This window comes from Cuculus canorus, chromosome 2, assembly GCF_017976375.1.
Source record: "Cuculus canorus isolate bCucCan1 chromosome 2, bCucCan1.pri, whole genome shotgun sequence".
Taxonomy (NCBI): domain Eukaryota; kingdom Metazoa; phylum Chordata; class Aves; order Cuculiformes; family Cuculidae; genus Cuculus; species Cuculus canorus.
Genome location: NC_071402.1, coordinates 36,231,776 through 36,444,348, shown reverse-complemented (window position 1 = coordinate 36,444,348; position 212,573 = coordinate 36,231,776). Strand labels below are relative to the sequence as shown.

Here is a 212,573-nt window from a genome sequence, read left to right as displayed (position 1 = left end):
CATTGCCAGCAGTACAACTTTCCTTAGTGCTTTGTGGAGCTCTTAATTCCATTACCACACTCTGCCACTTGATCCTTTTTCTCAGAGTCCGAGGGCAGAATTTCATATAAAGAACATATTGTCTTCACCCAGTAATTTTGATGTATATAAGCTTCTCTTTCAACAGCCTTGTAATTATATTATATTCTCATAAACTACAATTATAGTCAATTTCCTGATTTAGCTACTACCCCAGACCATTTGTATTATATTTGTCTTTAAATATATTGTATACATTTGCATTTCTGATGCGTTGTTTTTTCAAGCTCCTTGAATGTGAACTGAAACTGAATTACACTCTGATCTGTACTTGTAAGGAAAAAGGTTTCTTGTAGTATTTCCATTTCCTTCCTTTGTCCATACAAATCTTTCTGTGAAAATTTAAAACTGCTCTAAAAACACTTTATGATACCTTTACAGTGTTTGAAAATAATTCTCCGGTGGCAGCTTCTCTACTTAGATAATATCCTCAAGGGAAGCAGGAGTGACTTAAACCTCTTTCAGAAACTAGAACTAAATATTTTTGTAATATTACGTATTTTTTTTTTATTTTTGAATGAAAATTTGAAGAAGATGCCCATGTGTTATCCAGCCTTTACCTGGAATATACTGGTTTAAGGTGCTGGCAATAGTGATACAGGAATTCATATCTGAAACATCAATTTATTCAGATTATGAGAAACACTGACAAACTTTAAACTAAGAAGAACATTTAGTTTCCATGAGTTCATTTTGTCACAAAAAGACTTATAATTTGTTAACTTGAATTTCTGTTAAAATGCAATGCAGTAGAAAATAGCTCATTGATTCAGACCAGCCAGTCATAACTCTAGAAAGAAAATGTATTCGTACATATCTTCATTGCTGTCGTGCATAATGACTTTAATGGGTACGCATTTTTAAACTAAAAAGGAGAAAAAAATGGTTGTGATGCTAATAAATAAATTATTCGGAAAAATATTCCATATATTCCAATAAATAACACAGAATGTAATTTTTTCACCGCTATAGGCTATGGATCAAGTAAGAGATGACACCAACAGTGCCTAATAACAGTGATTAAGACTGAATAATTCTTGAATCGTGAATATAATCGTGAATAATTCACAATTGGTGGGGACTGAAGAATTTTGAAAATCAGTGCAACTTCAATCTCAAGGTAGAGGTGAATGCAACTTGATGGTGGAGGAGATCATCTGCAATGAAATAATTCTGCAGAGCTGGTGTCAGATAACTGTAGTTATTTCTCTGTCATAAGGACCTTGAGTAGAAGATTGAAATGGTGATTTCTTGAAGCAAGACTTTACCTTTGGTGGTGACAGAAGACTAAATCCTGAGGTATAATTTCTCAATGTCATTGAAACAAAGACCTACTGAGGCTGGTTACCTTCGTTGTAATTGAACTGAAACATCAGATTTGCAATCTTAAACAGAAGTATCTTTACTACAGAAGTTTCAGTGTAGGCAGGTGAGAAGTGCAAAACAAAGCCTAAAGTAACAAAAACTGAGATTCCCATCCTTGGAACCTATGTTAGCATCTGAGATGACAGTAGTTAGGGTAGATCGTGTTTTCAGTGCCAAGAACACTTCTTCTGTGCGAAAGAAAGGCGTAGAAGGGAAAGTGGGTGTTGTAAGGGACCTTTACATACTAGACAGAGAAAACTCAGTGCAAAGCAGATAAAGACACTGATTTAAGGTAGGAAAATGCATTGTCAGTGAACATCTGGATTTTTCTGTGTGATGTATTTAGGTACCGGAGACCAAACCCCAGTCATCTTTGTTCTGTTTTTGTTTATTTTTTTTTCCTGCTACACTCACATTGAATTTCCAAAGCATCCTTACTAATAAACAATAAAGAAATCATAATTTGCTCATCTACTTCATTATACCCATCTGGTTTGAATACCTCATCCTAACAATCATAAATGATAAACAGGAAGTCAATAGCAGGAAAATGAATGGGAAAAAAACGAGTAAGAGAGGTAATGCATTTCTGAATGGGATTGTGGATTAACAGTTTAGGAGAATGTTCACTACTAACCTAATCTCCGATAAACATCTAAAATGATTTTCTAAACCTTTCAAAATGTTCCAAATACCAGTGTACTTTATCTAAAGCTCAGTTAATAGCAACCTGTGTACATGCTCACAATCTGTTGGTGATACCAACAACGCTGTTATCTTTCTTATATTTTCTCTGTTTTGAACAGACTGTTCATTCATGCATTTTTGCTCAAGTGCAGCATATTGCTACTTGAGAAAAAGGCTGCACCAACAAATCTGGCATATCAATGTATTTCTGTTTTCTGAAACACAGCATTTCAAAATTCCTTTCAAAGCTTCAGGATTCATGTTTCTTTTTACCCTGTATTCTTACTGTGGACTGGATACTGATCCTACTAAATATAGAGGCACAGGCTCCATGTGTGATTCCAAACCTCTGGGAACCTTTTCCTCCCTTCTTAGGTACAAGTACACAATTCTGTTGTTTACTTCATCATTTTGACAAAAATCTCATCATCGCATAGTGTAGTGAGCTTGATAGATACCATTTGATAATAAACAATCATACCCAGCCTACAATCCTTTCTGCAGTCTCCAGAGAATTAATGTCACGCACTACACAAGTTTAGTACTTTGCTCCCTCACACTACTTATGTAGATAACTGTTTCCTCCCTTAATGGTTTTCCAGTCACTTAGTCCTTGTGCTCCTCTCCATGCTTTCTCAGCTTCCATGCCAGTGTTCAGACATCATCAAAAAGTCCTTATTTAAATTCACAGGTATCCCCATTACATTTTAAAAAATCCCTCCACTACAGCATTTGCCAAAAAGCCTTAAGGCCAGACAAATGTAAAAAAAAAAAAAAATTATGCTTATCTTTGATAATGTACCGAAGTCCATCAATTACAGTCTTTTAAGTCAAGTATTAATGCTTACCTGATAATTGCGAAATATCAGAAAGCCGCTCTGTTGAATTTCTATAGGGCATTATGAAAAATACAGTATAATTCTGTATGGGTCAGTTTGCACAAATATTTCCCACAGAACATTTGAGACTCAGCCCACAAATCCAACTGGAACAGAACAACTGTGGTCCAATTCATGTAAACACAACAGTAAGATTTAAAGCAGATGAGCCAGTGATTGCTCAAACATTAAACTCTTGACTCCTAGAATACTTAAAACCACAATTAATAGTTAACTGCAGTGTTGCTTATAAGCACTGAATTAGCATCTCTATAATATACATGGCCTATATGTGCATACTTTGTTATTTTGAAAGGAAGTTGCTATCAGCCTTCTTAGTATTTTTCAAACATAGAGTTTGGAATTTATATTTCCTGATAAAAAACGTGATTTAACCTAAAATATTTCTGTAAAACAGACAACATATTCATCAATCTGCATGAAAAAAAGTTATATTCCAACAAAAGAAATATTCCAACACAATAACTGTCTATATCTTTTCATTAAAAGGCTCAGGCACATAGGTAACCTAGTCTCCACAGGAGCCTTTCAATTTTGCTACAGAAGATAATCCTTTATTTAAAAATTGTTTAGCACAATAAAGCTTATGAAATGGAAATTGCTTTATCAAGTGCTCAAAAATTAATCCTAGATGAAAAATACATTTTAAGATGCTATTAAGGATGTCATGTTACTAATAACAAGCCAAGCTTTTCCTTCTGTTTTGGAATAGGAGACAAATTCAATTACCTTTTTGCTAATTGTTTGATGTATGTTTTTATTGTAATGCATATTCTTTTAAATGCTTCAAGTTCATAATTGCTAGTGGGAGACAGCTGTATGCTAAGATTTGGTGTATCAGGTGGAAAATGCAACTCATTATCAAGGCAGCAGCCTATGAAGACCTGCACGTGTGCTGCTTTAGGAAAATCATTTGAAACTTTATGAAAGCAGATAGATGCAGAAACATTAAACTCCAGTTACTTTCATAGCAGAAATATCAATCTTTCCAACTAAGCAAATCAGCCATGATGAAGTAACAGTGTGTCCAGCATTTTCCATGAGAAACAAACCCAAGGGGACAGATCCCAAGCCAAGAATTTTTCCCCCGTAGAAAGAATCAGATATGTGTGTGATGGCTGCAATGCTGCCAAGGGCAAGCATTCAATGGCACATTCAGTCCAAGGTCCTCGTCCTCCTCTTCAGGGACAGTAATGGGCATTGGCATTAATATTTCAAGGGCTTCCTCTAATTTCAGGTCCCTCCACGTATAAGCAGTAATCACCTAAGGAGATATTATTACTGAATAGTTGTCAAGCTTCCTGCTACAGGAAATTAAAATGGGGTCATCCTTAGCCTCCCTCTCACTAAAAAGCAACACATACCTCCTTGCCTGGATTTTTGTGTGAAGATAACAATCTTTAGGATAGTAAATTTTCAATTTTTAAGCTCTTGTCCCTGTGTATTGTCTTCAAATCCAGCTCCATGAAGCCTGGAAAAGAAGATACAGCAGAGTTGCCAACACAACAATTTTTTACCATTACTCCTTTTATGTTTAGTGTTGGGTTTTGTCCACCTCTAGTTCCTGCAGTCAAATGGCTGCAACAGCATCTTTGCTTTCACTATAAAAAAAAGAGTTACTAGAGATCACAGCTTCGTGTCAGGGAGAGGGGCAGGGAGGGGGGAGGCAGAGGCCTTGAAACTGTGAAATTTGATGATTTAAAATCTATTTTAAGGTCTTTCTTGATGTTTTTTGCTTAGACATATACTTATTTGTTTTTCTTTTTTCCAATGTAGGAAGTTGGTGTTACCAGTATGCTCATTGAGCATAATCCTGTTCATTGTTAGGTATGTTCTAGGTAATAAAAAACATCCTGGAAAACAGGCTCCTGATGAAGAACTCTTGACTGTTGTTAGCTTGTGCTGTTAAGCGCAGAGGAGCCCAAGCTGTTTACACAAAAGCTAGCTCAAGTGTCTGAAAACCATTTGTCCTAAACTTCCTCTATCTCGATTGGCTTCTGTGTTGGTTCACTCTTTTAGCAGCTTTAGTAACGTTACCTACTTTCCACAGCTTCCCAGAGATGTGGCTTATAGGCAGCTAAGGCTTAAGAGCCCTTCTAGGATAGAGTTAACCTGAGACGGATCTCTTCTGCTGTCCCCATTGCCTCCCCCTTGAAACGTCATCATCAAGCACTGCCCTTTAAATGTTTACCTTAAAGTATCTAACAACCTAAATTATGTGTATGTTTTTAGTTTAAAAAGAAAGCGCTGAAATACTTGATGGTTCAAAGTCTACATGACTTTACCACTGGAAGTAATTAGGACACAGCTAGCAGTACAAACTTCTATAATAATTATGCAGTGGGTATACAAACATATTCTAGGTTTATAGACCCTTAAGAAAACCTTGTCTGAATGCAATGTGAATGCTCAAGTGTAATCGGGCTACACCATGAACCAGAGCTGCCAGATGACTCAGGCACAGCATTTGTTCTTGGCCAAGTCGGAGGTCTTCCTGCAGAGCAGTTCACAATGCAGTAACCCATACTAGTCGAGTATGACTCTATTCCCCTCTAGTGGCTGGTCTGCACAGTATTAGAGTTACTAGTCACTGGCTAGAAGAACTAGACCAGACTCAGGACGGCAGGACATGGCCAAAGGTTCAGTCCCTGGCTACCAGAATGCCAACAGTGCGCAGACAAATGCTCCTGTGGTCTGGCAGGTCTGGCGGTGCCAAAGAGGAAGGCGAAAGCAACAGGTTTTCAAGGCTTGCATTTTTATGCTCTTAGCCACCATCTAATAACTAAATTAGGAAGGAATAAGAGTATAACTGTCAGTTAGTGTGGTAAGTATGTAATTAGAGTTCCTGGTTGTTAGTGAAGCTGAATAGGAATCTGTCCTGTCTGTGTTTGGGAGGATACTGAGAGCTCTGCTTAGCAAGCTCTGCTGTAGTTGTAGCTGGCTTCCTAATAATGTCTGCCTGTAGTCTTCTATGCTGCACTTAAATCATGAAATTTCAGAGCACATTTGTCCTGGAAATGCATTTAATATACATAGTCAGGTCCTACTCTATTGTCAGTGTGCTCATAAGTACTGCTACTTTTCCTTTTACTAAAACGTTACGTTTATGTGTAGCCAAACAGAAAGAAAACAACAATAGAAGTCCTAAAAATGGATATAAACAGCAACAAATTATTGAAAAAGTAGTAATTTCTATTAATGGCTGGATTGGCAATATGTTATTAACTAAATCTTTTAAGTTTAGATTGATTTTTCTCTGAATAACATGAGGGAAGAGCATTCCTGAACAAACTACTGAAAGCAGGAAAGTGAACATGACGAATGAAAACAAATTACACAATACACCTGAGAATAAGAGGAGTCAAAGAAGTATTTACTCACACTCCTTAAGCACGGTGTGGTTTATGAATCTTGGGTTTTCTAGTGATTTGTTCTTGTCCTTATTGAAAGCCTGAGGATGAGGCAAGCTTTTAAGTTTCCAAGGGCTCCTACCCTGCAGGGAACAGGAAAAGTTTTACCACAGTGGCTGAGTGTTTTTGGCTAAGACCACAATGTATAAAGGAAAAACTATCTAAAACTTGAATTCTCTAGAAGAATGATGGTGCAAAGGAAACCTTGCTCTTTACAAGAAGCCTGAGGCTAGCCCAGATTAGGAAGTTGTATGGCTCTTATCTTGGTGTGGATAGAAAACCGTAGAAAAGATATTCAAGGCTGTCTAAACTCAAGCTGATGCTTGGGGGAGGGGGGGGATAATTTCCTTTACTGAGTAGCGTTCTGTCTGCTAACTTGATATGGTATAAAAGGTAAATTGGATATTTCAGTACAATAAACTAAGATGCTTCAATTTCTTTTGACAACATGCTATTTAAGCAGATCCATTTTTAAGGGAATACTAAATAAAAAGCTAGATGGCAGCTTTCTAGGTCAGGAGCTATTAGACCTCCAATATTTTAAACAGCTTGAAGCAGTGCAATATTCAGTCAGTTTGTGTGAATGCGTGCTGTTTTAGAAAATTTTACAACAGGAGTTAGCAAAGTACCAAGGCTATGCTTTAGCAATATAAGAGAGTGCCTCATGTACAAAGTGCAGGAACTTGGCGATTTTATTTTCCTGAGGGTAACTACAGATGCATTTTCTTTTAAAGAACAAGCATACTGTAAGAACTACATTTAGTCAGCCGTTGACTAATGGCTTTCTTACCTCTTCATGGAGTAGATAATGACTTTGTATAGAATATCAAACTCAATAGAAACAGACCAAAGTAATGGAAGAAGAATTTGTTGTTTTAAAGTTATTACATTAAAGGAAACATGGACAAAGTTGAAAGCTTTATGAAGACCATATGGCCAAGTTTTTAAGAATGCTACCTCTTTTAACGCACCTGCTAGCTCTTCTTTTTCCCTAAATTTTTTTTTAAGGGTTCATTAAGGAATTTCTGATGATTTTTGATAGTTGAAACATAAAGCACTTAATGGGAGCTAGAAAGCCATGTAAAGGTCTGTAATAAATCCATATATTGCTGCTACACATTTCTCTTAGATCTCAGTGTCTTTTTTGCACTCCAGATGCCACCTCAAAAAATAAACTTCCTACAGAGCATATGGATAAAATTTTAGCCAGCAGGGAGAAAACTGTTGACTTGGCGCTGGGTATTTGTGACCCACAGAGCACCTCTACAGACAGACAAGTCATCATTTTCCTTTTCTGCCAGGCAGTGGCAGCTCTGACTCCTGAAGAACATCTTCTTTGCATGTACAGTCTGGGTATTTTAACTCCAGCAATGATGAATGGGTACTGCAAGTGCCCATAACTTTGAAAATTCAGAGCTAAACATTGGAACTGCCATGATCTTATTCCTGAAAAATGGCAGATGGGACTGAAATTGTGTATAATGCTATGGAATTGCTTAACAGGCCCTTACTCTAGTGAAGTTCTCAAATGAAATAAGTCAAACCAGAAACAAACTACGAAAACACGCACACTCTTCTTCTCTTAGTGATAAGAGTGAAGGATAAGAAAAACCACCAACATGATGATAAGAAGCGTGGCACTTTAGTATCACAGGTGCAGACACAGGATAAGCACCGAGTAGGGTGTGGTCACAAGTATCTCAAAAGTAGCTTTGTTCTTTTGTCCCTCTCCCTGTGTTATTTTTGAACCTTGTGATTTTTATTTTGTGTGGCGCATATAATTCGAAATGAGGACACCTTTCACTTTTTGATGCCTGTGTGCAAATTCTTGCAGTCATTTCTGTTCTTGCAGTTCAGTTCTGAGTGTTAGTAGATGTGCATACTGTACTCTGTAAAGAAAAATATCTACAAATGAGACAAAGACTGTAGTGCAGCACAAAACAGAGACTGTATTTCAATACTTGGGCTGTGAAGTAACTTAGTGTTTAGTGGCTCATACAAAAAAAAAAAAGGCTGCTGAGAGTAATATAAATTTACACATCTCAAACAGTAATTTTAATCCAAGAGATTTTTTTAAAATCTGTGGTGCTTCAGTATTAACACGAAAGTTCATTTTTAAAGACCTGTATTCATAATAATTTTAACATTGAATTTAAAATATCTTAATTAAAAAAAGTTTTTCCCTTAACAACTGAAGGAACATACCCAGCTCTCTGTACTTATTTGCAGATCACAGTTAATTCTTTATAGCTATCTTAGCGTGGCTTGCCTTAAATCTAGAAAAGTTTTTGTGCTTTCTTGGAAAAAGGAAAAAATGCTAACAACGAAGTTTCTTTTCCTACCTTTTTGTGTCACTGAGCCTATGTACTCCTATGCCACACCACTCGGGGAACTTTCTGTCAGGGAGCTGCTGGAGACCTTGAGCTAGGGAACAGTAACATGAAGCTCTTGGTAAGGAATTGTCTGTGTCCATGTCTCCCTGAAGTGCCTAATCCATATCAAAGGATAACCTGTCAGTTAAGTGTAATGGGAGCTGTAGGATTATGAGGTTTGGCTGTTTAGAAAGCTAATTCTGCATTTGGCCTTGGAAGCTCTGCCAGCCACAGTAGGATTGCTAGTGTGTCTCCCAGGCCAACTGGAAAGTCTAGATTATATGTCTTGGTGAGAATTGAGAGAGAGAAAAGAAGGTCTAGGGTAATAGGAAGCAAAAATGACAACAGACACCAGCAAGATCCAGCATCCTTGGAAATATTCAGAAGGCATCCTGAAATAATCCTAGTCAACCAGCTCTAGGTAACTGCCGTAGCAGCGGGGGGTGGACTGGTCTCTTGAACCTCAAGCATTCAGTGATTCTGTGGGAGGAAAAAACACAACCAAACTCCAAAACTCTGAGGTTTTACCAGTAAGACCTTAGGATCTAGCTAAGCGTGCAGTATGCAACCATAGACTGTTACGCTATCTTTAAAATCTCCTTTAATAAGGTCTCTTTTTTATTTGTGTTGCTGATAGTCTTGTTTATTTTCAGTCCTCTTATTGGTGCTACACAGAGCAGTAATAGTTTGCAGGTTCTGGTGTGGTCAGGTCCCAGCAGGCCTGGAAGTACTGAGGCTCTGAAAAGTCAGGCTGTGTAGGGCTATAGAAACATATGCTCACATTTTTGGATCACGGGAGGAAAGCATCATTTTGCAAAGGGGAAGAATTTTATCCATTGCAGCAGCCTGGCTTCTGGTAAGATTTATGAAATTTTACATTAAGATCCTCATCTGATGGGAATCATTAGAACCACTGTAGAGAACCTGCATCACTGGCAATTACCCTTATGATTGTATGAGCCTCATCTGAACTAGCTTAGCACCATGTTATTTAAGTGGCACCAAGCAAAGCAGCTGTACTTTGCTGGAGATGATATGCTACAACTGAGTTGATATGAATTTTAGACTACCAACACAGTAAAATTCCAAATAATAAAGGCCATTTTTTTTAGTGGTAGCTATGGAAAATAAACACTCTGCCTCACCAATACTGTGATTAACAGTGAAACTGAGCGTATTGCAGCAAATCAGTTAAAGAGCTGTACAAGCCACTGCTTATGTCATGGAATGCACTTCTAACTCTATAACACACTTACACCTGATCTTCTAGGGAGAGGCATGAGTTTTAGGTCAGTAAAGAGGAAAACAGTCAATGGCTGTGGAAGCAGAACTCACAATCTTTTGACTCGTGACAAAATTCATCCTTTTCTTTGGTGGCTCCTGAATCAGGAGAGGCTCATACTCTTGCATTTGCAGAACATTGCTTGATTGGGAACAGACAGCCTGATTCAGCAGATGTACTGAGTGTTCCCAATACCTGAGCATTCTTCAAAGCTGTTTTGTTCTTTAAAAAAAAAAATCCATGAAAAAAAAAAATAGAATGTCTTTTTTACTGTTTTGTGGGTTAGCCTTTTTTTTTTTTCTTTTTTTTTTTTTTTGTTAACAAGGAAATGCTGGTACAGCTGAATCTGTTCTTGCAGAAGAACAGAAGTGTCAAATCCCGAGAAGCACCTTTTGTTTGTTCTTCTCTAAAGAGAGGGAGAAAACAAACCAAACAAAAAAAAAGGGTGGTTATGACCCTGCTTCCAGAAAAAGTGGGGAGCCAATTACTTTAAGCGGAGAAAGAATAAATAGTGCTTCTTTGATGTAGCAGTTAACTTGCTACTCCCTGAAGCCAGGTGGGAATTTCTCATTTTGTCCAGCGGGTTTTGGACTCGGTGTTTGGAGGATGCTTAAATTACTGTATTAAGATGATCGGTGCCGCTCAGTGGGAATGTCAGCAGTATCATTAGAAAGGATTTTAAGGTTTATCACTAATGTTTAAAAAACTGAGGGGGAGGTCTGGCTGTAGCCTCCGCACCCCACTCCCTGCTCCCGGAGGAACTCGACCCCCAGAGCCGAGGATTCCCGGCGCGGCTCAGCCCCTCGGGATGCGCATCCCGCGGGTTGGCAGCGCGCAGAGGAGAACGGGAACCCGGCTCCGCCGGCGGAGAAGCCCCTTGCCGGGAGGGAAGGAGGCAGAGTAGCCCCCGCCTCCCGCCCGCTCTCCTCCCCCTTTCCTTCCCCCCCGCCCTCGGGAGCATCGGGAGCGGCACCGAGGCGAGGGCGGCAGCTCCAGCCGCGGCTGCTCCCGTGAGCGAGGCGCTGCCTTTGCGGCTCTTCTCCTCCCGGTACCATGCTCCGCTCCCGGCAGCGCCCGCCCGCCGCTCCCTGAGGGCGCCGCTCCAGAGGACACCCGGCTCCCCAATTCCGCCCCGCGGTTCCCCGAGTTCGCTCCGTCCCGGGCGCTCGGCAGTGCCTCTGGCCGCGGCATCCCGAGGGGCGAGAGCAGCCGGAGGGACCGCAGCCGCCGCCGGGGGAGAAGGAACTCCATCCCCGCCTCCGGAGCTCTTCCATGGCGTCTCACCAGCAGACCAGGATCCAAGCCTACCTGGAGAAGAACAAGATCGGCCCCCTCTTCGAGGTAAGGTGCGCTGTCTCTCCCCCGCGGCCGCGGGGATGCTCCGCCATAGCACAGGTGAGCGCGGGGGCGAGGATCGCTCTGGGGCGCTGCTTCGGGCTTTGCCCGGCCGGGGAAGGCAGCGCCGGCACCGCACCTGTGCCCCAGCGCCCCTCCTGCTCCTCGTGTCCGAGCTCCGCGCATCCTTTCCTGGCTGGGATCCCCGGGATGCGCCCCGCTGATGCGCCCCGTTACGGGCGCGCCGCCCTCTCCTTCGCACTCCCCTCGCCGGGATGTGAAACAGGTGCCCCCTTCGCCCTCCCGAGCGGCGGCTCCGGCGCCTGGAGGAGCGCCCGCGGCAGCTGCCAGCCTCGAGAGCCCGGGCGGTGCCCCTCCGGCACCGGCTGCCGAGCGGGGAGAGGAGGATGCTTCCCCACGGACCGGGCACTCGGGGTGAAATCTATCCTGCGAAAAGTCCGTGTGGGTGATGCTTTCTCACATTGTTCTCTGCAGTCATACGCTTGGGAACCGTCTTCTTGCTGTAGGTTTTCCTTGGCTCTTACAGAGATGCACTCGCTTGGCACAGATGCGCGTATTTCACTGCTTCTGGGCATAAGCTATGAATACTTGGAATTTAAAAGGATACTAGAGCAATCGTGATGATTACCATTTTATCATCCTGTTTCTCATACAGTTTTTACATCTAAATGCACATATATTACGCTCTGGCAGTATTATCCCAAGATAAAAGTCTCCCTTTTATAGTGTTTAACTTGTTCTCAATCAAGCTTACTATGTATGAAATCTCTTTTAATCTGGTGTGGTGGATGTCTTGTCTCAGTGCATGTAGGTAGCGTTTGCCAACTCATAAGAGATATTCAGATATTGTTAGAAAACTGTTTGCTAAGGGTCATTTTTTATATTTTGCATGGACTGAGGCGGTTGGAACAGATTTACGTTGGCTCGGTGTCAGAGGTGTTAGATATATTCATTTTGAAATAAATAAAACCCTATTTGATGGAACAGTAACTGGGTAGTAGGGAACAGCAGGCAATTTTCCTAGTTCTAGAATTCATAGAAACTGAAACATTTATGCGGTTCAATTTCTGAAATAAAAGGCTGTTCAATCAGCATTGTTGCTAGGGCTATAGAGTAACTGATTCCTGTATATTTCAATGGGAATTACGTGCCTTGGGGCTGTCGAAGAGTTAGGCCCTTGACAGCTGTCATTTTCTTATAACTTTTCTTAACCTGTTGTTTTACACATTAAAATTCAAACAAACCGGTTGACATCACTGTTCTGAGTCACTGTGTTTTAACCTAGTTTCTCAGTAGCGCAAGAAGCCCATCTCTGTTGTTTATATAGCAGGATGCTTTAGTTGACAGTAGCTGGGGAGAAATGAAGATGTATTTATTACAGTGTTTCATATAGCATTAAATATTTCACTAATGACTAGAACGTCAAAGTTTCATCATAGTAGAGTCTGTGGGAGGCTCTTTGCATAACCTTGCAGGCTGCCTACAGGTTGTTAGTGCACTCCTGTATACCAGGAAGGGATTTTTGTGTGAAAGCCACTTAAACCTGAATACTAAGGAGTGGATTTAAGATACAGTGTTGAAGCATTCGTGCAGCTAATCTAAAGTTATTTTAATCCATAACACTGGGAGGAAGAGTATGGTAATTCTTATCTCCTCCACTTTCTCATTAGCCGTTTAAAATCTGCTTACATCTTTCAGTTTGGTGATGTAGCTTTTGTTCTCAATAGTTTTTTTTAAGATCTGCAGCCTGTTCTTGATCTTGTAGTCTTTACTAAGGGGAAGACATGTATCTGAAGTTGATGGGAATGGATCAAAGACTAAACATAGAGTGAAGCTTATGCTCTGTACTAGTATTCCTATTATATATGCATTGTGGTGTGTCGAGAATGCCATGTGTTCACAGTCAGGCATATTCACTAACACATCGTTTTTTCACGTCTCTAAAAGTTCTGACACATTGAGAAGAGAGACCTGTGCTTTGACTTTTACTCAGGAACAGCTAGCATTTTCTTACACCACGCCTGGTTTTGATGCTAATTAATCATCACTTGTCATGCATGACAGCCATCTTTTTTTGCAGTATTAATTTTCTAATACCAAGTCAGAACAGCATAGACTTGGATACAATGTTATGCAGTCTTACTTGCTGAGCAGGATGTGACTATAACTGTTCAATTTATGCTTTAAGCTAACACTTTAGGGAGTGCATAAAATAAAATTGGGTAACTGAGGGCAGTAACGGGAAAGAAGAAAGGGGAGAGTGGACATGGAGGCTTTTTGAGATGAAGGCAGGGATAGTGATGCATAAATAGATTGTATTGCATGCTTGCACAGTGAACGATCAGTCATCAGGAGGACTTTGCACCATAGATCTTTGACAGTTATGCAGGCACAGTTAGCTGATGGCTGGAATAGTTGGTTGTTTCCTGATGCTGAAGTCCAATTCCACTGCATTACAGTCAAGAGCAGTCAGTGTTGTTAGTTGCTAGTTGGTCGTTCTGTCCCAGCTGCTTGCGGTTATCTTGGTAGTGTCTCTTTTCTCCATTCTGTCCTGTTTTTGTGGCCTTGTGTTAACCATGGTTAGGGCTCTTGTACTTCATTAACAAACAATACCTTCCTAAGAATGTCTGTTCTTTTGGACTTAATATTTGTGTTTTTTTTTTTTTTAACCTTCAGTGCATGCTGTATATGCAGGTGAGTTCAGCTTTATTTCTTTGCTGAAGTTTTGTATGGTGTGAGACTTGATTATCTTTCTGATTGGTGTAAAAGAGAGGTGTTCCAGAGAAATGCTGATGTGTGCAGTGCAGGAAGGCTGTAGGCCCTCCCTTGATCAAAAAATTGTTTCCATACCTAGAGAAAAAAGGTGGAAAAAAAAGAGCTTAGGCTGACTCAGCAGGCATCAGTTTCCTACAGCCTACCAGTACCTGCTAATAGATAGTAGGAAGTCCTATCTACTCAGCTATGAATAGTAACACAGAGATTCACTTAATTAAAACCATTTTTATGAGTTAAATTCTTATTTATGGCTTAAAGGTGGGAAGGAAGGTGGGTGGGAATTAGCGTGTGTATCTGAGACTGTGTCAGTTTTGAGACTTAAGACAGACTGCAAAATGACTTTGATACTTCAGCCTCATTTCCCCCTGTTGAATGAAGGTCCTCAAATCATGGCTTTTCAAAACTGTTACTTCGCTGCCATTTCATCTTACAATCACCTAAGGTTTTTTTGCGGGTAAAATTCCTGCGAACCTGTAGGTCAACTTCTAAATGCCCCAGGCTACATAGATGTTCTTAGAGCTCACAGTAAGTTCTTAGGTTAACCCCTTAAATTCTGTCAGCTTTCATCACTTCGCTTGTCCTGTTCTTTGTTGGGTTTGTGTATTGTGGTTTTGGATTTTTTTATTTTGTTCACTTTTGTAAGCTTAAGCATCTTCTTGTGAGAGATTATTGGCATCTGAGCATACTGTGGTAAGAAACTTAGTTTAGATTTGAGGAATGCCCTTTAGAAACGCCTCTCTTATGGGATTTTTGTGGTAACATGTAGCATAGCACTACCTGATTTTTTTTTTCTTTTTTTTGCATTTAACTTGGAATGTAACAAGAATTCTAAATATGAATTATTTCTGTGGTGAAGCTTCACTGTTGTTTTTTTCCATCTTTCTAAAATCTGAACAGGAGGTGTATGCCTAAAATTGTCTGGGACAGAGTATTCAAAGTCAGCACCCACTCATTTCTGTCTGAGTGAAGTATTGACCCACTTTGCATTTCAAGCATCCAATCCAATGAGTTCATTTTGTGTGCTAATAATGTCAATGAGGGATCCTGATGCCTGTGAGTATCCATACATCTAAACTTCTGTACGACTGTATCTCTTCATCACCCAGTTGTGTTCTCATTTGGGCAAAATGACAGTTTCTGTGAATTTGAAAGCTGGATCAGCATTCTTAAGAACAGATTGCAATAAATCTTCAAGGGCTCTGAGATAAATTTAGTGTTTTGGAATTTTCTTATTTATAGACCTACAGCTAAAAAGCACCCAGCAGGTACATTGTTGTTATGCAAACCAGGAGACTGTAATTTCTTTGGGTTCTAAAAAGCCAAAATAACTTTTCTCAAAATAAGCATACCAAACCCCTGGTTACCTGAGAATTTTTCTTGAAGTAGTATGGGTTTATAACTGTAAGTTTTATTTTGAACAACATAAAGGCTATGCTCATATTACCACATTTACCTTGTTTTCTTTTAGCAGACAAAATTCCTGAAGAAAATATAATAGGAAACTAATTTTTTTTTTCTAAATTCACCATTTTTTTTCTGAATGCAGTGGTGTTACTGGTGTTTATTATGCCCTAGCTTCCATTATTTAATTTAAATAAAAAAACTATGCTTCTACCTTAAACCTTAACACATTATAATGCACCTTTTTGGTGACTAACAGTATTTATAGTGCACCTTGTAACCGAATTAAAATTCAGGAGCAAATTTTGGAGTTTGGACCATCTTCTGAAGCAACGTTTGCCCTTAATGCTTAAATACAAAAAAGCAGACACAGTCAGTTTGAGTGTCTCATTTACTTATTCCTTACAGTTTCAAATTATGTTTCAAGTTGCAGTATCTGCAAAGCGCATGATAGGAATGTTCTCAAAGAGTTGTTTTATTTTGAGCTTCCTGAAATCATCTTTTAATTTATTTTAGTGTCATGCTCAATTGGTTAGATTCTTTTGCTAGCATGAGAGGGTCTTTATTCTCGATGGTGTGAATTTATATAGAAAAGCATTTAATTTCAATCATCTAGACAGAGCCTTTGGAAGACCAAGTTTTTCAGTACTTAGATATCATGAGTGTAGTTTTAGATGCTACCTGATTACGCAGCGTAGTTGTTTCAGCCTAGCAGTCCCTCTTACAGAGGAACAAAAGCTAAATATTTCAAAAGATGTGTGGAAACCAGCAGTGATCCAGTGTTACACAGTGAAGGGTAGAGAAACATATAGTTCTCTTTTATATTTTATAGAACTCTCAAAGTTCTATTTTTTTCATTTGTTGCTACAGTAGGACTTTCTGGTAGTCTTGATGTGTGCTGAACTAAAAGACCTACTTGAGAGGGATGAAAGTCAAATGGAAAAAAAAAATATGCAGAGATGTAATGTTTTTTTTGGTTTTTTTTGGTTTTTTTTAGAATTCACTGTGTGTTCTGATAATTGCCTTGATAAAATAGTCTTTAAGGGAAAACAAGTGGAAAACTCTGATTAAAATTATAGACAGAACAAGTAGTTCCATAAGCATGTATTCCATGAGGTTTTATGATTTTCGCTTCAGTTTAGTGGTGATCAAAAGATGCAAAAGTTGTCAGAAATTTCCCTGTAGATGAGGCATTCATAATTCTTCCCTGTGGAATCAGGAGTTAAGAGAAGAGGTTCTTTCTGAATGAGGAAAATTACATTTTTGTTTTGCTACCTGACTAGTTAATCTCTCAGCATTTGAAAGAGCTTGCATTTTTGTGATGTCTACTGCTCTGGGAATTTGTCTGATATTAGTGGAAGGTTTGAAAAGATATTGGAAAGAGACAGTGAAAGAGATCACAGATACAAGTATGCATTTGTGTGGTCAGAAGCATAGATGATAATCACAAAACCTTGTTTCCGCAGTAGCAAACTCATTACTTTCCTGAAAGGAAAATGTGGGCTTTCTTAATTGCTTTTTTTTTAAAAAAAGAATCCTTCTGGGCACAAAACACACAAAGAAATAAAATAAACCAAGTTCTTTTCTTTGTTGAATAGTAATAATTAAATTTGAAGAATTGTACCTAAAATATGGAATGATAAAATAAAGGAATCGTAACTTCCTCTTGATACATTAACTTGTAATCCTTTTAAATTCTCAAAATGACAATTACTTTGTTTCTCAAGAGGGGAAGCAGAAGGCATAGCTAGCTTGCCATAAAACATAGCTGGGAAAATGAGAGGTAGTGCTCAACTGAGTTGCTTTCACCACCATGTGCCAGCAGAATTTGGCTGCTCAGTGCTAAAGTCTTGAGCCAGCAGATGTTCCTGTTTAAATAAAATAAAACGCGATGAGTCTGAGGTCTTTGCTCCAGGACATGCACTGGGACGATGATGATTTTGACTTTTTTTGCCTGGCAATCCCAGTAGTAATGAATCAGTCTGGATCAAAAGAATTCCATTACTACTGCCCTTTTTTTCTTTGGGTTTTATCGCATTATGAAGTCCCTTCCAAGTTTTGGATGATATTTAATGTCTGATGTTAAGTAAACCTGAATTAAGCTTTTCAGCTGTTTTGTTTCTTTTTTATTAATCCAATCTTTTGTTACAAAGGACAAATGTAAAATCCAAATATTAAATAAAAATCTTCAATCACTTTAACTGAGTCTTTAATATTTTTTTATTGTGTTCTTTGTTCTTACTGATTTATGCTTTTCCAAGTACGCTTTCTGTACCCCAGAGTCAACAGAATCTCAGCCTTCTGGTTATTTTGCACCTTCTGAGAGGGAAGGGGGCAGCTAGTACCTTAACCGGCATTTCTGCCACGTTTGATGCACTACTTTACTCTTCTGGAGCAAGCATGTTTCTTACGGTCTTCGTCTTGGCGTTGACAAAAAAGACACACCTAGAAAGGCAGCTGTTATTAGTGGTTGCTTCTTTTAAATTTTACTTTGTAAACAGAAGCATTAAAAAATTGAATTAGAAACATAATATTTAAGAGCATTTTAATATCATGTTATTTTACAGTTTGTGTCTAATTTTGAAAGTCTAATCAATGTTCTTTCCCCTTTTGAAGTGTCTTTTCTTCCCATTTGGTTATTTCCATTTTCTGTCTTTTTTTTTTAAATGTAAATAAAGAGGTGGGGACTGATAATTTCTCATTTTCATTTGTCTTGTGATTTTTATTTTTGTTTTTTTTTTTTTATTTTGTTTTTTTTTCTCTTGTGACTTTTTTTGGCAAAGCAGATCTGCTTTTTTGTATGAGTGTGGGTAGTGGGTATACTTTGTTACAAAGGAAAAGAGCATGTTCACTTGAAATGCACACCTGTGCCTTTGTCAAGAGAACCCAACATTCATATCTGCTCTCAGTATAGAGGATAATGTCCTTTTAAAATCCTGCAACAGACCTGTTTTTGATGGCCCTAACTTTTTTTTTGGGTATCATCTGCCATGCTGTGTTAATTTTTCCTTTGGCTACTCAGTTTCACTGGATGCCTATCTTTAGTTCCATCCAAAAGAGTTCAAACAGAGTGGTCGGGCTCAAGTCCTGATGCCCATCTGATTTTGCTTTTTTGTTCATTTGGGCAGTTTTCTTTCCCTATTCACATAAAATTCAGGTATCATCTTCACATCAAGCGTAGTTTCCAACGAAACACCATAGTTTTGAACATAAGTTTACTTATAGCATTGTGACAGTGAAACACAATACAATGTGTTACAATTATGAGAAATGCCCTTAAAAAATTAAGAATACATATGAACTCGCTTTTCCATTGTGGTGGATTGACCCTGTCTGGATACCAGGTGCCCACCAAAGCTGCTCTATCACTCCCCTCCTCAGCTGGACAGGGGAGAAAAAATATAACTGAAGACTTGAGGTAAGAACAGGGAAATCACTCGGCAATTACCGTCATAGGCAAAACAGACTTGACTTGGAGAAAATTAATTTATTAGCAATCAGATCATGGTAGGATAATGAGAATTAAAAATGAGGTCTTAAAACCCCTTCCCTCCATTCTTCCGTTCTTCCCAGGCTCAACTTTACTCCCAAATTTTCTATCTCCTCCCACAAAGCGGTGCAGGGCGGTAAGGAATGTGGGTTGTGGTCCTTTCGTCACATATTGTTTCTGCTGCTCCTTCCTCAAGGGGAGGACTCCTTATACTCCCTGCTCCAGCATGGGCTAACACCCATGGGAGGCAGTTCTCCAGGAACTTCTCCAGTATGGGTCCCTCCCACAGGCTACAGTTCTCCATGAACTGCTCCACCGTGGGTCCTTTCCATGGGGTGCAGACCTTCAGGAACACATTGTTCCAGCATGGGTCCCCTGTGGAATCACAAGTCCTGCAAGCAAACCTGCTCCAGCGTGGGCTTCTCTCTCTGCAGGGCTCTGCAGGGCCACGTGTCCTGCCAGGAGCCTTCTTCAGTGTGGGATCTCCACAGGGGCCGCAGCCTCCTTCAGGTGCACCCACCTGCTCTGGTGTACGGTCATCCATGGGTAGCAAGTGGATATCTGCTCCACCATTGACCTCTATGTGTTGTGGGGGTCATCCTGTCTTGCCATACTCTTGACCACGGGCTGCAGGGGAATCTCTGCTCTGGCACCTGGAGCACCTATTCTCCCTTTTCACTGCCCTTGGTGTCTGCAGGGCTGTTCCATTTGTATTCTCACTTCTCTCTCTGGCTGCAATAGCAGTTGTACGCTTCCTCCCCCCTCCCTCTTCTTAAATATGTTATTCCAAAGGCACTACCACCATCACTGGTTTGCTCAGCCTTGGCCAGCAGTAGGTCTGTCTTGGAGCTGGCTGGCATTGGCTCTGTCGGACACGGAGGAAGCTACTAGCAGCTTCTCACAGTAGCCCTCCCACCCCAGCCAAAGCCTTACCACGCAAACCCCGTACACCCGTGCATGACAAGTACAAGGCTATTTTACATTAGCCACCTCTTCTAAAATTTCTGACTATATGGAGAGTGGAAATTGTTATCTTCTTGTGTATTTAAATGAAGTGTTCTTTCTCTCTTCTCATTTTGCCAGCTCCCTGCAATAGTCAATGAGTAAAATCACTCTATTCATGCACCGGATTTCTCTATAGCAGCTGAAACAATATGCTTATCAAGCTCTTTTGTTTGCTTCTGGAGAAGCTGTTTTCTAGGGCAGGAATCAGGAATCATGAGAGTTTTGGTCTTTCGGCTGTATTGGACCCCTTTTAATTGAATCATTTCCCCTTTCTTGGCTTATTTTATTTCAGACACTCTTGTGGTTTAGTACTCAAAGCTGCAGGTTGTGAGGCTGAGTTACTGCAGGTCCTGTTCATCTTCATTGCCCACTCCTGCTGTTCTTGTTCCAGAACTGGTGATTGTCTCATAATGCAGTTGCCTGGTTTGTGAAGATGAAATAGAAGAAAAGGAAGTCTGCGAAGAAGTGAATAGTATTCAGTTGGTTTAGCTCAGTGGGTTACCATGTGGTCTGATGAGGAGCACGGCATTGACTCAAGAGATAGAATGTAGGTAGCCAGACGTTGAGGGGAAGGAGAGGATCACAGCTGCCTTCTTCTCCAGTAGCAAGCTGCTGGATTGGCTTAAGTGATCTCCAAATCATTCCATGAGTCCTAAGTAACTGCTCAGCCCTATACAGGAGGAGCTTGTGTGCTTAAGCGAGCTTCATATGGATCCTGCCTTTTAAATGTGTGTTTCCCATAGGTCAGTAGAATGTCATGGAACCCAGCCCGGTCCCTTCTATGAAGGAACAGAAGAAGGAATTGAATAATTAGGGAGGATGGGCTAATGAATTAGGAGGAAATGAACCATATGAATACACTAAGCGTGAAAGTGAGAATGGATAGGAAATGTAAGTGGATGGGATGACAAAGATTAATGATATATTGCCAATGCATTATTTTTCTTTTCTATTTTTTTTCTTTATAATCTCAGTCCCTAGAGTCAAATGGTTACCTGGGATTTGTACTTTAGAGAGTCTAGTGGTTGTGATTACTAAGAGTATAACTGAAGGGTGAGAAACACAGGGCAAATAAAAAAAATCCAAAACTTATTATCATCTAAAGAAACATGCATGTTTTGCAGTGTCTGACTCATACTTCTAGGACTTGATCTTGGCAATACTGCTTGGGTATAGATTTGCCAGGGAATTAAGGGTGTCCTTAGCACTACTGTTAACTCTGGCTGCTGTGCCACAGATGCCTTCATCAAGACTGCATTGCATTCCAATTTGATAAACACTGCGTCTTTACAGACATTTGTATGAATGGAAAGGTAAACTGATGCCTGTGAAGGATTCCCCTGGTCACATATCTGTCTCAGAGAAAAGAATTCAGAATCATAATTCACTAATGCAAAACAGCTACTCTCTATTGTTGATTGCAGAATTTGTCCTCAAAGCCTCAGTAAGTGGAAGCTGTCTCTTTTGGGGACTTGAGAGGTGGTTTATAGAACTGAAAAGAAAGATAGTTTCATCTGTAGATGACCTTAGGAGACAGCCTGTGGAAGCAATTAGGGATAGGACAGTCAGGAAGAAATAAATTTTGTGAGGCAGATCTGTGATAGTTTTGTAGAGAAGTAATTGGAGGGCATGGGTATGAATAAGGCTACAGTTTCATTTGAAGGAGAAGAAAAGAGAGAGAGAGAGGGTAAGATCACTGAATTTCGTTGACTGAGTCTATTGGGATTTCTCAGACTGAAGTAAGTGTGTGTGCATGTGCACACACTATGCAATGCATGTAGATTCTCTGAAACATTAGGACACACCTGAGGTTCCCATGTGCAGTGGACAGATTCTGAATAATTGCAGAATTGCTTGTGCTGTATGTTCCTGTTCAGATGCATTGTATTAACTGCACATGCCTAGGACAGTTGGGCATGACATGCTCAATACACCCAATATGACGATAGTATTTGACTTCCTAAGCCTTCTGAAGAATCTTGTCCTTCCTGCCTAATGAGGACAAAGCAGAGATGTTCAGGGAAGCACAAGCTGAGGACAAACCCAAAGTTTGCAGATGCATAAATTCCTCTGGGTGTGTCATCATGAAACACCACCAATACTTGTGCTGAGGATGAACTCTGCACAGGACTAACCTTGTACAGAAGGCAGGCTGCAACTCACTCGCTAAGTATCCTTTTAAAACACATCCTTTTGCATGATGTAGAGACCCTGGAAAAAAAAGAGGTGTTTCAGAGCTCCTCCTAAGTGTGCCTGGTTCAGAATAATGTCAACAGATAATAATGCCTATCATCTAATACAAAGTGTAAGATAGTGAAGCTCTTTGGAGACAAAGGCTGAATGGAGACTTACCAATGTGGAGCAAAGAAGGGGTACACTAAGAGAAGAATAAAATCTTAAAGCAACAGATTTAATCTAAATTTTTTTTTTATCCTGTGAAGCGGGAATACCTGAAAGAAAAAGATAGCAGTGGGGAAAGAAAGGAACAAAGGTAAATAAGAAATTCAAGAGAATTTATTTTATTCTGTGTTATCCTATGGTAATAGAAAAAAGATCAGAAGAATTAAGTTAGCCAGAATGAAGATCCACTTACTTAATATTTACTTAAACACTGAGGAAAAACTTCAGAAAAGAAGGCAGGAGAGTAAATTGTTTTTACAGTACCTAGGGTACCGAAATGATGACCAGTGATCTGTCTGCTGTTCATGCTACTGTGCTCCTGCTGCATTATCACATGTTATTCTGTGCTTGTGTTTCACCTTCCTTTGTCTGTCTTGTTTATCTGCACAGAGACTGCAAACCCCCTCTGGTTCTTACAGTCTTCACATGGTTTAGGAGGTTTTGTAGCAAGGCCCTGGGCTCGTTATGGCCCCTCTGCTTCCTCTTCTTCCTTTGTGCTGCCTCAATGCCTGTTAGTGCTATTAATCCCATTAATTGGTGCCACACATTCAAAAACATTGATTTCTGCTCCCTTCTCCCCTGCTTACTGTGGTGGTTCAGAGCCCTGACAAGTCTCAAGGCTGCGGTGCAGTCCATGTGAGCAAGTTGTGTTCCCACAGGGAGCTCTGCTGCAGTTGGCAAGGTTCTGATTTCCAAAAGGAAGGCCTTCACTCGTAACTAATATTAAATTAATAGCAGTGAAATAATCAGGAAGCTTTACCTGGGCAATCACTATCAGGGTTGGGAAGCTTCTTTGCCATGTCAGAAACAAATGAAAACATACACTCGTGATTAGCAGGCATTGTTTTCTAAATAAAAGCATTAGAAAATAAGTTTAATAATGCTTTTGCTGTCATTAAAAATAGCTCTAAAAGCCAGAAACCTGTCACATCTTCTAAAATCACCCAGATCGCATTTTCTAGAATGAAGTGATTTTTAGTTGCCTAAACCATTGCAGTCTTCATGGTAGAAGTGGCTGATGAGAAACAATGGACCTAACTACAGTTCTAGGTACAATTCAATTATCTGTTCTTTAATGGATAGGAATGGTGATATTTAAAGTTTTTAGCTGTTAGCAGAGTAGTACTTATTTAAAGATCCACTGAAGCCTCTAGCTTTCTTGTAAAATATTGTCCTTTAGTCCTTTGTTTGAAAATGTAAACCAGAGGACAACTCTTGCTTGTAGGTTAATGAGGTCATGGTGACTGGATCCGCAGTGGGAGTTTAGAAGGAGGAGATAGTCAAAGCGCAAATTGCAGTGTTAGAAATACACCAGTTTTGTGCATGTGTTGAAGTTACTTTGCTTAGGCTGCAAAGTGTTTTTAATAATTTGATCCATGTGATGCAAGTATTAGAACTCGTATTTTTTGATAACTGCCTTTAAATCCATTTTTTGTTGTTATTTTTTGTCTTGGAAAAAGCAATTATCCATTAGCTTATGTTTTTGTTACACAGAGACCAATATTGGCTTTAATATTGCAATCGTATATGTAACTTAGCTGGTCTGTGTCTTACACAGTGGACAGTGTATCCTGCTTATGTAAGCTGATATTTATTTAGCTGTCCCCATTATCTCAGACCTACTTTATTTGCGGGCATGATATGATGTCAGCCTTAAGCCTGTGCAGCCAAAACACTTGTCCTCCCAGAGGCCAAACAGAAGTATCCAACATCCTCTTGTTTCAGAGACTTTTTTTTCAGTTCAGTATTGACTAAGTTCTTAGGTTTTGGCTGCTCTTTAAAGCTAGCGTGAGGAATGTTTTTCACACTACTTAGGTGAGGATTCCATAAGGACTTGGGCATGCAAGTAACTTTTTAATGGAACAAATCATGAGTAATCAAATGAGTAAATAAATCATGTAGGTAAACTGTATACATGCTTCAGCTTTTTTTTCCCAGTAGCATTACATATGAATCTGCACTTGAATGAATCATATTTCCATCCATAAGTTAGTGGTGTTATAAATTTTATGTTCTCGGACCTACTCACATCTGCTCATTAATGTGCCATTATGAAGAAATTTAAGGTAACATACCTTGCATCCTGAGGACAAACATGAACTATGATATCTATGACTTAAGCTAAAGTGTAAGTGACCCAGCTACTGTTAATCATATTTTTGATCTGTTTCTTTTGTACCCCTCAGTATAATACCAGGAGTTGATCAAAGGACTGGGAAGCTTGCCATGTGTGAGAAAGCTGAGGGAACAGCCTGGAGAAGAGAAGGCTTAGGGGAGACCCCACCACCATGTTCTGGTGTTTAAAGGGTGGCTATGAAGAAGATGGAGACTCCCTTTTTACAAGGCATCACATGGAAAAAAATGAGGGGTAGTACAGATTAATAGTGGGGAGATTCTGGTTGGACACAAGAGGAAAATTTTTCACAATGAGGGCAAACAACCACTGGAGTAATCTCCCCAGGGAAGTGATGGATTCCCCAACATTGGACACTTTTGAGATTTGGCTGGAAAAGGGTGCTGGCCCATCTTGTCTAGACCATGGTTTTGCCAAGAAAAGTTGGACCAGATGATCTAGAGTTTCCTTCCAACGTAGTATTCTATGATTCCATGAGTCTGAATGATTACACTGCAGTAGTGCTCTAATGTTTTTTTCTATGACTACTTCATATGTATTTTTGTCTAATGTTTGAGCATATGAAAATTTACCATAGTATTACATAAATGGGATCTTGCTGTTCTCTTAAGTCCTTATAATAGGTAGCATTACAATAATCAAGAAACCTTTCTCATAGCACCTTTATTTTCCCCCTTACATTCAGTAGAACATTGGGTTTATTTCTTCTACTTTTCTGTGATATCAGAAGATTTTGTAAGCCTGATATATACCAATAATATATGTGTATATATTGGAAGGAAAAGGGAATGCTTCCTATGCCTCCCACCAGCTGAATAATTTTTATATTTGATCCAATACTTGAGCATTATTTTTATATTTTATACAAAAGCTATTCAAATAATGCAATAAGGACCCCCAAGTTTTAAATCAAGCTGAATTAATGTTACAGAATGTGTTTTTTAAGGCCAGCATGATTACCGTGATATATAAAAGTGAACCACAATAAGTTTGTATGAGCATTTATAAACCTAACTTTCAAGAAGGGTCTGAGGTGTGGGTTGGGTTTTTTTCCACATTGAAGCATACTTTTGTTTTAACATAGGAAATGAGATATGAAAAATAAACATAAAATTTAATGAAATAAAAAATGAGGGGGACAGACCCCAGTTATGTGCTGTTATAGACCAGGGACAGTTAGAGCCCCAGTCTGACGCAGAGCCTGCAGCATCAATGCAGTGGTATAGTGCTGAATGTTTGGGAACATGCATTTGGCATTGGACCATCTCTTCTGTTAAACGTATGCCTGGCTGCAATTCATCATGTCTAGTTTCAGTTGTATATCGTTAGCAAAGTTTGATATTTTCCTTTGTGGAGTACAGCAGACAGCACTGTTCTTTTACTTCATCTGATCTTTTGCTTCAGCTTTTGCTTAAGAGTCGTTTTCCGAGGCACCTTTTTCTGGGCATGATTATAAGACATTCAGGCGAGGAAGTGTCTTGTCTGAGCCGAGTGTTCCAGTTACTCTTTCTGTGCAGAAGTTGTATGAGGATCTGTTCTTCCTCATGTTGCTACAGAGGATTTTTTGCAATACGCTGAGTCCAGAAAGCATGGCAGGAGGGAGCGAGGCTTCCGTCTTTTCTGATGAGGATCAGGTCTCTCTCGGATTTGTATCATTGTGTGTGTAAATGCAATTGTATCCTGGTTAAAGGTATTTATTTTGTCTCTGTGATTCCAGTAGCAAAAGATCATTCAAGTTACAGTCCACACAAGATGTTGTGTTTCAGCATAGAGAAACACAACATGTGTTTCCGCATCATGTTTGGATGCGGAAAAACTTGATTAATGCAGGAGTGTGCTGATGCAAGTGTTTAGATTGAATCTTTGACATCACATCTTCCAGGATTAAAATAAAACATGGTATTTCTTAAGTGAACACAGCTAAATGTTACTTTGATATCAGTGCTGCTCTTAATATGACTACCAAATATACCTGAAGTTTTCTATTTTTCCATGCATTTTACGGAATGTGGTCCTGTCTTTTTTTTCTGTATATGTTTGAAGGTATTCAAAAATAATGTAATAGTTTATACTTTCCATATGTAGTTAAATCAATTATCTGCTGAAACACTCAACTATCTTTATGTTGTATTTTCATGTGCTGGCTGCAACGAGGAAAAGGCACCATAATGTGCAAGGAATTGCCCAGACACTGCAAATGAGAACTTCCCAATGAATTTAGAGTCTTAATTTCAAGGCATCACAAAGCCAGTAGATGAGATAAGCAAGTAAATTAGTGGAGAGTCTCTTGGAGGAATGGTAGTATAAGCATGCATTTTTTTTGAAGGCACGCTTGGTGCCTGCTTTGCAAGCGTAGGTTTTGCTTTGTAGGAGGAGTCAGCTAGGCAGCTTGTTGTTCGTCTTCAGTAGGCTCTGTGTTTTCCTGGGTTCAGATCTCAGCCTTGCCAGGTCTGTGCGTATTCAAACCTTAATGCTGAAGGGCCCGCTTTTCAGGAGAATCTGGATGGCAGCATGGAGGTCGTTCCACAAGCCTGAGCCATTTGCAGATAGAGACAGTCACTGTAACTTCTCAGGGTGCAGCCAGAGTGACAAACCTGGTAACTCCAGCAGGAAGCATTTGAGAACCCCAGAAGGTGGGTGGAGACAGGTAGTCCATGGATAGCTCTGCACTTAGTGTTAATGTATCCTTTCCCCTAGCAATTTTGCTACTGCATCTGTCATACCTGTTTTTTGTGGGTCGTGTTGCAGTCTAAAGGGGAATACTTCAAGCCTGCACTGTTTAGGTCAAAATGGACACCTGAGTGTCTTTTTGCCTATGTGTACCTTCAATTTGTTTCTTAGTTTGGCTGTGATGGGATAGTCTTCCTCAGAAGTTTCTCCTCTTTGAGCAGCAGAAGTATCTATTTTAATTTGACTTGAAATAAGGAGATTATCCATGAAGGCAGAGCATAATAGAAATCTATCAGAGCTTTGAAAATAATATTAAGAAAAAAAAGGTATCATTAAAGTAGTTTCTCTGTCATCTTGCTTGCTGATGGGGAAAATCATAAAAGTCATTTTGGCTTAACTGATGGGTGATAAAAACGCACATGGAGGCAATCACAGGTGAATTTTGCTTCCAACTGAACTGGAAATATTAATGCATCTTCCAAGATGGGGCTTAAGATCAGTTTGAGTGCACTGATATCCAACAGAAATAAAATAATTGCCGTTATTGTGTGGAAGCATGTAATAGATGGTAATACACAAAATGCTGGAAGACCCCTAAAGTATAGAAAAAATTGGTCAATATTATTTTTTATTAGTCAACATAGTTACTAAGATACTACTTATAATATCATTAATGCATGCATTTACAGTCAAATTTTATTATTATATCCATGGGCTGATGGCCTCTGGATGGTAAAAGATTCCCCTATTCTCTCTGTTAAATAGACCAATCTTTTTCATTCTGATTTCATTGCAAGGTTTGCAGTTTTTTAAAAAATGATATTGTTCCTTGTATATATAATTAAGTAAAAGCTTTATCTACTCCTAAATGAATACAGGTTAAAATAACTGCTAGTATAAAAGTGTTACTTGTAATAGTAATTGAGGAGATTTTTGCAATTTGCACTTGCAGCTATAAAAGCGTTCGAGTATGAGCTATGTCAAACCAAACTGGACGTGACTGTGTGATCTCAAAGGCATTTGAGACCTACCAGATATCTGCTTACAGATCGTGTACAGTGGCTTTGGTGATTATTCTGTCAAGATACTATGCATCTTGTGTTACTTGTGAAAGGCAAATCAGTGTGACCTTTCCTGTAGGAGGCAAAAAAAAAGGATACAAATAACTTTAAGCCAATCAAACTACTGCTTCTATGTGAAATAACCTTTTGTCTTCTTATAATGCTATATAAAAACTACTCATTAGTCTTATTTAAAGACTTCCAGTCACATTTATGTCTGCAGAATTTATATACTAGAAAAGAACTCTTTGTATTTTGATGTGGTGGAAATGAATTTCCAGCTTCTCTATGGCAACAAATTCTGACCTTTCCAGTTCAGAAATCTCTGTTCTATTGGTGCATATTAAACATTTAGTTCTATTTAAAAAGCTGATTACAACATTGGTACAAAGTCCTATGAGACCAAGTCAATTTCTCACAGGTAAATAAAAGGAAATTAAGATGCATATCTGAATAGATATTCATGTATTCAAAGTGTGTGAATAAAACTTATAAATAGATTATTACCAACAATTGTTCAGCTGCTGTACTAAAGGACCATTTCTAAATGACATGATTTAAGGAAATTTTAACAATCAGGGAGCATCTGTTAACTTCATTGGAATTTGTTTAGTGATCATTACTTGAGCAAATTTAGGGTTAATTTATGTGCCAGCTAAAGTCAGGATAATTAAATCCGTGTTAGAACTTCTCTACTCTGGACTCTGGTAACTCACATTCTCCATTTCATGTAACTGTAATCGCTGGTTATTATTTAAACTTCCATGTTTAAAAATTCTTGGTCAAGATTAAAAAATATGAAAGCAACTTTTGTAATTATTTTAATGCTTAGACCTTATACAGAATATTTAATAACTTGGGCTACATACAGCGGGCAGCAGAACCCTCACATTTATCTTTATATCTAACTTGAGTAAATGCGATGTTGTAGTAATGCAACATTAGTTGTATCATTTTTCCACAGGAGAAGTAATATTGATTTGCCTTTTACAGATAATGCACGGTCTACAGTGTCTTGTTCCAAAAGCTGTCAGAGCAGAGTGCTTGCTAATAGGCACCTGAGAGCTCTGAGTTTTAATCGTTCTGCTACCAGGGATTTGACTGTCTGCAGCTTCACCGTGTCTATTATCCTGTGGTTTGTATGTTACGTGTTAGTTGCATGCACTGGTGAAACCCCTGGAAGATATCCGAGAGGTGGTTTCCAAAGGCAAACATTGAATTATAGAATGAGCGTCAGGCCAAGGCTCCACTGAAAATAAGGGTTTGATGTCTGAATGGGATTTTGGTGTGTAAAAGTGATGCTAACTTAAAGAAGTTCCCTAACATTTGTACTTCTGTGACTGCAGTTACAGGATTTTCCAAGACTTGCTTTTTAAAAGAAGGCCGACAAAGCAAAAATCATTGAAAGTGTGATCCACATACTAAACAGGAACTCATCCATAGCACTAAATAAATACCTATCAACAAAACAAGGTCCGAAATATTAGCCCCGTCTAGAGCATCAAGCTGGAGTATAAAGCAGGTGTTGCTATACACTGTTTCAGAGATAGCAGTTCCCTGTTTTCACCTCAATATGTGGCCAGAAGCGAAGCAGCTCTCTAGAGTGTAAAAGAACTGTGTCTATATTTTATCTAAGTGCTGTTTAATATTAGCCACTGGATTGTCAAATCAGGCTCCCTGTAACGTCACTACTGAATTATCTGTCTGCCTGCCTTTCTGTCTATCTATCTTACTGAGCAGTCGCGCAAGTATAGCAGGCAGTTTAGAAAGTTTCTTTTCACTGATATAGCGTAGCCTTGAGTTTAAGACAGTATCCTATGTGGTGTGAGATGTGTGTCTGAGTTCTTCTCAGGCTGATGGTAGCCTTACATTGTACCTAGATTCCAGTATCGAGCACCAGTGCTCGTAGCAGCTGGCAGGTATTGGCTTTACTGTATTTGGAAGGGGATTAGTATCACACCGTAGGCATGGTCAGAGAACGGGAACTCCGTCAGACTTCTCAGGAATCCTGGGTGTCAGTGTGTCATCAGGTTTTGCAGGGTCTGAAAATCTTGTTGCTGTGAAAATTCTGTGATTTTATTAGAAATCTCTTGTAGATCTTGTTATCTTCTCTAGCACCTGAGTTACTAATCTCCACAACTGTTTACATCCAAAGACTCTATTACATGGATACATGATCCTATAGAGACCTTATAAAATCAACATTCTAATTCTCTTTTGTGTCGTTATATCTTTAACCTTGGATGTGAAATTTAAACATGGAAAATGTGTTTTGTAAATCTTTAAAAATTATAATCCAAATGCCAAATAGATCTCAAACTAATCTGTATAAATCCAATCCTACTCAGAAACCTGAAATCAATGTCATTATCACCTGTCTCTTCTTATAACTGAAGCTGCTTACCACAACTTTGTATGCAACAGAGGTATGGACTTTGTTCATGTTAACCTAGTCTTCACAGGTTATTCCCACCTGCAGTCTCATGCAGTCCATCATTGCGTATTCACAGTTGTTATTTTCATTATACTTCATAGCATTTTGCCCCAGGTATCACATTGTATTTGCATGTGAAATCACCACCCAAACCCTTATCTAAGAAGGCAAAACCCTGCTCACTCAATAAACTTTAGAAGATTGGAGTCTGCTGTCTTTTCTAAAATGCACTGTCCAAAGCTTGCGTCTTGCATTTGGAACGTGGTCAGAAGAGGAGCGGATCACAGAATGTCTCATCTATTCACTTGCTCAGGGACCATGAGATCCTGTTTTCAGTATCTTGTTCAGCCTGCAGGGATTAGGCTCTCATCTCCTACGTCCTTGCCGGCGAGTGACAGCAGACTGTAGCACATCTATTCAGGCAGCTACCTTGTAAAAGTAATCTTCAGTTGTGGTCACTTTCCCATGATTGGCTTTGTTTGATCCTGAAGTTTTCATATAAGATAGGTGCGACCCTTAGGTGCATCAGATCATAAAGGGTGAGTTATCATTTATGTGCTGGGAGTATTTTCTGGTCAAACTGATAGTATCAATACTATAGACATTGTCAAGATACAGTTTCTGTTTGGGGCAACTTTTGTAACTCTCAGGTTAGATACTGAAATCTTTTACTGACCTATAGTGTTCCTAGTACAATCATGCGTAACCCCACAGTCAGTGAAATTATTATTTGAACTCTGGTAATGAGAAATTTAAGTTTAATTTTAAACGATTGAACTGAAAATTAAACAGATTCACTCACTCCCCTTTGTAATAAGCCATACTTGAAAAAAAAGAATTCCATTAGATTAAAACCATCCATTAGATTGTGCTCATACTTCAGAAGTAAATCTATTACAATTGACCTCATTAAAGGAAGTGGGTATTTAAGTGAACAGAAACACTATTTCTCATTCTAAATTTATGTCCAGTGTATGATTTTAGTATCTTCGTTCCATGGGTTATTTCATAGACTCATAGAATAGTTTGGATTGGAAAGAACCTTAAATATCATCCAGTTCCAACCCCTCTGCCATGGGCAAGGACACCTCCCACCAGACCAGGCTGCCCAAGGTCCCATCCAACCTGGCCTTGAACACCTCCAGGGATGGGGCAGCCACAACTTCCCTGGGCAGCCTGTGCCAGAGCCTCAACACCTGCATCATGAAGAAGTTCCTCCTTATGTCTAGTCTAGATCTGCCCCTCTCTAGTTTATAGCCATTGCCCCTCGTCCTATCACTACAAGCCTTTGTGAACAGTCCCTCCCCAGCTTTCTTGTAACCCCTTCAGGAATTGGAAGGTCGCTATAAGGTCTTCTCTGAGCCGTCTCTTCTCCAGGCTGAACAAAACTGTATAGTAAAGCCACCACCTAACTAGCACTATGCAAGTGATCAGTTTTTGAACTTCGGTCAAGGGCCTGAAGTGGTTGACAGCCTCGAAATGGCCCGGAAGGTCTGATGTGGTATGTTGAAATCTGCACTGTGCGCATTCCAATAAAACTATAGACTTTCTAGAACTGCAAATTATTTAAACACTGGATATCTCTGCATGTATATATACACACATACACTTATGAGACATTACTGGCCAGGTTAATTGTTTTAAAGCTTAATGTCTCTGACCTTGGAGTTTATTCTTTTTTACTTACACCTCCAAATATTTGTATTTATGTCAACATGCTTATGTTATATGTATTATTGATGGTTTGGTTTTCTGTTGTGCTGTTGTCTCCTTCATTCATGTGTGAGATCAGCCTCAGAAGGCTTCCTCGTGCCCGCTGGTAAATTACCTTGCGGATAAGTGAGCGAGTGGTGGCTGACTGCATACTTGTTATGCTGGAAGCCATGAGTAGACAAAACTGCATGACTGATTTGAGTGAAGGGCCTAGGATTTGGAAACATGTGTCCAAAGCTCACCCAAGAGCCCAGAGTGTGCTTTTCTTTCCTTCTCTTCTCTGTGTGGGTGACTGTCAAGCAGTTCCCAGTGGGGAATTTCTCTAGTGGTACATGCTGTTAGACGACTTGCTTTGACTTCTTCTGGGAGTCACTGTTTTGAAGAGCTGTACTCCTTGCTGGTGTTCTGCCTCAGGTGCAATGGTTTTGCACTCAGTTAATAGCTTTTAGAATAGAAATGTAAAAAAAACCTTGCAGAAAAGACGATTTTAAACAAAATTTTTAACATTATCTGTTGACATGTACATGTCAAATTGTCATTTTTTTTCCTTCACTATAATACTGCTATCCACAGGCAATGTTGTCTGAGTCCAATATCCGGCCTTCTAATGTGACTGCTCACCATGAGTTTTCATTATACAGCTAACAAAGTTAAGAAAGGCTTTTAAAAGGATGAAAGGTGAAGTGAAGAGAAATTAGATTTTTCATTTTGAATGTCTATATTTCATGTATATGAAGAGCTATATTGCTATATGTAAGCAATATGGGTTTGACTGGATCATGGATAATTCATGGACTATGTCCATTACCAAGGTACATCACAGCCTGTAATATCAGATTTTTATTAAGGTAATTTTACATCAAATAAATGCTTTTTACAAACAGAAGACATTAATGCTTTTATGTTTTAGATAGTTTGTATTCCATGTTATGAACGTAGTAATGAATATATGAAGTACCATTTACCTCCATTGTCCAGTCATGACAGTGACAATGAATGTATTCTCTTGCATATATGCAAAACACTGGAAAAATCTTTTTCACTCTCTTTTGCATATCTAATACTACTACTGCTACTACTACTACTACTATTGTGTTGAATATATTAGTATTTCCAGCTATGCACTTTTAATCCTCATATGTAAGTATTTTTTCTTCATGAGTCTGGAAATCCTATTTCTATAAATAATTTAAATTAATGTATTCAAACCCTCATTTTAAGTTATCTGTTTCAGATTGCTTTGAAATATTTCACTGACCATTTTCTGAGTTAGCCAGATACTTTCAGTATTAGTAAAATTCAATACTGCGAAATTCAGCAGTGTTGAAACTCTTGGTGTTAGAAAATAGTCTTTACTTACACTATGAATTTATTAGGGATGTGGTTGAGTCCTAAGCTTTTTCAAAAACTGGCTTTTTCTCTTCCAATTGCGTGTGCTCCAAGGCGCGTTTTGGCAGCTGACCTGAACTAAAAGTTTCTGGGAGCAACCGAAGGCAGTGATTCTTTAATACAAATGTGTTAGAGTCATGCTACAATTACGTACTTGGTGCTTATCTACAAAAATGTATTCTTACGATTCACTTGCATGTGCTTTATGTGTACAGTAGACAGAAGAATAGTAGTGAGCCACGTGAAAAGGGGGAGAGGAGCACAGCACCAGGATATCAAACTTGTGGCTCTGAAGAGCTTGCTGTAAAAATTGATTTGGCTTTGCTTTCTTTGAGGCCATGCCACTGTTGATGGAATGAGTCCCATTGTGCACCTTGTAACTACCAGTGCACGGAAGCAAGCAGAGCCTTGGAGGATGTTTCCTCTGCACTATAGCCAGGACTGTTCTTTGCTGGTTGTAACATGGTTTCAGGCAGTGGATGGGATGGATTTACTACTTGCTCATGAGTTGATGTAGAACTAGGACTTTCACCACCTTTACATTATATCATCACTTGTTGCCCAACTCCAGATTTAGGTCCTCCTGTCTTCTGCTGGAATAATTAAACGTAACCATCTTGAAATCTGGGATATTAAGGAGGAAGCAAGTGGGACTCTTAATTCCGAGACCAAATTTATCAATGTCATACTTCTGGTATTGTACTTTTTGATATTATAATGTGACTGTAACTGGAAAAAAAATAGAATGTATAAAATCAAGGCTTGCATAGTAATTTTCTTTAAGCATCGACAAATTAATCATTTTAAATGAGAACAGGAACTAGAAAAAAGCATGAGAACTGATAGATGTACAGTGTATATTTATGATGTTTTTCTTATGGTAATAAGTCAGTACTATATCTAATCTATGATTTAATTAAAAACTGTGAATACATGTTTCCGAACTTCACTGGTACTAGTGACTGGGTTAGGGAGGGCAGAGGGAGAAAGAAGAGCACCTGGCAGGTTGTGGTTGGTTGCTGCACACATTTTGAAAATGTGTATTGTCCAAGTTTTCCGTGGGATGCGATTGAAAGGATTTCTATCAATCTTCAGAACATCTTTATAGTTGGATTCTAAAGAAGACCTAATGTTTTTCTGATTCCTGGAAGGAAGGAAAGGTTGCAATTCTGCAGGCACAGAGCAATGATCTAATTTATCAAGACATTTTAAGCGTGCACCTGGCTTTATAAATATTTACTTCTCATGCATAAAAAATATATAGGCTTAAGTGCTTTGCTGAGTCAATCCCTTGATATACCAATTATTTTTTTCATGTACAGCCTTCTTCTAGTCACTACTTATAGACCCTTAATAACTGTTACTTAGTAGTACACTGTCTGTTCTGTCTGGGATGGAGTTGATTTTCTTCATAGCAGCCCATATAGTGCTCTTTCGAGTTCGTGATCGGTATTGCTACACCAGTCTTTTAGCTATTGCTGAGAAATGTGAAAGCCTCTGTTCCTTGCTCTGCCCTACAATCAGTATGCTTGGAGTGGACAAGAGGCCAGGAAGGGACACAGCTGGGACAGATGACCCAACCTGAGTAAAGAGGTATTCTGTAGCATATAATGTCATGCTCAGCAATAAAAGCTGGGAGGTAGATTTTCTGAAGCAGCTGTCGCTTGCGGACTGGCTGGGCAGTGGGAGATGGTGAGTGATTGCCTTTGCATCACTTGTTTGGGTTTTTCTTCTGTTTCCTTTTGGTTATTAAAGTGTCTTTACCTTGACCCATGGGTTTTCTTAGATATGCTTTTCTCATTCTCTCCCCCATTCTACTGGGGGTGGGAGTGAGTGAGTGGCTAGTGGCTACTTACCTGCTGGCTGGGGTCAAGCCATGAGAGAGAGTCATAAAAATACCTATTGCTTTAGTTTCTAGTATCATCCTTCTTCAGAAAAAAATGTTAGTGCCGGGTAGGTAGAACCTAAGTCAGTGAAGTTTAACTTGAAATGTGATGCAATCTTTTTAACAATTTCAGTAATGAATCACTGAACATGGAAGAACAAGTGGCTTCACATTAGACTTTGAAATTGGAATAAGGTTACTTCACCTGATCAGAGAAACATCAGCTCTCACCTGTTGAGTTAGCTTTTAGGAAAGCCAGTGATAGGCAGTCAGTGTTGTTTTATGGCTGTAATTTTAAAAAATCAGTCTGGGTTGTAATAGTCTTTCCTAGCCTTTATCTATGAGTATTGCTTTTGATGTAAATTCTACAGACCTTTCAGAAACCCAGTAGTTCTCATTTTTTCTTGGTTGAACTCTGAAGTGCCTCGCCTTCAGGGTAGATTTCCACTGCTTGATAGAGTGGGTGGAAACTGAGGAAGATTTCTAATTTATGCTTTAGAGAAACCTTAGAGTGTTTCTGCCATAACATGAACTACCCTCGTTTGATAAATCCTTGCTGAGTTCAGATAATGATATGGTTGGCATAATTCCACAAGCGTGAGATTGTTAGGCAGAGATACAGGAGTGCTGAAAGAAGTGTAAGCTATAGCAGAAATTCTTCGTGATTTGAAAACCGTGGGAGAAAACGTGACAACTCTTATGTTAACACGCTTGGTATATCTGAGAGCATGTCTTTAATCTTTTGTGCTTTTACTGAGGAGTAGTTAATGTTTTGGAGTAGCCTAGTACTGGTGACCTCCCTTTTCACAGCAATCTTGTCTGAAATGATTGAATGAGAGAAAGGAAATCTTTAAATAATAAAGCCAAAGAGCAAAGGTGTTTGAAGCTGTTTTCTGAACTCAGAAGTAGTATAATACATTTAGGACAATGATATTTGAAATATCAAGAATAAGATAAGAGGAAAAAAAATCCCTCAAAGGATATGTAAGTGAAAAAATACAGCATGAGATTCAAGTAGAAGCTGCACATTATGATGTGTACTGTCACGTGCTCACTCAGTGAAATTTCAGAATTGTCTAACAGACCTCATCTGTGCAAAAGGTTTTTGTTTCTGGCTTGCTAAGTAAGGTCGGTGCTGCATATTTTATCAACTATTATGTACATGTGTTCATATCAGATAGGGCTAGTTCACCCCACTCAGGGAACTGATCATATGATTTTCAAAGGGTTTTTAGTGGAAAGGCAATGTTGTTTCGATTCTGTCCTCCAGAGTCTCCCTAAATATCTCTTTAGTAACATAGCCCCCCAAACTGGTCTTCTCTTATTGAATTAGTATAAATATTGAAGAAAAACATTTAAGGAAGACTGTTTGCTATTCAGTGATTGCTTTCAGATTCCCTCTTATTATTCTCATTGTATGAACCAAAAGCTTAGCACTTCTGTCTATTGGAGTGATTATCACTTTGATTTGAGATGTGAAAAAACAGTTTGAGACTTTGAATGAATCTGAAAATGTTTCCTATGCCACTAGTCCCATATTGTACATTTCCCTACCAGTGCCACCTTTACAGGAATCCTGCTTGCACCATAATCCCAGGGCCACCATATCAACTTTGTACTTTCTCTTTAGTTGTGTGTCCAAAGTAATATCTTCATGGGGTGTATTCCGTACTGTGTACTGCTGTTTTGTGATTTTAAATTGAGCTGCACAGCTAGCTGAAAGAGCAGGGATGAATACTGTTGAGTCTGTGAACGAAAAAGAGTTGGCTGAAAATTTTTTTAGTCAATTCCAAGTAAAAGTCTAAATATTTTTACAAACAAGCTGAATAGGACTACAAATCCTGTAGATTTTTGCTCTCAGCTGGTATTCTACCTTGGTTAGTTTTAAAAAAATAGTGTGGTGCAGGCACGCGAATTGTGTTTATGGGGAGATTTGCCTTGTGAGATTTATATCATAGGGACATGTGGTAATAATGTCATGAATGCTTAAACTATGTTGAAGTCCATTTTTATTGTAGTCTGTAATGTGATTTTCTTCTTTTAATTACGAATTGTTCCAGAAGATGTAAAGCCTAGCTATTTTCCAAAAGAAGGATACTGGCATTTTTCCTTCATTTCCATAGAAAATAAACTTTTGTGGTAGAAGCAGTGATGTTTACCTTTCTGCTTTCATTTAAGAATGTCAGACTTTTATTTAGCCATTAAGAATGGTATTGAAATAGGCTTTTAATTTTTTATTTTTGTTTTTAATTTCCTTGCTTTCTTACTGCAGTGATCAGAAAGGAATTCTAAAGAAAAAAAATGTCAATCACTAAAAAGTTCATTAAATTTACTTTCCTTCCACAGGTTTTCACTCAGTGTTACATCTTTTTTGTTCATTACAGCCTAGTGATTAGCAAATTTAGATGTCTGCCTGTCTTCTAAGTGTCTGAGCTCTGTTGTAGTCAATGGATATATAGCCAATACAGTCAGTGGAACCTGGAGTGCAGTTCTTATCCTAAGTGGACATACACTGCCTAGTCAGCTGGTAGCTCTCTAGGCTCCCTCGGCTTCTTTATTGACAAGATCACCATTGACTTCGGCGTGAATACTGCTATATTTAATTGTCTTAGTTTGGAACCACATCCCATCAAAGCCTATTAGGTTAAGCTAAACCTATTAGTCTCTTTGGTCAGGAGAGACATAGGCATCTTCAGAAGGCAATTCACTTTAAACATCCTACCTTTTTTAAACATCTAATTTAGATGACGAGAGAGCATAATAGACCCCAAGTCTGTGCATGCTCTGCATAGTCTGTTGAAGTCTATATAGTTAAAAACAAAACCTGTGATTATCGTGTAGTTACTGTTATCAATTACAGGGCAAGACAGAATGTCTCTTAATTAACTTAATAACCTGATAGGTACGTTTAGACATAGCTAATTAGAGCTTTCTTGTAATTGGGCCTATGATTAATAGACTGTAAAGACTGTTTCATTTGTATTAAAATGCATGGACAGTCACAGGGAAATTAAAATTTGAGCTGTACTGAATAACTAATAGAGCACCTCGGAATAGTGCAATAGTAGAAGATGATTCTCTTTATAAAGAATTAAGATACTCACTTGCTCTTTTAGACCTGTTTTTTTTCAAGATCTTTTGCAGCCATATCAAGATATGCATGAATGTCTCTTTGAAACATCTGCAGATGAACTTCTGCAAGTTTCTTTTAAAACATCTATCATAGTTTAATAAAACTAGTGAATATAAAAGCACGTGAAGATACCATAGCAGAAGAAACTAGAAATAACTGGTTTAATTTCTGGTTTGCACAGTGCAAGGTCAAATCATTGGAGGAGTTAACCGCCAGTTTTTCTGGAGCTTATATCACCTTTTTTTCTCATTCTGGTCAGGGCAGAACCTAATTTGTGGCAGTACAGTGGAAAAGCAGCATTCACTGTGGTGCTCTACTCTGTAGTAGTCATGGAAATTCCCTTTCACCCCTTTCTTGTGCTGCAGTCTCTGTCATGGGTGCACAGAGAATTAAGAGCTACTGACATCTGCACAGGCTTCTTCACTTGTTATACACCTGGAAGGGAGGGGCTGAGGGATGTCCCAGTCATAGAAAAGACAAAAGGACATAGACTGAAAGGAAGATGTGGTGGAAATAAGTTAAGAGGAGAGAGATTATTGGTAGTGAACAGTTTATCTGGCAGCATGGAGACCCAATCTACCATGACATTTTATTTGTTGTTATAAGGTGTACCATGCATGGAAGAACATGTTATAAAGATAGATAACACTTTCTATTTTTCTTATTTGACTTAAGTGAAATTTGGAGCAATTAGAAAACTTATAAATAAAGTTAAACTTTATTTAAACTTAGAAATAAAAAAAAATGTTACAAAGGCAGAAACTATAGTTAATATGTTTAAGAAACGTGTCATGCATTTCTGTTTTCTTGCACAACTGAAACTTACTATTGAATTTTTCATCAAGAAATGAGTCTCGGTTTCAATGTTCTTGTTCCATTTTTATTCTTCTGCTAATGCAGAGGTGGCTTCATTGAGACTAGATGGTCTTTTTTCTTTTTCTGGTGAAACCTTGCCTACTTAGCATAGTGTGAGTCAGATCAGACTGTTGCTAACCAGAAAGGAATGCTATTTTTGTAACTTGTTGTACACTTTAGTTTTCCTTATTTAATACCTTCACTTTTGTCATGTTTTTTTTTAAAGATTTCAAACTTGTAAGAGTATATTTAGAGTACCACACAGTATGTTATTCCTGCTGTCTATTAAGATACAATCTGAGCAACAGAGAGCATCAGATAAATGTTGGATAATTTCATCAGAAGTTTAAGGTAGCTTTACTAGGGAATGGTGCTAAAATGAGAATACCCCTAATAGGCATTCCTAATCTGTAATGTCTTTTCACGTTCACACATTGTATGTTTTTACTTAAAAATGGAGCTGAGTGCTCACTAAGTACAGTTACAGCCTGTGTGTATGAAGCTTTTTGTTTTTTTTTTTGTTGTGGTTTTTTTTTTTTTTAATTTCTCTTGCCACTTCTATCACTCCACCCTGGGGGAGAACTACACTACCAGATGCAAGCAGACAAAATATTCCCTTGTATTTGCCAGCTTGCTGGGGATGACAAGAGCCTCAAAGAAAGCATGAGCTTGAAGAGCATGGGTTGGGGGGATGAGTGGATGGAGCTATGTCCGTTGATGGACTAGATGGCAGATTTTGGTAGGAGGGCAAAGGCAGTGAGGAGCATGGAGTTGTGATCCTACTTCTGAGCTTTCTGCAAGTGGTTGTGGCAGGAGGATATGGAAGGAGATAACATCTTCTGCATGTGAATGTGGATTTACATAGAGCATAAGTCTGAAGTTACTATCACTGCTGTTATCACTAGTTAGGGTGGAGGTGTTCTTTGCAAATTCTGTAGAGTTCGGGAACCCAGCTGCAGTGAGTTGGAGATCACTTTCACACCTTGATGGAGCAGCTTGAGAAGCAAATCCCTAAGAGCTTCTTTGTTCCCCTTTTGCAATGGAATACTCAGAGTAAAGAGCTTTGTCTTAAATGGCAGGCTTTGCCATCTGAGCCACCTTTGTGTTGGCTTGAATTTATATTTAATTTTAATAACATCTCTGGAAGTTTGCTTGAGGCAAATCAGTTTGAGGCTTATTACACAAATAAGTAGTATTTTTTTTAACCATGTACTAGTTTCAGTTTATGAGAATTCCAGCAATGTTAATTTTTATTTGGTTTAGGTGTACGGAATTGGTTCAAATCACTTGTTACTCCAGACAGAGAAAAGTAGCCTATATCTGTATAGCCTATATAAAGTTCTTTTAACTTTTCTAATTGCTGTCACAGAATAGAACTGATCATACTCTTGGACAGCACAGATCTCTGTATTACTCAGGCCTTATTATCCATATGTTAACAATAGCTGGGTTTTTTTTACTGTGTGCAGTTATGTTCTTTAGTTTTATTCCTGTGTCTCAGAATATGATAAGGAATCCTATAATCGGTTTTATTTCATTAGATATGTTTCTGTTAATTCAAGGCTGTTTCTTCCTGTGACAAGTCAATCAGTGATGGCAACAATCAAGTGGCATTTGACTTATATTGACTCCTAGGCATTCTAAAATTTTTAATATTTGTATTATCTTTTTTAATGCTACTTTATAACGTGTTATTAACAGATTGTCACCCACGTTTAAAAAATTAATAGTATCGATGCCTGTATCTCAGCTCTCATCATCTTGGTTTTATTACTTTAAGATAAAAAATAATTTTCAAACCATGATTCAGAAAAATTATTTAAATTGCAAGTCAGCTATTACAGATTGACATTTTTCCTTTGGTAACAGACTCCTGTGCAGTGGAAATCCTACAGCTATTGTGGTCCATTACAAGCACAAGATTACGTCTTTCCACTTGCCACTAATTCTTCACTTGGGTGGGGGAAAAAAGAAAGAATTACTGGTGGAGTGTTACCAAGCAACCAAAATCTGAATTACTCCAATTTCTGGATTTTTCTTGTGTGATGTATATCGGAGGATTTCTCCTACCTTGCTGAGAGATAGACTAGATGAAGTTATGCTCCATAGCTTTACCATTTGAAAGATTAGTAAGTAGCTTGATTTCTCCCTGTGGAGTTCCATTTCAAAATCATAGTAACTTTTATTTTTTGGTACCCTGTAGTTTTCGTGTTACAGATGATCATGTCTTCACAAGATATGAGATTGAGCACATTTTCTCTTTTTTGCTTTCTGAAGTGAAATTTCCCTTTCTGACATGGAAAGCTTGTTTCTGTCTCATTTTCATTTATACCTATTTATACCAATTATTTATACCACTACTTGAATGGAAAGTCTTGGAGTAGAAAAAGATAACTTGTTGTGTCTTTATCATCCTGCATGATGTTACTCATGTTTACTGTTACTTGGTATACTCCCTGTTAAGTATCTTTTTCCAACGCAATTAACTGATGATAATACCAAGTGATGACTGGTATTTGAAATATTATTTATTAAATGAAGATGTATAGAAAAGATGAAGAGGTTCACACTCAGTTGTGTGGAGGTTGTGGTAAGATTTATGCTTGGAGGTAAATGGAGAGGGAATAATTGCTTCTAATAATTTAGCCAATTTTTGTCCTGATTTTGTTGTACTCTCCTGTGATTTTTTACTTCAAGGGAGCTTTTTCATTTTGCAGTGGCAGCCACAGATTTCCTGTGGAACTATGGGGATTTCAGGGTCATGTCCCATGTTAGTCATTGATTTCCTCTCAGAGCACACACCTGGCACAGAGACAGCCTCTGTCTGTGTTTCTAATCTGTATTTTATGTGTAGGGAGCCAGTAGGCAGTGATATGAAGAGTGCTTCTCTTTCTGCAACCCTGCAAGGCCAGGATGTATAACAGCTGTTAGATAGTCCTAATGCTTGGCATAGGAGATCCTTTCCTGTTGACATCGTTTTGTATCCATGTCTGCTAGAGTGTAATAAAACAGTTATTTATGTCTATGCAATAAGGAGGACTTGTTTTAAAAACCGTCTTCCTGATAGATCAGACTACGGCGTTCCCAAATATGAATGCATATACTAATCAGATCATTGTTCCATGTCTGGGTGAGATCAAAAATGCACCAACCTTCCTGATATTCCAGTTTCCAATGAGAAGAAACTTGGATGTATGGGTCAGAGAAGATCTACTTGCTACTTTGAAAAAGTGCTTGTTCTGAATGGTTACGTGAAGAGTATTCAGATTGTGTTGGGTAAATTTGAGCAAGTAGTGGGGATTGGGTTGTTCAACATAAATGCCTGTAGATAAGTGACTGTATAGGCTGAGTACTTCAGATGTGAAGGCTTAATAGGGCAAAGCTAGCAGTAGTTTGAGCAGATGAGTGTTTCCAGCTGTTTTCTTCAATGTAGAAAACAGGCTTTTCTGTTATAAGTGCTCCTTTACTTTTGGTAAATACAAGATTAGTTTAGGTGCAATATCCCACTAATTTTTTGTTTTGTTTTAATTTCCCAAAGGAATTGATGACCAAGCTGATAACAGAGACACCTGACCAGCCAATCCCATTTCTAATTGATCATCTTCAGTCCAAACAGGGGAACCGTGGTCAGCTTCAGAGAACGTTGTCTGGCTCTGCTGCCCTTTGGGCAGAGAGTGAAACATCAGGTATGTTATGACTGGTATGTTAGAAAGGGCTGGTCTCCAGTATAACCTTCCACACTTTCGTCCATGATCTTCTGGATGCACATGTACCTACTGAACAGATACTGCTCTGTGGTTTTGAGCATGCCAAATAAATCCTGCTTGATTGAATTTAACTTATTTAACAATATTTTTGGATATTGGCTCAGGCTATGTACATATCATGTGAGTATGGGTCAGAGTTACAGCGTGGAAACAATCCCAATCTCAATGAGAAAGAAGGTGCATATAAAGGTCCGTTGATTCCCCTCCTGTCCATTTTGCTTTCATTTTCCCTCCTGTGGTGTATCTGTTCCTGAGATTATAAAATCATGGAATCATAGAATAGTTTGGGTTGGAAGGGACCTTAAAGATCATCTAATTCCAACCCCCCTGCCATGGGCAGGGACATCCCACTAAATCAGGCTGCCCACGATGAGGTTAGCCTCTGTATTATTTTCTTTAATAATACACATTTTTAGCAACCAACATTAACATTCTAACACTTAATCAGAAAATGCTATTATTACTTCATGAGCACCACTCTGAATAATTTATGGTTGTAAATCTTCAGAAGCACACAAAACATTTCTGAAACATCTACTCTACTCTGATTCTAAAGTCGAACTTTTAGCTCTGATATTCTGTTACAAGCTGCTGTTAGAATATTTGGGTTGTATTTAAAAATCGACTGGTGATCTGTTTCAGACTATGATAGGTTTCAAATAGTTCCTGGTAGTCAAAATGTTAATTGTCTGACAAATCAATTTTTAATTTTTATCAAATGTAAAGTTTTAAGCATAGGTAGTCAAACATGTAAGCGAAAAAAATGGAGGATAAGGACTTTCGTAACAAAAAAAGGATCTGATGTTCTTAATGAAAAAGATATTAATTAATCTCTAAATTTTGATGTCTAGAAAATGGAATGAATATATGAAATATAGCATAAATCCGAAATAGGAGAAAATAAAGAGGTGACTTTGGTTTGGACTGATAAGTTTGGGGTTTTTTTTATTAATTGTTTATTAAGTCTTCAAAATATAACCCTAGAAATGCTATAATTGACTGATTCAATTCTTTTAACAGAAAATAAAGGAGCAAGGAGAGATATTAGAAGTTACGATAAACCTTGGCAGGTAAATGCAAAAAAGCCTAAAAAGTCGAAGAGCGACCTTGCTGTGTCCAACATTTCTCCACCATCACCGGAGTCCAAGTCATGTAAGAAAGCTTCACTACATTATTAATTCCTGAATACTTTCAAAACTATAGTATGTTTTTCTGTTGAATTAGGATTAAAACAGAAAATGAATTATAAGCAGTTGAAGTGTCCAGGTATGTGTGTTAGAAGAGTTTGATTCTTGCTTTACTTTGACTTGAGTTACGAATATTTAATAATACCCTATACTGTCATCTATAGATAGAATAAGTGTTTAGAAAGAAAGAAAGAAAGAAAGAAAGAAAGAAAGAAAGAAAGAAAGAAAGAAAATCCCAGAAGAATATCTGGATGTCATGCACAAGTTTATGTTCCAATACTGTTTATGATTTGATGTTTTATTTTGCCATTTTGCATGTGTAAAATCTGTTCTGTTGCTATTGGTCCTAATAACAGGCATTTTTCAGTGGATCAGGCAGTGCAAAACTGTGAATTATGAACAAATACTGTTCAATATTTGTGGGCATTTTGAACAGAACAGGTGTACTGCTCTGAGAGTTGCTGAAGGAATCGAAATGTACACTGAAAGAAAAGGCAGAGTAGAAATAGAGCAACTGAAGAGAATACTATCAATGCCATGTAGAGAGAAGTAGTAAAAATAGAGGCAGCAAGCCTTAATGAAATTTAGTGCTTCCTGTATATTAGCCTTTGAAGAAATTTAATTTTTAAGCTCGATTTTTAGTTGTTTTTTACACAAATAAATATGTCTACAATATACATTCATCTATATGTATAGGTGCGCGCACACACACGTGTGTATACAAGATTTGTTCTCCAAAATAAATTGCAAAAAATACATTTTCTTCTGTTGACTATTGTGGCTTTTTGAAATTTTTGTAATAGCCAAATCTTTTAGTAACTTGGATCGTGATTAGGTGGACCAGATGAGAACAGAGATATATAGTGTGTTGCAGTAGAAGGCTTGCTGTCTTTCCTCTAAAAGCAAGATGAGGAATTCTAGACTCCAGTGGAATCAAAGGAAAATCTCCTGGTAGCCTCAGTAGGTCAAAGTATAGCACAGCAGTGGGTAAAGTAAATAATGGTAGATTTATGCAATAGAGACACTGTGCTTTTGGGTAATTAACAGTCTTGCATGGCTATGAAACCTTTTTGATTGAGAATAAGTTACTGTAACAAGTAAAAAATAACTGTACAGGTGTCCTCTATCATAGCTTTTTTCAGAATGGTATTGTTCCTGCGAGATCTATTGTTTAATTTTCTGGCAATGGAGCATGTATCTCTGTTTCTTCTTCACGGAGCACATTCTCAGCTTCAAACAGACTTAAATTTGATCATCAGTTTCACTGTACCTCTCTAAGGGCAGATGAATTTTTAAGTCAGTCTAAAAGTATTGTGGATTTTAATTCACTTTCAAGAGTAAATGATCGTAGTCACTCATAATCTGGGTCTAATCTAACAGTCTTTGCTGCGTAACACTAATTTACGGAGATACGCCACTCGAAGCAGTGAAGAAGTGTGTTGTGTCATCATACTATGTTCGCCCTTCCGGTGCTTGCACCTCACACTCTATGTTACACATCAAGTGACTTCCATGCCATCTCCTAAAGATCTCAATTTCTTGGTCTTTATTGTAGGTGGGGGTGTGAAATCCTGTCACTCCTTTCATTTGTATACCTTTTACTAGTTTTGTGCTTGCTGGTCCAAAGGTTGTCCCAGGAGAAGGACAAAGAGGAGGGTGGACACTCTGAACTAACCAGGTCACATGGGAAGCAGTGAAATAGTTTGTACATCCATAATAAGACTGGACTCAAGGATCTGTGCTTGTGGACTGAAGGGCATCTAATAATGCTCTTCAACTGGTAAGGCTTCTTCTCCAGTCTCTAAGTCTAGCAGCAGGCTTTATGAGAGTGCAGCTTTACCCACAACAGAGGAAGATGCAATTAGGGTGTGCTTAAGGCAACTGGACATACACAAATACTTTACACTCTATGGGATTCATTCTGGGCATGATTAGAGAGGAGACTGATGTCATTGCGAGGCCATTCTATCATCACTGAAATGTCATGATGATTGAGGGAGGTTCCCGATGACTAGAAAAAGACAAACATCACATCAATTTTGAGGAAGAGCAAGAAGGAGTCTTTGGGGACTGTAAGCTGATCAAACGAACTTCACTCTCTGGGAAGGTTATTGAGCAAATTTTCCTGGTAGGTGTTCCCAGCCACAAGGAGGAGAAAAATGTCATTGAGAACAGCAAGCATGGATTTGTGAAACCATGCATGCCTCATCAGATCAACGTGATTGCCCCCTTAGATGAAATAACTGGCCCTGTAATCAGTGAAAGAGCAGTGGATATTTAATACCTTGACTTTAACAGAACCTTTGCCAGTCTTCAGTAGTACCCTTATAACTCGGCGAGATAATGGGCTGGATAAATGGAGAACAAGACTTGTGGCAAGTTGACTCAGCTGTTGGGTTCAAGGTATTGTGACTGGCAATGCAAAGTCCAGCTGGAAAGCCTGTCACTAGTGGCATGCTTAAGGGACTGGTACTGAGACCAATACCATGTCAAAGTATTTCTTAACGTTCTGGATGATGAGGTAGAATGTTCTCTTAACAAGTTTGCAGGTGAGACCAAATCGTGGAAAGTGGCTGGTGTTCTGGGTAGCAGGGCTGCTATTCAGGGGGTCCTCAACAGGATTGAAGAATGGGCTGAGAGGAACCTCATGAAGTTCAACACAAGCAAATGTGAAATACTGCATCTTGTATAGTCTTGAGCGATAGTGTAAACTGGGATCTGAATGCCTAGAAAGTAGCTTTGCAGAAAAAGACCTGGGGTGCTGATAGGCAAGAACTTGAATGTGAACAAGCTGTGTCTGTGTGGTCCTGCTGCATAATAGGCTACATTAGCAAGAGTATAGCCAGCAGTTTTTATTTTCGACTATTGAATCACAGAATCATAGAATTGTTTAAGTTGGAAAAGACCATTGAGATGACAGCTGTAGACAGTGGTGCAAGTGCAGTGAAGATCCACAAAGATCATGATTGGGCTACAGCATGGGATGGATAAGGAAAAGTTGAAGGAAATTGATTTGTTCATACTGGAGAGATTAGAGCTATGGGGAGATTTTCTTGTCACTATCAACTATTACAGTGGTGGGTGATAGAGAAGACATAGTCAGATTCTTCTTGAAGGTGTGTAGTGAAAGGACAAGACACAACAGAAATTATACTGCGAACATGCTCAAACACCTCAACACATCCAGAGAGGCTGTAGAATCCCCGTCCTGGGAGATACTCAAAATTCAACTAGATAGTCTGAGCAACCTGCCCTCAATGGACTGGTTTTGAGCAGCAGGTTGGACTAGAAGACTTCCAGAGGTACTTTCCAGTCTAATTATCCTCTGATTTCATGCTTTTCTGTTTATGCCCTTTCCTATTTTTCTGTTCATACCACTATTGTAAATCTTGATTCTTCTTTTTATTTTCCTGACTTACTCACCTCTGCAAATATTTGTCTCTGCAACATTTTGAAAATACGTTGTTTATTTCAACTATATGTTTTTTAATTGCTATCACAGAGGCTGGTTTCAGCCATATGCCTTTTTGCCATATCTTGATTCTTTTATTTTCTGCCAAAAAACCAAATTAATGCTGATGGTTTCTTGACGTTTTTTTTCTGGGTTTATGCCAAAATCAGTGGGTACCGTATGCCGCTTCAGCCACTCCAGCAGAAAGCAATCATGTTCTGAACTCATTTATTACTTTGTCCAGATATGCATAGCATATTCCATTTATTTTGTGCCTTCAGCTTATACCTCAAAACATTTTTTGATGTCATTGTACTTTTTTTCCCAAAGCTTCTCTGAAGTGTTAGTAGGACTTATCTGAGAAGAAGAGTGTTTTGGGCCTGCTGAGACTCAAAGATTTACTCTCAGGTTTGCATTTAAAAACCCAACCCCCACACTTTACAACCTAAAAAGACCCCTAAAACTGCCAAAACAAATCCCAAGTTTAATGGCGTCTATCAGTATAATATGTGCTGTTGCAGAGTGTTTGTCTTACGACTATCTTGTTGAAATAGTTCTCAACTTGAAATTTATTCAGGACTGAGAACTGTCATTTCATAGGAATCTTTGGAAACATTAGAAGAATTGATTTATTTAATTAGGAAATATTTTTTTTTTCTGTCAGCAGAGCTGATGTTTACTGCAGTGTGCATGTTATTCCTGCATAGATTTCTCTTCCTTAGGTATTCAACTTTTTTTACTGGAAAGATTCTTGCAGTCTCACCTCCTGCCTGTTAGGATCTCAGTGACACCTGAAACAAACACACAAACAAGAAACCCTGGTATCTAAGTTCCAGAAATGTAATTAAGCAGAAGCTGATGCTCTTGTCTGGCAGAGCCTTGAGGCTAGTGCTCCATGTGCATGTGTTTGTATATATAAAATATATTTAATGAAATTGTTTGGTGAATTCTCTCTTTAAAGAAGAACAAATTTGGAAGTTTCTAAATAGTTTGTGAAACAGACTTGCTTCCCAACTAGCCACTTTTAAGCGAAGTAGGTTGATTTCTTCACCGCCTCCACATTCAATCAAATCACGGATCATCCTTTCACTCTGTTTCAGTTCACCATTGCTACTATATCCCATTTACAGTTACAGTGTTCTGTGCTTTTGGTTGCCTTTGTTCAGTCTAGGACTGTGGGCCCTTGTTCTCTTAGCCTTTTAATACCCAGGTACTGTGTAAACCAGTTTGGCTATGTTATCAAAGAACTCTAATCTGAATGCTGTTGTGAGATTTAAATACATGAGTAATTTTATGTGTAGTAATAATAATAATAATAATAATAATAATAATAATAAAAAAAATATTTTTGGGTTTTGAGATGTAAGATGGTTGTACAATTTATTAATGAAATGTAGAATTTAATGAGCAACTGGTCTGATTCTATATGCAAATTATGTCTTGAAAAGACACATATATGTAGATAAGAATAGTACTGATCCTGTACCATCATCCAGTAGAATATAAAGGTCTGCAGATTTGCGACAGAATTCATAACACATCTATGAATTAATCTGATAGGCATTTGCTGGAGGGGCATGCCCTCTGAAAAGCAGAAATACTGGAAAGCATGCCATTAATACTGGAAAGCATGAGGAAATTTCAGTTTCATAAGGGGAAAACCTAAATATTTCTATACAAATGCTATGATGTATATGTAATAACTCTGCTGAATTGCAGGCAACTAATTGTAAGAGAATGGGTTTTATAATTCTCTTGAATAACAGAGGTGAGATTGATGCAGGTAATGTGTTGAGGCATTTAAAATTGCTGATGTGATGATTTTGAGGAATGCATGAGTATAATAAGGAATGAGGAAGGTCAGAATGTAATGAAAGGGTTTTACTAAGAGTGTAGTGGTATATGCATGGAAATGGTAGATGGTGGGCTTGATACATGCAGAATATCATGTATTTCAAATGATCTCAAGGAAGGGTCATATGATCTTTATAAAGTTCTGCATACTTCACACAAAGCCATCCATTTGAAAATGACCAGTGTTAGTGATCCTATAGTTGAGAAGATACAAGTTTATGTTGTTAAAGAATATGAATTGTTTTAGTCTGAAAAATAATCAGTCCAACCTTTTAGAGTCAGTTGTTTTAGCTTTAGGCTGTAAAAATTAACTGTAGATGGAGCCTCTCAAAACTGTAGAGAAGCATAACACAGCAGAACTTGCTTAGCATTAGTAGCTGAATTTGTGAAGCCTTAGGCTGCAAGCTGTGAACTTTCACCCAGATACACTGAACTTACGTTGAACTTACTACTGAGTTACACAAAAGAACTAGCTGCAGAGCCAATGTAAGTCAGAAGATATGGAAGATACAACCAGATGCAAACCTTGAAGACAAGATAAGAGACTGCCTGCCTAGAGACGAGGGAAGAACCCAATAAAGAACAAGAAGACCCCAGCCCCTAAAGCACCGTTGGACCACCTTGTCATGTGGGACAGTGCGTGAAGAATGCTGGTCCTGGAAACTCCACAGCTGTTGAATAGAACTTACATTTATTTAATTCAGCTTCTGTCCCAGGACAAATTTTATTTCAAAATTGTATGTTTCTCAAAAATTCTCTCCTTTGGTATTTTTAAAAATGCGGTTTTTTTTTTTTTCAAATTGACCTGATATTAAATTTCAGGTTGCTGAAATTTTCTGCAAACTGGGGGCTCTAAGTTTTGGTCATCATTGTGCGTGGTTTTACTATATTAAATTATTGTCTGTTTGTATTTGGCGGTACTGTGAGATTTCTGTGATGTGGTGAGTTCAATATAAACATAGAAAAAGGGTCTGCCAAACTGCTAGTAGACTAGTGTGGATAATGCTATCAAATATAGTGCTGATACACTGGCGGGAGAAGATGAGATGGCTGAAAAAGCTCTCAATAAAGGAGCATAATATGTAAAACAGAGTTGAACAAAAATGCAGATACCTTGATACAGGTTTTTTTTTTTCCTAGTTTACTAAGTACTTATATCTAAAGTTAGTAAAAAGTTAGTAAAAATACTGGATGGAACTTTTTTTTTGTAAATAAGAAAAAATATGGGAATTACTGAAGTTGTGCTATGAAGTTAATTATGCTGGGTGATTTTTGATCACCCAAAAATTTGGATAACTTTTAATGAGCATAGTGGCTCCTAAACCTGGGAATTATGAATGAAATGACTGGCATTTAAAAGTGCCAGCAGAAATTATAAGCTGTCCGTCTGAGTAGAGGCTAGACATACCCTAATACCTTAAGGCTTGTATTGATTCACTAGGAAACACCATAGCGCGTTATTTTCATTGTCCTCAGAAGGAAATACATGACTTGTCTTTTTTTGAATGCAAACAGAACCGGACTCTGACACTGCAACTTCCTTCTCTCCCCTTCTCCTTATCTCCTACTCTATGCTCTGTAGGTCCTTGTTAATATTTCCGTTGTCTTTAGTCTTTGACAATACCTGTAATTGCAGTCTAGCATATTAAATTCCATAATACTTACCCAGGTTCCAGAGTGAGTGTCACAGGTGAGAATAAGCTCTGGGTTGTCAGACTCTGTATAGATTCCCAGTTTGAAGATGGATTGCTTTATGTCTATAGGAGATGGAATCATGTTCATTGTGACAGAAGGGCTTAAATCTATTACTGTCCAATTTCTTTACCTGGAAGAGGCGACTGTTGACTCAACTTCAGCTTTCCTTTGTGGTATTGATCCAAAGTGGAGCAGATTTTATATTCACACAGAGGGCAGACCACAATAAGGCAGATTTTGATATCAACAGTTATTTAACACATTTTTGTCGTAGCCACCAGAACTTTAAATCTGAGCATAATTTTCCCATACCATCATAAATGTGCTCTGAAATACCAAATAATCATAAGATAGCTCTTTTTTTCACTATCTTTAGGAGTCTGCAGGTTACCTTCTTAGCATGTAATGAAAATTGAGTTTATAAGCATAAATTCATTGACAGCTGTCAAAATAGTAAATAAAAGTTTCAAAGCTGGCCAGGACATATCGGACATTATAGGCTTTGTTTTTCAAGTTAGATTTAAGTGAGTATTTTAGGACCCACTGATAAATGCAACTGATTCCATTCTGTTGGGAATGTAGACTATAGACATCATCTTCTCACCGATGTGTGCAGTTCTCAGCGCAATAATGCTGCATTTGGAGACAACCCAGAATTTGCATTTGGTGGTGAAGGCAGCAGATCACTTAGTTTAGAGAACTCTCGAAAAGCATATGTTAAGCAGCAGTTCAAGAGACAGCATAATTTTTGGTTTTGTTTCTGCAAATTGTTCAAAATGTTCACACTGGTCAGTGTAGCTTTGTTCAGTGTGGGCACCATATCTCAGAAGCTTCTTCTCTTCTCCCTTACCATTTTAGGTAAAATTAGCTCAACAGTTGAGAAACTTATTTTAAAATGATATTAAAGTTTTTAGTAATCGATAGTGAATAGGAGACTGTTAGCTCAGGACTGTGGTTCCCGAAGATCAGAATTGTTTAAGTATCAGAATAAAGATTATAGGCTGTACAGTATGAACAACAGAGACAGATTTTGTTCAACTGCTTTGATGAACTGTTATATACACCTTATGATTTTTATAAAAAAAATTGAATACATGTGTTGTTTTAAAAGTTTTATCTGAAATATTTCTTTTTTTCTTTTTGATGAAGTGACTAGCAAAGCCAAAAGTACCTCTTACTCATTTTCATTTTGACATTTTTCCTTATCAGCCCATAGGAAACCCAATTCAATGTTGATGTAAATGAAGTACTTTCATATGAATTATTTTTATTAAGTTTTTCTGTTGTTGCATTATTTTTATTATTATTAAGCGTTAATATTAATTATTCCTGTTTACTAATTAATTTCTTCACAAGAATCATCCCAGGTATGCATTTTTTCATAGATGTTTTCATTTTTATTTCACATTGATCAAAGAAAATAATTTCATCTGTTTAAACAGGAGGATAATTAAATAATTTCCACTCAAGTTACTCGAGCTTGTAAACTCATTGTGCAGCTTTTTTTCTGTAGGAATCTGAACTACCAAATCTAAACTTCATCTATATATCTGTGTATATTTAGTGCCAAGGTCAATAGAGCATCCTAAATGGGATTGGAGGACAAAAGCGGAGAACCATGATTTTGATGAACTAAATCATATTCTTCAAGAGAGCAAAAAACTTGGAAAAGCCCTTGAGAATCTGTCTCGCAGTAAGTTGATTGATTTTAGTTTTTTAATGTAACCATGCAGCCTGAATTGTAATTTGGAAGTACACATCAAGAAGATTGTCTTCTGTTCAATGAAGACCAAGTTCATTGACATCAGCAGTTACATTCCCGTTGATGAGGTTCACAGAATGTCTGAGATAATGTAGCAGCTCTCCTGGTGACTGAGACTACTTCACTGCACCTCTTTTTTTGTTACATTAATTTTCTGCCACTTTAATGAGCTGAATTACCTCATGAAGAAATCAACACAAGAGGCTGGTTTGAGGAAAATAGTGGAAACATGCAGCAGTGAGACTGCTCCTTTGGGTGGCAGGGGTAGCAGTTAGATTAGATTAACCTTTGTGAAACCTTAACCTCATAGATGGATATAATGCCTATCATTGAAAAATAGTAAGGTGTTTTGTGTCCTTGATCCCAAGCAATTCCTTCCAGTTTTCAAAAGTATCATAGAATCATAGGATAGTTGGGGTCGGAAGGGACCTTAAAGATCGTCTAGTTCCAACCCCCTCTGCGGAGGGCAGGGACATCCCGCTAAATCAGGCTGCCCAAGACCTCATCCAAGCTGGCCGTGAACACCTCCAGGGATGGGGCATCCACAGCCTCCCTGAGCAACCTATGCCAGTGCCTCACCAATCTCATAGTGAAGAAATTCTTCCTAATGTCCAGTCTATGTAAAGAAATTCAAATAAATATTTTAAAGCATCTCAAATAAATACTCAAAAACATGGTAACCAATTATTTCATAATGAAACCCAAGTGTTATGCTTTAAAAGACATAGTAAAATTGGAGAAGTGTTTAGAAATAGCATGTTCATGTAAGTAGCTCTGAGAATTACTGGATATGATAAGGAATAGCGCTCTTTTTTTCTTTCCTGTAGAAGAAATTCTGAAATACATCGGTGGGAGCAAAGATTAGTAACAATTAAGAAAGTATAAAAAGTACTCTCTACCATGGTACGTGAAAACTATCATGCTCAAGGAGACATCTGAATCAAAAATATTCTCTTTCTCCTCTCATTCAATTTTGTCCATGGCACTCCTGATTAACTGAAGAAATTGCAAATGATGAGGTCAGAAACAGAGCTGAATGAAGAAGGGAAGATCTGTTTAGTGGAGAATTTTGACGTTCTGCATTCTTCCAAATTTTATCAAATACCCAAAACTAGTTTGCCCAAATTTCCTCTCTCACAAATATTTTAGGTCAATCACAACAATTATATTTTGAGCAATTTTCATATTTATATTCATTATAGTACTGTATTTGTAGGGCTCTTTTCAAATACATTTTTAGTAAATTGGTCTATCTGCCTCTAGTGAGGGTCTCTGATTTGCAGCCTCACTATTGCCTGACAGTGTTACTGTGATGGGTGCAAGTGTAATTTTAAAGGCTTTCTGCTTGGAAGACTTGTAACCAAGCTTAACACAGATACAGAAAGAATTTCTTTTCAGTTTCAGAAAGGGTTATTTATTCACTGTCTGGAGAAACAAACCAATTAGATGTGAGAGTTCAGTAATAAAGGACTAAATCCACTCTTCAATCCTACATCTTTGTCTTTCCTTGTAAATATTTTGTAGTTTCCACTGAGTTCTGGCTTCCTAATACCTAAAGTACAGTTTGCAGCATTCTATACCTCTCTTTGCTGCAGAGTTTTCTAACTGGGATGCAGAACACTGCAGCTGTTCTGGGTTATATACTTAGAACTAAAGTGAATGTTAGAATCAGGTTTTCAGACAGTTATTTCACAAAAGAAACATTCTTCACTATTTCTTACTAGTACTTAATGTTTTCTGAGGATTTATGAAGCTAACGCAGAATGATAATCCTATTCCCCAGAGTGCTTTAAACCACTTGCAGCCTAATATTAAGTTCATTTTCGTAAATGTGCTCTTTATTTCTTCATCCAGATCATTAATGGAAATATTGTCAGACCTCTTCATGATTCCATTTCAGATCTGACAACCAGCACTTTAAAGCTACTCAGTAAGTGTGTTTTTTCCCTCCAGATGTTCCTCTACCTTCAGTGATTTCACCTAGAATGTAGTTCTCTGATTTGTTTACTGGAGTATCATCTAGCACAGTAAAAAAATTCCTATTATGGCTGAAGTATTTTACATCTACTTCCTTCTCCTATCCACTAGGCAAGTTTCCCTGTTGAGAAAGCAATTAGACTGATGTGATTAAGTCTTGATAAACTCATGTCGGTTGGTTCTTATCATCTTTCCTGTCCATTAGATGTTGATAAATTGTTTATTTAGCAATTTTGTCTAATATCCTTGCTGCTGTCAGATTTAGGCTTGCTGGTTCCCCACCTCTTCCCTTTTCCTTTTCCAAAGAAAATATGGTGTTTGTCCTTTTCTGTCCTCTCCTTTGCTGCAAGAGAATTGCTAATGGATTAGTGGTTTCTTCAACAAGTTAGTTAAGTGCTCTAGAGTGAACTTCACAAGGTTCTGCCAACTTGAATGTATTTAAGACATCAGAATACCTTTCAGCTTTCTATCATCTGGCTTGCAGTTTTTCTCCTTAAAATCATTAGCATTAAGACCGCAGCAGTGAAAGTATTGAACACTGAATTTTCTTTGTATCATCAGTTATTTCCTTTCCTTCTCTTCAATATAACAGTTCGGTACTTTACCTTGTCCTCCTTTCCTAGTGTATTTATAGTATCTTTTCTTGTGGCTTTTTTTCTTTGTTCTTTGATAGTTGTTACTCATTTTGCACTTTAGCCTTTTTGGTTCTGTCATCTAAACACTTATATTAAACCTAAGCTGCATATCCTTGTTTCTGGTTTTTTTTACTCCTGATTTTCAGATCATTTCAGGAAATAAATCTGATCTGTGTTTTTATTTCTTTCATGATAGGAGGATATAAAATTCCGAATGAAAAATGTGAAAAGTTTTGAAAAAAAAGAAAAGATATAATTTTGAAAATACATGTGGTTTTATTGTTCTCTGAGTAGAACACAGATTGCGCACTGAAAATATCTTAGAGCACTTCAGTGAACAGATGTGTCTAGGACTTTAAAAGTATGAGACGTGAAACTCATTCTGTGCTGTACCCAAGGAAGCATCCAATGTGGTGAATTTTACAAAAGCCATGACAAGGTCCTGTAGCTACCTTCTGCAGTGTTTGGGCAGCCTAGTCAGTGCTTTTGATTCTACAAGCACGTCTGTAAAGCCTATGAGTCTAATGCTATATTTGGTAATAATCTTATTTCAAAGCAGTATGGGAGAGGGACCAGGCTCAACAAATAGCTGAGTGTGCAAGTGATCCCAGTGTATTGTCAATGGGTTTTTACAGCACCCTCTCATTTCATTCTTCAGTACTTTAACGAGGAAGAGTGCCACATAAAACCAGATGTTTGAAATGAAATGATTTTTCCATCGAGTCCTGGAATTAATTATTTTCAAAGATAAGTTCTGGATCTTGTAGTGAGTTTCCAGGACTTCATTGCCTGATATGCGATTGGTGCAGCCTGTGAATTAAACTTTAGTTTCTGTTGCTTCTTTCACTACGCAGTCTACATATCTGCTTTGAGACAAACCTGTGCACTTCCTACAACATTAAAACTGCCTGGAATCTTTGGAAAGTGAGGCTTAGGCAATTGGATGTCTGATCTCTTCTATGTTCAGTCCTCCTAGTCATTAAAATTGAACTTCCTTATAGTTGGAGCCCTCTCTCAAGACAATACGTGAGTAATTCTGTGCTGCAGTAGATCTGACAAACCGAAAGTGACTTTGCGGTCACTGTTAAAAGTATCTTATGAGTTTTGAGAGACTGGAGAAGAGAATTGCCATAATTATGAGCTAAGCATATTGGAGCTTGGTGATTTAAGTATGCCGTTTTCCAGAGGCCTACTCATGTGGGAAACCTTAGTTTCATTTGCATCCTAGTCAGATGTGTGTCACTGAAGTGGATTGTCAAGTCAACAGTTTGGGGGAGATTTAGGTTTATGAAACAACGTAGAGGAATATACTACATTTCCCTCATGCATGTTTCATTTTCTTTGAATGCAACGTATCTCATCTTTATTATTGTCATCCTTCTTCCTCAGCTGATCCTAAGTAAGAAAAATTCCATGTTGTTTGAACTGTATGCTCTTGTGTTTCCCCTTCTGGCCTGTTTTCCTTTTAAAGCGAGTTAAATTCTCCTGTGTAGCTAAGGTTCTTGCTCATGAATGTCTTCACCTCTCCTCTTCCGAGGATGGAAAAGTAGATAACAAGAAATAGAAAACAGTGAATTATGAATGTTTCGAGTGGGGAAAAATGAGGATTAAATCAACAAGATCTTGCTGCAAAGTAGATATGAAGTCTGCCTGCTTTATGATTAACTTTACATCTTTTATATAAACAGTTAAGGATTGGAGTGCATGTTGAAAATGTGTGTGTATTGGATGCTTCAATTTACACATAGTAACGGCATTTGAGGACACTTTATGTATTCTGCAGTGACATAGGTACATGTTCATAACTACACATAGCCTTTCAACAGAGATATCCAACATTTTGTTATTAATATTTGAATCCTTATTAAGGCCAGGTGTGTACTACAAATCAGAGGGAAAGAAACAAATATATCAAGTTTAGAATTCAATAGACATTCAAAGGTCGGAAAGTGGTAGTAAGTTAACACTAACCAAAGCTGTTTGGGAACCAGTTCAGGTCAGTTAGTTGGAGAAATCCAATCCCTGAAATAATGGTATCTAGTGATAGGCAATAGGAAAAATGTACTCTTTTATTCTTAATTTAGAAGAGAAGTAATCAGTAAATAAATAATCATTAAATAAGAAAGAAATCTACTGATGGAAACCATAAAGAATCAGAGACTCAGAGAATGTTTGAGGTTTGAAAGGACCTCTGGAGGTCATCTGATCCACCCCTCTGCTCAAGCAGGTCTAACTACAGCTGGCTGTCCAGGACCATGTCCATGGTTCTTGAATATCTTCAAGAATGAAAGATCTCTAGAGTGTCTCTAGAGTACCTCTGACAGTTATTTCTCATAATGCTAGAATCACTTGATGTTGTTTATGCATAGCCTAAGAAAGTCAAGCGTGATTTTACTACCCCTTTAAGAAAAAGATAAAACAGTGAAACGTAAAAGCCTGTGTTCTATTTATCTTCTACAGAAAAGAAGATAAACAACAAGAGTAAAGCTCTCATAATAAGGGTGTTGAACTAGTTCGAAAAAAGATCATAATATGGTAACAAACCACTAAAATAACTCCTCAGTTTTGTGGATGAACCTGTGAATATGTGGGATGTGAGAAGTTTAATACATACTTCATGAACTACTTCAATGCATTTAGCAGTCTCTGAAACACATTAGAATGGGGTTTCATTTAGAAACATCTACACGATAGGAAGCTATTAATGATTTACATTCCAGTTATAGAAAATATACTTGAATGAAACGCCATTAACATTTATCCTCTGAACTTTCCCATTGAAATTACGCATTTGTAATGATGATGATGTAACTGCATTTGCACACCTGCATGACACGTAACTAGACTTTTATCAATCAACTCATGAGGGGGATTGTTTTAAGACATACTGTTTCAGGTTTTTTTTCAGTCATATGCAGTTGTTTATCTGAAATGGGCTTTTATCCATATAAATTACTTACCCATGATCAGTTGAGCATCTAGCCCTAAACGTGTTCTGCTAATTGAACCGCATAAGTAGTCATCAGTATTCTTTAGTGAATTTTTCCTTTCTTCTATTCAGGCTGAACTTTGAAATTATGTTATTCTTGTGTGAGATCAATGTTTGTAATTTATTTTGAGATCGACATTTTTAGATAAGCTCAATCAAACCTTTAAGGAAGATAATTTTATCTCAGTACTGCAGCTGTTATCCAATACTGCCTTTTGCTTAAAATCCTTTTGCTTTTAGTGTGATGTATGAGAATAATACAAAATAAGTGTATTTTCAGAAATTGTAACAGGAAGAAAGTGAACAAAATCATTGCAATTCAATTATAAAGTGTGGGTTGTATGGGCAGGAGATCATTGTATCTTTCTCCTACAGATGTTAAATATTTAATTACCTTCATGGAGGCATTTGCCATTCTGATCTAGTAAGTTCCAGCAGTAGAGCATCTTTTTGAGTTACAGTGTTGTTTTCTGCGTCAGTATAGGCTTGCTAAGAGTTTCCCCAGTGTTGTTGCAGAACGGATGTTCATGTAACTGTCGTAGTATCATAGTATAGTTAGGGTTGGAAGGGACCTTAAAGATCATCCAACCCCCCTGCCATGGGCAGGGACATCCCACTAGATCAGGCTGCCCAAGGCCCCATCCAACCTGGCCTTGAACACCTCCAGGGATGGGGCAGCCATGACCTCCCAGGACAACCTGTTCCAGTGTCTCACCACTCTCATGGTGAAGAAATTCTTCCTAATGTCCAGTCTAAATCTGCCCCTCTCCTGTTCATACCCATTCCTCCTGGTCCTATCCCCACAAGCCTTTACAAAGTAGGTACTGGAAGGTCGCTATAAGATCTTCTCTGAGCCTTCTCTTCTCCAGGCTGAACAGGCCCAACTGTCTCAGCCTGTCCTTATAAGGAAGGTGCTCCAGCCCTCCGATCATCTTTGTAGCCCTCCTTTGCCCCATTTGAACAGATCCATATCCTTCTTCTGTTGAGGATTCCAGAACTGGACACAGTATTCCAGATGACAACTCACAAGAGAGAATAGAGGGGCAGAATCACAGAATCTCAGATATGATACTTCCTAGTTCTTAGAAGAAGGGAGTTGGCATTCAGAGGGAAGTAGAAGGGTGAACAGTGACTTGGACATTAGCTAATGGCTATAGTGGTCTATCTGCCTTAACCAGTATACTGTGGTGTACACTTTTCCCTAGAATCAAGAGTTCAAAAAGATTCTGCAATGTTGATTATTCTCTTCTGAGATGACCTTGGCCCGGGAGAGTTTCTGGGATGTAATGTTTGATGGGCACTTTACATTTTGTTTCTCTCTGTCTGCCTAATTTATTACTTACCATACCAAGTTCTGAAACCTGTATTTTCAATAGAGCCACTCAGAAATTTGGATATAGAAATGCTGCAAGTCTAAGTAGCAGTTTCATTTGCTGGCTATTTATTATTTTTACTTTTTAAAGCCACCATGGGGAGGAGAGATTAAATCTGTGTTTCCTTGGTAGTGACTCTACTGATAGTGTGCTGTTGTGTTAATGTGTAGTGCCTTGTAGGTGACATGACTTCCCTTCTTCTTATATGGCTAGATGTTGGGTGGAATATTATCCAAATTCCAGATGAATACCGCTACAGAGACTTGATATGTAGCTGTTTAATTATATAAGGACATATGCCCCTCATTGGCAAGAACTCTGAGGTTCCAATTCAATATATCGTCACAGAAATTCTGGAGTTTCTACTGGAGGATATATGTCTAATTTTGCAAATTGTAAGATGACTCAGTGTAAGTGAAGGAAATAATATAAGAATGTCTATTCACATATGCCTATGACAGACAGTGACAAATTTATTATATATTTCCTGTGCAGAAATGACTGTTCTTGTGTATGTGTTTTGTGGGTGAAATGCTTTGTTTGGCACAAGCAGAGCAACCATTTTATGCCCATAGTCCAAGGTGTGAAATAAATAATTACAATTTACCTTGTATTTAATACAAAGTGCAAACAGGCACAAGAACTAGAATCTAGTATGCTGCCAACTGCGGTAGAGCATGAATTTTGTCGTGGGAAATGCAAGCACATCTGAGATGACTTGTCCCACCAATGAGGGAACATTGCTTTCCCTGATTTACAGTGAATAGGAGAATGCATTGGGACAGTTAACTGCCAGGTAGTTGATACGTGAGATGGTATTCCTGTGTTCATTCTCAAAGCTGCAGTATTAATAATGGTAGAATAATAATGCTGTTTCTTTCCTGGAGTTTGTTACAGAATCTTTGATGCACTATGAGAGTGACAGTCCAGATATCCACAGGTTCCGCCTACACCGATTCTGAGAATGAATTTTGACAAATTAGAGTTGCATTGGGATTGTCTCAGTATGTCGAAACTCTGTGCGTCAAACCTGTATGCCAAATCCAGAAGGCTTTGTTTGGCAAGTAGGAAAACTGACTGTTGGGAGCTCTGTGGCCATCTTCTGGATGTTAGGAAAATGCATCAGCTTTTTGCTCCCTTTGAGCTGAATAATGGTGGTCTGACATACATTAAAGTACTAGCATTTTATTTTGTTCTTACTAGGGACACATTAGTCAGAAGTATGTTGTGCCTTTAGAAAAATTTGTCTTAAAAAAACTGAACTAATTTTTATTTTGTGATATTTCTTGCTACAATTATTTAGGAAGCACAAATAAAAGCAGAAGTGGTAGATGTCTGTCAATTTTAATTTTTATCAGAACATCTGTTCTATAATTTCAGATGTGTATAGCGTATGAAGATATTGCAAGTTTTTAAGCTACAGTAAAGCTCATCAGGAATAATGCAACAGGCAGGAATTTTATGACTTGCCATTTCAAAGAGACCTGAACTTGTATGGTGCCTACTGTTTTGAAAATTAATTTCATGCTATTGAATAAGTGCATTGAAGTCTAAAAAACAGTCTTCAAAAAGGAATAATACCCCTGAGTGGAGTGGCAGTAGGTACTGGATTAATTGTATTTGTTACAAGAGAGCTGCAACAAGTAAAACTCTTTTATGAACTGCATATGAAGGAGCTCGGCATGTTTAAGACTCATGGAATTGTTATTAACAATATTCATTTTTCTTTTGAAAGAAATTTCCTTTCCTGGTAAGGTAGAAATCAAGCAGAATTTCCTAAGCAGAAAGTCTTTTCTTTACTTTGGAAAAAACTTATTCTAGACTCAAAAGGGATTTTACTGTATTTAAACACGGTGCAGATACACTTTGGAAAGTGGCTTTTGCATCAGTGAAGATGCTATAATGCTGTAATGGTCATCATCTTTTTTTTCTACATTCTTGCCGCCGTGCTGCTGCAGATTGCCAAAGGGATAGAAGGTTTGGAACAGTAGTCTAAAATAACCATATAAAGAATGGTTTTGCATGTGTATGGACAATTTAATGAACTATACTAAATTTTTTTTAAAAAGCATGACAAACAACTGGTGTAATATTTTGGGTCTAAGAAAGCCACAAGGTATGTGTCTAATACAGTGAGATGTGTTTTAGGCAATCTGCTTAATGTAGGCATGATAAGACTAATTAAAGTATAATAAGTATCAATAAGTTACATTATTACACTGTCTTGTAGTCATGTTTCATTTAATCCTAGTGTACAAGCCCTTGTCTGCAATCAGAGTGCCTTGTTCTTCCAGTTCTCTTAAAAAAAGAAGCTATTGACAGGATGAAAGTGTTCCAGTTGAGAGAGGCTGTGCTAGCACGAACATTCCTACTCCAGATTTATTAGTGATCAGAGATGGCAGTAGTTGTGGCTTCTGAATTACTGTGAAAGCGTGCTCAGACCAATTACTTTATTGTTTATCCAGCACCCTTACAGCACAGAGTGTCATTACACTCAAAAGTAGAAAAAAGTGCCCTGAATCTGTCTGTGTAATTCACCAGACATCTGAGTGCCTGGGTACTTGTCATGCCTGATCAAAATTCAGCACCCATTGTTACTTGTGAAAGGGCAGATTTTTAAAGACATAAAATTAGAAGTTAGGTGCCTAAATGATTCCCACCATAAACCTTGTCTGTGAGTCTTAGCTGATGGTGGCAAGCAAACCCCTCACCCTGTTGGAACACTGCACTTTCTCATTGCAAAAAGTAAGAATGGTGAGACTATTGTATAGTTGTCAATCATGATATAAGACTATAGCAAATGTTGTCTGTGAGGAACAGATGCTGTGAGGGAAAGGGTAAAGCCATACTCCTTTATTTCTGAAGGTTTTGCCTTTTACATCAGAGGACCTTCCCTAACAAAGGCAGGAGAACTTTTCGACAGTCCCCTTCTTGTTTGCTGCTCAGTGACTTCAGGCAGAGCAATGATGAAGCAACCCTAAAGCTTCCATTGTCTATGTTCACTGTCATGCAGGGTCAGGCTTTGAATGATTTGAGCTGAGGGAAGTCAAACAGTGGTTCCTAATAACTTATATTCTAAGAAAGCCGTGAAGTTCAAGCTTGAACAAACTAGGTGTGTCTGTTTTTCTGATATTAGAGCATTTTGAAGATTAGGGTTAAGTTGTGATGGAAAAAAAGGCTACAGTTTGAGGAAGTGACTAAATTGTTAGGTAAAAAGTTTTTAGTATCTGGACATTTTGCCTATAGCTATGATTGCTTTGCCTAAACCTGAAACATAGCTGTTTCCATTTAAAATAGTTTCATGGAATGGGCTGTTCCTTTGCTTCTAATACCCTGTGATTTTACATTGGCAGTTCCCTATTTAGAATATCTAAACGGTGAAATAGTTTTTTCTCTTTTACATTGTATGAAAGCCACAGGGAAAAAAGTGAAAATAACCATGCAAGTCACAGAGGGCATGACCAATTATTTGTTGTCAAATATGCAAAATTAGTGGAAAGAGATTTCTTTTTAAAAAACTCTGATCGCTGCATATTAGCAATTACATGAACTGGAGATAGCAACCATTGTTACCGTCACTTTTTAGAAATTCAGGTTTTTCAAATTGTTGGTGTATTGCTTAAAAATAAAGTAACTGACAGGAACATATTTGACTATTGAAAAGTCAGGAGTGTGCTGGCAGTTAAGAGGATAACAGAAATCCTAAATACTCCTGTGTGATAATTATGACTATCTCTATTTGCATTCTTAGGATTCTTGTTTAAGTTGTTTTTTTTTTTTTTCTTTTAATGTTATGGTGATGTACAATGGGATTAATTTTGTGGGAACTACTTTGTGAAAACTGGAGTCGATATTATTCCACCTGAGATCTAAATCTGAAAAATCGTTCCACTGTTGTAATTTTTTGTCTATTGCACACAAGGTGCGTGTCCCTATTCCTCTCAACCTCACCTGTAGTATTTTGTTACTTTGGCAACTACAAAAGAAAATTTCTAAGAGTGGACACACACTGTGTGTTGTGCAATAGTGTCCTGGGAGAAAATGAGAAGTTTTTCACACCAACCTTTTCATGGGTTGATTTATTATGGTCTCTTCTGATTGAGTTGTATTATCAGTAAATAATGTAATTATGTTAATGTTATTCATGTCAAGACATAACATAAAAATCTCTTTGCCTGACAGTATGGTAAATCCTCCAAAAGAATGACCATGTCAAGATTACTGTAAAAAGCTCCTTAAGAAATCTCTTGCCAAGAATCCTTTTTCTTTTCTCTTGATACTGCATCAGAGAGAGGGAGAGAGAAAAAGAGTTTGCATGTTTAATTGTGTGATTACAAAGATAAAAGCTTTCTAAACTTAAAATTTTGTTTTGGCAACATGTCCTCAGAAACCGCTCTCTCTCTACATGTTCACCTAAGAAATACAGTCAGTGTCGGTGTCTTGCTACTATTTACAATGAAGTAAAGAAGAAATTTGAGGCATTCTGCTCAATTCAAGTACTCAGCTTAGTCTTCTCTAAGTGCAGAGTAAATTCTGGGGAACCAATGAGACTTGAAAAAAAAAAACCCAAAACGAAACCCTAAAACCACTCCTTTTGATTATGGGTGTTTTCAGTTTTATGTACTTATATGTAACTTAATCAGCAAAGTTAGTAGAGCTTTTTGTCTAAAGGTATATGGTTGTATGTACAATTTTCCCCGTTTCTTATTTTGTGCTTTCAGTACTGATATTTGATTAGCCACATAGGCAGTTGAATAATAAAAGCATTTGGCATTTTTTGGAATGGAGTCTTGGAAATAGCAGAGTTACCTTTTGCAGTTTCTTTTGCCAACCTTAAGAATATATATTTCTAACAAGTAAGTCAGCACAGGGAACAGGGATAGCTCTTACATCCATTCCAAGTTTTCAAAGACCCATTCAGAGAGTATCTGTGAAAGCAAGAGAAAAGGGCTTAAACCTCCAACCTGAGGAAATAAGCGCTTATCAAAACAAAATGAACCGTCTTAACATTATGGAAAATTGCTGACAAAAGGTAGGTTGTTTGGTTAGAGAGAGCATTTGTGGTGGTAAAATGGATTGACTTTGGATATGTAAAATATATCCAATGTGATGGAAAGCTGGTTGATGGAAATTAGGTTCTCAAAGCTTTGATAAAGAGAATATTGAATCATGGTTTTTTCTACCTCCAAGAGTGCAGTTATCTTCACTCTAGTAAATGCTTACAGAGAACTGAAGGAATTCATAACACGTTAAAGTCCTGTTGAATGGTTCAGGTTGGTGCAACCTACTGATTATACTGCATGGACATTAGTGTAGTGTCTACTCTAGATGGAAGTATGAAGTTATTACAATAGATTAATTACTGTGAGAGATAGAAAGAGTAAGCAAATTTGATCTTTTGCTATATAATCTACTTTATAACTATTGAATGACTGCAATTATTCTGTTAACTCATGGCATTTATTCTTATGGATGATCAGGTTTTGTTTTTCTCCTAGCACTTCACTGTTTTTAAAATGAAAATTGATCTAAGGATATTATGTAAATTGAGAATTAGCCATGGTAAAAATCCAAAGAAGTCAGGTAGTTGTGGTATACCAAATAGTAACAAATAACAAAGTCATGGAAATAATCTTATACTGCTGCAGTCTTTAGTATGATTTTAGAAAGAATAACTCTCCGCTGAGCTGATACTACATATTTTGCAATATCATCTCTGGCATTCTTTGGAAGAAGTTGTCTTGATAACATGGTATGAATTAGAAAAGAACTTTTAAGTGTGTGTTCTTCCTGTGGACTTTGTTTTCACTACCAGGACATGATTGTCTTTAGTGTTTTGAATTGAAAACCTCTTAGGAACCTGGTAAACACTTTGCTTTCAATACATCAGAATTTTCAGCATGATGATATTAAATGTGTTCAGGTGATACGACTGGGGTGTGATGTGTTGTCAGAAACCAGCTGTGCATATTCAGTGTGCTACAGGATGGTCAATTAAAAGAGTTGGATGACATTCTGGAAGCAAGCATAGGAAAGCCTCAAGCAAGTGTCAGCCAAAGGAACAACAGCAAATAAATACGTTCTTCTTCAGAGGGTTTAGAAAAACTGGTTTGAATTTTATTGTGGTATATTACTTTTTTTCCCTCTCTTTAAATTATGTCTGTTTTCATAGAGTCATTTCTACCATGGAAAGAGAGAGGAGTCATGTCCATGTCACCCTGTAATTGCAGCATGGTGTTATGCATGCTGGTCAGGGCGAGATTTGCATAATAATATGTCCATATATAAATATTATGTTGCACATTTAATTTTAGAAAGCAGGTAGAAGTATACTTAAGCTCATTGACGCTTTACTGGCACATCTGTTGTTTCCATTTCCATAGTGTTTTGAAAACACATTTTGGTAATATTGCAGCTGAGGAAAGTTAAGAGTACATTGTTTTCAGGCAATTTCACTAATGGAACAAAATATGATACATTGTGTGGTACAGCAGTGTGCAGAGAACAGTATGTAAACTTTTCAGATTAAACCTTACTTTTGCTTACTGTAGTAAAAGGCATTTATGGAAAGACTGTTTCCAAATATTTATTTTTTTTTAATCTGTTTTTTCAGGCATTGCTATTTCTGATGAACTTGATAAGGTAAGATTTACTGTATACCTAATGAACAGCTCAACAAGACAGATGATCGTGGTAATTTTAAGCAATGAAAACTCCATCTCCCTCTCTCAGCATACGCACTTCCGTTGTATTGCTTTCAGGGGAAGTTTGGGTATGGAAAGCTATATGGGTAAGTGCAGTGTATGTTGATACATTAAGACCTTAATCCAGGATGGGATGTCAACTATGGAAAAAGAAGCTCGCTGGGTTAAAGGGACTCTTAATGAGGCCATGGAAATGCTTTTGATTTTGATACCACCTTTGCTTAATATTGTCTGTTGGACTACTTTGTGTACTTTTGGAAACATTTAGGTTTTACTCATGAAGTCATGAATTCTGGATTCTCAGGTACTATTTGTGAGAATATTTAGGAATAATTTTTAATCCCCAGTTTTGATCAGGGGTGCATAGGGCATAAAGATCAGTCTTTATGGCCTTGCTGAATGCAACAAACAATGATCTTTTCTGTTTTGGCCCTTTTAATATATTGCGCAGTAAAAATGAATTTTAGTTTTACCTGTAATGAACTCTATGCTGGAAGAGTAATCAAGCTAATTTTTCAAAATTCCAATGGAGACAGAATACCTTTCCCTTCCGTAGTCTCACCAGTGAGCAGCAGTATGCTTCTAGTGCCAAGAAACTTGGATTGTGTTCTTGGTGTGAGAAACCTTTACCATCAGGGCAATAGGATCAAAAGGTATGTAAGACATAGGAGTAATGCCTAATACCAAAGACAATTTTTGAAATAACTTTCTTTTCTCCTGGTAAAATGAGAGCATGAACCTTTCTGACACAAGTCCGTATAAAATACCTCCACTGGTTTCTGCAGGGAAGGCCAGTTATACAAGATTGATCGCTGTTACAATGCAGTCAGGTGCACATGGGGCTGTGGTTTCAAAACCATGACCTTTACTTATAATTTTGACCTTGCCCTTGCTTTATGTCCTTCATATTGATTGTATAACAGTATATAAATCTGCCTTCCTACTGTTTCCTTAAATGTGCTCAGAAGTGATGAGGAAGACAAAGTCTTTCCATTAAAACGTTTTACTTTAAGAATACTTGTGAAGAACTCCCCTTCATTTTGTTGTTGAAAAAACCTGTGAGATACTGTGTGTGTAAGGAAAAAGACATTTTGGGCTAGAACCTACTGTCACATACTTTTTACATGTATTTTTAGGAGATACTTCTGTGTTAATTTTTCTTTTAAATGATGATAGATCATAGTTCAAAAACATTCGTGTTGAGATGGGGAATGTCATTGGTAAATTTCCTCAGGATCCAGTCTGAGAGAAGAATTAGTTTTCTTTTTAAAACAATACTGTTTATGACTTAAAATTAAAGGTAGTGTGTTTTTGAAAATGTTATGTTATGTTTAATAGCATATATTACCTGACACCTTTACAACTCTGCATTTGCTTTTAACGTCTGTTTTTCATGATGGCAAGTAAATTGAATATTCTTGAAATCAGAAGTTATTTGGAAAATAAATAAAAACCCCAAACTGTAAAGCTCTTAACGTGCTACCTTTTTGCAGTATTGTTCAACAGGTTTCCAGGTTAGATTTACAGAAGAAGCACAATTTTTTGTCTATATGGGATTTCTAGTTATTCCCCTCTAAGGAGTTTCAATGGATGGCTAGTTCTGTGTACAGAAATTAAGCATAGATGGTGTCATTCTGTGAGAGCTCCACGAAGTGAACTCCTGAAATGTTCCTGTGACTTGTTTCTAAGTGTATTATTTCGCTTGGACCAAAACCAAGCAAAGACTTCCTAATAATGGTTTAACATTGGACAAAATTTGGTTGCATTTCACTTGAGCATGTTCTTCTGCGATGATTATTTGTCACGTAAAAATGTAGTCAAATTCGTTGTAATTCTGTTTCCAGAAATACATGCTGATACTACAGCTTCCTTATCTAGACTGTGGCAACTTATTCATCTGTGTTTTGGGTTAACCATTAAACTCTGCAGGTGCATGTCATGGATCTAGAACAGCATGTCCAAACTTGGCATTGAATTCCATTATAACATTAGCATTACATAGACAGACGTAAAACTAAATACACAAATAAATTCTTCTAAATGCTTCCCTGCTTTATTTCCTTGATTATTAGGAGAATTCTTGGGAATTAGGACAGAGCCCATAATTCTGATATTTTACTTGTGGTTCAAATTATGAACCCGGAGAAAACAGAGAATGCATATGTATGTATATTTTTGGTTTTCATTATGTAAGTAATTTTTTAAAGTATTATTTCCTTCTGGCTCCAGTAACCTCTAGCTGCCTTCGTCAGAGGAGTCCTTGATAAGTATTCTTGGTTGATGTAACTTCTCCTGCAAGAAATCCGGTTAATTATTCAGTTGCTTAGTTACTTGAGCATTTGGATTTGGAAAACTAGTTTGCTCTGAATTACAATCACTTTTGTGGAAGGGTGTTTCATTTAAAGGGGTTCTTGTCAGATATCTGCTATTATTAACTTTGTGTCAGTACGTAAGGCTTCAGTCCAAGACAGAGGTAGAGAAAACACAGGCAGACAAGGTCAGTCAAAATGGAAGCTTTCAGTTTGACACAGCCTAATAAAATTTCAGAGACCGATGATGTTACTGCAAAACAAAAAATCCTAAGGTTACTGAAATTAAGATAGATTTATGGCAGAGTCCCTCCTTTTTCATCTCCTTGACTTCAGAATTGCGGAGTTTGGTGTTCAGTCTCTCTTGATGATTCAGACTGTGTCTCTAGGCCACGAAAACCATGTAAAATCAGCAACTGGCACTGCTTGTGTTAGGAAAGAAAATGAGAAAGGATGCCTTGTGACTCACAGATTTTAAGGCTAAAGTGCTGAGTTAATAAAATACAAATTTCAGAACTGACTCATTCTCCTTGTCACTGCACAGAAACTATGCGTGAAACTGTGGTTACTAAAACTTCTTAATGTGAAGAATTTATGTACACGGACAAAGAAGCAGGGCTAGGATGTTAGTCTTCCAGTGAAATTCACAGAGTTCTAGTTTGGTTAAAAAATTATAGAGAAAAAAACCACTGAATTCACTTTGATTTCCAGGGTTTTTCCTAAGCTTTTCAGGACACTTCCCAGGGAAGTGGAAGTTCAAATTAACACAGAAGTCATTCTACTGAAGCTCTGGTGTCCTATGTGAATGCTCTGACTATGGGGCTACTGATGATGCACCTTGTCTAGGATTTGCTGCTGCTGGAAGACTCGACTTACATTTATGTCACAAAATAAACTGTGATGTATGTTGCACTGTAGCATGTCTGCATTGTGGGATACATTGAGGCAGAATGTAACCAGGGTGCTACAATGCAAAAATAGATCTAAAAGGGATTTATATGATAGTACCCATTTCAGCAATATTTCTGAACCAGATCATGCGAAAATAAGGGATCACACCCTTTACTTCTTGCCACAGTTGAAGACAGACTAAAATAACATAATTCTGAAGCAATTTGAAAGGAGGCAGGGGAAGGATTATTCATCTTCTGGCTTTTGATTTGCTAAAGAATACTTAATTAACGTTTCCTAAGCTTATTTTAATTTTTTCTGCAAGTACTAACGCTAGAAATGTTTTGATTTTAGATAGAGGAGATTTTCTCATAATCAGTATTTGGTGGGCTGGTGCTCTACTTAAGCTTTATGTAGTGGAGCTCTCGCATATAACATGAGACCTGTCGTACTTCCCAACAATATCTTTCAGTTACTTTGCACGTTAATAAAGGGACACAGCTAGTCATCAGAAATCCAGAATCAGACTTGAGTGAAGATGGACTAATAATTCATAATGGATTTTGACTCTCAAGGTTAATATTAAAACCTTTTTTCTATGCTGTCTAGGGTATAATTTCTCCTTACATGTAGTATTTCTACAATGAATGCAAGTTATAATTAATAAAATAGAGAAAACAACTACTCTAAGTAATAAAAATAAACAAATTTCTGCTCACCCAAAAGTATTTCTCCCTGTGGAAGTTCCTGCAAAATCCATATCAGAAATTAGAAATATGAGCTTTGTAAACTATGCTTAAATGAATGGATACACAAATGTTGTGCTCCTTGGTTACGTTCTGCAACCACATCTCAGCCCAACCTGAAGATGAGATTCAGCTGTCCTCCAGTCTTTTCCTTCTTCTTCTAGTCTTATTAAAAAGTGGAGTAGGATTGGTAGCCACTGATGCATATAAAAATTGGATGACACCTGGACTAGACAGTAAATAATCCTCTAGGTTAATCTAATGCATATTTAAATGCCTACATGTTCTGAAAACATTTTGGTGTACACTAATGTCATGGTCAATCTCTTCTGTTATTTATGGGGGAATATAAATTGGAAATCAATTAAGATTCTAAGGTTTATATAAAAAAACCCCGTAACCTATAAAATTTGTTTGAGAATGGAATACTCACCTGAATGTATTGAAGCTTTTGAAATAAGGTGCCAAGTAAATGTCCTGATGTTCTCAATAGAGCTGTCTCTGATTCTCCGTGTACTGTTTTCACTGTGGCTGCTTATAGAGTTGAAAGGAGGAAAATAAACTAGGTCGCCGAAACTGTGGTATACTAATGTAACAAGATTAAAAGGAAAGAAAGGTGATCAAGTGGAGCCAAGCATGACTATGTAATATAAATTACACTTCTATTAAATAGAGTATGAAAGTGCTACTTTAATCCCAAAAATGTCTAAAAAAGAAATCAGCATATCAGAGTTGGACACAGCATTCATAGTTTACATATTCATATGCTCATCGTACAGTGTACAGTGTTAGGAAAAACTCATGGTACTGAAAAAACGGCAAATTTTTAGGTGCTTTTCATTTTCATTTAAAGGAGTGAAAGCTTTTAGCAGGATTAACAATGCAAGTTGCTGCAAGCTTAACTAGCTCCAGGAACCTTTTTTTATTAATTATTAGAAGTTGTCCTAGGAAGAAAGGGAAGGGAGAAGATGGCTGGAGTAGCAGGAATAAAACTCAAAAGTGGCCAAATAGTACTTAGTTAAAAAAATGAATATAAGAACCTTGTGTAATGAAGGCATTGTGGGCAGTGGAATTTTTTCCTAGCTCGTAGGCATGTGATAGGAGTCACACCTATGACAGGTTATGCCTGTCAAGTGACCAGAGGCCCCTGTCATCTAGTCTACAGTAGCTGACTATGACACAGTGCCATTCAGATGCAAAAAAATGTGTAACTAAGTGCATAAAAGAAACTTAGTTTTTAGGTATTATAAAACCTCTGAAGCCATGGCGTTTTTCTTAGTTTTCTCTCTTCTGTATTGCCTGCATTCTATTTTCAGTGGTCACATCAACCTTGAGTAGAACAGATATTGTGTTAAAAGTGAATTAGTGAAGTGAAAGAGAACTCTGAACAGAAATATGAAGTGTGGAGTGCCGTAATGCACTCACAGGGGTATTGCAGAAAGCAGAAGGGATGAACAGGGGGGTTGAGTCTAATCCAGGGCCTAAGTCATATTCGGCTCTGTCAAAACTGAAGCTCTTGGATTTCTGCTGAGCAAAATTACAGTGTCTAGCCAGAGCAGGGTGATGATATTAATCTGGAAAAGGTTTGCAGAATTTTTGTTTTGTTTGTTTCATTTCAATAGAGACATCTACTTCAAAGTGTGCTTTTACAAGATCTATGTCAATGAGGAAGAAACTTTAAATATGTCACAGTTTTATCATACAGTTTTGTTCCCTTAATCTGTTTCCTAAAGCAATGATGCAAATCATCACTGTTGTTTTGAATATTTAAATTGCATTTTGCTTGCTTGTAATCCTCGCCAGCTATCTTCTGTGAGTAAGTGGTTAAAAATATGAGTACAAGTTTCTGAAATGCCTTTTTCTGAAATATTAAGGTGATTTTTAGAATTGAAAGATACATTATGTAAATCCCAGCAGGGTTATTTTTAAAATGCCAAAAGCAGATATATTTATTAGTTTTGCATTAATTCATAATGCAAATAAGAGTGAGGCTGTTACTCTACAACAGTCTTTTGGTTGATGTATTCATTATACAAGTGACCTCATCTGTTACTTAGCCGAACTGAAACAGTGCTGGTTTTAAGAGTTGTGCATTTATGAAATATATATATCTTTCAAGATGATACCCCAGATTTTTACGGTAGCTATTAAAAAGTGAGAAACAGTGGAGATTTGAGGCATTGGGGTGGGCACATCTCTCCTGGAATTTTGTTAATGGGAATCCTTTCTTTATTCCATGATTGTTTTGGGGTATTTTGTAGCCCTCTGAAATTATAATGTGCTCTACTGTTTTTGTACTTATGTAACGAATAGTTTTGTTTTCTGCTTCTCATTTTCCTGTTGACATGTATGGTTGAGAACAAGCAGTTCAATGTTTCTGTCTTTTTGTTTTCTCTTCAGGACTCAACAGGTTTTAACACGCCTCTTCTCAGACCTCGTGTGATTGGAGAATGGGTTGGCCGTGAAGAGAATGATGCAGACCCACTGGCTGCTGAGATGCTGCAGCCACCAATACCAAGAAATAAAAATGACCAGTGGGACAGTGAGGATAGCAGCAGTCCTGGAGGAAGGTGGGATTTTGGTTCTGCCTAGAAATTTTGGAATTTGTGAAGTGAAATTACGGTTTGTTTCTGAGAGCAGAGTGCAGGGCTTTTGAATTCCCATGCCAAAGTGTGGCAGCATGCACAATAAATGGGAGACATTAGTATGTGACTGGCTTCTTCTCATGCTTTTAGATGCGATTAACTTCATACTCATTTGCAGTCCCACAGTTTAATTCCCATGTATAGAGCTAAAGGTATGTTTACAAGATTGGGGCCCATTGTGTAATAATTTTGTGATGTATAACTTCATTCAGATATTTCCAACCTTTCTGTCTTTCAGTGGTTGGTAATAGCTGTTTGTTAATCTTCTTGATGCTTTAGTGATAAATCTTGTTTTCTTGATTAAAGGAAAGATAGGCAAAAGAAACAGTATATGTTATTTTTGGCAGACCTTCCTAAATTCATTTTCAATTCTTCTGCTTAGCATCCTCATGTTAATAACAACTCTTTCTCAAAGAGAAAATTGTATTATCTGATGATTTATTGTGCTTGACTAAGGATGGAGGAGTATGTTCATTTGTTAATGTGCTTCAACTACAGGGAAGAGATTATCATTTTTACAAAGAGCCCATTTTCCATGATTTAAAGATACCTGTTTATCACAGCAAGTGAAGTGTTCACAGACTTTCTTTAAAAGGGATATATGTTCGGGGTTTTTTTGAAGTGCAAAGCTTGTGCACTGCCTCTGTTAATTGGCTTAAACAACTACAGATTCCCTCAGCCCTTTCTGCTTAGTTATAATTGGTACTTCGACTTCACCAACTCATTTTTCTTCCTCTTCTACAAAGGCAGAAACTCTAAGGTCTAAGGTATTCCTTCTCTATGTCTTTCATTTGCAATCTACATTGAAATTCGTCTCCCTGTCACAAGGAAACTAGTCTGTCACTTACTGTACTCTTCCAGGCTGCATTCATTAATTTACCTCATTCGCTGGGAATGTTTGTTATCCACAAAGCACTACTTTCTTCTTTTAATTAGATTATTGTGGGGAAAGCTGCAAGTACTGCTATTTTGAAGAAGAAGCTGTGTGTAGTAATGATCCTTCAGCCAAGTGCTGGACTGGAACCAACAGAACTCAGTCACTGAGTCTCTACAGTGCAGTTTCTGGGAAAGTAATGTAGTCAGTCAGTGGCACCGCGGCTTGATTGTGAGGGCCTGGGTTTCTTTTTCCTTATTCAGCAGTGCAATAAAGACATTGAATAAAGATCTGTTCCATGTTGCAGAGCAAATTGAGGATATTGTATCACTTCTCTTAATTTGAAGGAGCAGAAATAAGCATATCTGTCTGATCTCTAGAATGGGGTGAAGAGGTTTAGTTCTGAGTGAAAAAGATGCTTCAAAGCAGCATATTTTTCTCTTTGTAGAGGGCAGTACAAAAACTGTGAGAAACTTCACAGCTATAATTAAAAAATGTGATTAATGGCTTCGAGAGTAGTATTTGAGGAGTCTTTTTTAGTATCATGCCAAAATCTCATTGCCTGGTGTATGAATTAAGGAGAATATGGGGTATCCAGTGCCAGGAAAGAGTCACGGGGTACCAATATCTCTAGTTTTACGTGCAGCAAGTGCTGAAGACTTGTTGAAAAACATATGTCATTAAGTAGGAATACTGATTTTCAGTGGAAATGAATAACTATTAAATTACATGCAGCATATGGATTTACATTTGGATGACTGGTTTTATGTCTGAGTTAATTCTTTGCTTCGTTAGCGTTTCATCAGCTTTTGTAAGGCATTCATCAAAAGCATGTTTGCAGCCTTGCAAAATAATCATGGAATTGCAGAACTTCAAGATAGTGGTTATGCTGAAATTGATACCACTTGTGTATTGAAGTTTAAACCACCTATACTGATCAAGATTAATCTGCATGTTCAATAATAGTTCTTTAATAAGAGGCAGTTTCTTAAAGATCTGATTCAGTGTTAAGGGGAATTAAAGTACTATTAGTAGAATTCGGAATTGATAAGCAATGCATGAGACAAGTAATAGATAGTAATAATTCAATTTTAATGTAGCTTTTACCCAGCACATCCAAAAGTAGTGGGAATAGTATGGATTTTATGATATTAAATGAAGCTCTCAGAAAAGTCAATTTGTTACCATCTGTAAAGAACTTTTGGTTACCTCATTTGTATTTCATTCATCTACTTCTTCAATAATGTGGCCTGAAATAATTCAGTTATATTTTTACCTGGCAACCGAAAGAGGGAGCAAATTGAAATTAAATGTTTCAATTAGATCTTGTTAAATTTGATTTAGCAACACTTCTAATAAAATGTGATCTTTCATTGATCACTAATTATCAGAATTTATGTGATAAACCTGTGAACTCTCAAAACCAATCCTCATCTTTAGTTCTAGCATAAGAACAGGAAAGTGAAAAATGTAATTTTCCTGTTATTTCCAGGCAATATGTTTTCTTTCATAAAGACCTATCATAAGGACCTATCATTAAACATAAGGAAATCCAGAGGATTAGGCATTGTCAGATCACTGTTAGAGTAATTGCCATCAGCATCATGCAACTCCCTCTCTCTGTGTTGTTTTCACAGTTCATAGTGTAGGGTTTTTTTGTGTTCGGTGGAAGGGGAAGTTCTGGGTCCTTACATATTCACAGCCTTCCATAGGGGGCTGAATAGGCTGTAGAGAATGGCACATTCCTACAGACACTGGTCTGTTGAGAACATGCCCAATTTCAATATTGGTCTTTGCAGCATAAAGCAGATCACAGTGAGTATACATAGTATGTGGTATTTGGGAATCTGTGAGTTGTCAGCTTCTTCTGCCTTTCCAACCACAAACTTCACTTTTTCCTCCATTCAGTAGTGGACAGTGAGAAAGAACCACTATTTCCTCCTTAGAAAAAAAAATACACAAACCATAGATTCCTGTGATGATAAGCAACCAAACCACACTTTGTTGTACATCTAAAAGGCTGAGAGAAATGGGGGTTGTTCAGCCTAGAGAAGACAAGGCTCCAAGGAGACCTTATAGTGATCTTCCAGTACCTGAAGGGGCTACAGGAAGGCTGGGGAGGGACTTACTACAAAGGCTCATAGTCGTAGGACTAGAGGGAATGGCTATAAATTGGAGAGGGGAATATTTGGACTAGACATAAGTAGGAAGTTCTTCACGATGAGGGTGATGAAGCTCTCAAACAGGTTACCCAGGGAAGGTGTGGCTGCCCCATCCCTGGAGGTGTTCAAGGCGAGGTTGGATGGGGCTTTGGGCAACCTAATCTAGTGGGGTGTCCCTGCGCATGGCAGAGGGGTTGGAATTAGTTGATCTTTAAGCTCCCTTCTAACTCAAATCATTCTATGATTCATTCTATGATTCTATGAAATATTATAACTATATAGTCCTTTGGCCTTTGTGGTTGATAAACATCAACCGCAAGTTGAAGGGAGCAGTTCTTTGTTCTCAGTTTTGTTGCTGTGCAATCAATGCCATAGCAATAATGTTTAGTGATACATAATCCTGTTGTTCTGCATATGTGGCTTATTTAGATTTGATTAATGCCCATAAAGGCAATAGCAAATATCCTGTCATTGTACAATCAAAACTTTAGATAGGAACTGAAAACACAAACTAATCTATAACATCCAGTGATCAAGGAATGAGTGATAATCACCTGGTTTATGTGTTATCTGATGTCATTAACCATCAGATCTGGAGGACGTCATGGGCTACAGTAGTTTGACAAATGTGTGACATTTTTTATAGAGAGCACCAGTAAGAGAAAGTTGTGTTTTCTTCCCTCACAGCTTAAAAATGGAGCCAAAGACTAAAGGACTGAAACAACAACAGCAGCAACATAAGAAACTGCTGGCTGCCATGCTTTCTCAGGATTCCTTTGATTCTGCTCATAGCACAGCTCCATCTGTAACTGAAGAAGATATTGACAATGAAGATGATGCAATGGAACTGCTGGGTAACTGCAAAAAATTATGTGCATTTTCTGATATTTTTTAAACTGTAGATTAATCTAAAAAGTTTAATATAGTATCAAATATAGATCAATTTGAATCTATTCCCTGAGTTTGAAACTAAAGTATCCAGCAGCTATGTGAAGGTCCATAGGGTTTAACTTGCAACTTTCAGGAGTGAGTGTAATGAAGAATGTCTCAGTATATATAAAAATATTGCTAACTGCATGAAAATCCCATGAAATATCAAACGCTTCAGGTGCTTAAAGTAATTAATTTGATTTCTTACATAAATCATTTACAGGTTCTGCTTGGAGAATGTATTTATGTACAAGGAGCAGAATCAGCTTCACTGGCTTTCATCTGGTTCTTCTTTTTCTTAACTGTACCACAGTAACAACTTCAGTGGGTTTTATTTGAGACTTAGTAGCTATAAATAGCTTACACAGTGTATATTTGTAAGCTCTGCAGACAAATTGATTGTATTTTTCCAGTAGACTGTATTTTATGTTAAATTGCACTCTAGAATGCTCTATGCTCACTACTTCCTCCTTTTCCTAGAATCACTAGTTGTGAAGGATGGAAATTGTTGAAGGAAGATAGTTAATATTCTATAATTTTTAAAAGCGTCAAAGTAAGACACCTAGAAGCTAGTTGTGGATTTCACATTTTTCTTCCTGATTGTTTTTTTATAGAACTTTATGTAGGATCATACATGAGGAATACACAATTTCAGGATAGCTCAGCATTCTTACATTTACAAATTCTATCACAAATTGTTTGTTTCAAGTTGGACCTTAATCTAAGAATTAGAAAAACATATAATGCTCTACTCTTCCTGTTATATTTCTGTTGCTTCCTTAGTACAGATTTCATAGAATCACAGAACAGTTGAGACTGAAGGGGACTGCTGGAGATATCTAGTCCAACCCCTTGCTCAAAACAATCAGCTAGAGCAGATTGCTCTGAACACTGTTCTGTTGGGTTTTGACTCTCTCCGAAGATGGAGACTGTACAACCAATCTCTGGGTAACCTGTTCCAATGCTTGACAATCCTCATGGTAAAAAAGTTTTTTGTTATGCTTAAACATTTGTGAATTAATACATATTTTCTTTTTTCGGTAATTTTAATTTTGATGCATGCATTTGTTTTTACAGAAAAGAAGATACAGTGAACTTTGTCACTCAGGTGTCACAGTGGGTCAATTGGTTCTTTGTGTTTGAAGGAAATCACAATGTTTGTGAGTGTAGGCTTGCAGTCTTCATGGAACCAGTTCATATTTCCATGGATTCCAATGAAGGCCAAAATTAGTCTGTAGCTGCGTTATCTCCTTATTTCCTCCTGCAGTTTACAGATCTTTCCAACTTTATCAGTGAGACAGAAAAAGAAAGCTGAATGGGTGTCTTGTGCTGACATAAACCACAGGACTCTTAAACTAGTATTCTGTGGCATCTGGAAATTACAGTAGGTAAGTGTATGTGTGTGATGTTATTGACCTCATTATGTATCGCATACAGAATAGAGTCTTTTGTTAACTTCTGTGGAGATAGTGAGGAAAAGGTATCCAACAGATGTGGATGTCTTTCCTTCTGGACACTTGAATCCCTCAAGTTATCCAGAACCAGAAAGATGCTATAAAGGAAATTTTATTTTCTAGTGGCTTGATGTTTGGGCAGAACATTATCTGTGTACAAACAAGTGTTTTGTTATTTTCAGCAAGAACTCGGTTGTAGGAGTCCATTCTGGTTTTGTGCCATGAAAAACCTGGAACATTTTTCTATCATGCATTTCATTGAAACTTGCGAAGTTTATACAAAATCAACCTAAAACTAGGAGAGGTCACAAACAGGACCTCTGGGTTTTGGTAGAGTGTTATATAAATGATTCTGAGATTCTGAAGCAAAATTATGGCATGTTTGATGAATTTATGTACTTATGGTGATTATAATATAGCCATGTTATAGTAACCACCACTAATAGGAAGTTCAATATGTACGACTTGGTATTGAAAGTGCTGTGCTTCTGAAAGACTGGCTTTTATTTTAATTCTCATTTTGCAGTGTGCTGTCAGTATGTCATTTACATTTGATATAACGATTAGATTGCATCCTGCAGAACTGCTCAGATCTTGAGGATATGACAAACTGTTACACAGGAAAGGTGTTTTGTTTTCTCTCGAAGGTTACATAAAGAACTTAAATTTCTGTTGGCAAACATAGGTATTTTTCATTGCTGTAGTTTCCAGATAAGTTGCAATGATTAATTGATTAATTTATTATGTTCTACATTAGTCTGTTAACTGCTTTGATGGTTTTTACACTGCCTATGTGCAGTATAACTAATTTCAAATTGTGGCTTTCTGCCATCACCCAATTGCAAGGCATTGTTGCATGTAGCTGCCTGTTCCCTTTAGATTTCAGTATGTCGTGCTTATCCAGCCCTTTCTTAAAAAATTAGGAAAACTCAAGCTCCTAAGTCTGGATTCTGTGAAAACAAATTCTGCTATTTACAGCAGATGATTTTACTGTGTACCCTACTTACAATGCACAGTTTTGCAGAACACAGATTTCCATCTTTAGGTGTATTTAAGAGAATATTTTTCAGAGTTTGGTTGATTAATTTAAAAGCATGAAACTGACTCTTGGTATGTTTTCATTAAATAAACACTAGTACTCACATCAGAATTGTCAATGAAGGTTTAGCTAGAATGAAACGTTCCAAATAGAGGAAACAATTAAGGTATTATACTTCTGAAGAATCCATTTAAACAAAAAAAAAAAAGTATGTGCAAAGATGAGAAAGAAGATTAATGGGGTTCCACTCTGGTTTCAGTTGTCACTCTTTATGTATAACATAAGATGCCTAGGAGGGCTGTTAACACACTGGTAACTTTTTAAATGTGTTCCGTTATGCAGGTGGCTGAAATAGATGACTAGCAGATAAGATTGTAGTGGAAAGGATCCTCCGAATTTTTAAGAGCTGAGAACTGTAATTGCAAAATCACTTCTATTCGTAAATGTAAAAGGGTAATGCAGTTGCAGTCTGTGACTGAACATGATATCGAAAGGCTCATTTCGTATACATCGTAGTGCCACGTATTCTGTTTTGTAAATCTAATCGGTGGTGAAGTTAGTCGTGAATCCCTGCCGTTCTTTCTGGAATTCTATTAAGCTTCTGTGCTTAAGCTGTCTTTCACATTTGGCTGAAGTCCACTGAGACTTTGAAATTATGTTATTTCCTCAGTATCTCACTGGTGTCCATTGGAGAGGTCTGAACTGTGTTTTCCCTTAAGTTGCTGGGAATATGGATTGAACAGTCACCAAAGCATGACTGATTTGGTTTTAAAAAATCAATGGTTTGATTAAATGTAAGAGTATCATTGTTTAAATGTATTGTTATGCATGAACATGCACATGGTAAAAGTATAAAGTTTTTTTCTTGCACACTTGGACTTAAATATATATTCTTGAGCTTTTTACAAGTAAGGAATATGAAAAAGAAATTCTGTATTGTTTTGCACAATATTGATATTTAGTCATAATGCTCAATCACCTCCTTTCTTGTTGTCCAGTCTTTATGCATGCTCACAATATTAAAAAAGTTACGGTGTGTTAATACCTGCGATGCAATAGTCAATTATGAAACAGCACTCCAAAGATAAGTGTACCCAAGGAGCTCATACATGTGTAGCTGAGGTGAAGAAATAATTGAAGTCCATTTCCTGTAGGTACATCAATACATATGCTAATCTCTGATTCTGAAAACCCTCCATGATTTCAAGGCAAATAATCATATCTGAGCTGAATTTTAAGTGTTTGCAGCTTCAGGACTTGTAATACCATATTGTTTTTTTCCTCAGAGCTCGTTTCATAGTAACAGTGGGTTTTTTTTTCTCAAAATCTTAAGTGAAAGTTCATTTGATTTGTGCCTCATGTTTATTATGTGTCATATTTCCTAGGCAGTAACAAACCAGATTCTTTAAAGATATAAATGCAGTTTAAGTAGCAATATATTTTTTAACTATTGCTATCAGGAGATACCCGATGTCTTGTGTTTGCTTTCATAACTATTCTTCTGATCTTTAGAATTTCTTTTTTTCCTCAAAAGCTTTCCAAATGTGAATTGCTTAATCGTTGTAACACCCCTGAAAGACTGGCTGGTGATATATTTACATTTTGTAACAGGAGGAGATAAAGAGAGTTTAGTTGAGACTGCCTTTGCCTGTAGGATGAGACAATAACTCAATGTCTGTTAGTCTACCCCTTGTGTAGTGTATACTGCTTTTCTAATAAGTCTGCGTGTGCTATAATTGAAAGGGTGTCCAATCTGCAGTGCTTTCAGTACATTTCATCTGGTTCAACAGACATTCCTGATTCCCCTTGTTTCCTAAAGCTCTTTGGCAACATGCAGGAAACAGACTCTAGACCCGATAAATTAACCTAATATTAGCAGGAGGTTGTTCCTCTTCATTGTCTCTCTGAGCTGGACAAAAACTTCTCCTCCATTATGTGGATAGTGTATCATTTGCTAGAAGAGAGGCCATAAGGCCCTGGGAAAAATGGTATGCGAGTTTTACTACATCTTCAAAACAGTTTTCTGGCCTGCAGCCTGTTTCATTGGGGTTTAAGGAGAATGATTTTGTGGAAGAAAGCTGTTTGAATTTTTCATCATGTCCCCTTTTGCTGACTCTTCTTTTTTTGGAAGTTATTGGGAAATCAGCAACATTACCAGTGAGTATGGGCTGTGTGGTTCGTGCACAGAAGATGGCACCACTGGGAAACAATCGTCCTCTTCTGCATGCAGAGACTGACTGTAATGTACATTACAAAATTTTCATTAGCAGATGTAATGCATTGGTGAAAATTACTGTTACACATCTCCATGAGAACCTCACTCAGACTTTATAAGGTGTGGATTTAAATACCTTTTTGAGTTGGAAAAAGGGGATAGCATATATAATCTTAAATCTCTTCAGATACTGGGAACCCTGAGTTGTGCAAGATTGGACAGACTTCTAGTCATGGCATGGTACACTGCACAGATCCTGCTGTGCTAAGGTTCACCAGCATTCCAGTCCCTAGAGCTCTTAGAAGTAAATAATTTAGTTTAGTTTCTCTTATAAGTAAAGAATTTAATTCAGCATTGCTACTGTCAAGTAAAAAGCTGTTCACACAAAAACATAGTAGTTCACTTTTAAGATAAGAACACACAGGTGGTGTGATTGTGAAATGCCAAGTGGGAGTCTCCTCCATTATGATTAACAGGTTAACGTTGTCCTGTGGCCAAGTGATATGTGCAGTACAGCATAGTATAGCACAGACCTGCGCCTGCCCAGGTCACTTGTGTACATCATGAACTCCTTGTTGTACAGTAGTGCCCAGGTTTGGGTCACCAGCAAGCAGGAGCCAGCAGTGTGCCCAGGTGGCCAAGAAGGCCAATGGCATCTTGGCCTGCATCAGGATAGTGTGGCCCCATCAGGAGTAGGGAAGTGATCCTTGCCATGTACTCGGCTCTGGTGAGGCCACACCTCAAATACTGTGTTCATTTTTGGGCTCTTCACTCCAAGAAGGACATCAAGATGTTGGAGTGTGTCCAGAGAAGGGCAACAAAGCTGCTGAGGGGTTTAGAGCACAAGCTTTATGAGGAGCGGCTGAGGGAGCTGGGGTCGTTTAGTCTGGAGAAAAGGAGACTGAGGGAAGACCTTATCGTTCTCTACAACTACCAAAAAGGAGGTTGTAGTGAGGTGGAGTCTAGTGGCAGATTTATCAGGGCTGGATTGATGATTGGACTCAATGCTCTTAAAGTTCTTTTCCAACTGAAACCATTCTATGATTCTAATCTTCTAAGTTTTCTGTTTCCTTCAAATTTCAACAACTGGAAAGAGGAGACATGCTCTCTATGTCAAAGTGAAAGGAAAAAGAGCACTGGTTAATTGCTTTTTTTTGACTTACATTGCCTCCCAAAGTGTGTAAAACATTTGCATACTTTTGTGTTCCTTGATGGGTTATTACTGGAGGACAAAAAAAAATTGTATTATGTGGACCAGGATTAGCATATGAACACTCATGACACTACTGCTGTCTGAATGATTTTGCTAGTATGAACGAATGATTTTAAGCTTTACTTTTGTGAGATGTAATTGACTTTCTAAGTGATAGGTATTTGACATTCAGTGGCTTTTTCTTTAGAGTCTGATGTGGAAGATATACTTCATCTCAATTTGAATAGAACTATTTGATTCTAGGAAAAAATACCAATAGATGCAATTTACTGTTACCAGAATTTCTAAAAGGTCTGATCTTCAGTCTTCTGTTTATTTTCCATTTATCTTCAATCTTCTTCTGTCTGAAGATTTCTGATAATCTAGATTACCAGGTGTTTGAAAACTCCTGTAAGATTTAGATTTTGGGAAGAGAATGAAGAGTTGAAGGCAAAAGTTCCAAAAGAAGTTTTTTCTCTCTTTGTAAGTTGACCCCAGCAAGGAGCTAAGCACCACGGAGCCCCTCACTCATTCACTGCCCCACAGTAGTATGTGGGAGAAAATAGAAAGACCAAAAGCAAGAAAACTCATGGGTTAAGATACAGGTACTCCCTTCCCAGCCAGGCTCAGGGCATTCCTTTAAGATATTTATTCCAAGTCACTACTGTCCTTTTGAAGACTGAGAGGTTGTATTGACATGATGAGAGGTTTCTGTTCTCTCCGTGGGTATTTTAGACCATAACTGTGAACTCCAAAATGTCTTTCACACTTGCACCGTGTCTCTCGTACTCTTTGTTTCTTAATTAGTCTTTGCTGTGGACAAAGACCTTAGCATCACCGAGAAGTGACCATAGTTGTCACAGAGGGTACAGTTTCTAAGTGATGGTATCTAGCTGGGATTCTTGTGCTACTGCATAAGTGTACTGTAAGTGATAGACTGTAAAACCTATAGAGCTCAATAGAAAGCATGATGGTTATTATCGTTCTTCTGTGGATTTAGATGAAGAAACATTCTGTCCTTCAGGAGGTTGTATTTGCAGTAACTTCTCCGTTCTCTCACTCTTCTCTTTATATATATATATATAAATATAATGTTAGTTTTTTATGTAATTGGATAGGTGGGATTTACCTGGAGGGATCCATGTGCAGGATCTGATCTTGAGAATGTGTAATAAATATTAAGGTCCAGTGGAAAGGATAGAGGGAAAAGAGCAGCAAAGAAACCGCCAAGGTTGTGAAAAGGAATTTATCTTTTAAAAATGGACAATTACGTATAACTTGTTTTTTTATCTTCAGGCCACAGGGATTAGTTTGCTCTAACTTTGGTAAGGCTCATTAAATCTTTATTTTTTTTTTTTTTTTGCTTTTAGTGCAATGTATGAATTGTTTTGCTGTGCCTTGAACAACTAAGAAAGCAAATACTGCTTGGTTTTATGCAAATGTACTATAGAAATAATGCCAAGATTGCTAAATCTGTTGGACTAATTATTTTTACAAAACAGCTAAGGTGAGAAGTACCCTCAAAAAGTACTTTTTTATGGATTTTCACTGAAATTTTAACTACAACATTACTGCATACTGTCATCAGTATTTTTTCCAGATTCCTTAATCTGCAGGTCTAGAGAGAAGCCATAAACTTGAAATCTATTACTGTTTCAAAGCAATGCTCCCATGCGTTATATTTGTCACTGAACACCTGTGTAGAAAGTCTTAACAAATTACACATTCAATATTTTTTTTCTTTCTGCCAATAAAGTCACTGAAGCAAGAGAGATGCACAGGTTTATTTTATGTCATTCATGGAGTTCATTTCAGTTCATTTCAGTTCATTTTGTGGTCCTGTGCTAAAAGACAGCCACATCAGTGAAAACCTTTCAGTTCATATGAGTTTAAGGAAAGATTTAAATGGATATTAAAAAGCAGGGATTTAACATTTTAAGTCTTAAAATAATGGAATCCTGCTTGTGAATTTTGCTGTCGGTATTGGTACAGGTGTTTGATGTTTACATAGAATTTTTAGACTCACAATAACTTCTAATAGGCTTAATAAGTTCTATAGTTTGATGAAAAGGGTGTTTGTAAGGTTAAAATAAATTATGAATTGAATTAGTCACTTACTGCAACTCTTGTGTAGTTATTTCTGGTTTGATAAGCATAAAATGGGTTGAAACTGAACTTGATTGTGCTTCATAATCCTAAGGGGAAAATAGAGACAGAAAATAAATTATTCTATACTAGATTCTCTCAGGTTGAAATGAGTTACATGAGCTGATAAAAAGCTCCAAGAGAATGATTAATTTTCAAGAAATAGATGTGTACTGAATATCATGATGTATGAGAGCCAAAAATGCCATTTGTTTACAGTTCACACGAGGAACCAGAGCTTATTTTAAGCTTATACCTGAAGAACTGAGCAGGCACACTGTGTAATCCTAGTCTCCTGACTGTCCAGATCAGAGACCTAAATGTCTCTACTAACATAGCCTTTTTATGGCTGGCATGCCTGGGATGTCTTCTAAAGGAAGGCAAGGTGTCACAGCATCATGGTATATATCCTGCATTGTGATGTGATATTGATCCTAGTATCATGGGATCAGACTGACACACTTTCACTCTCGTAAATACTTGTAGGTTTGGTGTCTAATGGCTGTGGAGACACAGAGGTCCCTTTAGAGAATCATAGAATCCCTAGGTTGGAAAGGATCTTTGAGACCGTCAAGTCCAACCATACCTGTCTATTACTAAATCATATCCCTAAGCACTTCATCTGCCTGTCTTTTAAATACCTCTGGGACGGTGACTCAATCACCTCCTTGGGCAGTCTTTTCCAGTGCTTGATAACCTTTTCAGTGAAGAAGTTTTTCCTAAGGTCCAATCTGAACCTCCTGTGGTGCAGCTTGAGGCCATTCCCTCTCGTCCTATGACCTGTCACTTGGGCGAAGAGACCAACACTTGCCTCTCTACAACATCTTTCAGGTAGTTTTAGACAGTGCTAAGGTCTCCCCTCAGCCTCCTCTTCTCTAGGCTAAACAACCCCAGTTCCCTCAGCTGCTCCATGTAAATTGTGTTCTCTGTCCCCTTCACCAGCTTCGTTGCCCTTCTCTGGACACCTTCCAGGACCATAAGCAGGTGCTGGTTATTTTGAGTCAGGACACTATGCTAGCTGCTCCTCAGGTCTGATCCAATGCAAATGCTTCATGTACCTTGGTGTCTCCCATAATTTGAAGAGGTATAATCTGAAACTATATATTTGAGAACTGCATGTTGTATAATTTTTATCCTTTCTTGAAATCTTAGTGGCTGAAAATGGCCAAGAATTTTCAATAAATATTCATTATTTTTACAGAATAAAAGAGCTGGGATAAGAAAAATGATGGGTCTAATAGATACTTTTTTGCATGTGTGAGAAGGGCAAGGCAAGGACTTCGACTTCCCTTGTCTTTACATACTTAGTGATTGTCTTTAGTATCACATATCCAGCTTTGCTATGTGCTTTGTGGGTCTTTGAATAAGGCCAGACATTCCATAGCATATTCTGGGTTTTTTTCCTGAATAAAAGCATATTTTATTGGCAAAATATCACATGAGCTGTACTAGGGAACTGCCTAAGTCAGATAATATGTTCAGTAGTAAGTAGAATGCTGGCATGTTCCTTATATATAGAAGGTAAATGGCTTTACTGCTTTAAACCAGGGCTTAAATGTACAAGGTTACTGGAGTTAGAACAATAGGTTACTAGAGCCAGGGTAAACAAGGTAAAAAGGTTTACTGATTTTTTCTTTATAAGAATTGTGGGGCTTCAGTTGAAATTGCCTGTAGAAAAATTAAAAACAAATAAAAGGACCATATATTTTAATGTATGGTGCAGTTAATCTATGGACCTAGTTGCTAATGGTGTTATGGATGCCAAAAATTTACATATGTGAAGATTAGCTGGGCAGGTTAATGGAAGAAAAATACATCAAGGGCTGCAAGATATAGATACTACCTCTGCTTAGAAAGTCCCTGGCCATGAATTAGCTGGGGTTGAAGGATTATGCTAGTAAATTATAGTTATCTACTTGCCCTGTCCTTGTGTTCACCCCTAGAAACAGGATAACCCTAGGATCCTGGATAAATGAATGTCCAAACTTCTAAGTACTTCTTAGGTGAGCTTAGACATAGCTCTGGGGAATCCTTCAGTGGCAATATATAAAAAATCCAGTAATGGATATAATTTATTTCATGCCTGGGTCTGTTTTAGTGAGGCCACTGACTCCATTATTAATAATCTGCTATAACCTCTGTGTATGCTTAATCTTTAATTTACACTGAAGCTCAAAATATTAATGTCAGAGTGCAGAAGCTGGTTAGGGAGATCTGGCCCACTTGATTGACCAGTCTGTGTGCTAAAATGCTGCCAATTCCTGAGCAATCTCATTCTCTTTTTGGAGCATGCATGGAAAAGAAGAGCAAAACAGTCAGTTATAATACACCTGTCAAACTCATAATTTGGTAAGAAATGATTTCTTCATTTGGATATTCAGAAGGCAGCATTGCAACTGTGTGAGCTCTGGTGACTCTTCCATAATACTCAGTTGTACACAGGTTTGAAATCACTGCCTTTGTGGTAGGAGAACAGGATTGATGCTGAGTTATCAGGATAATTTAGAGAGATGGAAGCAGAGTGAGAGGTAGTATGATTACATGATTTCAGGTATCATAACCCCTTACCGCTGGTGTTTGACCCGTTTCAGTGAATTCCTTGGCTTTGGGGCTCTTTTCAGCTGTTGAGGAGAGATTGTTCATCCGAGTAGTAGGGATAGGGCTTATTTAAGAGGCATTTTTTAATTTAATTCATGTTGTGAGGCAAGGATGTGAACGCAAAAAGTTATATCCAAACACAACAGAAATTATAGTTATTTTTCACTTTAATATGTGGCTGATTAGTGTCATGTTTTTCTGAACTGCTTGAGCATCCTTTCTTCTAAATAAATTTTCCTTTATTTTATACATAAATAAATTGCTTACAAGAAGATGATCACTGCCAGTAAGGGCACTCAAGGAAGTAAAAATTTAGCAGGGTTTTCTTGAGTGACAATAGAGATTTATTTATATATTTAAATAAACAATATAATAAATTAAATGTTAGGATGTAAAGAAATAAAATAAAAATGCTTCCCAATATAATAAATAAAACATATTTATTGCAAGAGAAATTCCTAAGTATTACATGTCAACTCATGATGCTTTTTACACTACCTGACAGAATATGATGTATATAACAGCACAAAGAACTGAAGGAGAATGAACCAAGACAAAATCATGAATGCAATTCTTCAAAATGTGGTTGTCTGTCTTTGTTTCTAAACTGGAGTTTGTTGAGAGGAAGGTGTTGGAAATTCCTGTAGAAAAACTGATTCCATTGTAACACACTGCACTATTTCAAAAAAATTCATATTATGTTTTTCTAATATATGCAGTACTTGGTCAAGCCTTTCCAATTGCTGAAACTGTAGCTTAATGCTACCTACAGGAAATAGTTTTTAATTTACATTTCATAATGCATGTAGATGGTTTAGGTTCTGGTACATTTAGTGGAAAATTTGTGAAATTTCTGAAGTAAAATATTAGTTGAATCTGAAGCATCCAAAACTAAGGAAATAGTAATGTATATACAGAGTATTATGAACATGTTTCTTATATAAGTATTATTATTAAAAACTTGTTAGGTATTGCTTCCCAATAGTTTATACTGTATTTGCTTCCTTGTTCTGTTTTGTTTGGTTTTGATAGAGAATTTGGCATTATAAATATGTTTGAGACATAGGTTATTTGTGTTTTATTTCTAAGTAATATTTTAAACTAAGTCTTAATTACACTTTGTCTTGATGTTGTTCTGATATTAGTGGCTTCTTTTAACAGTTAGATTTGAAACTTCTATTTAGCCTGTTTTCTGCCCAAAGCTGGTGATATATGCCAAGTAAAATGATGCCCAGGATGCATTCATAATCAAGATATATAGGTTTTGTTACATTCATAATCTTGTAAACTTTATTTTACATGACAGTGAAATTGTATAGGCACTTCTCACTAGAGGAGCTTACTTCCTTCTCGTGTGGAGCACTATGGCTCTTTGTTTGGGAGAAACTAATAACTCTTCAGTATGAGATTGAAGAGCTTCTCCTTCCTCTGCCATTAAAGAAAAGCATAAGTAGGGAGAAGAAGGTAAAACAATGTTGTGTTAATATAGATAAACATCACTTACATGAGAACTTCACTTAAGTTGCCACATGTGAACAGCTTCTGGAAGGGAAGAAAGGGTATTTTGATAAATTATTTTAAGGAATGTTGTCACAGAACTTGAGAATCACAGAACTGTGTCCTAGTCTCAAAAACAGTCGGCTTTTAAGTGGCGAGCCATGAAAGGCTCAATCTACTTGAATCTCTTACTTAAAAAGTCTGATGAAACCTAAATGTGTGTGGTTGAAATACATAGCTGTACTCAAGCGTGAGGCACAAACAGATTAGAAGACTCGGCAGTAGCAGAAATAGTCACTTTTTAATACTTTGCTTTAACTTTTTTTTTCATCTTTCTCTCTCTCTGACTCAGTAGATCAGCTACTATTTTCTATTTGTTTCTATTTCAGATGGAGTATTTAATGGAGTTGATCCCAAGTTTGATAGTGCTAGAATGGGGCCATGAGCCAGGATTTTATGCATGACATCACAGTCATGAGAAACCACATGTTTAATACATTGCTGTCCTGAATGCTAAGTATTTCTCTTATTGTTTGAAGCTGGGTAATGCTTTTTCTATATTTACTGTTTAGGGTGTACTCCTAAGGTATTTCCTTGCCACTAAATCACTCATGAGATTGTTTGTATTAATTATTCCTGCTCTGCCAGTCAAATGGGAAAATGACACAGCGTTATATTAAAATATATTCCCTGAGGGCTGATTCCTGGTCTCTTTTCCTTCAGAAAATGGACCAATTTTTTTTTGGCTTTTCTCTGGGCAGGAAGGGCAGCAAGATTGCTTCTTGCTCATTCCATCAGTCTGTACATTTTGATTCCAGGATTTTTCCCACCTGATCTACCCCAACTGTTTTAGTTAAAGGTAAGATCACCTGCAAGTTGTGTGGGTACTACTCCATTACCCTTTTGGTGGGTTTTTCAATTGTTAAGAGGCAACGCTTTCTATCATTCAAGTTAACTTGGCTTCTCTTTGCAGGATAGTTTTTCCTCATCTGGCAGGATAATGCAGCACATCATGTTTCATTTTCCACCATACATAGGCAGCAAACCATTTGCATTGGGAATATAACTATTACCAAAACCAGTACCAAAAAAACAGTGCACAATAATTATTAGTGGATTGTGAGGGGAAAAAAAAGCCCTAAAAAGCCAAAACTTAATTTTGGCTTGTAGGATTAGCATACACTAAGACTTGCCATCCAGTTTAGCAGTTGGCACAATTTATTTCACAGTTGACAGTACTGTTTATTGTCAGAGAACTGATAGAAGGAACATTCAGAATATATAGATAAGCTCTGAGAAGTTTCCGAAAGGCAGAAGATGAGTAGGGAATGCTGAATATAAGTTCATTACTATGGAAATCAAGTTGAAATCTATATGTAACACTGAACACTAGTGATGTTAATAACTCCAGAAGACTACTCATTTAGTTGTTAATATGTAGTGAAGTATTTGGGTTTAGATTTATGGATTTGCAGTATGTATTTGTAAGTATGACAGAGACTGAGAATTATGTGGGTAATTTTATTGAGGGGAAGTAACTGGGTGGTAAGGTCTTTGCTCAGACTGTAAAATTCTGCCATTTTTTAGCATGAGTCCTAGCATAAAGAAATTGGAGTTGACAAGTAATGTAAAGCACAAGAGAATAAAATTAGCGCTTCAGTAACACGTTTTTCTGCAGCAGTGTGGATACTTCAGATAACTGGTATTCCCATTAGGAACTACAATGAACTAGTACTTAAAACATTTGATATCTCATGCATGTATAATGTTGTCTGAGGCTAAAATAATGAAATTATAGAGGAAGTATCCATGATTTGGGGATGAAGTGATGGTATAGTTAGGAGAAGGAACCGAAAAACAACCTTGCCTTGTTTTTTCCTCTAGTCTATGAAAAAAAAAACCCACCATGTCAAAACTTCATGAACAGAAATGTGGGTCAGATGGGAAATTCAGCTTCCCTGATTCTTTACCTGCTGCGGCAGATTTATCTGCTTTGATGTGATGAGATGTAGCAGTTTTGAGATAAAATGATAGTAAAGAAGCAGGGGTGTTGCCTTTTCCATGGGGAGATCCATTCTGTTCTCACAGCTTCTGTTTTTTTGTAGCCCTTCTGAAAAACAAACAAACAAAAAGAGTTGAAAGTGTGGAGTACTGTACAGAATTTAAACTGTGGTAGTAAGAGTGATTGTGGAAGTTATAGTGTGGGAAATCTAGCAGCTAAGAGCAGATAACATCCCTTTTGAGAATGTCCAACTGTCTAGCATTCATAATGTAGAGGTCCTACGTATGGACTGAAGCTGGGGCAACTCTGTTTAGCATAGGAAAAAAAAAGGCCTTAGGGGGATCTAAGAGCAGCCCCCCCAGTCCGTAAGTGGATGGAAGCTCCTGTGAAGAAGGAAACATATTTTTTTTACTGAGTTGAGCAGCAGGATCCTAAGCAACACAGTGTAAATTGAAACAGGCAAGGTTCTGATTAGGTATAAAGTTGGGGGGAAGTCAGTGTGTGGATATTCAGCTGCTGCAATAAGTTGCCTGGGGAGGTTGTGGAGTCACTGACATTGAAGGTTTTCAAGATTCAGTTGGATAAAACCCTAAGCAACTTGGCTGACCATACTTTGAACAGGAAAGTGAGCCAGAAACTTCCTGAGGTCCCTCTGAGACTGAATGATTCTATGAGTTGCTAGTGTAGGGAGAGCCACAGACCTCTGAAATGTAATTTTTTTGCACTGTACTTGTAAAATACTGAAAGTAAAACCATTAGAAAGTAAATGCTGGTGTATAACTGAGTAAACTACTGAGGAAATAAATGTTCTTACCAAATAGAACGTACAGACTGAGACTAAGACGTTAGATGTGGTCTTCAGAATGAAGGTGAAATAGGCAATGAAATAGGATTCCTTCTGTGTGATTAGAAGACATGCAGGGGTTTAAAATATTTGATGGTTTAGATTATGTGTACGAATGTATCTGTCCTGCAAACATGCATGAATGATTGCTCTATTCCCTTATTCCTCTCATGACATACCTATATTACTTAACATAAAAAGTCAGTTTCAAATCTGGTATTACTGGTGCAAGCTGAGTTTTTTAACTAACCAGTAGCTGACTACAAGTCTGGTCATCCAGAGGGGAGATTAATTTACTGTTGAAATTGTATTAGCTCATTAGTACTGCCAAAATGCTATCAAACTTCAGGGTCATCTTCAGAATGTGTGGATAAAAAGAAGCTGCAAGCTGATTCAAAACCAAAGTGTTGATTTGTGCTTAGAAAGAAAAACAGATGGAAGAATGAGAGGACAAAAAAGTTGAAGAGTTGTGTCAAAATAAAAAACTCAGAAGGGAGGTTTATTTTATGCCACATTCTAGAAGCTGATGTGCCAAAGTAATTAATATTAAAACTATACAGATAGAAAGTTAATACAAAACTACCTAGACAAGTAATTATGGCCCATTAGAGTTGTTGCCCTTTCTGAACCGTGAAATGTGGACTGAAATGGTGAAGTTATCTAAATGAATGCTAGGCAATGGTTTCAAATTTTTGCTTTCTCTTCAGAACAAATAACTTTAAAACAAACAGTAGCAGGTTAAAAAGTAAAGTAGTAGCTGTGGGGGCAATAAAAGGAAGTTAAAACCAGGAGGTGAAGTGCTGTAAAATTGAAACAAATAATTTTGACTCATTTAGTTCTGAAAACACATATAGTAGCTCAGTAACACAGTTTTTTAGGGGAACACAATGATAGTGTAAATGGAAAACTCAGTCCTCTGGGCATAAAGTTGAAGATATCCCAGACTGTTTGATAGAAAACATACGTTTAGCTAGAAGAAGCAAACACTTCTTATAGGCAAAAGTGTTGTATTAATGCCTGGGATCTAGTATAGACAGAGCAGTCCTAATGGAGAAATAAAAGAATGCAGTGGATAGCCAATAGAGAGCATGTGGATTTAGACACAGCTGGAAACTTTGTCTGATAGAATGTGAGGTGATAAAAAATGGGTGCATTTAATGGAAAGAAGTATTGCAAAATTACACATGCAGGCAGATAGAATCTTTACAGACAATCAGCAACAACCTCGTGTCTCCAAAATCCCTGGATTAGACTATGAATAGTGCACTTAACCATGATACAGGTGACAGGATGATGTTATTTAAGATGCAATGGATATAATAATTTTTAAAAGAGATGTTGTTGTGAGCCATACAAAGCAGTCCTTGTTATTTAACAAATGAAAGATGGTGTCTTAGAGTAGCATCTTACAATTAGCTGTCTTAACAGAAAGATGCACAGTCACGTTGCTCACTGCTGCAATCTACGTAGTAAGTGCAGTACTGGTATCTTGGGAAGTGAGAAGAGGAAGATACAGAACTGGCAAGACTAGTGCTCGGAAAGACGTGTGGGCACTTGAGAGCCAGAAACACCTTGTCCCTTTCGAGTGCTGCACAGCCTTATCAGGATACTTTGCAGCCTTTACCTCAGTTTAAATTTTCTGTTTTATATTCTTCAAAATTCATTAACATTGTTTAAAGATTAGTAGGGCTTTCAATTATTTGTTTCAATTAAAAAGAAATTGAATCAGCATTTTTGGATCAGGGTTTTGTAAGCACATAGATTTTTGTTCAAATTTGTGGAGATTAATTTTTTTTTTAAAAAAGAAATAATCCAAAGACAAAAGAAACTTCTGATGGATAAATAATATTTTCCTTTAAATCAGTGTTGAACAAGACATGAACGGGGGCAGTAATGAAATGTTCTGTTTCTGTATTTTCCAAACAAGAAAATTTTTGCTTGGTTTGCACTGATCTCTTACAAAAACAGGTTCTTGTTAATTTTATTCAGTACAATTAATGCAGTGGAAGCTTGTTTAAATGTTTGTCTTTGGATGTAAAGTTACCTCATGACTCGAGTATCATCCTAGCACAAGTATTTGGACATACACAAAAATAATTGCTCAAAAAGAGTCAATTTTTTCTCTGAAAATGATAGGTATAGGCTTAACCTTCTGCAGTACTCTTCAGTCCTGACTCAGGCTAATGCCATTTCCACCTTTCAAGAGTTTATTGTAAAGTTCCAGAAAGAATATTCCTGCAACACACTGGAGATAATAGATAGAATGACTTGGCTTATGTGTCACTGAGAGCACTGAGATGTGACCTCAGATACTTTCTGCATGCAGAGATGAACACAATTCCAGAGTGGGCTAAGGGGTTTCCAAGTTAGAGATAACTGCTTTTGGCATACTGGTTCCAGGTGCTGCTCTGCATTTGGAATTCATTCTGAATCTCATTGGTGCTGCAATGATATCTTTATTCTGCACCAGACATTTCATACTCTGAAGACATCGTAATTGGGATACTGTGATTGCAGTTTATCCTGAAATTCCAATGATATCAGTGGAAATTATGTTCAGGTGGGACTTCGGTCTGATAATCTTACGTATTAGGAGAATCTGCAATGCTAAAGGCCATGCAAAACTATTTACTGTGAATAACATTGTGAATAAACTTAGGCTTTGACCCTGCAAACAGCCTTACTGAAAGAAAGAGACTGTTCCTTAGTGCATTAATGCTCCTATACGTTGTATGGACTATTATGTCCATTTCCAGTAGGATTGAATCCTACAGATTCAGCCTGTCATTCTTGTGTTTTGTTTCATTTTGAGTTTCAAGAGTTTTCTGCTTATTTTAGAATAACTACATGATGTAATTAATGTGATTCTGATTAATTTATGAATAGATTGTCTTTTAAACCTGCTGCTAAACTAAAGAGCTAAGTTATTTGCAGGTTATAGACCTGTCTCATGTAATTAGTAGTAAAACTGGACACAAATGTGAATATTTAGGGTAAACAGGAGAATGCTTCTCCAGTTTACAAATATACTTCCACAGGCTACTGGGTGACTAGAAAACACGGATATCTAGCAAGAGACTTAAATATGGTTTTGGAAGAACTGATTTTTTTTTATGGATAGCATAAATAATCCCTGGCTAGGGGAGCCTGTACTGTCAGAAGGAACCTGTGCCCACCAGGGGGCGCTGGCGCTTTTTTAATGGGCTGATTAATCTAAATGTAGATTAGATTTAATCTATTTAAAAGGCGAACAAAGTGCTTAACTTTGCAGGAAAAAATACAATATGTACAAAAAAAATGGGGGAAAAAACAGTATCGTTGCTGTATTTTTCATTTCACAGATTATAAAAATAAAATAGGTACTTTATTGTAATTAGAGACATTCAGATTCAGCTGAAGACTGCTTGTGACTACAAACTCTGATAAGCAGTTTTTAACTTTTCTGTAGCTTACTGTTGCAAACTCTGACAAAATCTGTTTTTCTACTTTTTGCAATGAACATGAATTTAATGCATGATTGTAGATAGGTGTACATAATTTAAAAGAAACATGCAGAATAGATGAAAAACAGATTTTTTTTCTTGAAATTAAAAAGTAACATTTTCATATGAGGAAGCAGACATCTTATTCTTCTGTATAATCAATAAATGCTGAAATACTAATTAAAAATTTAGGCTCTGCAAACCTCCACTGTAGCCTACACTACAGTGGCTATCTTTGAAACTGCCCAGGTTTGTCCATTTTAACAAAATGTGTTCCTTTTTGCCAAATTTTCCAAGTCTGGGGCAGTTATCGTGTAAGGTTGTCGCACGACTCATTTAATTGTACAAATTGTGAATACCTGGCTTATGTCATTTTGATTAATGTAGAAGCAAGTGAACTCAGGCAGCAACACTTGTCAAAATATGGCAGAATCATATCAATAATTATTGCTTATGAAGACTGCTGCTGCCCACTTACATTCGTAATTTATCGCAAATTTTGTAATGCATAGGGAAGGGAATAAATAGGTAGAGGAGAGCAGAAGTAATATTCAACTGTGGATGATGAGTTTAAATTTTTGCAAGAATGAACTTTGTTGTTGTGATGCATTTGAACTTATTTTAATTTTATAGCATTCGTAATTAATTTAGCATGTAGTTATTGCTAGACTTACCAGTTGTGACATTTAGGTAGTGCTGGAAGATCATTTACAGACCAAAATCCTGAAATAGTGTATGATGTAACGTGTGCTTAATTGAACACGTATTAGTACGTAGTACAAAACTACAGTTAACTGTATTAGAATAAATGAACTCATGACAAAGGAGATGTGAAATGCAAAGTGGTCATCAAAATGGTAAATTTTATTTCGTCCTTCTACAACAAAATGTATTGAATTTATCCCCGTTTAACTACAGTGATTATGATATTCTTTTTCTGGGTATGAAATTAATATTATTTCTATTAAATGGTTATCACAGAATAAGGTTCAAAACAGTTTCTGTGTAGAGACAAGAAAAATAAATTCTTTGAAAGAAGTATAAATGTAGAGAAATTAAAAAATTGGTTCAGAATCTGCAACTTGTGCTGTTTAAATTTTTAATGAATTTTATAGTCTTTCATGAAAATAAAATGGTTTTTGTTGGTAACAGAATTTCTGCTTGATTGGTGTGTTCAAAAGACTTACCACATTGGAGTACTAGGGCAGTTAGTTCTGTTTTGTTTTTATTTTGGTTAAAAGTCGTGACATACTTGTAACTTTTGTGATTAACTAATGGAATGCGTATTGATCACTGTAAGAACTAAGAAGTTTGTGATACTGCTGCTGTCAAACATCTCCTACTGAACTGATTATTTTGTTTTTTTCTAAGATGTTGTAGGTCGAATGAGTTAAGAAGTCTTTCATCTCTTTAGCAAAACAAATCTTTCATTGTATGTGTATAGCTTTCTCATTTTTCTTTTTACTTCATACTTCTCATTTGTAGCACACCTGGTCCGTTGTTAGAATCATGGAAAAACTGGATTTTTAATGGTTCTAATCCTGCCACTAGTTTTCTGTTGAATTGTTTAAGGTGTGTCTGTATTAGCTTCTGGATTTTTTAATTGTTTGATTTATTTTTACAAGAGCTTATCTTAAATACTTGGTTGAGTTAGTTGAGTCAGAAGAAGAAAGAAGGTAGTGTTCACAGAACTCATGGTTTAAATGAAAAATGGTAATCTAATGCTTTCCTTTTTCTATTAAGGGAAAAAATAGTTTGTTTTGCAAATTATTTTGTAAAAGGAAATGTAGTACTGAGAGATAATTATATTGTAAGGGGAACTGTCTTCAAGATATTACTAATAGCTTTGGAACTATGAATATGAAAGACTCAACAATATAATGTAAAAGCCACTGCTGACAGATTTTTTTGTGTGTGAGTAATCACTTCCTCTTAGAATCATAGAATCACAGAATCGTTTAGGTTGGAAAAGGCCTTTAAGATCATTGAGTCCCACCCCTAACCTGGCACTGCCAACTCCACTGCTAAACCATGACATTAATTGCTGCAGCTAAACATCTTTTAAATACCTACACAGATGGGGTGTAGGGATACCTACACTTCCCTGGGCAGCCTGTTCCAATGATTGACAACTTTTTATGCAAGATTAGAGGAAAGAACAAGCTAATACTATTGAAAATATGCTTTTAAATAATATTTCTAGAGCACAGGCATTGATCATCTTCCCCTCAATGAGATTATATGTAAAAAGCTAAGGTGTTCATTATAATCAGGCGCAAGCTTGCATAGAAAAATACTGCTGAAAACCATCAGTAGCTTGACTTAAACTTTGCTATAAAGTATTTACCTGAATCTGTTGCTGCAACTAAAATGTAATTCCTCAGAGAGACGAGTGCAGAATGGAGAATAGTATGAATTATTTTGTCAGGGCATGCTTTAAATTAACTAGAGCGAGTCGGAATGAAAAAGGAAAGAATGCAAGAGAAAAGGAAGGCATGATTATAGCTTAACAGGCAAAAAAATAAAATGCATTTATAAAGAATTTCATTTTGTGACAAAACTGCACTTGCAGGAGTACCTCAAGGAGCACTGACTTCGTGAGCTCTGCCTTTAGTAAGTGGATTATCAAACATATAAACAACACCAGTGGAAAAGTGTGTATATAAATAAACCAGCAAGACATTTCATCATAAATTCAGAAATACTAGGCTTAGGTTTCTGTTGCATATGTCATTTGAACTTTTTGTGCATATGTTTTACAAGGTAATTTTTAGAGACGTGATTACATTTTTTCTTGCTCTCCCTACCTGTTTCCAGCCAAAGCCCATCCTTCACTTTTCTCTTGATTTTAGTTACATTTCATCTATTCTTTTTTATATGCTGACTGCCAGGCATAGTTTCAGTACTGGTGCCTGGTAGAACAATACTGACAAGTGTCCAGCATTAAAAATCGGTTCGTTGTTCAATACTGTAACCTTTGGGAAGAATGTATTATGCAGAGATGAAATATTCACTTGTCCATATTCCCATATCGGAGAAATAATCACAGAATCACAGAATCACAAGGTTGGAAAGGACCCATTGGATCATCGAGTCCAACCATTCCTAACACTCCCTAAACCATGTCCCTCAGCAATAATGTTAACCTTAAAAGCTTTCACTAACTATGGATGAGTCTTTAGAGATGCTTATAAGAAGGCCACATTGGATTTTCCACAGAAGTGTTAATAAGATGCCCAATAGCAATGAATTTCTCATAACTTGCCCCAAAATTTTGGGTTCCTGCTTCAATATCTGAAGTCTAAGAACTCTTTAGTGAAATAGATAGTTGATTTTCTTAACAAGGGCAAACATTCTTTTATGTTCCTAACACTTAGAAATGCATCACACAATTTAATTCAACAAGTTAAAATAAAAATCCTTTTGAGAGGTATGAGTAAGGAAAAAAATGAGCTGAAATTGTGGGTTTTGTTAGTATCATAACAAACTGAAAAACAATTGTACACTGGGAATTGTTCAACATTGTAAGATGTGCTCATCACAAATGTCTCTTTTAAATAACTTTTTCAAGGGGATGAGTGGTAATCTGGAGCCCATTCGTTTTCTGAAATGATTTACAGAATCATTCTCTCTGTTGAGAAAATACATGTCACTTTTTCCACCGGAAGTTCTGTATATTTAGATGAATGATCTCAAGTAATCTCCATCAGGATAATCTGTGATGCACATATATACATACACACAGATATAATCTTTTCTGTGACTATAGGATTTTGCTGTTCTGCATTACTGATAATAGCTTATTAGTCCTGAGACATTGCCATGCAGGTGAGGGTTTCTCTAGGATTTAAAATTTGAAGTTGGGAATTACGGTTTAAGCATGAATGTTGCAGAATTCTTGTAGTTTGTAGCTAAAAAAGCATAGGGCATTTCCTGTGACAAGTAGTTACATCTTTCTTCTGTTTCCCTCTACGCTGGGAATCACTGAAAGTGGCAGATTTTTTTTTTTCACTTTAGTTTTGAAATGGTAACATTTATAATTCACATGACTATTTAAATGTGCCTTAACGGGAAAAAAAGTGTAAATGTTAGAATGCAGGCATTTTAATTATTTTTAAAAATGTTTTGTTCCAAATTGGATCAAACCAGGAACTGTAAAATTTCCTCTTTGTCTGAAAATGCCGAATTCCCTGCTGCAGGCGGGTGAAATTGACATTCTTGTCAGTTTCCCTGCTAATAGTAACTGTGAAATTGACAAGAATGTCGATTTCACGGAGGAGCCACATGGGACTGGCAAGGTCTGTGGGTCAGAGGCAGCCCCTGTGTGCACTGTGCAATTAGAGACCTTGGCCACCTAGCTTAGAATTAACAAGTGTGAGGCGGTTATAATGGCATTTTGACTTAACTGTGCAGCATGTAAACCTCATCTTTGGTTAGAGCTAGAGCTTCTTTAAACTGCAGGCTTCCAGCTCCTTGGAGAATGCAAGACCCCTGTGCCCTGGGAGGCAGTTGCTGTCTGGTACCACGTAAGCTTTCTTAGGCTTGTGTGATAGCAACAAGCAGGTTCTGACATTACTGTCTCTGAGACAGACCTACCAGGTTGATGGCTCCAGGGTAAGAAACCTGGAGCAAATCTGGTAGAAGTGCACAAAACGTGGTGGTTTTGGAATGAAATACTTTTAAGTTTAATAACACAATACGTTTGAATATAGCTAGAAGGATTAATATGGGCATCTGAACATCAATCATCCACTGTTAGTGTGAAGATGTCTGTCACTGAAATACTTTTGGTGACGTTCAAGTAGAAAAGATACTAGCATGAAACTTGTGAAACTTATAAAACTTACAAACTTCATCAGCTCAGAATTGCTTTTTCCTAAAAGAACGGGTGAGAATCTGGAATACTGTTCGTGATCATCAAACTACATTCCTGTTTTCAATGGTCCAGAACAATTCTTCAATTCTGAAAAGCTTGTGCTTCTTTCACCCCTAAGCATTCCTTAACTAACAGTATAGCAAATACTTCTGTCTGTGGCTTTACATATTTTATCAGGATGAGCTCTCAGCTATTGTTCCTTTGCATGTTCAGTTAACAAAATGACCTGAAATTTAGACAGAGAATAAATAGTGCATGTACCCCCTAGGCACTGCATTGTTATTTAAAGGCAGTCTGCCCAATACAAAATAAATGGATCTTGGCTGTGAAATGGATAATGTTTTCTTGATGTAATCAGGCTGAATTAAAGGGGAGGCTGCCAGGATTTACAAAAGAGTTTAATACAAGGAAGGGTTCTGCCGACAGAATTGTGAATGTGAGGCAAAATCACATTTCTTTACTTGTATCTTTGCCACAGAATTGAATATCAGAAAATTTGTCACATGGACTCTTAGTGATATAACATCACATTTATGCAGTATTTCAAGTCACCTGTATGGGATAATTAGTTACAATTGTGTTATAGCAGTATTCAGGAGCTTATAAGCATGTTCAGTGTCTCATTGAGAGGAGATTGTCAGTTAAGTTCTGTTTTGTTTGCTTGTTAACCTCTGCTGACCCTCACATTTTATCAGCATACATCAGAATGCTTCTATTGCATTTTGCCATTCCAATAATAAATATATAAGTATTTTCTTGTATGTTACTAGCACCAGTTTAGTGACGTGGAAAATTACAGGTCTGTTTGTCAGCTGGTATGTAATGTTCCAGTGTCATTAACTCCCACTGAATATCTTTCTACAAATAACTTTACTTGAAATATTACAGGGCTTATTTAGTAACCAATATCTTGTGCAATAAAAATAGAAAATGTTCTTTTTTAAAGTAAATACTTATTTCAGATTTTTTGAAAAATATGAATTGATTAGAAAATTTATTTCAAGTGTTATGACTCAGTTAAAAAAAAAGGTATTTAAATTTTTCTGCGAGTTTACCAATGTAGTTTGATTAAGTTTTAGTTAGCTGGTTATTAGGTTCAGTTTTCAGGAAGCAGGCATCAGAGAAGTTTCTGTATGAATATTTCACAGCTTCTAATAAGAAATGGTTGGCTAGGATGTGAGCTATTGCTTCTGAGGTCAATATTGGGCTTAAACACAAAATACTTAATCATTGCTTTCTCTTTTCTCTCAATAGTAAACCAATTATTTAGCAGGGGGATTTTTACCCCTCTTTTAAAGGTGGGCATACGTGGTAATGTCAAGTTTATTTTTCTCCCTAGGAAGCTATAAAACAAAGACTGTTCTAGTGACTACACTTGAACACAGCTGTCTTTTCCTTTTTTTGTATGTAATTATGATAATGTGAAGGTGTTGGCAAAATATTTGCTACGGAGTGCCGGTAGGTGTGACTTGGACTTTCATAAAAAACCCTTTGTCACAGCCTCTCACAAATGGATACTATGGAAAGAAAGTACCCAGAATGTGAGAAATAAAGTGCTGTGATGGATTAGAGGCTGCCCGTATGGCAAAATAGTAATAATGAAAAAATAGGTAACACTTTTTAATACTTATTATTTTAGCAATGCAGTAGTAGTGGGCTATCCGTTATTTATAATATTATATTGGAATATATTGTTGCTCTCCACTGGGAGGTAGCTGATAATTAAAATGATATTTAAAACATTGCACAAAAATATCGAAGTTGGTGGAAACCAGAATCAAGTGAAGAATTTTCTGAAACAACATCACAGTACGTGAATTTTGTGGATGAGATATGTCAGGCGGCGTATGACAAAGAATGGTTTGTACTACAGCTACAGACTCCTAAATTAACATGAACAGTTTTGATGAGTTGATTGAAGGCCCATAAATGCCGTGGGCGTAAAAGGATCCAGGTAGGTTTGGCCCATGCTATTAGGTGAAACGATAACGTTGTCTGCACTGCATATCCTGCTTGACTTCTTTCAAGTCTCTTTCAGTTGTCGCTGTTTGTATCCAGTGAACTGCCTTGATTTGGTATAAAGGCTGTCCATTCTAGTCACCCTGATCTCAGAGTGGGTATAGCAGAAGGCAAGGAGATTGGAAAATGGGAGAGGGAAATGATTGGAAGCAGACAAACTTGAAGAGTTTTTTATATATAACAATTTAGAGAAGGAATGACAAAGGGCATGCAAGATCATTGTGAGTATAGGTTGGTTCAGGTTCAGCTTCTGACAGACGTGCAGCAGGAGGTCATTGGCTGAAGCTATTGCCACCCTCAGCCATCTGCCTTGCCCGGCACCCTTAATAGGACATGGAAGCCCTCACGGCAGAGACATCTGATCTGCTTGTAAATCAGTTTGTGAATCACTGTGGTTTTCAACCCAGTGCATTAAGGAAGCCTGGTTTTGCCTAGAAGATTAGCGATGCCTAAAAGAGGAGGAGGAGATGGTTTTGGTTGGTAGTAATATCAGGCAGGGCGAGTATGCCAGAGGTGTCATACATTTGATACTTCAAGGAACGAAACCTTATAAGACTGTTAACTACTGAAATCTGGTGTGAGGGGAAATGCTTCTTTTATCCAGTGTGTGGAAATGTTCAGAGTAACATAGTTGTAAAGCTGTAAACTTAGTGTGATGTAAACTAGTAGTGATATTCTCTGGATATCATTTCCCCCCCCTCTAAGTTTTCAGCCTATAGTTTCCTGTGAGGCTGGTTTTCTACGCACTTATGATTTTGTAAGATATGTCTGTCTGTCTTTGAGTTCTAGTCTTAGCAATTTTTAAACCTGCTGATAAATTTCAACAGAATTTGACAGGTCTCTAATATATGAAATTTCTTCCAGTTTCCTGAATAGATCTAGATCTAGAATAGTGTCTAGATAGAAGGCAGTCTCATTAGTACCTCCCCTCAAGCTTCAGTACAAGCTAGAGAGGTAGGATTGCAGATTGATCAGTTTTATGGCTCTGAATCAAACAGAGCATCTGCTGAATTGCTTACAGACAAGCTGTTCAAGTTAATGAAAGAAATCACAACTGAGATGGTCAGAATTACTAGGGAGAGGATACTATAAGAAATATGGAGTGAAACAGCTGAAATTAACATGAAGGAATTACTGGAATGTAGCAACGCCATAAGAATTTATAAGAAATTTTATTGTTTGTTGCAAGGTATGTGCTCTTGCTGTTGAACATGATATCAAGTGCAACATTGAATTTAAAAATCATAAGATTAAAGTAATTTTAAATGCTACAAGCAGTAAATAATATGACAAACAGTAAATAAAATGACAATGGCATCTTGGCTTGTATCAGAAGCGGTGTGACCAGCAGGTCCAGGAAGATTATTCTCCCTCTGTACTCGGCACCTTGAGTACTGTGTTCATTTCTGGGCCCCTCACCACAAGAAGGATGTTGAGGCTCTGGAGCGTGTCCAGAGAAGAGCAACGAAGCTGGTGAAGGGGCTGGAGAACAAGTCTTATGAGGAGCGGCTGAGAGAGCTGGGGTTGTTTAGCCTGGAAAAAAGAAAACTGAGGGGAGACCTTATTACTCTCTACAACAACCTGAAAGGAGGTTGTGGAGAGGAGGGAGCTGACCTGTTCTCACAAGTGACAGGGGACAGGACAAGGGGGAATGGCCTCAAGCTCCGCCAGGGGAGGTTCAGGCTGGACATCAGGAAAAAATTTTTCATGAAAAGGGTCATTGGGCACTGGAACAGGCTGCCCAGGAAGGTGGTTGAGTCAACTTCCCTGGAGGTGTTTAAAGGACAGGTGGATGAGGTGCTGAGAGGCATGATTTGGGGAGTGTTAGGAATGCTTGGACTTGATGATCCAGTGGGTCCCTTCCAACCTAGTCATTCTATGATTCTAAAATTCGAACTTTGTTACCTCTTCTGACTTGAAAACAGTTCATTCAGTGTATATTAAGAGCCTGTTGCTTGGCCAGCCATTCCTTCTGATAGTGTTTTGCATGTGAAGGGATTTTGAATGTTCTGTTTTTTTAAATTAAATTGAAGTAGAATAATTTTTTTTGTAATGATTGTAATTGCTAAAAGCAAAAAAAAAAAAGAGGGTGAAGTAAAAGATAATTTATAGCAATGCAGAAAGGAAACAAATGCTTTTTCTGAAAGTTGACTCTTCTGATACTCACAGAACTCAAAATTAGATATAGAAAGACTTGATAAAAATGAGAGGAAAAAGAACAAAAAAATAAGCAAAGGCATCTCCAAAGAGCTCTTTAGCCCACCTACAGTTTAATTATCCCATTTGTCTACTTTGTTTACTGTCAAATTATATGACAGAACTTTCATCAGGTAAAATTATGAATGCAGAAGTAAATTCTGTGACTGCCCTGCAAACAAACTTTAGCTTCGAACAGTCCAAGTCAGGCGCCACTAGCAATGCCAGCTTTTGTTGTGTGTGTATAGCAATTCTGAGCAGACCAAGAAGCTCATTAGTCATTGCTGTGATTCACAGGGTTACTGTGACACACACTACTTTGAGTTTGTAAGTTCAGTGCAAGCTTAAACACATCACTGTAGTAACTGCAGTGCACCTGCTGACATAAAAAGTAGTGCTACCAGCTTCTTTTCTTTGATGACCCAGAATTCATGAAGACATAGTTCTTTGTATGAGAATGTGCTGGCAGTATTACTATGTAGTAGCACATTTTCACTATTAATGTAGCAAAGATGAGAGAGAGGCAAAATGCAGCAAAAGCTGTACTGCAAGAGAAGTGCTGGAGAGGGAGTCTACAGAGACTGAAAAGAATTCAGGATATGAGGATTTCAAAATCAGGAAAATTAATAAGAGAAATCAGGGGTAATAATCAATTTATACCATCATACAATAAGAATGCTGGAAAATAAACAAAAAAAAGAACCTAAAGGAGTATTTCAGCTGAAGGTTGTCTTTCTTGTCCATTGTCACAAACAGCTGTTAGATCCTTTGTATAATTAGTGAGGACAGGAAGATTGAGGGCGAGGCAATTAAGAATACATGCGAACACCAAATCTAAAAATAAAAAGTGCACCCATGGACAAAAATAAGGCAAGAAAGAAGAAAGATACTAGATTTAAATATAAGGATTTGAGTTATCTTTGAACCATCTGAAGCACACAGACTTATAGTAAGTATGAGTTAATACTGGAAGCTGTTGTATGTAATTCTGTATTGTATCCTTTCCTTATTACACTTAGAGCTCTGGGGGGGGGTGTGATTCTGTAGTCAGAAGGAGTGTTGGTTTAAGCTTAGTATCTATTTTTGGAGCAAATTTATCTTTTAGACATTAGCTTTGGAACTGTGTAAGTTTTGGCAATTTCAGGATGTTGTCTCTGTACTCACCTATTACTGCAATGATTTCAAAATAATGCATATAATATTTTTTGCATAAACTAAATCTGAAACAGCAGATCTTAAAATAACTGCAGAAGCTCATTTCTAATATCTGTCTGAATATTTCCTCAAATTGGAAATTTGAGGAAATAATTCAGCATTATATTCCAAGCAAAATGAAAATGACATTTCAAGGTGAAATACTGCTCTTATTTTCTGTGAAGTTCCTGCCTGGTGGTATCGTCTATTTTAACTTCAATAACCATCCGTGACTCTGGTTTATTTTAACTGATTTTATATCACCAGACACTGAATCGAAAAAATATAAACCTCGGTTTTAAAACCAGCTTTTCTGATTGCCTGTTTAAAACAGCTTGTATTAGAACAAGAAACCTCAAAGAAGATATTTAAGAGTGAGCCTAAGCTGGGCCAGACATCAACCCAGCAAAAAAAGCATAACCTTCAGACAGAGGAGCTCCCTGGCACACCTCATTGTGGGCCACACAAGTACTACTGCTAGCATGAGGACGGGGAGCGTTGGTTGTCTGAAGCAGGAGACAGACAGGTCTGACTCTTTCAGTGGCAGAGCAGACTTAGTTTAGCTTAAACTGAGTGTAAAACTGCTCCTTAGATGATCACTGTCTTAGAACAATAAGGTGCACAGGAAGAACACCTAAAAAAGTTAAATCCTCGCTTCACTACGGTGAAATAGGCGTCTGGCCACTGAAGAATAGAAAGGCGAGGTTTTGCTGGGAGGAATCATGGGAAGAGAGATGGTGAGTCACCTTTGAAAGAATATATGAAAATGAGGATGGAAATGGTTAGCAAAATATTGAGATATTGTGCAGTTTAAAAAGAAATGAAAATTTAATAGAATATGTATGTATGTATGTGATGTTAAATACATGAAGTTTATATATTCCTTGACTGGACAGTTGAGGTTACAACATGCCTTTGTGACAGAAGGAAGAGTTTTGAACACAAAAAGGTTATGTTTATTGGCTTACTGTTTTCTGGGTAACATTGAAGTAGCCCAAGTTTCTTCTCTGTAAAGAAATGATGTCTCTTTGAAGTATGCAATAATGAAGGAATAAAATAGAAATGAAAAGAAATAGTCATCCCATGGTTTTCAGTTCTCTTCAGAGAAAGTTTGCAGTCCTGGGAATTATTAAATAACAATAAATATGCAAATAATAGGATTTTTCAGTTTTGATTTTTAACCAGATGCAAAGAGAGACAAATCCAGTTCTGGCTTCAAAAAGGTTTCTCTCCTTGTTTTATTAAAACCATAAGTTATAAAAAGATTGTTTTCTTTTCAATATGATGCGAATAAGAACTTGAAAAGATGTTATAAATGAAACTATAGGAATAAAAAATTGTTCTTAAAGGCATAGTTTGTAATAAAAAAGTGATGGTCGTGTGTTTGTGCTTTCCAGCAGAGGTAAAGAACATAATTTCTTTTTCCTCCAAAACATCCCTTCATTATTGCAAAAATTTTAGATGTTACTGACTTCTAATTTTTTCTGGTTTTGGAGCTATAAACACTGACATTGAAGTACCAAACTAATGTTGCATATAGTCCTTTCTTAGTCTTCCTTCAAGTCTTGTTCTGAGGTGAAATTTCAGCTTCAAGATTGTTTAGCAAATTATTGTCCCGTAAGCTGGAAAAAAATAAGATTTGTATTACATAAAATTTGCAGTTGTTATTGTTAATAAATAACTATGGTTTATGTGAAATGCAAATGAAGCATAACTAATTTTGCTGCCATACGTAACCTTTCAGTTATCTAAACTCAACTGAAAACATAAAGCTTCAGGATTGAGAAGATAAGCTATAATTGCCATGAGCAGGTTTTGCAGTTCTTATGTACAAACGCTCCTATTTTGCTTCTAGATTTCTGAGCACCTGATGGCAAACCAGCTGGTTTCATCTGCAAAACAGTACCGAGATGGGTACATGTCCTGCATGTGCCTTACAGAGAAGTTACCATTCATTGTAGTAGTTCTCTACAATATAAAAGAGTAACTGTAACTAAACATGCATTTCCTTCTTCAAACACGGAACAGTGGACCGGACTCCTCATTTCTCTCATACACCTAATGAATAGAGTAATTCCTAATTAATAATTATATGTGGAATTTTTCCCTCTTGCTCACCTGCCACATCTCTAAAAGATTACTCCAGCCCATCAAAGTAAAATGCTTTTTCTTGATATATGGATTACTCTTTATTCTATTTAGGTTACCCAGAAGCTGGCTGAATGATTGTCATTTTTACATACACAGATGAACTCAATGTATAATTTCTATTTTTGACTCTAAGTTAGTGTATTTGACCATAGGCATATGTGAATTAACAACTGTGGAAAAACAGTTCCTCAGAATGTCACAGATTTAATTATTCAATCACTATCACCTAACAGCAGAAGTACTCTAAGTAATGGTTGGGATAGAGAAGACTTGCCAAAGTGTTTGACAATAATTTGCAGACCTATTTCTCCATCTGGCTCTATGGGGAAATGTACCTTTGCAGGGAATATTGTCAAATGTTTTTCAAGCTTACTTGGATACTCGTAGAGGGAGAGAAAAACCTCTTTGACATATTTGAGTATTTCTGAGAGGAACTCGTTTTCCAGCCGTTTGGATAGCAGCTGGGTTATGTCAGTCGCAAATAATCAGGCTGAATTTATAGTTGCTTTTTTAATGAATATACACATAATGATCTGATTAAAATAGTAATCGTTTTGTGAACATTGCTTTAAGTGTATGTGTAGTTACCAGAGACAAAATATTAAGGTCTAGCTGCTAAGTAGTAGGGTTTTTTTCATCTGTTAGATTCTGTTTGGTTCATTATTGGACATAATTTCTAACTTGTAAATGAGCAATAATTTGGCAGTCTTTCACATTATGTTGAGTCTTTGCATAGATCAATGTTTCATATGTCAGTGATACCTGAAACAGAACATTAAACAGGTGGGAGACTTACACTGGTGTGATGGGAAGTTATGTTAGCTACTATGGGTATGTATTCAGGGTACTCATGGAAAGAGTTATGAGGAGATCTACAAAATAAATTGCTCAGGTGATAGGGAATAGTAAAAGCTTTTAAAATCTGGGAGTGCTTCTTGCTCAGGACTGTCTGAAAGGGAATGCTGAGTGTACGTAGAGAACTGAAAACGTTTGGGAACTAAAAATAGTATTTCTGTTGGTCTGTTGAAGTACTATCAGGTGTTACAAACTGTTTCTTGTATTTTGGGAAACTGAGGAGGTGTTGCATTTGGAGGAATGCAGTTGAATTCATCATGTCATTTTATGGATGAGCAAATGTATTTGTGCATTACATTCAGAATATTGATATCCATAATAATGAAATTGAGAAATTACTAAGTTTAGAAAGTTTCTTTGGGCACATTGATGACCTCTGTTATTTGTGGTAACTTTTAAAGTAGCTGCAACTTTTTGGTTGTTTTTCTTTCAACTGGCGGTAGAACAAGATTCATCTGTTAAGTCTTCATTCACTTTAAAAACTCTGTGCAGTCAATATCATAATAATCAAAATTCATTTACTTCATTTACATTACCATACTTCAGGAACTCTAGAACAGACAAAGAAAAGGTGATGAGAAGATAATCTACTGTGTTGATAGCAAGAGGTCTTAACCTGCCTTTTATGTTTAAGCTTTTTAAAAGTTCAGTCATATATCAACTTGGCATTACTTAGTTAAATAAGAAGAAAAACAGAAATGCATTGATTACTTGGCAAATGTATTTTTTTTTCTATATTGTATCTTTAGTGTGGTAACACACTATTAAGAATAATGTTTTGATAATGTATTATGAGTTCTTCTCTGAATATGTACTTGAATATTATGATGTAATACCAGTTTTGAAAAACTTTGATTTTTCTGTCTTGAGAGAAGCAAAATTACATTACATTTTAAGATCCTTAAATGCAGCAGTGTTGACTTGTAGATGATGTATCCTTCTATCGCTGTAAAAAATGGTATCTTGCTCCTGTTTATGTTTTACATTGATAAACATCTATATTTTTCACCTGGTGCTTTAGTCTTGTAGCAACACGCTCATGTTCTGAATTGTTAGTATTGCTTAAATACTTAATGCTTTTACCCCTGAGGGTTGAGCTCTGGGAGATGGTCTCAATCTAATTGAATATGATTGATAGATTTCTTTCATTAATGAAGGTGGTCCTACTTCCTCCACTGTTCCTTCACACAGGGCTGTATGCTTCTTTTGTTGATTTAAACTGATTTTAATGCTTGTATGACCCCTCTGTGTGCTAATGCAGCTCACTAAGTCAGATGCAAAAGATTCTAGCAATAACATAATATTTGGCCCTGAATGAACTCACTCCAGAGTCAGATAAGAATCAAGCACCAATATGACTGGGAATGGTAGGAAAGGAAAAGGACATAGACATAAGTGGGACTTTGTCATTGGGTCCAAGCCATTGGATTACAGAACTGCACCCTCAGTGACTGGCGGTTAGCACCTTGGAGTTTGGCCTCATTTATGCACTGCATGATCTAATAGTATTTCAGGGCTTTGCTGGTGTGACTGAGGACTGAAAACCATGAATCACTTGCCTTTTGTGTTAACCTAATTTTCTTCTTAGAGGAATGCTATGTGTTTTCTTTCTGCTTAAAATTGATGACCTGTGTTGTATGTTGTTGAAGACGCTTTCAGTTTAGACTTCTTAATTTTTTTCTGTTTTTTCTATCATTTCTATGATATGGTTTATACTGCAAGTTTGACCTAGTTTCATTTTTGGGTTATCTATCAGTCAAACTGCCTACACACTAGGAATTTAGTACAGATAGTTCTGATATTACTAAATTAGTCATGTACCTGCTGTGTTATGGTATACTCTTTTCTGCTTCCTTCTTCCAGCATATGAAAACTGTGCTTCCGAAGGTTTTCTGTTTCCTTCATAATTGTTTTTTTACAACTCTTTAAGGAGCATTTGCAGTCTAATGTTGAATTGGTATTTCATCCTAGGATCTCTGCCTCCCTTTTCATTGATAGAATTGTTTTGAATGCTTAGCCTGCTGTTTTTGTACAGTGCAGAGGATGGCGTACAGTGACCACCAGGGGATGTCGTTCACATTCTGTTCCACTGCTGTCTCAATATCTCCTGTAGTTTCACAGCTCTCATTTTAAGGAACTTAAATCACAAAAGAAAGAAACTTGCAATATGTTAGATAAATTTTCATAGAATCGTAGAGTACCAAGGTGGAAAGGACCTCAAGAATCACCTGGTCCCACCTATCTTGGCAAAAGCATGGTGTAGACAAGATGGCCCAGCACCCTTCCCAGCTGAATCTTGAAAGTATCCAGTACTGGGGAATCCACTACTTCCCTGGGGAGATTATTCCAATGACTGATTGTTCTTATTGTGAAAATTTGCCTCTTCTCTCCAACTGCAATCTCCCCAGGAGTAACTTGTAAGCATTGCCCTTCATCTTTTTCATGTGACTCCCTGTAGAAAAGGAGTCTAAACCGTCTTTGTAGCCACCCTTTAAATATTGGAACATGGTGATAAGGTCTACCTTAAGCTTTCTTTTCTCAAGGCTGAACGAACACCATTCTCTCAGCCTTTCCTCCTATGACAGCCTTCCCAGTCCTTTGATAATCTTTCTGGCCTTTCTCTGGACCATCTTCAGCCTGTCCATGGCTTTTTTTTTTATAGCAGGAACCAAAACTGAACATAGTATTGCAAGTGTGGCCTGACAAGTGCTGAGTAGAGTGGGATAATGACTTCTTTATCTCTGATGGTGATGCCCTTGTTGATGCAACCTAGCATACAACTGGCTTTCTTTGCTGTGGCAGGGAACTGTTTGATCATATTGAGCTTCTGTCCACCAGGACTTCCCTGGCCCCCAGTTCCTTTTCACAGAGCTGTTCCCGGGCTGTGTAAATCCCAGCCTGTTCTGCACTCTGGGGTTATGTTTCCCAGGTGGAAGACCTTACATTTGTCCTTGCTGAACTTCATAAGTTTCTTCTTAGCTAGTCTTCCAGCCTATCCAGGTCTTCCTGCAGGGTGGCTCTCCCTTCTGAAGTGTCCACTTCCCTGCTCAGTTTGGTATCATCTGCAAATTTTATCAGAGTACACTTGATCCCATCATCTAGATCACTTATGAAGATATTAAACAGTTGGACCCCATGTTTATCACCGGGGGGCCCCACAGGTGACAGGTTGCCAGTTTGAAAAGGAGCTGTTTACCAGCACCTTCTGTGTGTGACCTGTCAGCCAATTCCCCATCCACCACACAGACCACTTGTCTAAAACGTAACGCGTCAGTTTCTTTAGGAGGAAGCTGTGGGGGAAAAAAAGCCCAAAAGCCTTGGAGAAATTCAGATAGACTATGTCCACTGTTTTCCCCACATCAAACAAGGGTGTTACTTTGTCGTAGAAGGTGATCAGGTTTGTCAAGCATGATTTGCCCTTGGTGAATCTGCGCTAGCTTTTCCCAATCATGTGCTTCATTTGACTTGTGACACCCCCCAGGAGATTTTATTCTATAGCTTTTCCAGGGACTGAAGACTGATGGGGTTATAACTTCCTGGGTCCTTCTTTAAGCCTTTCTTGTAGATGAGGGTGACAGTAGCCTTCTCCCATCTTCTGGGACATCCCACAATCTTCATGACTTCTCAGAGATTATGGACAGGGGCTACAATGATATTAGCCAGCTCTCTTAACACCCTTGGGTGGATATTATCAGGGCCCATTAGTAGATTTATGGGAGCTTGACCCCTACTATAGTTCACATACCAACTCTTCCTTCACTGACAGTGGATATGTGTTTGCATCAAGCTGGGTTTTTGTCCCCATGGCCTGGGGTCCAACAGTGCTGGTAAAGGCAGAGGTGAAGAAAGTGTTGAGAACCTCTGCCTTTTCAGCATTGCTTGTTTAACAGCAAGGCAATGTTCTCCTTCTTTTTCTGCTTTTTTTCACATGTACCTGAAGAACCCTTTCTTGTAGTTTTTTACATTTCCAGCCATTTTCAGTTAGATAGAGTTGAGCTTTTACTTTTATAACTGCATCTCTGCATGCCCTGACAATGCACTTGTAGTTATCAATGAGTATTCATCCTCTTTTCAATCCCTGATACACTCCTGGTTTGGTTTTGAGCAGACTCAGAAGCTCGCAGTTAAGCCAAGGGGGTCTCTTGCTCCATCTCATTCCCCTACCTTTAAAGGGGATGAACTGTCCTTGTGTTTCCAGGAGAGCATTCTTGAAAAATTCCCAGCACTCACTAGCTCCTTTATCCTCCATAGAAGCTTCCCACAGAACCCCTCCCAGCTGAGCTCTGAGCGAGATGAAGTTTGCTCTTGCAAAATCTAAAACTTTTGTCTTGGTACTAACTTTCAGCATGCTCAGCAGGATCCTGAACCCCAAAATATTGTGATCACCACAGCCAAGGCTATCCCTAGCAGAGATACTACAAAACAGATTTTCTTGGTTTGAGTAGCAATTCCAGCAGCGCCTCCTTCCTGGTTGATATGGCTTGCATTTGTATGAGGAAGCACTCCTCTGTGCGTTACAGGAACTTGATGGATGGCATGTGAGCTGCTGTGTTGTTCTTTCAACGTATGTTTTGGTAGTTGAAATCACTCATAAGAACCAGATTCTGTTGTCTTGAAGCTTGCTCAAGTGACCCAAATATTGCTCTGTTGGCCTTATTGTCTTGGTTTTTGAGGTTGGTAGCAGATACCTCCTGTAAGTTCTCCCTTGGAGATGATCCCTGTGATCTTGAACCAGAGGCATTCAGTTTGGCTTCCACAATTGCTGTAGTTGATCTCTGTGCATTCAAGGTTCTCTTTAACATGAAGTGTGACTCCTCCTCTTCTCCTTCCCTGCCTGTCTTTATGAAACAGCCCATAACCATCCATTGTGATCCTCCAGTCATGTGAGTTGTCACATTATGTTTCACTTATTCTTATGATATCATAACTTTCTGATTGGGTATATAGTTCCATTTCCTCTTGTTTGTTCCCCAGACTGCATGCATTGGTATACATACACTTGAGGTGGTTGGTCTTCTGGTTCTCATCTTGGGAGGCAGCTAAGAAGCGTTTGTTGCTACTCAGAGTGGCTTGGCTTGTTCCCCGGTTACATGCGATAGTGTGAGCATTGCCATTTTGTACCTTATTCCCCTGAGTCCTTCAGTTGGTGGAGTCAACAGCAAATTCAGTGGAGTCAGTATTAACATTAGTATGTCTTGAGAAGCAGAATTGCTAGATATTGTTCTCTGATTTGTTTACAAGATGGTTTTATAGTTCTGAAATGAGATCTTCTGAAGAAATATGTTGTTCTAGTTCATATCCAGGAGGTAAAGTAGTGCTGAATAAAACCAAATCTATCTGCATGATGTATAAGATAATAGGCATGAGCTAACATTACATAACAAACATGCCGCAATTCCTGATTTATTATTTAGGCAATAATCTTATCCTGGAATATTCAGTGGAAGAGTAGCAACCACATGCATTATGTGTACCACTAGATTATTTTCCATTTCAACCAGCTCTCTGTCATGTATTGCAGTATGTTTGTTCAAGGATTGTGGGAAAACCAAAACCTTCTAATTTTCTCTTATCCAAACCAAAACCATGAGAAAACATAACCCTATAGTGCGCCGAACTGGTAGGTTATACAAAAAAATCAAACAGAACAAGCAGCAACTAAGCAATACCAAAAGTTTCTTTTGAAAGCATTTCCTTCTCTTCAGTAAAAAAATTATTGTAAAACTGCATGGTTTACTTGGAACTTTATTACCTGGCCAATCTATTATTTGTGTGGGATGGTTTTGTTATACCTGCTAGTTTATCTGCTTGACCAAGCTGGAGACATAGAATTATATTTAAGAATTTTGTTCTCTCTTCTCTCAAAAGACATCAGAGGTATGAATTTAATCAGTGAGTGAAGAAGAGCATGTACTGTCAGCGGTGATGCCATTGGTATGCTGATGGTATCCAGCTCAGTGTCTGCTTCTCTGAATGTAGACAGTGCAGTCGTCCAGAAATCCCAGGGTCTGGCCATAATAAGGGATAGTGATACAAACCAGATGATCTTGTCTCAGGACAAAGCAGAGTTGATGCAGTCTGATAGAGGAATGGAACTGGAAGAAACAGCAGAGCTTCAGTTGTTGGATGACATCTCATGCTCATTTTTATCTTTGATTCACAGTTAGCAGAGGTAACAAGAAGGGCAGTTGTCCCTTTGCAGTTAGGCAGAGGTTTGAAGAGCAAAAGAAAGATCCATAATGTATTTCTTCTGTCTTATTACCTAGAAGTTTAGTGGTTATCATGAAATTAAGAGGGCATACAGATGCTCTAGTAACTGGTGCTCCAGAAGTGCTTGTAAAGCTGTTGGAAGATTCAGTGTTACTGGAAATGTTTGGCATAAGATTATTTGTAATTTTTATGCGTAGACTCACTTCCATTTCAATAAAAAGTGTATGAATTTCCACTGGCCTCTTGACAAGCCAGTTAAGCTTAATCCTGGCAAAAGGCTGGTAGAGTAAATTAGATGGATGTAAATATGAACATGGTCCTCAGTGCAAAAGTTGATTCATAGAGAGCTGAACAGTTCAGTAACTTCTCTATCTGGCTGGAAATTCAGTGTTTTTGCTTCATATTTAGTGAGGTGTACTGCTGAATTAATGAATCATTATTCATGTTAGTTCATTTTTTAAAGACTTCATATAAACAACACGCAAATTGTCAATTTCATTCAAAATAAATTTAATAAAGAAAAACATAAGTGACAATGTAATGTGGAATTCAATATTTTGGGTATGTATTGTAAGGAACATCTGTACTACATTAACCAAACACACTTGAGAAATATGGCTGGCTCCTTTTCATAGAAAATAAAAAAAAACCAAACTGACGTTAAAACCAAAATGAAACCTTTAAAATATACATCCCTTTCTAATGCTTTGATAGTTTTGATATGATTGAAAAAAAGCTTACTGATTTAAATATAGCTTATTCTGTTATTGTGACAAAGCATTTTTGGGTGGTGTTCTTTAAGAAAGCAGAGTTGGACTACAGTCTAAATTGCATATTCAAATAAATATAGTGATTACATAAATAAATGACATCAGAATTGGAGCTGATTAGAAATATTGATCAAAATTTATTTTTAGTTTTAAAAATTGTTTTCATAGAATCACTATGTTGGAAAGGACCCACTGGATCATCGAGTCCAACCATTCCTAACAATCCCTAAACCATGCCCCTCAGCACCTCATCCACCTGTCCTTTAAACACCCCCAGGGAAGGTGACTCAACCACCCACCTGGGCAGCCTGTTCCAGTGCCCAATGACCCTTTCTGTGAAAAATTTTTTCCTGATGTCCAGCCTGAACCTCCCCTGGTGCAGCTTGAGGCCATTCCCCCTTGTCCTGTCCCCCATCACTTGGGAGAAGAGGCCAGCTCCCTCCTCTCTACAACCTCCTTTCAGGTAGTTGTAGAGAGCAATAAGGTCTCCCCTCAGCCTCCTCTTCAATGAGGCTTCTCCTTTTCTTTGTTTTACTTACAGGTAAAGTGCAAAAAAGTTTGCCAAGGAGAAACAGTAGAAGACATTCCTTTAGATGCCTTCTGAAGTCCAGAATTTCTGGCTGTTTTGTGTTTTTAATCATAATGATGTTTTTTGCAGTTCTATTTTATTATCATAGTGCAAGTACTTTTGTACAGTTATGGTAGTTGCAGTACTGAAGTACAGAATGTGATGTAACAAGTGAAATATTCTAGATTTTATTTTATTGGAAATGTAGAAGTAATTAATGTGCTCCAATCAATAGTAGCTTCCCGTTATTGTAAAACCAAAATGTTTGAAATAATTCTTTAGCACTGAATGAAACTACCCAGTTGATAGTTTAGACCAATGTATTTGAAATCAGTATTTGTGTGGAGGAACAATGGTCATGTAGTCAGTTGTTGTTGCCAAACTAGTGGGTGAGCAGTGGTTACTTTGTGATGTTAGACTGCTTGTCCTAGGATTACTGGTAGGGAATGTTAAGTGGTCATGATACCAGTTCTTTTTTACTATGGTTATGGACTTTCTCATTTAAATGAAATTAGACTATAACGTTGTATTCAGTTAGCAGTTTGGGTAGTTGAGGTATCCAGACATTTTATAAACTTCATCTGCCTGATTTGGAGCAGAAGGCTGAAGCCCTCACACTCCATCAGTCTTGACTGCAACTAGTTTGTTTTCTGTAGTCAGTAAATATCTCACATAGCGGAAAAGGGGTGAATAAGCAGGAGACCTGTTGGGCCAGTGCTTAGCGTAATTATCTAAGATACTGAAATGTGCTATAATGCAACTGGAATAACAGAAAAGGCTACCTCCTGTGTTAATTCAAATCCCAGTTTAAAATAGGAAGATGGAGAAACTGAAAACACATTACTCTCTCTCTTCCCTATTAAAAGTAAGAACTCTAATCAATGACTCATAGTCTGTTTCAGTATCTGCAGACATTGATGCTTTCTGTAGTCCCATGCTGGTTTTGTGTTTCTGACAGTGGAGTGGGATTCCACTAGATAGACTCTGACAAATGGTGCAGATAGAGGTGGGTAAACTCAAGGAATTAGCAGCATCATGTTTCAATTGGTTTTGCACGCATCCATCAGTGGAAGCACGAACATTTGGGTAATTTATTAACAACTTGAAATGCTTAGAAAGTAAGATGTCTTCACAACATTGGGTTCAGAAATCTAAAATAACTCTCAGGAGTGAAAGTCTGTTGATGATTAATTAGAATGATATCAAGTCAAGCCATCGATCCAGCCCTGCTAAGTCTGCCATTAGACTATGTCCGCAAGTACAACATCTCATCTTTTAAACACCTCCAGGGATGATGACTAAGCCATCTCCCTGGGCAGCCTATTCCAATGCCTGACAACTGCTTTAGTGAATAAATTCCTCCTAACATCCAACCTAGATCTCCCCTGGTACATCTTGAGGCCTTTTCCCCTTGTCCTGTCACTAGGTACCAGGGAGAAGAGACCAACCTCCACCTCACTACAATCTCCTTTTTGGTAGTTGTAGAGAATGATAAGGTCTCCCCTCAGTCTCCTTTTCCCCAGACTAAATGACCCCAGCTCCCTCAGCCGCTCCTCATAAAGCTTGTGCTCTAAACCCTTCACCAGCTTTGTTGCCCTTCTCTGGACACACGCCAGCATCTTGATGTCCTTCTTGGAGTGAGGGGCCCAAAACTGGACACAGTATTTGAGGTGTGACCTCACCAGCACCGAGTACAGGGCAAGGATCACTTCCCTAGTCCTGGTAGGATGACACTATCCTGGTGCAAACCAGGATGCCATTGGCCTTCTTGGCCACCTGAGCACACTGCTGGCTCATGTTCAGCCAACTATAAATCAACACCCCCAGGTCGTGATCTCTCCAGTGTTGCATTGAATGGGGTTATTGTGACCCGAGTGCAGGACCTGGCACTTTGCATTGTTGAACTCCATGCAATTGGCCTCAGCCCATTGATCCAGCCTGTCAAGGTCCTTCTGTAGAGTCTGTCTACCCTCAGCCAGATCAACACTCTCACACAGTATCATCTGCAAACTTACTGAGGGTGCACTTGATTCGTTTGTCCATATCGTTGATACAGATATTATCAATATCTAGAATATGTACCAGAATAACAACGTTGTATACTCCATGACATCGAAGTCATAGATGAATAAAAAGAAACAATGTGATATATCCTGTAGCTAGTATATTGCAGAAGATAACTCCAGTTTTGCTTCTATTGAAGTAAGTTATTAAACATCATTTTCAGGAGCGGAGCATCAGTTGTTCTAGCTTAATGAGTCTTCTTTCTTTGGAAGCTTAATTCCTGCTTGTCCCAACAGTTCTTTTGGAAAAAATGTGGGGTTTTTTTAGCACACTTTCTTGATATTAACAAGAAAAAGTATCTAAAACAGAGAGGATTGTTTAACATAATAAGAAACACATATACAAGTATGACATGTAAAGCAGCATAAATTCCTGGAACACAAGCAGAACTGCTATCAGCAGAGGGATTTTGTTGGTTTGTATTTTTGTTGATTTTTTTAAGGGTTTTTTTTAGGTTACTTTGTTGAGGGTTTTTTGTTAATAGGAGTAGTAGAGCATATTAAGAGTCCGTGCACCAGTCAACAATCCTTGACAAATCAATGTTATGTTATCAATGTTATGTCATGGAATTCATCAATGTCTATTATGATGCAAAAATATTGCCTTCAAAAATTCATTGCTTCATAGGAAGATGCATTATTTTACTGATGCATCAGAATTCATTATCTGATTTTTTTGTTTTCACTTGAAAACATTTAGTGCTTTTCTTAGCATTAGACTGAATAGGCTATCACTGAGCTGTCATAACCTCTCTGGAGATGAACCAGGACTTTTTCCAGCTTTGCACCTTTTACTTCTTAAATTACTTCTGGGAAATTTCTGTATGTTTTATAGTGGAGAAAGGAGACAAAGATGACTGGATCATATCAAACCGTGTAGCACATAACTTGGTTACATGAGCTTTCTGTGTAACTGAACTTTCACTGCATTTAATAGGGGCTTTGCGTAAGAGCTCTGTCCTTAAAATGCGAGTCTTGTAGATGTTTGTATGATTCCACACCCTCTCATCCCAAGATATTAAGAAATCTTGCACAGTTCCTAGAATACTTGGCATTAGTGCCCCTTTCCCTCTTCCCAGTCTTTTCTCCACAAAAAGAAAGGAAATAAATACAACAGTGTCCTATTTAAAAGCCTTACATTGTTTTGGGCTGTGTTCTTGTTTAGCTGAAATAGATCCCCTTTTTCCCTTTCCCCTCTGATGAAACTTGTCTGTAAAAATATCACGAATTTAGCTTAATGCAGCATTATTATTAATACAGAAAACATCTGGTTCAGTGCTATGCTGTATTACACTTGTGATCTTTATCCCAGTTTTAAGTATTTTCATGTATTGTTGTTATGGCAATACTTGAAGATTGCAGCTGTAAGAATTTGTTTTAGTGGATTGCTGATTTGAGACAAATGTAGAGGTTTTGTTTGGTTTGTAGGTTTTTTGTTTTTACTATGCAGAACATACTTAATGGAAATTGCTGTAGGACTAAGGTAGGGTCTCCATGTACCCAATTCATATAAGGAATAGCAGAGAATTAACATTAAATCAAAGAAATACAATGCACAGTCATACATTAAAATAACAACCTTTGATTAGCACAAGTGAGATTGTTTACATGAACTTCCAGCCTATAGCTGTACAATAATTTTCTAAGGATTTGAGAAGTTTCACAGTATTCCAGTCTTCCGTCATATAAACAGTCATCAACTTACATTTTCCTTCTCTCATTTCTCAGTGAATTACTTCATTGGTGCTCAATAAAATCACTGAACTGCTCAGCTGTATCATCACCAGTTGGTCTAGCAAAGAGTACAAAGGAAGAGAAAAGATTCAGTGTTCCAGCCCCTGTAACTGTATTGACTTCTCAAAGAAATCCTTTCTTGCTAAGACTGGTTCTTTCCGTTGTTACATAGAAACATCTGAACCTTTGGAAATCCTTTTTCTATGTTCTTAAAATGCATTATCGCACTACTTGTTTATACTTATTTATTTTAATAACAGTCTTCTGCAAAACATGCATCAGTTCTTGAACAATACACGTGCACACAGAGTTTAGTATTAAAATTACTGCAGGATTTTTTTTTTTTTTTAATAAAGGGTCTTCATTAATGAATGTGGTCAGTCAGGGAGATTGCCAGATGGGATACACGCCTGCTTACTACTAAAAATTCCCATTCAAATTTATGGGTATAGGGAACAAGCAGCTTCTCACAGCCCAGTTGCTTTAGTGAGGAGAAAGTGCAGTTTCTGCGCGGTAAATTTGAGGCATCCAGAAGAAACTGAAATCATTCAATACTGAGGCAGAAGTGCAGTAATCAAAGTAATCGAAAGCTGCAGTTATTTTTCTGGTTTGTGGTTGGGATATACTTCTCAAGTTGGAGTGTTAACAGCTTGTTCTGGGTTGCCATGGATGAATTAGATCAATGAAAATGACTTCAGAAAAATTAAGAATTGTGTATGATATAGGGTGTTTTGGGTTTTTTTTAATCTGCATTTTGGTATGCCCATTACTGCTATTGTCTAACAGCATATGACATTATAATCAGTACTGCATAATATTCTGCTTACATGTCTGTTAGCTACAACTATAGGCACCTCTGAAATCCACGTTTCTTGCGCAAAGTTTCAGTTTATTTTCTCTTGAGAGAAAAATGCTGGTAGTTGACTAAAAATGGAAACGTGTTTTTGATACACAGATTCAAATATAAAATACATATGATAGAGGGCAGCCAATGTCATTGCTCTATTGAAACAGTCTTAGTTGTCAGAGAGCCAAAAGTTAATCAAGCAGAGAACAGTTGAAAACCCCATTTAAAGAAATCACATCTCTTTAGGGGAAAAAACCCTGTGGCATATGTTTCAATTTCAATTAAACTGTAATCCATCCAGTGGTTTACATCTGTTAAAAATACAGAACTTTTGACACCTCTTTGAGACAGAATTAAACTGTATTTATTTTAATGCATAATGTGTTCCGAATATGTAATACTTTTTCTGAAATGACTCATAGATGATTAGTTTAATAATTCGTTATCATATAGCCCTCCAAATCCTTTGAATTAGTTTGTATATTAACCATAGATGAAATATAAAGAAAAAGCAGTGGAAATGGTGTAAGTTGATGCCAGAAACTTGAGTGGAACTACCAATTTATACCACCAAGCGAATGAATTTTGAGAGAGCATAGAGTTTTCTTAAGCAGTGAAATAAAGCATTGCACATAAGAAAATGTAGTTCAAGGTCTTTAGTCACGAAAGTTTCATTTTAAGTTTAGCTTTGCTGTTCTTGAATGTTGCTTATTAAAATGGGTGTCACTCAAAAAGAGTGTTGTTAACATGGCATAATCCTGACAATCTGACCATACTACCTGGAGTGTGAAGCACTGTGGTATGAGTAATGTCTATGAACTATAGAGGACAACCAGCAGTGTTTCAGGTAATAATTCAGTGGGTTGCATCTCACTGTTTTATGTGTGAAGGGGAGTCTTTATGCACTTTCTGCTCCACTTAGATTCTTTAACATCAAATTTCTTTTTTAAACATAAATATATGAAAATACATTTGCATACATTATCTGAAAGAAACCTTAATTAGACAATCACATACTGTATACAACAAGTGACCGGTATTAGTCAGTACATGGAATGGTTGGTGCTCATTTAGTAGCAGCTAGTGCTTGTTCACCTTTCAGCTAGAACCTAACCAAATCATAAACAACTGAATATTTGGCTTTGTGTATGCATTAAATATACATAACTTGTCTATTTTTATGTAAGCAAAAAAATTACTAATTATCTCAAAGGAATGTCCTGATTATAAACCAGGAGAATTCATTTATAGTCTTGACTCAGCTACACTATTTCAGTGTGATCTTGTGCAAAAAATTCTCTGAAAACCTCTGCTGTCTTCCTGCAAAATGGGAATGATTTTACAGTAGAAGAAAACGCATTTTTACTATGACTTGCCCATATATTTAGGCAATATGGTGGGTATTAACATGCACATTATGGTCTTTTTCTTTGTGATATATATATCCATTTCATATTTGGTAGGTTTAGCAAAGCACTTTTAGTAAGATTTTTTCATTGTGAAGTGAATAGACAAAAATAAATAAAAAATAAAGGAGAAGCATGAACTCAGAAAGACATTTTTTTCTCTTCAGTGTGGATCGCTATGTCAAATGGATATATTGGACCGCATCTCTTGATAAAACAGCTGGCAAGTTTTCTATAAATGAATTGGAGAAATAAAGATTGAAAACTATGCAGCAGTGTTTGAAGTGGAAATGGCGCCGAATATTTCTTAAGGAACCCCTTGTAACAGCGTGATAATATATAAAAATAAATTCCTCTCAGATGTCTTTTCCTATTATTGTATAGGTAACTGTGTGATTTCTTCCTGATTTTTGAGTTGTTCCATTCTTTAGTGAATCTACAGGTGAACCACTTTTATTGTTACAAAATTTAATCGTGTGTTCATCCAGTCATTCTGTCTTATTGCAGAGGATCTTGATGATCTAAGAATGGAAGGAGTAACAAGTGTGGTGTCTTCCGGGAGCAAATTCAATCAGACTCGAAGTGCTCATACGGCTGAGCCTCAAGCAAAGGTCACATTGAATATCTGTGCAAGATGTGCCAGGTAAAAAGCAGAGCAAAAGCAGATCATGCTAACCAATACATTCTTTTCCCCAGGTTTTCAGCTATGTCTTGTCCTCATGGGCCAGGTGATGACCTCTCCTGTGCTAAGAAAAAATAATTACTTAGCTACTGGCTACCCTATGACCTCTGGCATTTGGTTTGTGCAACTTACATTTAAGCTTGATATGTCACATCAACAATGAATCAAAGAACTAGTTAGTCTTAGGCCTTACTTCACAGCTTGAAACTATTTTAAGTCTTTCTGTCTCTGAATTTCATTAGTTATTTGAGCTTCTGTGGTTTTTCAGGGGATGAATCGGGGAATTTAAAGGTTCAAATCCAATTTGAAAAGCACCTGTATAAATGGAGATTTAGTTGCACAGGTGCAGGTCAGGATTTCAAATAGCTGCTTCCTAGCACTTCATAATCTCATCCTGTTTCACCTCTGTGAAATAATTTAAGCAGGTTGAACCCCTTTTGGTTTTGACAGCTGTAATAATTCTTGCATTTACAGTATGAGGGCCAAATAAACAGGTTGGTATTCCTGTAGCCGAGTCAACTGGAGAATGCAACACTAACAGAAACCTCTTAAATTTCTTAGATGCATTCTTCTATGTAGACAAAAGCTCATTTGGAGAAAGGATTTAAGCCTGTTTAAATGACAAAAACTAGCCTGCTCACCCTTCTGTTAATGGTTCAGATTAGCAAGAACAATACAGAGGCACGCCAATTTTATCTGCCTGCCTTTGCCAATGGCTGCTCTATTGTGTAGTTTGAGAGGGGATTAGCCGCTTGTAAATAAAAAGCAACCTGTGGTGAAATTAAATCAAAAGTTTGGCCATATGCCACCCTACGTTTCTACTTCCCCCCCCCCCTCCTTTTGCTTATAAATTACTACTTTTAAAAGGCACTTACGTAGGAAGAAGGGCTTCCAAATGTGTTCTGATGCTCTGAGAGCATAACTGCAGGGGTAAGAATCAACCGTGCAGCAGCATCTCTTTAGCGGCGTTGTGGAGCCTCGGGGAACTTCAGCTCATGGTACCGTCAGAACAGCAGTGACTGGATAGCCTTGTAATTCTAGGAAGTTTTGCTATACACAGTCTGGCCTTAAGCTCTAAGGAAAGAGAAGACATATTAGTTCTGGGATTCTTCCCAGTTCACTAGAAACAAATTGCTTATGTTGTAAAATGTTTCCAAAAAACTAGCTGCAAGTAAGTGTGGTACCTTTTTTTCAACTGTGCTTGGTTGTCCATGGATTAATGAGTAGAAAGGTATGGAAAATGGAAATGCTAAGTTTTCTACATGGTCTTTTTGAACTTACATAAAATCTTCTATGGATTACCATGAAGGTTAATTAAATTTTAAATTCCCTGAAGGAGCCGCTAACAGCAGGTGCCAAGATAGTATTTATTCCCTCAGTCCTGCACACCAGGGAACAAAGGGCTCAGATCTTGAGCCAAACCTAGCAACCTTGGCTATTACTATCACCCTGTAGCTGGCTGTACTATACGACTGCGCAGTCTAAAATATGAGTTGTGGGAGAGAGATCTCATAAAATCTTGTCTTGTCACTTCACTTATAAGAGAATGCAGAGCAGTGCTTTATTTCATCGATACACCTTTGTTTCATTCCCTACCCTCTTTAATGAAGTTGTTGAGGAACTAGATGAGTTGACTGTTGTTCTTTTCACTCTCACTGCAGTTCAGCAGCTTCTTTAAACTTTGGTGTTTAAAAAATATACCATTTCAACGGTAGCAAGGAAAGTCAAAAGAGATAGCTGAGTATTGCTCTTGTATTCAGCAGTGAGGCAACTGCCAGTTAATCTTCAATATGATGAAGTCTCTCCTTTTGGAGCGTTCTTTCCTTCTCATTGCCTCTGAGGACACTTTTCCTCTCTTACTTCAAGATAGTTATTAGTGCAGTTAGCCTTCTCTTTAGATACCTCCACAGCAGATTTGATCAGTGCCTTCTCACAGCAGCTGAAGTGGTGGGTAGAGAGAGTTGCATGAAGTGAGTGGCTTCAAGGACACAATGACAGGGTGTTTTACCTGCTCTAAAATGACAGCCTGGGTATTTGGGTCATGTCTATGAAAGTTTCTCTGTGTTGGTATTTATCTCGATCATTATGACAAAGCCTAGTATTTATTGTAAGGTCATAATATGGAATTTATTTGGTTTAGCAATTATATTTTTTTTTTCCATATTCTCTTCTCTAAGTGGTCTTGTGTGCTGTGCAGTTTATATATAAATACTACAATATTTGATTGTGGGCACATTCAAATACAGTTGAAAAATAAGTCAGTATAAATTGTTGTGCATACTTTGGTTACAATTAAACAGGTGTCTTTCCTCTTAATGTTACCCATTTTTTGACTGTAAAAAGTGATCTGAAATGAATGGAGCTATTAACAGCAGTGGGTGTTCTGTAGATAATAGGGCTTGTCAAATCGGCTTACTAAATCAGGTTTGCTGAAGGTATTTTGGCCGTCTGTTGGAGGAACAGGGCTTTTTACTTTAAATTTGATTGGCAGAGTTCCAAATGTTAGGGAATGTGCTTTTTGGCTCAGACAAAAACTTTAATTTTACTCTTGAATTTGCATAATCTATTTCTTTCACCTTGCTGTATTTTTTTTTAAAAGATACTCTGCTCTGATTGCTTTGCAGTTAATTTACTTTTTATCGTACCTTCTTTAGATGGTTCCCTACTTCCTTGGACATGTTGGGGCTCCTCTGAGAGGGATTTATTTGAACAATTGAAGAAGTACTTGCTCTAGCTTAATTTGGCCTAATTTTTTTGGGTCTCGCTTGGAAAGGATAGTCTTCTTGAAGTTCTACTCTACTTCTTCATTAAAATCAAGTGTAAGTTTTAGACCTTCCTGCTGCTAGGATTACATTTTCTTCCCTAGATCATTAGAGCTCCCTCATTATTTGAGAATTGGAGAGAACAGGTCTACAGCTACGTATGGGTTACTTTAGCCTCCGATGAGTACTGTTTTAATGCTGTATGCCCACTGAGAGCACCTGCAGTAGAGTACAGTACAGCAATACGTCTTACCTCTCTGTGGCTTCTAAAGCTTCCTAGAAATGGACTATACACAGTAGCACAGTGACTTGTGAGAAGAATGAACTGAACCGTTTCCTCCATGCTGAGATATTTGTCATTGGACTTCATTTATCTCCAGTCTAGCTCCTTTCCTTTGTACCACTCAAATATATGAGAAAACCAGGACACAGATTCTAGAATGTAATAATAGGAGGTCAATACTAGCAGCTTCTGCTCCCTCTTTTCTCTGTCAGTACAGCTTTATCCCTTTACTAGTTAGTGGCATGCCGTTCAAGCTAATATTAAATGTTCTGTGTAGCTGTTTTTCTCTGACTGTCACTGGACTGTTACTCTGCAGAGTAACAGTTCTTCCCTTCAAAATCCCCTATTCTATTTATGATGCAGTGTTCAACACAGTGTCAGAGGAAGATCTTAAAAAAGAATTGCAAATGGGAGTGACTATAGTTAGAGAGAAAAATCTACTTGGTTATAAAGCACGTTAAATCCAGTTTATATTATGGGGGAAACTTGCAATGCTGTTGAGGTGTTGCATTTTGCAAAATATTCTCCCTTGCCTTAAGCCTCTTACGCAAAAGTAAGAGCTTTTTCATGCATCATACCAAATGAGACTGAGAATGGACACAATTTGAACTAGAATAAAAAGTTTTTTTGGAAACTGATATATAACATTGTATGATTCAATGCTGGTAATTTCACCAGCCATCCTCAAATAATATATAGTGATCCATGCCCAGATCAGTAATATCTGATAATAATGTCTGAATATCTAAAAAGGTAAAGTTCTCCACTCAGACATCTAGGAAGTAAAGATTGAGGATTCTTTCAAGTTATCACTCCAAGTTGGATTTTACAGCCTATGATTAATGTCTCCGCAGAATCCTCCCATAACCAACTAAGCACCCCTCCTCCCACCACCACCCCCCAAAAAAAACCCCACAAACCCAACAACCCCGAAAACAAAGAGAGAAAAAGAGAAATAAAAGGAGGGGTTCGTTCTCCTGGAGTATAAATTGGTTTTTTAGCTGGAATATAGCGGTAAGAAACAGAGACTTTACTGTTTTCTGTATAGATGTTTCACACACGATGAGCGAAATGCAGATGGATAACAACTTTAAGAGGTTTTTCAAATGGGAAAGTAGCTGCAAAACAATGTTATTCCCATAGCCACTCTTGGACTACAGTGAAAGTTAAGCAGCATATTAAGTCATCTAAATAAAGGGGTGACATCATTCACAAGGTGGAACAAAACAAGGTTTATGGATAAAGAAAAAAAAAGGCTTGAAGAAGTTCTGTGTCTGGAAGGTTTATTTTTTGCTGTTTAGTCTGGAAAATTAGCAAAGACACTTTTAGTACAACTGATCTGGATTTAGATCATTGGAGAAAAATTGTTATAATAAAAAATCCTTTTTGATCTAGAGAATGGAGAATATTATCCAAAAAAAAAATGTGAATCCTTTCTCACATACAGGCAAACCAAATGAATTTCAGTTTTGTCTGAGGAATCGTAAGAGACCCTCACAAATAAGCAAAACTCATGTGGGTTAAATAGAGATCTAAATGGCAGTTTATAAAAGCCAAACAAGGCTTCAGTATCCCCTTAGTGTTGTGACTTGCACATCAATCATTTTGCAAAAATTTAATCAGGCAGAAGGTATAAGATAATATTAATGTACTATTGAATGATTTTTAGGGGTCTTTTTTTCTCTCTCTCTTTTTTTTTTTTTTTGTAAGGACCACCCATTAGCCTTGTATGCCCACTGCCATGCTCAAAAGTTAAATCTTGTTCTTGTGGAGTCTTGCCAATGCATTCCTGGAAGTAAGAAGCTTTTTGTTTTTAATAGCGCAAGGGCTGCATTCATTCTTCTTAACATCAATAGAATACAAAAAAGGGGTTGCATGTGATTAAAAAAGAAATGGGATTATAGAAAACATACTGTGCCACAAGCTTGAAGGCTCCTGAACAAGAATGTTGGGAAGAAGCACTAGTCGCATACAAATGTAGGCTTGAAATGCAGTATTTTAGGTAATATTTTAAGATTAACTACAGCAAAAGCATGATGTCCCAAGGCCTTTCAACATATTAGAGGAAGCAAATGTATAGGTATAAACAAAGTATATCTTTATATTAAAACTGTAAATATGGCTTTTTAACTGTCACCATTGGGATGTGGAGTACAATTCAAGGATAGTAACTTGTGTGCTTAAGCTGCTGATGTAGAACAACTGAATAAATGGGATGCTTCAGGCATGCTACCATTTACAGGTGCTCTCTGAAAACTTAGTTTGGAAAAAATACTCAAAAATTCTCATGCCAGTTTGCCTTGTCTGTGAAATCTCTGCTGTTGCCCTGCTCATCATCTGTATCTTTGACTCCTTTAAGATGTGTTGTCCTCCAAATGAGGAGTCAGTTTGTTTATTTACCAAGGCCGGTTAACATTTCTTTAACCATCTAGGTTTTTGCTATGTTTTAGTAAGTTTAGTTTTCCACTATGTAGTTTCTACCACTTCCATGCGTAGTTGGGATACAGTCATATAAACTACCTTGCACTATGTGAGACTTAAGAATCACGTGCAGATTCTCTGAAATACACCACTGGACTTCAAGCAGATCTTCAGGACATAGAGCCATGAGGACCATGAATGTGTTTGGGAGGAGACAAGAAAAAATGAAGGAATCAGATATTATTTGTCATTTAAGAATAATGGTGGAAAGAATAGAACTATTGTCTGAATTTGCCGTGATCTATCTCTCTAGAAAATAACAGGAATTAATTGTTTGTTTGTGGAATTATATGGTGTTAATCTAGCTTCTACCATTTTAGAGTCTTACAGAGTAAGAGTTTGTATGGAGATGCTTTATCTGAGTATTGCCAAGCTGTAACAGCATTAGTGAGATTTGAGGTCATTAAGAAGTGTTTGGTGGAAAATTTCATAATGAACTGTGCAGAAAATAGTGTCTGAAGCTTGACAAGTGGCTTTCACTTAACTATCAAAAGCAGAAAAGCTGACGGCTGTGAATAGAGAAAAAACTGCTGTTAAACAAGCTATGTTATTGTATATACTGTCCACAGACAACACTACTGAGACTTCAGACAAAAAGGGGAAAAATTAAGGAAATCATTTACCCCTGTGAGGAAGATCATAAATACTGATATAAGGCTATATAAGAAAGCAGTTACAGATGATGGCTCCCAGAAGATTTTCTCAAGAAAAGGAAGGAAGCCTTCTGAGCTTCCTTAGATTCAGCTGTGCTCTGAATTCCTTCAGAATAGTCAGAAAACCATGGATTTAACTGACTTGTCTTTTGAAATGGGATGTGTTCTCCTGTCTTGTCCGGGCACGTAATCCAAGTCTAATTCCACAGCTGTGGACGGGAAGGTGCCACAGATTGTTTACAGGAACTATAATAATTCTTTTAACTGCAGAGTTAATATAAACAAAGAGGTGAAGGAATTAGATGGTAGAGAAACTGATCACTGGGAACATAAAAATATCTATTCTTAACAGACTAAGGAGTAGACCGGTGTGTATGCGTCTTCAAAGGATGTCTTTAAATCCTCGTTTGACTTTATAAATTTAACTTTCTTTCTCATTTACATTTTTTTTGCGGGGAGTAACCTACAAATGGTGGCTCCTGGGATGCATATGACTAGAAATTTGGATTTAAGGAGAATTAATTGTAATTTTTGATACTAAAATCTTGATATAACAAGATATATATATTTGGTCATTGCCTATTTAGACCTGACCCGTAGTTTTGATTGCCATTTTTTAACTTACTTTGCTGGTCCTTAAAGGTCTGTGGAAATGCAGAGTGAATATTCTGTCAGAGCATCCAGATGACTTGCATCTGAATCTTTTATTACATTCCCAACTTGGTTCTGTTTATTTTGTTTTGGTTTTGTTTTTTTTTTATTGACCTCTTGATTTTGAATCATTGTGGCCCCTTTTTCTCTGCTAGTTTTATTCTCCATGGTGAATTTTAGATAAATTTGTCTTTTTGTACATTTAAATGGATTTTGATTTTGTTTAGTGTGTAGCCTTTTACACAGAAATATAACAGGATTTGTATTCTGCTTATTTGTCAGTTTTATAAAATTTTACTCTTTTTTTTTATGTGCAAATACCTTTGAAATATGTAATCTCTTAAAGGAAACAGCTAGATTCTGTCTAATCATGCAGCAGAAAGATAAGAAATATGACATTATGCTGTCATATAAGTTATATTTCTAATTAATCAATAATATACATATGTGTCAGAAAGAATAACCTTTCAAATCCTCCATATTACCCCTATTGGGACTCTGGACTCTATGATGTAATGCTGGGGAATGGATACATGTATAGATGTGGTTTGGTACATATATTTGCATAAAGAATAGTTTCTGTATATCTGCCTAGTAGTGGTAAGGCCAGCTTAATGACTTGGTGTCTGGCAGAAACTTCTGGTTTGTTAATATTCCTAAAATTTGGGAATAAATGACTTCAAAGTATCAAGGGAAAAAAGTGTTTCAAACTAAAGTGGTTGGTACAGGAACAACTTTGAGGGGAAAATTCTCAGAGTGGAGATCATACATAGAATATTAAGAATTTATGTCTTCAAAAGTTGCTAAACATTTTGATTATATATACATAATATTTTCTTTCCTCTCTTGCATTTCATATTAGCTTTCTGTCTTTGTACTATTCCTAAGTGGCTATTCTTACAGAGGAGAAAGTACTAAACATTCCAGATGACTTGTGTCACTGTTTTTCATTTTTCCTTTTTTTCTTTCTTTTGTAAACTTATTTTTATTGGACCTCTTGTTTCAGAGAGTTGAATTTTCCTCGTATTTGTGCTAGCTTCACAAACCTTGTACTTATTTACATATTTTTCCTTTTAGGAGTGGCAAGCAAGCAACTCAAACTGTATAGTAATGCTTTATAGCTTCTAAAAAATTGCCTTTCACGTCAGAAAATTATGAAGAAGACCTATATTTTTCTTTTTACTACTTAGAACTCCTAGTAAGGTAGAAAAAACAAAAGAATTACAAAAATAAGAAAAACTCATGACAGAAAAAATTAGTAAAAAAAAATCATTTAGCTTTCTGGATTAGTTGAATCTGGACAGTGATTAATTTGACCAGCTTTGATGCATAAATAACCACAATAGTGTCTTCCATGTTGTCTGTTGATTTTCTAAGTGTTAAAGCCAGCTAAAATAAATCACTTTATCTTCTTTTTCTGGATTAGTGTACCACTTTTGTAACTTACGTGTTCTTTCAAAAAAATAGGAAAACACTAAAGAAAAAATAATCCAGAAAATATTTTTAGTGATCTTAAGGCTATCAGAGACAGAGAACATGAATGAATTTTTAAGAGTTAGTAGAGTAACACAATGGCTTGCCTTTTCTTTCACTGACTCTTGTTTCTTTTGATCATCTTACTATATGCAAAATACAGAATATCTGTGTAATTTCAATTTTTTTTTTTAGTTTATAGATCTAACATTGACCTCTAAAATGCACAAGATATTATAATTTTTAATACCAAACGTTAACTAGTTTTATTGCAAACTCCCAAAGGACGCGTTTTAAAACAGTGGTCAAGGTCTCTGTATTTTCAAAATCTCAACCGTGTCTTGGGAAGGGAATGATATGACAACAGTTTTATATCAACTTCTCAGACAGAAGTCCTAAGAAGAACAGACTTCTTTCCCTCCTTGTTTTCACCAGAAGTTCCCACTGGTTAAATCCACCAAGCAATAATTTCAGACCTATCAGAAGTTACACAAAATACCATGATAATAAATCATCTGTTATCAAGAATTATGTAAAGTGTTAAGAAAACAGTATTTTCAGATGAAGCATATATCTCCTTAAAAGGAACAGTGTATGTCTGTGTCCTTGCATTGTGCACTTATTTCAGAGACAAAGAATTTCTCTCTAGTTTGTTTTAACAGCTCTTTTATTTCCCTAGACTGTGCATGTCAGGTAGAGTTGTTGGTTTTGACATAAATGTCAGTCAGCAGAAAAGGTATGGAAGAATTCTGTTTGAAAAAATAAATGTACACTTTAGTAACAATAGACTTGAAACATATATGTGCGGTACATAAAATTTGCATGTGAATTGCATCTTATACATACATACTAATGTACTGTTCTCATGATAGGACTGGTTTTGGAAATGTGGAATTTAGTGCCTCAAGTTCATCTGGAGAAAGCCCTAGTGTAACTTCACTGAAAGGGAATTAGTGTCTGGTTGTGGTTATGTAGGGATAATATAGTGTAAGTTGCTGTGAATGAATGATGTGCCACTAAAACGTCTTTTCTAAGAGCTGTTGTTCAACAGTGGTTATGCTTTTTTTTATCTCAGGCTGGTTGTAAAAAGATAACACTGTTATGAGGAGGTTGGTTCATTTGTAAACATATAAAAATACTACTGAGAAATTCTAAAAAGAGTAGAGTTAAAGTGTTTTTTAGTTCTTTTGAACGTACTAATCTTGATTTGTAATAATAAAAGCAGTAGAATCATATTTGAAAATGAAATGAATGTTATTGTATTGTCTCTCAATACAATAGAGGGTAACATCCATTTCGTTCTGTCCTTCATTTGTAGATCTTGTCAAGATATCTCTTTGTCTTTTTGCCTACAAAACAAATTTAACCCCCTCAATAATTTAAGAAGACAAGTGCTTTCCCAAGCCTTTCTCCCTTCTTTTCCCTTGCTCTCTTTGATATGTGCTTTGCAAGCTAATTCTTTATTGCAATGTTCATACAGTCTTTCTGTTTGGTGCTACACTACAATGCATATCTGCAATAACAGTCGCTTCTGGATGCAAACGATATAGGGAGGATGCCAGGAGATCATGGGCTTGGAGAAGCTTGTTGATCATAATTTGAGGCTCTGGATAACAGTTTAATATGGGTTTTAAAGACACACACGCAGAGACACACACACAACTCTCTCACAAGTCCTAGAAATAATGGTTCACAGGGGAAGAAAGAGTATTAAGTCTGAAAAGGCTGACAAAGACTGTAATTTTTCTCCTGTGAGATAATGGTTTGAAGCCAGCAGCAGATAAAAGATTGCCATAAGAATGGCTTAATTCCCCATCATGTAAAAGGATTAGATAATTCGGTCTTTTTATGGATTCCTTACTCTGGGAAATATATTTCCACTTTGGGTTCTCCTCAGAAATAGCTGCAGAGTTTACTTATTTAAACGCACAAAGACCTGCATTCAGACATTTTGAAAAGGCAAACAGCACATAGAAAAGATTATTTTGCAGGCTGTGCCAGTGTGTAAGTTTTGCTCAGCGAGTGGGTATTCTGGTTTTACCAGCTGAAAATATTATGGCTGCAAATTACATATTGGTGACATGGAAACTTTCCACAAAAATCTTCAAGAGTGACTGAAAAATAATGCTTTCAGTTTGGAAAAAGAGAATGGACTCCAACCAAAATCCTTTTTTAACTCTAGTTTTTATGAATTTTCAAATAATTTGCTGTGTTTTAGTGTGAAGTACTGAGAAAGTGAGTGAAAACTACGAAACAGACTGCAATTTGAATAGTATCAGTGAAAACAGTTATTTTAGATTTGCTGTACCTTAGATCAAAGAATAAAATGTGTCTATCTCACATAAATAGAATTTGGTGGTAGTAACAACATACTCCTGCCTTAGAGCTTTGCACCACTTTTTAAAAATGGGTTTAAAAGGGTTATAAATCTCTGTTGGGGAGCATGCTGAATATGTCACTAAGCTTATATTCCTACATTTTATTCAGAAATTTTGTTAAATATCTGTATTTATTCACACAGCCTTACAGTTTAATTTTGGAAACAACTGCCTTCCTGGATAATGTTATGTAGGATAATCCTGTAGTCCTCATGCTTCATTCCTCTTCAGTGCGTATGCTTCCTGTATTTTAACCTATGGTACAAACAGAAACTATGACACTGACTCTTTAATATAACAAGGTGATGTGCCACAGAGCTTTCCATTGTTACTTCAGACTTGAGAGGTGCCAGCCACTCTCTTTACTCAATAAATTCAAAATTCTCTGTTGTTTGTCCCCGTAGATCTAAGACATTTTTCTTTTATAGGTTATTGATCTAAAATTTGTATAAACCTTAATAATCTAATCTTCGTTTGGAAGTTAGAGTATGTACTTAAGGTAGATGGGGAGTTTTGCCAGCAAAAGAGTACTTTTGCCTATTTATTGTTTAATAATATTTATTTAATATAACTGTACCATTGTATTTATTATCTGGCGTAGTCTGTACTGGAAAACTGACATCTTTTTGTCTCTGTACCTGTGACTACACTAAGAATTTTGCTGGCACATTTTTAACATTTTTATTTTTGTAAAAGACATTAGTAGAACAAATGGAGTAGGTCAGAAATTCCTGGCTTTATACTTATGTGCTGGAGAAGCTTTGAATTTTACACCAGTATAAAGGAGTGCAGTACAAAGGAGTGCAGAACTTGTGGAGACAGTAAGTCAAGGTATATGAGATCGGAATTTGGATCACTATATTTGAGAACAAAGAATGAAATAAACTGACCATATGTTAGGTAAGTCAGGACAAATGGTTATGTACTTTGTAGTGCTGTTACTGGTATAGTGTTGAGGTTGCTAGGGATAGGTGCAAGAAAACACTCAGTGTAACCTAAAATCATGTAGGGGCTCTCAGGCTTTTGTTGTCTGATCTCTATTGCCATAATTTCCTGGAGTTTTGGATTTGTTCTAGGGAAACTATTATTAAGTATTACAGTCATATTAGAGCGAGATTTTAGATCTAGACTAATGCTTTAAATTACAGAAAGGAAGCACATGATTTAAAAGAGGGGGAAGAAAGGAAACCTAAGAAGTCAAATTTATCCCCCTCCTTGTCTCTGACTGAAATTCCCTTTGGTTACCAAAGAAACGATATCATGCTAGACTTTTAATAAGTTCCTTTTATTATAAGTTCAAGATATTCATTAATCTTGCAAAACGTATATTACAGGTTTTGATGTGAGTTAATAACTGTTAGAATTTTTTCAAGAGCATAGTTAACCTATTTTGAAATAATATAAGCAAAATCATTGATTCAGCAAGCCAAAAAATCCTTAATTAAAATTCTAATATAAACATGGCACTACCACTGTTTTTGTTGAGAACTTCTCTTTGCAGTTGTGGACTTAAAAATATGCACTGATCTTTGGGTGAACATAAAACCAGCTTTACTGCTTTTTTTTTGCTAAAAGGTCTAAGAATTCTTTGCTGAGCTTTCCCCTACTTCTCACTGTGTTTATCTAAAAGAAGTCAGCTGAGTCTTCAGCAAAGCAGATCAGGAACTTTCCAATGAAATTTGTGCTCTTTAGGAAATAATGATTCACAAACCCCAATATGTTTTACAGAAATTATCCAGATTCAACAAAATATAGCTGAGACGGGGCAGAGCAGAGAGAATGACTGGAGCTGGATTTCTCAGTCATGTAATTTCCCACTTCTTCTTTGGAGATTGCCCTTTATTGTCTTGGAGCCCATGGAGGAGTTTGTTTTGATTAATAAAAAGCCAGCCAAAACCTTTGTATTTTCTTGAAATAAGAGATTTTCAGGATTTCTTCCCAAGTAGAATTTCAATTTCAGTTGTTCTTCACCAGTGGGGAACATCAGTAATTTATCCAGCAAATTTATCCAGCTCTACCTTGCTATGTTTAAAAAGAAAAAAAGAAGTCCCGTGGTCGTGTACCGGTATTTGAAGGACAGGCACATACACAGTAATTGTGTGATTCTTGCTTGTAGTTCTTTATTTGGTGATTAAGAGAGAGTTTGTCCAAAAATTATGAACCTCCTGCTCTTAGAGGTTTTTTTTTTTTTTTCTTGTTGATTTTTTTGGGTTGAGTTGTTTTGTAGCAGCATCTTGTCTGTTCAGCTTCTGAGTGAGATCTAACATCTTTCTAACTCGGCAATTACCGTAATGTCAAGAAGCTGTCCTCTTAATAGCTCTTGCACATTAGATATTGATGGATATCAGAGACGTTTTGAAACAAGACCACTAATTCTGTCACATATCACACAGAAAGACCGGGGAATTGTAGTGACCTGCCATGTTGTCAATTACAATAAGGAAGCGCAATTAACTTATCTGGACTTAGGATACCATCCGCATTTATTTTCTTGTCAAATATATCAAGTTTTGGGAAGGACTTACTTTCAGATAGTAGTGACAAGTTTCACCACACAGTCCACTTAAGTAACATCAGTTTGGTTAGAAGAAAAGATCACTGAGAAATACGTCTGAGTGAACCGTGTTAAGAATGTAGATTTCATATCAGAGATTGGTATATTGCAGAGAACAGAACTTCCTTATATAAGTCCTTATCAAAAGGACTTACTGATACGTTTCAGAAACTAAAAGGGAAGTGCTCTGAGTTTTTCAAATTCATCTAATGAGAAATATGTTACTGCTATAGAAATCTCAGACTTTAAAAAGCCTTAAGCACATATTCATTCCTACAATTCATTTATTCTTTCTTTAGTACTAAAAGAATACTCTGCTTTAGCATATACATGGAAGAATCTGACTCTATAATCTGATTCAGACAGACGGCACAATCTAGAAACAAATCAAATGCTGGATGACTGTTAAAGCTCAAGGCAAAGCTGGTCTTGCAGAATGACTGCTCATACTGTGCCAATTTATTTTGATCTGCTAAGTAATTCTAGAAGAAAGATGATGATGCAGTGTTTCCCCGTGATAGTAGTGATCTGATTGCCACAGGGATATTGTTGTGCCTTTGAAAACAGGATGGGAGGATGTGGAGGTTGCTATGAAAAGAAATATAGTCCACAAGGCATTTCCTTTTTAAGTTTTGGTGTCGGAAAAGCTCAAGAATCTGTTTTTGAGTGCTAGAATGGGTCTTTCAGAAAGGCCAGGCACAAGAGAAGCTTGAGATTTTCTGGCATTTGGTCAGTCCCTTCCAGCTGGACTCCACTCTCTACCAGAAAGGAAATGCAGATCTGCACTGAATCCCTAGCCCACCTGCACGGTGTACAAAGTCCCTCTCACTAAATTCATATTCAGATACTTGCATATTGCATATTTAGTCCCTGTAAAATTCCCCTGGAACATTCTGTCAGCTTAAAAATGGAAATAAATTGAAACATTTATGGCCATTAGTCTGCTTTATTTCACTTTTTTTAGTAACAAATGGATGTGTACTAGGAAAAAGTATCCGATACTTCTCTAGGGTACTGCTTCTTGCACTGTCTATAGGATGAAATCAGAGTCAGTGAGACGTTTTCGACCTTTGTTGTCAATGGGATTTACAAGTGTTTCATTAAGACTGTTGGTAATTGTGATACCACAGAGCAATGCTTTCTGAGTTGTTATCAGGCAGTGAAAATTACCAGGGAAATATTGAAGATGTTTTGAAGATGTTCAAAAGGAGGTTGTCATATTAGTCCAAATGAGATTTTATGTAAGCTATTTCCACAGCATCATTGGTGGGAGGTTATGCAGTGTAAATCATGGAATTAGCCTCCTTTTAATGTCATTTTAGCAACTGGGATTCAAATAATAGTTTAATCTTTGTACCTGGTGACTGCTATTGAAATATCAAATTTTAGTATCCTAACCATGAATACATGCCCCGTTCTCTAACAATATATGTTTTAAGTAATGAAAATGTCTAAAAGGCTTGAGTCCAGTTCTATTTTTCTTATTTGCTGTTTCCTTCTGCCGAAGAGGCAATACAGATTTTGTTACGCTGTGATGTATCCAAAGGAAATGAATGAAATTATTTTGTCCTGCTTTTGCATACTTTTATAGTATCATAATTTCTAAATCATGCTGGCAGCATGACTGTGTTTCACACACCCACAAGCTTGTTTGTAGCAATAGACCCGGTATGATGCTTTATGTAGAACTTAGCACATCTTTAGTCCTGAAGTCCTTGGTAGTTTTCTTGGAACAAGTCCTACAAAATGCATTTTTGGGTCAAAGGAAATTGAAATATTTGCCTGGTGGCTATTTGGTTTTGTAGTTCTTGAAGCTCCAACATGGAGCTGGTTGAATGTAACTAAAACTAAAACAAAAAACCTCTAAGGAAGAGTTAACAATATAAACAGAATATATGTAGAAAAAAAGTTGGCTATCATGTATCAAGTTTAGACTCCCTTTTTTGTTTATGTTTGTTTGTTTGTTTGTTTGTTTGTTTATTAGGACCACACACTGGAAATAGCAGCCAAGATTTTCAAAGCTTGCTACCAGGTTGGAAAACCTCAGCTCTTTTCAGATCTGCAAACAGGGATATGACTCATATACATTACTCTTTTTATAATTGCCTTTTCCAAAGCAGTGGATGAAAAGTTCCAACACAACATTTTGATCATAATTTTATTTTTTTTTTGCTAACGGAATTTCTGTCTGGTATCTGGCAATCAAGAACCAAATCTTATTTGGAGTTTACACTTTCATGTATAACTAGTCTGTAAGAAAAAGAGTTGGAGATGAAAATGCTTTTGTTGAACCAGGGACCAGATAAGTGGATCTCATACCTTAGGCCTTCCAACATTACTGCTGCTTGCAGCATGGTGCAACACATTTTTCTTGGAAGGCATTCAGCAAGAATGAACCAGGGAAGAAAGTAGCAGTGACAGGGACGGATTAGAAAGTATTTCTGAAGCATTCAGAAGCTCTCCTAGATGTATGCTTGTTCCTAATCTATTGCTTAAGAATTTTTTATTTTACAGTGGAGGTGTCTTATGAATAGTATTAATATTTTGAAACAAGAAGTGCTAGTTCAAGTAACAGAATTCCTTTGGAGAACAATAGTGGTTTTGATTGGTTTTGTGACCTGAGTCACATGAGAATCTATTACAATAGAAATCCATATGTAATAAATACATAAATAAGTTGAAAACTGGATGTGAAAATGAAGTCCAGATATGTCAAATGTCTTATTCACCCATCGACCCACACAGTTCATGCAGGCTTTTCCTCCTAAAAAGAGGAATCATACACAATGGCTTTTCTGACCAAAGAAAAGAATTTTTGAGCATATTTTTCATGAGGTATCGGGCCACTTAAATATATGTAATTTCTGGAATAAGATGAGAATAATTGCAGTTGTTCATGTCTTATCTGGATTTATGAAAGCTTAGAATAGGAATGTATTATAAAATCTTGAAAATTCTGCTGGGATAGAAGAAACAGTTCTGTGTGTAGAGATAATTTTTTAATGACTGCAATGTAAACAGAGAGGTTAGGAGTAATTTTCCTTTAATTAAACACAAGTAAACTGTCAACATGGCAGCACTTCCAATTCCTGTGATTCTATGCATATCCTTATAAGCTTGAGTATGTGCTCACAGTAAGCACTCATATGTATATAATTAAGGAGGACAGGCCAATTTTGATGCAAAGGACCATGATGTGATATTTGAGATTTTCCTTTTTTTTGCATGGCTATTTAATTTGCAATTTGTTTTCTCCCTGTTTGAATATCTTTATGATAATGGTACAAAGTTATTTGCTTCTGTTTGACTGCCATCTTTAGAAGACCCTGTTTGACAAGCTAGGCTTTTAAAGACTTGGTTACTAGAGCTTTACACACCAGGCATAGGATTCATAGAAGTAGTTTTCAAAACTAGGTTCGCAGCTTTTAAGTTTTACACTTTGTTGCCTTGAGGTGTTTTATGTTCTGTGGAACTGCCTCCTCAGGTAAGAGTGATTAGAATTTGCATTGAGCTTTCCATCGTAAATAAACTGTCCCAGGGGCTATGAAATGAAACAAAGTAGTTGGGACGGGGGAGGTGGAGTGTGATGGTTTTCAGAAGATACAAACAAATAAATGACTTAAGATACAAATATATTGGATAGCCCTGAGAGCCCTAAAACGTGAAATTCAGGTAGCGTGGATGTAGGGGTTCTTCTTGGTTTCAAAGGTTAATTCAAAGCTTAGTGTAAAGCAGCTGCAGAGAGTGAGAATACAGTGTGAAAGGATTTTTTTTTAAGAGACCATCTATTTCTTCCCCCAAAGTTTTATTTCAGTGCATTTTTATGATTTGACTACCATCTTTAGAAGAGCCTTTGTAGAAGAGGCTTTGAAAAATTGAATTGCATTTTCCTTATTCTTTTCATGTGTGAATAAATTCAAGTGAAGATAAATTTTATGTAAATTGAACTTATGTTGTGTTAAGAGCTACAAACCATTTCTTCAGAGCAGAATCCCTGCTCAAGATTCATAAGAGCCTGAAGAAGGATACTGGGACTCTTGAGATGCTCATTTAAATTGCTGTCAAGGCATTGCAGTTAGCTGATGCAGTAGGAAAGCCTGAAGAAGAAGAAGAATGCCATAATTACCGTACTTTTCTTTTAAAAAGTAACAAAGGAGGAGGAAATATCCTTGCATGTATTTCCCTGTGGTGGGTTAACCTTGGCTAAGGGCCAGTCCCCCATTCAGCCACTCCCCCCCTCAGCTACTCCCTTCAGAGAATGATGTGGGGGAGAAGAGGATGAAAAAGCTTGTGGGTTGAGATAAAAGTGGGGAAATTGCTTACCAGCTACTATTGTGGGCAAAACAGACTTGACTTGGGGAAAATTAGTTTGAATTTATTGCCAATAAAAATAGATTTAGGTAAATTAGAAACAAAACCACAAACGTGAAACCTACACCTTTCCCTTCCCAGGCCCAGCTTCAGTCCTTCACCCCAGACCCCTCTCCCTACTCCTTGAGTGGCACAGAGGAGACACATAATGGGGGGGCTGTGGTCATTCCATAACAGCTCCTCTCTACCACTCCTTCCTCCTCACACTTTTCCCCTGCACCGGTGTGGGCTCTCCCCATAGGATGTAGACCTTCAGGAAAATATTCTGCTCTGTTGTGGATTCTCCATGGGCTATTGTCCCTCCAGGACATATCCACCTGCTTTGGTGCGTGACTTCCATGGGCTGCAGTGGATGTTAGCTCTGGCATGCCCCTCTCCATGAGCACTATCTACTCCAGGACATGGAGCACATACTTCTTTGCCCTTGGTGTTACCACTGCCACTTTCCACTCTTTCAGTCTCCTGCTCTTCTGCCTGTGTGGCACTGTTTGCTCTTCCTTAACTATGTTTTCCCCCACCGTTTTGGCTGAAGGGCTTAGCTATGTCCTGCCGTGGGTCTTTTGGAGTTAGATGGAACTGCCTGTGTCCGACACATGGCAGCCCCAATCTTTCCTCACCGAGGGCAGCCCTGCGTCCCCCACACTGCCCATACCCTGACACAAACACCCAGTACTGTTCAATTAAAATATTTTTTGATGTGGAGAAGAAACCTTGCAGTTTCATATGCACAAGGTACAAACAAAACCCTACCATTGTTAAGTCTAACAAAATACCTAAGTTAGCGTTCAGTTGGCTGCTGATTAGAGGCTACTTTTGGTTACTAGACAGTCTAGGGTGATATGATTGAACCATAGATGCTGGCTTTCCAGCAAATCTACCCGTTTAATTAGGACAATGTTGTGAGTACGGTATGTAGTCAGAGATAACACTTTTCTATGGCTTATCTCTGCAATATTATTTCAAATGTTTTCATTCCATTTTCCCACAATTTAGATTGCAAGGAGATAATTTGGCAGAGAGGCCAGAAGATGTCTCCATGGTATCTCAAATGTCTGAGCCAGCAGTGTCAGAATCTGATGGTAAGTTATATAAATACTTCCTACTCAAAAACCCAACAAACCAAACCCCAACATCTTGAATTTAAGACTAGAGATTATGTCTGTAAAAGAATATTAAACACTTCCAGAGAGGGGGGCATTTGAACTCAAATCTTTGCACTTCAAATCTGTTAGAAGACACCTTAATATGGTTTTTGTCATGGGCAATTAGCACTCCAGAATAATTCCTAGGCATATTTTGGGAACTGCCTTGAGCCAGGATTCATTCTTATGAGACAGTTTGTATGCTAGCACGCTATTTTGGATGTAAAATAACATAATAGACATTGCCTTTTCATTGCCAGTTGGCCTCTATGCCAAAGAATGGTCTTTGAAATATTTAATTTAAAACTACAAGTGCATCCACAGCATTCAAGTCATATACAGTAAAAATAAAAAGAGTTACAGAATTTCTCTCTTGTTTTTAAACTAAGTATCAGGAATGCTCCTCTGATCTCTTCAAGCACCACTGACTAGAATTGAAATACAATAAGAAAGGGTTTATACAATAGATCTAAAGAAGCTTTTCCCCCTCTTATAAACATAATCATATGTTGAGCCAATCTGCAGTCAGGACACGAAATCTAATGGGAAAGGCAATTCCTAAAGGGATATCTTGCCAGAGAATGCCCTCCTTTCCTATGAAAGATTAAGTTGATGAAGGTTAACTTTATCTTAGCTGTCACTGGAGTGGAGACAGAAAGGAACAGAGATCTGAACAGAGAGTCTGCGAAGATAAATCTTTCAGTCCATTCTTTTATGTTGGGCAGAACCAGCCAAGCCTATTAATTGGAGGGTTTGATTTGCAGTTTAGTCTTCAGTAGCCACAGACAAGTTAGCTGTGTTGATTAATTAATGCAAAACAGATTAGAACTAACTATTTTTTGTTTTAATTATCCTACTCTCTGCTATTTAGTGCTACTAGGTGTGCTGTTAGGTATGACAGCAACCTGAGCTTTGCTCATTTCTCTTGCCTCATTTGTAAATGGCTGTATGTCAGCATTATTAACTAGAATGTCTTTAAAGATAATTTTTTCTAACTGGTTTTGTGAGAACGCATGGCCTCACAGTCATGCCATTAGTTTTTCAGTCCATCTGCCATTAATAACTTCATAAAAAAAAATAATAGGAGACTCAATCTCAAAACGTGATGTTTTTACAAGCTTGATGAAGATTGTCAGCAAGAGAGATACAGACTGGTGACTGCACACAAGCCCTGTGAAAGGAGGGCAAAATTCCTCAGTTATGAGAGTCATCCCCAGGAAGGGAGGTGGTGCTGACTTGTTTCAAATAGGAAAGGTGTTATGCAGGCGTGAGATTATTGCAGCAAAAACAACTAAAGGGGTAAGACATACATTTAGGGAAAGTGCTACAGTTCCTGAAACAATTTGTTTTGAATAAATCTTTGCTTTCCTTCTTTTTTTTTTTATGTGTACTCTTGTTCTTGAAGTGTAAATATGCCCACTGCGCCATGCCATCCTCTGATACTGTAGTTGTCAATAAAATAGTAAGCTGTTATTAAGGGGCAGAGGCATTAGAATTAAAAAAGGTTAAATTGTCAGAAAGTGAAGCTGGATCTTTCATGGTTGCAGAGTATGGACCACAAGAGCGCTATAGCCATTGTAAGTTGGGCCACTTTAGATGCTTCTGGATAATCTGTAGTCAGTATGGATATAAAGAAGATGGAGAACATTTTCCTTAAAATAACATGCCAAATAAAAATATAGGGAGTAAAAGATGCATAGGTGAGACAATGACATTCAACTTGTTATAAACACATATATCTCATGTCTGTGCATATAGACGAACTCCTTAGTCATTTAGCTAGAAAATGGCAAAACTCCTGGAGTAAAAGGACTGAGGTCAGCTGTGAGGTACTGCCAAATTTCTGCCAAGAGGCGCTCTCAGAAGTGTTCAACCTTTCAAATATTTTTTTCCCTAAAATATTGGCTAATAACACATTTTGATTTAAAGAAAAAGCACAGCTGGATTTTACAAGTCGGCACAGACTACAAACAGGCAGAGAACTCGGGCAGCTGCCCATTCCTTCAATATTTCCTATAAATGCAACACATACATTGTTTTCTGTGGATCTGATATTTATTTTCAATGAATACTATGTCAGTGAAGGTGATAAAAGAGACTCCTAAAGATATTGTTAGAAAGTGCTAAATAACTGAGACATCTTGTTGAATGAAATTTTTAGATACGTCCTCTTGAAATTGTGTTATATTATGAAAAATGACTATCCAGTTTCACTTGCTGGATTTATTTGAATTTGTTTTCTGCTCTTGCTTATGTACCTTACCAAGAAAAAACCATGCATTGAGAGTTGCTGATGTAAACCATTTGCTCAAGAGCGTGCAAGCAAGGTGCTGATGCACAGCAAAGTTGAGGGTAGCTTTCTTTAGATAATGATCTGTTTCTGGGTTAGTGAGAAATTGTTAAGTTGTGAGATCTGGAGCAGATTTTAGATTAACTAGGTTCAGAAGTAATTGGCAGCACGTCTGATCCAACGGCCCTGATAAATGAGCCTCACTAAAGCAATTCCACTTAAAGTAGGCAATGTAATAGCTTATGTAAAAAGATCATCTGCTGTACCAGGCATTATACTGACTCCACTGGCAATTTGGATCTGGTTCTAATTAACCACTACACTGATTCCCTTCTAGTATAATCCTGCTGAATTGGACAGAGTTGCGTTTGATCTAAGTAGTAAAAATGAGAGATGGGACTCAAGTCTCAAGATTGAAGAACACAAGACAATTTAATGCTGCAGTTTCTTTTTACTGTACTAAAATATACCTCTCGAAACTGTTTCGCTTTCCCATTGGACCACTTCACAGGAAAGAACTAAGAGAAGAATTTAATGGGTAGGTTCTTGATTTTGATTAGAAGCAGCAGCTTCAGTGACCTCGCAGCAAGCTTCTCCTGTAGGTGCCAAACCTATCAGGTTTGTCTCATGGATCAGTTCTCCGTTAACCCTTACTCTTGTTCTGTACAGATAGATGGGTGAAATGGATGAGGCTTTAAAAGACAGACACTGAAGAGGTCTGATCCAGTAAAAATTTGCATCTGTCAATGTCCAGTCTGTTTTTCAGACTGGGGGGACTATAGAGGTCATCTACTAACGTGCATTTTTTAAAAAAATGGGATATTAAAAATAGTATCAATAAAGCGTAAGAGTTTGTTTAATTCTGGTTTCCTATAAGTGCCATAGGACCTTGTCTCACTTGTTTCAGCTTGTTTTGCTGATAAGTACTTTACCCTTTGAGTGAAAACCATGATATAGGGCAGCAGAAGAAGACATTATTGCAAATAAGATCTTTGTAGTCAGTGCATTCTTGTAGAAGGAGACTTAAAATACAATAATTTCTTAGGGAGTAAACTTCATATAGGATAAATGCAAAGTGTAGCATTCTAAACTTCTAATCCACTCTTCAAATTGTCCGAGAAAAGCTGTTTGTAAAGTGAATTAATTTGCAGTGTTGTCTGCAACTCCACATATTTCTGAGGTGTGGGCAAAGACTTGTTTCTTTTGTTATTCTACCTGGAATAATATAATTGGACCGAACATTATCGATTATATTGTACTATGCCACAATGTGTACATGCATCTTTCCCATTCTATTGTGTTATTAGATCTACAGATTATGCTGTGATACATAATATTTAATTTGCTAAATAAATTTTACTAAACAATTTTCACATAAGTAGTTAATTTCCTGTCAAACAAGAGTCACTGTTTTTTATTATTTGCAGTTAGCCAGCTCCTGTTTCTATCCCATAGAAACTAGAAAATTTCTACTGGAGGAAACTTGAAAAGAACAGGATATGTAGCCTCTACATTCTTTTCTTTCCTTTAAAGTGCCAATGTAGTAGAAAGTTCAAAACGCATTTGGATGTGGGAATTAGGGTTGAGAACTAGATATGGCAGTGGCAAAAATGTGACATCATCTCCCAATTCCTGAGCAGTCTTTGACCATAATCATGCATCTTTACTTCCTCTTCTTCCTCCACTTTCAGTTGTGTTTGCAATGAATGTTGTAACCATAGTTGCCATACTTGAATATAATTCTGTCTTTATAGTGAGCATAGTTTGAGATGTTTAACAAATCAGGGTACTGTGGAAACATAAGGACCTCCCTGATAAGTGTCTGAATAACCACAGAACCTAAGAGAGATCAGGGCATCTTGTTTTCTTAGGCTGCTTGTGAATAGTATCTGAGTGCCTAGGAGAATATCAGGCAGTGAAACTGCATAGTATGTTACTGGGGAATTGCTTTCTTGACATAGGTACATAAGCTCTGTTTTAAGCCATTATGTGTGTGTCAAAGACTTCTAGACTACTCACAAAGTCATGTTCTTTTACGAATGTGGCAGTATGGGAAAAAATTATAGCTCACGTGGCTCTTAAATATTGCCTAAAGTGACCAACACTTACTTCAAGGGTGTTAACTGTAGCTCAATTAGTTTAACAAGTAACTAAATTTCATGTTATTGATTTTACTAAAGCTGAAGATCCGCTACTCACTTGTATAAAATACAAATAGTGTTTAGATTTAATAGTAAAAATAATAAATAACCTACAAGACACCTTGGCAGCTGAAGGAAGCTTGTTTGTCACTCTAATCATGTTAGAAAGACTATTCTGCATTGTATTAAGCTTATAAAATAAAATCAGACATAAAATCAGATATAAATTAAAATCAGACATAAATTAAAATCCATTGAAGTGTAACTGAAAAGCAATGCATTTACGGAAGTCACATTAACCTTCCCAGCAGTTAATTTATAGCCATTTTGTTTTTCAAAGTGACTAATGATTACTTAATTGGAGACATTTACTTCTCTTCTACCTCTTTGCAATAGCTCAAGTACCCGGGGCTGAAACACTTACAGAAGATATTGATGAATTTCATAGTACCTCTCAAGTGGCAGGATCTGTAAGTATCTTCCCTCACGGATAATCCTGTAATTTTTTTTAAATAGTTTGATAAAAATTAGGGTTTGCGTAAAGATAAGTTATGCTTGCCAGCACTGTCATCCTAGAGAGAAATAAAATTTACTTCGCAGACTGTTAAATTTTTTTCATCCTAGGAAGTGTGATATTTTGAAATAAATTACTATAATCTCATACAAAACCACATGTTGTTGGACTTACATGTGTAGCTGTCATTGAAAATGCAGTCATTTTATACTGTGTAGATTCTTAAATGTTAGTCAAATATCCATTTCACCAGATAATATTCAGTTTTACAAAACTAGTAGAAGAAAATTATTCAAACTAAATTTCAGTATGAAATTTGAAATTATACTATCTTAACTATAATTTAGCTTTTTGTTAACATTTGGTTGGAAACTAATAAACAAAATGTGTCCATTTAAATGTGTGGCTAATTTATATATTTTTTTAAAAGGATGCAGTATTATTTTTCGTAATATTCTCATCAGTTCTTTTATTCTGAAATTCGAGAAAATCTTTGCAGTTTGCAGAAAACATAAGCAACAAAATAATTTTATTGAAAGTTATATAATCCGAATTTTGGCACTAGTTGTACTGCATCAGAAATTTTAATGTAGGTTAAAGGTTATATTCCTTTTTTTCTAAGGCATGTAGCTTGACAGCAATTCTTTAATGCGAAGTTTTGGACAGCTGTTAGAGAACACATTAACTCCTGTTCAACCATAGCAGTACTGGTTTACAGGACACTTTAGTGTTAATAAAGTAAATGAAAAGCAGGAGTCAGCTTTTATTACCTGAGAAAAAAAGAGCAATATTAAAGAAAAAAGAAAAATGACAGTACTGACTGATCCTGCAGTCTTTCAGGCAGCTGATTACATACTACTAATAAAGCTAAATAAAACTGAACATATGGCATATCTGACCTCAGTTATCAAATCAGTTGGCACATATGGAGTTGCAGGTCAATTCCTAAAGCTCTTTCAGAATTTGGAGTGCAAGAACCTCACAGAGCATTTGCAGATATTGGGCAAAAGGAGTAAGGAGCAAAACTGCAGTTGCTGTTGCTTTGAACTTCTTTCCCAGATCGCCTTTCTGCTTTGTACTAGTGAACACACAGGTACAATAAATTTCGCAGCATTTCTGAACTAACGTTTTTAATCTTGGTTTGGACCTGCAGCAACCTGCTTTGGTTTATCAGTTCTGCAGACATGGCATAGGGAAAGAGCAACAAATAAATTGAATTACACAGAAAAGATACAATGAACACAAAAGAGCATTATGTTTATTAGCAAAATCTTGCTACAGAAATGTACAGCCTTCAACTGAGTTTTTTTAGACATATGCTCTGTGTGTACATACTTACAAATGGACAAACAATATGCACATGTATCATTTAGGCTGTGCTAGTTTTAGGCATAGGTAAGGTTGCTTGGAGCCAAAGGCTTCAGAGGCAACAAGGTGGCCTGGGCTGAATCTCTATAAACCACACTGGCTACTCTAGTACTGCAAAGTACTAGTGCTGCGAAGAGAAAGCAAGAAGAGCGGTTGAAGCGATTCTTCCACCCACCCAACCTCTTCCTAGAGCAAAGGCAACTAGCTTCATTTTCCTAAGCTGTTGGAAAATTCCTTTGCCTAAGTTACTGAGGAGCCATAAAGCAGTAACTGTTATTTTATTTGCTTTTGTGTGTGTTTTTTTATCTTAAAGTTCTTGCTTAAATAGTGTTTAGCTAGCTGATTATGTATTTTTATCTCTTTATAACAGCTTGTAATTCAGAATAAAATTCAGCTATCCAACGCTATGTTTGCTGCAGCCGTACATCCTCAAAAAATGATCAAACTGTTGTTGCCTTTTAGAGCTCTTAAGGAACAGAGATCTATTTCATGGTCGCCTAATAACTTCCAATGAAACCTATTCATTGACAATCTTTTCATAGAAAATATAGAAGTAAAGCTGAGGTTTCTTATAGGAAGGATGTGAAGATAAATGCATTCATGCAATGGATTCTCACAAATTCTTAAAACCAGTATGAAATACACCTGTAAACTTACTTCATAATTGATACCAAAATGCATTCTCATGACTTGGAACAGTTTTCAGGTATTATGAACTATGAGATATGAGATAAGAGATGGGGGAAGAACAGAATAAATATGATGTTGATCAGACTGGAAAAATTGGTTCATGACCTTTATTCAGATGCGGATATTGTTTGAGGTGTGCCACGTTTAATACTGGCACTACATTCCAATAGGGTAAAGTCTGTTTCTAGTTAAAAGGATAATTTTCTTAAATTTCTCTCAACTCATGTATATTTGACAAATTTTCTTTAGAAGCATCTCATACTTCAAAGGACAAGTGTTTTGAGAAAAATTGTGGGAGAAAGCAGCAAGAATTATGCATAAGGTTCTTTAGAAGAGAGTTGTGTGGATTCTTTTTTCCATGTCCTGTGTATAAATCCACATGCAAGATCTTCCATGTGGAGACTAAAGCGTTCTGGATGCCAGTACTTATAAGAGAGAGGCAAAATCTATGTCTACAACATGGTTTATGTAATTTATACCATAGTTATATTATGATTTTCTTGTAACACTATATAAGTTTACTGTTCTGTTTCTGAAGAATCTGGAAGTTTATATAACTAAACCTTTTTCCCTTAAACCTTTTTTAAAAAAATCTTTACCGTACTTTTATTTTTCACAAAGAGAGTTGATATTTGAAAAACTGAGAACTTACATTGTCAGTGTTGCACAATCCCAAACAAGGCATGCTGAGTGAATAAATCAGTACTGCTAGCAAGAAAGAGTCTGAAGTATTTAGAGGAATCAGCACTCTTCCCAAGTGTTTTGCAAGGATTCAGAGTAGAAGCAAGAATTCAAAATGTCCTTAGAGATCCTAGTTTATTTCAGGGCTCATTTTCTGAAAATTATTTAATGTAACAAAATGTGCTAGGCAAAACGCAAAGATTTTTCTTGTGAATTTTGCAGCGTGGTGAACTCAGAGTACTATTTTACTTTATGTTTCTGTAAGTGCGTTATATAAATATGTGGCTAGCAAGCTTTAAGAAATCACTGAAGTGTTATTAGGAAAAAATTAGGTGGACTGGAATTCTGACAGAAATGGAAAAGAAAGGTTTCAAGGGAAGTTACTAAATTTAAGGTGACAGAAAAGAAAGAAGGAAAGAAGGAAGGAATGAAAGAAGAAAGGAAAGGAAGGAAGGAAGGAAGGAGGAAGGAAGGAAGGAAGGAAAAGAAAGAAAGAAAGAAAGAAAGAAAGAAAGAAAGAAAGAAAGAAAGAAAGAAAGAAAGAAAGAAAGAAAGAAAAGAAAAAGAAAGAAAGAAAGAAAGAAAGAAAGAAAGAAAGAAAGAAAGAAAGAAAGAAAGCAGGCACATGCAGTGGGCAATTCACAATGAGTACCCTTTGCCTTCCGTCCGAGTTGCTGTTTCTACCACCTGGATCTAACAGCACTCATGCTTATTGTTTTATATGAATCTTTTTATTCAATCATCTTGCCTTGCATGTGCCCATAAAAAGGTGTATTTTTCTTTGCAAATTATCCATGCAGGGCAAAACAATCCAAGTGTAACAAAAACTGTGGGAAAAAAAAGTTCTCAAAGTGTGAAAGGCATTTCTGCATTAATTTGCCTTGGGTTTTTTCTCTTTATTACTCTGGGAAAAATACTCTAATGAATTGTTTTATAAAGGTGTTTTGTTTTATATAAATTTTCTCCTGTTTTCCATACTGCTTTGGAACTTTTCATTTGCTTTCCTAGAAGAAATACACACATGGATTTTCTGTGATAAATACAGAAATCCCTTAATGATAATTCAATTTGTGAAGTAACTTGAGGCTTCATGCGCAAGGAAAAATTAAGCTTTTAATTCTTGCTATCAATGTATGTTGAATTCAGCTGTATTCTGGTGATACAGGATTTAAATTGCAATTGTTAGAAATTTTCTTACCTTTTCCCACCATTTTCCCTGGAAACAATGCTGAGAAGTAACTTAATTACTTCTCCAAATCTGAGTATAATAATTGAGAGTTCTAAATCACCTAAACTTCAGTATTTAACTAAGTCTATAAGTTATTTGCTGCATTGGGGTCACAGTTCAGCATTTAGCAGGTTAGTCATTAAAATAAATAATTTTAAGGTTCCATTGCAGCATCAGGAACAACAGCAGTATGCCAGTGAGGTAGTATGAATTATGGAGGCCATATTTACATATATATTTGTATATTATACACACAAAATTAGTGTGTTCAGATACAAAAGTTTTCAAATCAAAGTTAACTTTTGTCGGTATATGGAAATTCAGGCACATAAAGTAAAAATTTTAAAATTTAACTTTAAATTTTACATCTTCTATAAAAACACTGACAACAGATATTAGATTAGTACAATCCTTTCACAGCTAATAAAAAAACACCTGCAAATGTGCAGTTATAATTCTTATTACAATTAGCAATATTGGATTGGAGAAGTTAATATGAAGGTTCTTGGGGAAATAAGTGGCATTTCTTGCAATTTATACAAACAAATAGTTTGAATTACATACCTTGAACCTCTTTGGTTGAGACCTCTCTGATGTAAAACGAATTCCATAAAATAGACATAGCATTTTGTATCTGAAACTGCAAAATAATTATTTTTTACCTTTAAAGTTCTTAGTTTGGAGATCATCTGAAGCACTTAAATTTTCTTTCTTTTTTTTTTTTTTTCACTTCTTACTGCTGGTATTTTTATTTTTGCTGATATCATGTTGCATATTGTAAAACTTGAGCCCCTCAGGTTCCTGTCTGACCACTGTGATGTGGGGTGGGGGCTGCCCCATCTCCTTGCCCGGACTCCCAGGGGTAAGGACTGCTTCCAGAACGGCTCCTGCTCCCCATAGGTTCAGTTCATCAGGCCCATTGGCGAGCATTGAGCTCAGCATGCGGTTAGTGCTTCCAAGGAGACCTTTCATGGGGCAGACACCAGGGCAGATGTCTTCTAGAGTGAAAATACCCATTGAAAAACATGTAATCCTCTAAAATTTTATTTTAAATTGAAATACTTTGCTGGACTTAAAAATATATATATACATTTGAAAAAAACCCAGTGAATGCCTTGTTTGTACCTGCCTAAAATTTTGATTTCTTGAGCATGACAAATTAAAAAATGTTAGTCCAAATAACAGTAAATAAAACAGGACTGAAACTTAGAAAAAAAGTATTCTGGTTGCATTTCAGAAACTGAAACAACTGTGATTCCCAGGTGCCTTCATACTTCCTCCTTCCCTTTTGCTCATAAACAGAAAAACCTGTATGTAAGTCAACTCAAACTACCATTTTTCCAGCATAATGTGTAGCCTAAAATGTGCTGGCTGACTGCCATGGGAAGCAAAAAGCTTGTAATTTCAATTACGTGTCATTTCAAGTAGAACAGTCCGTAATGTGGAAGGTGGGGATTAGAGGTGGCTGCCAATATTGCAACAGAGCTCTAAGAAGGTTTATTATTTTTATAGTACCAAAAAAACCATGGTTACTAGCTCTCCTTATGTCCTTGAACATACTATGGATGCTGACAGATTAAAGACAGATTGTCTGGGGAGGTGGTCTGTTTGTTAGCATCCCATCTAAACCGCTACATTGCCCTGCTGATTTAGTTGCTGTTCCTGAAAGGAATATTTCTTGCAGTGATAATATAGCACTGGTAATTTTGGTGAGGAAATTCTGTGATATTCCTAGAAGTGCTTTTTCGCAGAGATACAGTGCCAAATGTTGTGGCAATTTGAAGTAAGTACAACCCCCACTAAGTAACTGGAACTGCACAGAATGTAAATAATTGAAGAATTTGTCCTATTATCATGTCTCAAAGTGGAGCAAGAGCTTGTGTAAAGGTGTATATTTGAATTACTTTAGAACTGTTAATTTTATGTAATACCTACTATTTATGTTACAAAAAGTAAGACATGATATTTCATAATATCTTGCATAAAATGTTATGTGTTCTACATAGAAGGCACCAGACTGACTATTCTAAATGAGGATATCAATTTTTTAACTGTTGCATGTGTAAATGTGAAATAAGATTAAAAATATTCCCTTTTCTTTTTTTTGTGTATAAGTCACAAGCAGTTTGGACCCTGGATGACACGGGTGTCAGACCTGGAGGTTCATCAAGGCAGAAACTCTTAAAGGACTCCTTAGCAGCAAAAGAACTTCAGACCATGGAAAAACACCTGGCTGGTATGTATGGTAGCAAGGGATCATATGTAAATGCCTAGCAGCACTCACCCATCCAGCTTTGCCAATACTTTAGACATAGGAAAAAAATTATCTCATCTCATATGCTGATGAGAGTGGATAAAAACTTCAGACATCCCTTTTTATCATTGAAGAGAAACAGCACAATGATTGTTGTGTTTGTAGATGTAATTAACTTTACCGTAATTACAGTAAATACAGTAATTAAACGGTAATTAAACTGTGTTAAATATACTGCAGTCTGACAGATTAATAACATACTTTTTTTGTTTTCACATTTCACCAAGACTTAAGCAATAAAGAGGGGTTGATGCTTCACCTACAGTTAAGTAGTCTTTAGAAAAGGGTGCAGTGGACCTTTAACTTGAGAATAGATTGCTTTGCAGGAAAACCCCACGTTGTTCATGAGAAATCTGGCTAAGTGAAGTCTGTTAACTTGTGTGCAGTAGTACTATTTGTCATAGGGTGAAAGCTGCTTTTCATGGGCCAACTATGAAAAGTGTGCAGAACTGGAACATAAAGACTGTATATGTAAGGTGGAAGGAGAAATGAGATGCATCTGACCCTTCTTTCAAGTAATTCACAGTGAGGTAGAGAACTTGCCACTTTCAGTGGGATTCTCTAAAAGAATTTGGACATTTATCCTACCAATAATACTGGTGTGAGAGGCTTGGGAGCTGTATCCTCTGTAGACAAAATTACGGCTACTGTGTTTCTGTCTAAGGGCTGTTGCAGCTGATGTTTTTGCTTGGAATGGAACAGGAACTAAAAATTATGGTATCTACACACATCTCCTTGAAGAATCAGCTCATATGATATGAAAGTAAAATTGTGTTGCTCTGTTGTTTGCATTTTGTTTCCCTTTAAATGACGTTGACAGAGGACTTAAAAAAATCCTAAGTCATAATTAAATTCTGGTATTTACTATGACTTTATTTCTTATGGCTCTGGGGGACGGGGAGGAACTGGACAACCAAATGGTGGCCACCTTTTCTGCTTGAATTCTACATGTTGGTGACCCTGTCACCTGTTGTGGCACTTAAGGCAGGCTAGAGCACAAAATTCAGATTCAAGCAGGATCACAGATCCAGATGTACCAGAGTTCAAGGGTTATTTCCCCCTGAGTTTTGGTTGGGCAGTAGACAGCGAGACTGGGAGCAAAAGTCTCCGCTTGAACCAGTTTTGGGTTGCCTTTCACTGCAGCCGAGGATGGCAAGTTTGGCTCACTGCTCCATTTTGGTTTGATGCTAATGAAAAACTGAGAAAAAGCCACAGAGAAATAACTTTGAAGAAATGAGAGGGATTTTTATAGGTTGTATTGACTTTCAATGAAGTGGTAATATTTTTTTATTCTTTGGGACAGCTGCGTTTGCAGTAAATTGAATGTAAAAAACTTTGTAGAAATGTTTGTCAAACATTTGAACTGCCAATTCTGGTGCCTTATATTTTAAAGGTGAGTGTATTTTCATATATTTTCTCTGCACAGCTTCTGGCTGTCACTTCCATTGGAGAAAATTAGTAAGAGCTGTAAACCAGAGAAACAGAAACTAAATTTATTTCTTTCTTTTCTTTTTTGTTTGTATGTCTGTGCACAGATATTGAGAAGGACCTAGCGCTATGGGAAGAAGCAAGGCTCTCAAGAAGCCCCAATATCCAACATCATAGTTTAGTTATGCCTGACCATCAAGGCAATCTTCAAGCTACACAGGGCCAAAATCCGAGGCCCCAGGTGCTGACTCAGATGGGGAAGAACGTTCAGCTCCCAGGAAACAAATCACCACTGCTGCCCACTAGCAGCAGAACGCAGGTGTCCAGCATTGCAAACAGTAGACCCCCAACGCCTGGCACACAAACCAACAGGCCACCAACTCCATCAACTCCAGGGAGCAGACCTGTGACCCCAAATAGCTTGCTGTCCCAGCCTCTTACTCCTAGCAACCAAGGAAACAGGGAAGGCATCATTAGTATGCAAAGAAGCAGATCTTTGACATCTAAGAGCCAAATGGGGAGGACCCACAGTGCTGCTTCAGGGCTCTCTGTACAAATGAGTGGAGACATTGTTGGAACTGTCACTACTCAGAGAAGCAGTTTATCAGAAGTAAGATTTTCAATTTAATGTTTTTGCTATGTTTAAGAGCTACGATAACATGAAGACTAGATTGTGTTTTATGTTGAATTAACATCAGCATACCTAATGTTACTTACTACTCTGAAAAGAACTTGAAATATAATGATGAGAAAATTAGCAAGGAAATGCTGCTCAGCTTTGAGAGCTACTGATTAGAGAATGTCAGGATTATTACAGAAATCAAACAGAAACATTCGTGCCCCCCAGATTTTTTATAAGCTCTGTAGGGTTTGCCTGCATGATGCATAGGAGTTTTATTAGCGTTACAGTTTCTAATAGATACGTTCTTCTGGAATATGAAACACAGCTTTATCTTACATCTATGATTCCAGGGTATTTTTTTTTTTTCCTGCTGTCCTGGCAATGCATAATATTTCCTTGGTCTGCTTTTTTTTTTTTTTTTTTTTTTTTTTGGACACATTGGAGTGATTATTTTGGCATTGCTGAATGGACACATTTTTCCAAATACAAAACTGAACTGCAATGAGAAAATCTTCAGCATTGTTGAATCAGTCCAGTACTATATGCTTATTAACTAGGCTGATTCAGAGCATAAACACTTTCTGTCCCATATTAATGGCTTTTATACGATTAGTCTTTGTCTAAAACAAAACAAAACAAAATCTTGACATACCTTGTAAATTTTGAGTGGGATTCTCCTGTGCTAACCTTAGCTGCCTTAAAGATAACTTTAGTGTATAGGCAGTGGAAACAAAAGCACCTGTGAAAGAACAGCTCTGCTGTCTATCTCAGATACATGCCTTACAAGAGCGAGTTTTTTCCTCAGGAAATGCCAGTCCTTCTATACTGATTTGAGAACTACCTATATGTCTAGATTACCAATTTTTTAGTGGTGGAATAAGTAGGTTTCCATCATTTATTACCAGTCTCTTTGTAATTCATTTGTCAAAGCCTGGAGAGCTTTTTCCAAGACTGAAAAAATGTCACACGTATAGATAAATGTTTCTGGAAAGTATCAATGGTTTTAAAAAAATCTGTTGGGTATGATACTTGGCACAATGTATTATCAGTCTAATGAGGTGGGTTTTTTTTTTAAAAAAAATGTTATTTATAATAATATTGCTTGGAGATGCTTGTAGGAAAATTAGAGATTTGATGCTTCATATGATCTTGCAATTAAGCATATGGCCTCCATTATTATGAAAGAAAGGAAATGAGGCACAGAAAACTCTAAAGAATTTGGGGAGGAAATCACAATTAAATTTTGGGGTGGAAAATAATGCTTATTTTGGTGCTTGAATGGCAGTGCACTAGTCCCATCACTCGAGCTACTACTTCACCTAGAATTGGATATCCAGCTTAAAGACATCAAGGTGACTACAGTTCTATTGAAACCAACTTCACTGACAGTTGATATGTTTTCAAACCAGAAGTTTTCAATGGAAAAAATATGTAATTGTAACAAATTTCTTTTTTGACAAACAAAACCCCTTTGTCTCCTGTTTGGAGGGGCAGGTGTGTTTGAGTGTTGGAAATCTCTCACATATTAGAAAATGACAATTGAAATTAATGTTTAACTAAAAATGTTCAGAGGAAATGAAGGATTTCGTTGTTTCCTACTAAATGCTTCACTCCTCTTTTTCTTTCTTTTTTTTCAAGCAGTCCTGTTCTTAACTGATACATAGTCATGTGATGCCAGCTAGAATTGTTGTATAGACTTCTGAAAGTGCTATATAATGAGCACTGCATCTCCACCAAGGGACATCCAGTCTGTCCATCACTTCTGGTCTCTCTGGTAACAAGGCAGGCAATTAAAAACACTTTCTTCCACAGCCTTTTTGTAGTTAGAGGTATAATAACTATGAGTCCCATTTAATTTTCTGTGACCTGTTACTTCTGTTTGCCAAGTTCCAATCTTTCCTGATAGGTCTTACAATAATTGTCCTGATATATGTTTAATATATGTATATATGTCTCAAATACTTTAAGAAATAAGCAATATTACGCTGTTTTACAGTTAGAATAGCACGTCCAGTTTCATCCGGCAAGCCCACTATAAAGTTGGTATTAAATCTCAGCATTTCTATGCAGATCTTATCCTCTGCTATAATCCCTTCTAGAAGTGACAAATTCTTTTCTTTCTCTGCTTACTGGATACAATACTATGTTGGCTGCTAGTGACCCAGCTTAAACCCTATTTATCCTTTCCTGACACGCACAATTGACCTTTGACATAATGGAAACTCATCTTGGAACTGGCTTTGCTTCTAAGGGGGAAGCTGCAAATATGACACGTTCATACCGAAGACCTTCCTCTCTCAAGATCTAAAGACCCTTGGATGTGGAAAAGTAGCTGACAGAGGTCTGGCCAATCTGCTGCTCCCAACCTTGTGTTTGGAGTGTTATACTGGCAACTTTGGGAGCTCTTTTAAGCTGTCTTTGCCAACTAAAGTTCCTGATCTCTTAAAGAGGTGGCTTTAGGCAGAACTTACCCAGGAAGCATCTTTGTTCAGTGACATTTTTTGCCATGTTAGAGGTTTTCCCCTGTTTGGGGCCAAGTGATTTTATCTTCTTCTTGTGTCACAGCCTCACTCTGACCATTGATACAAATTTTTAAAAGTGAAAGGTGGCCTAGGGTTGTAGAAGAACAAGTGCTGTCTTTCTTTGTACTTTTACAGATCACAAACACACAAAACTCAAGACTGATGCTGTAAATTATTTTACAGCTTTCACTGTAGGTTTTGTATCCTTTTTCTGTATAAAAACAGTAAAATAAAAGAAGGGAAATTGCCTTTATTCTTGTTAGACTTATGAGTGAGCCGGTAAATTCCACTAGCTGCAAATACACTGTGGTGACATTGCCAGTCCTGTAGAAGATACTATGATAAATTTTGCAAGTAGTTTTGTTTCCTTACTCTTATGTCGTGTTAATGGAATTAACCAGAACAAAGCTGATACATATTTGATGAGAATATGTCAGTTGAAAAGTATGCGGTTACTGGGTACCAGGAACATGTTTTAGCATAAGGAGCTTGAATTAAAAAATTCATAATCTTCATGGATTTACAATGTGTGTGCTGTCACTTATTAATTTATTTATGAGGAATTTCAACATATCTCTCAATACCTTATGGATGCTTCCTAGTTTGTAATGTTTCAGAGTAACATAACAAATCTAAAATACAAAAATTTTACTGATAAATACAATTCAGAGGTCTTAAGTTTTAGTAAAGTTTTACGTAAATCTCAGGGTGGTTTAATGTTGTTATAACACAAATCTTAAATAATTTGGCAAATACTTAATGTATGAGCTGTTAAGAATGGTTTAGGGTTTTTTAGTGCTCAAGACAACGATCTGAGATATTGTAGATGAGTTTCTGCCTCTTGACACACATAATATTACAAAGTTCTAACAGATGTGTTTTATTATCAGCTCTGTTCAAGGCTGAATTGATTTATAGCAAAAAAATGCTACCTAGAGAAACAGTTTTATTATCTCTATAAAACTAGTAAATCATGGTTCCAAATCCTTTGGCAGAGGCACTTTTACGTATTTACCTTATTCTTTGGTGTTTTGTATACATTGGCGAAAGAATGTTGAAATCTGCTTATCTTTAGGATGGATTCTGTTAAAATGACACAATTCTATGACAGTTATTAATAGCTGTTGAGGTGAAAATACTAATGAGTCCTTTGCTATTTCATTTTCTGAACATTTGGAATTTTACAATCACTTTATTTATCCAGATAGTTTAAAGTGGTATGCAGTAATCTTTATTGGTCTGTCACTGTCAACAGCAGGAAGTTTCAGCTTATTTGAATACAAAGTTAATACAAATTCTCTTCCTAGTTAATGGAGTACAGGACACAGCTCAATGTCAAGAGGACTCTTTTTGGTTAGATGCTTCCATTCTGTCCTGCTGCCTGGCTCAGTTCTTTTGCTCTGCGTTTTTTGGAACATTAAAAAGTATGCTGCTCGGTGTCAGAGCCGCCACTTGCTCCTACTGTAAGAATCCTGTTCTATGAACCAAAACATTGTGCCCAATGCAATGCTATAGTCAGCATCCTTCACAAACACTGCACACATTTGAAATGGCAATACCTGCATAAAGCCTGAGGTTTCTTCCTGAGCTTAGTGTTGGACCACCGCAGCAGGCTTTGTGGATTTTTTAATAGATTACTAACAGTAACAGAATTAATAATTTACTCCCAATGAATTAGTTCTCAATTGAACAGCATTTGGTTTCCAAGAATTGATTTAAATAAGGCTGGTTTCTATTTTTAAACCAGATAGCCTAACAAAAATTGTGTTGTTGCGCTATGCAATGCAATTTAACTTTGAATATATAGATCCTGGGTTTCAGCTGGTGTAAAAGGGGAGAGGGCTATTACTTGCCTTTTCTTTCAGGTGCTTGTAAGAATCTGGCCAGTAACTTTATGGTATCTGGCCAAGTTCTATTTTAGAGACTGGACTTGCATGTTTGAACTGCTTTTGAAAATAAAGCTATGCCTTCCAGTCCTGTCTCTCACTTTGAATATTGCAAAGGAGCCTGTAAAAGTATTTTATATGTCTGTGTGTGTGTAATCTGACATACATATGCATGTGTGCGTGTGTGTGTATGGAAAAATCTTTGTATATACATACATACATTATATTAAAAAGGAGGCAAATGTAAAAGATTTTATAAAGCATATATTCAGCTACATATGGATTTTTAACTGTAAAACATTTGTATTTTGATGCTTAGATGTTTAGGATATCTTGGAAACAGAAATTTCTGTATCTGTTTTCCATCCTGGGCTTTTTTCTTCTCCAATAAAACTGTAGGTTCTAAATCAAGTTGCAGGTCCTTGTTTTCACTAGACTGGAGACAGTGAAAGTTCTGAAAAGTCAAAGCCTTACTTAAGCAAGGTGTGCATGACATGTCTAGGCATATTCCAAAAACTTCAGGGACACGGAATGTCTTCATTGAGATATTTTTCTGTGTCACTGCATTTCTAAGATGAGGATGTATATCTGTAGCTATAGCAGATAGCTAGCTAGAGACCTCTTATTTTTTTAGAATAGATGAATGAGAATTCAATAAAAAATCTCTAGGGAGCTGGGATATTGCATACAATCTGGTTTTATTTCACAGCACGAATTTTTTAATTAAAGGCTTTCTCCTCTCTAATTAATTGAGGCTGGAGTGTTTGCTACAGTCTGCATTTATATAGAACCATTCGCTGTCATATTATCTAAAATAGATCTGTTTGTGACAGGATGAATTCTTACAACAGCTTCAGCTCGCTCATCAACCTTGGATATTGCCGAGTGACACAGAAAGTGAAGGAGTAGAAGCTGACCAAGACAAATGTAAGTATCTTTGTTAGGACCAGATAATATGTCAAAACCCCTCAAACTTTTAACTTACCTTCTTTGTATCATCAGATGCCATGAAGATGCCATGCCTGCTCATAGGAGCTTTTCTCATAAGTACCAATTACTCATTTGTTTAAAGGCTGAACTTCGTGGAAGTGCTTTGCATAAACTTTCCTGCAGTCGCTGAACATAGGGAAAATGATCACAGACCTTTACTTTGCTAAGTGAAACAGTTTGTTCTGATGTGTTAAGGTAGCTGTTACAGTGAAGTAGCATGAAGCTGAAATAGATAGCATGTTTAGTAAATATGTATTGACACGCAAAAAAAACAACAAGCAAAACACCAGTAGCTCTGAAAGGCAAGAGAACCTGCTTCCTCTGGGCTGTGACTCCATAATCTCTATTTTGCCTGCATTCTTTTGAATTCTTGTGTATGAAAAAAAAAGTTCTTAATTACACAAGTAATTCTTAATATCCTGCACTCTTTGAAGCAGTTGTCTAATCATGAAAGTAAAGGTCAGCAGGATCGTAACGTAAATGACAGAACAAGTAACAACAACTGACGTGCTATAATTTGCAGTACATTCAAACTGTAGCAAGTTGTATCTGCCTACAAGGCGCCTGTAAATAATCTTGCTCAAAATATTAAATCTTTTGTGTTTTCTTTTTAAACTTATAGTAGCTTTGTGATCTGCAATGGTGGATATGCAAACTGTTTCCTAATATATTTTAGGTGATATACTTAAAAAGAAGAGACAATTTAATCAGCATGTTTAGAAAACTTAATACAGTCTACTAAAACTGCTTTAAACTTGCAGAATTAAGATTTAAAAAGCTGGTTTCTTCACAGAATGGAATAGTTGTGCACGAGACTAGTGGTTAATAATAATCATGCCAGATAAAGAGTTTGACTACAAAATTTCAGTTTACATAGTCAGATACTGAAAACCATGTGCTAGTTTCTTTACACTAGTGCAGTGTTAAAATGAAATTCTATGTTTCCAGGTGATTTTAGTCTAAAGCTGGTAAGTCCAGTTTGACTTGTACCTGAAACTCTCATTTGTCTTCAGGCTGAAGCTCAACACAGGTGGCTGAAGGCAGAGCCTGGTACCTGTCCTCTCTGTACATGTGAATTTTCATTTATATTTTCTCTAATAAATTTACAGTCACACGAACATTGTTAGCACTGTGCACACATACACTTGGTGCTAATTGTTTGATCAGGGACACTGTTTCAGGACACACCAGATGCACACCATGGTTCTTTTATAGCTGCTGCACCTGAATTGCACGGCTGTGAGGACTTATGAACATCCAAACCCCTGTGCTGTAAGTTTCCAAGAATCACACTGCCCAGTGTGAGGTAGTAGTAAATGATAGATAGAATTTTTGATCCTACCACCAATGACAGAGTTGATAGTTGCCTAACTAACAATTGTTTTTCCTGGCTGTGATGGCACAGAGAACAGAGAAGGGAAAAAAGGTAGCTGTAAGTTATAGTTTCTGTAGCAAGGAGGAATTTGCAGCTGTTTTGAGAATACTTGTAAGCCTGTGTAGTTAACTGCTGCACCTTTTATAAGGTGCAGTCTTTTTAAGGTCAGTCTTTCTACTAATATACCTGAACTGGTAGAACAAAAATGTTTGAACGAAGCAATACTTCCTGTGTCTGAAATCTAATAATGATAAATATTATTAAAAATAATAATATTATCATTCCCATCTGAGGTTATACGCTAGTGTCATTGGCAAACTGACAGTGCAGAACTGCCACTGCTGACATGGAGAAGCTGACAATTCCCAGTCGTAAAGTGGAGTGTCAGAGAGGGACTTGGCCTGCTTACTGATGCCAGTGCTTGAAGGCACAGCAGCTGGCAGGATTACATGTAATTTTTCACCCTAAAGTTAATAAATCTGTGTGGATGTTGCGTGTGTGATTTAGTGTTGAAGGGGCCCAGGAGCTCATAATTTATGAGTCGGAGAAGAAGAGCTGCAAAATTAATCTTTACAATAGCAACACCTGTTCTTTGACTCAGCTTTTAATAAATTATATGAGGATAATATTTACCACATTCTTTGACTACTTTGTGTTAATAGCAGCCAGGTGTAAAGCCAGTTTTTGGTAGTGGGAAAACTAACAACACAAAAAGTGACTTCTGTGAGTCATCTTGAGTTATTTTAAATTAATACCTTTTGGTTAGCATTCTGCCAGGAAATGAATGAAGAAGTGTGGGGGTAACAGTTTCAAATGTAGTCACACGTAGGCGTTTAAAGAGGCTGCTTTCAAAGCCAGTGATAGCTGAACAGAATTGGGTCACTTTGGCTTCTCAACATCTCCCAACAAACATCATTTGCAAAACAGATATGGCAGCACACGTCTTATGGAAATGTGATCTAGATTCTCAGTTCTTGTAAATCAGACTTCAGGCTCTCTGACAACATTTTAAAAATCTATCTTTATCAACAAGACGTAAAGAGAACTGGAAGCCAATAATATTTAAAGCTTCACACCAATTATGACAAAATTGGAAATCAAAGTTATATGAAAGAGTGATGATTATACCTTAAAATATCTGTTACGCTAAACAAGGAAAAATAAACATTTCTAAGAAGAAGTTGTTGATTTTTTTTTTTTTGCATATCCTCTCCTTTCTCTTTATTAAGTTTTAATTGCTTAAGTGCTTAACTGAGTTTGTGGCCACATGTCAGAGAGACACAAGTGTATAATTATTTGCTTTTGTAATGTAAATTTTGTTATTAAAAAGATGGGAATCAAAACATGCTTTTTAAAAAAGTACTGTCATTTAGTAGCTAAATCTCTTCTGCCTTTGGTACTCTGTACACGCTGAGCAAAGAGGATTGAAAATGGCCAGGGCAATGTTATCCAAAACCAAGGGTTTATGGTTCTTTTTTGATTTTAGTATCATTAAAACACCTGTAGACAGGGCCTTGTGTGTTTTCCTCCTCAGCTGTCGTTCTGAAAACAGTTCCCTATTACTACCTGTAGTTGTTTGCTTGTGTGATGATCCTATGCAGAGAGTTTTCAGAGCGTGCATAGAGACCGTTTGTGGGAAAAAAGAGGGATCAGGAGAAAATATTTACCACTTCTACAGTACTTCAGTTTGGTGACAGTTCTTTGAGTTGATGAAAATAATTTTCTTCTTGGTGGGGTACTGATACAAGGAAACAGAAGAGCTGTACCTACAACCACCAGAACATTTCTTAGCCACCTTTTAGGAGAAAAAATTCAGCCTCTGGGGGAACTAGCAAGAGTCAGCTTGGATTTTGCCTTGAGAACAGGTCCTACAAATACTACTAATTGGAAATTTCTAATGCATCACTAGATTCCAGGAACCTTGAAAAGACAAAGACAACCTTTTGGTATAATTTGACCTACTAAGTATAGTCCTGACTTGCACTTGCTTCCTAAAAGCCCAAGTCTGCTTTGTTGCATGCCTTACTAAAAAAGTAACCTGCACAGCACATTCCCCCATATTTCACACAGCTTTGGAAGCAAAGGATCCTTACCTGCAGTCAGTCCATTTGGCAGATGTACATGATAGGTGAATAATGTAGACTCTTGGCGAACTTGCTACTCAGTTAATCCATGTTAAATATATACATATGTGTATGTTGTGGTTTAACCTGTCAGGCAGCTAAAACAACCACGCAGCTGTTTGCTCACTTGCTCTACACTTGGATGGGAGAGAGAATTGGAAAAAAAAAAGGTAAAACTTGTGGATGGAGATAAAAACAGTTTTATAGGTGAGGAAGAGAATAATAATAATTATAATTATAATGCTGAGAGAATATACAAAAGAAGCAATGAACAGCACAATTGCTCACCACCTGCTGACTGATGCCCAGTGAGTTCTCAAGCCATGGTTTTCCTAGCCAGCTTCCCCTAATTTATATACTCAGTATGATGTTATACGGCATCATATACCGCTTTGGCCAGTTCGAGTCAGCTCTCCTGTCTCTGTACCCTCCCAGCTCCTTGTGCATCCCCCGCCATCTCTTTGACAGGCCAGTGTGAGAAGTTGAATCAGTGTGCTATCAACATTATTCTCATTCTAAATTCAAACCATAACACTATAGCAGTTACTAGGAAGGATGTTAACCCTATCCCAGCTTAAACCAGGACAGAGTATATACATTCCTTCCTCCTAATCCACTTAAAGCATATCAGTTTCTGTAGCCAATGGCGCAGTTAGTGGTGTGGCTGCTATCAGTTCACTCCAGCTTGCCAACAGGAGCACTAGATGCTCATTTCTAGCTCAGCTGATCTGGGGCAAAGCTTGAACTCTCGCATACTGACCTGTGGCAAGAAACTTAAATGTTTTGCCACTAACACATCTGCAAACTTTTTTCTAAGTTTGCAGTGGAAGGCTTACTGCTGATAAATCTGAGCTGGTTGTATTATTTCCACTTCATTCATTCTCGTACTGGTCTTGAAACTCTGCAGTCAAACGCATTCCGCTGATGACTTCAACAGGTGTTGAAGAAAACCATTTTCCCATTCTGCGCAAACGTCCACCTAAGAAAAAGACCCAAGAATGAAAGACTTTTTTTTTTTTTAAATCAAGAAATTCCAGCGTGTTCCAGTAAAATTCTAAGTGGCACACTATTTTTACGTGGGTAAAATTCCTTACACTAAGCAAATTCAAATGAGTAAGCAGTTAGTCTTTCTTAATTATGGAAATGAATGTTCCTTAGATTTGGAAAACTGCTTTATCAGAGTTTATAATAAGGAGGAGTTAAATGCAGGAATATGTTTTTGCTGTTAAATTTTCCTTTTGCTAGAGTCAGTCTTATACTCTGTATAAGAGTGACAGAATCGAGCTTAGAGCAGCAACTGTTGATTGCAACCTTTATGACATTAGCACAAACAAATTTGGTTTATGTCAGTCAAATTCAGCTGTTTGTATTTGTATTCTGTTCTGATGGAGCGTAGCAATGCTGGAAAGATCTCTTTCAGTGGGTATGAGTTATGGGGAAAGCTAGTTTTGGTTTCTCTAGGGAGCATGGTAGTTATGAGGCATTGTTTAAACGTATTAGTCAATTACATGTCTGGTGAATAAGAACATAATATTTGTAATTGGAATTTTTTCCCAATGAATAGTAGCTTCACTATAAATATGCAGGATTTTGTCTCAAAACTGCATCTGGGTAGAACTTCTGGGGGATTTTCATTCCAGATTAATGAATCTTTTGGAGGAAATTACTAGCATCTTTCATTTAATATCACAAGAGTGCTAATATCAATTGGAGTAAAAAAAAAGTCAGATCTCCCCATCTCGTGTAACCTTTCTAGGGAGCATCATGAAGCTTTTATCTGCTTATGGTATGAGTCATTTTTCAGGTTTCTCCAATGCACACTTTCATATGTTAAAGAAAATATATAGTGTTTCCTTCTCCCTACCATTGCTTAGCTAGATATTTTATCTTGAGACAGTTTTATGTCCACTTCAGAACTGAGCTACCAGTCAGGATCGTCTTCCTCTAAAAAGAATTTCTACAGACCTGCTGGGCTGTCTTGGCTGGATGTCTTGTAAAACCTATAGCTGAAGCTACACCATTTCATATAACTACTTTCTAAGTCTGAAAATGAGAGAAAAACGTTTCCAAGCATGGAAATTTGCCCTCTTGGATTTAATTATTTCTATAGAGCGAAACAAATGCAGAGATTGCCATTATTTCTACCACAAGTTAGATGACTGTTGGATGGTGAAGGGAGGTGAAAGTTTGAACTAGACTCAAGATTCCTGTTTTTATAATGGAAGTGCTTAAATCTAAAGCTGCCATTATTTCCTTATACTATAAAGGCTTTAGTTCATGTCACTTTGTTTCTACTGACTAATATTTGGTTTCATCTTGTAAAAGATTGCATTAAACTAAATATTTCGGAGGAGGGAATTTTCCATTCCAGTAAGGTAAAAACCTCACTTTTTTTTTTTTTTTTTTCAGTGCAGAAAGCTGTTTTCAGTACAGCCTCCAAACCTAAGGATATATTTTTCTGCATCTCGATTTGTTATAGTAAACTTGCATTCCCAAGGGCACTTAATGTAATAAAAAAATGACACTGTAACTTAAAAATGGCATAGAGAATTATCAGGGCACACATTTGGTAAATTAAAAGCTGGCTCACTGAGTCAAAAACTAGAGTTTCTAATGGGAAGATGTAGATGAATGGGGCTCATTAGGGTCTGATAGGTTTGGATAACTGGTGGGAAGGACAAGCTGAAGTTATTAAATGATATGAATCCCCTGGTATAATGGCCTCATTCCAGTAAAATGCACTTTATTATAACCAGATGAAATATATTTGAACCAAGTGAAATATATGTGGCACCAGAGAAAAGTACCTGTCTCTGGTGCAGAATAATGAAGCTTTGTCCTGAAAAGCAATGACCTAATGGATTGAGGATGATCATAGAAGATCATCTCAGTGTGAGCTCTGTGCATAATGCTGTAATAAAAAAGCGTAGACTATTCCTTGAATGCCTAAAAAGTTAAGTGGCAAATTATTCCAAATCGTATCAGTAAAAAAATGTGGGTTTTTAATCTTGCAATTAGGAAATATTGGAATTCCTTGACAGATTTCTGAAGATGATAAAAAATTACCCAGTGTCTGGTAAACCCTGTTAGGACTTCGCCTTACCTAGAGGCATTCAACTATGAACCTCAGAGATGACTTGATATCTGTGGGTAGTAATTAAAATAAGAAAGATTCAACTCATCAAACTATGATGAAGGAAATTAAATGCTATATCCTAGCAATCATGAGCCTTAAGCGTTGTAAGCAGAACTTAAGAGAGGCAATGTACTTGAAGTAATTAGTATTAGGTGATAGGGCTTTATAAATGACAAATGATAGTGGGAGATTCTGTGAACTCTGTACGGCTACATGAGAGGTCAAATGATCACAGTGTGATCACTAGATGATCACAGCAGGATATTTGTCTTAAGGTCTATGAATGTGCTTATTCGTTCTCATAATGAGTAGTTGCTTTCCTGAACACTACATGATAGGCATTAATAAAACTATGCATGATTATGAGTCTACATTTATGCTGCTTGTTTTCTTACAAAGTTATGAAAATGTGCTTAACTCTATGTACATGTAAACATATTTTTATGCTAAGGTTTATTCAAGTGATTTTAAACTGCAAGGCTCCCCCTAGTTGTTTTAGTAACATAATTTATTCCTTGGAAGGTAAAATTAATTTACTTGAGAAGGCAGGGTGCCTCTGAATAAAGCAATGCCTGTCCTTAGTGATCGAAAAAAATATACACCTGAGAAATATAAGTGATGATAGCTTGGATTAATATTAGCCATAACAAAGGTACTAATAAAATACTATTGAAGTTTATTGCACTCTAGAAAGTCATAGAAGTCTGTAGATTTCAAAGCACAGCGTATGTTCATACTAATTTTATCTATGTGAATCTCCACTATTGAACCACAGTGTATATAATAACAGTGATATCAATATTTTGGTTTTAGAAGATTTTTTTTTAATTCAAAAAACATTTACAAATGGAGTTGTAAACCTTCAGGAATATACTATTGGCAGTCCTTAATTTTTCAATTCAGCAGAATTCTATGTCTTCTATAAACCACTCTGGCTAGATAGACAGATAAGTTCAACAGATAATCATCTATACTCTTCACTAAAAATCTGTACTAAGCTTTATTAGAATTTTGTACCAAAATAGGAATATTAACATACACAGATTTATGTACATCACAATAAAAATACTCCACTAGCTGCATAATGATATAAAAGGCTATATATATTGATACAAGAAATTTTATTTGAATCACAAAGCAGGTTGTCTGTGTAGAAACATAGGTTGTTTAATATTGTACTGTTAAAAGATCAGTCTAAAAGGACAATAAAAATAATAAACCTCCTCTAATATTAAAGAATTTCAGAGAATAAACTAAACTATAAGCTATAATTTCAGTTTTTAACTATAAGCTTTTACTGACATCCAGTTAACAAGGATAGCCATTATAGCAAAGAACTGTAACTTTTTTAATGGAAATGCTGCCTAATTAGCTGCATGTTGATGAAGGAACTTTAAATAAATCACTTGATTTGGTTTTGATAATATCAGATTAATCCATCCCCTTTTCCACTTGGCTCTTCCAAAACATTTGTTGAATAAAGCCAACCTAAATGTAGGTCTTTGTGCAGGCATACACTGAACTGAGACCTCAACTCACTGCAAAATCTCTTGAGTAAAAAGACTATTTTTACTCAGATAATTCAGTCCTGTGTTGTTGCTCAGCCCCATGGCTGCCCGATGTTTATGCTGATTGAATCAGGAGGACCTGTGGAGGATATCTGAATCTGACAGTGGTAACCTGAGACTGATTCAGCTGGCCTTTAAATCAAAATATGCTCAGAAAGCACTACCTGTAGGGTTTTAGTAAAGACAAGTTACTGTAACCCTATGAAAACTGTGAGGTGCAGTCATCCTATGGAACTGCATCTGGCCTTAGGTGGATGTATCAATGAGCTATTTTACTAGGAGACCGCTGTCCAGGCTTTCCAGTCGGGAGGAACTGGCTATTTCATATGTCCTTCATATTACAGAACATTAGAAAGAGCTGCGGACCAAATTAATGGTCTCATCCATTTATGCCATACGTTCCTTTGTTTGCCATGCTAGCTGAGTGCTTTCACTATGGGCAAAGAAGATCTTGCTACAAAGCTATGTGTGCTTTTTATTTCATTTAATTGTCTCAACATTTTTCAAGAGCTATCAAACCCAGTCATCTTTCAGCAGTGCCTTGTGTAGTTGTTTACAGTAGTGCTCAAAGAGGAACCCTAAAGTACTACCAAAGCACATTGGTCATGTTCTACACCTGCTTGTCACTCAATTTGTTTCAACGCAAATGACCCTGCAAAGTGCAAGACCCAGGGGGCATCAAACAAGGAATACATCCCCTTGCATTAAGTAAGGCCTTGAACGGCTTTTGGCTCCACAGCTGACTGACTGATTGAGCAGAGGGGCCAGATTGCTGCAGAAACCAGAACAAATGTACAATGCTTACTGTCATTACAGGGTGCAAAAATGACCAGAAGGTGAAGGATCTATGAAAAAAAATCTGGTTTTTTTTCCTTTGCCCAATATTGTCTAAGCTCTAATAAAAAAATAACACACCTTATTATCCTATTGCTGTAAATGTGTTTTACAAGGCTGAGATTTATTCTAAGCCAAAACTGTAGAAATTCCTCTTTCATCATGAAAAGGAATTAAAATTAGAGAAGGAAAACTCAGTACTGGGAAAGGTTAAGATTTTGTGACATAATTATGGTGACTGTCTTGACGTTGTCAGAGAGAAAATCCTTGAAAGTGGAGACAAGGGAGAGGGAGAAGAGAGGAGGGTTGATCTTTGGTACATGACTTCTGTTCATTTTCATTAAATGTTGTTTGGCAATGCGTAGTGCCATTGTGAGTGTTACAGCAGGAACTGGGGAATGCTTATTTTCTCCATGTCTTATTTCCCTAACCTGTTAAGTGGGATGATAAAATATGATAACTGACAGCAAAGCTATAAGAAACCACCAGTTAATGTTTCTGAAACATGTCACTGAGTCTGGGTCCCAATCCTAATGGCTATCTGTATTTATGGGTCTTATTTATCTTATTTATCTAAATTTAAAATGGCTGTAGTTGTAGTTTTTCAGTTATTTTACCCAAGTAAGTCAATGGTGGCTTCCGGCTTGTAATAACTACTTTTTAATTATTGTTATTCCCTTTTATTTTTGAGAAATCAATCTGTCAGTTTATGACTCATCCACCTGCCTTCAGCTATATAAAAGTGAGAGTCTAGCCCAAATTATTTGTTCTCTGAAGTACACGCAGAAACAAAGGGAACTTGGAGGTCAGCTAGAGATCTGTTTTACTGGGGTACTGAGACAAGTACACCGAGTCCCTTCACCTCTTCAGGGTGTCCTTTATGTCTTGCATTTCCACCTTGATTTTACTCTATCTCATGTCAGCTGAAAGTTGATTTGATCTTGCTGAAATCATTTCTCATCAGTCAGGAATTCTGTAATGGATATGAGGTAGCATGGAATATATTTTCTTGCTGGCATTCCATTTCCTTCTGCAGCTAAGACCATTGCAGTCTCTGAAGCTTTTGTGGACAAAGGTCACGAGAAGATTTTGCAAATGAAACAGACTTATACATATTTGCTTTTCTTTCCCCCCCCTTAAGACAAATTTGTTACTTAAAGATCAAACGGTGACAATGCTTGAATCTCTGCTAAATGAAGTGCCTCCAAGAAAAACAGTTATTAAACATCAAGAATAAAAGACAAAAAAATACATATAAGCTTAATAAAGGGTAAGAACTGTTGCTAAGGTTTCCCAAGGCTTTCACAGAGTGTTTCTTGCTATGTACTGTTCTCCGTTGTACTCTGTACAGTATGCAATACAAAATCAAGGCTTATTACCTGGCAAAGTGAAACTTAAAGATCTCGTTCTGATTGTATTTAATTGATTAGCTGGAGATAATGGGAATAGTTTGTTCCTGCCAAGGTTCTTTACTCTCCCAAAGAGGGGTTGCATATTTGTGTATTCAAAAGGAGTGAATAAATGCAAAGTTGCTGTGCCTGATTTCCTTTAGTGTTTAGAAAAAGCAAGGTAAAGGTTTCTGTGGTAATACACAAACCTTTATGTATTCAGCTATGTAATTAAATATGATTGGGGTGTTTATTTGTCCTTTATAACCCTGATTCTCTAACTGGATCCGTGTAATAGGTCCAATTGCAGCATTACAACTCCAATGAGTGGAGGAAGGGGGAAGGCAAGCTGTGTTACAGTCAGAAACATTTGTGAAATAATCTATTTCAACATGCTTATGTAAATATTTCTAAAAGCTACATTTCCATTTTGCTTTGGGGAAGGTTTTCAACTTGAACACATTCAGAAATGGAGACATTTGTATTTCAGCTTATCTGATTCATCGCAGTAGCCTGTTATATTTGATGCTTTTTGAAACACCGGTCATTTTTATGTAATCTGTTACTACTATTGAAAATGAAGCAGCAGAAAAACCCTCCAAAACACTTAATAATTGGAACAAATAACGTGACTAAAGAAGCTGTGATTTGCTTCTGAACATCTTTTAAATAAACTGAATGAGGGTTCATCAAAGTACTGATCAATGTTCCGTATTTAACTGTGAATTTGGCATAATGGGCAACTTTTATGAAATACATACAAGATGAAGAATTAATTTTTCCTTTTATCCTATTAAATTTTAGACCTAATTTCTGTGTTTTTCTGTTTGATTTCACAGCTTTGTGAAAACAGTGGGATTGTTGAAGAACAATTTAATTAAAACAAAGTTATGGTGATGAAAACTATACATAAAAATTTGCTTTAGTTTATACATAATAATTTTAAATAAAGTTATTTTTCTAGTATCAGCAGTACACAAGTGGAACCTCTCTGATATATGGATGCTGTAATGCACTGAATCAGATTATTTCCTGTGGTACAGTGGCCTTAGGAAAGAAGGGTAACTGCCGCCTTTTAGTATAAACTTGCTATAATGTTTTTGTTTAGCTTATACCCCTGTTATTTTGGATTGACATTTGATAAAATAAACTCTGCCTGACTAAAATCAACTTTACCTAGAGATTTTATGTATTTTAACTTGTCTAAGGTTTTCTACTCCTTATATTTTTGTAATCTTTACTCTTTTTTAGATTAATAAACATTAAAGTATTCACCCACATCTGCCAATGTGTATGTCCCATTCAGGTCTCACAGAGAACTAGCTGTTCACTCATGGTCACCTGCAGAGAGAGGTCAGAAGGGAAAGCGAGTGAAAGGGTATGGAGAGGGGGGTGACAGAAACAGGTGTTGCCCATGCTGCATAGCTTTGCATTGAGTTTATCTACTTTGATCTTTAAAACAAATAAAGACTCTGTTAAAAGGGGAACATATCAATAAGGAATGGAGCATGCATGCAAAAATAAAGCACTTAAAGGATTTTCATATATATGATAAAGCATTAGTTACCCGTATGGATTACTGAAACAAATTTGCTGTTTAAACGAGCTAACTGGTGTATGCTGTGTGCTTGGAACTTTAGAAGATGCTTTTGCAGAGACATCAAATGAAGGGATGTGGCAGTTGCATTTACTGATATCATTTACTTGTTAATTCTGTCAAGAGTGTTTTCAATCTCCTTTGTCTTCAATTATGTACACTTGGTTCCTGTATCTTAGACATAATGATATAATGAAATTGCTTGCACCTATTAAAAATTACAGTATAACAAACCATCTATTTGTTTAAGAAATAAAATGTAATTGTCTGTCATGAATATATCCTAGTGTGAACTTTTTTGCTGTCTCACGAACATACAGTGCTAAATACACAGAATGTGTATGCTCTGAGTTATGAGCACATAAAATGGAAGGTAACTTGCTTGCTATATGTATCATCATAGTGTAGAATTCCTATATGTAAAACATTTAGCATACTGGAACTCCATGGAAATAGTCCCTTGAAGTTCATTTCAGGATGGGACTTCATCAATTTGTCATCCATAAAGAAAACCTGTTATGCTCTGTGTATTTGCAATTTACTTGGAGACTCATTTGCATATAGGAGAGCATATTGTCACTGATATACTATATTTAGTTATATCTAGTTAGTTGTAATTAGTAAAGCATTCTTCTGAAACCGATATGTCCTTTTCACGTGTTTTATTCTTCCTTATTGGTCTGCATTTCATATTTTCCTCGACACAACTGGAAAATGTAAAGTAGGTTTGTTTTTTTTGATCTTCCAGTTTCCAGTTGCTTCACTGAACTCCATTCTTAAGCTCCATTCTTTCTGCTTCATGTCATTACTGAGTGAAAATATGACCATATTTAATCCCTGGGGAGAAAAAATTCATTGACTTAAGTGGAACTGGTTGCCCACAATAAGTTGGGAAAGAAATTAGAATTTGGCAGCACAGAATCATAGAATCACAGAATCACAGAATCACAGAATGGTCAGAGTTGGAAGGGACCTCTGAAGATCATCTAGTCCAACGCCTCTGCTAAAGCAGAGCCACCTACAGCAGGTTGCATAGAAAGGCACCCAGGCAAGTTTTGAATATCTCTAGAGAAGGAGATTCCACAACCTCTCTGGGCAGCCTGTTCCAGTGCTCTGTCACCCTCAAAGTAAAGTAGATTTTCCTCATGTTCAGATGGAACTTCCCATGCTCCAGTTTGTGCCTGCCGCGCCTTGTCCTGTCTCTGGGCACCACTGAAAACAGTCAGGTCCTATGACACCTACCCTTTAGATATTTATAAGAATCGATAAGATCCCCTCCCTCTCAGTCTTCTGTTCTCCAGGCAAAACAGACCCAGGTCTCTCAGCCTCTGCTCATAAAAGAGGTGCTCCAGTCCCTCATCATCTTCATGATGCTCCAATGGACTCTCCCCTGTAGTTCCTTGTCTTTCTTGTGTTGGGGAGCTCAGAACCGGACACAGTGATCTATATGGGGCCTCACCAGGGCAGAGTAGAAGGGGGATATAACCTACCTTGATGTCTTTGCTGACCACACACCGCTGGCTCATGGCTAACTTGTCCACAGGACTCCCAGGTCCTTCTCCACAGAGCTGCTTTCCAGCAAGTCAGCCCAAACCTTTATTAGTGCATTGTTACATGTTCTTGCATGTCTAGGAACTTGAAGACAATTTTGGCTTGGTAGTGCAGAGAGATTTGGTCAAGGATGTTTCTGGTTTTATGTGTTGATTGCATGTGAAGAAACGCAAGACAAACTTTATGCAGGAAGGCAGAACATGAATCCTGCTTCTGATCTTCACAGGGAAAAAAAAGTTTTCAGTAACAGATATACTGGGTACCATCAATACTAATTAGAATGACTGATAATTTAGCAAGTGTGAAATGTATGCAATTGTCTCAAAATGTAGTAGGATGGCTTGAGTCTTGAGTGGTCCCAGTTGTAAAAGCTGCAAGGTCTTGGAGTTTTGAGATATTATTCTTCTTTGTACTATGCAGAACAGTGATATTTTTCTGGGAGACTTTCTAAGCTGAAAAGTAAAGGATAAAACCATGGAAAACTTTATTTTCACACTACCACATACAGAAAATCCCACGTAATTTTTTTTGGTTTGGTTCTCATGATTTTGCCATGATCTCATGATTTTTTAACACTCGTGGTTGGCATGTCTCCCTCTAAAGATTATGGCAAGCAGTTTTGGCTGATACTAGCACTCAGCCCAGCAGCCACTGCTGGCATTGTAGAGAAGAAGCAGCCACCTGGTACCCTGACTGTGAACAAGCTGGCAATGAAGCGTAGCAAGTCAGGGGAACTCCAAGGAGGAGCAGAGATGCACTTAATACTCGACAAGCAGCTGGACTTAGGAGGCTGGGGAGTATAAACAGCAGCTGGGAAGGCCATACAGAAGGCATGTGTGATAAACTTGTTTTCACCTTTGGGCTGTGGGAAGCCTTACTCATTTTCTGTTTGACCTTTTCTGGCTATAGGAAGCAGTTTCCATTTGTCAGTTGCTTACGGAATAAACTGCCTCCACGATGCCTAGCTGAATTGAGAGTCAGCTGTTCGAGCTCTTCTTAATGCTCTAGTCAGGCCAAAGTATCAAGGTGGGGATTTCTTTTGTTTTTGACTCTGTACTAGGCACTTCAAAGTAATCACAGGAAGTTCAGTGTAAGCTATGTAGAACTGTGCTTCTTTGTAGTTGTATGAAACAGAGTAGATTTAGTGCTTTTCAGAAAGGTACTTCATGAGTCATTGCTGATGCTACTCAGTTACTGCTTTTCGATGGAAAAAGAGCCATGATAAACAGATACATTTTTCTTAGCCATATGTTTACATCTTAGTTTTTTAGAAGCATTTACTAATGCAATGATGTAGGGACATAGAATTCTCAACAGTACTTGTTAATGAGAAGTATGCAAACGTATCTCAGTACATAAAAATGCATGTTGCTTCTCTAATAAGCAGCTGTCTTTCTTTCAGATGCCAATAAAAGAGTTTTTATTGTCAGATGAGCTTCTGCAGCTTCCTTTACCTTTGTGCCCTTGATACTTTTTCTGAATAATCTGAAAAGCAATCTTAGTGTATCTATATTCATTTGAATAACACAATAATACAAATAGGTTCCTTTCTGTACTGCTTGTAACAAGTAACTTCATCATTTTACAGATCTGAAAGACTGACTTCTTGCTACTTGAGTCCAGCTCTAGGATTTGTAGGTGTGGCTGACAGAGAAAGGGGGAAGAAATTGTATACACAGAAATTATTAAAATGAAGCAATTTCTGTTGGAATAGTATGCAGTGGAAGAATTCTCTGAACAAATCCTTATCTTGAAAACTCATGCAATATTTTAAAAACACACAACAACTGGCTGTGCTGTGCACATATAGTACAATATTACCAAAAACTTCTGGTCCTGTGCGAATATGCTTCCTAAAATTATGGTTTTATGCACATTTTCAGTCTCTTTCTCCTAAGTCAACAATTACAAATGAGGGAGGGAGACTTGTTTCCTTCTCCCTGCAGTATCGCTTCAGGTATGTTTACATTTCATTTAGAGAGATGACTAGCTAGGAGCAAGGGAAATTGTGTATTGCACGACTAAACTCGTGGAGGTACATGAACTAAATGAAACTCACTCTCAAATATGTGAAAAAAATTGTTTCATTGTTCTGGCCATATGTCTACTTGCTTTACATGTAATTCAAAGAACTATTAATTTAAAATACAGAAAAGTACCCTGGGATAGATTACAGCAACCTAGACTTCTCTGCAGCAAGTTATCTTGCTTTTAGTAGCTTTCTATAGCTAGTTCCAGGCAGCTTCACAACAAAAAAAAGATGTGCCAAAATCTATGTTCGGAGGCAAACAATTCTTCCTGCGACTGTCAAAGTTTGGTGCCCCTTTGCTCTTGGCCCTGGATTCTGCTTTGTTTGGATTAAGCAGCAGCTAGTTAGGCAATGCCAGTACCTTGTTTTGTCAATGATTTTGCTCTTTACAGTTTTAGCTGAAAGTGCGAAAGTTTAGAGTTACTCCAGTAAAGTTTAAACCAACCACTGGTTTGATGACATTACCTTAATGGTATATTGCTGAAATATTAGTCAAACTATTTTTCATTGCTTTTAATAATGAAGTTAAGACACATCTTTATAAGTTAGAATTCTGAGATGACTTTGGTTGCTGCTTTCTTTTCTGACATTTTATATAAAACTGAAGCATAAGAAGTAGAATTTAGAATTTGATAGCTTTTATTTTTGACTTTGGATGGTGCAGTCAGATACTCTTTTCTATGGATTGTCTGCTTAAGAGAACGCGCAACAAATTTTAATTTGTACTGTCAATAGAAGTTTCCTATCAAGATACACTTGCCAAGTGAAAACATTGTACTGGACCTTAAATTTAGTTTGATCAGCAAAGAAATCTTGTGGCATTTTCACTTACAAAACACAGAAATGTATAAATTTGGATTTATCAAGGACTGGAATTTAATCTACAAAGCTCCACACATAACCTCTGTTGTTGGAAGATGACAGAGCTTTTGTGATTAATATTCAATTCAACAGTTACTATTCTAGAGCGTGTGCTATTCTAGAATTTGACACACTCTCCAACTAGTGTATCTTTATTGTATGAGCAGTATCTGCATTGTATTTGAACTTCACATTATTTTTCTTGTAATTAATTATCAGCCAATCCTGAAGAAAGCTTCTGGTTATGAAACATTGAGACAGAATTACTGAACCAATGTCTTCAGTAGATACATGGACCTTCTTTTGAGAGCTTAGTGATGAAATATTTTTCTAAATTGTGAGACAGAAGGAACCTTCTTTTTGCCTGCTAAGACCAGCTACAGCATAGCTCTAAAGAGACACCACAGAACAAACAGAAATAGTTCCTCTTGTTTCTTACTTGAATGGTGAGCTGCTGGTTCTCTCCAGGGACCTTATCTGCCTCAAATGTACGTGTTTGCCTACAGAGGGAGTGTAATAGGAAATGATACTGAGAAGGGTCTCCGGATATCATTTAGTTCCTAACCCTGAGGCAGCATAACTGCAGCTAAATCATTTCTGACAGATGTTTGTCTAATCTGTCCTGAGAATGTCTAGAGACGGAGAATCCCTCTCCTTATCTTTAGAAAATAATTTGCCAGTCCTTGTATTTTTGCTTGACAGTTATTTCTCAGAACGCGATCTTTTCTGCTTGAATACATTCTTCACATCTTAATTGTTTGCATCTTGTTTCAGCCCAGATAATATTGAATTCAGATGCCACCCAAGGCAACAGAATGAAATACTGGTGGTGTAAAACCTTTTGATTCCTTGCAATGATATAAGTGTAACCAAGGACACCCCAGAGTTACTGTTACTGAAGAAGCATTGTTACAGGCCATGAGATGTGTCAGCCACTGACAGCAAGGACTCATGCTCTGCAGGGAGCACATGTTGTTGTTCTGAGAAGCTCTGCTTTTGCGCTGGAAAGCACATGTGATGAAACAGCAAAGATTCATTCCAGCCTCTATAGTTCAGTCATTGTAGCTGACTCCAAAAAGCACAAGGAATTCGTGAGTGCATTTCAAAAACTTGCCAAAATGCTCCCTGGGGGCTGATAAGTACCGTAATTCAAAATCTTTCCATAAGTGCCTCCAGAAATCATTCTCTTCCTATTGATGTGTGTAATCCAACACCTACACACTCGCAACTCCAGGTTTAATAAAGTGAGAGGCCCTCTATCTGAGATTCCAAAGCAACTTATACTTCCTATCCCCCCAGGTGATGCTACGTTTCTGTGTCCAGAACACATTAGCTGTTATTGACTTTTCATCTGGACACAGATCTTACAGAATTTAAAATATTTTCCTATGGATTTGTGTTGAAAACATCTGATGGGCTTGACTGGGGTACTGTGATGCATAGGCCTTCTGGGAGAAACTGCAGCATTAACCTCATCCGTAATTCTGTGTCTGCTCTACGCAAAGACGGTACGTGATTTAAAAGAGAGAGCTAAAGCTCTTCAACTAAAAAACATAGCCAAAACTGAAGATAGAGATGTAAGCTTACTATTTCCCTTTAAAAACAATTAATTCACAGTATGACAAATTAAGCATTATCTTCTGTCACTTGTTCTGTGTGATAAACATTTGTAGAAAAAGATGCCATGTCCAACTGCTAGAACACATTTTTCAGCTTTCAGCCATGTCAGAAGAAGATTGACTCAGTTAAGAAAAATAAACACTGTACCCTGTAGATTTTACAAGTTTATGAGAATGAATACACAAACGTAGAATTTTTTTATTCTTGTATCCAGATGACATACAGAATGTTTTATTTGGGGCATGATCTAACTCAATGTAAAAAAAATATGCAGCATCTCATTTTCTGTTCCATTCTACTGGAATCACATTCAGGTAGATATAATACACTTCAGCAACTCTTCATAATACTTCTAATACTATTTCTGTCCTCACTAAGTATTCAGAAATCTGAAAATGTTGAAAAATATAATTCATAGTGGTTCTTATCTCTTTGGAGAGATAAAATGACAGATTACTGATACTAAGAAATGAGGTCTACAGAGAATGTGGGATACTGACACGGATTTTTGCTTGACTTCAATCTCTGGTGGTCATGTAGTGTGATGCTCTTTGGCTGAACTGCTTATTTGACTCATGATGCTTTTCAGCTCCATGCTTAGTCTAATTGTAAAATGCTACATATCATTCTATTATGATAGAGACACTGAGATAAAGTTTTATCCTGTACTTACTGATGCAACATCCATTAGAATGTTCTTCTGTTATTCACAGCATTAATAAATGTGATGCTCAATATCCAATTCCTTTCTGAACTGTGAAAAGCATCATGTCCAAATTACCCTGTTGTCTTTTTAACTTGGAATAGTCTCTTCTTTGGTGGGCAAAATTATCCCAGCAGAGAGCAGCCTCCCAGCAGCTGCATCCTCTTGGTGCTAGAGGATCATTCCTATCTTTGCTGCTGTTTCCAGCATATTTTGCACTGTATAGTGAAGCTGCAGCTTTTGCAGTCCTTATGTTTTACGAGATTGGAAGTCATCCGATTTTATTATTGGACATTTATTAAATATTATCTGAAAGTTTTAATCATCCTTTCTAAACTATTTCTTTTGAGTACAGGAGAACTTTGGCATGGATTAATTACAGGCCTACAGCTTTTCCATTAAGAATATGTGTTTTCCTCTTTCCCTCTGTATTAAATACCGTTTGAGGTACTTAGTTGAGGTGGCTACTCTAATCCAAATGTGGCATTTTTCCAGTGTTTCTGGAAACAATGCGAGTTTTAGCTCCTAGTAATTGTAATTTACCAGTACCATGGGATTTTGGGGAGAGTGAGGGTGATAACTGAGATAGATACACCTGAAAATTAAGTCATCTAAATTTACAAAATTGCTTAGGAGCATGAGACATCTTTTGGTTGTCTCTCTGCCCACCTCCACACCCCATCTACACCCGCTTCGATGCTTTAAATATTGCGTACTGAAGTGGAACATAGCTGTTTGCTTCATTCAGCACAAGGAGCAAGCCTACATGGATTTGTATTTCATTGGTACCCTGGCAAGTGAGGAAATGCTCCCCCTTCACCCTCAGGGTATTTCTTCCCAAGAGGAAGTTGAGATCCTTCTTTCCCATTTTACTTTTTCGTCTGAATGCAGCTATGACAGACTGTGGCAGCTTAAAATATTTTGTTTTAAGATTTGAGATATCATACCACTGCCATAAATCAGTGATTGCCTAAACAAAAATTAACACAGTAGAGTACTAATATTTCTCCTTCCGTGCCGTTCCCTTCCTGGAGAGTCTAATTGCTGATTTTAAGATATTCATTGCCAGAACTTGGAGTCAATTCTCTTTTGAATAACAAGAGGCTGACATGCAATGCCATTATTTCAGTTCTGAAATGTGGATCCTGGAATGCAGCCATGTGAATAACGTGTGTGTGATGGCATGGTCTGATTTGGCTTTATGTTTTAATAAAATTTGGTGAAGCAAAACACAACTTTGCTTTTATGTCAGAGAGAACCAATTTCCCTGAAAATATTTAAAGATTTCAAGAATGAAATAGTGGCAGTCTTATGAACAAACTACTATTCAAATATGAATGTCCTGACTTTTTCAAATTACTTTTTTTATATAATATGATAAAGTCATGAATTTATTGAATTTATTTATGGTGTTGTGTTTATTCAATTTTACCAAAAGCTTTTCAAGGAAATGTGGGTCTTTTTAGGAAAATTTTGGCTGCTTGGTAGGGTTCATCTTATGCCTGTTACTGCAAGTTTTAACTAGACGTGTCTGTCTGTCTATCTATCTATGTCTTTATCTTAGCATTGAAGGAACGAGCCACATGAGAAGCAAACTTTGTCTTTTAGCATGTTGGAATTCATAGCATCTTTGAATTCTGATACTTTGTTGTATTGTTTGTAAAAACTGATTTTTTCTGTATGAAACACATTCATAAGATATGCCAATAAAAAATCCATCATTTCTCTATTTAGTTTGCCAGCAACTGGCCAATTTTAATTTCAAAGCCTATGATGTCATATGAGTCCTGTGGTGTTCTGTTTTATGTTCTTTATGCTTTTTCATTATTAGAGAAGTCCTCTTAACCGTCAAATTTCATTTTCTCCATAGCAAACTAACATTTTACACTCTCACAGGCTAGTGTGAATTTTTATGGGCTGTTCTGCTCCATTCTTCAATGAAAAAAATACTAGTCTTGATTATATTTCAGTTTATATTAGTTCATATTTCTCAGTAGGAGATCACATGCTACCAGATAAGAGGATTTTTCTGGGCTTTTCTTCTTTGTATCATTTGTTCACTTTTTTTCATTAGTTGGGTGAATAACATGGCATTTAGCCACACAGAATATGTAGCTGAGTGAGAGCTAAAATTATGACAACCTCAAAGTGTTTAATAGTTTTTCCACAGGCCCAGAGTGCCTTTGGGTAGAAGCAACTGTGGACGTTTGCCAAGTGTGCAAGGCTGAAGGGCAGTGAAATCTGTCCTGAGCTCCACAAGTTTCTGCATTTTCCTTCATTCCAGTGTGCCAAGCTCTTCAATTTCCTCTCCTTTAAAGCCTCTGTAATGATATATATGCTGCACCCTTTTTGTCCTCTTCCTGGTCTGCCTTCATTTATGTGGCTTCCCACATGACGTTCTTCCTTTTGCATGTAGGCTGCTCTGCTCTGTTGCCATTGTAGCTCTCCTTGGTGGAGTATGGGAGTGGCCTCATGTGTAGAGAAACGTGTGTGTACATTGGGAAACGAAGGGAGTTTATACACAGGTGTTTATGCACTGCTGTGTGGGTTATGTGTGTATATGAATACTTCTGTGCATCTTTCTGTTGCTATTTTCTTTAAGAAGCGGATCTGTGGGGGCATCTCTGTGTACCATAATGAACATCCACCCTTTCTCAAGTGCTCGGTCATGTGTCCAAAGGGCTCATGCCACTACTACTACTAGGCTATTCATCACTGTGAACAGAAGCCCTTCGAGTAAGGACATTGCTGGATCTGTTTGGGAAATAGTGAGATCCTTATTGAAATCCTTTGATGTGTCTCAAATCCTCTGTCTTCTCATAGATCCCTTGCCTCGTTTACAGCATTTTGAGGCTCCTGTGGTCATCCAGCACTGGTGTTCCAGGAGGGCGCACTGCTACTGTCCTAAGATGAATGGTCCTGTCTCAGGTTTGAGACCAGGCTTAAATCCATCGGTGTATGTTGTTGTTCCTGTCCTTAAAATTATACACTTCAATGTTGCTCATGCTGCTGCCTAGCAACTTTCTAGTTCTGGACAGGGCTGTGAGAGGGCATTTAAAAATGCTTTCTGAGAGCCATCTATTTGATAAAATGATGCAGAAAGCCCTTCTCCCAGTCCCACAACCTGACTTACAGACACTAGGTACTGTAATCCAGATTTGACCTGCGAAGCTCTCAAAACTGCCCTTTACTTTGTGTATTCTGTACAAAGAGGTACCAGTTTTTCTTCTGTGAGGGAAGGAACAGTCATTCACATGGTGAGGGATCCTGTAACTTTACAAAAGAGGAAATCACTTTATCTGTGTCAGTGGAAAACAATATTGTCACAAAGAGGAGAAACACTCGCCAATACATTAGACAGCATTCTAAAGGTTTAACACACTTAGAATTTTTGCGTTTTTAAAACACTTTTTGAAAAAGATTTAAGGTTCTATGGTGAAATATTTGAATATTAAAACTTTTCTTCTCATATTGCCTTGAAGTTGTTGGTTTAATAAAACACTCCCTTTCTTTACATGTCTTTATGAAGTTTTCTATTCTATAGAATAACTTTTTGTGACTGGTACACTAGCATATTTTAGAGGAACGATATTTAGTTAGAGCTAATATACAGTACTGTGGAAATAAGAAGAATAAACAAGAAGATATGGTTTTTAATCTACTGCTGTACAAGTTAGTATATTATTTGTGGAAGGGTTAGGAAATTAGTTTTTAAGCAGTAACCCAGTGTAAAAACAAAACAAGTAGCGGCTCTTAGCCCTTCTGGAAAGTGATTATGTAATTCCAGTGATGACAGGCAGCACCATTGTTTGATTTATAACAGCACAACTTTCATTTAACACTGACCATATGGCAATTTTCATTACCTACATTGTTCAGGGCCTATGCCAACAGTACACAAAGTAGTGAACTTTATTCCTAGGTAATTTGACTAAGACAGAGGATACTGCATTGTGGCATATTGATTGATAGTACAAAGAACTGATAATTAGATTTCTCTGAATCCTTTATAAGCAGGCTGTGGGCTTTTGAACATTATTGCATTATTTTGACACTATTGAATTATCAAATGTGCCAGTTTGTTTTCAGAGTATGTGTTTGAAATACAGGATGACAAAAAGGTGTCATAGAACAAGTTTATGTAGTATAACCTACAGTCTTATTTTAATTTATATCACTAGATAGCTTTAATTTATGCAAGAAATGTGAGGGAATGTTATTATTGGGAATCCTTGATGCTATAGCTCACATCTTCTGATGAGGACATCCCAGATCTTTTACAATGAAAATGTTCCTCCTAGTAATTTCTTTTGACAGTTCTAATTACTGTGCTGCATATTGGAATAAAACTGAAGGTGGGAACACAACCTAGAATTTCTAGAGGTAACTTTTTTATTATTATTTGTGGAAATACCCATTATTGGAATTCATTGAGATCAGTGACTTTGCTGTCATGCATTGTGGTACAACAGAAGGAACCTCAGTTTGGTACCTCACTGTACCCACGTTATTTTCCACACTGGTTCCGTGTGACTAATTGAAAAGGTAAGTTCTTTGTTCTATTTAGTAACAGTGCCACCAGACATTCCAGATATCTTTGTGTAGGGGCACGCTGCTATTTGTCCCCATCAGGCAACTTTTTTTTGCCAAAGGTTTGTAGAGCTCTACCTTTCAGTTGACTGACTCTGGATGGTTTATTGAACACCTAAAGCTTTTTGAGCTAGACATGACTATTTCTCTGAGACTGGATAGCAGAAGTTTGAAGTTTGGCTGCCTAATGGCCAGTAGGTACATTCTTAGGTCATCAGGGACTGTTCTGTGATACTGGGTCTACACTAGCTACTGCTGTGAAACCCTTCCCTTGTTCCAGGGCTAATGTATCGCTGGCTACTAGATGACCTGAAAACAAATCACTGGCTTTTGACAGTTGCCTTCAGCTAGACTGGTTCCTGAATCTACTGCTATTTGCATTTGAACTCACTGAAGGTTTTCATAAACCTCAGTCCCATCTTAGATCCAAGATTTCTTGATTGCACTACAGGTATATGGAGGTGAGGTGGGAGGGTGGGGCATGAGTGATGTCAGGGAGAAATGCTAATCCAGTATAAATAGACAGTGCATATAAATAAACAATAAAATCAAATGTAGACAAAGTGGTCAGTACACATTCTCTAAAACTGCAACCTCTTCTCTGGCCCTATCTCCTTTTGCAATCAACTATGAACTTCTATTGACTTTACTAGGAGTTCAGTCAAAGCTTTCTGATCTCACAACCGCTTCTATAATGGAAAATGGAATTACGTGATAAAAGAGAGAGACCAAATTGCATTTACTGTTTCTGTGGTGAGAATAGATTGCTGTGATGATAGAGTTGGAGAAAAAATAAGTTTTAGGAAAGACAAGAGTAATAAATTTTGTAGGTAAGGAAAAGAAAAATAAACTAACATGATAGAAGAAGATTATGTTCAACTCCTTCTGCCTCAAGAATGCTAATAAAGATCAACTGAATACTGCTTAGGTCTCAGTGACACTCATTCTAGCCTTTTCAGACATTCAGCTGTTTGCAGGTCCTGCACTTCAACCTACCTAATAATGTATGCATGATGGGCTTGCATTTGGGTTTGAGTAAGTATCCTTCCTGATGGGTCTTACCCAAACTTACTGAATGCCCCTACAGGATGTTACAAAGGGAATGCACTTGTCACTGCTTAACAGTAAATCATGTGAGGTGCGTCTGCCTGGACTCCTGCCCCTTATCTCTCCAGAACATTTATGTGTCTAAACAGGCTGGACCGCTGGGCTTAAACCAATGGCATGAGGTTTAACAAGGCCAAATGCTGGGTCATGCACTTTGGGCACAACAACCCTATGCAGTGCTACAGACTTGGGAAGAGTGGCTGGAAAGCTGCCCAGAGGAGAAGGACCTGGGGGTGTTGGTTGACAGCCAACTGAACATGAGCCAGCAGTGTGCCCAGGTGGCCAAGAAGGCCAATGGCATCTTGGCTTGTATCAGAAACGGTGAGACCAGCAGGTCCAGGAAGGTTATTCTGCTCCTGTACTCGGCACTGGTGACACCACACCTCGAATACTCTGTTCAGTTTTGGCCCCCTCACTCCAAGAAGGATGTTGAGACTCTGGGACGTGTCCAGAGAAGAGCAATGAAACTGATGATGGCGCTGGAGAACAAGACTTAAGAGGAGCGGCTGAGGGAACTGGGGTTGTTTAGCCTTGAGAAGAGGAGGCTGAGGGGGAGACCTTATTGCTCTCTACAACTGCCTGAAAGGAGGTTGTAGAGAGGAGGGAGCTGGCCTCTTCTCCCAAGTGACAGGGGACGGGACAAGAGGGAATGGCCTCAAGCTGCGTCAGGGGAGGTTCAAGACATCAGAAAAAAATTTTTAACAGAAAAGGTTATTGGGCGCTGGCAGAGGCTGCCCAGGGAGGTGGTGGAATCACCATCCCTGGAGGTATTTGAAAGATGGGTGGATGAGATGCTCAGGGACGTGGTTCAGTGGTTGATAGGAATAGTCAGACTTGATGATCCGGGAGGTCTTTGCCAACCTAGTGATTTTGTGATTCTGTGTCTAAAGTCCATGAATTCATCTGTTTACTGATGCTTGTTCTCTCTTTTTTTTTTTTTTTTTTATTAACACAGTTAAGTATCACAGAATCACAGAATCACAAGGTCGGAAAGGACCCATTGGATCATCGAGTCCAACCATTCCTAACACTCCCTAAACCATGTCCCTCAGCACTTCATCCACCCGTTCCTTAAACACCTCCAGGGAAGGCGACTCGACCACCTCCCTGGGCAGCCTGTTCCAGTACCCAATGACTCTTACTGTGAAGAATTTTTTTCTGATATCCAACCTGAACCTCCCCTGACGGAGCTTCAGGCCATTCCCTCTAGTCCTGTCCCCTGTCACTTGGGAGAAGAGGCCAGCTCTTTGCTTAGTACTTTGTACTAAGTACTTTGCTTAGGCACAGTTTGCTGCATGACATCACAATGATTTGCTCTAATACTATCAGGAACTGTAATACTTTAGTAAATTTATAACGATGGAGCACTTTCATTAACAGTACCTCAGTCCTGTCATGAACGTGTCAGTATCCTTGGACTCCTAAACATGACTTGTAAATGTGTAGTGTTTAAAGTGTTACTCATGCTTTGTTTCTCATATCTTATACAGATTTTTGAAGGAATTCTGCTCACATTTTGGGAGGCTGGATTTAAGGTGCATTTCTTATGTCTGTAAATTAAAAGAGAACAGCCACATTTGTTAGAAGTCAGTGTAGCTACAGCAATTTTGTCACTGGCAATCCCTTTATTTGTATAGGTTTCCAAATATAGTTTGTCATAAATAATGCTGCTGCTGCTAGTGATGGTAATACTGAATATAATATTTCCTTAGCAGAATTCATATGGGAATTCATTGTCCTTGCCTGATACATACTTTTCCAGACAAGCAATAGATTATTTTTGGAAAAAGAATCCTAAGTTCTATCCAAGTATGCCAAATATGTCCATATAAATGTAACATACACTGGCCTCCTCTGTGTTGAATACCTGTGTTTACTGGATGCAGGAACAAACAATGCTGTGATGAAAATGAACAAATAAAGAATCTTGGTTTTTATTTCTAGTCCTTTGCAATCATCTGTCCTTTATAATCAGATAGGGCCACCTTTTACTGCCTTTGATGAATGTAGAGTAAAAAGGGAACTTGACTGATTAGAGAAATACAGCTCTTGGACTGAAGTGATGAGAAACTTCAAACCACAGGCTGTAGACCAATACCACTAAAACTTTAAGAGCTTTGATACTGATTTTCCAGAAGCAGGATTTCACACCTTTTGCTTTCAGATTTCATTAGTGGCCTGGGACTAATTAAAAAGGGGGAGACTTCCTTTAGATGCCTAGAGAGTTGATCATAATACCACCTAGCATAAGGGAGAAGAAACTACTGGTACCTTTACTGTCAATTTGTTTATTGCATATAATCAGTTAAATTTAATAATTGCATTGTGGCAATTAAAATTATAGCAACAGTATGCTGATGTCTCTTTTTAGTAGAATAAAGTCTGAATCTTTTTTACTTAAAAAAAATTAGGTTAAGAATCTGAAATCATATATATAATGCATATTTCACTGAACATTTACAGACTTCCCAAAATTTCTTGATGCTTCGTGCAGAAAGGAGGAGAGAAGTTACTTTACCTAGTTGCCAGTTAGCTGAATACCTTAGCTCAGTTAGCTGTGTGGACTGAAAGATTAGCTAAAAGGGTCTCTGGAAGATCTCCAGGTGTGTTTTGTGGTTTTTTTCCGATGGTAATGCCTTCTATTTTTTCATAAATTTTGGCATGGCACTATCTTCTTTACAATTAATAAGAAGGAAAAGCCACAGTGCTGTTTGTGCTTCCCTGATGGGAAGGAGTCCCTGATCCCTTCGGCCACCAGTTTGCGATTATCAGAGGAAGTTGCAAACAAGATCTTTTCCAAGCAACTTGATAGAGGGGTGATTCGTGCTAAATGCAATGAACTTACCCATGCTCTATCAGTTGTGATTGCAGAATAGGAAATAACTGTAGTCAAAATTAATTACTGATATACCGATTGTCTGTGGTGGAAAGGATGCAAAAAATACACCATAAAGCAAAAAGAAGTCACTTGCTTGAGTAATGTCTTTTCTCTGTAAAGCCTACATTATGATCTGATAAGACTACTTTTTTTTTTCCCTGTATCAACCTTATTTACCCCTAATGAATGTATTCCTTTGTTTTCTTACGTATATGCTGATTGATTTTAAACATTGTAAATGAGTAGAACTCGACTGAATAAAGGTTATCTTACATACACAATAGCAATAGAATTTTCATGTCATAGGCATATTTGAAGAATGTCTTGGTCAAATTTCACTTATGCTTTTTCTCAGTAACTGTGAATGTAAATATATTTAATGATATGGCATTTTGTTCTTTATGAGTACACAACTCAACTAATCTGTTCTGATTTTGACTAGTGTGCAACACTAGAAAGTCAGGTCCTATTGAAATCTAGTTTTAGTAGAGCTGATAGGTATCCTTCATATTATCTTCCAACTATTTATATTTATATTCATATTAAAAAATCTTTGGCTTTAGGTGGCTGTTAATAGTAGTACAATCAAATGCAATACAGAATGTCATGTAGCTTCAATAATAATTAAGGCTGAAGCCCATCTGGGTGTAATATCACAATTCACAGTAGTCTCATCCATTGGCTTCTTGCCCTAACAACTGAAACAGAGGTCTTTTGGATTTATGCCTTACTAAAAAGCATGTAAAAATTTATGGCTGAATGTGAATCTTTTAAAATATTTAAAACTTTTAAATTAATATTTAAAAGCGTTTCCATGCTAAGAGTAATTATCCTTCAAAAAGCTTTGTCTTAGTATCTTACTCCAGTTAAATATGAATGTTAAAATGCTGAATTAAATTCCTCTAGGACTAATTATTAGGTTTTAATCTTTTTTTGTGTACATTTTGACAACTGAAATTTTTGACAGGTCAAATCAGCTGATACCTTACGTGGTGTCTGATACCACTAGATGAATGCCATGAGATTTAAAGAATGCAGAATAGTTTGTGGTTTTAGCCTGCCTCATTTTAAGGGCTCCCTTGGTCCTTGGGGCATAAAATAGGATAATTGCAAACTAAACTAAACCGTATTTTTAAGCAAAGGATGAGACTTACAGTCAGTTTGCTGTATACTGATGGCTGTATACTTCTGATTACATTAACTCAGCATTGTAGCAGTGTCAAACTGGTCCATTCAAATGTCAGAATTTGAAAGTATTTTTGACCTAAATGAGGTCTCTTTTCAAATATACTCCCCTATTCAGTCTAAACATAAAATATTCTAACAGCAGCAACCAGCTTCACAGCAAGGCATTTGTGCATTCCTGTTTGCTTTTAAAGACTGTACCATATCTATTATGTAGACTATACCATACTTCACACTGTTCGTGTTCAACATTTTAGTGATTTTAGACTTTTAGTAATTAACAATGTCGGAGTAGTAAATAATAGAGTAGATAAAAAGGTTATTCTTAAAGTCAACGTAGGTTTTAGAGTTTGTGGTCTCTCTATTATTGTACATCTAGAAACCATGGAAAATATCTATATTATGAATCCTGTATGGAATATTTTTGAATACCATTTTGCTGAATTCCCTGTGGTACCTGGCTGGATTACAGTGCTACTTCTTTTCATACTCATTATCAATTAAATCCCACAGAGATCATGGTAGACTTTGAATGACCTTTGCTTATAAAAACATCAAAACTATATCTATTTTAACTTGGCAGCTAATTAAAAAAGTTTTGTCTCAAGTCTGATGTGGTCATTGGTTAAATAACCTCTTCAAGCACCTTAATTCATACTTACACTGTATTATTAAATAACAAAGTTTAATGGTTCAGACACTTTTCCATACAGAACACAGGCATTTTATCAAAACTAGAACTTTAGAAACACAAGCAAGCATTGAAACTGCTATTTCTCATTTTTGACATGAATATTAACATTTGCCAAGTGAAATTGTAGTCATCACAGAAAAATTATTGCTTGTATTTGAGCTATGCTAAAATAAAATTTTGTCTTTTATCTTTTACATCTCTACCATTTCTTCCATAGTGGTTCCATTTATGGAAGCTTCCATTGCTTTCATAAATCCTACGAGCAGTGAAAGATCTGAATGTGGGATCAAAGTTTATTGAAGAAGATTTTTCATGTACTTTTTCACACAGCCCCACAGTTCAAGGGAAACTACTCATTCCTTTGTTTTCTTTCTTTCTTTTTTTTTATTTTTCATTCCTGTCTTTTCAGGCAAAAGGGAATAAAAACTGCTAGGTGAGCTTCTGACTACACATGGACACTGAAGCAATGTAATGCCCAGAATTCAAGATTCCTTTAATTGAATGTTATTAAATGCATATGTAGATTGTTTCAGCACTAATAGATTCTCCTTTTCATATCGAACACATCCTGAGTTGATCCACAGACCAAATTTTATTGGAAGCACCTATGGGTGCTGAGGAAGATGACAGATGTTATTGCTAAGCCACTCTCCATTATCTTTGAGAGATCGTGAACAACAGGAAAGGTGCCCGAGGACTGGAGAAACACCAATGTTTACTCCAATGTTCAAAAACGTCAAGAAGGAGGACCCAGGAGATGGCAGGCCAGTCAGCTTCACCTCCATTCCTGGGAAGGGATGGAACAACTCATTCTGGATGTCATGTCCAAGCATCTAGAGGAAAAGAAGGTTATCAGGACCGGTCAACATGGATTCACCAAGGGGAAATCATACTTGACCAATCTGATAGCATTCTGTGATGGCATAACTGTCTGTGTAGATGAAAGGAGAGCAGTAGATATCATCTGCCTTGACTTCAGCAAGGGTTTTGACACTGTCTCTGATAATATCCTCATAGGCAAGTTTAGGACATGTGGGTTAGATGAGTGAACAGCGAAGTGAATTGAGAATTGGCTGGATGGCAGAGCTCAGAAGGTTGTCATCAGTAGCATAGAGTCTAGTTGGAAACCTGTAGCTAGTGGGGTCAGTAGTAGGCCCAGTCTTGTTCGGCATGTTTGTCAATTACTTGGATGAGGGAACAGAGTGCATCCTCAGCAAATGTGCTGACAACACAAAACTGTCTGATACACTGGAAGGCTGTACTGCCATTCGGTGAGACCTGGACAGGCGAGACAGTTGGGTGGAGAGGAATCTAATGAAGCTCAACAAAGGCAAAAGCAGAGTCACAACCTAAGGAAGAATAACCCCGTGCACCAGTGCAGGTTCAGAGTTGACCTGCTGGAAAGCAGCTCTGAGGAGAAGGACTGAGAGTCCTGGTGGAAAACTAGTTTGCCACGAGCTAGCAGTGTGCCCTTGTGATCAAGAAGGCCAATGGTATCCTGGGATGCATTAAGAAGAATGTGGCCAACAGAGACATCAAGGGAGATTATCCTCCCCTTCTACTCTGTCCTAGTGAGGCCCCATCTGGAGTACTGTGTCCAGTTTTGGGCTTCCTAGCTCAAGAAAGACAAGAAACTGGAAAGAGTCCAGTGGAAGGTTGAAAAGATAATAGAGAACAGGAGCATCTCCTTTATGAGGAAAGGCTGAGAGACCTGGGTCAGCTTTGCCTGGAGAAGACTGAGAGGTGATTTTATCAATACTTATAAATATCTAATGGAGGGGTGTTACAAGGATGGGACCAAACTCTTCTCAATGGTGCCCAGCAACAGGACAAGGGACAACATGCAAGTTGGAACACAGGAAGTTCCAGCTGCACATGAGGAAAAAATTCTTTACTATGAAGGTGATGAAGCACTGTAACAGACTGCCCAGAGAAGTCGTGGAATCTCCTTCTCTGGAGATGTTCCAAAACCCTTCTGGAAGCCTTCCTGTGCAACCTCCTGTAGGTGACTGCTTTAGCAGGGGTGTTGGACTAGATGATCTCCAGAGGTCCCTTCCAACTTTAGCCATTCTGTGATTCTGTGATTGTGAACCTTTTGAAGAGGCTGTGCATGTTCCTAGAGGAAGATTCTACAATTAATATTTTCCGATGATGACATATTTCACCAGAAGTTCTTGACCCTTTTCTACTTCTAAATGACTCCTGAAGGAGTTGATAAACTCTCTAAATTATTTTGAAGTGTTTAAAAAAATAACCATCTCAGATAGACAAAATAGGATAGGATAGGATAGGATAGGATAGGATAGGATAGGATAGGATAGGATAGGATAGGATAGGATAGGATAGGATAGGATAGACTTCAGGCAATGAACTAGTGAAAGAGCTGGAAGGAACGTCCTGTGAGGAGCATCTAAGGACTTTTGGCTTGTCTGGTTTGGGGAAAAGGAAGCTTAGGGGTGACCAGCTTCCTGAGGAGGGTAAGTGGAGAGGGAGGTGCTGAGCTATTCACCGTGTTATCCAGTGATAGGATGTGTGAGAATGGTTCAAGGTTGCCTCTAGGGAGGTTTAGACTGGATATTTGGAAGCATTTCTTTAAAGAGAGGGTGGTCAAACTCTGGAACAGGCTTCCTAGAGAAGTGGTCAATGCCCCAAGCCTGTCAAAGTTCAAGAGGCATTTGGCCAACACCCTTAATAACATGCTTTAATGATGTGTGAATGATCTGTTTTACTCTGTACTTTTGGCCTCTTGACATCTTTTTTCACTGAGCAAGAAAAGCAACTCTGATAATGCCCAGACATGCAAACTTTAGTAATTAGTAATATAGACATTTCTAAATGGCATTTCTAGATCACACTGTTGTTGTGATCAATAGAGATTACCCTACTGATAGTCATTTGGTGATACATTCAACAATTTTGTTTTCTAGATCTTACATTAATTAAGGAAAGTGTCACATTGGTGCATTTATTCCACTGTAAAATCAATCACTCTAGTAACAATTTAAATATTTGTGAATTGTTCTTTGGAAACTTAATTCTTCTGATAAAGACTTCAGAGCTATTATTTAGTCCAGTGCAATTTTGCACATCCTGTGCTTTGCATCACATAGGATTGTTCTGAACCTGTGCACGTGCATGTGCAATCTTACATAGGAACAAATCCAATACAGATTTGAAGACCCTCATAATTAGTGGATTAAATGCCAGCTCTTGGAAGTCTCCTTCTGGAATGGTATCTGACGTGTGCAAGAAGATGTCTTCAACCATCAGGATGTTTAGTTTGGAAGTAGCTTCTGAAGGGATTCACTAATGCTCTCACAAAGGTCTGAAAATGCCTCCTTCCTTCCTTCCTTCCTTCCTCCCTTCCTTCCTTCCTCCCTCCCTTCCTCCCTTCCTTCCTCCCTTCCTCCCTCCCTTCCTCCCTTCCTTCCTTCCTTCCTTCCTTCCTTCCTTCCTTCCTTCCTTCCTTCCTTCCTTCCTTCCTTCCTTCCTTCCTTCCTTCCTTCCTTCCTTCCTTCCTTCCTTCCTTCCTTCCTTCCTTTTTATAAATAAATGAATTACATAAAAAGTAAGCTACACAATTGATTCTTGTCAGCCACAAAACCTATGACAGAGCTTTAGAAACAGCACTAGTTATACGCTTCTTTTCCATATTGTAGTTTAATCGCAGGCTTCTGGTCTTATAGACCTGCAAATGTCTGTTTGATCTCAGTAGTTGTACTATGAAGGTTCAACTATACTGAAAACATCATTCTAATTATCACACATGGGTACCTCAGAGGTCCAATTATTTGGATGGATCTTTACCTGGGCTCAATGTCCTGATCTCCCCATTAAATCAGTTTCAGGGGGACGCCTTTATTTTGCTATAAAAAGTGATTGTTATCCTAAAAGGAATAAAAAATATTGCATTGGATTGTTGAATAACAATAAATTTCTTTATATAGGCAGGTCATCTATATGCAAACATATGGTTGCTGCAAGTCTAGTATTATAGTCCTAATACCTGCAGAAGACATTTTCATTTTTCCTACCCATTCCCTGACAAATAAATACCAAAGAACTATCCTACCATGTCTTCTGTTTAAAATCCATTGCTAAGACTGGATACTCCAACAAGAGGAAGGCAGTGGAGCTATTTTAATTTATCCTTCTACATGAAAAATAGTGCTTTCATAAACAGAAATAAGCATTGTTAGGAAGCGTATTTGGACTAAGCACATTTTCTGGAGCTATTTATGATCTTCTGTTTTGATTTGTGATAGTAACAATATTCAGCCTGTGTACTTGGGAAGAAAGTGAGCTTGTTTCATTTGTTTCATTATGGGGTGCAGGCAGGTCTGTTCCAACCCAAAAAATATTTGTTCCTCAGAATTACTCTATGATATCTGGGATAGAAGTAACCTCCGTTTGTATGTTGACTGATGCCTTTATTTGCTATGTAAAACTGAGACATGTCTTCCATTTCAGGGTAGTTCCACACTGTGCAACCATTTAAATTACTTTTATTAATTGCTTAATATTTATAACACTATATGTATGGCAAGCATATCACAAATCACGTCAGTCAAAAAGGGCATGTTAATGGAGCTAATTGCTTTGATGTTACTATATTACACATTGGGTATCATTGAGCTAATAAAATGACTCTTTTATAAAAACTAGACATCTCAAATCTCATTTGCTACTTTTAGAACAGCGTCCTTTGATTTAATGATGTGCTGGAAAGGGCTATAGTAGCTCTGTGAAAAAAACTCTTATTGCTCATAGTGACACTGAGTATAAACTTTTAAAATATGTGCTTAATCTGATATTGAAGGCATATATTTTTAGGAGAAATTTTACTAAAAAACTGAGCTATGTTTGGGTAGAAATGGCTTTCAGCTGTTTTATTTTAAATTTCTTTCCACTCGACCTCCTCAAAAACATGTGTCAGTTATGATGGACTGCTGTATTATTTGCAAGATTTAATGTGAGCTGGACACCGTATTTTTCCTAAGGAATGCTGAAACCAGGCTCTTTCCTGCTTAGGTCTTGAAGTTGTATCCATCAGAGTGGTACAGCTCTCTTCATACATTGCATTTATAGCAGTGACTTAGATCTATGTGTTTGTAAACTGTTCTTTTCATATAGTTTTGTAAGCAGTGGACAGAACACTGCTGCTTAGTTAATTCTGAGTTTTGTTTTTCCTTAGCTATCCTATACCTTGCCTTCTTTGCCATGCCTTTTGAATGTTTTCTTACAGTTTCTACAGTTTTTAAAATCTCTCCTGCAGTTAGTCTTCTCATGAAGACTTTTGTGAGTGATAAATTCTCACTTAATAAGCTAAAACCAAAAAAGACCTTGGCTGACCAAAATGTCAGTGTCTTGCAAAACAACTGCCCTGGCCATCAAAACAAACATCCTTTTGGTTCCAAAGCCCAAACCTCTGAAATTCCCTTTTTTTTTTTTTTTTGCTCATTTCCCTTCTTTCCCTTCCTTCCTCACCACACTCATTAGTACCTTTTATTATGGAAACAGCCTCTCTTCTTCTAAATAAAGGAAGACTCCAAGTCTCGCTCTCCTTAATTTTGTTGCTGCCCCTTACTCTGCAAGGTGGCAGCTGGGAAAGCATCCTTCTTCCAGATTCAGAGGCCAGGACAGAGAGGAGACCAGAAAGTAGTTGTGAAGTTTGCTTATGACTCACAACAATGCCTGAACTTGGAAGAATGCACTCAAAGGAGGAGAGTAAATAACAGTAAACCTGCTGCTCTGACAATGGTTATTTAACATGTTACTATAGAGCATTTGCAGCTCCTATATGGGTCTTGGCCTTAATCTATCACTATATAAAACTGTCATTAGTTACATTCACAAGTACTTAAACATCTCCAAACCAAATGAGTTAAATGACATCTCATCACTTTTTAATTGTTTTACAATTCTGGTTTTAAGAGGGTAGTATTATGGGATGCTTGTCAGAGTCTGCTGGTCCTGATAGTGTTGGTCTCAGAGTAGTGTTTTCTTGGGCTGGAAGGGGCTTTTGATGATCTTTTTTATTTTTCCAAGTCCCAGTCCTTTGAATTCGTTAATGGAGGCTTACATGGGTAGAAGATATTGGCTAAGCTAAACCTTTGTCAACTCTTCAAATTCCCATCTAATTTAGGACTCCAACTCCAACACTGAAATCATCAAAAGTGTGTTGTTTTGGACTATCTTAGTTTACATTAGTTTTATAATCTGCTTTTATAATCTCCTTAACCGTAAAGCTCAGACATTTAATAGCTAATGTGATAATGTTTACATTGTTTATGTCTTATTAAAATGGATTGTGTGTCTTGGACAATCACTACCATACCACTAGTCCCAAGACAGCGCTGTGATTCAGCACTCCCTCTGAGTGCCCTACGGACAAAAGACATACCCACCTGCACTCAGCATCTGTACTGTGCAATCATGCCAGCGCTGAAGAAACTGAAATTTGCTGCAGCTTCACTGCAGTTTTGTAGCCTCTGCTTTTTTTTTGACTCTGGGAAGAACAGTCTGAAGACTGGATTTTTTTTGTATTTTCTGAGTTTTTTCAGAATACAATTTGAATCAATCACCTCTTTCTTTTTTTTACTGTAATTTGTTTCCAAACCCCTGAATTTCCAGCACATTACTGAGCTAGAGTTTCATTTTCACTAGCCAGGATTGGAATAACGTCATAATTGTCTCTCTGTAGGTGACAGTTGACACCCTGCATTTATATATTAACATATTCTAAACCACAGTTAAAATACACTTTAAAAACTGATCTCATCATCTTGAGTTTAGCTCATTTTTCCCTCCCTTCACCATGCCCCCATTCCAATGGCGGATTGAAACCAGGCTTTCTGGATGCAGCCTTTTGAGATCTGAATTTGATCAGTGATAGAGCTCTGGAATGTCTGATTTGAAACAGAAAAGATTTATTATAATCAATTTTAGTGCATACAATGTCACACCATCCTGTTTTGCTAATTACCTACTGCCTCTTTTCTCTCCGACTACTCCACCCCACTTATACCGTATGGTAGAACAGTCTACTTGCAATCCCATAGCAAACAAGGGTGCTTTTTTAAGACAGTTTATTCATATATGTAACAATTATGATCAAAGAATATTTCACAAATTGAAATGAATCACATATTTAGTGTTGGCTCATGAGCAATAAATTTCTTGTAGGGAACCCTTTTAGACATTAGTAAAAGTTCAGAACTTAATTTCTCTTCAGTATATTTTTGGGGGATAGTAAATTATTTCATTCAGACTTCCTGGCTCTATGTGAGCTTTCCTTTTGGCACAAGTTTACTTAAAAATAAAAATACAGAACAAATAGCAACTGCATTTCATAAACTATTCTAATATTTCAAGTTGATTTTTAAAGCTATACCTAAACTGACTGAAAGAAAAAGCTTGGCGAGTGTATTAGATAAATTATCTGTGATGCTTTTAATTTGTAAGGGAGATTGTGGGACACTATTAAGCACAAAATTGTATTAGCAACTGGCAACTTAAAAACACATTTTCATTCCTGTTGACTTTCCTATGAACTGTTCACAGAGTAAATAAAAAGTGTATCAGTCAGTCAGTAAGTGAGCCTGTGAGGTTTTTCTTTTTCTTTCTTTAACATTATATATGTGCATCTAACATTTAGCCCAGTGGGAGCAGTTTGTTTATGGCAGAAATCTGTTTCAAAGGGCTTTTAAACATAGTATTTATCTCACATAGCGTGGATCTGTCTCGTTTTGCTGTCATAGAGATTCTTATGACACGCTCACAGCATAAAGATGAAACAAAACTCCTTTCCTGAAATATGGGAAAAATCCCACAAAATGTCTGTTGCTCAAAATTGATACTGGAAGAAAATCAGTTTACTGAGTAATAGATCACTTCAGAGAGTGCCAAAAAGCTGTGAAGTATTTGAGGGGTATGACCTTGCCATCCTCTTATTGTCCCAGAGGATGACAAAAGTAGAGAGAGTTAATTTCATGTGTGTTCCTTGTGCTGATATTTATTATCAGCACTGATAACGATCTTAATCTAAAAAAGAAAAAAATCCTTATAGTGCACCACATGCTCCAAGATGAGTTTCTAGTTTTGGCCAAACATTTCGGATTAGTTGCAACAAAAGGGAAATCTTTTAAAAGTTTGAGAAAGAATAGGCATGACAGCCTTAACAAAACACACTAGCTACTTCACAAGGTAAGCACACAAGGTGATGGAGCAAAATATGAGGCATGTTGGAGTGTAATGTAGAACCAAAATTTTTTAAATGGTCTTTTGGTTGTCCTTTAGAAATGGTCTTTGAGTAGGAAAATAAATGAGAATAGTTCAGGGAAGCTTTTGGCGTGGCTGAATTTACTGTTTAGTGAGGCTGATGATACAGTGAAGTCCCAGAAACTCCAGATGTTTTCAGGATACACTCACAAGGCAACTAAAAATGTGCTTATAGGCCATGTGGGCAGCCCAGGATCCTCAGAGTTGTTGCTTCGCCAGAAGTTTTCAGAGTATCCAGAAAGCTAGATTAAAGTAAGGAATCTGTGTTCTGTTTTCTACCAGTGGTGAGGTCCCACCTTTACAGGAACTTCTGCTATGAACAGGCCTTTGCCAGTGATTTTTTTTTCTGTCTAAATATAAGAAAGATAAGATTTCCTTTATCTTGGTAGGAGTCTTATTTTCTGGAGGAGTCATGAGACTCTCTGTCCCTTTCCATATCCAGAGGTGGCAGTCCTGTGAATTCATGTCCCAGAAACCCTGTAAAATCCTCAGATTTGTACTGTCAGACTTTGGAAGCAGAGGAGCACATAGACTGATATCTATCTCCAGAACACTGAGCCATGAAGGTTAGGAGCAGATTCTTTGACTGACAATTTGGTACTTTAAATGCATGCAGAGCTGAAACCAAGATAAACAGCTGAGTCTAATCAGCTGCTATCAGTTGGCAAATTTTATGTTTTATTTTCACATAATACAGTTTTCCCAATGCTGACACTGGAGGTTGTTTGCATGCACTGACAGCCTTAGCCATTGTGATTGTATTTGATTCTAGGACACACGAGTGAACTTTTCAGACCCTTTTCTGAATTTTTTGTATTTCAGTGTATGTGGGATCTACCATAACAGAATTAGAGGCAGGGACAGTTTTGAGAGGTTTTTAAGTTGTATTCAGAAGTTAAGTGTTCATTAGAAGATGATTACTCTTGTGGAATAAAATTGTGCCCCTTTTGTGACGACTCTGCTGTAATTGTTCTGCTAATTTTTGTTTTAATGATGGAAGTAAAATACTCAAGGGTAGACTGTTGGTTATTGAGCTTGTTACCTGAATGTTAGCTATGTATTAACATCAAGGGTGCATTAACATTAAGAGATAATGCCACTACTAGTTCACAAAATTAAATTACTTCTGTTTATTTACCTTCTAATTTATTTGAATTATGTCATCTATGCTGTTGCCTCTTGGTCTGTGCTTACTAATCTCAGTGCAACTCCTTCAGGTGTTTTAAATCACAGTGATGTAGCAGCACGTGTGATTAAGGCTATGTTTGGATGTATCTTAGTTGTTTTACCCACTGAAGGTGTAAATTACATCTGCTTAGGTCACAGAAGAAAGCATATTTAATCTGTTTCAGGTGGTTAATTTGTACAGAAAATTATAACCTCAGCTACCATAACCTCAAAATGCCACCTCTAGGATTTTCTTTCTAATTTGTCACTCTCCTCTCCTTCCACTTTGTGTCGATACGTCTATTAACTTCTGTGGTGGACACAACTGTCTACCTGCACCACCTATTCTCTGCTAGTTTATCCTATGTCTGACCTCCGTCTTGGCTAAGCCAGCCTTGCCAGACTCAGTAGCCATCATCTGCTGTCATTTACATTCATTTATGCATTCATAGGAAAACTCCAGTCAGGCATCCATCTATTCTGCTTAAATTGCTGCTGCTCTGCTGAAGTGTTCTTTACTAATCAGGCCTAGAAAGCTGGAGAGGAGCTATTCGTAAAGGCTTGCGGGGACAGGACCAGGGGAACGGGTATAAACTGGAGAGGAGCAAATTTAGACTGGACATAAGGAAGAATTTCTTCACCATGAGAGTGGTGAGACACTGGAGCAGGTTGCCGAGGGAAGTTGTAGATGCCCCATCCCTGGAGGTGTTCAAGGCCAGGTTGGATGGGGCCCTGGGCAACCTGATCTAGTGGGACGTCCCTGCCCATGGCGGAGGGGCTGGAACTGGATGATATTTAAGGTCCCTTCCAACCCAAACTATGCTATGAGACTATGATACTATGATACATCAGTCAAGAAATCCACGTTCTTCTAATTTCATCAGATATATAGGCATTCAAATCATGATTTTGATCCATCTCAGTTTATTCTGGCTAAGGAGCTACTATAGATTATTTTGCTGGCTGAAGTTGCCCATTATTCCCCCAAATTTATTTATATTTGCTTGAACAGCAGCAGAAGGGAAGCTGACTGGGTGGTGCTTGCATATCCTGAGTCACTGGAAGGTACTAGTGAGTGGCTGGGACACGTGGAAAACCTAGAAGTCTCTCTAGGGGAAAGTCTGGGGCTATGTGCAGAGCTTACTACAATAAGGCCCTTATCCTTGTTTGAAAGCTGTATGTTCTTCTCTAATACAGAAATAAACACAAAAAAAAAAAAAACCCTGCATCTTATATCTCATACTCTTCTGAGATGTTTTGTTTTTAATATATTAACATAAGAAGGCTTTGGCAAGAACTATTTTTCCGTGTTTTTCACTGTGAAAATTATTCTGAAATATTAATAAATCAATATTACGTATTTCTGAAGTACTATATAGATAAATTAAAGAAAATTCTATTTATGCAAGGGCTAATTGACAAGATGAAGGCAAAGACTATGACTGAGGTCCTTGTGCCTATCAGATACAAAGTGTGCTTGAATCAATTCCACGTAAACAAAGACATATGCACAGCTCAGCTCACCTACCTCTGCCTGACACACAAGCCCAGGTGGATTTATTCTCCAATATGTATGCCTCTTATTAATGCTATTAAAAATTATTGCTCCAAACAAGATGAAATTATGCCCTTAAGCTAGCAGTTTAACATTTATTTCCAGTCTTTTTTGTTGTTTTTTTTTTTGAAAAGTAGAAGAGAAATATCCCTCGTTTCCCAGGTGGACTAAAAGGGAACAATATAAACTTTATATTTTAGTGCTAAAAATGTAAACACAGATGAAATGTACTTCAGGGTTCATTTTGCCAAGGCTTTTCTTGGATGAATTCCATCAACATACTTATTGTAATTATTTTCCAAATGTTACCCATGTGATTCTCATTTGCTACATGTTTAATTCCATACCTTAAATTTGGGCACTCAGGTATTACTAAAGATGGCAGACACCTAAAGATTTGTAGGTTCAACCTGCATAATGGCCCCATAGTGGTCACGTAATGCTCATGTGCTCTTATATGAACTACATCAAGAAATTTTATGTGTGGATTCAGTCTTGTGTCTTTTGAAGCTAAAAGCAGATGTTATCCATGGCATGATACTTTATGTATGTAATTAATATTTAAAATCTACTCTTTTTAATTTATTTCTGGTATTCCACATACAAAAGCCTAAGGGTTTTCCTCAGAAGTAGCTAAAACAAGTCATTAAAGATCAAAGTAATTGCAGTATAATTCAGGCTACCATTGAATTATGTTATCCTCGTCATCTACTTCTCTTATTCCATCTACACTGAACATCAGCCACAAATAAACATTGCCTCCCAAATACAGGTTAAAGCCTAAAACTTGTCAGCTTAAACTCAGGATTATCAATCATAAAGGTTTAGCTTATACCAACAACAGTTTTGGAGATAATGCTCCTTTCAGTTGTCATTATTCTATGGCTAAATCACTTCATGGAGTTTAATACAAACTGCCAGAAGTAAAATGAAGAGTCTGTCCACTAAAATGTCTTCATCCTAAAGGAATGTGGCCTTTTTCCTTTTGCTTCCTCTCCTACTTTCAAAACATCTGGTTGTATCACAAGGGTGTTGACAGGTTATCTGGCGACTGGGGACTCTGTAATGCTGACACCAAGAAGACTTTCTTGCAGTTCCAAAACATCATTAAAATAATCCTAGAAAATGGCCCGCTCCACCCAAAATGCTAAATGCAAACTAACAGTATCCGTTCTAGGATAGATCTGAAGATAGAGTATGATTTCCCCTTGCGATGTTTAAATGTCTTGAGATACCTGTGGAGGTCTTGTAATTCCCTGAAAAATGTTCCATACAGCATTTTTTTGTTTTATAGATCATCAATTTGTGTCAGAATATCCTTTTAATTTTCTATTATAGAATATATTGCCCCATTTCTACTGATTGTAGAAAACAGAAAAAAGATGGATAAAATTCGTCAAAAAGCAACCATTTTCATCTCTATTGCCTACATTCCTTCCAGTGTAAGAGGCAGAGGGCAGACTTGCGTTTCTTTATTTTCTGTCCTCCTTGGCTTTACTTTATGCTTTAATTCCAAAAGTTATGAGACACAAGGTGGGTTATTCAAAACTATTTATTAGCTTGTTAAACCGAAATGCCTTTGCTCCTTGGCCAAGTTTTACAGGAACCCACAAAACATTGAAGTACCTCACAGGCAGTGCCCCACCTTTGTAGATGACATGAGCACAACGGGACTTGATTCTTCAATATATCTTTATACATATTTTTCTAACAAACACACATTCTTACATGTATTTTCTTTCACCTAATTCAGCCAAGTTATATGCAGTCATGATTTATGTCTCCCAAAGGATCTTAAGAATTTAGACTCTATAAGCCTGATCCTAAAGTCTTTACTCAGGCAAAATGCCTGACATAAACCAGAGGACATATAAGGCTTCATAGGACATTTGAATATATAGAAAAAACACCATTAACAAAAGCGATTACAGGTGTCAAAGCTGAACTTTGTTTCATATCTAAAAGTCTAGAAATGATAATCAAGATCCACTATAACTTACTCCACACATACAACTTTCACCATTTTCTTGATGAACTCTCTATTTCCAGAAAGGGCAATCTGCTCTATCATAACAGGCATTCATACACATACATGGGCATATATTTATGAGCATTTTAGCTTCGACCAGGAGAGTGAGCACTCCCGGGAAAACTCATCCCCTCTTGCTGTCAGTCTGCCTTGCAAAGTGCTCTCCCAGCACATGGACTGGCTGCCTTTTGGACTAAGCCGAGCCAGAAAATGTGTTCAAGGAGCTGCACCCCCCACTGCTCACTGGCATTTGTTCCACATGGCCAGAATACAGCTCATCTGAACCAGACCCCATTGCCACGAACACAGATAGTTTGGAAACCAGGTCCTTGGCGCCGGCCGTTTCGTTCTCCAGATCTGCTCATGTTGGGCTGTACGACTCGCCAGGGTAGATACAGCCACATATCATGTTCCTCATGATCCTATTACAAAGCAGACTGTAACTGCAGCCTCAGCAACTAATGCACACGTCTGCAGCACATCTGTGCAATGAAGAAGTCTGTGATATTTTTTTTTGGGGGGGGGGATGGTTTTTCTTTTTAAAAACTTCTATCAGGGAATCTTGATAGAAGATCTATGGTTTTCTGTTATTAAAAGTAATTTCATGAAAAGATCTGTTGCATCTATCTGCCCTGATCAGTCAATGTCTCGAGCTACCACGATTCTCAGTGCTTTATAGACCAATTATATGTTTGAAAATTCTTACCATTCTTATGGTGGTAATGTTCATTTTACTAAAAACAACACAGCTTAGGTTTGTCAGCTGATAAGTTTCAGTAACGTGTGTCAAAGGTGCAATCCCACAGTGGCTTGAGCTGATTGACATCCAGGCTGACTCTGCTAAGCTTGTATTCCCTCCTGCTTAGGCCACACAGACCTTTCTGCACAAAGGAACAGTTCAGGGAGCTCCCTCATTAAATGTTTGCAGTGGACTTGTTTTCAGCAAGTCAACTACCTGTGGCAGCTTGCTCTGCCATTCCTCAGCCACTCTGCTCTGGCAAGGATGGCAATGGAACAAGGACAAGAGTGGGGATGAAGCCTGCACTGCAGTAATGCAGACTTAAATTGGTTTATAGTACACTGGAACTGCGAGCAAATGAAGTGACACTAGTTAATAGCCATTGAGAACGTGGCCTGTACGATTTAAGTAAAAAATCTTATCTGGTACCTATTTCAGAAAGCATTCACTCCATCTTCTGTGTCAACTGGTACAGAATTAGGATTGAACAAATTAATGGAATGAATTGTGACACAGTTCCTAAAAAACACTCCACCCTTTTAATGGAATCTTGTCCATTCTTCATCTCTCTGTTACAGCCTCTTCCTGTGAAAGGAAAGGTCACATTTTATCATGACAAGAGAGGGCTAGGAAAAGGCAGAAAACCCACTTCATGTATTGTTTTGGAAGTTCCCTAAAGTGAAAAATAATATTCTTGTGGATGAAGATTCCACAGTGCCTTAAGGTACAATATTTTCTCTAATTATGATGCCTTTTATTTACTATCTATAATACTTTCGGTGTAGTAAGATTACAGACACATTAGTAAGGGTTTGCTGGGAGCTATAACAGTCAAATCTTTCCATAAATTATCGGTACAAAAAACCCAATCTTTTACTAGAAATTGACTTAACACTAACAAAATTGTCCTTATCTTAAGGAGTTAAATTGGTGTTCGAGCTCATATCATACACATTTCCCTGGGGCTTTAAATAGAATCTAAAAATACTCCTGATGGATATTTAAAGTAAATTGTGTCTCTCCCATAGCATAGAAACATTAGGTCTATGTCTGAATTAATGAAATAGATGTTTAAATAGATGAAATGGAAATTTCAATGGAAATACAAAACGACATTTTTAATAAAGGAGCATGTTAATTATATTCCAGGACTTGATTTATGGGTTCTTTTATTGATGTATTTCAAATAAAAGGCTATAAAATTGGAAGGCTGTGAAGAATTGCTGACATCACTTATTATGATTATTTGCTGTCTTGCACACTTTTATTGATGCCTTGATGCTCAGTAGCTCTAAGCTATCTACCATGCTGAAAACAAAAAATGATTCTTCCAGTTATTTTCAGTCTTCTTTAACCAAAGAGTGGTAGAGCCTTTTTTTTTAATGGCAGAAATGGATCTTTCTTAAGGATATTCAATATTTGTTAAGACATAAGATTTTAAAAGCAATTGAATACTTAATTAAGAATTAATCACAAAGTCTTACAATTAATTAATAAGTCAGATTGGAGAAAGTCGAACAGACTTGTTTTTTTATTGGGATTGACTTCTGGGTCTGAGGTGTATGCAGGTGATGATGCCAATACCTGAGTAATCAAAGTCAACAATAAACCAGCCCTTCAGTCATGAAGAAGGAAAAGTCCATTTCTCAAAGGGGTTACATTCAGGTGAATACTAATACCATCAGTGTAAATCTTGTGCACATTTAACGATAATATTTTCCTCACTATTCTAAATAAATTCTGTTTTGCAGATTACAGTAACCACCTGATTTACATTTACAGTCTGATTATAGGTGACATTTAGTTCTTATTATTCTTCTCATCACAACTGTTCCTGGTTTCTTTACATATGTTAACTTTACTGTAACCAAATGTATCAAACATAGACTGTACTTCTGTCAGCAAATGCACATTGGTATCAATAAAATCTCAATATTGCAGAGAATTTGTTAAAAAATTGTAACGTATTAGGGGAGATTTTCTCCCAAAAATGAAGAGATGCTCCATGAGCTAACATCCATAGCATACATAGGGAATGTAGATGACAATCACTGCTGAAACAATGCCAGAGTCTTTTTAACCTACTACAGTGGAAAAAGTAAAATCCTCCGACTTTTTAACCTTATAAGCTATCTTTCCCCAAATGTTTTATTAAGCACAACCAAATCTGGTTAATCCATATTACCTATTTTTCTAGGAACACCAAAACTACCTTGTAGGGTGCACTGCTGTTTTATTCTGTAACACTATATATCACGAATACAAACCTGTAAAGACAATTAAACAGAATCCTGCTCAAAGCAAAGTAGGTGCAAACTCAAAATAACATTTAAATTGAAACATAGAGGAATATATTAAAAAACGTTCACTGTCAAAATAAAAACAGAGTAGAAACCTATAGTTCTCCATATGTCACTCCTGACCTAAATATTTCTGTTCTCCCTTACAGTCATTCCAACAGTATGTTTTAGTCTATTGCAACACTGGTTAGACGTTTATTTTAAAAATTAAGAAATGTTCAGGAAATGACATAGTTTAGCCAGTGGCAAATAAGTGAAATTAAAAGTTGGCCTTTTGCCACTGGAAACAGAGACATACTCCTAATGTGTTGACTCAAAGCTCATAACATTTCTGGCAAATGACCCATGAAACATATTGTCAGATACATAGAGACTGTTACATCCAGAAAGCTACACTTCAGGAATCCTAAAATTGAAAGTGAAGCTCTCAGAAGCGGAGAATTTCTGGGGTTAAGACTGCCTAGGTAATATTAATTCAACCTGCTTCTAGAGGCTATAGTGTTCTTTAATTACATGATAATTGCAATAGCTATTAAGTGCATAGAGTGCAGTGTGCTTATGAGGGCAAGATCCAACTGTTAGTTCAGCTCTGGCTCGATGATTTCCATCCAATCAATTGCTGTTCTTCTCTATGGCCAGATGCTTGGACCTTGTGGGATCCCCTTGGCGACTTCCTTCTGAGAGAGTGAGGCGGGAGGCACACACCTCTCTGCATGGCTGGGCTTGGAGCCAAAAGTCACTGTGCCAACATAACCTGCAAAAAGAAATCCCAAGAGCAGGAGCTAGCCCTGCATCTATAGAGCTTTGGCTACCTGATTTATTGCATGACTCTGCTTGTGGCAACACTTGATGTATTTTTACAGAAGCTGAAAGGTGTCAGTGAATAAAAGAGGTTTTCAAGGAAACAAAGGACAATATCAGTACTACAAGAAGCTGAAATGACTGCAGTATTGAACTGGCCCTTATCTTTTATTCTGGCACAGAATTCTTCATATGAAGATGGTGGAATGCTATTAACTTTCTCATAGCTACCTAACGCCAAATGTAGCACCAGCTGCAAGAAATTGAAAGTGAACTTCTTTAGGAAAATCATACTTACTTGTGACATTTCACAACAGAGCTAACATTGGGACTGAACTCAAAGACCAGAATAAATACTTAATTTGTAGTTAATACATTGATCTGTGAAAAAATACAGAATAACTAGCCATGTAGCAACCATTTGCTATTCCATAAATTCATGAAGGAGGCTGCAGAAAAAGTGGACATTAGTGTCATTAGAGAAGGCCAAGATTAACATGTACAAGGAATTGATTTGTAACAACCTTAATTCTGAAGTTTATTACTTTCGAGGAGATTCTTTTTTTTTCTGGATTTTGTTTTGCGTATTCTTTTTAACACAACAAACTGAGGGATGGAGCAGGGGAGGAATGCTTGTCCACAACTGCAGGGCTAACAAGAAGATTAGAAACTTCAGAACTCAGCAAAGATCTCAGCCATGCAAGTTGTCCACGGTGGCAGTGGTAGGCTGTTACCTAGTGTGCAGCTACACATATTACTGCTGATTTTCACAGCGGTGGGTTTCATTGCACCACAGAGGGACTCAAAACTAATGTTTTTCTTCCCAAATTTCTGAAGGCAGTTATTTCACTGTAGGCATGTCCATTTCTTCTTCTCTGCCCCCTTCTGCTCCCTTCTACTTTGGCCCAGTTCTCCAACCTCTGATCCTGACTTCTCTCAACATACCTTTTTGTTCCTTGTCTCTCTTTTCCCTTGGATCAGGTCGTTTGGATAGGAGCTGGTCTTCTGTCTTAGTTCTGGAGTAACTGCACTTCCCAGGGAAGTGCATGCATATTTCAGGCTTCAGCTGACTATGCTAATCCGTAGCAATATGCCTTCTAGTGCTGTCTCCATCAACTTTGTAATTGCCACAGATTTTTGTAGGGAAATACCTACTGAGCAGATTCATGCCCCTGATCCAAGTGGCAAGGTTACTAGATTTCCTTTATGAGAGAACTGGAAGCATTTTTACACGGACAGTACCATTTTAACCTTATCACAGCTCCTGGAAATGGGGCCACCATTTAGGATGATATGCTCTAGAAGTACTCAGCCTGAAGCAAGCAAACAAGCATCAGCATGTATTTCAGCATGAACAACTGAAATACGGCAAAGTTCTGAGCAGCTCAAAAATAGAATTTTACTGGGGAAGAAAAAAAAAGGGAAATAAGGCATTTTCACCACTCACGTTTAGCATGTAGTAAGCTTGGAGATTCCAGTGAATTTATTCTGTATTTAGTTTAATATTTGTTTCAACATTTAACTATTTATTGATACTATGTGACAATGTTTATTTATTACAGTTATATTACTGGATTTAAATATCTAATCTTAAGGAAATTATGTATCTGAAAGGATCTATTCTTTCATATTAATGGACAATTCCTTTGTTTTAAAGCTTGTCTTTAAATGTCATTTCAGCGGGAGGTTATCCTATCATAAATTTCTGGATTATACAAAGATATGTATTTGAATAAATATACCATTCAAAATTTCATTTTATCATATAACATTATTAAATAAATAAGTTTGGTATTAAGAATAGTGATTGTTTTGTCTTTGTGTCTGTTTTAATGCTAAATTCTACCCTGTTACTTTGGAAACTCTGCTTTATTTAACATCAGGTGGCAGCTTCTAGAACAGAGGAAAAGGGGCAAGACAGATTTGATAAGATTCAAATTTACACTTGGATGCTTTCTACTTATGTGTGTACAGATCTGAATTCAGATGGCAAATAGATATCTTCATAAATTTTGGGTATCACAGGTTCACTTGCAGCCCAGTATTTGAAAATGCTGGAATCTCTGAAATAGAGTATAATGGGCCAAACCCTACCCCATTACACTGGAGTAAATCCAAAAAAATCAGTCAAGAAAACGAATATCTGAAGAAAAAAGACCTCGAACACAGACTTACCCTAATAAATTCACTCCAGATTCACATTAAAGAAAGCCTCAGTTGAGTATCTAGCTGTGAATGCAATTTAATGAATACAACTGTAATTCAAATTAGTCACAGGACTTAACAGGTAACTGTTGTGGTATTTGTGTCATACTCATATTATATTCCAAACATGACTTTCTTTTTCTGCTTCACCTCCAAATCTGTCCCAGATATAGAATACTTCAAACTTTGTATCCTATAAACCTACAGTTAGACCTCTCATAAACTGCAAGAAATTACATCAGTCTTCTATATACAACTCTTAAAGCTATTAAATGCCTACAGTATGCTGCACACAAGTGATAAAAGTATGTATGTGTGACACTATGTCTGGTAGGTAGTGGAAAAGGAGAGAGAGCTGTTGAAATACCCAATTCTGCTATTAAATAATGACTTGCTTATGAGACTCACTGACCTATTAAATACAAACATCTGGTTTAGGTGTTCAGGATCCAAATGAATTAGCCACCAAAGACTAACCAGGCATATCAGACCTCAGCCTACTCCCAAGAACCAAATCACCCAATATTTCACTTGTGGAAAAAGTTAATGTTTTGTTAAAGGTGGGGCTAGTCACATAAAAGTTGATTTTTCCAGTACTGACAATAAGGCTTTATTATTTCTGTTACTGTGTTCTTCAGCTGTGTTCTGTTTCTATCCTATTAAATCTACCACACAACTTAAGATTCCTCATGACTGTCTTTAGTCACACTGTGATCCTGTCCTATCTGATGATTTATAATAAAGTCTCTTTGGAACTGGGAAAGACTGAAACTCAGAACTGTGGAGAAAGATTTTTGTGTTATTGCTTAAACACAAAATGCAATTTTGTGTGAGTCTGTATTAAACAAGAACTTGTACATGGTGTAGAAGGAGCTGTGATAACTGGTAGTGCCAAAGATTTTAGTGGTGCTAATCTGGGATCCAATTACCTGTAATTATTCTATTTTTATGATAATAATGGGCCTGAGTCAGGCCACTTTTATGGCTTATTTTGGCCATGCCATGTAAGGTTCAGCGTTGTTCTTGGGGACAACTGCTCAAATCTCCATGCCTACTGATGGCCGAAGAGGAAGAAGCATTAATGGTCCTCCCTTTGCTCTTACCTTGTCTGATATCTACTTTCAACACATTGTTCTGTTGCTGCTCTACGGGTTCGCTGAGAGACAATTAGCCTTGCCTCTGGAAAGGCAGAAATCAGATCACTTGCTTTGTATTGCATAGTACAAAGAAGGAAGCGTGCCACTGCTGGGTGTTTGGCGCTTCATGAAATGATGTTGTCTCAGAAGCTTGAACTAAGCCTGCCTCCCTGGCAGGAGAAAAGCTGTGTCTGTGTGCAAACCAGGTGGCTGCAATTCCTGCCTAGCCATGCTCAGGTCTCAATTATCCAGTAACGCATCTGCATCTCCTACGGTCCTGAGTCCTTTAACTCAGGGGGAGAGATTGGGTTGTTCTAGTTAGAGTAAATGAGTTGGCAGCAGAAAAAGTCCTAGCAAAGCTGTTGTCTACAGCAGGTGAGCTGAATGGCTTTTTCTAACAGGAGGGGCTGTTGGACCCTGGCACTACCTGCAGAACATCTGCTAGGAGGCTGGCAGAGAGAGGTGCGAAGAGTTGGCTCTGTTCCTTCTTACCCAAATTTTGTCACATTCTTCTGTTAGTGAGCCAAATGTTGCTGAAAAAGAAGGAAATATGTTGTCTCATAGAGAAATGAACACCAGCAGGAAATTCCCAACACAGCTAAGCTCTCTTTTGCCTTGGTGAAGGAATGAAGAGCTGTGGACAAGGATGTGAGGATGGGTTATAGAGAACAGGTGGAAATACACTTTAGCAAACGCACGACATCTGCTCTCTTACCTATTCTTTAAGCAAGATATGCCTCACTAATGGCTGTACATAATTTTTCTCCCTCTCTCCTTTTTCTACTCCTTTTTATTATCTGCTGGCAGTGCTTTGTAAAGATGATCTATGTTCTCAGTAGTCTACAGATGAGCTGTTTGCAGAAAAGTGCAGGGAAAAGAGCAGTGTGTAAAAGATTAATTATCTTTTAATACCTCAATATTAGCTAGTCCTATCTTCTGTATACAGGTTTTATCCAATGTATTTCTGATAGTTTAGATAGTTGGCCTGCTGGGGCAGAAACTTCATTTTACTATGGCTTTTTAAGGCTACATTGAAAATGCAGAGAAAACAGATTACAGAGTGAAGGACAAAACCAAGACAAAGTGACAAATTTTTTATTTCACAAAGCGAGATTGCGCCATACTTCTTTGGAGACTTTAAATAAGTTTTTTGGTATTAAACTGACCAAATCTAGACTGTACTGCAAAATTTAGTATAAACGTATGATCATTTGTGTTGTCTGGAGCCATAGTTACAAAAGATTTAAATTAATCATAGTCAACTGTCATCAGTGGCAATTTTAAAAATAATCATATTTACAGACAGGAAAAAGTCTCAGATAAACACATTAATAACCATGTAACATTTCCTGCTGATGCTGTTCCTGTTTATTAGTTACTCTTCAGAAAGGTTAATTTGAAAATGCTAATAGGTGGCTTAGCACTGTGCCATCAAATGCTGTAGAGAATCCCCAGACATAGACTTGCAAAGCTAAGCTATCTTAGTAAACTAATTTAACAACTTACATTTAAATATTTTTAAGGACAGTGCAATAAACCTAAAAAATTCACATATTAGAGCTTTTTATCCTCCATTAATCTGTTTTCAATAGCTGACTGTTGTTTAACCAACATAAACAACTCTCTTATTAAATCACATTTAATTTTGGAACTTGAGTTAAAGCATTCCCACAATATTTGGTGCAGATGTTATAAAGTTGTAAAAATTTGTAAAACAGCCTGTTTTAAAGCTGGGTATTTTAGGCTTAGGAACAAGATGGGTAAACTGAACGAATGTTGAGCATAGTATAAATTGTCAAAACATTAGGCAACTGCTTTTAGCCTTATTTGCATTAGGGGTAAAGGTAACAAGTACCGGGACAACTGGGAATCTCCTTTATCACAGAAGATATCCTGTCATAGAATTTTGAAATATT

The 212,573-nt window shown here is 37.3% G+C and overlaps 1 protein-coding gene across 4 annotated transcripts; it reads left to right on the top strand.

The window, feature by feature from the left end:
- The first annotated feature begins 11,051 nt into the window (after nt 1-11,051).
- Nucleotides 11,052-204,822, top strand: C2H8orf34 (chromosome 2 C8orf34 homolog). 4 transcript variants are annotated; one of them, XM_054057423.1, is made up of 15 exons: nt 11,052-11,434; nt 43,333-43,480; nt 44,582-44,713; nt 53,313-53,441; nt 67,098-67,126; nt 73,535-73,704; nt 77,503-77,669; nt 123,610-123,745; nt 142,384-142,469; nt 147,360-147,433; nt 153,560-153,680; nt 155,294-155,796; nt 161,050-161,143; nt 190,855-190,878; nt 204,794-204,822. In XM_054057423.1, exons 1-14 carry the CDS (start codon nt 11,366-11,368, stop codon nt 190,866-190,868), a joined length of 1,872 nt encoding a protein of 623 aa, XP_053913398.1. In that variant the 5' UTR covers nt 11,052-11,365; the 3' UTR covers nt 190,869-190,878; nt 204,794-204,822. The 4 variants fall into 4 exon arrangements, with proteins under 4 accessions (XP_053913398.1, XP_053913399.1, XP_053913397.1 ...); XM_054057424.1 differs by lacking the exons at nt 190,855-190,878; nt 204,794-204,822 and adding an exon at nt 172,470-173,766; XM_054057422.1 differs by lacking the exons at nt 190,855-190,878; nt 204,794-204,822 and adding an exon at nt 161,219-161,616.
- Nucleotides 204,823-212,573: the final 7,751 nt, after the last annotated feature.

What these genes read in the sequence shown, in the direction of transcription:
- C2H8orf34 (XM_054057422.1), top strand. Translation starts at nt 11,366, where the DNA reads ATGGCGTCTCACCAGCAGACCAGGATCCAAGCCTACCTGGAGAAGAAC. An exon ending in AGATCGGCCCCCTCTTCGAG is followed by an intron (nt 11,435 to 43,332) that starts GTAAGGTGCGCT and finishes AATTTCCCAAAG; the next exon opens with GAATTGATGACCAAGCTGAT. An exon ending in TTTCTGATGAACTTGATAAG is followed by an intron (nt 67,127 to 73,534) that starts GTAAGATTTACT and finishes TTTTCTCTTCAG; the next exon opens with GACTCAACAGGTTTTAACAC.